The sequence below is a fragment of the Chaetodon auriga genome, chromosome 18, assembly GCF_051107435.1.
Source record: "Chaetodon auriga isolate fChaAug3 chromosome 18, fChaAug3.hap1, whole genome shotgun sequence".
Classification (NCBI taxonomy): Eukaryota; Metazoa; Chordata; class Actinopteri; order Chaetodontiformes; family Chaetodontidae; genus Chaetodon; species Chaetodon auriga.
Window position 1 is genome coordinate 10265208 of NC_135091.1, and position 252971 is coordinate 10518178.

At 43.3% G+C, this 252971-nt stretch overlaps 13 protein-coding genes and 1 long non-coding RNA gene across 29 annotated transcripts; 6 read left to right on the forward strand and 8 right to left on the reverse strand.

Annotated features, from left to right (window-relative positions):
- Positions 1-706: 706 nt before the first annotated feature.
- On the forward strand, positions 707-14547 carry fbxo25 (F-box protein 25). Of its 2 annotated transcripts, XM_076757008.1 has the most exons (11): positions 707-811; positions 1642-1827; positions 7461-7564; positions 8729-8778; positions 8904-8996; positions 9094-9187; positions 11124-11308; positions 11554-11736; positions 12010-12153; positions 13067-13093; positions 13742-14547. In XM_076757008.1, exons 2-11 carry the CDS (start codon positions 1700-1702, stop codon positions 13829-13831), a joined length of 1098 nt encoding a protein of 365 aa, XP_076613123.1. In that variant the 5' UTR covers positions 707-811; positions 1642-1699; the 3' UTR covers positions 13832-14547. The 2 variants fall into 2 exon arrangements, with proteins under 2 accessions (XP_076613123.1, XP_076613124.1); XM_076757009.1 differs by lacking the exon at positions 13067-13093.
- Positions 14548-15060: 513 nt separating this feature from the next.
- Positions 15061-29249, reverse strand: LOC143335884 (testis development-related protein). Its single transcript, XM_076755553.1, has 4 exons — positions 28806-29249; positions 22874-22930; positions 17635-17750; positions 15061-16769 (listed from the first exon to the last, which is right to left on the reverse strand). Exons 1-4 carry the CDS (start codon positions 28890-28892, stop codon positions 16334-16336), a joined length of 696 nt encoding a protein of 231 aa, XP_076611668.1. The 5' UTR covers positions 28893-29249; the 3' UTR covers positions 15061-16333.
- A 6108-nt stretch (positions 29250-35357) lies between these two features.
- LOC143336745 (uncharacterized) lies at positions 35358-39724 on the reverse strand. The gene is made up of 2 exons (XR_013078547.1): positions 39315-39724; positions 35358-38209 (listed from the first exon to the last, which is right to left on the reverse strand). It is a non-coding gene; the product is annotated as an uncharacterized LOC143336745 (long non-coding RNA).
- A 1675-nt stretch (positions 39725-41399) lies between these two features.
- Positions 41400-50585, forward strand: cmtr1 (cap methyltransferase 1). 2 transcript variants are annotated; one of them, XM_076756774.1, is made up of 24 exons: positions 41400-41855; positions 42977-43081; positions 43322-43473; positions 43642-43800; positions 44018-44110; positions 44231-44302; positions 44647-44741; positions 45052-45124; positions 45234-45432; positions 45529-45647; positions 45822-45918; positions 46123-46255; positions 46631-46810; positions 46896-46952; positions 47056-47113; positions 47196-47264; positions 47567-47698; positions 48073-48198; positions 48431-48522; positions 48604-48672; positions 48784-48831; positions 48930-49042; positions 49212-49320; positions 49474-50585. In XM_076756774.1, exons 2-24 carry the CDS (start codon positions 42982-42984, stop codon positions 49607-49609), a joined length of 2481 nt encoding a protein of 826 aa, XP_076612889.1. In that variant the 5' UTR covers positions 41400-41855; positions 42977-42981; the 3' UTR covers positions 49610-50585. The 2 variants fall into 2 exon arrangements, with proteins under 2 accessions (XP_076612889.1, XP_076612888.1); XM_076756773.1 differs by having other exon boundaries at positions 41437-41634.
- Positions 50586-51683: 1098 nt separating this feature from the next.
- Positions 51684-55265, forward strand: hebp2 (heme binding protein 2). 4 transcript variants are annotated; one of them, XM_076755484.1, is made up of 5 exons: positions 51684-51740; positions 51986-52121; positions 52646-52781; positions 53395-53575; positions 53737-55265. In XM_076755484.1, exons 2-5 carry the CDS (start codon positions 52047-52049, stop codon positions 53918-53920), a joined length of 576 nt encoding a protein of 191 aa, XP_076611599.1. In that variant the 5' UTR covers positions 51684-51740; positions 51986-52046; the 3' UTR covers positions 53921-55265. The 4 variants fall into 4 exon arrangements, with proteins under 4 accessions (XP_076611599.1, XP_076611600.1, XP_076611601.1 ...); XM_076755485.1 differs by having other exon boundaries at positions 51688-51740; positions 52017-52121; XM_076755486.1 differs by having other exon boundaries at positions 51703-51740; positions 52020-52121.
- A 2117-nt stretch (positions 55266-57382) lies between these two features.
- nhsl1b (NHS-like 1b) lies at positions 57383-155093 on the reverse strand. 6 transcript variants are annotated; one of them, XM_076756241.1, is made up of 9 exons: positions 107160-107378; positions 78289-78441; positions 74526-74653; positions 72038-72236; positions 69323-69454; positions 64152-67499; positions 62959-63091; positions 60944-60982; positions 57383-60038 (listed from the first exon to the last, which is right to left on the reverse strand). In XM_076756241.1, the coding sequence occupies exons 1-9, from the start codon at positions 107173-107175 to the stop codon at positions 59357-59359; spliced, it is 4830 nt and encodes a 1609-aa protein (XP_076612356.1). In that variant the 5' UTR covers positions 107176-107378; the 3' UTR covers positions 57383-59356. The 6 variants fall into 6 exon arrangements, with proteins under 6 accessions (XP_076612356.1, XP_076612354.1, XP_076612353.1 ...); XM_076756239.1 differs by lacking the exon at positions 107160-107378 and adding an exon at positions 82335-82563 and having other exon boundaries at positions 64152-67496; XM_076756238.1 differs by lacking the exon at positions 107160-107378 and adding an exon at positions 82335-82563.
- Positions 155094-158690: 3597 nt separating this feature from the next.
- Positions 158691-166207, reverse strand: acbd3 (acyl-Coenzyme A binding domain containing 3). 2 transcript variants are annotated; one of them, XM_076756370.1, is made up of 8 exons: positions 165906-166207; positions 163533-163674; positions 163146-163286; positions 162787-162945; positions 162298-162472; positions 161794-162046; positions 160855-161142; positions 158691-159827 (listed from the first exon to the last, which is right to left on the reverse strand). In XM_076756370.1, the coding sequence occupies exons 1-8, from the start codon at positions 166171-166173 to the stop codon at positions 159613-159615; spliced, it is 1641 nt and encodes a 546-aa protein (XP_076612485.1). In that variant the 5' UTR covers positions 166174-166207; the 3' UTR covers positions 158691-159612. The 2 variants fall into 2 exon arrangements, with proteins under 2 accessions (XP_076612485.1, XP_076612486.1); XM_076756371.1 differs by having other exon boundaries at positions 160855-161139; positions 165906-166190.
- A 3574-nt stretch (positions 166208-169781) lies between these two features.
- Positions 169782-171361, forward strand: mixl1 (Mix paired-like homeobox). Its single transcript, XM_076755526.1, has 4 exons — positions 169782-169878; positions 169991-170211; positions 170391-170523; positions 170784-171361. Exons 1-4 carry the CDS (start codon positions 169782-169784, stop codon positions 171359-171361), a joined length of 1029 nt encoding a protein of 342 aa, XP_076611641.1.
- A 238-nt stretch (positions 171362-171599) lies between these two features.
- lin9 (lin-9 DREAM MuvB core complex component) lies at positions 171600-180211 on the reverse strand. Its single transcript, XM_076755506.1, has 15 exons — positions 180140-180211; positions 179147-179179; positions 178513-178604; positions 177416-177529; positions 175670-175800; positions 175281-175406; positions 174946-175103; positions 174549-174682; positions 174250-174378; positions 173884-173985; positions 173718-173798; positions 173484-173609; positions 173106-173288; positions 172731-172828; positions 171600-172585 (listed from the first exon to the last, which is right to left on the reverse strand). Exons 1-15 carry the CDS (start codon positions 180168-180170, stop codon positions 172480-172482), a joined length of 1644 nt encoding a protein of 547 aa, XP_076611621.1. The 5' UTR covers positions 180171-180211; the 3' UTR covers positions 171600-172479.
- Positions 180212-180804: 593 nt separating this feature from the next.
- On the reverse strand, positions 180805-191067 carry parp1 (poly (ADP-ribose) polymerase 1). Its single transcript, XM_076756769.1, has 23 exons — positions 190787-191067; positions 189455-189617; positions 188912-189027; positions 188605-188819; positions 186714-186804; positions 186490-186606; positions 185926-186102; positions 185595-185757; positions 185364-185504; positions 185003-185242; positions 184853-184918; positions 184640-184772; positions 184264-184459; positions 184029-184157; positions 183869-183952; positions 183612-183734; positions 183396-183524; positions 183174-183272; positions 182874-183026; positions 182589-182716; positions 182435-182496; positions 182242-182356; positions 180805-181605 (listed from the first exon to the last, which is right to left on the reverse strand). Exons 1-23 carry the CDS (start codon positions 190907-190909, stop codon positions 181524-181526), a joined length of 3045 nt encoding a protein of 1014 aa, XP_076612884.1. The 5' UTR covers positions 190910-191067; the 3' UTR covers positions 180805-181523.
- On the forward strand, positions 187452-188525 carry adorb1a (adenosine receptor B1a). The gene has a single exon (XM_076756066.1). The coding sequence runs from the start codon at positions 187452-187454 to the stop codon at positions 188523-188525; it is 1074 nt and encodes a 357-aa protein (XP_076612181.1).
- A 1261-nt stretch (positions 191068-192328) lies between the features above and the next one.
- Positions 192329-203867, reverse strand: LOC143336782 (adenylate cyclase type 8). Its single transcript, XM_076757110.1, has 21 exons — positions 203614-203867; positions 202401-202624; positions 201188-201931; positions 200731-200880; positions 200359-200489; positions 200054-200165; positions 199815-199942; positions 199530-199688; positions 199115-199349; positions 198830-199000; positions 198635-198735; positions 197868-198069; positions 197573-197665; positions 197329-197489; positions 197155-197236; positions 196855-197013; positions 196376-196522; positions 196007-196099; positions 195758-195872; positions 195380-195582; positions 192329-194010 (listed from the first exon to the last, which is right to left on the reverse strand). Exons 2-21 carry the CDS (start codon positions 202578-202580, stop codon positions 193795-193797), a joined length of 3582 nt encoding a protein of 1193 aa, XP_076613225.1. The 5' UTR covers positions 202581-202624; positions 203614-203867; the 3' UTR covers positions 192329-193794.
- A 3533-nt stretch (positions 203868-207400) lies between these two features.
- Positions 207401-237547, forward strand: LOC143336783 (protein EFR3 homolog B). Of its 4 annotated transcripts, XM_076757114.1 has the most exons (24): positions 207401-207560; positions 208044-208182; positions 217762-217838; positions 220703-220830; positions 221374-221524; positions 224566-224687; positions 225041-225190; positions 227902-228036; positions 229502-229580; positions 229923-230058; positions 230197-230358; positions 230695-230806; positions 231143-231194; positions 231630-231802; positions 231898-231973; positions 232066-232227; positions 232529-232660; positions 232757-232824; positions 232927-233054; positions 233530-233621; positions 233782-233830; positions 233993-234099; positions 234206-234255; positions 234969-237547. In XM_076757114.1, exons 2-24 carry the CDS (start codon positions 208176-208178, stop codon positions 235072-235074), a joined length of 2454 nt encoding a protein of 817 aa, XP_076613229.1. In that variant the 5' UTR covers positions 207401-207560; positions 208044-208175; the 3' UTR covers positions 235075-237547. The 4 variants fall into 4 exon arrangements, with proteins under 4 accessions (XP_076613229.1, XP_076613226.1, XP_076613230.1 ...); XM_076757111.1 differs by lacking the exons at positions 207401-207560; positions 208044-208182 and adding an exon at positions 208219-209301; XM_076757115.1 differs by lacking the exons at positions 207401-207560; positions 208044-208182 and adding an exon at positions 210336-211414.
- A 1057-nt stretch (positions 237548-238604) lies between these two features.
- LOC143336784 (pro-opiomelanocortin-like) lies at positions 238605-244206 on the reverse strand. 2 transcript variants are annotated; one of them, XM_076757116.1, is made up of 3 exons: positions 243922-244206; positions 240886-241009; positions 238605-240021 (listed from the first exon to the last, which is right to left on the reverse strand). In XM_076757116.1, the coding sequence occupies exons 2-3, from the start codon at positions 241000-241002 to the stop codon at positions 239434-239436; spliced, it is 705 nt and encodes a 234-aa protein (XP_076613231.1). In that variant the 5' UTR covers positions 241003-241009; positions 243922-244206; the 3' UTR covers positions 238605-239433. The 2 variants fall into 2 exon arrangements, with proteins under 2 accessions (XP_076613231.1, XP_076613232.1); XM_076757117.1 differs by lacking the exon at positions 243922-244206 and adding an exon at positions 243037-243434.
- Positions 244207-252971: the final 8765 nt, after the last annotated feature.

Below are 252971 nucleotides of genomic sequence, written 5' to 3' on the forward strand. Positions count from 1 at the left end.
GTGCTTGTGCATACATGTTGTCAGGTCAGCTTTGAGGTCAGCAGCTCTGCACCTTTCGGCAGATGAATGTGAAAAAAGCCCTCTAGTGTCAAACTCTAGTGTCATTTTAGCATTTGGACATCTGAGATACCCGCATCATGACTTGGAATTTGCATTTGCAGACTTCTGACCTGACTTGAACTTGCTCTAATGGACTTGTGACTTGAAAAAAGACTTACTTTGAAAGGCTTTAGACTTGATTTAGATATCCCCAAAAGATGAGGTAAACACAAGTGAAAAAGTTTATGATGACAATGACACAACTGTATATGATCAGAGCAGGGAGTCCCCACACCAAAAGGACAGTGACATAGATAAAATACCATAAACTATATGGTCTCAAATTGAGGCTTCTGGTTGATAAAATAATGTATTAATATAGCACTTTAAAACTATTATTACATCTGCTTTAGATTTGTTCCTTACAGATCACATCATCAGTCACACAACTGTCCAGTGGTCGCGTTCCCATCCTCCATACAAATCAAAACATAAGTACATGTGCGCAGTCCGCTGTCACGTGTAGAAGAAAGTCCCAACAAAACAGCAGAGATTAAAAAAAGAACATGACTGACAGCATCGGCCAGCCAATCAGCGACGTGACTCTGGGTAGCAACAACATAAATACCGACGTGTTGTCCAATCGGAGAGCAGTAGGGGGCGTAGACGAAGTCGAGGGTCCGCACTGTATTTACTTCCGTCAATATTTCCAACAGAGGGGACAGGAGAGTCGACAGAAACAGAGAAAGACACAACAAAGGAGTCGCTCAAGGTTCGTTTTGTAGAAACTAACACCTCTAGTGTAGTGTAGTTGAGATTCTTTATTTTCTTCCTGTCGCGATGATGTGCTTTGAACGGACTGACAGCTCGTCTTATCTTCATTTTAACCGTTAAACGTTAAAACGACTCGGACAGCTTCGCTAACGCTGTTATTTTTCTCAAATGCTGAAGGTAAATGCGTCATGGTCGCTGTCAGGTGTGTCATTAAAGCAGTTTGACTCAGTATGTCATTATGCGTCTCAGTATTTACCTGTGACATCACGAAAACAGGCTCAATATAGACAATGTTTAGAAAGCCAATGGCCCCCTTGTTTATTCGGTAGTTATTGTCAGACATGAACATGTAGTTGTAGGATGCAGAGTGAATCTATGGAGGCAAAGAAAGGCCATTATAATTTGAAATAATTTCTAATTTAGCTACAGTCATTGATAGAATTGAAATCTGTTGCATTGCAGTATTTTGAACATCTGAATTTATGTGATTGATTATTCTCAGTAGCTCTGATTGTTCACATTTGAGTCTTTCAACTTGATTTTTGGTGTCTTGATTTCACTGATCCAATCTGAGGAAGCCGATTGTTATTGTTTGACTTGACTTGAATTTCAAAATGAGAAAATTAATTTGGGCAATTTGAATGTAGTTTTTTTTTTTTTATGATCACTTCATAAAAATGTATGTGACATTTTTAACCCTAAGAAAGTTCAGAATATTCAGTATTAAGTCGTGACTATATTTAGGTATTCAGGTGCTTGTTTTGGCCTTCCTTTGTCTCCATAAGCCTAGAGCACAAAGATAAATCCCTTATTTTGTTAACCCTCCAGGTGTTTGGAGTGGCAGCACCCCTCTCTGCTTACCTCCCCCTCCCCTGCCTCAACTAAAATGCCTTTCTTGGGAAAGGACTGGAGGTCACCAGGTTGGAGCTGGACCAAGACAGAACATGGCTGGAAGAGGATTTTCTTGTATGGACACGAGTTGGAAAATAACAACAGAGAGATAGACTTGAAAGAGTAAGAGTATAACTTGTTCACCTTCTTTAATGGCATTCTTATATCGGTTAGAGGGTTACACAGAGATTAGATTGCTTTCTGAGAACAGAAAAGAGAATAAAAAAAGAATAAAAGACAACACAATACTAGCATTATGTACAAAGTCCTGTGACTCACAGTATTCCCAATAAAATGTCAGCCTCTAATAGCAGTACTGTCCATGTCAAAGGTAATGAATTAGTGCCTATCAGGTTAGATTAGACTTTCCTGACTGCATACAAAATCGGGACGACAGCTCCATATAAACATGTATTGAGATTTAAGTAATGATTCAGAGTAAAATGTAGTTAAAAACTGACCAAATGAGCTAATGGAGTTTTTGCTTTACACCCATTCGTGTCTGATTTGATTGACAGTAGAGCACAGTTCAGTGCATTTGACACCGATTTGACAGTATTGTATACTTGAAACATGTTACATATTGATTTCAACCACACTGTCCAGCCCCCGGCTTTACAGTAGCAAACAGGCTGCTCTCACGTGTAGCTTTATTGAATGACTGCAAGATTACTGTATATATAAAAACAACTGAGTTATATTCAGTGCCCAGCAATAACTGTAACTGGAGGTTGTTCAAAATCTTACTAGAGTAAACCAGTATAGTGAACAGTATATTAGATCTTTGTAGCACTGCATCTCTTTTTAAATGTGGACTCTTATGATTGATTACAGCTGACAGACTGCCAAGGCTCACTTTGAATGTTGGCTTGGTTTTCATACATCTCCCAACTTCCGTAAAACACCTATTATTTTGTTAGGATTTTTCCCCTCATTAACCTGAGGACAGTAGAGAGCCGTCAGGCAATGGAAGGGAGAGAGGCGGTTGATGACATGCAACTATGGCAATATGTTGTGATTACATCAGTGTTGTAGACCTTGAGATGTGCAAGAGTACTATGATTATGAGCTACAATGCGATAATGTCAGGACACTGACAGAGTTGAGTGGCCTGTGGTGGAAATGCTTAATAGATCAAGGCAAACAGGAAAACGTGGCAGGAGATTATAATAACAGTAGAAAACTTATTGATGAAATTACACAGATAAGCCCAAAGACACTCAGCATTAGAAAGACAAGTATTGGCTTTAGTTTAGACACTCGAGAGTGAAATTTTACATGAGACCAGCTTATCAGTGTAACCTGTTAAAGAAAAGATAACGCTTTAAAGTAATTGATGTGGAAGTTCATGATAACACAGAGGAAGGTGTTTGAAGTTGAAGTGCAAAGATAAGTCTGAAATATTCAGGTCAGGTGCTTTTGTGTGTGAGTTGACTTTCTGCTCTAAACTATTCCCTGGGAGCAGTAGCAAACACTCTGTAAACACTGACTAACCTGTGAACGCCTTTCTTTGTTGAAACCTATATATTTCCTGGTGTTGGGTAAATGTTCGTGGTGTGAATTGCAGTTTGACAACTTGATTTGAGTACAATATATCAAGTTAGATTTTAGTCTTTAGTTAAAAGCCTCAGGAAACAGCATCATTCCTTCAACCTTCAATCCTGCTTGCGTAGTAGTAGATCAACACAGAAAGTCAATATTGGCCTTCTTGTACGATATCTGTGTCCTGGAGTAACGGTTGGATGGTACAACTTGTAAATCCTGTCCCAGGGGTTTTTCCTTGAAGATGTGTCATGAATGTTAACATACCAGTTCTTCTGATAGGAGCACACAAGAATAACTTTGTTCAAACCATACCTGCCATGTGCTTTAATAATACTGTCCCTCCCAAAGGCATTTAGTGGGTTGCAAGACTATAATTACAACTGTGCTCAAGCTCTGAAAGCAGCTCAACTAAAAACAAGTTCCGCCACACCAGTCTCTCTGGTCTGTATTACATGTGTTCCTGTGGGCAGACAGGGTTGCCTCCGAGCAGGAGAGCTCGCCTTGTTATCTGCAGGAAACATGTACTCTTTTGACGCATGCCAACTGGCAATGAGTGGTCAGATGCAGCGAGAGAAGAGAAGGAGGTTTTCCAGTTTTAGGTTTTTTAGTTTGTTTGTACTGCACGTGGATTAGCATTTCCTTTCTGACTTCATGGCGGTCAGGCTCAAAACCCAGAATATGGATAGTTTACTGAAGCATCATAAGCCATTAATAACACAGACAGCTATTCAGTGTGCTCTGTTCAGCCTCTTCCTTACACTAAGGAGGACGAGCTTGACCCGAACTTAAATGAACACATGTTGCTTGGACTGCCATAACAACATGTAAGCAGAGGTTACAACAAAATTTTACTTGTAAGCGCCAGAGCTATTGATGAACAGACTGTGAGGTGCAAGTAGAATAGATTGTCATTCTCTACATGTGCAGTATTCAGCAGTCAGCACTAAGAATTACACAAAAAGAACAAATACAATGAAAAAAAGACGTCAAACAACTGCAAATACAGTGAAGTGTAGTTGAGTGAAGTGCCATGAATGACAGTAATGTTGCCATGAGCAGTATAGTATAAGTCACGGGTTTGTTGTTGAAGTAGGTGTGTGTCTCTCTGTATTTAGGTGGAACCGGTTCGTGGTGAAGCCCCACACATGTAAACAGCGAGCAGGACGCTGGTGTCCCGCTGGTGCTGATAGGGTTAAGGGTGCCAGTTGGCGATATCTCCCTCACAATCACAGTGTCGCCCTTTCTATTGATCAGCCAACCAACAGACCCTCACAGTGCCACATTAGCTTGTCAGCGGTCCTTTCACGAAAAGGCAAAGGACACACCATCAGACAATAACTGATGACATCATCTGTTCAACTTGGCCATTCTCCAAATGCAGCCTCGCTCAGAAAGGCCAGTGACTTCATGCGACGGAGGTACATTTGGCAGGCCAACACATGTGGGCCAGAAAGAAAGAAGAGCATTATGATGGCTGCTGGCATGGTACGCAGTGTTACAGAAGTAGGTTAGGTCATAATGTGTCCTTCAACGTCAGCAGACCTCTGCACCTCTTTTCCACAACTCCTCAAGAGCCAGAAAGGTGCTGGAAAGTGTCAGCTCAGTATTTGAGCTTCACTTCACAGTCCATCTGTGTGACGCATCCTTTATCTGACACTGAACTTCTTTGAGTGTTTAGTCGTTTTGCACTTGACAAAGCATGTAGTAAAGCTACTTGAATGCATGCATCTGCAGTACGTAAGAGAAGCGAAGCAGCCACATACTCTGTTTGTTTTCTTCCCTGTTCACGGTGACTTCCTACATAACCCTCCAGTCTAGTCGGTCTGTGGTTTGACCCAAGGAGAATTGCAGCAGTAATCATTTAAGGTTTTATGTGATCCCTGGGGACATCCAAATAACATATTAAAATCATACCACAATATACTTAGTGGATCAAGGTAAACTCAAGGGTCGAAATTTGTGACTATGCAGCTTTAAAGCGAGACACTACAGGTGAACTGGGTAAACATTTTAACTAATAGATATCACCATGAAATTTTACTTACATTAAGACAGTTATTTTTTGTATTACAAATTTGCATGTTTAAATATGCAAACAATGCATTATCTATTAAGTTGAACTGCTTACCAGAGATCAGCTGCCAATGACAGACTCTATCAAACCGTAGTGGGGCAAAGGACAGAGGTTTCATGATGATATTGCACATATGTAAGAAACAGTTAGTTGGACTGGACAATCCCCTCTTGATCTCACGTGTTTCAGGCTATAATTTAAATATTCATAAATCCTTTTAACGTTCCTGCTGCTGTGTGATGTATTTTATTGGCCCTGTGGAGGCCGGTGCTCCACATGCAACCTGTGTAAGAAAAAAAAACAAAAAAAAAACAAAAACCCAGGATATTGCATTCCTCCCTTGTAATTCACTGTGACAGATCACTGTGCTCGCATGTGTGTTTGTGTGCCAGTTGCACATGAGTCTTTGCAATTGGATAAATGGATAGAGGGGAGGGATTACTTTAGAGCTCATTCACTCCAAATCAGTTGACTTTGCAGTCAGACAAGCAACCCATGCCTTCACTTATGCTGGAGGAAGAAGTAAATCTGTTGCATGTGTTTGAAAATCACTCAGATTGTGACCGATATATTCCCCAGCCGTCTCCCTTATATATTTCCTCCAGCTTTTCAAAATCTATAAGCAGAAATTGATCTTTCATAACAGTAAATGTACTGTTGCGTGCACTCAGGAATCTGCTGTGGTGTCTGGTTTTTGATGCAACCATCTCCTCGGTCATTCTCTCCAAAGCAAAGCCTTATAATCAGTCTGTTTCAGATGAAAACAATATGATTTTATATGTACTGTGATCCATCCACACACTCTTCAAGAGGGAACCCTGGGTGCACAGTGGATATAAAAAGTGTGCAGTGCAGGGTGAAAGGCTGCTTCGAATTTGTGAAGAAAGGGGACAAAAAAATAAAAATACGTACTCTTATCTGAAGGTTGTTAGCTGTATCAGTCTAACTGTGCAGAGTTTCTATTCTCAGACCAGCACACTTAGCTTAACTAAAATAAATAGAAACACAAAGTTAATCATTCACATGTCAAATAATGTGATACTGGCAATGATTTTGATATCATTGCCACATCGTTCACAGCATACTGGTATAATTTTTGATGTGATTTTTAAGGTATTACTTCTCAATCAGCTGACCCGTATATCATGCTCCTCGAGTTGGTTGGATGCTCAACTTCAGCCAAAGGATTATTAATGCATGGAGAGTTAATTGCCTGCCTGGTTCAGCATTTGATCTGTCAGCTGAAAGTCATTAGAGAATGTCCTGTTACAGAGGAGCAGATCCCGCTGCAGTTTTAATTTTGTTTGCTTCAGAAGAAAATATTTCACAATCGAAGTGCTCTGGAAACGGACCGGATAAACTGTCATAAAGCGTATAGATTCATGTGCACAGACCCTCAGAAACGTGCATCCATAGATAAATCTGCATCTGTTATAGCAACATGTGCTCACATGTTTCCATTTGGGTTTCTGTTGGAGTTGAGACAATTCAAGCCTCCCATGTCAACATCAGTCAAGTTGAGGCCAGCTGCCAAAATTTTATAATCTATCTTATCAGTAATCACAAGGCCACTTATCAATCAAGCAGGCCCAGAATAGCAGCCAGAAATAACAGGTCAGAGGTCTCAAAATGTTTTGCCTGTTTTCTGAGAAAGAGGGATTCACATCTGTGATTCTGTCTCTCAGACTCTGATATACAGTATGTCTGCCGTCTGCAGCGTGTCCTCCATCAGAACAGACTCTTTGAAGCGTTATAATTTCACATCTTGATTGTTCTGACTCTTGTTACTCTTGTTAAAGGACTTATTATTCCTTTAAATGCAGCTTCTTGACCAAAACAACTTATCACTTTCTGTTACTGCGGCTACTTTCTGGCACTCCCGTGCTTTCATAGTCTTCAACTCAAGTATTTGCTGGCCCTGTTACCCTGTTACAAATACTACGGTACTTAAACTGTCTTGGACCCCTCGTGCCGTGCAACAGAGTGATATACAGAGCATCAATAAACAGTCACAGGCTCTCTCAGCACGCTGCTGCAGAGTGGACTGTTTGTAATTACGTTGCGTTTCAGGTGCACTGTTCACACTCGCATGCAATGTTATTAACAAATTCCTCCCATGCCTCCTCTGTCCAAACAGGATCTGCAGTGACAACAAAGAAAATCTGTTTGTTGGGGATGTGTGTGAGCTCGCCATCACAAAGAGGAAAAAGGACCTCTACAACAACAACACCAAATCTCAATGTGAGTCTCAGCAACACGTAATCACTGTTTTGACTTGGTGAAGTACTTTGTGGTTTGAAGGTTAAAGGCCCTTTAAAAAAAAACAGAGGCGTAAAACTGGAAGGCATAAGTCATAGTAGCAGTGAAGGAGTCACCACCTATTATAAGCTTCATCTGATCAGAGACATGTGGTAATTTATCACCTGAGATTGGCATCTTGCATACTTCCTTTTTTTGTGCACAGATTACGGAAAATACTTCTTCTAATCAGATAGACAGTGAGATGAAGGGGAACATTTTCAGTGTTATGGGCGATGCTGTGTTGATTTGCATCCCCGGATGTAGACTGTGCAGTTCATCAATTGTGGAATGTAACCAAATGTTTTAATTTTAAGATAGTTGTACTTCCATTATATGCTATTTTATTCTGCTACCAACCAATTGATTAACACACTGTGATACTTAGTTTGATTCCTGAAAGCGTGCAGGTGTTTGCAAGCTCTGTGGAGCACTGGGTGTAGATCATGGGGCCTGGTATCTGTGTGCACCTGGTATGCAAGTCAACGACTGGCCAAATGAGCTGAGGGCTGTATGTGTGGCCTCAGGTCGTAATGTCTCATGTGTCACGCCTGTTTGTCAGCAGGACCTGAGGCTCAGTTCAGCTTCAGACTAGTCTGACATGTCCAACCTGAAAAACAAATTTGCCATTTCAGGTTGCAAATGCAGTCTCCTCTGAGTCTTCCCTTCCTAGCACAAACATTCCACATTATGTAAAGTTTATGTAAATGGGTAGTAGCAGTTTGAAGGCGTTGAATGGCATTAACAAGTCCTAGTCCAGTGAATGCTGAGGCACATACAGAGGTTTGACATCTATTGCAACTCAGAGCCACAGCCCTGCAGCAAATTCTACATTTGTGGAGGTATGACGTCCAGTGTTTGTTGAAACCGTTGCAGAGAGGTTTTGAGTCAACTGTATGTTAATCATGAGCCCCCTGTCGGCAGGTGAAAACAGCAAGGATACTAAACAGCACTTGATATTGCAGTCTAATGCAAAAGCATTACTAACTAGGGCTGCGTTAAATTGCGCAGGTGCTCATCATATTGCATCCATCTGATAGGCAGTATGTACATTTACACCAAACACATATGCTCTAATGAATGATGTGTTTATTTTTCTGTGTCCAGTTGTTTACAGGGATAAATGGATCTACGTGCTGAAAGGGAGCACAAAAGAAGTGAGTGCTGCTGCTGTTAGTACAATTTTCACATGAAGGATTTATCTGCATTCAATTGAAAAAGCAGAAATCATTTGAATAAAATCTGTCTTTGATAAAATGTATGCGTGCGTGTTAACACACAGCGACATGGATACTGCACGCTTGGTGAAGCCCTCAACCGTCTAGACTTTTCCAGTGCCATTCAGGATTTGCAAAGATTCAACTATGTTGCAAAAGTGAGCGATAATGATGACACGCGTTGATTAAGATTCCTTTTGAAGCTGTCTCACGACTTGCGCAAGCTCACTGTCTTACTGTGTCTCACTCCCATAGCTTTTCCAGCTAATAGCCAAGTCTCAGCTGACATCTTTGAGTGGAGCTGCCCAGAAAAACTATTTCAATATACTGGAGAAGATTGTTCGAAAAGGTAAGGAGACCCTCAGACTGATCGCTCACTCAGTGGACATACTGTACATGCAGACAACCTCACAGCACTCCCTGCTGTCACAACTTGTCATCGCACCAGAGGCTCTAATTTAGACTCTTGTTATGTTGTTATTATTATTAGAAACTTTATTTATATAGCAGCTTTCAAACAGAACATGCAGCTAAAACTGCTTTTACAGTTGATAGGAAATAAAAAGTAAAATTGCTTGGTTGTGCAAAGAGATTAATTTCAATTGATTTGTTAATTTATCAGCATGGAGGCAAGGATGACTGTCCCATTTCTAAGACAGAAGAACACCACCTTGGTCACTTCATTTGTATTGGACACAAGTCAGACTTAAGGATGTCCTGATGGAACATACCATGCCATGGTAGAAATGTCCACCGGTAGAGATTAGCAATAGCGTTTCCTCTGCGGAAGCTATTCCTTAAGCTGTATTTACTGCCATCCTGCTACACAGCGTCTCGTGTGAGGCAGCTGTTTTTGTTTGTAAAAGAAGAAAATAATCAAATGTGATGCGAAGTTTGGTACAGAATGGTTACTTTAAACCTTTTCTGTATTCAATATACATAACAATTACCACACCGTAATATAAAATTCCACATACCGTGATAGATGATTTTGGCCATGTTGTCCACCTGCAGTCGGAGTGTAAACTAACACCCGCACTCGTTACTTTTGGTTTGATCCAACGACTCCGATTGCCGAGCTCCCCCCATTTGGATTTGGGGTCAACAATAGGATTTATGTCTTGTCCTCATTCAATTGAAGAAAGTTGTTATTCATTCTTTTATTGCCAAAAAGCAGCTTAAAGCATCTGCATCACTTGGCTCCACAGATATGTATAGCTATGTGTAATCGGTGTAGCTATGGAAAATAATGTAGTAATAGTATGTTCATGGTAACACCTACAGGAAGCATCTGTAGTGAGAACTGCAGAGGGGCAAGGCAGCTCCCCTGTGCACCACCAGAGCTTGTGTCATGTTTCTCTGACAAATGCTCCTCAGGGGGAACATAAAGCTTTCTTCCTGTAATGTATGTTTAGAACACATTCTGAGGGGTCAGCCCAGTGTTCAAGGTGTTTTAAAAGAATTTTATGATCAGCTGTGTCAAATGCTGCGCTGACATGTAAGACACCCAGAGCCAAAACCTCAGTGGCATCAGCAGTAAGTCTCAGATCTCTAACTGTCTTTGTGAGAGCAATCTCTGTGCTATGATTAGCTCTGACTCCTGATCGCTTGAGCTCATAGTGTTGTCTATCCATTGAGATGTTTCTTCTTTTTAACCTTGAGTGGGGACATACAGAACACACACTGATGATCGGAGATTTGAGACACTTTTTGATGTTGACAGGCCAGCAGGATATTCATTAGGATGATAGAGCGGCTCTCAGGATCGTTGTCACAGGAATTATTTGGGCTGTAGGAGGAGCTGTTGGGAATGTGGCTTTGTATTTTACACAACAAACAAGTGGTAAGTCTCTGAGCAAGAACAAGATGTTGTTTCTCAGACCACTGCTCAGTCTCTGACAGTGTTATTGCACCGAACCACAAAACCAGCAGGACCAGTCTGCTACATCATTATGGGGTTGTCATGTCTGATGGAGCAAAATACATATCTAGTCTGCCACATGAATATGATGAACCTGCAGTGTTTTTTCGAAACTGTGGTTAGCTTTTTTTCCTACTCTGTGGGTGCCTGCAGGGCTCGAGACTGTGACCATTTAGCAGCTTTTTACGACCATTTTTGGAGACAGCATGACTACATTTTTTAATCAGGAGCACCGGTGCTACTAGTGGAAGAAGTCAGTCTACTGTCCTGGCCTTCTAGAAGAATAAATAAATCTTCGGCAAGACACTTAAAAACAACCCTGAGTCTCAGTAGTAAACATTGTACGTTATGTTTTTTGTTGTAGTTCTAGAGGACCAGTACAATCCGCGCCTTGTCAAGGAGCTGCTGCAGGACCTGAGCTCAACACTGCACAGTCTGACCATCCACGTCGGCAGGTGTGTCCTCGTGGGCAACGTCAACATCTGGTTGTGCCGTCTAGAAACCATCTTCAAATGGCAGCAGCAGCTCAACAACCTGCAGATCCCAAAGGTAGACAGTGTAATGGTGTTTGTGTGTTTACCAATGTAATTCATCCCGAAAGCTGCCTGTGTGTTAATGTGACTTTTAAAAGGGGGAAGCAACAGGCTAAAAATGTGACATGAGCAGAAGGTAATCTAAGATGAGTGAGGAAGGTGAAATACGAAAGGGGAAGTATTGACAGCTTATCTTTGGGAACTGGTCATTCAATGCACCAGGCTCTGAATTTAACGTGTTTTTCTTAATTGTCTCCTCAGCAAATGTGCAATGGCTTGACATTCAACGACTTGCCGCTGCACATGCAGAACAAGATCCTCTGGAAGTTATCCGATGCCTATGACATCATTAACCTGGGACAGGCCACACCCACTCTGCACTCCCTCAGTGAGAACAGGATGCTGTGGAAGAAACTCTGCCACTTTCACTTCTCAGACAAACAGGTTTGTCGTTCAGCATCCAAAGAGATGAAGGCTGCTAAGTAGTTCACATGTAGACCACTAGAGGGCAGAATTGCCACAGTTTGCGCGCACTGACTCACACTCACACACAAACCATCTCATGCATATTGTATAAACACCCACTCAGAATTGGTGTTAAGGGCAAACTGTCCTTAATTATATCTAATTACACCATGTTCCAGTTATAATTACTCTCCCATCCCCCTGTGTTTTAAAGGGTGTTTTAATTGTCTGTTTCCTTCCATTCTTGTACAGTTCTGTAGGAATTTGGTCCTGACCAAGAGCGATAATGTGGACTGGAAGCTGATGTACTTCACCCTGCAGAAACATTATCCAATGAAGGAGCAGTACGGAGATACTTTGCACTTCTGCAAACACTGTAGCATCCTCTTCTGGAAGGTAAACAAACACACCTGCAAACACATTCATGTCATGTGGGAAATACTACAACAAATTGATACTGTTTATCAGAAGATGAATATATGTTGCATGTTACATTGGAGGAAGACATTAAAAAAAGGTAACAATGAGTTTAAGAGCTGTTTCTCACAGACCTGATGTCTCTTAAACTCTACATGACATGGCAGTCTGTCAAATCAAGTGTCAGATTTGTACCAGGACACGCTGTATTTCCTTGGTCTAAGAGACAAAATGTCCATCATGGTTTGAAAAAATCTCAGACACTTTGGTCCAATCACACAGCCTCTCTCAGACTGATATTATCTGTCTCTTGCCTGCAGAAATCCCAACTTTACACTGTAAATATTAGACTTACTGAAATGAAAGAGAAAGAGCTTGATGTTGCCCTTTCAATTTTACTAATTACACATCAAACTACCGTTAAAACTTCAGGGCTGTGTAAATCAGTAGCTCCATTTTCAGAACAATGTACTAATTATTCACACACATGGGTCTCATATACCACAAGATCACGTTATCACTGTTGGTTGTGGTAATCCTTGCTGTCAACAATCGAGTCTGTGTACTCATGTGCTCATATGTTCTGCATACGTAGTGATCAGAGGTCAAAGACATGACATGTTTGCCCTCAGAGGTCTGATGTTAAACCACTTAAGATCACATTTTTCAGAGACTGAGTTAACATCTTCAGAGTAATGCTTGGATGGAAAATGCTGCTCCCCCCGCCCCCCCCCCCCCCCCCCTTGTGATTATTTACTACCAACAATCTTGTAATCCTCCCTGACTGGGTCCCTCTACTTTTTAACCTCTGCCCTCTTTGCATCCCTCTCCTTGCTTGTCTCCGTTCCTTCCTGCCTCTTCTCCTGGTCCCCCCTCTCCCTGATTCCCTAAGGATCGCCACCTGGCTTTGTTGTTCAAGGTACTTTCTGTCCCATCATGCCTTTGTTGTTTCTTCACTTGCCAGTTTGTCTCATGTTTCCCAGATGATCTGATTTACGCCTTATCTTTTTCCATGAGTTAAGCTTTGTCTTGTGCTGTTGACTGTTTCACTTAATGTCATCATGTTTTGCTGGAGGTGTGTTTAGTAAACAGAGCCACTCTTTCAGCTGACTTGTTAATGGCCTCTAACAGCATTCTTATAGAAAAAATGGTTTTGTTGGTTCACAGATTCCTCTGAATATTGAGTTCATGTGCCTGGAAGAAAACTCTCAGTTGTCATTAAGTTTAACACAAATTCTCCTCTGTGTATACATATATATATATATATGTATCTGTGTGTCCAGGATCAGGTTGCACCAGCTATTTGTGAATCCATCTCAAACTTTGTGTGCAAAACTACAAGATAGTTTCAAGCTATTGCTTTATTAAAATGAAAACATAAGCTAGCAAAAGCCTTAGTAATATTTACATACTGCAGATTATAACTAGGCCTGTCAAGCTCTGCATTTCTCTACATGCAGTCTGCATGAGACACTGTCCCACGTCGAGTGGCTTTATGTGAAGTGTATGCAAAGCTGGTCTCTGGTCCCCTTCCTTTCTAATAAAGTGTTTTTTGACTGTGTTCCAGGATTGTGGCCATCCATGCACAGCCAACGACCCAGACAGCTGCCTCATGCCCATCTCTCCGCAGCACTTTATTGACCTCTTCCAATACTAAAGCCTCCATGTTCCTCAAATAAAGCGTCCCTTTGACCTCACTCCCAAGCCAAGAGCGCGTACGAGATCTTGATGTCGTTTACCCGAATACAAAGGGCTTCAGCTGAAAGAGATGACTTTTTTAGTTTCTTCATTTCCTTACGCACAAGTGTTTCCAAAAAATTACAGGGACGATGAAACGTGTATCTGTGTCGATTTTAAGAATGTTATTCATGGGTGAAATATAAAAGGAACTGTTGTCGTAGCATGTTTATGATAGGTACTATGTAGTGTTTTTTCTAATTGACAAAAGGTAAACATTTACCGTGGCAGAGTAAGACGAGTCATGCATTGTTTATTTAAGGGGGTTGAATTATTCTGCTTTTTGCCCTGTTCTGTTTTGGTGGTATTTTCCTGCAATAACTGAATGCATGTCGTGTTCGAGTCTCCGTTTCCAGACTGTATGTTGTCCTTTGTGAATCTAATCCGTGTACATTGGAAGTGTCGACGCTAAGAGAAAATAATGTAAAAATCCTTTAGCCGTACAAGTTTTTACAATCTACTTTTGTCAGAACTGTCAAATTCCAGACTGATAATGTAAAACATTATTTATGGGGAAAGTTTTGTATCCTTCCTCCAATTTTTGTAATATTCCTTTGCTGTTCCCATACCTTATGGTACTATCATGACTTATATGGGACAGGAACTAGCTATACAGTAATTAAATATTTCTAAAAACCTGTTTCTGTTTTTCATTTTATGCTGCATCACAGCTTTTTTCAGACTTGACCTAATTATAGTTTCCCCTGCTTGGATTTGGATATAAATGTCTTTTCAACTAAACATCAAGGAAAAAATGTTTGTCAGTTTGTCAGGAGCAGTTATTAATATTATATATAATCTATTATGCTCCAGCCTCAGTTTTTCTGAAGGTGGTTCAATGGGAAGTCACTTATGCACAAGATGACAGATTCTAAAATTTACTTTAAAATGTCACAAAAAAAGTGCAAAATTTCAACATTTGGAAATTGAAGCAAAGCATTTTTTGTTTTTTGTTTTTTATTAACAGAATGATAATTTCTGTGGCAACTGTGCACTTCTAAATGCCTGCTGATGAAGAACTTGGGTAGACTGTTTCTGTTTGGGCCACGATATCAGCAAAAAACATCTGGGTGGTGAAAGCAAAGTCCGGTAAATCAAGGCGTAGATTTACTCCAGGCTGCTAACTGTTGAAAGAAGTAGAGCCACACAGTCAAACTAAATCTTTATTCTGCTTGAGAAAATGTGACCAAGCCTTTTAGTGAATAAATACAGGATACAGGCATCCCTGGAAGTGGACCTGTATCTGTGTACACATCTGGCTGCAGTGAAGCAGACTTCAGTATCAAAGGAATTCAGTTAACAGATTAAAGCAAAGACCAGTGGCATGAAGTTTCTCATAACTAACACTCTACATTGTCTCAGTCTTATACAATATAAAGATATGCTTTAAGCAACTGACCAGCCTTTTTATAATGTAGCACACTAATGACATCTGGTTTTGTAACTGGAATCCAGGAAGTGTTTCAAAGGCTGGTGCAGCACAGGTGCATGCTGGGATGACCCACCTGCACCCGCGCAGACATTGTGATGAGCACAGCAGGTTTGTGCTCTGATTTGGTCTAGTTCAAATTTACAGTAAATGCATGGTGTCATTGTATTGATAAAAGGCACTTCACAGGTGCATGGACTCACTGCTTTTCACAGAGTTTGGCTTTCGATCATCACACATAGAAACATTACTCAGCATCAGATTTGAACATGCATCAGTCTGAGACACTGGGGGTTGCTTTGATTTCTCACCTCCACATGCTCCTAACACAACAACAGAATGTCACATCTCCTTTTCTACGCCAGCTGCGATTCACTAAAACAAATGTGGGTGCATGTCAAACCACAAACTCACCTCCTCTCCTCTTTAACCCGTCTTTCACACACATACAAACATGATTGCACAGATTTTAAGCCCATTATTTATGTGTAAGTCTCAGCTTCAGACTCACATTCTTCCCTCAGGGAGGAAGCGGAAACCAACATCAAGTCTTCAGCAGCAGGTTTGCAAATTCTTCAGTGATTCTCTACTATCGACAGCCACAATAATAAATTCATTCTTCCCATTTCTTGGCAATATAGATGATCTGAATTCAGGCCGGTGGATATCACAGTTAAAATGGTACAGTAGTTTAAGGCTTTTATTTGTTTATGTCAGCTATTCAGAAGTGGCAGTCGTGCCAAGACAGCCCCTTGATCAAACTGACATATACAGTTTTCAAGGACTTGAAGGTTAAAATAATAAGAAGAACAAACGTCCTGTGTTGACTCTCATGTTCATGGCTTGACTACAGCATCTCAATACCAGTTGGAATTAACACTGGCTTCGTCCAGAACTAGACTACAGAGACAAACAGATATTTGGTTCAGGTCTTCATCCTCTTTATTGATGGGACATGAGCGAAGAGGGAGGGTGTCAAAGGTAAAATGGCTACTATTTAAAGCCCTCCCAAGCGCTCTCTGACACAATCCCTCTGCTCATCCTGCTGATGCCGGCCAGCTTGACTTTGGCGCGGGCTGTCCACCTGACGGCAGCTGTTGAATCCTTGGAGTCCGACAGGTTAGCATAGCGGGAGGAGTCCTCCTCAAGACCCCGGCCCGCCCAGGAGGCCAATTCCAACGGAAGGCCTAGAGAGTCGGCGAAGGACACTGGCGAGTCCCCTTTCTGGTTCTTGTCCTCTGGGGCGTCAGTCCCAGTGTCAGTCAAGTTCTCCAGGTGAGGCGGCTCCCAGCCCTCCATCTTCTCCAGTTTTTTGGTGGGTGAGATTTGCCTCATTGTCATGGTGACGCTCTCCCAGAAACAGTGGCCCTTCTCTGGTTTGTCCTTCTTTTCCTTCTCCTTCTCATCATCCTTGATTTTCTTGTGAGACCTGTAGAGAGAACCAGGAAGAGTAAAAGAAGGACAAACTTTTAGCGTATAGGATAACCTGTTGACAGCTCACATCTTAACTAAAAATAGGAATGGGTGGGTGTGCGTGAGACGTCTTTACACTGGAGGGTGGAATTTTCTCCATGCAGCAAGCTATTGTACAGGAATTCCCTGTTGTTTGTCACAGAGGAGTGATTAATTTAGCTTTTCCTTTTCATACATGTTCCACTTCCTCAAGGGGCCTGAAAGTTAACAACTGCTGGCAAATGAAGCTCTGACTTACATATAAACAAATGCAAGTGGTTGGACATGACTCCATTATTTCTAATCAAGCTTGTGAACAGTTTTGCTACACACACTTAAGCCTTAATGGCCCCTGACAATGATGTGAACCAGGTCTGACGTACATTTTCAATACTTGTAGCGACACCAGTATATTTAGCAGTTACACATAGCTAATATTGTTGTAAAATAATCAATAACTCTCACTTTGATTGTGTTCAGGCCGAGGTGACAATCTGAAATCCTCTGCGACAGACTTTAAATTACACTCTGTGGCCACTTTATTAGGTACACCTATATGATCCTTTGCATTCCAGGGCAACAGTCCTGCCACACATTGGTCCTTCCCATAGCTTACAGTATAATAACCAGCTTGGTAAATCCAATTTAATTTGAAATGAGTCTAGTTCTGTCCAAAGGCATTAATGGGGGGTGTTCAGAGGCACATTTTCTGGCTAGCTGGTTCAAGCCAGTGTGATAAACTAAGCCAAAATGACAGACTGAAGATAATCGTGTAAAAACATGGGGGGAGTACATGGAGCAACATCATGATAAAAGTTAATATACTGTGTGTGAATCCTCACCCTCTGCGGTCAGCCAGCTTGACCCCGGTCAACAAGAAGTGCTCGTCATCTTTAGAGGAGAACATTTTCTTTTCCTTCCTCTCTTTCTTGGACATGATCTTCTTCACCTTGGCCTCCTGACAGAAACCACCACACAAGAGAGCGTTTGATTTTGAATTATAGAGCTAAAATGATTACCTTAATCTGCTGCATGTGTGCTTATTGTTTCTGATGCCTGTGAGTTATTGATGCTCCCCATGAGGCTGATTACATAAAAGTCAGCTTCCCAGAAATAAAGCAGCCTTATTGATTAATCATTTATACATCCATCATCATCATCATCCATTTCAATCAGCAGCACACATGTCAAGACAAAACATTGTTTCTGCAGCATCCTTCAAGGAAGAGTTTGGGGAATTGTGCTTTGTTGCAGAGAGCTAGACAGTAAGATTGCTACCACTCTCATGACTCTATGGTAAATATGAAGAATGTTGGTTAGCTTAGCTTAGCACAAAGACTGGAATTGGACCGGAAACAAGGGGAAGACTGCAGCACCTTAAGCTCTGTAATTCACAAGTTACATCTTTATGGATAATCTGTACAAAAAGCAAAGTAGGCTAAATGGCAACTGAGCCATTTTACCCTAAATATGAAGCCTGAATTGGATATAGCTTCAGTCACTATACAGACAAGAGAATGGGGTCAAGCTAAGCTAATGGGTCAGCTGCTAGCTAGCCTAGCTTAATGCAAACTGGGAAACAACTAGCCTGGCACTTAACAAAATCACCTGGTAGCGCTGCTAAAGAACACGAATTCTAATACGCTATGTCTCATTCAGTGTAGACAAACTGAACCGAAGTCAAACAACGACATGTTGTGGTTTTACAATGGGACTATTTCTTGCCCAGAACTTTCTCCACTAGCAGGTGCCTTCTTTGATCAGGCTCATGGTTTCCCCTTTTCCAGTCTTTGTGCAAAGCTAAGCTAACCGACTGCTTGCTGTAGCATCGTGTTTACTGTATATAACTGATTTTATGAGGTAATTTGTAATGCTACTTTCAAACAGGTAAATAGAGAGAGAGAGAGTTTGAATGGCATCCACTTGGCAGTAACGCACGGCACATTCCAGTGGAAGACCCTCCACTCCCTCTGAAACTCCCCCGGACTCCCCCGTCATATCAAAATTCCTCCCTGCCCTTGCAGCTTTCCACTGAGTACAGATACTGCCCTCAACAGAGATTATGGAACTAACTTTTGGCTCTGTTTCTCCTCATGCCTGGGAAGAATTCCCAATGTCAATTGTCAAGGTCATAACGTTTACTCCTACATCCGTACAAACCTTCGCTTTACTGTTATCAAAACACTCTCAGTACTCACTGTTATGTGATGAATGCACCTGACCTTGGCGACCCCTGTAAACGGTTTCTTTTGTTTTCTATATTTTACCTGTCGGCGAGGCGCAAGCATGCAGGACATCAACACACATGTTTCATCTCTCCTGATTCATTCTCTGTGTTCAAGACCAGAGGATGTGACAGTGGCTACAACAAACAAACAACAAGCTGGACATGAAAGCAGCCATTCCTCAAGCCAAACAGGAACACGTACAAAAAGATCTGTCATCGGGTCTGAGATCAAGCTTCAGAATGCCACAGTTTAGATAACATGAGCTTATACTGAACAGCTTGTTCCGCGGGTATACAGGCTACACCCACTTTTGATCTCTCCTTGTGTTCAAAACTATGTGACATTTGATGGACTTTGCTCAGCCTAACTTTGGTATCTCTTAAGGAGACACGCACTGTTGCTCAAATCACATCCTCCTCTCACCTCTCATCGTTATGAGCATGCCTGAGGGCAAGAACGCTGTTTCCAGTTTTCTTTTTCATCATCTAAAAATATTTACAGCATTTTGGTTTCAGCTATTTCAACACCCCGTCTCTTCTCTTTCTATCTCTCTCCTCGCTCTGCCTCTTGTTTCCTGTGTGCCGTCGAGTGTAAACCGTGGGTCGGATTTGCTGTAGCTCGAGCTTTGCAGAGCAGAAACCAGAGATGCCAAAAACAGATTGAGTGTATCTGTGTGTATGTGTGCGGAGCTAAATTCCAGCTGTGTATGTGCATGCATGCATGTGTGCACATACAGAGGCCTGCCTATTCACCATTCTCTTCAGCATTAACCTCCAGGCCTCTGGATCCAAAGCAGCTCAGTGCCCAGTAATCTCTCCGGCCAAAAAGCACCGTAGGTAAACCAAGCAGCTCACTGGGGTTCGCTGTATGGGGGAGCCTTTCCTACTGATCCACGCCTGGCAGAACAATAGAGCTCTTATTGGGCCAAATTCTTCCATCCATACCCCAGAGATGGAAGCTGGGAGATTAAAGAGGCAATGGAATTAGGAAATATTGCCAATTGTGGTTATCAGACACAATACAGGTTTTTTTTAGAGCAGCAACCAGATCATTGCTTTTGGAGGTAATATGAAAGCCTCAACTTCAGGTATCAGGGGCTCTGCATGTACTTTTAATGAATTCTGATCCATCTACAGCATTTGTTGCTTTCTTTTTCTTTCTATAAATCTGTCTTTTTTTATGATTAGTCATTTGATTTGTATGCTGGAATCGTACTTGCTTATGCTACGTCTCTGTGATCCCACACAAGAGAAGGATGTTGTGTCTTTATGTCATTGCGTCATTATCAACACACTGTAACCAAAGTTTAAAATCAACCAGACCAGCTAGGCTAGCCGTTTCCCCCTTTTCCCAGTCTTTATGCTAAGCTAAGCTAACTGGCTGTAGCTACATACAGTATTTACCATAAAGACATGAGAATGATTTTCTCATTGAACTCTCAGCGAGAAAGCGAATAACCACATTTCCCAAGTTAGATTTCTTCCATTTAACAAATGCTACTGCAGCTACTGTGTCAGCCGCTAGCATAGCAGTGAATCACATTATGACGCAGTGTCGTAAGTCCTTTTGACATCTGTTTATGAAATACTGTATATGTATATGGGCAAAATCAAGAATGTTTATGAAGTACTTGATGCAGCTTGATGAATTTTATGTTGGAAAATGGTCATACAGCCCAGTCAAATGAAACACCTCGAAATGGAATCAGCCTTTTACAGTGAAAGGTAACTTCCACTTCCAGGCCTCCACGTCCACTCTGTGTGCCCTAATATGAGCATAAAACAACCGATAGTGGAAGAACTGTAGCCCTCCACAGTGTCAGAGCAGTCTGTGGCTATTTTCAGCCTTGTTTTTCTTCCACGGTGATTGTTCCCATCCAAAAGGCCCAGCTCCTCGAAAGAATGCCGCGTTTCCTTCCCTTCTCCCGCACAGCTACCCGTATCCTCACAAACAGGACAGGTTGTGAAATATGTTCTGTGAACTGAGTTGCCTCAAGTAGCTATACATGCAGCAGGACCCCAGCCAGAGTTCAAAGACAATACATTATTTGAGGTTTACCCTCAAGCTGTGCAAGGTCAGAAGAGTTCAGACCCGACCACACCTGTGAGTAAAGGCTTGTTGTCGGTGCAGATCATCTCTCATGAACAAAGATACAGCACATAATCTCACTCACACACACACTTTGTTCGGAGTGGGCACAGCTGCTAATGAAGTTGCCTGCACACACAAAGGACACTTGTCCTACTCATAAAACCATTATTTACCATATTTACCACCAACCATCCTCACTTTATAATGCAAGCTGTTCATCTAAAGATGTGGCAAACCTTAAAGAGATACTCCCTGGGTCTTGTTTTGGCACTCATCTGTGTCTCAAACAATTAACCATCAGCTGAAAAACCTCCTAAATCTTTAAAATTGAACATAAATGCCTAAAACAACAGTTTTAGGGGCCAAATGATACGTTAAATATAACTATCTATCCTTTGTAAATGCAGATATGACTTTCTTTCACACATGTACGCATGTGCATATCAAGAAAAACATGTCTTTAAGTGTTAGTAGAGTCATGCAGCTTAGAGTTTGATCCAATTACGCTAAGTTATTTGGTCATGCAGTCAAACATTATTGTCATAACTTTTTGTAATTTGAGGTATAATGGGATGTTTCAGTGAAATGTAATTTAAATACCCTCGAGTTTAGCTTATTATCAAACAGCATTTTTATAAAGCATCAGGCCAGATGTGCTGACCATATCACATCTTTTACTCTTTACTGAAAGAGTAGCATCGCAACTGGAAACCCAGGTGAAACTGAAACTGTGTGAACTCCAAATGTTCAGGTCAGGTTTTTATTGCCCCTCAAGGGGAAATTTGATTTATAGCAGAGGGCAAAAACACGAGCACAACGTACAAGAGGACATGGGAGATTGACAGGTTAACCAAATAAAAAAAGATGTATCTGCTTGTTAGTATCAAGTATATTGCAATGGTAGCCATGATAAAGTTGAGGTTTAGTGCAAGTTTATTACACTTGGAACAAAGGAAAACAGGGACCTGTATCTGGACCCAGAAGGGAGAAGAACAAATTCCTCCAAGAGTAGTTGATCAGAGCTGGCCAAGATCAACTGTACCTTCAACCCGCCTGTCACAGATATCTGCTAAAGAAAGCTGCCGCACGCCAATCATTTTGCCGGCTACTTAAACAACGCTGGACAAACGATTTTTGTTTCGCCGTGAGGTTCCCAGAGCAAGGAATCAAACAGAAGGTTAAAAAAAGTAAAAGATATGAAAACTGTGTGCACACAATTACAGCAGGCAGGAAGTTGGTCTGTAAACTGTGACGGATGTTTGCAACAGACGGTTGATAGTTGACTAAACTCGACTAATCATTCCAAGGGTTTGTTTAAAACTTGTATGATCGTCTGACTGCTTGCGTTTCTCGTGCCTTCTGACTTTGACGGTGGTCAAAACTACGAATAGAAGTTGCAGTACACCAGAATTACCCTTTAAATCTTTATCCTAAACTACAGTGACCTCAACGATAACATGCGCACACACATGCACATGAACAACAAATAAGACAGTCTTCCAGCGATAGGGTCACAGATAAAGCAGGGGACGACAGCTGAAGGCCGGCGTGTTTACAGATAAACACTGCAGCCTCAGTAGTCTGACACTCCTGCTTTACTTCAGCTGCGCCATCAAACACTTTCTGGTCATCTGACAGCGAGAAGCTGTGAGTGCACTGGGAGCACTGAGGTTAATCAAAGGATATGGAGAATACGTTTGGAGACCACTGGTGTGTTTGTGTCTGTGTTGTGTCCCAGTAGCTGTGAAGTTGTGCTATTTACCTTGGAGACTGCAGAGACAGCGTCCTCCTCCTCTTCCTCTCCTTCTATGTCTTTGTCCTGAGACACACACACACACACACACACACACACACACAGCAGCAGAGAGTTAACACAAACAGCAACCCCCCAAATACAAACACCATCCACACTTTGTGGCACAGGGAAGTGTGTGTGTGTGTGTGTGTGTGTGTGTGTGTGTGTGTGTGTGTGTGTGTGTCTTTCCTGTAAAAGAGTGGGCAGCCTTTTTAAAGCTGTAACATAAACACGCCGTGTTTGGACGGTGAGATGGAGGGATGGATGGATGGAGGGCTGGGGAGGACGAGGGGAAGCCACAGAACTCAGAGGGCAGATTTAAACAAAAGAGAGAGAAAACAAATTCATGACCTACTGCACCAACAGTACATGACACTATTTGGGTATATGAGTGGAGTTATTTTGGTCCCATTGTCCTCCAGTCTCCGGTTTTTTCTTTTTTTTCTTTTTTTTTTCCATTTTCCATGGATTATTTGTGTAATAGTTTCATTGTTTTTATTATTTCATGTGAAGCACTTTGACAGTTTGTTTTGATAAGTGCTATAATTCTAATAATAATCATGATAATTATTAATGAATACACGTTGCTATACACCTGAGTTGGACTTAAATTACAAAAATGAAGTTATAACATGAGTTGGATTTAAGTGCAGTGACACGTATTGTACAATATGTTAATTAATTCTGTCATTATTTACTTTTTTATACAACTTCCTTCTTTTTCTTCAGTTTTTCTCTCTTTTTTTCAGGAAATCCTGTCAGCCTAGAGGGCTGACTTCACATAGAAGTGTGATGACAAGAAAGTTGAATCTAATTGAATTATGAAGGCTTGAGTCCCCATAAGACTTGAGACTTGAAAGCAAAAACATTCAAATTTGTGCCCTAATAAAATCCCAGAACAAGCAGAGAGTAAATGAGACAGCTTCAGGCAGGACCTCTCGCAGTCCCACACCTTGAATTAAAGTTACTGAAGCAAACAGATTACGGTTACTGCACCTTAATTTAGATGGATTCATTCTGTGCACAAAGCAACAAAGATATTTAAAAAGCTGCTGCTGTTACACTGAGGGTTAAACCTCATTATGCCACTCATGAAGATCTGTTTCAGTCCATTTTGACTGTAGTCACAGACGTGCGCTTCACCTGCTAAAGCTTGGACTTGCTCCAAAAGACTTAAAAACGTTAAATCATACGGAGAGGGCAGCAAGAAGTCATCAGACGTGCAGCTGAGCCTGAGATTACTGAAGTGGAGCCAGAATTCCTGTAAAATGATCAAAGCTGTGAGGACTTCTAACACCTAACGACTCCATGAGAGCGGAGGAGGAGAAACGGTGGTCGGACATGTCTGAGCAAAGTCTGCTGGGTCGCCGCCACCTGAGCTGATCAAAGACACACACACACACTCACACATACTGATTGCCGACTACTGTTAGAGCATAAAGGCATTAACATCTTGGAACAGAGGGAGAGAGGGAGGGGAGGAGATTCAGGAAAGAGAGAGTAGTGTCTCTGGAAAAAAAACTGTCCAGACAACAGAAAGCGAGAGTTCTGCTTTCGCACCTCAGGGGGCCATTTTTCCCTCAGTCTGTCTCTCTCTCTCCCTCTTTGACTGAGTCTGTGTGTCAAGTGTGTAAATTTTAGCATGGTGTTGTCTTGAAAAAAGCCAGATTACTAGGCAGTAAAGACGCACAGTGAATTTCAATCTCAGAGCACCAACAGTAGATTCCAAAAGCCGCTGGACAGCATCAACACTCGACATTCTCCAAACCCAGGCACTCAGAAAATACACCAGACCAAATACGCTTAAATAGTTCAAAATTTTGGCAAACGCACTTACTTGCTTTCCTCTAAAAAAAAAAAAAATCCTTATCTCTAAAGCTCACTAATAAACACAGTATATCTCATTTATCAACAAATCGTGGTCTTTGTCTTTCTGTCAGAGCCCGGCTTGCTGTTTCCCCCTGTTTCCCGTCTTGGTGCTAAGCTAAGCTAACATCTCCTGGCTGCAGCATCACCTTTAGCGTGGATATGAGAGTGGCGTCGACCTTTAAATCTAAGCCTCGGTAAGAAAGCTAATAATTATACTTTTTTCACAGTGACGAATTTGCTTTAAATGTAAAAAAGCTCCATCACGATGATTTGGTTTGATCTTCAGAGACAGAACTCACAAACGTTTGATTTCCACCATTTTAACCCACTCCCCTTCGGCAGATGATCCACTCAGCTTTACCTCTCTCATCCTCACCACTAATGATTTAGATGTGAGGCCGTCTGAAGTTTGTGCTCAGGCCTGATCTGCACTCTCACGATCCCACTTCACAAAGAGAGCTCCCAATGGTGGATTTAGAGTGGCGTTATTGAAGTATTCAGGTGTGTTACCGCTTTAAGCCACAGGCAAACAGGCACACGCACCTCCTGCGAGCTCACAGCTGCCTCTCAGAGCCCGAACTTCAATAGAGAGTGAGTGGTGAGAAAGCAAGCTGCACAGGGTCTGTGCTGCAGTCGCCCTTGAGCGCTGTGGAGGGAGGACAGATATTAACTTCAAATCCTGCATTTTGTGGTCTCCCTCATTTCTTCAGCATGTCTATGGATGTATTATCCCTTTGCCTGTCTGTGTCTGTCTGCCTGCTGGTCTCTGACTGCGTCTGTCTGGACACAGTTTCAACTCATTTGACTGGCACGACATGTAAATCACCTGTTCTGCCTTGAGCATTAACAGATATATCAGGGAGTGAAAAGCACCAAAGGAGGAGACCTACTGTACTTTGTTCCGGCTTTAAGTGAACACTACATTTTGATCAAGTGATTTGAGAAGATACTACTTTGCGCAAGAGTCAGACGAAGTAACAGAGGTGGGCTGAATGACTTCGCACCACCAAGATAAGTGCTGAAGGCCACTGAACCAAACTGAACCAAAGACTGAGGTTGTTCTGCAGTTTCCAGGTGTGAATGTGTGAAACCTCTCTGGATAAATAAAGACGTTTATTGAAAGGTGACTTTATTGTATTGCATTAAAAAGTCCGGTGTTTCTGTGTTTTCGTCCACCTTCTGTTCATATGCTGTGGTATATCTCACCACAACCTTCCCATTGTGCTCTTATGCTGTTTTCCCCTGACAAACAGATGGCTTTATTTCATAGATACTATTGTACCTGAATCTGTCTTAATTCAACACATTTCTGACATTGATTATTCAATTGCTAGAGAGTGAATTGGTAACAATTTAGATAATCAATTAATCATTTAAGTCAATCTTCAAACAAAAATAACAGCAATTTACTGGTTCTGGCTTCTCAGATGTGAAGATTTGCAGATTTTCTTTATGTCTTAACATACTGAACGGTACAGTCTATACTGTATTTGTGTTTTGAACTGTCAGACAAGATAAACAATATGAATGAGCTGACTTGCATTATGGGAAATTGTCACTGTTTTCTGTGTTGTTTTGTCAGCTTCATTTTTTTTGTAAATATGTGCTTATTCTGAATTTAATGGCACCAACACATTTCAAACAAGCTGATGCTCCAACACACCTGTTGGGACGTTCCACAGGTAATCAGGCTCATTGGTAACAGGTGAGAGTATCATGATTGGGTATGAAAGGCCTTGAAAGGCTCAGTCCTTCACAAGCAAGGACGGAGCGAGGTTCACCACTTTGTGAACACATGATTGTATGAAGGATATTACAGCACGAGCTCAGGAATACTCATTTACAGATGATTGAATTCTCCTTTTATTCATGTTTTGCACGGCGTCCCAACTTTCGTGGAATCATTGTTGTCGCTTTAAACATTAACATTAAACATTTTTCGAATTCAGTTTGACGTGTTTGATTATCTTTGGTGACTTCTGGACCTCCAAAAGAATTAGAGAAGAAGCTAAACAGATAATCGTAACCTTCCACCCTCTCTCTCCCGGGTGATCCGTGTGGGTGCTGTGATTTGAATGAGGGGAAGGAAAAGCCTGCATGTCCAGACTGTGTTATCATAACTTTTTCTCCTGGCTTCATCCTGTATCGCTGCCGGACTGGATCTGCCTCATCTCTGTGTTTACGACATTTTATGATCCAACCCCTGACCCCTGGATGTACTTTAATGCCATGGCAACACAAGGAGACCTCCCAGATGACTTTCCCAGGAATTCTGAGGAGACGTTGCTGCTCTGATCTCAGATCAGCCCTTACGGTCAAAGTGGGTCCGGTGACCACTGGAAGCAGAGTCCCACAAGCTGAACTCAAAGCAGCTCCTCAGAGGTAAAGGCCTCATGTGTTGGTTCCCAGGGTGGAAGTTAAGAACCCAACAAAGGCCAGCCAAGGGTCACTGATCTCGACATTATCACAACAACAGATGAAAAATGCTGGGAAATGGTGTTGGTTGATCTTCCCAATTGCTGACCGCATGACACATTTATACATCCAGTGAATGCTGTCTGGCAATACACTGCAGGAGCTGCAGGCAGTGAATAAACTCTGACATGGTTTATGATGCTTTAAACTCTACTTCTAGATATTTTTCTTCTCTGACGAAATTTAGAAAGTATTAACGTCCTGGATAGATATATTGATTTACTCTGCGCATGGACCTTGACTCATTCCACAGTTTAAAGAGGTTTTAATCACACATGCTGTGAGCTGATTACCACAAGTGTGCTGATAGCAGATTATTTTGACTCCATCAAGACTCCAGCCTTCATGAAGAAAAACTACAGTGTGAGTTTTAACCCAAATATCTATCAGGAAACTCTGTGGGTTTATTTTACTTTTATTTTTTATAAATTTTAGCGCAATGAGGAATTCAAGAAATTACAAGAATTCAACGAGAAGTCAACCCCTCATACTCGTCCCATTTAAATTCCACTGGCTACCAAATCTGTTTTCCACAGGACTGCTCAATGCTGTGTGTGTGTGTGTGTGTGTGTGTGTGTGTGTGTGTGTGTGTGTGTGTGAGAGAGAGATCAGGGATTCTCCCCTGTATGCCCCCCCCCAAACACCTTGACAGAGCCCAGCTGCTTGCAAGTGCTGATACAGATGATACAGAGGCTCTCAGACCTCACACACTGCTGCTCACCTTTGAAATGTGGATTTGTATGTCATGTGTGTGTGTGTGTGTGTGTGTGTGTGTGTGTGTGTGTGTGTGAGAGAGAGAGAGAGAGAGAGAGAGAAAGAGAGAGAGAGAGTGTGTGTGTGTGTGTTTATTATTCTCTTTTTTCAGTAACACAAAAGATTAACACAGCATAGTCTAACATCTGTCTACACACTGTCATAACACTGTTTGGTACATTTAGGTGTGTGTTGTCTCTGAAGCACTCTGTGATCATGACTACAGTTGTGCAGCATCCATCTAACACACATTAACATTGGTTTGGTTCTCTCTGGGGAGACAATGGGCTTTTTCTTCTTTGACCTCTCAGCGTTTGGTGTCACTCTCCTCCTCAGCTGACATGACATTCTGAGTTAGAGCACTTGTCCTCCTCCTCCTCCTCCTTCCCTTCCTCCCTCGGCTCCACTATCTCAACTTAGAAGCACGAGATGTATTTTTTCGCAACTTCAGTGGAGAAGTCAAGAGAGGAATTTTAAAAGTGCGAGTGAAAACCAGCTTTGTGTCTCATTATGAAGCTTTGTGTCTAGTTTTTAATGGTTTCATTATTAATTTACTTCATAATAATGTGTTTGTTGGCCAACAGTGAGAAATATCTCAACAAGTCATTTAAGCTTTTTCTTAAAATAAAACTGGTTTATAGTGTTTTTGAGTGGTTTTCCTAGAAAACACAAATATCAAATGGGCTGAATGAGTGGAATAACTCATTTTAACAGCGCTGCCCCTGATCTTTATGTCACAGAAACATAACTGCACGTCATTGTCAGCAGTGAATCTCACCGTCCTTTACATCCGTCTCATTACCTTGTAGGAGTGATGGTAGTGCCAGGACATGTCGTCTTCCTCTGACGCATAATCCACCAGCACTTTACTCTTGCTTTTCTTGAACATATTTCCTCTTGTCGCTGAAACAAGCCGTCTTGACCTTTTACAAAAGTTGCCTTCTTTGGCCAAAAAATAAAAGATAAAAAAAAAAAAACCCTAATTTTCCGCCTCAGTTTTCTGGAGCGGAGCGATCGCAGCGACGCACCACCGAAGCGCGTTCCGCTCTTTTGGTTGTTTCTGCAGCAGCAAATCCAGGAGGCTTTCTCCGCACACAGCTTATTCATTCACAGAGGTGCCAGGAGCTGGAGGGGTCGAGCTTTGTTTTTTTAAATGACGCTCGCTATTTCGTAAGTGTTTGGCGTGCGTATGGTGCGTTTTTACGCAGGCTCGACCACCTGGACCTCAAGCCGTCGCTCCTCCCATGTCCCCCCTGCTCCGGTTCCTTCAAGTTGCCATGGCAGAAGGAGGAAGGGGTCATACGTCTCATCTCTGGCCAATGCAAGCACTGAGCGACGCATTCATGCAAAATAATGTTAACTTTTTCAGGATCTGAATGAAGTGAAGGCTGGAAAGAGGCTGTTTTCTGACACACATAAAGTAGCAACGGTAAAAGTATTTAAAATGCAGAAGAAGGTAGCCTGTTTGATAAATTATTAGGTGATGTACAGAATATATTTATTACGTGCAGTTCAGTTATTACCTTGCCATCATTTCTTCAATTAGTGTATTTCTGATCAGTGTTTGCCAAAGTGGGATCTCCTGGAAAGATAAGAACAAACAAACAATCACAAGTTTTTAGTTTTTTAATTCAATCACCATCTTTCTCCATTGTTGTCTCCCAGACTTCAAAATTAGCTAAATCTCCCCCACTTTCAGGGACTAAATCAATTCTTCAGTCAAATCTGGAAAACAGCTGGATCAGGTTTCTTTGTATTCTTTTATTCTTTACGGTTGATCTTGTGTTGACGGTGGATAAAAAGTGCTGTTTAAAATAAAACCCACAGCTCTGTCTAGCAGGAATGTCTGCGGTGTGCACAGTTTTTCCTGTTTGGAGAACGAGTAGAAGTGTGAGTCTAATGGGTTTTACAAACAGAAGCCAAGAATTTTTAGAGTTGGTGGTTATGTGTTTCGCTAAAAATTAAATCTGTGTGTGTGTATGTGTGTGTGTGTGTGTGTGTGTGTGTGTGTGTGTGTGTGTGTGTGTGTGTGTGTTTCTCTCTCTCTCTCTCTCTAAGACCTCGCATGCCAGGGGAAACAAATGACACATTATGCTGGTGGGCTGACCTCTTAAAATAGCCACAGTTTAGCTCTGGGTAAGACCACTCACCTGATTCAAAGGACCTTAAATGCCTGATTCAATGTCCATATTATACAGTAAGTCAGCGGGGAATGTGGATTGTTGGACGTGTGTGAATTTACAGGAAAAAAAAAACAAAAGACAGAGTTTTCTACTCTTCTGAGATCAGAAAAATCTTTAGCGACAGTTGTGCTTTCAGTCACAGAAGGTGTTATTCAGTGTCGCATTCAGCATGTGATCAAAATCTAACAATGTAATAATGCAGCTTCAGTCAACTCTAGCACTGCAGCAGCTCAGACAGTACTGAAAGCAATGCTTTGCTGTGTGTGCGTACATGCTTTGTTTGCAATCAGCCGCTCTGATATGGATTGGTATCAGCTCTTCATTAGCACCAACTGACCATCACCTGTCAACAGGGAGGTCAGTGACCTTTGACACTGAAGGTCATCAGTGGGTCAACTGTCCATATCTGTGACATGAATTCCCACAGTATCTCTGCAGCAGTTATTTACGGTCGAAGCGGCCCTGGTTGCCAGCATGCATGTCTCTAATCAATCCTCTTGATTGTTTTGGGCCCACAGCTTCTTTCCTCAGGCTGTGGTGAAAGCCTCCCTGTAAACAGTCATTTTTCTTGTATAGCATAAAATGATCATAAATGCTTATTAGGTGGACTTCAGTGTTATCATTCACTGAAGGGTCAGTAGGGGCCCACGTTGAACTCCTGTCCCAGGGTCCTTGCAGTGGGTTAATCCAGCGCGGTTTAGAGATTACAGCCTTTCATGATGTGCTGCATGTGTGTCGGCATGTTCTGTATGTGTATTATTGAGCAGTCGCTGTTACGTCAGCTGTTCTGATCATGGAAACAGCAGGTCAGGTCTGTCAGGGTCACAGCAGTCACGGTGGGACACAGCTGGGATTATCCCTCGAACGTCTCACATGGACGCAGATACATACTGCTCATCTTAAAGTGCAGACTGAGGACTGAAGGATGTCTGGGCCAGTGTGCTTCACTGCTTTACTGCTTAATTGTGCAATTAAGAAGTGAAAAAATTATTTACAGTTAACAGGTTACAGGTTTCCTGATATTAATTAGCAAATCAAAAGTGAAGGCAACAATGAGGTCCTTTCAGGTCACATAACTATGTGCACTATCCTTTGTATTTACACTCCAATATTAAGATTCATGAATGTAAAGAACGAGCTAAAACAACCGTAACAGAGTTCCTTTCAGTTCAGTCCTGTCGTGGCTCCCCAGCAAACGGAAGGAGCCTGCTGAGATTAACCATGACTCAACAACTATCTGATGAGATTCAAAGGTCACAGGGTTGTCCAGCGCAAACCCACGGGACCACATCAAAACTCGTTGGCCAAGAACAGAGATTAAAGTTTAATTACGTTCACAGGCCAACACTCAGAGATGTTCCTCAGAGGCTCGTCTGAGTGTTGCTTTAATGAATAGTTTGTGTCTGGAGAGTGACTTGAAACTGCTCTATTGAATTCAAATCACCACCTATTTCTTTAAGTGTATATGTGCTCATTTGTCAGTTAGACAAATATTAAGCTCATAAAGTCAAGTTTGATCTAAGTTTTAAATCACCAAAACAAATATTAGAAATATTAGAGGTTTAAACACTCATTAAATTGGTTGTGGGTGAATTTAAAGCCTTTGCCAGAAAATGTCAAAGGTCAGAGACAGAAATGTTGGGGGTCAAGTGGTGGAAAAGTAAAACATCTCAGGGGGTCTTAAAGCTGTACAGCAGGTAGTTTGGGTGTTGGACACCTGTGAATTTGAAATGCTGAGTCATTAGTGCAGCTTTAACACATGGCCAAGAGGAGACTTTGTGCTCTTTCACTCATGCAGTTGTGCTTTGAAGTAAATATAACTTCAGATTTCTTTCCTGTGTTTTTTCCATTTCCCTTTCCTTTATACATCTGTGGACAAACTTTTCCATATTTGGCTTCAACTTCACTTTTATACCCGCAAGAGGATGTTTTTGACTTGTAATTGGCCTTTTAAGTTCATTCACAGCAAGGTAATTTGCAGTCACACCTCATCAGCTCTGCACAGCCGACCTAAAATAGATTGGATGTGTCTTGGCATACACACCTCCTTGTGTTTGGTAACAAGCTGCCAGGTAACATCACGCATCCACACAGCTGCTATTTCCCCTGCCAGTCTGTAAATTAACCATGAAACAAGGTGTACCTAATTGCATGCATACAAACATCATTGATTATTATTTAATGTATTTTGGTTAGATGCATGCATCTGCTCATGTATGGGTTTGTGTGTGTGTGTGTGTGTGTGTGTGTGTGCCTGTGTGCCTGTGTGTGTGCCCATGTGTGTGTGCATGACAGAGGTGTTTTAATGAGCTCAAGGTAGAGAACACATTTAAAACAAGGCTAAGCTCTTCCGCGGTTCAAGAAGAGCCACTTGAAGGAAGGGCAAATGTGCTGCGTCACTGAGGACACACACACACACACACACACACACACACACACACACACACACACACACACACAACAAACAAACCAACAGACAAATCCAACAGGCTAACAAAGGACTTGTGCTTCATCATGCCTGACCAAGTGTGTTTGTGTTTGTGTTTGAATAAAGGGAGAAAGACAAAATGTATGCAGTGATGAAAATAGAACAAAACTCATTTAATATCCATGGATCACAAAGAGTAATAAGAAACACTGTTATTTGTATTAATATTACTCAAACAGAAGTAAGATAACTCTTTTTTAAATCAGTGTAGAAACAACTCGTGAACACCACACTGACGTACCTTTTAAGCTGATTTGGTAAGTCCGCTCTATTTTAGCTCTGTTTTTGGTCTCTACCAATTCCCAAAGCAAATATCTGGCTCTTTGCTAAATGCTCCAGTGGGCAGCTGCCTGCTGTGGCCGAAAACAACAGCGTGTGAGTGGTGAGAGTGAACCAAAACAAGCTGCAGGCCAGACAGCTAAACAATGAGCTGAAACTCACTATAAAGCTCCGTAGAGCTGAGGGGAGCTGCACATTCAGCTGATTGTTCTCTACAGATTCATCACGTTTCACATTGCCATTTCATGATAACTCCTTTAAAGTAAAGATCAGATTCAGTGACCTTTATGTACTTTGTTAGATCCATTGTAATATTTCAATATAAATGCACCTCGCCAACCAGTCCTCCATTTTTCCAGCTCTGCAGACATCGATGTCCATTGTTCCCTTTCAAGGCAGCTTTCTCATAGATTGTTGTGCTTTATGAGGGAACAGGCGAATTAAAACATTTATCATTCATCACAAATTCAATCATCATGACTGCAGACCACTCTGTGATTCTTGCCCTGTTAAATGTAGATGGAAAAACACGAAAAAGCTGCAAACACGAGTTGGTTTACACCCCTGATGATGATACTCTGTCTGTGAAGGAAACCTTGGCGGGGAACTTTGAGCCCTCGAAAGTAATTTGATACGATGACATATTGTACAACCCCTGAGAGAAGTTCTCTGTCTGCTTACATCCCCTCTATAAGGAGGTCAAAGCTCAAAATCTGCAACAGCAGAGCCCACCCCGGAGCTGAGAGGGATTCGGTGTCTTGCTCAAGGACACTTCACTCAATCCTTGCAAACACTGGGGCTTGAACTTGGACTCGACGCCATAAAGAAAGTGCTCAGTGACACATGGGAACAATGCTGGTTTTTCCACGTTAATAGTGTCTATCACCCTTTGACTTTGTCCATATTGCCTGTACAGCCATGTGTAATGAACTCAATGTCACTTTCTTTACTTGGAAAGACACTGCATGACCTGAGACTGTCCTCTGAAGATAGTGTGAGATGCCTCTACATGGTTTTGTTCTTTTTTTTATCGAATATACTTACACTTGCCATTTCTGCCTTTCTTGTGCTTTGTGACCCTGAACAACTCGTTGCCTTTCCATTTTATCACATTTATGGAGCGATTCTACAGACTCACCTGAGGCAGCTGTTTCAGAGCCTAACACAGGTGCAGCGGTACATCACACAGAGACATATCAGGCTACTCTTGGTATTTGCTCTCATTTGATACAGGTATGATACTGTAAGATTAGAGTTTAAGAGACATAACACTCACAACTCCTCTGGGGAGCGATACACACATGAACATACACACACAGGCAGTATCAAGCCTTTAAATGTTTAAAAGACCTTGTGGACATGCCCCTCACTTCTTCTCATCCATCTCTCTGGTAGCAAAGACATTCAGCTCTTTGTTGCTGGCTGTAAGAGACGGTAACAAGAGCCTCCTGAGGAGAAGCCACTGAAACAGACACACAATGGACCTCTGTGTGTGTGTGTGTGTGTGTGTGTGTGTGTGTGTGTGTGTGTGTGTGAACTTGGAGAGAGTGAGGGAGAGTAAGACATTGTGTCCGTCTGTCCCTCACTCCTGGCTCCTCTCTTTCCTGAGGCTGGGAATGTGATAAAATGATGAACGGGTGTGTTTCCAGCACAAACACCTTCTAACACACACGCCGGTGTTTAGAAGTGTCCAGCTCATGGTTAAACCTGTGTTAATCACTCTAGGTGTTGGAACTTCCTGGTAAATTTCCACACATTTTCTCCGTAAAGCTCAAGTCTTCTAAGTTCCCCTTAAACCCAGAGTGACACAAGTGCAGCCCTGGCTGGCTCCCACTGGGTTAGAGTTTGGCTTGTTTCCAAAGCAGCTTAGATCTATAACTGGGTCAGAACACTTCGCCTTGAGCGTTAATTGCTAGCAGCTAACAAGCAGCACTGGAGGTGACTGTCTGATGCGCAGATCAACCTGAGTTGAGCAGTTCAGAGTGACAAACCACAAGCATCACAAGTGAGATGTTTGTGGTTTAGCCCAGAAGCTGGAGCATCTCTGCAGCATCCAACATGATGCCTTGTCTATCAAAACAATACTGAAGTGATGGCTGGCAGATTAAATAGGTTTGCACTGATTTTTCATGAAATAACACTTGTTTATGAAAATATTTCTTTCACTGATTGAATACTAAGGCTTGTGTTGGGCCCACTGGGTTCATTTCTATCGCTGACATACTGTACAGGCTGCCCATTTGCACACCCTAATAGATAATCAAAGATGCTGGTTTGTTGCCTCAGTGTGAGAAATCCATGTTGGAGATCTACGCTGACATCTAGTGCACGAAGGAGGTATTTCTTCTTTTTCTTCACAGCATTTTTCATAAAGTCGCTGAAGACAAACAACAAATCTGCCCAGTTCCTTACAACCTTTTTTATTTATTCTTGCACACAGCATGATTAAATCACACAAAATAGTGCATTTTCAAAGGTGCTTTGTTACGCATTTGTAATGCTCCACATCACTCAGGCAAATCTAAGGAATAATGCCACCTGGGTCAGTTCATCATCTGCATTTTCATATCATCACATTGTCTCTACCTCTAGACAGACAGTCAGACAGCAATAAATGAAGATCAGATAGTTGATCTGATTGCCAATCGGCACACACCTAGTGTCACTGCCGCTGAATTAAGCTCACTACACAACTCACTTGAAACACAAAATTACAAAATGTACAACACCCTGTTTATATACACCGATGAACATTTGTATGTTTATCTATGCAAACCCAAGATGAGACTGCTGAAGTGGCATTTGAGTCTTTGTACCACAATGAAGACCAACAGTCGACAAACCAAAACCTAACAAAAAACTAAGCAAAACTGGCCACGCAACAGCAATAAATGACAAACAACTGTATATTATTCAAAATCATCATTGAAATCCCTTATTCAGTCCAAATCCCTGTCACCAGGTCAAAGGACACAAATAACCAGACTTGCAGAAGTCACACTCTTACGTGTCTCCATTTCAGGGTTAGTGAACCCTCTCATATGTAAGTATAAGCTGGTCTAAAAAAGACAGGTATCCTAAGAGGATCTGTGAGGGATCACTGTGTCACTGCACACACCTTTTGACCTGCTATCATGCTAATCTTTCCTTAGACATAGAAATAAACCCCTCGTGTGTTTAACCAGAACAGGAAGGACGCACAATCACCTTTACAATTACAGTATAACTGCTAACTTCCATTCTTCGTCGGTGATACATTCATATGCTGTCAAAGTCATCTATTTTTTCCATTACAAAGCATTGTACACAACAAATATACAGCCAAAAAAAAAAGTCTACCTATGTTAAGAGACCGAAGTAGTCATTCATCTACGTTTATCTTGTCGGACAGTGGTGTGCAACGGGGAGAGATCCAGGTGGATTCACGTGTTGTTCAGGTGGAATCCAGGGTGGCTGTCCTGGTTCCTCTGCCTGACAACAACACAGCAGTGCCGTGTGTCAGTCCAGCTAGATGTCGCCCCGTCCAGCTCACAACACAGGCTGGTAGCACCCACTGTCATGTTCCTACTAATCTCATACAGCATCAAAGTGATATGTACACGATTATGTACAAGATATGTACACAAAAAAGTGCAAAGTAGCATTATTCACACATCAAAGATCACGGGTTACTTCTGTTTCTGCTTGTATTGTACTTTCTCTGTGCAGGATCGAGCTCAGTCAAATAGACTGAGAGCAGTTCCTTACTTAGTCCTCTGGTATTTTGTCACACACACACAAAGGAGAGAGATGCCAGGAGGGCTAAAAGTCATACTGGCGACTCCAGACTCAAGAGTGAGATCCCACAGTAACGTAAAGCCTTGATTCTCTGAGTGCAAGCTGCTTCTGATGTGACATCTCGCTCTGTTTCCTGTCCTGGACAAGCAAACAGGTCAAGATGTCACAACGCTGGCTGCACCCCGAAAGGGGGAGGGACGCAGGAGCGCTGTGTTGCATCATGGAAATTGCCAAAATGCCAGAGGAAAAGTAATCGTGATTAAAGGACAGAGGATCTTGGTGGAGACTTCTTGGGGCTCAGCTCAAGTTGCATTTAGAAACGTGTCTTTAAAGACAGTTGATGTGTTTGGAAAAATAATTTAAATGGTAAATTCTGACTGAATGCTCCCACGATAAGGCGTAGAGGGAGGGGCTGTGGTTCAAGTGCAACATCAACCAAGTCCATCAGATACATCAAAAGCTGCCTTTCTGTTTCACTGCATATTAAAGAAACTGCACTATGCTTAAAAGGAGGGGCAGTTTTTTAACAGGGAGGATTTGACTTTTTACTGCACCAACGGAGCCTGAAGGCAACAATCTTTTCATCTCAAATGCAACGAAATCATAATGAAATCCAGGACAAGGATAATACTGAGCTTGAACCACACATTTCAGTAGGGATGCACAGAGAAAAACAAAAGCAGAAACAGAGAACCTGGTAGAATCACCTCCCTCAAGCTTCTTAATCTTCCCATGTTGCTGTTCAAGGAGTAGTTTGACACTTTGGGAAATACATTAATTCACTTTCCTGATGAGACCGATGAGACATTATTGTCATATTTTAAACAAGGTTATGGCCAGCAGCTGGTTAGCACTGAGAAACCTCTGTCAATGGCATCTAAAGCACAATAATGAACACATTATATCTTGTTTGTTTATTTTGCACAAATAAAATCAACAAATTGCTGTTTATGGACAGTTATGTGGTGAAGTTTTCTCAACCACAACCACTAACTTCCTGGAGTCCCCCCTGGTTTCCTGGCAGCAGCTCAGAGCCAAGAAACGGATGGAAGAAGCAAATTTCCCAAAGTGTCAAACTTAAGCCTTCATGTAAAAAGTGTGTGTGTATCTGTGAGTGTGTGTGTGTGCATGTTTGTGTATTTGTACTTGCTATATAGTGGGGACAAGTTTTGGAAAGTGATGACAGGTGTTATGGGTTAGGCTAGAATCAGGGTTGGGGTTAGACATTTCGTTGTGATGGTCAGGGTTACAGTAGGGTTTGCATTATTTCAGTAAGGAACCGGAAAGGACAGAAGTACAAATATGTGTATGCGTTCTCCATCCGTCTCATCTGAAGAGGTGACTGGACGGCTTGCAGTGCAGTGTGAGTTGGCGGCAGCTGTAGCCGGACATGCCGATCCCCATGAGACCCAGCAGGACGGCCACGCGCGGCATCACAGGGGCCTCCCGGCTCTGCAGCACAGTCTGGGCTGCCTGAGTCTGAAAGAGAGAGCAGGGGTCACGACAACCACCACCGGGCGCTATCATTGCCAGGGACCAAGGCAGCGTGTTAGCAGCTTTCCTCCTGGCTCTGGCTGCGGTAGAGTCTTTAAAGAGGTGACTCTGGTCACACACCTGTCTCACCCCAGCGATGGTCTTACCATAAGGAAAGAGTCGCACTATAACCTCCATTTTGTCAAGTTTCAATAGATACTGCGCCAACTCATACAGTCACCGCCTCTGTGTCGGTCCTCTGCAGGTTTGGGAGCATCTCAGAAATTTGAGCCAATCCGAGACATGTCCTAAAGTCAGATATGAATTTAATTATTTTCATAAAAGTTGACATTTTGGAGATATGTAATCTTCACAGACAGCAACAGAGCAGCATCCTCTCAGTCACAAAGGTGCACAACAGGTGTGTTACTCTGAGGAGCTGAGACACAGATAATGAGGTTTGATGCTGTCCATTTTTAAAACAAACACAAGCCACACTGTGGGCTCCTAAATCTAGCTGCAGGTCTTTGAAATACCCATCGGGAACATGGATCTCATGCTAGTCCTCTTGAGATCCAATTAGAGGGCATTTCACCTGACCCCTGGGAGCTAAGGCATATCTCATTCAAATCCATTCAAAGACAGGCTGCTGTAATCCTCTATTCTAAATCCTGCCATGACACAGACACTCTGTGGCCAGTGAAGCATCAGTGGCATCGGTTTAAAATGAGCTTTCAGAGCGGTGAAGTGAGTTCAATACAAAACTCTCATTTCTATTTACTTCTCTTCAGGTATGCACAAGATGGCTTAACTCAAACAGTCAATCAATTTAATGAATACCAAAGGAAGCATGAAGAGAAATCTGATGTTTGCCATGTTTAAAATCTACAAACTAAGTCTCTGTTTGCTACAACACAACACCAACTGTTTACTGGATCGAGTCGAGAGGGAGATGTGCATAGCAGAGGCTCTAGAGCGCAACAGTTGACATGTTAGTAGAGGCTCTAATGGAATTTGCTCCACTGTTGTGCCACTGCAGATGTCCCTTTACATCTAAGACTAACCATTAATCTATCTAAAGAAGAAAATCGGCCTGAAGCATCTTACGCACCTGGAGGAATCTAATATATCCAGGGGTCAGTCGAGGGATGCGAAAAAACATTGTTGTTGTTCTCTCCAGTGTTACACTGCTGAGACCACAAAAAAGCCTTCTGCAACTTGCCCTCAGGACTTCCTGCCAGGCAACTTTCTCCCCGTGAATCCCTCTGCTCCTTCTGTGTCCCTTCGGCCTGGATCTTCTACACCAGCAGCAGCAGTAGCAGCAGCAGCTCTCCCCTGTGTCACACACAGTCCTCGCTCCCTAACCCAGGTGGACCGACACACACCTGCACTGTAATGATCTCCCCTGAGCGAGAGCAGTGCCTATAGGTAGTACATAAAGCCTTGGCTTCATTGCGTAAGCCGGTCACGTGGTGTTGGACTGTGTTTGTGTGTGTGTGTCTTCATGTGAACGTGCTTTTGTGTCAGTGGAGGATTAGCAGAGCAACTGGAGTTGAGGTGGATTAATATATACCTGTGAGAGATGTTCCAGGTCCACTGGCTGCCAATTACGTGCGGAAGAGACACGCACAAACCCACCAGCAAATGACAAAGCAACACTGTAATGACGTCTGCTGGGGTCACAGGCAGGCAGTTTAACAATTAGGTACAATTAAAGGCCAATTGGATTCCAACAGTGGATGCTGGCAAGGATTTCTCTCGGCATAACAAAAACAAAAACACACATTCTGTCGTCATAGAGGAACCTGATTTTTACAAATTCTCATCCTTAACCAATCCATAAATTTTCTATGCTTTATACTGTTAATCAGGTTCATGGCTGGGGGGTTGCAGCCTATCCCAGCATGTATTTGATAAAAAGCAGGGAAACATCCTAGACAAGCCGCCACAAATAGCTGTGTGCTCTATTAACACAATTTGTGTTACACATAAAAACTAATGGTTAAAATGTGTCAGTGAATATCTCCAATATCCTGTAGAAGTCAGCTTTGCACACATTAGAAGAGTTTTGTTCAATATTCAGAAATATTTCAAAGAATTACTGTCAGGAAGCAGAGCTTGAGTGCTTCCTCTTCTTATCTGTTTTGTGTCACGAGAATAGGTTATTGACACTGTTTCTTCTAAGAGGGATTTCAGCGACCCATCAGTGAAGGCATGCGATGCATTGACAGGTTCACTTCAAGCTGCATCACGAAAGCATTCACTTGATACTGAATAACTCTGCAGTATCTGCTGTGCCTTGCTCACCAGCTCACATTCTGGAAATGCACTGAAAAGATTATTTATTTAGCCTGTGGGAGTACAATGATTTTCACTCAATGTGCAAACAGTCTGGAGCCATAAAGGTCACGCTGACATGTTCCTGAGTGCCTTTCTTTTTTACAGGAAAGCATAGAAACTATTTTAATAATCTATTGTAAAGTACCACTGGAAATAGGCCAATAATTGTTTTGACGGACAGCTCAGGATCCCTCACATGCCAAGACCGGATTAGCCCAATGTAACAGACGTACAAGACTGATTAAAGGAAAATCTAATCACTTAATCACACACATAAAACAATGCAATTAAAGTTTTATGTAAATTAGTCCCAGCTAATGTTATTCTTAGGCACAAAACAATTTAAACTGTCTGCGTCCACATAATCCAGATTGCCACTTCAGTGTCTGTGGTATTTATCAGTTTAACTGAGATGACAGGCAGGATTAATTGTTGTATTTGACATTTTTTCAAACAAAAAATGCTGATAAAAACCACTAACCTAGGAACCTAGCAACCCGTTACAAGTTAAATAACAGCAGAGGAAATCCTGTGTTGTTACTGTGTAAGTACATCATTTTTGTAATTTTGTGTATAGTCATACCATAGACTAGACAAGATGAACAATAAAGGTTAGTGCTCTGTCATACTTAATTTCCCCGGTGTGGGATCAATAAAGTCTTACTATCTGACACTTTTTCTTCATTTCAATGTTATATCCTCAACAGAGAGGCATTATCTTTGTATACGACATTCATAATCCATTATAAGGTAATCCAAGCAGGGGTCATCAATAAAATGATAAATAAAATAAAAATTTGAAAATAAAATGAAAATAAACAAAAATAAATAAAAACACACAGGCACTTTTATGGACAGTCGTGACGTCACGCGCATCATTACTGCGTGTCGTCAGTTAGGAAGGACCCCTGAAGTCTCTAAAATCAGAACGCGGGCTAATGGAAACTTAAAAAAAAAAAAAAAATACCGTATTTATTCAGGAAGTTTCCTTGCAAATAAAAATCTAACTGGGAAATCTGGAAACGTATGTGGAGTCAACGTTTAGTCGCTGCAGTCTCACCACAGAAGAGTGAAGTTTTTCTTCTGAGCTGGTAAAAACTAGCTGGTTAATTTAGCTAGCTAACAGCTAATGCTGCTACAGCTGCGCAGTTACGTTTCACAGAAAACACCGAAAACACTCACACTGACAGTAACCAGCCAAACCTGTTTACCTTAGCTGTGTTTCCTGCAAAGATATATCTCGAAGAGTGACATGGGCGACTTAACCAAACTTTGATAGCTGACTGGTGCTAACTACAACATAACCACAGAGGTAACCGTCCAAATTTGCAAGAAATTTAATTTTAGACTGTAATGTGGACGTCGCTTGTAATTGTCAACTTTTGGCAACGCGGAAGATTAACACATCGCTTGTGTTAAAACTTGTTATGTGACCTAGCCACATTTTACGCCTCCTCTGAATGTAATGAAAGGCACTAACCTTAATGTCCAAAATAAACCAGTTAGCCGTTAATATGCGTGGTAATGTGAAGACTTGTAGACTATAATTTGATTTCTGATTGCTTTGCCGCTTTTTCTGCATCTGATGTCACGATAGGAAACAGTACAGCCACTGAACCCCTGAACATACATGTATTGCATTGTGTTTTCCTTAGATTTTGGGGAAAAACTCCTTAAATCCCCCTTTTCAACTGCAGAAAATGACAAGGAACAAAGCAAGTTTGCACTATCTCTCAATTTAGACCAAAGATATACGAGTTCAGAGCACTATCCACTGTTGTGTTGCTCACTGTTCAAAGGGCTGATTACAGTTTTTTCCCTCTCTTAATGCATATGTCATTTATATATGTTGAGCATTCATATGTGAGAAAATCTGAATTGATAATCATGTGGCCATTAAAGCAGCAACTAACAGCTATTTTCATTCTCAACAGTTTTTAAAATGATCCATTAATTGTTTACTTTGTAAAGGTCAAACCTAATGCCAAATAACAATCACGATTAAACAGTCTAAAGTGATGTCTTAAAATAGTTTTGAAAGCATTTTAATAAATAACAAGTAGCCATTCACTGTGTGCTTGCATGCGGTTTCTAGTTAGCACTTTTAGATTTTCAGTCCATCCATTAGTCACTGAGTTGATAAGTTGTTTAAGCTTCAGCAGTTTGCATCACAAGGCTTTTGGCTGTCTCTCAGTCGTGCATCATTGTCGTCTTGCTGTTGTGGTTTAGGCTGCCTTTGTTGTTTTTTTGAGATGTACATGAAGGTAGACTCTGCTGCCCTGGTCCATTTCATTTTGTTTAAAATGACCTTAATCCATGCTTGGGTTTTCCTGTCACAGTTCTTGGTTTTCTGCTGCATCCTCTGTGAGCTGTTGCACCGCATCCATCGGACAGAGTATCTTACTCTTTCTGTCTTGTCTTGCCGTGTTTCAGCCACAATGAAGAGAAGAACTGAGGCTGCATCGACACCACTGCAGGGGACAAAGAGGCGTCGTGATGACAGCAGCTCAGATGAAGAGTCACAGTTATCCAGACAAGGTAGATTGATTAATGTTACCCCTCCAAACAATGCCTACCATGACTTTAGATAAAAATCAGACATTTTAATTGGTATAGTTGATATTGAAAACCGCTTCCCACTTTGGTGTTTGTCTAAGAAACGTCAGGTTGTTGTGGTTTTTGCTGAGGTTTGTTTGTTTGTTTGTTTGTTTACTTTGGTGTCTCTGCCTACTGCTGTTTCTACCTGGCTTGTACCTGTGTGTCTCTGATCCTTTCTAGACTCGAGTCAAAATGATTCCCTCAGTGACCAGGAGGATCACAGGGAGGGATTCTCCAGGCCCTCCGTGTCCTCCTTTGATGACCAAGACAGTGATACCACACAGACCCCCTCCAGTTTCTCCATGTACAACAGTGTGTCACAGAAACTCATGGTAATGAAACCGGCACTAATGTTAGATATTTAACAGCTAACTGTCTCAGAGTCTGTGTTTTAGGATTTTTGATTAGATATATTGTGACATATTCACTGTTAGTATTCAGAAGACTTAGAGTTTTCTACTGTCTTTTCCTAACTCCATTATTCTCTCTTCCAACTTTAGGCCAAGATGGGCTTCCGTGAGGGTGAAGGTCTGGGGAAGTTTGGCCAGGGACGCAAAGAGATTGTAGAGGCCTCAACTCAGCGAGGGAGGAGAGGTCTCGGTCTCACGCTGCAAGGCTTTCAGGGGGAGCTCAATGTCGACTGGCGCGATGAAGCAGAGGTACACAGCAGTAAATAATGACTATGTGGTGCTTTTAATGGTGTTTTCTGTAAATTATGTGAACTCTATGTCTATTATTGAACCATCAATTGTTTTTTCTCTCCTGAAAACTACTTTCTCATGTGTATATCATGATGGCCGGTTGATATGATCTGTTGTGGCCCATTTCCTTTGTTTTTGTCCCTTTGTTTCTCTTATTTTCTGTTGGTCTGTCCAGCCCAGTGCCATAGAGAAGGTAGAATGGTTCCCAGAATGCACCACAGAAATTCCAGATTCAGATGAGCTGAGTGACTGGATGATTCTGGGACGGGTAAATACAAATTCAGACACACACAAAGATATATAGCCCGCACAGTATTCACTCAGACCTATGCTTTTGCCTCATATGAATACATTATGTTTTTAACATCATGTTTTTGACTGCTGACAGAGAAAACTTAAGATTGAGGATGAGACAGAGTTTTGCACTGAAGACCTCCTGCACACTCTTCTAAGGTGCAAGGTGAGTTATAACTCCTGCTTCTTTTTAATCCCTTTTTATCTTACTTTTTACAGTCTTACATTTTTGTAAATATCTGCTTATTCTGAATCTGATGTCAGCTACATATTTCAAGCAAGTTGGGACAGGAGCTACAAAAGACTGGGGAAGTAGTGGAATGCTCCAGAAACACCTGTTTAGAACATTCACAAGCAAGGATGGAGAGAGGTTCACCACTTTGTGAACACATGATTGTATAAAGGAGATTACTACAGGGGCTCAGGAACACTTTGTAAAACCGATGGACGCAAATTGTAATACTGCAATATCCCCGAGTCATGTAACCACTGTGTGTGTTTGATGTTCAGTCAGTATTTGATAACCTGGAAGGTGAGGAGATGAGGAGAGCACGGACACGCGCTAACCCTTACGAGATGATCAGAGGAGGCATCTTCCTCAACAGGTCAGTCTTTAGGTAGTAAAAACAGTAATGGACAAATCATTGTGTGTAAGTAACTTTATTACTTTGCACAAATGAATAAATGCAGTTTATGATCAATGCCTGCGTTTTGAAGTTTTCTCCATCAGTAACACAAGCTATAATGGATTTTGTATATTGCATATAATTGCTTATTTTAATACCTTGGTTATATTGTATTCCCATTCCTAGTAGTTAATTTCAGATAAATGCTTACAGCTGTGTACTAGTTTTCTGTAGTGTGACAACCATTTAAAGACGGTGACAAGTTGTATTGCTTTCTTCCTGTATTTAGAGCTGCTATGAAAATGTCCAACATTGACCACTGCTTCGACAATATGTTCACCAACCCAAAGGATTCACAAGGGGTGAGTTGGTCAGAGTAACAGCCGGTATGTGTTGCACTGAACTTTTGCTGGCTCAGCACACACAGGCCCATAGAAACAGATGGCGAGACAAACCTCTCTCATTATGTAGAAACCTCTGACTAAGGACCGCGAGGGCGAGCTTCTGTACTTCGGTGACGTCTGTGCAGGTCCTGGGGGCTTTTCAGAGTACATATTGTGGAAGAGGCGTTGGCATGCCAAGGGGTTTGGCATGACGCTGAAAGGACCCTGTGACTTCAAACTGGAAGATTTCTACGCAGCGCCGAGCGAGCTGTTTGAGCCTTACTATGGTAGGTGCATGCACATCACGTTCAGGGGAGAACAGAAGCTGGTCATGTCTCAGGTGATGAATGATTCAGGCGAAGCTTGACCTCTGTGTATCCCAGGTGAGGGAGGGGTGGATGGGGACGGCGACATCACACGGCCAGAAAACATAACTGCCTTCCGAAACTTTGTCCTGGAGAGTACAGAAAAAAGAGGGCTGCACTTCCTCATGGCAGATGGGGTGAGAATATTTCATCATTTCTGTCCTGCAGACTGTATGTGTAGCTACCCTTCTGCTTCAAAGCATGCAGAAATGTAAAAAATACACTTCAAACAGAGGATGAGGTCACAGATTTTCATCTTTCTGTTTAGTGATTGGATCACGTTTGGTTTTAATGACTCTGGTCTCTGTTAGGGTTTCTCTGTGGAAGGCCAGGAAAACATCCAGGAGATCCTGAGCAAACAGCTGCTGCTCTGTCAGTTCCTCACGGCCATCTCTACAATCAGGACAGGTATGTGTACGCTGTACATGTGCATGAAGCGGTGAGTCTCTGAAATAATCTGCAAACGTGCAAAGTGGACCGCTCCTGGTGTCCTAAAATACTGTCAAACCAGTGAAAACATTTCCCTTCAGTCTTCATCTGCCTGCATCATGTTCATGTCTGTATTGGGTTTGTATCAGGCGACTTTACATTGTTACATTTTGTCTTCTCCAGGTGGTCACTTTGTCTGTAAGACTTTTGACCTCTTCACCCCCTTCAGTGTGGGTTTGGTCTACCTGCTCTACCTCTGCTTCGACCGGATCTCTCTCTTCAAGCCTGTCACCAGCAGGCCCGCCAACTCTGAGAGGTGGGGCTCTGTGTGTGTGTGTGTGTTTGTTTCATTTTGAGATTTCAGCGCTGATTGGAAAACAAATTGTGTAAATCCACACGACATGTCACATGGTCATGCAGCATGTTTGGCTCGCAGTCTTCAGAACGTCACTGGATCCTATGTTGGATGATCTGGTTCATTTAGCCTCGGTGGGGCGTGCAGACTGAAAACAGTAAAAAATGTGTCACTTCCTGTTTTTCTTCACCATTAACCAAACTCAAAATTACAATCAGGTTGCCTGTGCAGCATCTCAATTAGAGGAAATGGGACCATCACTCTGTTATGGACCCAATCTTTGATTTAGACTGAGAAGAGATGTCTAAATCTCCTTGTATTCATCACCACCTGCAGGTACATCGTGTGTCGTGGTCTGAAACCCGGTTCAGACGCCGTCAGGGAATACATGTTCAGGGTGAACCTGAAACTGAACCAGCTGAAGAGCTCGGACAATGACGTCACGGACGTGGTCCCCCTGAGCATCATCAAGGAAGACCCCGACTTCTACCAGTTTATGATTAACTCCAATGAGAGGTAGAGACACATAATATTCACAAAAGCCTTCACCTCCTCATGTCAAACTGAGTGACTTACAGACATTTATGAACTCTCATTGCAGCCACTGTGTAGTCCAGATCAAGGCCTTGGCAAAGATCCACGCCTACGTCATGGACCCGTGAGTCACCTCTCTTGTACTTGTACTCTGTGCATTTACCTCTGATGCAGTACAGCCATGTGTGATGGTGTTTATGTATGTAACTGGGTTTTTGTTCTTCTAGATCCCTTTCAGAGCCAAAGCAAGCAGACATCAGGAAGGAGTGTCTGAAAATTTGGGGGGTGAGTGGAGAAACTGGAATCCATGTATTACATTGACGTTGGACTAAAACAGAACTAAAATACATTTTCTGTCCATTTCCAGGTCCCTGACAAGGCCAGAGTCACTCCTGCTTCCTCAGACCCAAAGTCCAAGTTCTACGAGCTGGTTAAGGTCAGCTGATAAATCTGGGATTAAAGCAGTCCTACTGGGAATAATGCAGCGCTGATAAATGTGTCTGTTTTTCCACTTGTTAATAATGAAAGTAAAACACAAATGTTAAGCATCTTTGTGCAGATTGGTTAAGCCTGAATATTTCCCAGAGGTAGTGGTCCAAAATCTGGTATTAAAACAAATTTTATATCTTTAGTTGGGCTGTACAGATATGTCCTATGAAACACTGTAGGAACTGGGCCGGTTTTAAATGTGTCTCCGTATCCGTCTTCCTGCCTCTCCTTACACCCGCTGCACCTCAGAATTCAGACGTGGAGTCTTTCCAGTGTAAACTCACACCTCTTAACTCCAGCACAATCGAGAAGCTGCGTCATATCCTGGACCACAGGTGCATCGTGGGAGGTGGAGAGCAGATCTTCCTCCTGGCGCTGGGGGTGAGTCGTGAGATCTTGAACTTGTGTTTCATCACACTGCGCTGTAGTTATGTGTTTTTCACACTTGCACAATCTTCTTTTTTTAAAGCCATATTTGATGCCAGATAGCAGCTGTTTATGCACTCTGGCACACCCAGGCCAGTGTCCTCAAATTCAGCTATTTTATGTGTATGATTGTTTTCTTTTCTTCAGGATAAGATGAAAATACAGAGCAGCAAGGTCAACATATTCACCCCTTCTGTTTTTATTCTTTATCTAGAGGGCTAGCTGTGACCAGAGAGGCTTTACTGCTTTTTTACAACACATGGTGGCCTGTGATTGAACCTGCTTTCAACTTTTTATCTTATCTCTCCGTTTCCCCTTGGCTTGTGTAGAAGTCTCAGATATACACGTGGGATGGGAAGATGCCTGTGCGCTGGAGGAAACTGGAGAATTTCAAGCTGGAACTGCCAAGAGATACACTTCTCAGTGTGGAGATTGTCCAAGAGCTGAAGGGCGAGGTGAGAGGAGGGGCTGGATAGATGAGGTGCCAAACGGATGAAATATGGGAGCCTGTATCCGAGCCTCTCTAAGCTTGGCTCCATTTCTGTTAACACTGAGATCATGACAGTTGTTCTCGCTGGATGATGTGCACTTGTGTCGTGCTTTCTCATGAAGTTCGCGGTTACTATGTGGCTGTTATGGTTTTACACATGGTGTAAATGGTATAAATACAGGATATTTTGTCCTCAGGGCAAAGCTCAGCGTAGAATCAACGCAGTTCACGTAATGGATGCACTTGTCCTGAATGGCACTGACGTCAGAGATAAGCACTTCAACCAAAGGTAGGACGGCATCGCCTGTATCATTGATGCTTGCGCTTTTAGAAGTTTACTGTAGTTTATTAAGTAAAGCCTGTTGTCCAGGATCCAGATGGCTGAGAAGTTTGTGAAGGCAGTGGCCAAACCCAGCAGACCAGACATGAACCCTATCAGGTATCAATTTGAATGAATTGAACTGTTCTCAATGCACAAATCATTATTCAGAGTCGAGTATTTTCATGTCCAAAAGCATGTGTTTGATGTGTCTTTTCTTCTCCCAAACAGAGTGAAGGAGGTTTACAGGCTGGAGGAAATGGAGAAGATCTTTGTTCGGTATGACAGGACGACTGTCTGGTACTCAACATGATCTCTGAAATATCAGGTCAAGTGTCTCATGATTTCTCCTATTTTCTCTTCTTTTCCTCATCCAGACTAGAGATGAAGGTGACAAAGAGTTCGGGAGGAGTCCCGCGTCTGTCCTACACCGGCAGAGATGACCGACACTTCCTTCCCACGGGCCTTTACATCATTAAGACTGTCAATGGTATGTATGCTGTATGTGCTGTTTGTCAAGAATGACACTTCGATTTGTTTGACCTACGTCAGGGCCTCAACAGTCCTGTGGACAAAGCACTCTGGAGTATTTGTATAGTCAAGAACTGTTAAATGTGTTGAAAATGTGCTAACATGTCTCCTCCCTCTCCATCCCTCAGAGCCGTGGACGATGGCATACAGTAAAAACTCCAAGATGAAGTTCTTCTTTAATAAGATAACCAAGGAGTCCACCTATGAAATGCCACCCAACTCTGCTGCCCCCTTCCAGTACGTACCGTCTTCTGTATCCACATTGAGCCAGTTTATATTTGACTTAATCAGGTGAATCAGTCAGTTCTGTCATGCGGATAATAGAAAAGCTAACAGCAGCTGAAGTGATCTGATGAATGAGCAGTGTCCTCTCTTTGTCTCTGTCCTCAGTGTTTGCCACTCGGAGCGGCTCTTCTGGGCCTGGGTGGATGGGGTCATAGTCCATGATTCTCAGACACGGATGGACCCCGAGAAGCTGTCCAAAGATTATGTTTTGTCCTTTGTCCACCAGAATTACCAGCCGTGAGACACTCACAGAGCTCCAGAGCTTCGCTAGCTACAACCTGCAGAATGCACTAACTTATGGAGGATAAAGAGCCTTTGCAAAGGTTTTCACATGATGCCTCAACTGATATTTATTTTGACATGAAGAGAGGGATTCATAAAATAAATCTACCAATACATTGATCAACACTGTCATTATATTTAATGAACCTTTAAAAGTTACATTTTTATTCATCTCTGCTTTTATTGTCCAGTTAAATATCAGTTAATAAGCTGCTTTATAACCATTGTCAAGGTCCTCTTGTTCCTCCATATCATGTCGCTCAGAGAAATGATTAGCAGCTCGTCAGTGGAGCTCTGGGGCTGAAGTGATGAATTGTTAGCTGCTATTTCTAGCAGTGACATTTGAACTCTGCAAGCAACGGACGTTTGACAAACCGCTCTCTTTCTGCCTTTTCCACTGCCCGTGGCTCTATGAATTGTAATGAATAAGACTCCTCATAGGACAATATGGAGACAAAACGCTGCTGCTGTCTCTACGTTGGATTGCATGTCCCTGTAGGTGAAAGTTTTCCAGTTCCTTGTCCATACAAAGCTTGTGTGTGCGTGTTTGTGAGTGTGTGTGTGTGCATACATCACAAGAACGATGCATCTACAATCTGGATAATGTTAGAGTTACAATTGCTTATCTATGCATCTGTAAACACAGCCTGGCTTGCCTCGCTCTACACCTGCCGGAAATATACCTGCTCCTCTCCTGCTCTCTGTGGAGACCATGACCATGCGCTCACCCCAACAGTCTCCTTGTTGTCACACCTGCAAAACTGCAGCGTAATTACAACAAACACCTTAATCATGCTCAGTTACAGATGTAGTTGCTGTTTCCCATTCATACCTGGTCCATCACATCGTCTGTGTGTGCGTGTGTGCGTGTGTGTGTGAGTGTTAAGCATTTGGATGGTGTCCTGAGAGGTTTAAAGTTTGTTTCTACTCCGACACCTCTTTGTGATTGTGCCTCATTTTTCCCAGACTGTGTGTTTTTTAAATATTGCAAATGAGTTATTTTTGTTCTTGTAAAGTTAGCTATGGATCCCTTTGATGTAAATAATAATGTAGTAAATAAAGGGGAGTCGGACAAAATGACCCAATAATGTAGGTAATGCAGGTTATGCTGTTCTTCCGTGATTCACATTCATAAACAAATTTACAAGTAATTGAATATCCAAAAGCAGCCGACACACCTCGGCCTGTTTCCTGCTTAGCCATGAAAACCCTAATTTATATTAAAACTAACAGCCCATTCAGTATTTTTCACTATACAAGCTAGTGATAAACATTTAAAAGAAGACAAAGAAATTCCAATAGTGAAGTACACTGTGTGTTGTACACTTCCTGGAAGCATTTAACTTCCTGTTGTCCCCCGCTGGTTTCCTGGTGGGCGTAGTCAAACACACTCCCCCAAAAATGGTCAAATGTCAGTGAACTTTGGTATTTACATGGATTAAACAAACGAGTTATAACGTATATTATACGTGCTAATTAGTTCGCTTTATTTAGAAGTGTTCGTATGGTAGATTTTGTTGCTTTTTTAAGGAAAAAAAAAAAACAAAACAGTAGCTGTTTAACCCTTTCCAACCTCTATGCTAAGCTAAGCTAAGCTAGACTAAGCTAACCGGCTGCAGTTTCGTAACGTTTTATTTTAACGAAAAATCTTCCCAGGTAGTATTTCCCAAAATGTCGAATTGTTGCTTCAACTTAAGTCATTTTTGGCCAACGTCAGATGGTTGCAGCCAAAATGTGTTTCATATATTTTGCCGTAAATTAAACCCACACTTAGTTTTTGCCACTTTTTCATGTTTGAGAGGGCATTTAAATTTGTATTTGCTATTACTTAGCCCTAAATTCTCCTTCACTATATTGTATGAATGTTGAAAAGACCAAACACACTCAGACTTATTTTAAAATGGAGACCAAAATTGAACTTTTCTACTTCTTTATGTACTCCTTGGCGTCGACATTTAAGATCGGGCCTCTTATTTTGAAATTTCGTTCGCTCAGCCAATCACATTTCAGGTTTATGTAACCGGAAGCGATGTTACAAAACAAACGCTCTCCGCGTACTGACAGCAGGGTCCAAACGCGTGAATCTACAGGTAATTGTGTCTTTCTCTCTGTTCCTATGCAGTAACTTTACAACTCGCAAAACACGTGAAGTCAGACCTTGAAGGATTACTTAGCCTAATACGAATTATCATATTAATTGAATATGTATGTGTACAAGCGTTTCATAAGCTAAGGCGCGTTTGGATACATAACTAGCCTCATGTGACTTGATGTGACGGGTTACATAGAAACACGAGGTTTAATATTGCCTAACTCTACATGCGATGCATTGCAGTGAGTTGAGTTTGTCGCTACTGTACTTTAAGAAGAAAGCTTTGGGCACCGTCAGACCAGCCATGCTGAAAGCTGTTGGACAAGCTCTGTTCTCCAGTGGACTGCAGAATCCACCGTTCACACCGGAGGAGAAACAGGTAAATATTTCCCAGATCACTCGTATAAAAAGGACAGTAAACCTTTGGCCTGATGGTGGTGGCTCTGTTTATCACACCGCCATGTGACAGGAGTTGTGTGTATTTCAAGCATAAATGCCAAACTGTCCCCTTTCTCAGCTGTGAGGATTTGTTGTCTGTTTTTATCTCAGCAGAAATGAAACATTTGGAGGTCTTGATGTTTTAGGATTTTTCAAAGCTTTCTGTGTGCTGAAAGAATTAGTTTATTCGCCAGTTAACTGTTTATCAAGGTAAAGTGCCAAACATTTGCAGGTTCTAGCTTCTCCGCTGTGAGAAACTTTATTTTATGTCACTTTAAAATGAGTATCTTTGGGGTTTTGGACTGATGGTTGAACAAAATGCTTGCAGATGTCACTTTGGGATATTGTGATGCTAGAGAGCTAATCATAGAAATTCCTGTCATTTCTTAATTAATTTAATTTAGGAACAAATAATCAGCAGAAGGTTGTCTTACGTGTGTGCATGTATGCATCCTTCTTTTGCAGGGACAAGACTATGAGATTCGCACCTATCACGCCACTAAATGGGTGAGCACCACTCGGAGTGGGATGCAGTGGGATGAAGCCATGAAAAGTGGCTTCGGCAGGCTCTTCAACTACATTCAAGGCAACAATCACAACAGTGAGTTTCATCAATTCTGCTCCCACAATGCCACATGGATGTGCGGTGCCGGGCCAATAAAAGGCCTGTAATGGTCTTTCTTTGGTTGAGACTCTGTCAGTGTTGAAGTGCGTCTGAGGCTTTTATTTTGTGGTGTTGAAGCTCGATTAAACACAATCAGTCAAGTCGATAATGCTCAAATGTTGCAAGAAGGGAGTCGATGAATAAATGCAAGAGTCGATGAAACAGTGCACTTTAGTTCTTGCTCAGCACTTTGTTACCGCGTCGCTGCCTTTGTCTTACTCAGCAGTTTACAGCCGCATTAGTTATGAGAACACATATTGTTTGTGCTCTTGAGGTCTGCAGCGTGAGGAGAGTGTGATCTGTAAACCCGGTGTTTAATCCTCCACATCTGCCACGCGTCGTGTTTACATGTCCCCCATCTGTTCAGGTGTCATCACACACTGAAGTTTAGATTCACCAGCTGGAAACTAGAGCTTTGTTTAGAAATCTTCATATCTGTGCGTCTTCCAAAAGCTGATTACACATCAATCCAACCCTCAAAGTCATTCCTTATAATATTTACATCTTCCTTTTATACCTGTCAGCCTAAACCTGAACATTTGTTCCTCAGAGGTGAAAGTGGAGATGACGGCCCCTGTGTCGTGCCGCGTGGACCCTGGAGCCGGTCCTGCATGTGAATCCCAGTTCACTGTGTCCTTCTACATCCCAGAGGAGCATCAGGCCAATCCGCCGGAGCCGAAGGACCCGGAGGTGTTTGTGGAGCACAGGAAAGAGTTCACAGCTTACGTCAGGTAGAGTACGACAACTCGTTCTCGTTATCAAAACTATCAAAATGAACCCTTTTGTATTCATGTTTCCTCCTTTTTTTCCTACTAAATAGCTCCAGATATCAGACCAAAAAAGGACAGAATAGAACTGCTAAAATAATGACTTTAAATCCATCATCTTCCAGGACATACGGTGGTTTCTCCAGTGAGAAAATTAAGCGTGAGGAGCTCCTTAAACTTGTGGAAAGCCTGCAGAGAGACGGAGTCCAATTCGTCGACAAGCCATTCTACACAGCCGGGTACGACAGCCCCTTCAAACTGACCAACCGCAGGAACGAGGTCTGGATCCTGAAGAAGGCGCCCGAGTAGGAAGTTTAAGGTCACGCAACACTCCCTGGCCTCTAAAACTATAAAACAGCCACAAAAAAAGTTTACATGATCTTTTGATAACACTTGGTGACTTTGTTGGACAGAACTTAACAATGTGAAAAGAAACCATAGCTATTAGAACACTTTGATGGATGAAATGGAAGCTTTAAATGTCAAGTTTTCACTTTGCTTTATTTCCTTTGACTTCAAGTTACTGAATGAAAGTCTTGATAAAGAGAGCAAGCATGCTGGAAGAGGTCGTCATGACCAAATAGACCAAGAGGAGGACAGTGGAACAATGTCTCCAGCAGGTGGAGCCAAATAGCCGAGACGCACTGTCTCTCATTCGGTGCATCTAACCACTGAAACCACAAGTGCCGCCTGATTTTTAATGAGTGACTGAACACACGCTCATATTCAGCTTTTCTTTTGCACATGTCGCTAATTGCCATTTATTCAGTGACATTTAAAGATGAAAAAACTTGTAAAATTTCAATAATGTCACAATTCTGTTTGTTTTCACCTAAACCTTAATGTAAAAAGACTGTGTGCAGGAAAAAAGGGAAAAACAGAGGAAGTCCAGTTAAGTGAGCATCCTCCAAATTATTTCTTTTAGCACACAGCTTCCTCTTCGTGTCACGGCTGCTCAGACCCACCTGAGGAAGGGATCCCTTTGTGCCCAGGAGCAGCAGCTCCAGCCACCAAAAACACTTTCAATGCACAAATGTGTGTTGTGCTTTTATTTAAAGGTGAACTTGAGAAAATGTGAACCCATCATTTAACGTTGTAGGTCACCCGAAAAGTCGTGACAGCAGGTTTTTTTCTTCTGTCAGTCAGTGGTCGAGCTGTGAAGGTGACAAAACACCTGCCTGGCAAATTGTCTGATCTCAGACCTGACACACTGTCGCCGCCGTCACACTCGTTATGACGGAGGACTGAGTCACGGTGAATCTGGACCAGTCATTCGTGCATCACTGAAGCATCAGAATAAAACATGGCACTGATGATTTAATGTGCAGTTACCTGCCTGTGGGCTTTAAGCTCAGATTTACCCCCATGTTTTTGGCACTTGGTGAATTTAAGACATTAGCAGAGAGTGACATTTGCAGGCCAACATAAACATTGAGCCTTTTTTAATCGGAGTGCGTGTTTGTTTTATACATTAAAGCATTTTAATCATCACCTACAGCTCATGAAGCTTTAGAGACTGTTTTTAAAGAAGGGATGCGACATGATACTTAAGGGAGCAACGACTTGATCTCAGAATCATGGAAGATATTACTTACCTCTAAATGTTTAAGAATGTAAAATGTATTATCAATAATAAATCTAACTCAGCATCAAATGATTGATTATTCTGATCATTTATTACCTCCATCTGCACTGTGTAATTAGGTTTTTGTCTTGTCCTGTAGCATGATGGGATTTGTTAATGCGGTTTGAATGACAAACGTCAGACAGCCTCGCTGTGAGGTCTTCATCTGATCCGTGGTGGATACACTTCAGGCCGTCCTGCACACTCTGACGGGCGTGACCTTTCATCAGCCCCGATGAAATGCTCGCCACAGTCCACGCCGCCCTTTATCCTCCCTCACCTTCCCCTCTCTCGCTCGCCCGTCGTCGGGCTCACGTCTGCTGAGTCATTCGTTTTATTTGTGGCAGAATTGTTCCCAATATCATGTTCAGACACTCAGCAGAAATGACGTCTTTTTTTACCCCCTGCGCGCGCACGCACACACACACACACACACACACACACACACACACACACACACACACACACACTCTGAGTCTTCGCCTGTTGTTCACCAGTAGGATCGATCTCATTGGCTGTGCTCAGTGAGGCGGAACGCTGCTGCGGATAGGAAATGTATAATGAGGCTCACTGTATGTTCTCTGTGTTTTAATGTTATCTACGCCCTCCAGCCTGGCGGAGGCCTCCAGCCGATGCAGGACGTGTAAAAATACTTCCATGACAAAACTCATTTTCTGGTGACAGAAACTAAAAAGCTCATTTTTTTTTTAAACGTGATCAAGTATTTTTGTTTGATTTTATGAAGGAACCAGTTATTCCCACATCCTTCTTTGCCGTTTAGGTGGAGTTAACTGCCACAGCAGTCGGTCGCAGACGGTGTGTGAGATAACGACTGTTCTCCAAAACAGGTTTTTACATTAGTTTAATTTCATTCAGGCTGCCTTTAGTTTAAATGCACTATTAAGATCAGGGCTGCAACAAGTGATCAATCTATGATTTTCTCAATTCAACAACTTATTCTGTAGTTTATGAAATGTCTAAAAGTAGAAATGAAAGGGCCGCTCACCCTCACGCTGTCATTTTCATGATCTTTATTGTTAGATTTTCTGACTCAGTAGCTTGTGAATGCAACACCTCCAATAAGCAAGTGGAGCTTCCCTGAACGCACCAACAAGAAGTTTAATCACAGTCCTTTTTCTAGCTGCTTTCGCAAGCAAAGATAAGTAAGCAAATGTGAAAAAACACGTTTTGTGATAGTAAACTGGAGTCTCTGCAGGTTGACGCTCACAGAGAAGCAACACAAACTGACGGAAAGTATAAAATGCTTTAGAAATGAGTTATGAGTCATGAAAATCTTAGGAGGCTAAAACCTGAACACAGATAGTCCCTTAAGTGAACGTCTTCTATTTTCACAACTTCACCGTGGGCTGACACAAGTGTTAAAAACGTAATACGCTGCATTTCACTTCTTATGTCTGTGTAACTGGAGCAGTACCTGTTGACCAGGCTGACTCACTCCGACTCCTCGTGCACTAAAAACTCAGGTCCTAACTACTCCATCCTGGACTCTAGTGAACAGTCGGTTTGTTTCATTTGTCACTTCCTGTTAAGGACACGATCCGGAGGGTCTTAAATATAACAGGAGAGCGAAAGAATCGAAGCGTCAATAGTGTGATTATGGCTGAGAGGAGCTTGTATTGATTTCTGTCTGACAGCCAGATGGACGCAGCGTCGCAGCACAGGTGACTCTGCTGAATTTGGGGGTGGGGGGGGTCATTGTAAATACTAAGAGGTGGTCGGTGTTTCCGTGCCCTTGTGAGCGAACGCTGCACATGCCGAGGCGTTGAAAAGGCACGGAGGACCTGCAGGGAATGTTGAGGGGCTGCAGTCTTAAGATGTGGTCCACGAACTGTAAGTCAGCACTGCTCTGAAGTCAGTGGAAAGGTCTATTATGGGCTGAGGCTGTGATTCAGTGTGTCCTAATAGGATGTCCAGATTGGGACATAACTGATGACCCCACGGGGGGGAGGAGGGGGTGAACGATGGCCTCTGGAGTTTTCCAGATGACGGACGAGCGTGGGTGCCATGGCGACAGCGCTAATGAGGCGATGATTTGGGGGTGTAGGGCTGGCAGATGGCCGTGAATCACACACACACACACACACACACACACACACACACACAAAAAATGACACAGAGACCAGCTCTTTAAATATCACCTTGTTTTTATTACACAGACATACACGAGTGTTAGCAGCCTGCCTTCAGCTCCACTCCCACCGCTTCACGACTTCTTCAGTCCTCCCGCCTTTTCACCAGCTCCCCGCCATTGTGACGATTCCTGTCATGAGACGAGCCCGGGCCCCAAGTGCTCGATCACGGCCGGGCGGGAGCTGGGAGACACACTTTGGTCACAGGTGATTAAACCACAGGTCGTTATGGCTCTTCGGAGGTTATGAAGTCTCACGCCCGCCACCTCACTTTACGACTCTGAAGAGACCACATTTACTCCGCTGCGAGCACCAACGTGGGCTTTGCATGACTCAAGATTAAGAGCAGTAGAAGTCTTAAGCATAAATATTGACATTATTGCATTCCTCTAACTTTGAAGCACCTTTGAGGGAAAGAAAAGGTGGGATCAGCGTAGTAAACGTGGCCCTCTTTCTGACCCCTCCACCGCCTTCATCACCTGGCTGGTCAACTCTGATCGTGACACCGTTTTGCAGCCCTGCTATGTGTAAATAAATAATCTACAAAAAAAAAAAGGAAACCACTCCCCTCCAGCAAACACAGGGTCTAAAAATGTACAAAGTCAAAATGTTACTTAAAACTCATTTCTCTATGTATTTATATACATAACCATATATAACTGCAAAAGGATAAACTTAGAAAGGTGAGAACAGCGTTATAGAAATCACTTGAGCCCTAAAAGGTTCTAGCAGGTCTCAGCAAACGTGGCGTCAGCTGGACCAGATGCATTAGTGTCAGACGAGCGGTCGCACTCTCCGATTGTGTTCACGTCCAGATTAGTTTTTCAGCTCTTTGGTTACCAACACGATCACTAAAAGACCCCGACAGTAAAATTAGCTTTTCTTCTAATGTCATTTCTCGCCTTACATTTATAGATTCGTTCTAAACTTCCAAACACAAGTCATGACATCACTTGTTTATTAAAACAATCTTTAAAACAAACTTTTTAAAGTCACAAAGAAAGACACCTACGCACAGTGCAAACTCTCCAAACTAAAATTCATGTAATAGAGGTTTTATGAGCCTTGTTTTTAGAGTAAATTTGCTGTTTTGGTTGAGATTTTGTGGACCCAACTGTTGCTCACTTCCTGTCCACCACTAGGTGGCAGCACCGAGCCCTCTGCACTTCCTCTGGACCACTGAACACACCAGCTCTGCAAACTAAACCGCTTACCGAAGAGCAGAAAGCAAAAACCTGGCGAAAACCGTAGCTGAAGTTGTACCAGTGGAGCTGTCTGTTGTACCACATCCTCCGGATCTTTCCACAGTATTATGGGCTGTCTGAAGCCAAGATCTGCAAACCCACGGTGCCCTCGAACACTTTCCACAGCCAACAGGAGCGACGCAGAAGCTGAGAAGATTCACAAGGCGAGCGTCCGGCGCGCCTTTACGTCCCACGCTCTCTAACTGCCTAGCTACAGCACCACAGCAGCAAAGTAAAGCAAACGACTCGTGACTCCTCAATTCCTTCAATCCACCTTGTTTTGCCATCTTAACCTTGTCATTCAAAGAAACTAAAGGGTTCCTGCGTGTTAAGGACAAGTAAGAAAAAGGAAAAAAAAAAAAAAGAAAAAAAAAACAGCAAAACAAATGGAAAACAAACTAAGAACACCAGGCGCAAAAGAAACACTATTCTTTTAACACAAAGGGTGAGTCACCAAACGAAGGAGAGGGTGAGAATCATGGGAGTCTTGAAAAGCTGCAGCAGAACCAGTTCTCCACTTCAGACTAAGTTCGGCCCGGTCCGTGATGGGGCGACCTCCGACCTCACATCAGGACCCGACATGTCCACTCCCTCAGAGGCAGCGCTGAGGGGGTGGGGCTCAGGAAGGTGTCTCTAGAGGGCCTTCTATTGGCTCCTCTTCCTGTCCCCCTACCTGCTTATGACGAGTGAGTTGGGCTCCCTGTGTCTAAGGGGCCGTCCTTGCTCTTTAACTTCTGCTCTCTTCAGATAAAGTGCCATTGGAGTCTTTGAGCGTTGGGAGCGTCTGGGCCGCTGGTCCAGACAGACTTTCTGCGGTGTCTCCGTACTCGCTCTCAGCCAGCTCCCCCTCGCGCTCACAGATCACTGTCATTGGGCTGCTGAGGATTCGGCTGCGTGCGTTGTACTTGCTGCTGGCGGCGGAGGGCGGCGTGCGTGAGCGCCCGTACTTTAAGCCGCTCAGTGATGAGGACGATGAAGTCGGCGAGGACAGAGAAAAGGCCTCATAGCGGCTCCACTCATCCGTTGCCCTCTTACCACGGCCGGGGGAGGTCAAGGGGCTGTGTGGCGCCATCGGTGAGGAGGGGGAAGCAGCGGGGGGGTCCAACTCTGACTCGGAGCGTGTTCTCTGGAAGCGGGGGTCAGTGGAGCGAAGCATCTCAGCGGCTGACATCCTGAAGCTGGTCTCTGAGCGGCTGCCCTTCTTCAGGAGCAGGGCCTTGAAGGTGTCACTGCTGGTGGAGGACTTGCGGATGTTGCGCTGGATGGAGCCTGTCTGACGGGGCAAAGAGGACGTTGTCCCTGGGGCCACGCCTGTCGGGGTGACGGGTGGAGACTGTGGGTGGCTCCCAGGACTGGCCCGGGACTTGTCCTCCTCAGACTCCTTGCGGCCCAGGACCTTGCGCTTTGACCTACGGTAAGATTTGGATAACCGGATTAATGACATGCTGGTAGAAACTCTGCAGTGAGTGAGTGCAAGCAGGATTAATGAATTTGTAAGAAAGTAAAATGATTTAATGGAAATTAAATTGAACTGGAAGAGCAAGAAGAAGAAATGCAAGAGTTGGGGGCAGTTTTGTCAGGAAACGATGACGTCAAATCCAATTATTCAAATTAAAATTAGGCTGCAGCATATGGGATTTCATATAACCGAGCAGAGAGCGGCCTTTGGTAGACTGCTCAACCCAGCCTCGTGAATGTCTCTGTGTTGTCGTAGCTAAGAAAAAAAGATTGCACTTTAAATACTTGGCCTACACGCCTCAAATCTTTGTCCCAAATTTGCCATATGTCAGCACTGCCCCCAGCAATCATGCGTCACAGCACGAATCTTAAAGAAGTAAAACAATGAGTGGCGTGGATGCTCAAAAAAAAAAAAGGGGGCGATGAGAAGAGTCCTACATTTTTATTAAAGAAATCCAATGAGTTTTTAGTGGAGAAGCTGCAGACACTGCAACTCTGCAGGAAAGCTCAGACGCGGCACAATGAAATTAATCAAAAACACAAACTGGGAAAAGTGCCCAAAGCAGTTTTAATCACACAAGGACAGTTCAGCCTCCACTCAGCAGGGGGGATCAGAGTGGTTGACTGCACCACTCAGCCTACACTGTCCATAACTCCTGCACCAAAGCATAGCAATGAAGCTGCGACTGGCAGAATACGGGGGATTAGGGCTAGCAGGAAAACAGCCTTATTAATCTGACTGTGGTCCAGAGGGCTGCACTGTGAGATTACTGTTGCTAATCCAAAGGTAGCATCACCGGGATGGCAGAAACAAGGCTGGCTAATTAAAGGGATGGGGCTACTTGCCACTTCGCACCTCTCTAGAAAGGATGCACCCACCCACTGCATGCCCCCTCTGCACAAGGAGGGAGAGAGGAGGAGAGGGGAGACATGGAGGAGATGATTAAAGGCATGAAAAATATAGATTGTGATAAGGGAGAGCAATTTGATGCCGAAAGTAAAGAGAGCAGTGAAGGACGCAGACAGACGAAATCCTTAATCCCCAGATTAGATCCACAGAAAGAAATTCTTCCATAAAGGACAAATAACCTGTAGCGACTATACACTTGTGAAGGTCAAATGAGAGGGAGAGCGAGAGGATAAGGAATGGTTTGTGAGAGAGTCTCAGTCTGCTTTCTTTCAGAAAACCTGCAAAATATGTGTCTCTGCCCTAAATTCAACCTCCATCTAGTGTCGTCCCCTGTGAGCTCCCTCGCCACATTAGCCCATCAGCATTACATAAGACGTTTCTCACACACATTCACACGTGCCGACACTCGCACCTGAATTCAGTCGACCATGACGCATCCGTGCTGAACTCATGCTTTGTTAAACTCGCAAACATAGAGCCACCCCGGAAAGGCGGCGATACTGATCTTGGTTGTAGAGGTAAACAAGGCTGCAATTTAAGAGCCATCTGGAACTTGATCGATTTCTTTCTATTGGCTGTCTTGTGCTTGGTTTGGAGGATCTCCCTCCAGACGAGGAGCATTTTGTGCTGCGGCTGTGAAGGCGTTTCATTGAAGCTTTTCATCATTCTCCGTTTTCCCAGAGGGAGAGAGAGGGATAAGACGGAGAGCGCAGGAAGTGAAATGACAGAGTGGAAAAACAAAGGCAGCGGACAGGTGAGAGGAAATGTGTCAGGAGGACGTTAGGTGGACAGTTTGGGTGCAAGAAAGGTGCTATCAAAGACGTTAAGTATATAAGTATTAAGTATTCAACTTAGAATCTATCAAATGGATTTCAAGTTATTATGTGAGTTAACTCCTTCTGGCTTCACAGCTGTTGATTCCTCTCACTTTGACGTGCCCAACGGGAGTCTGTCATCACTTCCCACTTATCAAGAATCTGTAAAATGATTCTTTATGTTCCATGCTAAGGAGGTGCAATGGAGGAGGAGACCAGTGAAGCAAGTGGTAAACAAACACAGCTCCACCTCGAGATTTATGCACACATGCTTACACAATCTTCACGTCTAATTAAGCCGCACAATAAATCGCACTTGCACACGTGACGTGGGCACCATAAATACATCGACAATCTGTCGCCAGCAGAAATAAAATCCCGTGAAATGAAATCCTGTGATGCTCAAGAGAACTCCGACTGCCGCTGCACGTGACCGTGAAGCACAAACTGGCGGGCTGCATGAGAAATTTATGTGTTTGCTGCCTTTGAAGCACGGGAGCACGTATGCAATATATGTCAGAGACTGTAGAGCAGGAGAGAGAGAAAGCTCTCCGGTGGCCTCTAACCTAGATTAGGACCGGAGGGTGTCGAGTATTTAAATAATGGATGAGGCAACCGCCTTTTCTTCTCCGGCTGAGAATGAGCAACGCTAATGTGAGTACATTAACACAGATGCTTCAATAAACATTTGACTGCTGACTGATTTTGCTTTCTGAATGTGAGCAGGGACAGAAAAAGCTACTCTCTCCTGGGCTGGGAGACTCCAGAGACCAGCTATGTGACAGATGTGCATGCTTGCAGATGGGACAGCGCTGAGTAAAGTTATGACTGAGAGGTAGAGGGCAGGACGAGGAGAAGAGGAGGGGAATGGAGATGGAAAAAGAGAAATTATGGGTTGAAGGATGAAGGGGGAGAAAGAGCTTGGAGTTCAGGGTGATTCGTTGTGTTTTATGAGGGAGTGAGAAGGAAGGAATGAGATGCTGACAGAGAGAGAGGGAAGATGGAGGGAAAAACAAACAGAAAATACAGAACACATACACCAGCTCAGTGGAATAAATCATCTATCAGGAGTTGAAGCAGGTGAGGAGTGAAGAAGTTGGAGTAACAGTAGAAAAAAAAGAAGAAGAGACGAATGCATCATGGTACCTGTGAATGGCCGCAAAGAGGTCCTCAGTCGTTCGGGCCCGTGAGGGAGTCGGGGTCACCATGTTCTCCTCGGAGGCCCCGTTGGCTGGCGGGGCCGGAGACGATTCAGCCGTGCTGGAGTCGAACACCTCACCTGAGACACAGAGACATACAAGTTACACACACGCAGTGACAGCAGAGTAAACACGCATACTTCAGGTTTACTCAGCACAACACACACTCATGAATCCACCATCCCGTCGCATCAACCTGGCTGCCTGTAAAATGTGAAGTGGTACGGAGGAGGTGCTGGACTGTCTTCTTACATTCTCTTTTTGTCTCTAGATTTCCTCTCTTTTCTTCTCCTCTAGTTTAGCCTCTTTTCTCCTCCTCCTCCTCCTCCTCTTCCTCTCAACCTCCACGCTCACGTCTGCGCTTCGACTGCCTGAGCCGCTGCAGGCAGTCTCACTTTACGCTCTCCCCATCCTCCCCTTCATCCCCTTACCAGATCTGTTCCCCTCCCCTCTGATACGATGCAGCCCCTCCCCCTCCAACCGTGAACGGCATCTCCCCTGGGACACTTGCCCCCTCCCTTACCTCAGAGAGAGAAGGAGGGATAGATCAGGACAGAGAGCGGGGCTGACTGAGGATGAGAGATTAAACAGTAAAGAAGAGGAAAAAAGCAGAGAGGCAAAAATGGGATATTTGGAAATCAGGATGGATGGTGGAGAGGAGGCGGGGAGACAGCGGGGGCTGAGGTGTGTGGTGGGGGGGCACAGAAAAATAGCGATGCCGGAAAAACGAAGGGACAGTAACCACAAGAGATCTCTGCACATGAAATATAGAAGGATGAGTAGAAGAGAGAGTGAGAGTGGATGAATCCGAGAGGCTGCAGCAGTGCTGTCCCAGAGATAAACTCTCTCTCCTGTGCTATTTTCACAGTTTTCAAGCCTTTAAAAGCTTGTGGTTTCAAGTTTGGATCCTTTGCTTCGGAGGGCAAAATGAATTTTACAGCTGCCTCAGGAGCTGGACACACAGCTGGCAGGCAGCAGCATCACTACCAACCATACAGGATTGTGGTAATGGGCTTAAGTAATAAGTAAATGAAGGCTTTGACTGACACCATCTAACACTGAACATCTGTACCTCGATTAGGTGGAGAAAAAAGCACGATAAATGAAAACCATCTTAAAACAGACTGAATTCAGACTCACCACCAGTGTCGTCCTCCCTGGAGCTGATGGATCCAGTCGTGCTACTTGTTCCATCTCCCTCCTCCTCCTCTTCCTCCCCATAAGCATCTCCATTGGTACACAGTCCGTTATCGAGACTTGTGTCCTGGCTGGCAGAAGCAGAGATATGGGGCTCGTCCTGGCTTACTGTGGATGTTTCACTGCTCTCTGCCTGAGGCTCGGAGCTCTCTGAAGTTTCCTCCTTCTTCTGTTGCTCACTTTTACTCTCCTTCTCCTCTTCCTTCATTTGTCTTTGCGGCGCATCTACTTGGTCTTCTGTTTGTAACAGGCTGGTTTTATCCTCATGCTGAGATAGAACCTGTTCACTGATTGGCCGCGGGCTAAATGGTGGGAGAAAGGAGATTTTGGGTTTCTTGGAGACTGCTGGGGGCTTCTGTTTGACAGGAGAGCTTTGGGAGCTCTGTGGGGGACTGGACAGTGATTCCCGCCATTCAACTTTTTCTTTTCCGTTTAAGAGAAAGTAACTTTGATCCTCAGCTTTTCCATTTATGACAGCGCCATCTGTTGTGTAATCTGTGATACTGCAGTCTAAAGACAACTCTTCTAAGAGCTTAGACACAGGCGAAGGTGAGGAGTTGCGTGAATCTTCTTCTGGGGGGCAGTTTGACAGTGGTAACACAGAGGGATGCTCCAGCGAATCAGACTTCTCCAGGGCCTGGGGCTTTAGACCCTGAAGGAGGTCTACCCCTGTTTCCTGAGCTTTGGTGTGGTCTGATTCACCGTTAATCTCCATCTCTGGCCGTTTAACAGAGCGGAGCTGAACACTCTGCAGCGCAAACGGGGTGATCAGAGGCTTAGATGAATTAGTAGGGCTGTCGGAAAGAGTTGGTTTAGGATCATCCTTCACTGCCTTCACAAAAGATGGAGAGGAAGAAGGTGGCACAAGGGCAGGCAGTGGAGGAGGTGGAGGTGGCCCCATGGTGGGGACAGGAGGTGGAGGTGGAGGGGGAGGACTAAAGCTCCCATTGAAGGACGAACTGGGGGGGATTAGCATTTCAGGAGATGGAGGAGGAGGGAATTCTGGTGAGGTGGAACAAGCAGGGGGTGGGCTCAGATTTGGACCCTGTGGAGTGGTTGGTAACAGGGAAACTGGCGGAGGAGTGCCTGCACTGGAACTTGGGGGTAGAGGGGGAGGGAAGGGTGGAGGTGGGCTGAGAGGGGTGCTGGGAGCTGAAGAGGAGGAGAGGGGCAGGGGTGGAGGTGGAGGCGGAGGAGGTCCGAAGCTCTTAAGGGAGTCAGAGGTGTTGGAGGAAAGGGAGGTGGAAGAGGAGGACATGGATACAGAGGAGAGGAGAGATGACTTCCTCTCGGGCACTTTGGGCTTGGGCCGGCTGCCAGAGGGAGACATGGACCTGACGAATGAGGGCACTGGGGTTCCAGCTGTGGGGGTGTTGGACTGACTAGAGTAGCCACTAGATGGGGAGGTCAGTCTGTGGACCCTGTCCGGCGAGGAGGTGGACATTTTGGGCTTCACTGCCACCCCTCCCTCCTGGTCCGGGGCTCTAGGGGCCTGGTTGTTGTGAATCCCACCTCCATTCTGTAATTCTCCTGGATGAGCGCCAGCCGACATGTTATCTGCGGCGTGGGCCGGGGGGGTCTGTGCCCTCTGGTCTCCGTGGGTATGAGGGTAGTCCATGTAGTAGCCCCAGGAATCAGCATAGTCTGAGCGCAGGCTGCTGGTCTCGCTGTGAGCAGGGGTCACATGGCATAGCGAGTATACGTTAGACACACCGCCACAGTTAGCGTTAGCTGCTAGTGATGCAGCAGAGCTACCTGCACTGATGCTGCTCTGACTGCGTGGCCGTAGCACCCACGGGTCATCATAGTCGCTGCTCGGGCTGTGAGAGGGTGAAGAAGGTGAGGCCCCTTTTCCTTTCCCTCCTCTCAGCCCCATCTGTAGGCTCTGCTGCAAGCTGGCAATAAGAGTCTCATTGAGCATGGCTCCGTGTGCCTCATTAGCGCCGCTAATGGCACTAACACCTCCAAGGGGCTTTTTTGCACCAGGCTTGCGTCTAAGAGAGTCTGTGCGGGCTGGGGGCAGCGGTGGCTTCTTGGCTTTGCGGAGGGAGATGCTGCGGGACAGAGAGCGATCACTGTACAAGCTTCCAGAGTCTTCTTGATTGGCCATCTCGCGGCACTCATACATGCTGTGCCTGGTGGCACGTCCAGCTGCTGCACCATGCCCACTGCCATGACTGCGAGAGCGCAGGCCTGAGTCCATGTGCATGGAGGTGTAATATCCATCATTGTCTTGGGAATAGAGGGAGCTGGAGTCAGTAGTGGTCCTGGAGGAGAGGTCCAGGCTGCTATACAGCTGGTTTATAGGGGTGGAGCAGCTGGATGTTAGAGTGCGGTGTGGAATCACCACGTTTTCTGGTGTGTCGTAAATCCACTGCTCCTCTGGCAGACAGGATGGGGGCGTTGGGGCCAAGGTGCTGTGGCTGTGTATACTGCTGTCCGAATGACCTGACTCGCTGGCAGGTGCTGCGACTACCACACCACCATCCTGTTGTGTATGAGTGGGGGTAGAAGTGGCCAAGGCTGGGCAGGTGGAGCTGTGGGTAAAGCCCGCTGGACTGGAGATCAGAGGGTCAGTGTTGGTGGAGGAAGCCAGGCTGAGCGGCCGAGCTGTGGGGTAAGCTGAGGGCGGGGAGTGGGAGAGCTGACTGGAGGTCTTGAGGGTAATGACCTCAGAGGAGTTAGATAGGGTGGCATTAGGAATGAATGAAGTGGAGTAGGCAGCATGAGGGGAGACCACACATGCTGGGCTGCCACCCCAATCACTAGCCTGTGTCCCCCTTAACTCCTGAGACTTGGGCCTGGGCAGTGTGCCTGTCCTTGGGGCGTTTCTCATGTGCACCACTGTATCGTCAGCCTGAAGCTTTCCAATCTGCCTTTGAGGTGTCGTTTGCTCCTCTGACTTGATGGGGGTGCTGCTGTAGATGGGGTCAGCACTGAGAGACACCCTGGCGCCCTGTCGGGGCAGACTGTGAAAACGGGAAGGATCTCCATTAAACTGATGTGGCAGCATCAAGATCCCAGAGCTGTCACTGCTCGAGATGGATATACTTCCTGTTGAGGAGGAGGCAGAGATGCCGGCCATTTGAGCAGCAATTCCCTGTCCTCTCTGAGCCCGAATCCTTCTCATGGACGGCGGTACAATCTTCACTTCCTCTGTCTGGCAGCTGGAGTCTCTGGTCTGTGAACGTCGGAGTGTTGAGTTGACGCTCCCGACTCTGCCCAAGGTGGAGTACTGTCCTGGGATGAACATGGAATGCGGCCGGAGATCTCCGCCGTATCCTTTTGCTGCTGTCAAAGGAAGAAAGAAAGTAAGATAAACATATGATTGGTCAAAATATATACCCCTTTCTTTCCTCTCTTTAACTTCTTCAGTCGCAGAGCCTTCTGCTCCTTTGGCTGGACTGTCATATAAACTGTGGTCACAGGGAAGCTAATTAATTTGATTTGCTGTAACCATGTCTCATGTGTTAATAACTTCTGGTCGTCTTCATTAGGGAGGAAAAGGATATGAGGGAAGACAGAGAGACTCCCTTTTATTCTTCCCCTCCTATTCTGGCTCTGGCTCAGTCTGATAGAAAAGAGAACAGTCCGCTGGGGTCCAAGACAGACAGCTGGTAAGATATGAAGCAGCCAGCAAACAAACATACATACATACATACATGGATGCAAACATACACAAAGGCACATGTGCACACATGCACAGTGTTGACAAAGTCAGGCAGTGTCACAAAGGACAGATCATACAGAATATACAGATGGATACAGAGACAAGGACAAACAGAAACGCAGGTATCACAAAGACACACACACACCGAACATACCGGCTAGTAAACAAACAATTTGAAGAATGAGTTGGAAAACGAGAGAGGATGGCTAGTGTGTCTCCCATCTGTGGTGGCTCTCCTGTTGATGCGCGTATCCCAAAACATACACACTGGTGTGTCCTTTCTTCTCTGTCTTCCCCTGTGCCGCTCTCTCTAAACCACACATACACTCTCTTCCTCCTTTGCTAAAAGCTGGAGTGACAGCTTGGCTGCTGCTGCTGCTGCGATAGATTAAGCTGCAGGTCTACTTTTGCAGGCAGCTCTAGTGCAAGGAGAGGGAGGGATGAAGCACTGGGACAATTACCCCGGCCCAGTAATCATGACATTCAGAGGCTGTCGTCAGCTGGGCACTAACCAGACTTTAAAGCTCTTTTCCTATCAGCCTCGTTGATCTTATCGCACAGAGAAATGACATTCTCCTTAAACGCTGCTGCCATCCTACGGCTCAGAGACGTGTAAATAAACATCAGCCATGCGGTGCCGTCAGCACAGCGCAGTGTCAGCTTAGTAAGCTTAGAGCTTGCTTAACACCCAGCTCAACTGAGTAACTAATGGTAGGGGACCTCTGAACCTTCATATTTGTTATTTAGCCCTTGTCTATTTGGAGGGTTTGAGGATAATGTTTTCTGAACATGAAAAGAAGAGGGTGGACGTCTGTAAGGGGGCCATGATCAGGGACCCACACTCATAATCAGTACATGTTGTTAAGACACACATGGGACACAGAAGATTATCAATATGGCCTCAGGATTAAGGCACAGACACACAATTAACACACACATTTCACAGAAAAAGGACTGCAGAAAGTTGACCCCGAAGGATTATGACACAATACGTATTTAATAATGGCGAACCCTGCACTTAGCTTGTCCTGTGTGACATGATTTTACAACAGTCTACACTGAGATTCTGTGAAGGCAAAAAATTCTAGAAGAGAAGAAACTACTGAAAATGATTTCATAACTGGTTCCTGGCTGTGGATGCAGTTAAACAGGGTGGAGGAGAGCGAATGAGGACATTTGGTATGTAGAACTGAAACAGGGAAAGACTGAACAACTGCAGGGCCTTGATCCAACACTGTGCACATGTCATTTTCTCCCTCTCAGTATGCTTAATAAGAACAATACTGGAAGGGTGAGTTAATTCTCCACTTAAGAGTTTAAGCTGTTCTTGATAAAAGCACAAATCGATAGAGAGTAAGTGAAATAAGGAGGGATGCTTGTCCAGAGTGTTGGTACAGGTCTGTGGACAGTAGAGGGCAACATATTGCCCCTCAGTGATCCATACCTAGCTCCTGGTTGATGTTGTCAGGCAGCCCTGATATAGTCTTTCTGCGTTTGACCTTCTTGGGCCGGCGGGACACGGTGTCAGTGTTAATGAGGGAGCGCCGGATGCTCGCCTGTCGGTCAAACACTGCCCCTGGTAGCCGGGAGGGCGAGAGCAAGGCAGGCGGACACACAGGCAAACAGAAGTAGGTTAGTTGGAAGGAACAAACTCAACAACATGCTGGGTTTTTGGTTTTTTTTTTTGCTTGTTTGTTTTTTCAATTGAGCATGCAACATGAACAGGGCAAGAAACTGAAAGGGTCAGTCCAACCAAATAATGAGAAAACAGTTTCTCACCTCCCTCTAGTGGTGTCTAACCGTGCGGATATTCTTGGGTTTTATTTACGAACAATCTTGATGTGGATCCTCAGATTTGTGAAAAAATGTGTCAGTGTTCTCTGGTGGATAACTGTGACACTGTTTCTAAATGACCTCAAACCTACTTTTTTGGCTTTTCTGCACTGCAATTATTTATCTACTGAGCAGCCAACATGCTCAGCAATACAGATACACAAATATCAGTAATTTATTCGCTACAAAAAGTAAGACAGTGTTGACTTCTTTCATGTCAATGTTCAATGCTGTGAGCGCCATTTATTGGAGTGGAGGCAGACATCTAAACATGAGCATATGCAACTAAAAGTCTGTACAATGTATTATTCCACTAGAGGTAAATGAGAAAATGTTTCTCTGACATGAATCTTTAACCTTTTCCTGGTTTGTCTTCATTTCCAGCCCTGAATATAAGTCACAGAAGTGTATACATACATGTTTAGGATGTGTGAGATGTAGCGCACATGCTCGCAGAAACGCACATGCACAGGACAGATGACAGGTGAGGCAAGCGCACACTCGCACACTCTTTCATTCTTCTCAATATCCTTCTCACTCTCTGCCCAGTTTCCCTAAAGGAAGAGCAATATCTCACTAGCAACTACTCTTCTTTTTTTTGCTATTTGGTGACAGCCTGCAGGCGTTAGGGAAATAGAAACTGATATGAGGGCAGATAGTGTCCATCACATCCCCCCGCAGAGCGACAGAGGAGTCCCTGATCTCTCTCTCTCTCTCCGTCGATTTGTGTGTTTTACTCTGTCTCGGTAATCTAAAGTGGCAGGAGATGAAGTCAACAGTGATTTGTGTGGAGTGGGACCACTTTAAGCACATATTAGTGTGTAAAGGATGACGGGATCAGTTATATTGCCCTTGACAACAGCAAATTTCTGATGTTGATACTTAACTGCGACTTTCTGAGTTTTGTGTTTTCACACCTCATGTAAGATATCTCTCTAATGGGATTTTATGTCTCATGAGTGAAACATCAAACAAGCTACAGCGCATTATATTAATCATCAGAACTGGCTTAAATGAGATGTTGCGTCTAGATGAGTGTGGCTCGTGTGTGGCAGATCGCACTGAAAAATGAGGCATGCTAGCAGGGGAATTCCACTGACACGTTCTGCTGTGTACGAGTGTTCATCTGTCAAACGCCCCTTGATCTGACATAAAGTCAGTGAAAAGCCTTGACCCTTGGATAAGCTGTCAAACGATTTTCACACACAAACGCTCGCTCACACGCGCATAAAGGAAGGTGAAGGTCGGTCTCCAAGAAGCATGAAGGAGGAGGAGAATATTCGCAGAGGTGCAGGAGGAGAGGCAGACATCCATGACTGACACATACAGTTTTTTCCTCTGTGGATGACTGGATACAGTAATTGATTAGTTTATATCCACTTAGCCGCAGAGGGTTGATTAAAGGAACGGTCTGACATTTTGCTTGTTTGGCTCATTCCCTTCTTTGCTGCCTTACTGAGAATTAGATGAAAAGACCAATAAAAATCACAAGATACGACAAGTTAATATGACAGTTGAAATTATTGAATGACATGTTTGTTATTAGCCACGCTAGCGACACGGCTCTCTAGGGATAGCAATGATAGTCAGCCTGTCAACACTTTGCTTCAGACTGAAATAGCTCAACAAATATCGAATGGATTGCCACAGACATTTGTACTGACACTTGTGATCCTACTGACTTTGGTGATCTCTTGACATTTCCTCTGCAGCCGCCAGAACATCGACATTTGTGGTTATTGAAATGTCTTGACAATTATTGTCATGAAACATTCATGTTCCGCTCAGCATGAATTATGATAACTTTGCTGATCGATTGTCTTACATCTAGCGCCATCATCGGGTCAACGGTGGTTTTGTTTTTATTATAATACATCAAGCTGCAGAACTAATGGTATCCCATCAGCCTCGGCTACACTCTTTGTTTAGTGCTAATTTACAAATATTAGCATGCTAAAGCGCTAAATCAAGATGTCAAACTCTTGCTCTTGTTTATTTGTTGGAGACTTAAAATTGATATTGATCTCATCTAATTCTCAGTAAAACAGCAATCATGTAAATGTCTATAAATGTCAGAAAATTCAATACAGACAAACAAAATGTGATTGATGGTGAGAGGTTAATGTTACAGAACAGAGACACCGCGGATGAATGAGACCAGATCAAACTCAAAGCAGTTTGATCTTTCCATGTTGCTATTCAGTGGAACTAGAGGACCAGGACCTTTGTTTTCCACTGCCAACACTGATGGGATTTGGTCGCTACTCGCTAGTGGTTGAAAAGTGGACGAAATGGTGGGAAGACTGCAGTTACCAACAGCTCGTACCTGTGACGTTGATGGCGACTATGTCTGTGGGCACGGCCTTGGCCGTCTGCCTCATCTTCTCCTCTGGGGTGGGGAGGGGCACGGTCTTGTTCCATACAACCTGCCCGTCGATCTCGGACCCCTCCCCTCCCTCACCCAGCGGGGTCTGGGGCCTCATGGAGAGCTGAGACTTGTCGTCCTCCGCTGATGAAGCTGTGGACTAGATAAGAAAGAAAAGGAATGGGGTTAACGAGATGTAAAAATATGAAGTGGAGGCGAAAGGGAATGAGAGAGAGCAGGGAGAGGAAGAAAGGAAGGGTGAAAAAGAGGAGACAGGGCAGAGGGGAGAGAGAGGTAATAGAAACAAGGAACGAGAAGGAGAATAACAGATAACAGTGACAGGTAATTGAGACGGCAGGAGGAACAGAGACAAGACAGGAAAAGGGAGTGACAGAGGTGAGAGGGATGAAATACAATGTGTGGTAATGAATGGCAATGCAAAACAAAAAATTTGTCGCGCTGACTTAGAGCACCGATGGATGAACAAAAATATTCTGGTGAAAATGTCACGATAAGTGAAGAAAACGTGAGCAGGAATCGAATATTATAGAACTTAGGTGTCCGACACTATAACTGACAGACTGTGCGGGATATACTGACACACACAAACAGACTTTAATATGTTACACCGCTGTGACCTTTAGAAGCTTGTGATGCTGTAAACATGTTTCACGAGCAATCAAACCCAAATGGAAACACTCACTCACTCACACACACACACACACACACGCACACACACACAAACATCTATCAAAGTAAACTGATGGAGCAGTTTGAGATGGCAGGATAAAAGCCAGAGAGCAACAGCGAGGAGAAGGAGAGAATCAGTCATGCATTAAACTGTGTTCACAGACTAATATCTAGAAGTGGAATTTACTGCAGAGAGCCAACAGACAACAACACACTACTGCAGCATCCAGGCTTGAAACTGAGCTGTTTGTCAACAGGAAAAACAGAAATTTCCAGTGTGCTGAATGTTGAAATCAATGTCCATCTGAGATTTTGAAAGCATTATTTTCAATCAGGGACGGGTTGGACTTCAGAGCAGAGTGAACACAAATAATCCCAAATTGTTCTGATTAGAGATCAATTCCATGGACAGATTTCCACTGCTCCATCCAAAAGTTTGCCTGACTGCATCTCGAACAGGTTAAGCTCTTTTACCAAAACCAGCTGGTGGGAAATCCTTAGTGCAATTTTGTTGTTCAGAGATTGAAAACTGCTGAAATAAAGTTGCCCTGAATACATCCAGCAATGCTTTCCTACGTCCATTACGGCTTATCCTGACAATCCTAACCATCAGACTGGCTATAAGGACTGTCATACTAACCACGCATGGATGGATGGATAAATGGGGGAGGCAACAGAGGGGGGGATGTAAAGATCTGAGCAAGAGTTTGGTGGTAAGCATGGCTTGTTATTTTGCATCATTGCGACTCAACCAGGAGCCCTGTTTCTCCTTTTGAGGCTGCTGTCAGGCAAAGTTAGGCTCACTGGCCTCAGGACAACAGGAAGTGATGGGGAAGAGAGGGGATGGGGGACAAACAACGGAAAATAGGAAGGGGGAAGGAAGGCAGAGAAGAGGAGGGGGGTTGCTGCGGGTTGAAGAGAGGTATGGCGAGGGTGCAGAGAGAAAAACAGATAGAGAGAGATGGGAGACGACTGTTTGGAAAGACAACAGCTTGTTATGAAGGTCAAGGGTCAAAGCAGGCATGAAACGAGTGGCTCGCATTGAGTGGCTCTGGGGGACAAAGGAGACCTTGATAATAACAGAGGAAGACCCTTTGGCCCATTCAGGACCCCTCATATCTGGCCTTCTATTTACACTTCACTTCACACTACAGCCCTGCCAGGAAAAAGAGCAATAAAGACTCGTTTCTGTCTGTGCTATTTTTCCACCCCTGCCTCTCTTTCTCTCTCACTGTCTCTCTCCATGCATCACCCTCCTGGAATTACCGTACTGTGAGATTAGACAAACAACAGCCCCACCATGTGTAGAGCAAAGACAAGCATAATGGAGAACCAACAAGAGCCAGCAAGTGTTTATTCTTTGTGTGTGTTTAGCTCTGCCTGAAAAATGATGACAGGTCAGAAAATGAGACGGAAATAAAATAGTGTGAGTTGAACATTCAGGCTGGCAGTCGTAACAAAATGTACCGTTAATTCTAATTACTACCGTGGAATCTTTAATGACCTACTGCTACAGCTACATGAGTGTTAGTTCATAGTTCTACTTGCAAAAAGTAAATTAGAAAGCAAAGTCAGGAAAAGACACAGAAGAAAACACTTTCATGTGTGACCACTAGAGGGCAGACCGACACTGTTCAAATCACTGGAGGTGAGCTGACATGCGGCTGAATCGGCACTGGATTGTACTGCAATTGTAAGTAGTCCAAATGTAGTGTCACGCCTGGACAGCTGTGTGTGCAGCGTTTGTGCATACGTGTACCTTCTTATCATTGTCATCATCCTCATCGTCCTGCAGGCTGCTGTTGGACTGTGTGGGGTCAGAAAAGGTGGGACCCTGGGAGTAGTACTGAGAGCTCCGGAAACCATCTTTCCTCAATTTGTCACATTCTGCAGGACAGGCAGAAACAGAGAATTATGTTACACAGACGAGGGGAGACTTGGGTTGTACTGATCTCCATTAGTGTGTCAGTCACGTGAGCGCCGTCCCTGCTGGACGCTGCCAAGCGCGGCTCACACCTCCTCCCGTCGCCACCTGCTGTGTTGGGGCTGTGGTGTATGGGTGTGAGTGTGTGTATGCCAATGTGTGATAAGAAGAGAGTTTATAAATGCGTGTGTGTGTGTGTGTGTGTGTGTGTGTGTGTGTAACCAGAGGAGGGGGATATCAGTTTCAGTCTGTCACACACAGATGGCAGAACTGTCCCTCTCTCTCCTCCACCCCCCCCTCACCCCCCTCAGAGGGCATTTAGCACATCGTCTCTCTCTTTCTCCCTCTGCAAATATCTACTAATGCATCCTTTGTCTAGTCCTCGCCTAGCTAATTATATTCATGTACTACTTCTACAACCTCAGCTACACACACAGTAGAGGGTCCTGTATGTGTTTGCTGATGCCTATTACCTGTGTGCGGACAACAAACCTGACACATTTCTAATTAAATAACATGAACATGAAGACTTGCTCCTATCAATTGACAAGCATGTCTTTTTGTCTTTGTTTCCATGTTATTTCTGACCCATACAAATATAAAAAACCTTCCTGGTCTTTTATCTTGCACTTTTGGGATTTATTCGGTGTGTGATACACAATCAAAATCCCCATTTGTGAATAACACATGTACCAAAGCACGAGCACATCACTCCCTGCCTGGCACCTCACTGATGCTGCTTTTGATCCCTTTTATGTGCCATTTATCTCCATAGCTAATTACAGCCTGTCTCTGCAGAGATACACACTGGTGCATGTATAATACTGTCAGTTAATGGATCCTAATGGGGTTGGCAAAGATAGCAACTGTAACGCCAGGCTGATGTGGTAGCGGTGTGGAAGAAGGCATTTAGAAAGCATGATGATAATGAGGGTGGTGACGGGGAGCGGAGCTGTGAAGATGATTGGTGTTGCGTGATTGTGGATGGTTGATAAAAATAATAAGCGTTGATGAGCTGAACGCTGCTTGTTGCTAGGCAGAAGTGAAGGGAAGGGACCTCTAAGTGACATGAGAGAAGGCAAGCATAGAGAACGAAGGATATTGAGGAGAAATTTATGTAATGATATGAACGTAATATATGGAAAACACCTACTTGGAGCCTTACTAAGCTGTGATATACAGTAATTATATTGTGAAATATTTTTTGATCCTGGTTCTGTGTCTACCATTTAACAGTGACCCAATGACCTTCATTGTCTTCTCTCGGGTCCAAGTCGCCAAATTAGCAATTCTTGCACAACTTTTCATTAAACCTGCAATAACTGATGTCTTTGGCCACTTGGGAACAGGAGACACAAGTTGTGAGCTCATTTTTAGGTAACGGAAATACAAAAATTAGGTGACGACGAGCAACCCAGCTCATACTGTCAAACTGTCGCTTGATATGTTACAAAAATAGCAATTATAGCAGATTTAGTGTTAGTTAACTTATTTGTCAAACTGATGAACTATGAGATCACAGAGACTTTCTGTGTGACCCTAACGATAATGCATAATTCTTGGAATATTATTGACAATAATCACATGACTGTTACGTAACCTCGCTGATGTATTTCGACCTGCCGGCACGTTTTTCTGTGACTCGCCAGCCGCCTGCAAAAGCCTCAGTGCTAAAACACAAGCTGAAACGCATGTGAGTGTGTGAAAGACACAACAGAGTGGATGCACACCGCCAACTGATTGGTTATTGATTACTCTGCTTTGCAGGGCAGAAAGCAGGACTCGTGTACCTTGCTTTGGCCAGGCTGGTGGCACAGGAGTTAGGGACTGGTTACACGTGCATGAGAGCAGGGCTTTAACCTCTTGACCACTACATTATAAAATACCTTGGAAGAATACAAGTATTACTCTTAAAAATGCAAATGATATAAGGTTAATTGCTACAGAGAAAGTTACATTGTTGTTTTTGATAGAAAATACTAAGAAAACACTAAATCTCTTGGCTGTGGCTGGGTGTGTTACATCCACACTCAAAAGGGAATTACAGAGCTCAAACACATGTCAAGACTCAAATGGACGGAACAGGTGCTCTCAGTGGGCACCTGTTGTCTTTCAGTAAGGACCCCTGGGGCTGTGGGGTGGTGACAGGATGAAAGGATGGTGACAGGATGGGGGTGGCTGAATTTATACAACCTCCCAGGTGGTGTTTGCGTACCTAGCAACATCTATACTGCGGTAAGTAATACGCAGCAGCAACAGCCAGGGGTCAAACAATGGGAAAGACAAAGAAAGGTGTGTGTGTGTGTGTGTGTGTGTGTGTGTGTGTGTGTGTGTGTGTGTGTGTTGTGACTAACGTTTTACTCACCGAAAGTGTCACATTACAACCAGCCCCTCCCCATTTATCTCTCTTTATCAGCCTCGTTTCTTATCTGCTGGCACTCAAGGCCACCGCAGCAGGTAGAACAACAAGCCTTTACTGTAACACCTCCACCCACATATACACACATGTACACACCCATATACACACACGTCTTGGCTTTTTCTCACACCTGCCTCTCAACCTGTTATCTGAGAAATGGATGGAAAACACAACTTTCCCAGGAACTTTCAGCCAAACAGGTGCCAGTGTTGACTGGTATTCCCACTTCCTGTTCTGGGAATGTTGTGACAACTCTGAACAGTTGTCAGTCTGCTGTGACTCGACTCCCTGTGCGTGTGTGTGTGTGTGTGTGTGTGTGTGTGTGTGTGTGTGTGTGTGCTTGTGTGTTTGACAACAAGGCGGTCTGTTTGTCCTCTGCTTTTACTAAACAAACAGGAAGACGGGGAAGTCACACGGTTGTGCTGTTGGCTAAACCTTGGGCTGAACACAAATTACAGCTTTGGACATTTTAACAATGTTGTGGCCAATCAAAGCTGACCTTCACCTGGATTCCATGACAAATATGATGACGTCTAGCAACGCACCCACTAGCGAGATTTGTCAGAGTTTTTATTTCTACTCATTTGGCTGATACGGATGTAAATGATTTATTGGCGATAGCTTTGAGTATCAGTCAGAACCTTTCTTATCTGGACTGTAATAACAGACACATTTCAATTGGAGATCAAAACAGTGAGTACAACAGGATTGACAATTGATTAATGATCACTGGCACTTCTCAAGCAAAACTGACAAAAATTCTCTCATTCCACCTTCTTAATGTTAAGATTTTCCAGATTAAACAAGACACTTGGAAACGCCAATCTGAACAATTAATTCATATATCCATCAAGAAAATAACTGAATCGTTAATGAAAATATATTGTTAGTTGCTGCCCTAATAAACGCATATTAACAACCACGCTTTTCCAATGTTTGCTTTGATCACTGTCATGTTTCACGTTTCTTCATGTTCATGATTTATGGAGATAATATAACTACTCATTACTCATTGCCAAACACTATATATTAGCAGCATTTGATTGGCTCCCTGAGCGTACCTGAGAATTACCAGATAATGGTAAATTCAGTAAATGACTCCTCTAACCTGGATTTTGTCTGTGATCATGTCAGACCCCATAAGACTCTCTGAAGTGGTCAAAATCCAAAGGTCCTTACCTCGCAGGGCGGTCTTGAGATTGACTTTGGCCTGGCGGTGGAGGTCTTCTACGCATGGCGGCCTGCTGCCTGGCAGGAAGACGTTCTCCTGCTGGTGCCACGGAGCTGTGTAATGGACTGTCCACTTGCTCTCCTCATCCAGGTTAGACACCGCTGCAGAGACACACAGATCAGGTTATGGGATTCAGTTGATCTTGACTCATAGTTCTAATTTTATTGACTCTTCTGTGGATTTCCTGAAGGAACTTTCACTTCATCATCTTCCCATCGTTTTCACATTTCACTAATTCTAAGATCAATCCTGTGGAAAGCAGTTGAGTATGGACTAGAATATGTCCTGTGCATGCAGTACCATCTACTGAGGGGATTTGATTATATTTGGTGGAGAAAAGGAAGGGGAAGGTGGTACTTTGCATGGAGGTGTCAGACTCTACACCAACAACATGACACGTATCTGAGACAGAACACAGTGGGCCACACAAGTCAGGGGAGGGGGAGGAGGGATGAAGAGTAAGTTGGAGGGAAACAGTAACCTGGTGAAAATTCAGAAATTCAAATGGGCTACTGAGAACTTACAATAGATAACTTTTAAACAAACTAACTGGTCCTTCGAAAAACAACTTATGAAAACCAATAAGGCAGTATATGCACACACTGGCACCTCACTCACTTAACGTCTAGCTAGAGCACGAGAAACAAGCCTTTTCCTGGTTACTTGTGGTTTTTTTTGTCATTTTCAAGAGCACTCGTCCCAGTCAGACATCATCAAAGAAATATTAACAAGACTTTAAGGAACTTTTTCTTGTTCCCTTGTAACTAGTGATGGTTTCTACTCACAGTGATGCATGAACTGAGGATCACTCCCATGCTGCATTTGCAGGCCACTCTGAATAAATGTGTCAGCAAAATGACTGAGATGTAAATATCAACAAACACACACGGGCTTCCCAAAAAGTTAGGCTTACCAAGAGAGCGTATCCAAGCCAAAGTCGGTGATCGTGGATGTAGGACTATCTCCATTAAGGCACACGCTAGATAAGACTGCTATCTGTTTGTCCCTGTCCTGACTATCACAACATGCCCATCTGACTGGGACTGAGCGAGATGTCTGGAGGAACCAGGAGGAAGGAGGCGGATAAAGGAAAGGGGCTGGGAGTGTGTGGACTGCTTTTGTTTGAGTGCTTTTTCACAGGTGCTAATGAGCCATAGCAGGATGCATAGTGAGTGTGTTTGTGTGTGTCGGGGGAGGACAGACGCACTCTGAGGTACAAGTATAGGGTGGGGTCCTAGGACTGCAAATTGGTCATTGGAGAAAGTGTGAGACAACTGCTTTGATATACAGATAACCTCTGATTGGTGTCAATGGTGACTTATTTAAGTGTCCTGTCCAACTTTGTGACCATAAGAGGTCTGCAACCTAATGAGTACAGAAAGGTTGAGCAGAGTTTTTTGGACAGTCCAGTGTGTCGAGTCCTGCAGCTGCTGCTGACCAATGGCACCTTAACGTCTGTATCTACAACTCATTGAGGACAGAGCAGCTGTTAACTGCTTCTCCAGGACAGGCATCACTGGTTTTACCCATGTCCCCACACACACAGTCACCAACACTTGCAGCTTCCTCCAAAACCTTTGCATTTCTAGCACGCTTAGTGACGAGTACAAATATCGGACAGCCACAACACAAACCTTAAGGGGATCAATAAAAACACCCGCAGGCTGTTGCTCGTCAGCATTATATAAGGGTGTGTGATGGGTGCAAACTGCCAGATATTGTATATATGAAAACAGTGTGTCGTTATGATTGTCTGCCCGTGTCGTTACACATGCTGTCTGCATCAGTCAGAACAATTGATCAAATACATCACGAGGCAAAACTCCTCTGACCACAAGTCTGGACTGGAGAGTCGCATGAGGCCAAAACACACACACACACACACACACACACACACACACACACAGTTATCACAAAACGCTCACACACAGCTCAGTGGAAGCTTGAAATGTCGAGTTTAGAAAAACAGAGTAGAGGTTGGTTTGGATCTCACAGTGCCACCCACCCATGGGCAAGGCAGCGATGGCCCAGCGGTGTATGACGACATCCTTAAATCAGCCTGCCTGGCTAAATAAGGGTTTTCACATGCTCCATTTCTTACTGAAATCCGTTTCTAAATTTCTTGCTGTCCCACAGACAATCCGCACAGGTAGCCCTCCCCCACCCCCCTTTCTGACCATGGGGTTTGAATAGACCTCGGCCAGGCTATAGGAGACCAAGGACATGGGGTCTATGGACACAAAGCCTGTATTGTCCCTCTGCATCAGTCTCCACATCAGCCCTTTCAGTGCCACAATACCCTTTAGCCCCTCAACACACACACCCACAGTCTCACACACACACACACCCACAGTCTCTCACACACACACACACACACACACACACACACACACACACACACACACACACACACACACACACACACACACACACACACACACACACACACACACACACCGGACTGTGGCGCGAAAGTCTTTCAGAAGTCTACTAATCCCTCTGTCCATTGACATCCCAGCTCTCCCTGCACACATTAACAAACACAGACTGAGAGCAAACAGGCTACTGAAAACTCTGAAAGACACAAACAGGCTGCATGGTGCATCAGAGCTAAAGGCTGCATACTGTAATCCCCGGAAAATGCCATCTCTACACGCACACACACATCAGAGTTATAAGCTGCTATGAATCAATAACAGTGATCAAAACGTATTGACAGTATCTCTGTTAATCCCAAACTGGGTCCCTGATCATTTACTAGCCAATAAAGCATTGACTTGTGTGCAAAATACAAACTGTGTTTCATAAGGCTTGGGTCAGGTCAATTTTTGCAATATAAGGGATGAATAAAGTATCTATCTATCTATCTATCTAGCATGACAAACATCAGGGTTTTAGGGAATATGCCTCTTTAAAGGTCCTCTTGATAATGTAAAACCTAAAAATATTCATTTAACAGTCAAATTTTTAGTAGTAGTCTTTAACCTTAGACCCAAATGAACTGCAATTCCACTTCTTCCTCTTTCTTTGTCTAAAAAGTTTGTGCACTCTTGATATCGTGAGGAAGCTGAGGATGTGAGCCTTCCTCGGTGTGGAGCTCACTGTCCCCTGGACTGCCAGGAGCAAAGTGCAGGTATGTGCAAGACGGCAAGTTAAGATGTGAGAAGTACAAAAACGCTGAGCTAATGATTAACAATATCACCTGAGCCTTGACTGCAAAACACACCCCTACACACACACACACGCATGCTATAAATACACCTGAGATTAGAGCCAACACAAGCGGCTTGCCCTGCATGAACCAGGTCTTTGTCAAATATCCTCACATGCTTAATATACAGCCACTGATAAAATAATAAGAGTATTAACTAATCCTCCTAACCACAACCTACTGTAGATGCAGGACATATAGACCCAGCATGGTTTCCTTTAATATCAAGCTCAAATCAGCTGAAACAGAACTAAATAAACATTAAAAAAAACACTAAAACACTTCAAAGTTGTCCAAGAAGGAAAAAGGTCCAACTATTTCTAATAGAGTAGCTGTGATTGTAAGTGCTTCCAGCTGCCACCTTTCCAAACACTGTTGGGTCATTTAGTGCTAATAGCTGTCGCCTCTGTGAAGTCTTGGCCCGGCGGTTACCTGGTAACAGGGTGCAACAGAGGGTTGACTGTGGGCTCAGCAGAGACGGCAGCGAAGCGACGTGCCCACAGGAAACCGGTAGTTGTAATGAAATGATACACAAATCTCTAAAGCTGGCGTATGTCCACTTTTGATACAGAAAAGCTTCAATGAAGTGACTTAAAAATGGCTTTTTAAATTAGCTGAAACAAATGGGAAGCTGCTGGAACAGACACTCACATGTCCTGTCAAAATGATGTAAAACAGTGACATTTCTAATTAAAAGCTGTTCATTTATTCTAGTTTTTCACATCAAAACTCCTCATATGACACATTAGCAATCGATACAGAACAGAAACAAACACATCTTACCCTTCCTTTTGAAGTATTTAATCACAGATTTTAACGAGGTCCCGATAAACACCATTATTCCAGTTGAGTGTGTGTGCCTCTCTTTAAAAAAATTGCCCTTCTATGGCACCAAAGAAAAAACAGAAATCCAGGGAATAAAAGAGAGAGGACGGGAAGAAAAACTGCTGGCGTTCGTTCTCCTTCACTCACATTGTCACTACACGGCAGCTTGGCTAACAGTGAGTGTGTGTGTGTGTGTGTGTGTCTACTATGCTGACAATGAGCCTCTACTCCTATCTCTCTCTCTCTAAACACACACACCCGGTCCACCACTCCCCCCATCACCACCACCGCCACTCCTCCCTCAGGCAGTCCAGTCCTCGGAGACACACACACACACACACACACACACACACACACACACAGCAGGAGGGGTGTAGGACCGGCCCCTCTGTTCCTCTGTGCTTTGGTTACCAAGGAGTTCTGGCTGCCTCTCCCTTTATTTCCCATCATCAGTCGTTCTCTCTCTCCTCACTCTTTCTTCTTTCCTTTGCGGGACTCAGAATACAGCTGAAAGTTAAACATGCTTTATTAGAGCGAACAGCCACACTCGTGCTATTTTGCCGTGAAGGACGATTCTCATTTCGTTTGATCGCCCTCTCCTTCTTTTCTCCTTACTTTCTGCTCTGCTCTTGCGAAAAGTAATCAGCGCGTTGCCGCTTTCACCGCCACAAGCGACTCATCTGGGGAATATTTATGCACCTAATTAAACTATCAGCCACCTCCACAGGAAAACCTTGCACATCCTTACAAAACACACACTGAGCTTTTTACGAGGTGTTCTCAGGAGGGTGCAGCCTCCACCTGCATGTGAAGTGTAACGCAAACAGGAAACACATCAGCAGATACAATAAATATTCTGTTTTAATCTCATTTTGTACTTAACTCCAGTATTTAAAAGGACAACACAGATTCTGTCCTTGTTTTAAGCTACCTAAAGTGTCTAAAACCAGGAAAAAAAATGACACTTTGCTCATTTTCTCTCTATAAATCTCCTTGTTTTCTTCTCTCTGGATGTTTTCCATCAGCCTCTCTTCCCCTGTCTGATCATACCCAGCCTGCTGTGTGCGCACATGGCCACTGAATCTGTGCCACATTAATATAGATCACATACAATCCTCCCATTGTCCAATCCGCTCACAATCTATCACACACACACTCTGGCACCCACCCATGCAAAGGCGTACCTCCACACACACACACACACACACACACACCCAGAAGGGTAGGGCTGCCCCTCCTTCTGCGAGCGTATTTCTTTTCAGCACAAATGGTTGAAGAGGGGAGGGAGGGGGTGTGTGGCGGTGAGGGAGGGGGCTGCAACAAGAGCTTGAATGGGACTGCAAATGATCCTTGAATTTGTGGGTAAAAAGGTTCTCCCTCTCATCCCTCCCCCTCCTCCCCCCTAGACCTTGGTCATTTGACCCTTTCAGCCTGACTGAAGTGCGTTTGGATTTGTTGGTGTGTATGTTTGTTTACTAACATCAGTCTACTGTATGTTGTTAAGTGTTGTGGATCTCTAAATGTAGGTAATACGTCTCTGTAAATGTCATTTTCTTCTTTGAAAGTTCAACCTGTGTTTGACCTTTTCATAAAATACTGCTGCAACGGGTTAATAACTTACCGTCAGCTCCCACGTGTATATCGGATCAAATGTACGTTTATATGAGACAGTGTACAAATCTGCTACACAGAGGTCTCAACTTCTGTTTCAGACTGAAATTCATGGTCGAAAGGCCTGCAAGGCACCGCCAACACCTATTATAGGGTTACAATAATCGTGCAATACGAACTTCATATAAACCATATCTGACCATGATCAATAATTAGAGAAACCAGTGTTGACCATGTCGAAGCTGAGCAGTGTCAGGAGGACTTGAAACTACACCTGAAAAAAAAAGCTAATTAATCAATTAGTGTATGAAGCAAATATGCCAAACATACTGGTAAACCCAATATCTTTGGTTTTTGGACAGTTGGTTGCACAAAATGAACAATATAAAGGCTTTTAGGAACCGTGATTGGCAAGTCTCCTCGCTATCTTTTGACATTCTATAAACTAAACAGTTTGATAAATCAAAAACAACTATTGACAGACTAATCACAAATGAAAATAACTACTTTCAACCCAGGTTAGAAGCAAGAAGGAACTCATTTAGATTCACAGTGGGATGAAAGTCTTTCTCTGCGAGTCCACCCGCTCTGTCTGTAGCCTCCGTTTGGCTTGTGTCTCGTACTGTTTGGCACGCGTACAGTATTAGGATCATTTATGCAGACGCGAGCCCAAGCAGCACTCATTAAACAGCCTATTGTTCTCAGGACAGTGTCAACACGCACACACACACTCACACACACATATACGCGCACACTGTGACAGACAGGTCAACAGCTCTATCCGCTGAAGGAGGGCTTCTAATCTAGGCCACCATTAGGATTAGGGCGATCTATCCATTCAGCCATACGTCCACACATCCTTCCACTCACTCCCAGTGAAGAATGGAAGTACCCCCCCACCAACACACCCCGTACACCCCAGCCCAAACAATATCAATCTTTCATCTGTTCATACTCGAAGCACCATATGAAGGAAGCGTGAAGGACTCAGTGGGTGAAGCTTGGACCTCAGAGGAAGATCTTATTCAGCATGACAAACATCAGGGATTACTATGAACACGATTAACAAGCAATCCTACTCATATTAGCCTTTGGTTATGAAATTAATAGGCTGCATCCTGATTACAGAAGCTGAGGCAATATGTTTCTTTTTCCTTCCTGTTGATTACCTAGTCTTAATCCTTAAAAACACATATTAGAAACTATTCTAGGATTTGAAATTAATGACTATTCTCTATCTCTAGTCTAAAAAAATAGTAAAAAATACCCATTGATAGAGATTCATGACACTGTATTCTTTAACTCCTCCTTGAGGTAATTACAACTGGCTTAAAATGTGAGGTTTTGCAGCCATCTGATCATTTTATTTAGTGATAAAACCGACGACACTATCAAGCAGTTGTTAGCATTCAAACACTAAATCTCGACTCGTGTTCATTAGTATTAGAGCCCGTGGCAAGGCAGTGATTATCTCTTCTTGTTCGACAACCAGCGGCATGTACACGAGAAAAGGTGGTGACCGTCAGGGTAAGAACGAGGAAACGTGGGGAAGAGGGGCGTGAATAATTAACAAGTCTTGTTGCACCAGAAGTTATTAAGACTCAGGGCTGAATGTGGCGGAGTGATAATAAAGGAGAGAGATTGATGTTGCTCCATGTCATTGCTCTCTTGCTTTCTTTGTCTCCCTTCGGATTTCACATCTCATTTGGATCTCAACAACAACCTGGCAGAGGCTACAACAACTACACAAACTCTCCAAAATACACACCCCTTTTTTTTTTACTTCTTTTATCCCAAACTGATTAATTTAACCTACTTCTAGCATCCAATAAATCCCCTGAACACTCACACCTCCCTCTCTCGATCAATATCATAGTCTATCAAACATCCGTTCCCAAAGTGCCTGAATCTTACATCTACACACACACATACACACACACACACACACACACCTCCCCTTCATCTGACAGGTCTCAGCTTTTATTTTTCTAATTGGACTTAAGAAGGGATAGCTAAGCTGACCCCCTAAAACCCCTCAACTCTATCTGATCCGCTAATGTCAAATCTCTCTCCCTCTCTTTCCTCCTCCTCTCTCCAACCCCAATTTCCTTTTCTCGTCTTCTCCTGTCTTTATTTTAGACATGAACGCTTTCATGACTGCTAATGTAATCAAGGCTGTATTGATTTTACTCTCCCCTCTACCCCCCCTCTATCTTCCTTTTCTTGTGTTCTCCTGTTCAGGCTCTGACCTTGCACACCTTCCCCTCAATAGGTAGGAAACCTGGGAGGTGGAGATAAGCAAGAAATCATGACGGGTGGAAATGGGGCTAAGTATTCGCTTCACACATGAACGCATGCACTTTGCACTCATGTGAATGGATGTAAACAGATGCAGGCTTGTCACTGGTTTTAATCCACGACCTTTAGTTAAGTGAACAAAACTCCTTCTGTTAACCTTTAAGGGTGAGACGCTCTTTAGCAAGGCGCCAACTTCCTGACTGTACCTGTGCAGTATGAGCATTTTGAGTCAAATAAATATCAAATTAATAAAACATTTCCTCCAAAATTATGACAAAGAACCATCATATTTACATTTCATGTGACTACAAAAATGCATGAATTATTGAAAACTATTAGAAACTACATCGTTTGGACTTGCATGGCTGAAACAGGAAATGCACCAAAAAACCCTGAAAAATGAATAAATACCCTACATCATGTTTCTCTTTCATTTCCCCCATCTCTCTTTTTCTGTGAATGAAAATCTATAATTTACAGCATGAAGAGCAACACACTCGCTCTCTCATCCCTTCCCCCTTTCTTTCATCCCTACATCTCTGTGAATGAAAGCGCAGCACCAGGGGTCAATGGGAACCCAATCGCTTTGGTGCTCTCTGAGATAGAGTACAAGGCATGAATAATCTATCAGGAAAGAGTGAGGGGCAGAGAGGGGAGGCTGCAGTTCAACATGATGATCATACAGCATAGTTCAATGAAAGATCTCCTCTACAAACTGTATCATTATTGCTGTTTCACACTAAAGCAGCTTTACTAAATGACATCAGTGTAGGATAAGAGCATTATAATACAGTAATGTTTTGATGATGCTGATAAACCTTAAATACAGGTCATGAAGAAGTACATCGAAACAGCGATAAGATAGAGACAGCTCTCTATAGTGCTCATAAAAAGGCAGTAAAGCAAAGTGAAACTTCAAACTCAATCCTGAATAAACACAACTCTCATACATAACGTGCACGCACACGCACACACACACACACACACACACACACACACACACACACACACACACGCACACGCACACAGAAACCAAAGTGATGGAGAGACTAGCCTGAGAAAACAAGCTCTAATAACCGATTTTCTGCCACTAATGATTTTAGCATGGGGTGAAGTTCCCGCACATCACGCACACACATTAAGTTCCCAAAGCTCCAGCACTTGCTGAATGACCTCCCTCTGACACCAAACTCTTGCTGTCTCTCTCTCAGCCCGTCTGTCTCTCTCTCTCTATCTTCTGTTGCACTTCTGTCTGTTTAGCAGACAGAGGTTACTGGGTAACGACAAACCCCATCCCTCCTCCCCTCACCCCTCTTCTGGTCTTTCCGTCTGACCTACTCTATTGAAGCAGCTGGGATTCCATCACTCACTTACACACACACACACACACACACACACACACACACACACACACACACAATCTATACATTCACACAGATAATCTTACATCCCACGATGACAATAATGACCATGTGCACAAACACACAGATCACCCAAGAACACAACATGTATTCTCCGACTCAATTTGACTGACTGTTGCTATTGAAGACAGCAAACCCATCTGTTTACCATCAGAAAGTCAGTGGCCACAAGGCTTTTGTTTTGGGGGGTTTGAATGTGCCCATCAGTAGTACATTTGCATGATTACATGCAGAATATGGTGGGGGACAAATGTACTTCAGTCTATGACAGTGACAAACAACATGTCATTTTGGTGAGAGATTTTGTGCGAGTGCAGTGGGGATTTAGAAAGGTACAATACTTTCAGTCAAAGCTCACAGTGTGTGTCCATTTTATACCCAAGCACAGCATAAATTGGGGAGATTGTACAGGAATTCAAGTTAGCAATGAAAACCGCTGCATTTTGCGTGTGTGTCTGTGTGTTCGCTCGGTTATTCTTCTCAATGAAAGGCAGTGGGGCCTCCCTCTATAGGCTGCTCCTCCTTTGTGATCCATGAGAAAACCCACCAAGTCCGTGTGACACCCCGCAAACTACGCCATGAGCATGCACACAGCATCACTAACATAATCAGCCTCTGATCCTTGTGTGCTGTCTGTTTCACAGGCATCTGTATGTGCATATCCTAGCCTTGATGTGGTGACACAGGTGTATTTGTTGTTTTCTGTTCAAACAGCATGTAGCTGTTCTCACACAGCTTGACGTGTGTGCGCATCGGAGAAACATCTTTGAAAAGGGAAGCACAATACTAATGTGGGAGGGAAAAAATGGAGATGGTATCGACAGCAAAACTTTGCACAAAGACTTTCAGAGAAGGACGTGAAGAAAGAGAAGCAAAGCTTGCATCCACAAAATGTTGAAAGATTGTTTGATGTGGTCGAAGCAGAGCCGTTTTGCAGAGTAGTGATGCGAGGCAGGATAGAGAAGGCAGCATTTAGAGGGACAAAAGAAACGAGAGAGAGAGAGAGTAGGTAACGGCAGATGGGAGAGAAAAGTCTGGGGTGGGGGGCATGGAAACAGACGAAGCGAGAAGAGAGAGATAGATGGAGTTTGCATACAACACATCCATAGGTAGAGACTCAATAAAAACACATATTACACACACAAACATACACAAAGGCCCAGCAGGCTTGGCGGTCATGCCTAATTTTCCCTCCGCTGGCGTCTGACCCGTGCGCTCCTTGCTGACCCCCTTTGAAATTCAAACCAGGATGAAAGAGGAAGAAAGACAGAGAGGACAGATAGCGGATATATGTACCTCTATTTGAGCCGGGGACAGACAAGTCCACGGCCTTAGAGTCTAATGTGTACTGAGAAACACTGGTGTGCAACACTTCATGTCTCAGCACAGGAGCTAAACAAGATCCAGTTAAGAAAAACCTAAAAACAAAGATAGCTGGAAGAGCACAAACTGACAAGGAGGCAAACAGTTAAATAAGTCCTTCCTATACATTCATTTAACAACCAAACCTTTATGGCCCAATGTTAGCTTGAGCACAATAAAAGGTGGGTCACTCTTAAGATGTAAGTTGAGCAGGGAATTAAAATGCTGTTATTTTACGAGCAAACTGATTTGTACGCCTGAACTTTTGGTGCCTTCAGGGTGGCAGTTTTGTTGCTAACTTGAAGAGTTTTATGTCCCCCGTCAGGATGGATTTGTAGCTAACCGTCCACCGACCCCCCCAGCAAGAGAGTTTTAAATCTAATGCAATTTAACCCCACTGGTCTGTCACCGCCCCTGAAGTTGGCAGGACAACGAGTAACATGGCTCTATGGATGGCAATGGTGGCCAGTTGTTCCAGCACTTTGGTCAACGACGTGAACTTTTTTGTTTGAGACTATTTGACTTTTGTTACTAATTCTGGTCAAAAATCAATCCCTTGTCTTCATGTATGACGTGCCATGATTGCACTGTGTCGTAGCTGCTGCTGCTGGACAGCAGACAGGTGAAGTCATTCAGAGCTGACCTTGACTTAAAATCAATTCTTAGCATTCAATTATTCAACAAAGTTATTCCTGTTCTGAATTCAGACTCTGCAGGTGTAATACATGTGTGACATGCTATCACAAAATCATTTCCCAGTGGCAATCTCCATCCAGCCACTGGTGGTGTAACATAAAGATGGATCCCTAGCAGCCCCCAGACTACATTAAGAGCCATTACCATCCAGCCAAAGTGTCTCCACTCGTATCGACTCCTGGTCCTTCTCATTCTCCAGTGGACCCTCTGAGGACCAGCCACATCAATAACCACAAGGTCTAGTGTGCTTGTGTGTCTCACTGGTCCTGTGCATTCACACGGCTTACAGCAATGGCTAACATGCTTTGTATGCATGGGTGTACATGTTATTGTGCATGTGTGAATGAGTGCATGCAGCTGTTTCCACAGTCTACTCCATTTAGACAACAAACCTAATCACACGTTACAAAGTACTGCACCCATGTACCCGATATCCTTTCTGTATCTTTGTTTCTACTACTGACACACATACACACACACATGCACATATAGGTTATAAGACAATATATGTGCATGTGCCTATAGTCAATATGCATACAAGCATGTAACGTCACACAATTCATAATGCACACGCACCTACACACATACAGCACACACATTATGCTTGCTGCCATGCTGCTTTCCTGACCTACATTTCAACACCAGGTCTGTCTGCTCTTCTCTCCTAAGGGCCTGGGTGTGTGTGTGTGTGTGTGTGTGTGTGTGTGTGTGTGCATGCCTTTCCTCCCTCCGACTTCATAGCAGCACAACATCATTAATCCAATTTCATAATTAACTTCACACACAAAATGCCATAAATCTGACACAACCACACAGATGTGACACACTGTGCTGAGTGCTGTGCTTGTGGTAGTCCACTGTGTCCACTTTGCATGTGTGTTTTTGCAATACCAGACTTTCAGGCCCAACACATGTCGTGAACCTCACAACTGGCTTAATTAAAAGTGTGATGTGAATAATGTCCAAGCTGGGACGATGACAGGAATCAATAGGCAGCAGCTGGAATATGACTTCATTTGCTTTAACAATATGATGAATTAGTCAATATTTCACTCCGAATGCATTTAGCTGACACTCCAATCAAGAGGGATTTACCAAGAAAACGGCAGCCTAAGTTTCATTTCCAATCACCTGTAAAACACCACGCCTTGAAACATCAGCACGGGTGAAAGTGGAAGTGATAAATACTCCTTATTTTACATGGCTGCACACAGTAGCTCAGGTATAAAGCAGAACGCTGCTACTGCTGTTACTGTGACCCTCGTGCTCAGCTCATGCTCAGGATGAGAGGGTCTTGTCTGATTTAGACACAGAGGCACAGGGACAGACTGAGCTAATTTAGGTTAAGTGCCTCCAGTCGCTCAAGGGCACAAAGCAACAAGCCACCTGGGGCTAGACTGCATCACAGCAAGGAAAGCTGATTGTGTGTGCAAGTGTGTGTGCGTGTGTCGGGCAGACACAGGGATACCAATGGGAACTGGGTTACAGCCATATCAACTACAATGTGTGTGTGCGTTTATTTACAGTTCCTCCACCACTGGAGCAAAATTGACACTATGCAATTTAACCCACTTCCCACATTGCACCTCACTTCTCATCAGCAACAGTAGGTCATTCGGGGAGAGGAGGGGGGAGCTGCAACACTAAACCACCCAATCAACGATCAGAAATACAACCAACCGACCAATGATGATAAATTTAGGAAGTGAGCAAGACGATCAGCCTCGAGGCAGGAGCTCAATCGGGAGGTTAGATTTGAAGTCGGATGCGAGTTCTGGTGGCTGGCATTGATTACTGTTATTTACCAACACATTTACACTGCGTGACTGGATTTGGTTCATCAGGCCTCTAATATTGATCCAATTTCCATCTCCTCTCTGTTAGCTGGTTTGCTTTACAGAGTCCAAATTGCTTTCACAAGGCGTGAACACTTTGACTAAATTTTGATATGATATGAATACAAAAAGCTTAAAAACCCATGACAAATATGTTATATTATTTTGCCCTGACAACAGCACCAGACTTTAGACTAACCATTTCCACGGAGTCATAAATTCTGTATGCCACTGACACATTGTTTACGAGACTGATAGGAAGAACACTATAGCAATCATCATCATCATCATCATGTGATATACTGAGGGAGGTTAGAGGTCATGGTCAGCTGCAGAACACCCTTTGCTGTATCTGTAGTGCTTGCAAACACTGGAAACAATCCTCAGAACAAATGTGTACATTTTCCCAAATACGGTTTTGTCCCTATCCTTTGTAGTACTATACGTGGATGTCACGCTGTAGTAATGCAGCGCTGCAGTAGTGTTCGAGTTGTAATCCCAGAGTAAAGAGTTAAATATGTCTCAGGACAGGCTTAGTGCTCATGGGATGATGTGGATCAGTATCATCTGTAAAACACACATATGTATGCATACACACACTGAGACGCTGTGCGCGGTGGTTTCATCTTTTCATCATTTCATCTCGAACACACTCGGGGAGGCGTTTTGCAGAAGTGTGTATGTGTGTGCACGCTTGCGTGTGTTAAGCCTGGGCTCCTCCACTGATAATCCTATGTTGTCTGGGGAAAAAAAAGACAGGACGCCAAAATCCACTCCATCCCTCCCCTCCCTCTCTTTCTCCCCCACCTCCTTCTTTAATAAGCCACCCCTTCGCCTCCCCTTCCCTCTGCCCGTCTATCTCTCCGTCCCTCCCCCTTCTGTCCCAGCTGAGCAATAATGGAGGAATGGAGGCATTAATAGAGAGCGGACCTCTCTTGGATTCAATGAGTGTGCCCTCCTAATGGGCCCTGAGGGAAACGAGACGGGCTCCCTGATCAAATGCTCCCAAAATTTAAGACCGCCATTATTCCAAATTAAATTCCTTGTGACACCTCATGTGTCTCTTTTTGGTGTGGATAAATGGTTGTGTTCTGTCTGATGGCCAATTAATCCATGGGAAAGTAATTATATGATGTAATTACCATGATCTGATCAGTTAAGTCTCACACACCAACGTGTTTGTGTGTGTGTGTGTGAGTGTGTGTGTGTGTGCTGTAAAGTCATTTCTATACTGGTTAAAATTGATGATTCTCAGATGTTCAACTTTGAAACTAAAGGCTAAAAGCACTGCAGTGTCATCCACAGAATTAGTCCCTCTGCTTGTCTGTATTGTAGTGCCACCTTGTGGTGGTAATTCGCAACAACTGACACAAATGTAATCGGTTTCCCAATGTCATCCTGCACAGCTCCTGGAAAAAGGTTAACGACAGTCGAGGAATGTAGCCTCTGCTTTAAACAGAGAAAATTAGAGTAAAACTGTCACCTGTCTGCCCTCCACTGTGGTTTTACAAGCAAAGAAAATGCCCGTAGCTTCCCTTTCTCTCCGTTTTTCCCTCTTTTTCTATCTTTAACCCTAATCCATCTATGCATGTGGAGTGGAAAACCCTCGAAAAAGAGACGTTTCCATGGTGAGGACAACTCATTAACGAGACAGATTTAAAGAAGCTCTTAAAATCACTTTCTCCCCCCCTCCCTCGCTTCTCTCCCCTTTTACAATCAGTCTCTATGGGGGGACATGAGCTTTTCAGAAGCTTGGCTTTGCTTTCTGAGGCTTAATGGAACCTCCAGCTGATTGGGACATAAAGGGGACCTGGAGCTGAGGAGAAGGCAGAAAGAGGGAGACTGGTGGTGGGAGGCATGGTGGAGTAATGAGGGGGGTCTGTGGCTGATGAGAGTTACAGTGATAAAAGATTAGATGGCTTAGATGGTGGAACAAAGTGTCCTGAGCAGAGCAATGACATTATTCTTTTGTGGTTATGAGTATTTCATATTTTTAAATGGTATGTCATAAACTGAATAAGTTTGTTTTACTTACATTTTGTTTTACTTATCAGTTTGTTTACTTTTGTTTTCTTTTTGATTTCTACATTCATGCAAACACAGTTAAGTACTGAGCTACATGGCACGAGTGAAAGTTAAGAATATAGTGATGTACAGTCGCAGCTTGTAAGATATGGCTGTAATAAAGAACTTGAAATATTCATATTTCTTGAATTGATCAAAAATAATAGGAACATTTTTTTCAACTTCAGCAAAAATTTGATACATTGTTTTAGTGTGTAAGATGTTAGAAAATGGTGAAAAGTGCAAAATCTAAATTCCTCAGAGCCCAAAGTGGCGTCTTCTATTTGCTTGCTTTGTCAAACCAATAGTCAAAACTCAAAGATAAAGACTTCACAATGATGTTCTGCGAAACAAATAGAAGCAGTAAATCTTTACATTTGAGAATTATGCTTAAAAATGACTTAAGAAATTAATCAATTGTCAAAAAAAGTGATTTTTCTCTACATTCACCAATAACCTCTTCTGTGATGCCACTGGTTTGCTGTACACCCTTTCAGTCATTCCTTTCAGATGTTCATGTCATTTTCCTCACGTCAAAGGAGAATTACTTTCGTGCACTTCTTGTGAACCATGCAGCAGAAGTCAGGAATGTAACCATGTGTGCAGACAGAGAGCAGACTGGTCAGTAGGGCAAACAGGGCCAGAAACCTCAGAGGACCAGACTGGAAGCAGCATGAGGTGGAAAAAAAGCTTGCTCTAATGGCAATGCTCATTAAAGAAATGGGCTGTGACTGAGGCTGGCGCAGCCACTGAGTGCTTAAACGCACTTATCCTGCACTATGGCTTTTTCAATTACTAACAACAAGACCACTGTTGAACCGACTGAGGCTAAAGAGGAGGGCAAAAGCTGCTGCTCGAGCAAACACAGGCCAGATTAAGTCTCGAAACTGCATTTGTTTTCTGTCTGCTGTCATTATGACTGTTGTTTTCCAGTGTAGATGAGTATTAGCTCATCATGACTTCTTCTTTATGCATCTGTGGGCATAAATCATGACCTTTGTGTTGCTAAAGGGGGGAGACAGTTGTTTGTGAGTTGACTGCATGTACACACCTAAGCATTCCTCACCATCAATCATAAATAGAATCACCCAATTGACTGATCCATTTGAACCCTAAAGGTGACATTTCACCTCTGTAACTACGCACACAAACGCCCCTGTATTACTCACACATGCATACATGCAAACCATGAAATCCTGTCCTTATTTCGACTCAACAGTGTCAGCTATGATGTTTTCATCAAGTGCCCTTCACCAGGTGTTTGCCATATGGTGCAATGCATTGACCCAACCTCCAGGAGGCTCCCTTTGCCAACAGGGAGCAGGCAGCAGGGCTGGAACCGCACAGTGAACATACTACAGTAAAAGTTCACCGAGTGCGTGAAGGGAGAAAGAAAGAAAGATGTGCAAAAAGAATCGAGGATTGAAAATAAAAGGAAAATCTGGCATGAAAGAAAAGAGAAGAACAATGTACAGTTTTATTCTTGCACGTTAGTATCCTCTGTTTCAAAGCTCTGTGTTTGACCCATTTGTTCAATGGAGGGATAAATGTCTCTGCAGAGTCTAGTGATTATCTGGCTGTTATGTCCTGATGTGATAATCAACCCATTGAGTAAAACTCAATTGTACACACATGCTCCTGTGAGGGCTCCTTACACCTGATCCCTCCAGGAATAAACAGTTCCCTCTGACTCACTCCTCTCCTCTCGCCTCCTCCATCGCTTCCAGTCTCCCAAATGAAAAGCCAGCTGAGCCCCCAGACCCAACCTATTAATCTGACTGGATTATCTATAATAATAATTTGTCGAGCGAACGACACACGCACACCGAAGGACAAAACCGACTCCACGGAAAATCCACATGCACGCGAGCTTCAGCTCCAGCTTCTGATCTCAATGACAAAATTGGGAGTTCACTTATCAACTGATTGTTTCTGTCATTTTTCAAGCAGAAATGCCAAACATTCTGAGGATTTAGCCTCTAAAACGCGAGGAGACTAAATTGAACACATTTGGGTTTTGGATGTTGGGATATGGGAAATAATAATGAGCGTTTTCTGACATTTTTCAGGCAAAACGTTTAATCAATTAAGCAGGCCAGCACAACGAAAAGAGTGCAACGTACTGCACAGCAATGACAACGAAGCAGCAAAGATTAAAACATGAATGAAAAAAGCACCAAAGATCTATGGAAACACAAAGACACCAACACACAGACAGAACCCCACAAAACTCAATTACCTCCCAATATTTGTCAGTGATGACTTCATTAGCTGTTGGTCACACATGATGGAGGAGCACCTGTTTAGCCAATCACTAGCCAGCCATTACCTATTAGGCCCTTAACAAGCTGAGAGGTCTCCATCTGTTAGACACAGAGCTAGCTATTAGCCACTGATCACCCTTCACCTCCTTTATCTCCTAACTGAATGAATGTCTGAAAACATGTGGACTGAGACGATACGGATTGGACTGATGTAGCTTTTAAATTCAGAGCTGATGAATGGCATTAAAAAAAAAAAAAAAAAGACATTCACACAGACACAAACACTTAAAGACTTAATCAATGACAGAGAGACGGAGGAGAGCGGGAGATTGAGGCAGTTGCTTTGAAGGAAAACAGAGCCTTAACCCATTTTACAGTCGAATGGCCACAAGCAACCCCTGACCCCCAAATTCCCAAAAGTGTGTGAGTGTGTGTGCGAGAAATCCCCGTCTTTCCTACATCTCATTAAGCTGTGTGTCATGCTCTCTACTCCATTGTTCTGCCACCTCCAACCTGCTACTGGGGGGGGGGGGTTCATGCACATTCAGGACTAAGGGTGTACTTGTCTTTACTCATCTATGTTTGAGTGTGTGTAAGTGGAGGTGGGAGTCCTGAATGGGCAACTAACTAACAAATCTCATTGTGGCGTTTTGAATGGTGTTTCACCTCAAACGCTACAATGTGAGAATGAGAGGAAAGAGCTGCTTTGACTGGATGTTTTTCTGCACGGGTGAGCAAAATGAAATGTCCTGTAAGGTTTTGTTGACAGTCCATCAGCAAGACTAGTTAAGTGGCCAATCTGTCGCATTAACCCAGGGCAGTGGTTTAGAATAATTAGACTGGTTTAAGAGAGGGGAAAGAAGGAATAAAGAGAGAACATGAGCAACCTTTAGCTTGTTTCTTCTTTTGTCTGCTGTCCACAGTCTTTTGAGGATGAGAGTAAGGTATAGAGAAATGGAATGAAGTGTCTCCTCTTTTATGACATGGACAGTTTTCATCTAACATCCTACCAACAGTACCACAACTGCATGCATTTTTAATGTGGGGTGGCTCTAATGAAAGTTATACCTGCCCAGGTTTTTATTGCCTTGAAAATAAGGGAAATGCGGTTATGTTTGTGCGAATGCAACACTTCAGGGAAGACAATGAAAAAGAGCTGAGAAGGAGGAGGAGGAGAAGAAGGAGGAGGAGTGCCAACCGCTCCTGAGTCCCAGCGCCACAATTATATTATCCTAACTGATTTTCAGCAGTGCTTCCCCCCATAAACGCAGCCAATCCATTTCATTTGGCCTCATCTAGTTACTCTACAAGCTTGGCCTCCCTCAGGTGCTCTTCCCTTGGGAGCTGTTGGCAGTGATTGGTCGATAGCTGAACCTGCCTTCCCACTGAGGGATTATGGGGGATCCGGTGCAACACCTGCTCCACCACTAAACTGGTATAAAATAGGAGGAGGATAGGGGGAGAAGCTGATGGGAAGAAGACAAGTCTTTCTATTTCAAATCTATGGTAAGAAAGAGGAAGAGTGTAAAAACACAAGGCATGCACAGAGGAAGACAAATACACACAAAGGATGCATTAGCCAAACTCCAAAACGAGCGTGTTTGAGGGTCTGCTCAGCGGTGCATGAATACAGAGTGACTGGGAGGTTGATTCAACCTACAGAGCCCAGACAATACTGTACCCATGGTGGCGACATCTTGAGCTGTCATGGCGTGTTAGCCAAAGCAGGCATGAGGACGGGCCGCACTCGTCTGGCAGCACATTGTTACGCTAAACGCACAGGAATAAGTGATGCAGTTTGAGATAAATGCACATGCAGAAAGACATTAGGAAGCAGTTATTAAAGGGGCTGCATAGACTTCATATGGGATAACAACAAAAAGAGAAAAGTTATAAAAGTTTTTTTTAATCTCTCTTATCCTATATTTCTGTGTCACAACAATTTGGCTGATCACTGGCATTATAAGCACTATTAAGTAGTGTTATATCATATCCAACTAAATAATGATCATGTCACAGATCGTTCAGCGCTCTCTCTTATCTCCCTCATGGCTCCTTTATGGAGTGGCGGAGGTGAAAGTGGGTCACCTCCGTAACCCAGTCAACCCCATCACCCCTGCACTGTCAGCTCTGTTACACTTCCATGCAGGCCTGGCCCATCACCTCCAGCTGCTAGCTATTGTGTCTTGTTCCCAGGGGTGAGCACCCTGGGGAGATGCCCTACTGTCCCCAAAGAGAGTGAAGCATGGTGTGGATGCAAGCATGCATCATAGGCATACATTCATTAAGACAAACATGCAGACGATATGTGCATGAGTGAATAAATGCATGCTCGAACACATGTCCACACACAGCAGGAAAGTCACTAAATATGCATATGATAAAGTAGAAATGATATTATCCTGAAGCGAATGTAACACAGCAAACACGTCACAGACAATATCTAATGTGCTCTATGGCAGGTCACACATTTAAGCATTAGTGACAGTGTTCATGAAAGCCTTTCTCTGGGGGTCATCCTGGAGAACCCCTGCCACCACACCAAAGGCCAAAGGTCTGCAAGGTCACAAAGCCACAATCTGCAGTCATGCTGCACGGGACGCCCAGCATTACACACATATACACACATGCAAGGGTGCACACTTACACACACAAAGACAGACGGCACAGATCACTCAGCTACACGGGGACGGAAATCACCTAATAAGAAGAGACAAAGCCCTGCTTGGGGAAAGCTTCCGCCGCATGTGTCGTGACATACAGCGTGTAATTAACACCCACAAACAGTTTAGGTGACTGAAGTTCACTTTGAAGCAGGAGCCTATTTCCCAGTCAAGACAAATACAACAATCAATTTTAAGTCTGCTAAGTGTTACTAAGAGGCTCATGGAGACTGCTACCTGGGTAGTCCAGCTCTAAAGCTGAAGGCTGGAACCCCCATGATCATCAGTTAAAAAGAGAGGGAACAGAGCTACAGCCAAATCTTGACAACAGGAGTATAGAGGTGCAATTAGACACACTGCCGCTTCAAATCTCTGGCTGTCAACTTCAAGTTAGCAAACTCCATGACAGTAAATAATCTATGTTCTGCTCTCTAGTCTGTACCTTTGCCATCCTGGAAGGTTTGTGGTTTTCCCGGTGAGCTTTTGGAAACTGGTCCAAGCAGCGGTTTGGGTGTCCAGAGAGAGTCCGGCCTCTGATGGACCTTTGACACTGAAAGCAGACGTTTGCGCAGGCAGCCCTCTGGCCTGGCGGGCCTGGGGCTGGGGAAGGCCTGGGGTTCAAGGCTGTTCCCCATCTTCTTGGCGGACTGGAAGGAGCACAGAGTTCGCTTCTCGCCAGGGGGATCCTCATAGCAGGCCCTGTGCCAGCAGCTGACCACCGGCTCCGAGGATAGGCAGTGCACGTATGTGATCATCCCCGGCTAAGACCTAACCCCCCCACCCCCCAACGCCCACCCTCCTCTGCTCTACCCAGGACCAAAGCCCCCAACTCCTCCTCCTTCTTGCACGACCCTCTCTCTCTCTGGACGAGCACTTGAGGTGGTGGGATGGAGGGGTGACTGTTATGGATGTGTGTGTGTGGGGGGGACCTCCCCCGTTCCTCCCAAACTCTCAATAGGCCTCCCCCTCTCTTTCTGCGAAGGTTTGGAGGTTTTTGCAACCCACGGGGGACCCAATCCCCTCTCTGTCTCCTCCTCTCTCTCCTCCTACTGTTTTTGTCCTTCCTCTCCCTCTCTCAGGGGATTCTATTGACATGCATTGATTTGCCTGACAAAGGAAGGCTGTGCCCAGTGTTAGATTACAAGACTTAACTCCAGAACAAATATTCCACAGAATTATTGCAGCATAATGCTATTAAAAACCTTGCATGATTGTCAGCCAGGCGTCTGGCAGACACACCGGCAGCTTGCAAAAACGGGAATTATGACTCCCAAAAATGTCCACAAAAAACTTTCAAAAATACTCCAAAGATTCAAAAATGAGGTTTAGAAAACAAAAGGCAGCGCCTCATTGGAAATACTTGTGGTTAAAGCATGTTTTCCTTTGCTTTGACCCAGAAGCATCACCACAAATTGTGCAAAAGAAGATCCAGAAAAAGTCAAGAAATCAGCTCGTGGCCAAAGATGGTAATCGCCTCATTTGGTACGAGAACGAGCACGAGAGATGAGGTTAGAAAACACAAGGATTCCAAAAGAGTGTTCGTTAAGTTTGCGGTGTCTACGAGCATCCTCTCTCTCCACCTGTCTGAGACAGAGCACCATCATAGTTCAGTGGCGTCCACACAGCCGCTCTCCTCTCAGCTCCTCCACCTCCCTCTGCTCCTCGACGCTGCTGTTCTAATCTGTAAACCCAGATTATCCAGCCTCCAGCCCTACTCTGATTGTGACAGACACACACACACACAACACAGATGGACACCAGGCTGTAGATAATTGACTACATCACCTCCTGTGCTCAAACGTGTGGAAGTTCAATAAGAGTTGGCGTGGTGTGTGTCAGATGGTTGACTCGGATGACGCAAACTCAAGTGTGAAGAAGGCTGCATGTGGGGCAAATATCAACCTACCGCCTCAGGTTTACCCTCACCTGGCTGGTGTCAACAAGTACAGAAATCCAGCTGTAAATATTCACAGCCTCATTATTTGAAGTGATAAAAAATACACGCATGGACGACATGTTTCAAGGTTCTTATGAATAATTGGAGTTGAACTGACAGAGGAGCACAGACTGAGGCACAGATGGACCCAGAGGTTTTACCTGACACCAGATAAAAAGACAAGGGGCAAACAAAGAGATACGCAGATTTAAAAACATGGTGAGAGTAGTCACAAGTGGTTAAAAAAACCATCAGACTAACCTGCCAGGTGAGGGCACATATGTGTGTGTATGATCCTTAATCAGCTTGGCTGTGAGGCAGGCTAAGCTTATTGATATGCCCAGATTAATACAATGAAGACCAGTAGAGGACAAGACTGGACAAAACTGAAGAGTGTATTTTACAGTGATCTCCCATTAATCAATGAAGGGTCAACCATATGATGGATATGCAAACAATAAAACAAATAAATGAGATCGAAAAGAGAAAAATGAAAAGTGGCCAAGGACTACTTGCGAATACTGAAGAAAATGTCTCCCTCTGGTGGTAGCAGAAGGAGACGTTCAGTCAGACAACGCAAGAAATTTAAAGCCATCCTTAACTCTGGGAACTGGGGTGGACATTTTCTCACTACTATTTCAAAGACTAAACAATTAATCAAAAAATAATGTGCAGATGAATCGCAGCACTGGTATGTTCAAACTATTACAGCTTTGGGGGAAAAGGGGACAGGCTATGTGGGTGTGCATGCTTGTGGGTGGATGTGTGTTTGTGCGCTGTTGTTGTTCTATGCTGCCAAAGCCTCAGCAGATAGCCAGGGGCTGAAACAGCCATTACCGATGGTTATCATTTCCACAGCATGGTGAGTCAGCCAACACACAAGCTGATTACAAAACCAAAACCACTGTGCACTCACACACACATATACATACACCCCCCACACACACAGGACATAATGGACAAACCACTGTATACATGCACTCACACCCACACACATAAAACAGTACGTGGACACACTGGGCAAGCCAAAAGATTCTGACTGTGGCCTAAATTGCACTCAACACCGTTGTTGCCCTAAATCCATGAACACACAGACACAGTGGGTCATGCAGTTCACACAGAGAACAACATCAGGGGGTGTAAAGTCATGCAGACCTGCACGCATAATAGCATCATAACATCACAGCGGGGGGTGCTTTTACAGTGACACACAGACCAACATTATCGGAATTTTACAAGCAGGAACATGTGCAGTATGTTTGTGGTGGTGACAGCGGTATGAATATATACACACTCACACACAGAAGAAATGTTATGTGTGTCTTGGTTGGCGGTGAATGTTCAGGTCTTGTCCAGACCCAGCATGCATGGCGGTCAGACTCTCACAGCCCACTGCCCATGAATGAGGATTATTACTAGTAAGGAGATGTGTATGTGTGTGTGTGTGTGTGTGTGTGTGTGTGTGTGTGTGTGTGTGTGTGTGTGTGTGTGTGTGTGTGTGAGAGTGGTGTGTTGGTGTGTGCGTGCACCACAATTTTTGAACAATGCAACATCCATGTTGAGTTCAAGTTGGGGCAGTGGAGACTGCGCGTGTATCAATGCATGTGTGTGTACGTCCATATAAACTCTATGTGCCTAAGACTCTCACGTGCACATAGACTCTGTGGGGGGGGGGGCAAAGCGGAAGGATTTGGGGAAGGGACAATGGTAACCACGGATACGCATAGGTCTGAATGGAGCAAGAGGAGCACCTGCAGGCTGAGTTTGTCCTCGTCTGGAGAAGTCATCCCCTCATCCACAGGGAGTCAGCCATTGTCTCTTCAAACTTCACCCCCAACTAAAGTTTTCCAGCACTGTCCCTGGAAACATCACAGCTTAACACTCAGCTTTGTCTCATACTAAAAATATGCAAGTCCCCCCCTTACTAACATCTTCCGAAACTTCAAAACTTCGCAGAAAGCCATTGTTTTGTAACTATTTTGAGAGGACAATGGGTTCGCTGGAGTCCTGACAGAGTCCATTCACAGGCAACTGGAACTTCACCGTCTATTGTTTACCTATCAAGACCGAAATCTCCTCTTCTTCTGGAGGAGTTTGACTTGTTTACAATGGTCAACATCAATCCCACAATACTTTACAAGCTTGCACCATTTACTAATGTAAAAATGTAAAAATGCTTCAATACATTAGAACTAAGCACTTGGGACAGACTTTAAATTGGCTAACCACCCTGGAACAACTACTTAAACTTTGCAGGGAGGCAAGCTACTAATCAGCTGCTGCTACTTACTTAAATACCAACTAATTAGTTAAACACTGAAGACCTATATTAGTCCAGGTTCCTGAAATGTAACTTACATTTACACCAATATCTCAATATGAATATAAGTATTTATTCAAGTAAAGCTACAGGTCCAATATCAAGCCATGTCGGGCAATTTCACTGATCCAAGTTTGAAGCTGTTGAGCTAGTTTGCCAAAAAAGCAGGTGAGTTTCTGCCAAGCCCTTCGCCATCATTTAAAGTGTCTGAAAACACGTATTTTGGTGTCTACATCTCAACACCTCTCGCCTGTCCTCACCCCTCTTCCCCTCCACTGGAGATAAGCTGCCTGCCACATCGAGTGTGAGAACATCCATCAACACCATTACCCACAAGGCCAGGGGGAAGGTCAGCATGGGGTCAAAGGTTCACAGTCTCTCCAGACATGCAGCACAGGTGTGCTGGTTATTGAAGGACAGTCCTGGCTGACAAGGGAGGAACTTTAACAGGGTTGCAAAAAAAAAAAAAAAGTCTCTCAACAACTTCGTTGGTTGTGCAGGATTCCTGAAAATCTAAACGGATTTCAGATTATGATTTGTGCTGCTTCCTCTGACATGATGGATTGTTATTTCCCTATGAAGTTGCACAGGACCAATTATTCACTACCAGTAATGCAAATACATGCAAATGTTCTGAAACAGGAAATGTAGACTGTAGGGATGCATAATTTAGTTTCACAAACTGATGCGGTAGCAAATATGCCAATATGGAAACTATGGAAAATTAACTATTAACCAGACGTAGCTGCTAAAATGAAGCAAAACAGGGCAATAGTCTAATGTTTCTGCTTTAATAATGATGATCGAAAACACTGCACCATTTCTGTCCATAACTGTGTTGCACCATCCAAAGTCCTGTCTGATATGATGTGTAGGTACCAGACAGATTATGGGGATTCTAAGTGGAATGCCATGAAGGAGTTAAGGTTAAATATAGGTTTAGACACATAGCTAAGTGGGTCACTGGCCTGTAGGCCGAATCTAACACAGCTGCCCTGAAGAAAAACCACAGTGAACTCCTGCTGTCTCCCAAGACTGTGTGGAACTCTCTCTCTCTCTCTCTCTCTCACACACATACACACACACGCACACACACGCACGCACGCACACACGCACTCCTGGAATTAATTCACACATACGTGTAGGTCGCAGACAACGATGGTCGCAAAAATCTCTAAGATCAATCAAAGTTCAAACATAGGTTTCACAACATGATCCAGCACAACACACAGGCTGGACTAAAGGATACGAAGCTCTGGACATTCTGGTAACAGACTCTTTAGATTTTGATTGTTAGCTGGAGTTAAAATGTGAAAATGACAAACATCACCAGCAGCGGATTATATCAGCTGTCACTACTTTCGTAACAGCTATAATAAAACTGTTGGCTGCTCGCTGGTTATCATGCTTTCTGCACGCCAGGGTTTGCACTCAGCAAAGATTCATACCCCAGCATTTCATATCTTACACTGCTCGTCTCTTTTTCAGGTTCTTGCTGCACGTTGTGAAGATTAGTTAGGCTGCCAGCAAAAACTGCAGTGTTTTCAGCTCTCTCAGCCAACGAAAGCAGATCGAAATGAAACTTTTTAGTTTTATTTTTAACTTAACTTACAAATGCTGAAAGCTAAGCCTAATTAGATTCAGATTTTCATTTTCAATATTTACACTATAGAATAATCTGATGATTATTTCCTCAATTCAGCAAGTAATCATGTGGTCTATAAAATAGTGAAACATTGAAAAACGGCCATCACAAGTTCTGAAAGTCTTCCAAAAGTCTGACCTACAGTCCAGAACCCAAACATATTCCGTTTCAAAGCAGGAAAAAAACCAGTAAATCCTGATATGTGAGCTGCAGATAGCTGCAAATAGTTGCACGAATTTTCTGACAATTGACTAATTAGTGGTTTGAATATCTACTGAACAATCTGGGCATCATGGACATCTATTACATAAAAATGTAGAAAAGCATTCAGTCATTAAACACGTCTTATCAAACTGGATGATGGGTTTGGCTCCTTCATATAGTCGAAGCGCACAGTTCACAAACGAAGCATCTGTGTACAGCTGGATCGACACATCTGCATCTTCCCCCTCAACTGCAGTCCGCAACCAAAACATCTGAAACCGCGATAACGCTCACAACATCCGAGCAGTTGAAAACAAACCGGGGGACACTGGAGGAAGTTCAACTCAGCCAAAGACGTGTTCCTTCAGATTGGACATGGCTCGATCTGCCCTTAACTGACCTCAAAACAAGGAAGCCGGATGAATTTTCTGCAGTATGTTTGCTTGACAGGGCTTACACTCACTGACATGGGCAGAAATGTTGCATTTCCATACCCCTCACTCAGCAGGAAACCTCCAATTTGAGCACGCAAGAAGCTTCCAAAATCACTCTAGCTAATCCCTGCTCAGTCCCATCTAATGTCTCCTGAACATACTCTACTGGAGTGGAGCTCAAGAGCAGAAATAACTTATGTAATATACCAAAAGCCACACCAAGTGGTCTGGCTGGCTAGCAAAGGGCTTACACTAAAAATGCAAGGCTTTACCACGGGAGAGGAGGGGGAGTGAGTGTGGAGTCAAAACAGATGAGAATCCACTCTGGCCACAGCTGGATGTGAAGAAACATGGACTGAATATGTGTCACATCTGCCTCAGAGTTGGCAACTGAGGGGACTTGTTTAAATCATAACATAAGCAGACATTCTGAAACTGGCAACCAATGCAGAGTAATCTACTGGTTGGATCAGTGTTGAACGTAATGCACAGTATTTGGGTCAGTTTGTCATGTTAACAGACCTTCCTGCCAGCATACAACTGGCTGGTTGGTCACACGAAGTCAAACATGCAGAGTTACTCCAACCAGGCCGTCTTGTTAAAAATGGTGAATGACTTCATCGAACAAAACTGAATTTTTCTCTCCAACACAACTCCCACATCTGTTTGTCTCCATATTGCAAATCTGACCAGAGTCACATAGTGTGGAAACTGTGTAACTGACGGCATAAATCACCGCATACAGCTGATGAACTGGGATATTGCCACAAATAGTTGGGAGTGCTCAGTTAATATTACTTCATTTCTGGAAGCCATAAATCTACAGGCTGCAAAAAGAGAAGATGTTCACAAGAGATGATTTCCTCATTTCCGAGATAAGAGCAGTTTGGACCATTTAGTAACACAGAGCTGAGCGCCATTTTGTTCCCGGTTTTATTGCATCAGTAGGCCTGGCGTCCCCACATATTTTATGTTAGTTCCTGCATTTGCCTTCATTTTGTACATTATGTTACTGGGCAATACGAGTGCAAACCAGGCCAAACTGCAAAGCTTTTCCTGTGCGGGCATGTGTAGAACGGAGATGCGGGGTTGTCAGATCCATGGAAAAGAGACAGCAAAATGGTTTGCAATTAAGGGTTTGAAATTGACTTGTCACTGCTGATTAACATGCCGCTCCACCAGAAACATCTCTACATGTACAGTCGGGCTCAGATTCTGGACGTTATTCTTCATAACATCTTAGTTCTGATAGAAAGTAAATGCTGGCACTATAACATTGGTGCTGCATGCTTCACACATGGCTGATAGCGAAGTCAGTTTGCACAGGTCATACACTGAGCATTGAGTATACTGCAATATAGGCAAGCAATGAAACAAGAGTGTATGAGAATAGACAGAATGAGGCTGCCAGTAAAGAGGAACCAGTTTACCTCTTATCTCACTTTAACTGGCCAGTCAAGTAATGGCCAACACATGGCCCCACTCTGCAGGACAGGCAGCCAGCAACTGCTGCTCTGCCAGCTGTTACTGTGGACAACACACACTCAGACACACAAACGCACATCTCTCGTCTCCATTAAAAGACACTCCCAAGTTTGATTCAGCAAATTCAAAGCTCATATAGCGAGCCGCATAGAGAGGAGGTTTCAATATTGGTGCCTCTTCACGTTTCCCCGAAGCCAAGAATGAATCAGAGAAACTGGGAAGAATCAAAAAGCAAATAGACAGAGGGGGGAAAAAAATGAGAGGTAGGATTAAAGTCAGTGAACCTGAACAAGAAAAAAGCACAAAGGAAGAAATGATTAAAGAGAGAAAGAGGGAAGGCTCCCTCACTAAAGAGAAACACACGAGGAAGGATATTGTGTGGAGGAAACCACTGTGACAGAGATTAGTTTCCACACTGAGGAGAGAGATGGAGTTCAACTTTTCTTTGTCTCAGAGAGTCTGAGGGAAAAGTCCCACACTCACACTGGGGTGATGCAAACACATTCATGCAATGAACACACACACGCACACACACACACACTTACCTTTCAGACAGAACATGGCTCCTCACTTACTCCCCCATTTATCCACAAGAGACAAATAGCGGTTTCTTTCTCCGGTCTTCCTCTTCACTCTTTCCTAATTTCCCACTTTCTTGCCCTCCTTTCCTGTCTCCCCCTCTCCCTCTTTCTCTACAGCGCTCGGTCAACGCGTTCACACACAGACACACGGATCCCGACACACACACTCCTCTCTCCCGTTGCCTCTCTCGCCATCTCCCTCCCTCTCTTTCTCCCCTCACACACACATGCACACGCTCTGAGTGGCGGCTCGCCAACTTCTACACCGCAGGAAACTGCTCTGCGACCCCCCCACTCTCCTTCCCCTCTCTCTCTCTCTCTCTCCCTGCATCTCTCTGAATGTCTCTCCACCACACTGACAACCCCCCCCCCCCCCCCCCATCTCTCCGCCCCCATCAGTGTTAAGAGGTTGAGAGCCAGAAGCCCAGCCTCAATCTAAAACTCCCGAAGCTGCTGTCACCCCATAGTGTCTTTAATGCGGATACAAAAGTTCTATTTATTTAGTATATAAATTAACGTGATTGAGATCTATGCTCTTGTTTGCTCAGGCAAAAATAAAAACAAAATTACACAAACACAGAGAGCATGAGACTCGTCGAGGATTGTGATTGTAGAGAATCTGGGCAGTCAGCAGTTCAGAGGGAGGCAGGGGGCCCCGGCTTGAGGCCGATCCATTGTGTGCTGATCAAATATAATCACTATAATCCCTACAATTCAACTGTTTGTTATCAGAAGCAGCTACAAGCCCGGTGCATCCCAAACCCTCCACGCTGGCCGCTCTGAAATACCAGCAGCATCGCACAGATGGGAGACAGAAATACTGATTCACTCACAGACTGTCAAAACACAAACACAAAGTCAAAATACCATTTGCCGTTGGTGGTTGAGTTGCTGCTTCTATCTTGTTCAACTCCAACGGGTGCAACAACCGCAGTTCTTATAGATCACCTAAACTGAGTTCTTTAGTGCTTTAGAGACCTTAAAATTTTACTATGATATAAAAAAAAATGACACAGAAGCTAAGAAGGAATTTTTCAAAAGAAACCCTGAAAGGATAGAAAATAGGTACCAACGGTAAATCAATACACAATTAGCACTGTGGCATAAGTGTCATTCAATGGGGTGCCAAAATCTGAAAGAAGTGACAACAGATAGCGAACGTGTCAACTTAAAGTTTGGCTCGCTCCACACTCGATTGCTGAATACAAAATGGCATTGATTTCCAATGAGGCTTTGTAATGGCTCTCTCTTACACTGCAAAAAGAGTTGGTTTCAGCTTAAAGGGTTGGTAAAGCTTCAAAGTAAAAAGCCCTTGAGCCTCTTTACACAAGCCGTAGCGTAGGACCAGTAAACGTATTATGAGTGTGCAGGTTTCACTGATCAAACACAACATCCGCTGATCACACTGATAAGCAGATCTTTTAAACACTAATCAGAGGAGGGCCTCAGCCAGCTGGGGCACCCGGTGACATCGCCAATTGATTTTATTTCTATTCTTCATTTCTGTCTATCGTGTATTACAGATACCTGCATTACAAAGGCAACATGCAGAACGCACTGTGTGCATTACTCGAAGCAGACAATGAGTGGGTCTTATAGCTGTCACGGCTGCATCCATTATGGTTGAGCATCATCGTGCTCACAGCACTGTGATGTTTCATGCAAAATGGTTAGTGTAATTATAGCAATTGTGAATGTTAACCTTGAAAATTATTATGTTCATACTTACAATTATTACTGCAATGTGTCATCATAAAGCATTATAAAGGCTTACAGTAACATTTAAACTACTCTACACATTGGGCTGCAAGCCTTTATATAGGTTTTTATAATAGATCATCATCATGGGCTTAACAGAAAGTCTATTCGTCAGGTCTGTCAGTCAAACACTAAAACAGACTGGAGTGCGTGCGTTTGTGTGCATGTGTGTGCTATGAACATGTTAATCCCCCTTCAATACGGCATGCAGGCTATGACACGTATGTCTCAACCAGATGTCACCAATTATGGGCTGATTGGCGTGTGTGTGTGTGTGTGTGTGTTTGTGAGAGAGACGGTGAGAGTGAAAATTCTGCATAAAATTAGAATGCCGCAAAGACACAACCTTGGGAATAATAAACAATTAAAATGCACAAAAATCCCTGAATAGACCCACCTAACCGGGCAATAAAACCTGACTTCATCAAACCTCCACCTTAATTGGATGCTGCATTGCCCAAAATGGCTTTCACTTTAACCTTCACCATAAAACCCTCCACTCTGAAGAAACACTTGAGGTCTGCCTAATCACTGGTCTCACCGAGCTCAAGTCGTAAAAGCAGAGAGGTGGAATTTCTTCCCTATTTTTAAACGGTCACGTTAAGAGCGTGTTTTTGTTTGCTTCCTTTCATATGAAGGCTGGGACCCGTCAGTCAGATGAAAACATCAGATCATTTGCTTGAGGTTTGACTGACAGTCTTTTAATGACGTCATTTCAGTTGGGGCCCTTATTCTGCAAAAGTTCAACGGCCCCTGACTGGAGAATTAGCTGCACCAACTATTCACCTCGATGTGCCCAAGTCCTAATATTCCCCCAACAATAGTGGATGGAAACATGCATTAATTTGCATTTTCTGTTGAGTGGCAACACTTTTGCTTAGTCTGACTGTCATCATGCTACTCCAAAACAAAATTAATTTAATTATGGTTAGAGAGGCTCCCTCAAACTTAAGATTTTTTTTGTGAAAAGCATTCTTTGAAAGCAGCACAAGAAAAATAAAAAGGCCACGAGTGTCTAAAATGTATGAAGGTTCCAAATATGTCATCTCTGTAGCATTTTATTGTTTTAATGATTCATCTATCAGTTATTATTCTTTATACTGATTCTATTTGTTGTCATATTTCTACAGAATTGTATCTATTTTGTAAATTCCCTGCCTTTTGTTCAAGCTGTGAAGCCTGATTGATTTAAAAAATGGTCTTCTTCGGGACGTTTCAGCGCTGGGCTGCGTGGCAACACAGGTCATTTGGTTAAACAGCAGTTGTACTGTAACTACAGGATATAAAGACTGTATTCAGAGGCATTCCAACTGACCACTGCTGCCATTCTCCAAAATACAGTCTTTGTCTACAAATAAAACACTATCTTGAAGGCTGAATCATGCCAAACGCCCCCTGCGAGATAATATCTAATCTTAAGCGTCAGTAAGTCACTCTGTGTACTTCACATCTTCTACTGTATCCACTGCAGCGTAAACACGACGTGTTGTCACTGTCAGCTGTGAGCTCTGCGTCGGTCCAAGATAAAACTGAGTAACACACTCAGATAAGAACTTAGCGCGCTGTAGCTAACATCACATATGCAATGAGAGGGAACCTGGAATTTCACCAATCTGGCCCTGCCACTCCTCTCAGCTGAGACAGACTGATCGGTAAGACACACCACACGAGAGGAAAGCGTCTCACCTCTTTCACCTCACCTCACCTCACCTAATCTCTCACCTTTGGATTGTGTTGGGACAACATTCTTTCAACATAAGCCCTCTAGACCTCTATCCCCTTACAAACCATCATCCTCTACCTCCCCTTTTTTAACATCAAGTCAGGGCATTCATGGATTATATCCCATAATAGAAAAGGGAATAAGACACATACAATACGATACAAAAAGGTGGGTGGTGCAGGTCAGAGATTTGGTTTTTAGGGGGAAATATGAGTTAATGCGATTTAATGCGGGCTAAAACTCGACTGCGACGTGTGGCAGGCTTTGTGAGGGTTTTTCAGCATACAGTAGGTCTGATCTGGGATCATCTAATAGAGACACAAAAACGAGGTTATGATGTGGATCAGAGAGAAAAAGACTTGACTCACCTGAAAATCACAATATCGTCGTCAGCACATAGGAGAGAAAGAGAGAGAAGAGGGTGATTAGAAACAGTTGAATGTATCTTTCTTTAAAGATTAAGTAAGCATTAAGTGTGTTGTGTGTACACTTATATTTCTGTTTACAGTGGGAGTGTGTATGCGCCCTGGGCTGTGGGCCACATCACCAGATTTCCATGTCTGTCTTTTAATGAGGCCTTGCTGGTTTATACATCACATCTCCCCCTACAGCGAATTATCATCTGCTAATCTGGATTTACACATGGACTACATAATGATGATGCGGGTGCATCGCTGTGTGTGTGCGTGTGGAAATGTGTCCATCCCTTTAAAAAAAAAAAAAAAAAAACATGTTACACAAGAGTTCGGCCTCTTCTGAGTCCTCCCAAATTTCACTACATATCCCACACAGATAAAGACCTTTTCATACACACTACATTCATGAACGGCTCACTGACGGCATTTTTCAAACGTGAGACCCAATTCTGGTCCCGGCCGCCACAACACTGGTGTGCCAAGTTATGGTAAATATTTAGGTCAATATTTTGTTGCCCTAAATTTGTAAATCAAGTTAAAAAACACACAGTGACATACCATAGACACATAAAAACACATCACAAAACTCTGCCAAATCCCTCAATCCCCCTGTTAACACGGTGAACTCCTACTTGGCAGCAGCGGAAATCTCGGCAAGTCATCAAGTGCATTTCATGTGGAGACTTGTGCTGCACACAACACATAAACAGCAAACACCGCAAGAAACAGTAATCATGTAAAGCCCACATCCCCAGCCAGAGATTCAGGCTCAGAAGGCCTGAGGGGCCTGAGGGGCCTGAGGGGCCTGAGCAGCCTGCCCAGGAGCCCTACTGTCCCATCCATTTCTTGGCGTGGCCTTCAAGAACAGCCATCATGCCTGTCAATTGATTGATTCAGACATATAGCCACACCAGGGAGATCAATAGGTTTGATTGAGGAGATTGATGAGGTTACTGTGTGTTTCTGTATATGTGTGCCAGAGCAAAGAAGACAGTGAGAGGAGGAGTGAGGTTCAAACTACTGATGGAGGAGGCAGAGAAAACAGTGATAACACAATAATACATGTGATCTTCGTAGAAAGTGTTAGTCAACTGGGAGAAGGAGCACTGTTCGCCTGCAGTACAAGTACTAAAGGAAAGCATCCCAGTGTAATTTTTCCTGGTGAAAAATTAGATTGAGCCACATTTTTTTTTTGATACTTCTCAGGATAAATGAGAGTTTTCTTACTCCAGGAATCTAAAGAAACACCAGATGTTTGAAAACAATGAACACATGTACAGTTAATTAGCTTTGTGTTCAGAATTTTTCTGATTCCAGCTCAGCGTTGTTGACCCATCCAGTCAATTAAAGTTCACCAGGACAGCCAATAGCAGCTTGTGCAACAGACGGCACTCTTACACATGATTGGCTCAAAATTGCCCGAATGGGAAGGTCGAGCCGAGCCACACCGGGCAGCACTCACTCGCGCACCCGTTACTTTGGCAACCGAGGCAAACACCCAACCAATCAAGCTGGAAGCTGCGTCAAAATTGCAGGCTCTGGAGCCACAGGCACTCATTTTAGGTCTATATTTACACACAGGCACAGTGCGCGGCTGCCCATGTGTCTTGTAATGGGTCCTGGCAGGCGTGTGGAAGCAAGATCCAGATGTTATAAATACTTCAGGTTCAAACTAGAGAGGGGATTCTTATGAGACGTTTCCTCTGTGTGGTGTGCACTGTGCTTGTGTACAGTATGTGTGTATTCTTGTCTCTGTGTGCTATGGATGGAATAATTTCATTCTGACCCGTCTCTGACACCGTGTCTGGCCTAGAATTAGCTATAAAAAGACGTAGACTTTGTGCACGACAGAGAGAGAAAGAGAGAAAAAAAAGAGGGTGTGTGAGGTAGAAAAAGCACTGCAGGAGACCGCTCTAGTCTCTGAAAAACAAAAGTCTAGCAGTCAAAACAAACAATGTGTTAATGGATCAGCCTTGTTGTTTTCCATCTCCAATCTGTGCTGTTAGCTAATTTAACAAAATCAATAAACACTTCCCCTTCCTTCCTTGCAAATTTACCAAGTAATGCTCAGTTATCATAGATTGAACTTAGGATCTGCTTCCTGACTCTATCTATAAAATAATCAATAGGGACACTCAAACCTATCAGACTACTAAATTAAGAGTGAGGGACATAAAACAAGATGTGTCAAAAAAAAAAGACAGAAGAGTCCTACTAAGAACTATGAGGACAAACATGGACAAGACAGACAGATTAAGAGGGTAAGATGACAGACAGATCAAACAGAGGAATAACATGGAGGATAGTACATTCAGATACAGATTTGGATCAGACACAAGGACTTTCTCTGCATATGCACAAACAGTTAATGAAACCAAGAGCACACAGATAAACTTAACAAAAAACACCTTAACAACATGTGTGACATGTAGTTTTTCAAGGTTTCCTGTGATGTTGGTGAACAGATGTAATGTGGTGAATGTTTACAGCTTCGGTTTTAATGATCTCATTCCAAAATGGTGAGCACAGATTCTACCCTTTGACTTTGAGAAAAATGTGAGGACCTCAAACCATGCCAGCCATGTGCAGCCCTGAGCTGTTTTAGGACGGGGCAGGTTCAGAGGTGACAAAGTGAGTAGGAAGGATTGAGACGTGCAACAAACGACAACAGCAGCAACAAGCTCCAACATTTCTGCGAGGGAACGAAAAGATGCTTAGGGACCTCCGGGAGTCTTTAAGAACCACTTCAGCTAGCTAAAACCAACAGCAGATACATTAAAACATATTTCTTTATATTTCAAAAGCTGACAAGATATGTGAATATATAGGTATTATTAGAGTGAGTGATGATTATGGGTGTCAAACAAGTCGTCGCTGATGTGAGACCAGCTGAAACAGACCTGCCACTCCAGCTCGGGACGACGGCAGAGTTAACGAAGAGTCGAGAGACTGTAGTGCAGCCATTGGTGTCTTTTTCCATTTTCAGGTAAAGGTTAGGCTACAGTTACAGCCATTGTCCCCTAAGTCATATTGACACCACTGACCAAATACACACACATGCATGTACACACACAGCTAATGAACTGATCAATAAATAATGAGCCCAATAAGGAAACACAATACCCTGAGGGACTGAGAGAGGTATGAATGGCACTCTTACCTCAGTCAAGATGATGTCCAAATATAAACTTGAAATGCCAGTGAAGAAAATCTTATTTTTCTACAGTATCATAACTTCTAAGTGATAAAGTCCTAGTCGCTATGCAAGCATCCACACACACGCGCGCACACACACGCATACCCGCTCCCTGGCACCAGATCCTGTTCTCACATCGCCACCAGCCTGTGACATCACCAAGTCTGTGACATCACCTGTTTCCGAGCCGACACATCATTGTTTACCTATCGCACACACAAAGTACCCTTTGACCCCCGAACAGCCCCGCTGATTGCGGTCGACTCCCGCTCGCTCCCTGCAGCAACCAGGAAGTGCCAGGGACGTGCAGGCGGAGAACAAGGGGCCATAAAAAGACAGTGACCCACTTCTTACTTTGCTTGTGCATGTAAACAAGTCATTCACTGGCTTCCTGGTCGACAGCGAGAACAAAAATCCATTCAAATGAGTTCCAAGCATTGTTACAAGTTGTGATGCAGCCAAGACCGACACGCCACGTGGTTTGATGCGTGTGCATCTACAGAAAGATGTACAACAATAAACAGTGACACAGATCACCTCTTCGTTGCTGACTTTACTACCTTCTCTCCCCTCTCACCTATTTTGTGTTGAGGCTGGTACACCCAGCTGTCGTCATCATCCTCCTCGTCCCTGTCTGCGGCATGAAGGTGAGTGTGCGAGTACAGGTGCGTTTGACGGTCGTGGATGGCGTGGAGCTCATTCTGGCTGTGGAAGATGCGTCTGCTCTGGCGGGAGAGGGTGGACACGCTGAGCCAACTGAGAGCCCGAGACAGGCCTGCAGGTTTCTCCTTACGAAAGGAAGAGGACCTCCTGTCCCCTCTCATTCTCATTCACGGAAAATAAGAAAGTCCAAGACAGGCGGACGTAGGCTCAAAATGTCTTTAAATCCAAGTTTTACTCTGGAAAAACAATCCTCCTTTGGTTCGTTGGTAGGGATTCACTCTCAAGTCCAGATCATTGCAAACATTCTGAATACAGCATCCAGGTCTGCACACGTGTCAAAAAGCTTCAAACTATTCAGATTCTATGTTAAGAATTAAATCAGCTCCAGGTGGAAGTTCAGCCGTAGACCAGTTTTCCTTCATTTTCTTTGCACAGTTCCACATCATGACTGACGCAGAAGACTTCAACTTCCAACCTCTTTCTCCTTCAATTAATCTCTGCGTCGCAAGCCAAAACTCAGCTTTAAATCACCTCTTTTCTTCTCCTCCTCTATGTTGTAAGATTCCGGGCGGGATTCCCAAATCCAAAGGGTTAATTAGGCAATCCAGCAATCTGGAAAAATCACCAGCCCTCTGCAGCACGCACTCCGATGCTCACACTTGTATGTGCACACTCACTGCTGATCATAATATTCCTTGGTGGTGAATGACAGGCTGGAGAGAGGTTTCCAAATTACATTAAGATACTTGTCAATCACAGCAAGTCAGCGGTTGTTGTTTCCAACCATGTGTGCCCTTGAGAGCGGTTATCTCCAGTTGTTAGCACACACACCAGCTGACACGCACCGTCTCAGCGCCAGGCTGGACCAGGAGGTTAAGAGGTTTCAGCGTCCCTGGGTCTATTCCCAGCCTGATGAAGTTACATGCATGCTCACACACTGGCGCAAACACACTTGCATATGAAATCCTCCCGCCACAAGTTCCAAATAGGGATCCTCTATTATGTGCGTGTGTGTGTTCGTAGATGCCTGGCAGCAAAGTTGGCACTGCCTCTTGGGGTTTCTAGAGAATTTCACCCAACTCCTTGCCAACACCCTCTTCTTTTTCCTCCCTGTGCTGTTTTGGCTGCATTACTCTCCCTGTTGCATCGTCGTCACTGATGGATGAAGAAGAAGCGCGCCAAGTATGCTGATGTTGTGAAATAGGTCCCAGTGTTGACAGCCGTCTGGATCTGAATCTCCAATCAGCTGATCGGCGCAAGTAAGAATCAGGAAGGGAAGCCCACACCTGCTGATCACACACGCAGCGTGACGCACACACGGGCTGATCAGAAGTGCTGGCGAGGATTCCCTGAACTCCAGTCTCGGTCAGTCCTCAGGAGCCTAAGTGTGTGACTATGAGAGCTGAGTCTGTGTTGTGACTATAAGGTTAGGATTACACCCTACCCTAGTAGCCACGGTGCTGAAATACGAGTCAGCCCATCCCTTCTTCCTTCCCTCCCTCTGTCCCTCCCTCTTTTTCTTGGTTTTCTGTGATCTCTGATCTCTGCCCCTCCCCTCCATCCGTTTGCCGGCATGGCAACCACTCCTCCCTCCCTCACACGCTTTTTTTCCCCGACTTCTGTTTACTCTCCTCGGTGTCCTTACCATCCCTAGGCCCTCAGGTGCTTCTTTTTCTGAGACAGCTTTTGATCCAGCCCCCCCCCCCCCACCACCACCACCACTAATTACAAGTTGTGATTTATCGGAAAGACATTTTTAATGCCAGTTTGAACTGAACAAATGACAAGAGCATCTACAGACTATGAGACAACATACTGTGCATCTGCAGTGTCAGAAACAGTGCACAAGGAAAGCACTGCTAGTGAAGACTGTTTAAGAACACCCTCATAGTAATACTGTAGCTGATATCCTGCCTGAGGTGCTGGAGGCAACTGGTTGAACAACAAATTTAAAGTAACCGAAGACAACACCAAACATGGTTCAACAACAAGGTGATGACACCACCCAGCCAACACGGATTTATGAGTCAAACATGTCAGAGGACGCACTGAAGTGGTTCTTGTTTTCAAAACTTTTATGAGAAATATGCTATTGGTGTATATTCTTTTATAATTAGCTGTCCAATATAGAGTTTAGGTAGGCTAAAATAGCACTCAGAGGGCCTCAGGGACAAAAGCAAAGGCCTTATTGGATGCTACAACTGTGTTTGGAAGGTGCAGTTTTCCCACCCAAGTGTAACCACAGAAGGGCGTGTGTGACCACCGAGGTGTGACAATAAACCAGCACTGTGAGTGTGAACGTGTGTATCTATGTGCATCGAGCACATATTTCACAATAACCCCATAACCCTAATCAACTGATTTGAAGCTTTCACTCCTTATTGTGCATATCCTTTTGTGGATCCATTACACAGCTGAAAGCCGATGCCAGATTCGTGGATAGGATGTGGTGTAAGCCTAGACTTAAACCCCCATGGCTCTGACAGGTCCCTGAACTCATTTTCTTTTTCCCCTTAGAGAAAAAAATCTACTATCTTAGCTGTTTACACAAGAGGGACCAATGTGATGTCCCAGTTTAACTTATAAACACACATATTTTACGACCTTTGTCTGCACCGATGGCACATAAGGCTACAGTCCTTTTAATAATTAACCTGCATTACTCTCTACTGTGCAGTGATAAAGGTAAAAGGGACCATGTGATGTATAAAATGAAAGCAGGCGATTAAAGCAGCGCAGGGCCAGATGTTAACTGGCTCTGATTAGGAAATAATCAACTCTGTTCTAATTCACACCCAGAAGCCGACGCGGAAGACAATTTACAACAAATGCAGGGCAAAAACCACACAGGGAGCCAGGACCAATTTAGTCTATTGATTTCCCTTTTCAGGAAGAAAGGCTGTTATACTAACGTAACTCCCTGAGGGGGACTGAAAAGTCAAAGATCATCATAAGAGGTCAGCATCCTGGTTCAACCCCCACCTCTTGCCTCTTGTCCATTTCATAAATCTCCTTGTTTTCATTTCCTTAAAGCTGCACACGAAGAAGAAACATCTGTGACAATAATCAATACGTTCAACTCGATGGCAGTGAAGTGGACATTTAACAGCTTTGGTTCGGCTGCTTCTGGTCAGAGGAGAATGTCAAGATTAGTCCGAAACAGCTTAGCTTTCATCTACTGCCTCATTATGCATCTACAAAGACCCCAATCAAATACTTGGCTTTTAAAAAGACCAATCATGAGTTTTCTGTTTTGGTGGTGCATCACATACTGATCATTGTCTGGCCATTTATGGGATTGAAAACACAGACAGTTAGAGCGTAGAGCATCATTTTAGCAGCAGGCTCTGCAGGATCCAGGCAACACACAGTATCAAGGAAGCATCAGCATGTGATCATTATCACTGTCATATCATTAGAGTCATGTGGCAGTGATCAGCAGTGAAATGATAGAGACCCAAACAAACTGCTGTTTAAACTGGCTGTGCGAGTAACAAAGCCAGTTTGGGACATTCCTCTAATGCACGATAAGAAAGGAGGCAGGAGGCAAAGTAAACATAAGAGCAGACAGTGATGGACTAAACTTAAGCTACTGGCGTAATTAAAGCTAAATTACATGAAATCAGATCATATTAAAGTGTTTTGGAAGATAAGCTGGATTCGCAGAGCCCGACATCAAAAAAAAACATAACGCAAAGTTAAAGAGCAGAAACTCATGACAGGGTGACACTTCTCGGAAAGCAAGTAAAGAGAAACACACAAAACAGAAACTACAACAGATGACGACGTGGATACAGTGAGCGACAGAGCCTTTTGAAACCACTGATTACGAAGATAAAACATCTCAGTCTGAAAAAACTAAATCCTGTAATTTCCCTCAAAATGAAAGAGAACTTAGCTAAGCCAACCAAATGATATATATCCTGCTAAATAAACATCACAAAGGTGAAAAGTGTACATTTCACCTTGGTGCGCGCGCACACACACACGCACACACACACGCACACACACACACTCGAAATGCTGCCACTGGTTTGCGTGACACACAGGGGATGGTGATCATGAGAGCAACCTGGTTGCCAAGTAACCCAATCAGACATCAGAGGCCTGACATCGATACACACTGACCTGACACTGTCACACAAAGGGTAAATATAGCAGATAAAGAAGCCTACCTGGAAGCAACACCAGAGCACACACACACAAAAGCAGCATTTAGTGCGTCCACGAGTCCACAATTGTCTTTTTTTCCCTCCTAAAAAAAGACAAAAGCCTTGGCTGAGAGCGCCTGCCAAATCCCAAATCCCAGTAAGTACAGCTTCACAGTGTGTGTCTCAGTGGTAACACATTCACAGAGCCAGTTAAACACAGGGGTTCAGCTGCGCCACAGAGGAAGGCTTTTATTACCAGACAGCACCCCACATTTACTGTGACAGTTATATGGAAGTTGCTGTTTATGCGTATGTGTGTGCGCGTTAGTCAAAAGGCCACATTTGGAGAGAAATTTCAAGCCGAGCCGAAGCCGTTGATTGGCGACAGCTTGACTCGCCGGGAACACAACAGGTTTCCCCAATTTAGAGTCACATGCAGATCAATATAAAATGAATTCTGTTTATAATTAGTCTGAGGTGAAGGTATAATTTAAGGGTCAGGGTATGCGCGTGCGTGCATGTGCGGACAAGTATTACTCATGTTGTGGAGACATAAATCTGTTTACGCAGTCACATTGTGGGGACTCGCCTTCCTCATAAGGACACGAGTCCCCAGAACGTTAATCATTAAATTTTAGGGTAAAGACTTGGGTTAAGGTTAGGCAAGCAGTGGCTATGGGTAGGGTAAGTCTCCAGGAAATGAATGTATGTCTATGTAACGTACACAAAAGTGATGGAGAACTGTGCGTTTGTGTGTGTGTGTGTGTACATTCTATATTAGGTGCCAACAGGAGGAGTTGGAATCTTGCTCAAGGGTAAGAAGGGCCTCTTTTCCTTACTTAGATGCAAACTTGTCAGATGTACAAATGCATTTGTATACAAGCAAAGGTGCGTGCAGACCTGTGCTTTCATGCTACTCAGAGTGCTTGCCTGTTGCATTTTGTTGGTTCATGTTTGTCAGATTCGCTAACACACTGTGCAACTTCTGTCAGGAAGATTTAAAGATTTTACTTTTAAGTTGTTTACTCCCAGATGTGTGCACGGGAAACCTGAAAGTCTGGTGTAACTGTATCACACAATATGCAAATAAAGGGTAGAGGTGTATACTGTATGTGGAGGTAACGCTGCAGGATATGGAAAGGAGATCAAGGGCTGAGGGCAGTGAGGTTAACTAAGGTGAAAAATGATTTTGACTTTCATTCTTTTCCCCTGATTTAAAGTCTCACACAGACATTAATTAGATGTAGCATCACATCTTTAAACGTCCTTCTTGAGTGCATATGTTGGATCCTGTTCTTATCTTCACACAGCACTAAAGACAGCGTTATCTGCTGTCACCTCCTGACTACTGTTTGACCTGTAATGCTACGACCTCTGAACCCTGACCTATCTTTGAACCTGAGAGCTTAGCCTTCACCTCTGTTGGCAGCTGGCATGTCTAACTGCCTCATTTATCTTACTCCTCTTTAATAAGCCGTTCCCTTATACAGATATATATTGAATGTATTCTTCTCCCTCCCTGCAAATCATTTATTTTAATCACAGCTTTTACACTAAAACCATGTCTTTGACTGTATTTTTCACATCTTTTCATTCAAACCTGCTATAAAGGCAAGTCTGAAAGCTTTTTTTAAGTCGTCCTACAGTTGTCCTTCACCGTCTGTCCTCCAGCAATCATTTACATTAATTGGATTAATAAAATCACCAGTGCTGAGCAGTGAACAAAAAGCAACATTAAAATTGCATTGTGGTTACTTTAGTGCAAAGGTCAGCCGTTGGCAACCTCTTCAGACTCCCATGAGGCTTTGCAAAGAGGTGATATGTCATTCACACTGACAGTCCCTGCTATGTGATTTCAGTGGGTGTTTATGCGGTGTGCCAAAGACACCGCATGATTTGTGTGTGGGATAACACTGATGTATAGTGCTTGGATCTGTTGTGTGGTGTGTGGCCTAAAAGATTTTCACTTTTAAGTATACATACGCATGTGAATGGCGTCAATATGTGTGTTCGTGTGTGTGCGTGTGAGGGACAACTCACTCAGTTGGCCATCTGAGCCCCAATAGGTCACTCGAGTGCATAGACTAACCTCATATAGTGCCATGATGCACTTAAAGTGCCACTAAGAATGATGGGAGGTGGGAAGGGTGGAGCGAGGTTGACCTTAATCATTATTGTTCAGTATCTCAGAACAATGAATAAACAAGCACGTGCACACACAACAACACACAGGCAAGATACATACACACAGGCCATTAGTACAAAATGAAGAAAGCATGTTCTTATGTAACTCAACCTTGATCAAACAAGCAGCCCAGGGAGGAAACAGGATAAAAGTGACTAATCCACATGATAATAGACCAGGAGGATGAGGAAAAAGTGACTCACAGTATAAAATGTCTATCTGGTTAGCTGCTTAGCAACTTCAGACCTCCAGGGGGCAGGGCAGGGCCAACAGCCCTCCGGTGTTAGTGGAAAGAGTCACTGAACACCCCCCGAGACTGTCTGTGGAGCTTTGAAGTCTGCTGATTTATTGTGCATATTTTTAAACATTAGGTAAACTATTGGCATAAGAAATTATGTTGTATTGATTATATTACATACCAACATTTAACACTTTCAGTTCAACAGTTGTTTCAAAGAATATTCAAATTCAATGTTTCACGTTTTTAAGAATCTAAAAGTTATATTCAGCATTATAAGTAAATAATAATTGTTACGCGTTGCCTTATTAAAAGTGTAATTACCATTTCCAACCACACGGAGCCGCTGTCAGACTGAAAATCCTCTGCAGTTGTAAGAGTGGTCAGTGTGGCCTCCTGTCTTCACTGAAAGGTTAAATGGGCTGGAAAACTGCATCCGTGCATCTGTGTGTTTGTATGTGCGTGCCTCACACTTAGCTATCAGACTACAGTCAATAAACAACATTATCTCATGGCCTGAAGGGAATAAAGTTTGTGTGTTTTTGGGTGTGTGTCTGTGCAAAGATAGTAATCTTTACTCAGGGATAACACTGCTATTTCAAACATTCAAGGCCTATATTTGGCCTCTGTGGAACAGCCTCCTTCGAGGACACCACCCCCCAAAAAGAACGAACACACACACACACACACACACACACACACAGAAGGTCCTGTGTGGGGTTGTTAGACAGCAACTAAGCCGGTCCAGACCCATGGAGTCAATCCTTGTCAATTCACTCTGGTTTGAAGACAAATCCCCTCATTCCTCTGGCCACGTGCTCCATTATCCCAACATCCATTATTCCAGCACAGAGCACTATGTGTGTGTGTGTGTGTGTGTGTGTGTGTGTGTGTGTTACTTAATTCTATTATTCTCTGGTAAAAGCTGCCAGCTTAGCTGGGAGCACCATTTTCACACACCCCTCTGGTGTGTATGCAATTAAGAAAGTATGTGTGTGTGTGTGTGTGTGTGTATATGTATGTGTGTGCATATGTGTATCTAAGAGTCATGTGTGAGTGCAGTGCAGTATCAACAGAGACAAAGAGAAAAGTGAAGCAGGTATTGACCTTTGACCTCTCATCCTTGACCCTGAAGTGGCAGCTGACTCCAAACTTAAGTATGGCGACAAGTCAGTCAACACTCATTTGATGCACAAATATGTGTATTTCCACATTTGTGCACCGAACCAGACAATGGCAAATTTATGGAATGCACACACACATACTTAATGAACGTAAGCACTGTCAAGAGAAAGGCCAGGGAAACAAAGGCTGGGTGTTAGTTTGAGCCACATCTGTTAAAACAGCCAAGTCCAGCATGAGGGCTGAAGAGTGCACTTCCTCCAGGATGATCATTTGTGTAGCGTTCATGAGCTTCCATGTGTTCATGCTGTAGATTTATGAGGTGAGACAACTTGTCTCAGTTAGTCTGTGCGACTGAGAGAGAAAGAGACAGAAGGAGAGGCGAAGGAAGCAATGAGGTGATACCAGAGCATGCAAAGAATAAAAGTTTGAGAAAGGAGTGGCACTATAGCTTACAAGACAAATGAACTCCGGTAATCTGAGCAGGCCATTCACACACACACACACACACACACACGCACACACACATACACACACACCCAGCAGGCCTGCGTCCAGTGGTTGAAGGGGAGAAAGGGTGCGGTCGACTGTGCATTCCTGATCAGTCATGCCTGAGTGGAGGAGCTTTTCCAGCAGACCTGAGGCCAGATGTGGTTTACATATGAAGTTTTCACACAGGCTGTGTTATTCAAAAAATCATATACAGATGGTGAATTCCAACGTATGTAAGAAGAGGATTGTGGGTGATGTGTGAAAGTTTGAGAGTGAAGTGAGAGGACTTATATTTCGGGTTATATATCCACTTTAATGTAACATTTACTTTCTTCTACTCATCCTCTTTAGAGGATGAAATCTAAAACCTGGCAGGAAACAAGTCAAGTATTTCACCCTGAGCAAACCAGCATATGGCCATGCAAATAACACACTGTGTACACACAGATCCAAAAGTCTGTGTACAAAACGGATATTTAAAAAAAAAAAAATAGTCAGGGTGGGTAATCAACATTTTAAGTATTCAGTGTTTAAATATCAACTTGTGATCAGCTTTGAGGGTGTGCTTTGACAGCCCAAAAGGTGTTCCCTACTGTGAACTGTATTTATGAACTGCTGAGCAGCATGTTTGTCATTGCAACAGTGTTTAAAGTGCGCTTGTGTAAGTCCGACATGTGGCAGAACCTGTTCTTACACCTCACAGCTAGGACTGTGATCGGTCGGGAAAGTCAGAGTGTGTGTACTGAGTGTTTTTATTAGTCCAACCTGAGTGGTGACGGCAGCTTGGTGAGCAGCTGTTTAAGGGGAAGCACCGGTCAGGTCAGAAAAATGTACAGTTTTTTGTGCAGATTCTCATACATGAACACAAACTCCATGACTGTAAACATGCTAATGTGGACCTGCGGCTATGTACACACTCACTAACACATGTGCACAGACACACACTATGAACTCTTTAAACTTCACTCGGGTTTTAAGACACAGTTCACTTCCTGTACATACTTAATGTGTGTATACGCATCTTCCCTGCACATGTCTGTGTGTGTATCGCTGTGTATGTCTACAAACTGGATGCTGTGTTAAAGCCATGTGGAGTGTTGTGAAAACAGCAAGCTCCATGCTGACAAAACACACGTGTGTCTATTCAACAGCGACCTCCCACAGTGATATCCCAGCAGAGTCAGTGCTCGAGAAAATTTCTCAGCAGCTCTTCAGCTATCACTGCCATCTATAAGGCCTGTCTATCTTATTATTCAGTGATTAATGTCAAACTACTACAGGTTACTACTTGCGTGTGAGCACAGACCTTATGGTGTGTTCATACATGCATCAGAACTGCTTATATTCCAGATTTAGTATGTATTTTTGCTATGATGTATGCATTTCACATGGATTTCTTTGTAATAGTTTCATCACTGCATCTACATTTTTAAATAAATCAACCACCCTAGACCAAGGTTTTCTGTGGTTTCAGATTAATTTCTTACTAAAATCAAACTGGACTCCCGGGGGAGAGGGTTGAACGGTCAGACAGAAGCAAAGGCAAAGTTCAGCTCATGTGCTGACAGCCAATCTGGCAACACACCAGGAGTCCAATCTGGCCACACGCCCACCAAGCCCCACTGGGGCATGCGTACTACAGGTGCCACAGTCAAATGCTGAAACCTCTTTCTTTGTGTGAGAGTGTGCGCGTTTGACACAGAGTGTGAGGCAGACACAAAGTGAAAAAAACACAGACAAAGGAGAAAAAAAATGCATAGATAGGTGAATATAAAAAAAGCAGGATGAAAGCAAAGGTGTCTTTTTAATCAGTGTGTGCAGGTTTCCAGCTTGTTAAGAGGTGTGAGTATTATATGCCATGTGTTTACATGTATAAAGCCTTTTAACAAGCGCGCAAGTGAGAGGAAAACTCTAATAAAAACCAGGACGTGTGAAATAACAGTAGCAGTAGACTTGCAGGGCATTGGAGTGTGTGTGTGGCCCATCATGCCTGTGGGAGTGTGCATGTGTGTGTGCGCGTGTGTGTGTGTGTGTGTGTGTGTGTGTGTGTACGCGCATGCGGTTTGTACTCCAGCGGAAACACACTTCGTATCTGTGGCTCATCCAGAAACACTCAGCGCTGGCATTAATACTGATTTAGAGAGGAAGAGGGCAATGTAGAGGGATGAAGAAGACATAAAAGTGGAAAGTGATAAAGTGCAACAATGATGGGAGTTAGAGGAGAGAAGAGAAAACTGACAAACAAAAAGAGAGGGGGGAGAAAGAGAGAGAGAGAGAGAGAGAGAGAGAGAGAGAGAGAGAGAGAGAGAGAGAGAGAGAGAGTGATTGAGACACAAAATAAAAGACAAAAGAAAGCGAGAGTGAGAGACAGAGTAAATTATGCTGATTGAGCAGACGGCAGGCTGACCGTTACTGTGACAATAGGGGCCGACTTTAGGTCTGGCATTTTGCCCTCTACAGCTGTGAGCTGTCTGACACGCACACAGGCATGCGCGCACACACACACACACACACACACCCCATGCAAAATTGTTCGTTATTCTGAGCTCATCCCTCTTATCCTGGCTCATAGCACTACATCAAACCAGCACAAGCCTCCTTTAAATGCTGGACTGAGACCAGCTTTAATTTACACACACACACACACACACACACACACACACACACAGATTCTTGTCTGCAACCTCTCTCCACCCCGCTGGCTTACTTTCCTTACTCCTGATCCAAGAACAGCTCCCAAAGCAAGTCAACTTTTAGTGATGGATTTAAGAGCAGAATCCAGATCAGCAGTTGCTGGCCAGACCAGCTGGCAACACTGGCTTCCAGCCGTTACACACTGGGGTTTCAAGGCGCATTACAGACAAAACCATGGGTGTAATCGCGGTGGAGCATGAACACACACATAGACACACACAGACAATAGATCAACTCAAAATAGAGCATCTGAATGGAACACACCCGCGCGGAGTAATATAAACAAAGAGGGAGTTCATATTTGCTGTGCAATGATTAACCATACAACACGACAGGACTGTCAAAACACACACGTATCCAGACACACACACCAATCAGAAATAGAGCTCCCCAAAGATATTCCTCCCACGAGCTGTCAAAAGTTTAAGAGTGGAGTTCCATCTGGCCACCCTCCATTTCTCTCCCTCTTTGCTTCTCCCCATCTGTCTTTCTCCATCTCTCCACATCCCTTTGTCCCATCTATCTCTGTCTCAGTCTCATCTTCCCTCTCCAGTCTCCCTTTGCTTTGTTTGTTGATCTAAAATCTCACTGGCACATCCAAGAAATCACTGTTTCAACATTTCTCCCTGTCCTTTTTCTGGATCTCTCTCCCCCTCGTCAAATCTCTCTTTTCTCAAACACAGCCCGTCTTTGTGTCTCTGCGCTGAGGGGGTGAAACAAAAACTCTCAGCCTACCTCGGACTGAAAGCCAAAGGCCACTGGTCGTGGCCACCCACCCACGGCGCACCGACCCAGTAGGGACTTTCCTGCTGTGTGTGAGTGTGTTTGTGCATATCCAGACCTCATGCCTGTCTGTCTGCATGCATGCGTCTGTGAGGCTGCTCACAGGTGTGTGTCTACGTCTGTGTGCCGGCGTCCATGTGTCTGGGTGTGCATTTCACGCTGTGATCTCTTTATACGTGTTTGCATATACTTGTCCTTGCATGTATGTGCTTGTACTGGTGTGTGTGTCCATGTGTGCACACTTTGAATCCAGTCAAGTGACCACCTCCTGCAGCAGGCAGGCAGACGACAGAGGACTACCAGACGAATCTACGCTGATCTGTGAACTCACACTCTGGTGCTCAAACTGTACACCTTACACCCATCATAATAGCACGTGTATTCAGTTACTAGCCAGAGGAAAATATTCTTTTTCCAACCAAAGAAAATGAAAACATGAAATGCAGCCCCATCCAACAGATATTGTGTATTTTTTCACTGTATCTCAAGTTCCACAAGTACCTTCATGTCCTCCAAGGCCTAATTAAATAATAAATAATTGTAATATGTTCAAATCAGCTCAGGCATTTGAGAAGAAACCCCTCATTACAGCTGGAGTCTGTACAATTCAAAGGTTACACGTAACCATCAGTGTTTTGCACTCTTCTTCCTCAGGTTGTTGTCTGTTGTCCCATTTATGGGTCAACACTGGATAGCACGTTTCCCATAATGCAACTCAATATTTGGCTTATCCAGCAAATTAAAACCTGATATATAGGAATACTTTAGTTTACATGTATTGCACTTTGTGATGAAAACACTACTGGTCGCTCACATTTATGGTGAGTATGTATAATACTGTAATCACATACTGGAAACAGCAGCTACCAAAACAACAGAAGATATGTAATTATCCAAACAGCTATGAACTGTACTATAAATGCTTTTACAGATTAAGCGTGATGGCGGTGTTGAGACTTCACTAGTCTAATCTCATGAAAAATCCACCACCCTGAGGTTACAGTTCAGGCTCTGAAAAGCCAGGGAAAACCCTTCAGCACTAAGTCCTGGCTACATGTGACACACTGGTGACTGCCAAAAACAACTTGGTAAAGAGAAGATGAACCAACGGCTCCAGTGTAGGAAGACAGACGAATGAATGTGTCCACTGACAGTGTGACAGCATACAAATCAAAACGCCTCACAGCTGCTGACAAAAAGGTTAAGAAAAGAAGTAGCACAGTCTATATTTTTAGGAAAATTGTTAAGTATTTTTTTCGAGCAACACTCCTCCATTAGTGGAGTGAGACAACTGATGTTTTAACAACTCCTGTATAATACAAGTAGCCTCCACAGTCTCCAGACCCTTAATAAAAGTCAGTGGACCATACTCTAACACTGACTCACACAGCCAAGTGAAGGGTACAGCCTTTTGGTTCAGCCAAATGTATAAATATAGTTATTTGAGGGTGACACGGTCTCTGTCGCTGTGTTTCTAGGGGCGATCTCTCCACCTCCTACTCGTCTAGACAGCAGTCACTCCATCATTAAAGCACCAGGCCATAGCTGCAGAGTTCCCCACATGAAAGACGACTGCATCACAACAGGCTTTGCTTCAGTGTTTAATAATTGAATGGATTAATTACTTTGACACTGGCCTTTGGATAAAACTGAATCTGAGTCAGTCACCTAACAGGTGACAACAAAACTGTGTTGCAGGCCCTGAAAACCGTTTTGCTCAATCAGCTACTCATCATGAGTAATGGGGTCCTATAAAAACACATACTTCGATGCCAAAGTTGGAAAAATTTGGGTTGTTTCCCTTGATAGATTTGTTTATTTGTGTGTTCAGGCGACGCTCTCCTCACCATTCTTAAGTGGGCCGGGCTCAGTTTGAAAAGAGTGATGTTGTTGTGGTTCTTGCTCATTTAATCATAAATACTTATGTCTATAGACAAATGCTTATGGGTTCTAGATTTATTGGTTTCCATTTTGTGCAGTGGTGATTACGAAAGCGACAAAAAGATATCCTGTGCTCTACAGTCAAACACTTCATATTCCTACAAGAAAGGAAAGAAAGAGAGCGAGAACAGTTCATCTGATTCTTGCCCAAAGGCTCATTTAATGAGTTGAGAATAGGAGAGTTAATAACATGTAGAGACACACAAATGAGTATGAATGTAGCCTACAGCAGTACAGTACACACACATGAACACAAAGAGACACATACACATGCACGAACACGCATTTAACCTCATTTCAGGGGAAGAAAGCCCAAGAGAGCCCGTACAGTCCTTCACAGACATTCACACCTGAATACACACATCCACATCTGCACGGCCAGATTTATGTTAGACACAAATCTATGGCAGAGCATCGGGCTTCTCCATTGGAAAAAAAAAGAAATATTTGTCACCCAGGTGGCTTCTTGACAGATGAAACAAATAACGTCAACTCAAGTTAAAACTGAACTGTTGTGACTTCTCAGCACATTAAATCGGTACTCAATTCATCGTCAGCCTACTGAAAATTAATTCAGTCTCAAACCACTGCCAACACAGGCATGTTTTATCAGCAACCACAAGCTGGTAAATACAGCTCCTACTATCAGATTTGTAAGACTTTGTCCAGAGTTCAGTGTGATACAGTGCATCATAACTCCTGGGTCCATATGACTATGTGGCTATCGTTGCTTTAATGGCTAATTCAACATCTAGCCAGGGGACAACACATGAAAATTCGCCTTTTGGCTAACAATGCCACATTTATAGTGATGTTGATCAATGTGCATTGTCCCTGGAAAGAATAAAATAAAATGGACTTCTTAAAAACTTTTCACAGCCACAGACTGTGTGCAGATAAATGCTCTCAACGCCTTTCTGACCTTTTGTGCACTTCCCAAACCCTTAAAAGACCCAGAAGTGGAGGTTCCGCTTCCTTGCAAAAACATTTCTTTTCCTGTTGGAATAATAAAAATGGCTTGTAAATCTTTGGATCTAAATGGTCTTTTGGACTGGTTGGACAAGTCGCTCATAGCTACAGGCTCTAGGCGAGAGAGAAAGGGGACCAGTGTGAAGAGAAGTGATATGGGTCATAGGGGTGTGAGAGCAGGTCAGCACACTACAGTGAGAAAACACTTTAAGGCTGAGCTGAAGGAACTGGAGTCTCTGTGGGTGGTTACCAAAGGCGAGTGTGTATGACTGCGGATTTGTGTGTGTGTGTGTGTGTGTGTTACAGAAAGACAGAGAGAGAGGATAACAGAACGGCGCCTGTGGGCTCTGCATGGTATAGCATTGACAAAACACTGAGGTTAATGACCTCTCACACACACACACACACACACACACACACACACACACACACACACACGGCACTATTTCACTTTCTCACATCAAGAGAACAACCCTGAGGCCATTTCCACTACCTGAGAAACACACTTTTGCACACAAATTGTATCCACACCCAGCACACAGCACAGTTGTCCTCATCTAACCACATTCCTAAAAGGTACATCCTCTAGCTCCTCTGCATATTACTTTCAAAGAAATCGATCAATCATGCTCTATGACCATCTATAGGGAATTTAAATTGTAACTTGTGTACAGTAGGGAGACAAAGACAAGAGGTGGTTATGAAAAAAAGAAGAGACCAGGTGAAGTGACTCTATTACAATAACATTTGGATCTTGAAAGAAAACTTAACTGTATTATAAATTAGTGGAAAAATAGCCTGTAAAATGCTGATCATGTCAAATAAAAGCACTTACCTGTTGAGTTGTGGAGGCAGGGTCATTGAGAGGTGGGACAGAAGTCAGATGGAGGTTAGGTGCCAGGAGAAAAACATGTGAAGAGAAGAAAGCAACATGACAGCACATTACTTTCATTATGCAGATGAGTTTGTCCAAAGAGACTTATGAGACTGTAAGTGAATTCAAACCTGATAGGAACAAGATGTCAAACGAACAACTAAAAGCAAGTTCAGCACGAGTGTAGTCTGAAAGAGTTGGCTTTCAGCCTGCAGTGGAAGATGGGCCGAGACTGTGCTTTCCATTTAGGTCCACCACTGCTGGGTCAGAGGACAGAAGAGCGACCACAGGTCCTCAATGCTCGATACAGTTACAGCAATGTAGTGTCTCCAACCTCTCCTTACACTCAAATCAAATTGAAATCTGAGAGAAAAAAATCATTTTGCTGAGAGAAACAGACTTTTGATGTTCCAAAATAGCAACACTGCCTTCCCTATTATAAGCTTATTGCAGATATATCAGCATCAGTGCGTATGTCAGCTATAACAGGGTAAGTGATGTAATTGAATGCAGTGTGTCCATTATGTCGTTCGTCACACAAAACAGGCCATCATCTGAAGACATCATCATGATCCAAACATTTTGTGGCCTCACTTACAGGATAACTTGGTGGACATGACTGTTAAAGTACCTCAAAGATACTTTAAATATTTTGTATTCAGCGTGGAAAGTATGAATCAAATCCCTCAAAGTGTCACCAGCGCTATCACCATCATGATTAGTTACAGAACCAGACCACAGTGGCATGACTACTTGCTCTCTGATCAGGAGACAAGCAGCTGTGAAGTTTCCATCACATGTTGCAGGAAAATAAAATCACCCAAATGAGCGGATAAGGGGAACGAGACAAAAAGAGTGGAAGACGAGTCCTTCTCCCCACAGCTTTCAAGAGTGATTTCTGACACGACATCCAAAATGAGAAGAAGCTTTGAGAATGAAGAAAGTGCAGGCAAAATCAACTCCTCGCCTCTAAAAAAGCAAGAAAGACAGAGAAAAAGAAGAAGAGGTACTGTGCATTTTTGACCAATAAAACCTGTTCACAACTGCAGTTTGAGTCAGCGCTCAGCAAGGCCATAGGGACTGATGTGAGGAGGAGGAACAGAGAGACGAGTATGAAGAAAGGGCTTCAGACTGACAGAGAGATGCATAAAAGACGTGACTAAACACAAATTAATTTGACTGTTTAATCAAAAACAAACACGATTCTATTCTCACTTCAGAACAGGGTGAGAGACTGAAGGATCGACGACACAGGAGTATTTTTACTCATTTTCACAAGAATCCTGTACACTGTCGATTTGCACTCACTGATAACTGAAATTAAACATCACGCAGGGACAAAATAAAAATCACGCTGGGACACAGGGAGACAATAATGAATGCACAGCAAATAATAAAGTGGATAAAATAGGGAAGACTGGGGAGGGTGTGATGGGTGTGTGAGAGAGAAATGTGTTGATGAATACTACACCAGCACTAATAAGCAAAGTCACACCTCAGATATGCAGTTAGCGGGGTTGAGAAGGGTGGTGTGGCATTAGTGTTTGGTGTGTGTTGGCAAAAAAAGAGAAAGGGAGAGGGACCTGCTGCATGATACAGCTCAGTTAAAGTCCTTTTGCTGCTACACAAAGGATGACTGTGCAGTTACTATTGCTCAATCAGACTGTGCTCACATCTTACGGTTATAATGTAAGAGTTAAAAAAAAACATTAAAAACATTATGTTTTCCAGCATGTCAAGCATGTTTACATTATCACGACAGGGAAATTTTATTTTTAACTTATATGAGTTGATCGTTCAGTAGTGTATACATTGTTAAAGATGAATTTAACATCAAAATGAGTTGTCAGTGTATTAGGTACACTCTGTTAAATCTAATCAAATACAATAGCCCTGCAACAAATCAGACTTTTTTAGGCTTATCATCTGGTTTTGTTGTAAGTAGACAAATTATTAGAAACCTTTTAATATAAAGCAATACATTTCAACAGCATCCCAAATCACAGCCTCCAAAATAGCAAGAATCAACATCGCTCTGTCACAGCTACATATCAGATATGTGTTGAATTTCTTGCAGGACTACTGAATTGAACTGCATCAGATTTAGGCTAGATGGAAAATACATCCTCATGTTCTACTTCTTAATAATCACTAGCTTCTATCTGAACACCCAATCTCCAGATTGTCAGCTCCACTTATAAAACAATACATACTCATCTTACAATGCACAAACTTACACCCAGCCAGCTAGACTTGTTTGTCACAACTCAATCAGCAATAACACAATAGTTTAAATCCAAGGAGAAAAGCCATAGTAGCTATTACTACACACAGTACACCACCTCTCAACACACATACAATATAAATCAAAGCGCTGTAAAAAAAAAAAAAAAAAAGTCACCTGCAGTGACAAGTGCGCCAATCTCTCCATCAGTTTCCATTCTGCTGCCCACCATTCAACTGACAGGCTCCTGCTGCTCTTCACCAGGTCATCCAGCAAACCAACAGCCTGAACAAAGCAAGCTCACAGTCTACATGCTGCCCTGTTTGATGATTACCACAAGCTTTGTATCTCTATCGCTCCCACATCTTTTTCCAGTTCACACATTCTGCTTTAGCTCCCTGTCTCACACTCAGCTTGTTTCATTCTTCCAGTGAGTTCGTTGCGAACACGTGTGTGTACAAATGATTTACCTAGACACATGTTCCCACAAAACACACATGCACACACACAGACATAAACACGCCTACCTGCGTAGGAGTTCCTCCTTTGTTTCCGACTCCTAATCCTAATCCCTCTAACAGGCATGATGTTATCTGATCATTACGCTGCTACAAATATAGCGTAACGTTTGGCCCCCAAAAGTAGCCTGGCACTGCTTACATCAGTGTATATACTAAACACACTGACACACACACACACTCACAATCACACTTGGCAACCTCTGCACCGCCTCGCTGCACGTGTGGAGAGCCCACACAGACGCTGTCCAATCAAAACCCTGTCACAAAGAAAGAGGGGTGTGCAAGAAGAGGGAGTCATGCATTCAAGAGGGCCCCAAACCAGTAACCTCCCAACCCCAAGGTTGCTACGGTGATGCTGATGCTATCTGCCAGTGGCAGTTGTTGCCGGGGCGATGCAGCACGGCCCTTACGTGCTTCTAATGGGTCCTCAGGCTCCTTTCAGTTATCAAGTTGGGGGTCATCGGCACATACACAGGCAAGTGCGCACTCACACACAGTTCTGGAATGGGCTCTTTGTGAGGCTTAGCTGCTGTGCAATCAAGCCTAAAGGCTGCTCAGGTTTAATTTGATGAGAGTCAGTCCGGAGAAGGAAAGCGTGGCCTGCAGAGGGCTTTAGCTGAAAGGACACCAATTCAAATTTTGTGGAAAAGTTGAACATCCTCCCAACTGATTCCTGAGTTTCATGTGCGAGTTTTCATGTCTTCACATAAGTTTAGGAGCATGTGCAGTTCTGACAATCCTGTGTTTCACTCTCTGCATCATCCTTTCACCACCTTCTTTTTTCAGCTCTCTTTCACTCTCCTCCATGGGCTGTCTCAGTTTTCTCTTCTCTCTGTCCTCCAGTCATTGAGCAGACAAAGAGCTTTCTCCGCCTGATGTAATTATGGATGGCTTTCAAACATCACTCGTACTCATAAAGCAACACTGCTCACCAGAAAAGATAGGAGAAATAGGCCCAATCAGTGAGATATACTACAACTGTGATGCTGCCTGCAACCACATGTGTCTTCAGCATGTCATTTGATGTCCGCATAAAATCAGCTCTGACCTAAAGTATGTTTAAAGTCAGTGAAAAAGGTAATTATATGTGTGAACAACTCTCAGCACTGCTCCTTACATTGTTTGCCTTAATCATAACTTGCAAAGCATCCGGAAACCTTTTGACTATCCCTTTCCTCGGCCAATTCATCACGGCCGTTCTACATTTCCAATTCAGCAGGAAACAGCGGTGAGAGACGTGTCACGTCCTGTGGCTGGTGACGCTACACTGGACGAGGGAACAATCAGAGGGAATAATCTGAGGGAGGTGACAGCTGTCCGACTGAGAGCATTTTTCCTCTGAGGTCTGAATGTATGGTCATGGGTCTGGGGTGTAGGGAGGATGGCGACAGGGACAGGAAATGGAACAGGATGTAGTTGACAGCGCCATCTCCCACAGGATGCTGGGAAATGCATCTCTGACAAAGGGTTAGTTCATGGTTAACGGTGTAAAGTATGGACAGGGAGCGGAGGTTAGCTTTAAACGTCAAGGCAAGATAACAGTAGGGGAGGAAGGAAAATGAGGTGGACTGGTTGGCATTAAAAAGAACAGAAGTACAGTGTGCAGTAAAAAGTGCAATTTCCCTCCAAATTCACACCAACATGCTGGATTTCCTTCATCTTTTCACACGATCCAAATGACCATCAAACTATTTTAAGTCTCGATTCTTGAGACTTGATCTTTCTTGTTCTCTGTGCTCTCCCCAAGCTCATACATTCACGGTGGACTGAATCTTGGTTAATCTCACTGTTCCTCGTTTCTTCCACAACCTCTTTTTTTCAGCTGCATTCGTCTTTGAATGCTTCATACTCCTCCTCCTCCTCTCACATGTTGCTGAAGCTTTTTTTCTGTCTGTCAGAGTGTATGTGTCAACAGTCCGGTACGTGTGAAAAATCAGAGCGGCAGCCACAAGTGTGACACCAGCACTCCACGTTCTCACACACACATGTCCACAGAGAAAGGATTTCCTCCTCCTTTTTCATCCTTTATGCATTTCCTCTCCTCCTTCCTCTCTTCGTTTCCCATGTCTCGTCACTTACTCCTACCTAAAAAAAAATCCCTGGTAAAAAAACAAAATAATATACAGAGATACACATAGACCAAAATGAACACAGAGGGAAGGAAGAGCCAAGAGCAAAATGAAAAAGAATCTGAGCATAAACAACACAACAACCTCAAAACCCCTACAAATATGCTGAATAGGCCAACTAGCATTAAGGATGTGTTTTGAATATGAAGAAGTACACGCTAACATACCAACACACACACACAGAGTGAAGCTGTGCTGCTGTGGTTGAATGGGTTTGGTCTGAACTGACACGCCGGAGTGAAAACACTGCCACATGGGCTGCCCTGCATTTTAACTCTGCCTTCACACTGAGGGTGTGTGTGTGCGAGACCAGACCTTTTCTCACACTCATGAGCATTTGATGCCAAATTCACAGCCTTTAGCAGCATGAGAAATGTCGACAAGGCCTTCAATCACACGCACAAAAACACAATTAGGGATAAGGAGGTGCACATATATATCAGCAGGGAGAGAGAAACGCACGGAAACAGGGGACAAGCTTTGCTGTCTGGCACCCGCGAGACCACAGAATTAGGCAATCAAGATGTTTGATTGAGCTTAGAAACATCTGATCATGCATGAATCCCATGACTCCTGAGTCACAGTCAAACAAAGGGATTAACAGAAGGAAAGAATTCAGGCAAAGACAACAAGAGCCAATTTGTCTAATACCTGACACCAGCTCTGGCAGTAAAAGAAGCTGCTGTAGCATGAGACAGCAGTGTGTACATATGAACGAGTGCATGTGTGTCTGGACAGCATCAGAAGAGGGCTGCAGCGGAGAAAAGCCAGCGACAGAGTGCTATCAGTAAATGTCACCACCACACAGTACTGTAAGAGCAGCCAGAGCCGTGTCTGTGACGTCCCTCAGGGGGTCAGCAGTTAAATGCCACATGTAAGTCTGTGACAGCACAAGTTGAGAGAAACGACTGTGTGTGTGTCCATGAATGAACATTTTATTGCATTTCGTTTAGAATGCCGCCTGTTAATAACAGGGATGTCCACATCATGGGCCAATCTGGCCATATTTCAATGGATCCATAATCTGTTTTTTCACTTCACTGCCTATCCAAGTAAAATCCCAGAATTCAGACACTGAGGTTCGATTCCCTGAAGTCTGACACTGATGATGATTTGCAAAGAACGGCGTACAAAACATTCATATAGGCTAACAGCTTCTCGCTTTTGGCCCGGGCTGACTGTCGCTTTCACCGATTAATTACCACCGCCCACAGCAGATCATAACAGTTGTCGCTAATTAATGTCAATCCTGTGATTAATTTGACGACAGGCCAAAATTAAAATTTGTCGGATCTTTTGTGAGGGAAGACGCCTCACGCCGTTAACAGGGTGCAATCAGATTGTCTCTGTAGCGCCAACAAATCCAACAGGGTGATCCATCTTCTCTCTAGCAGATCCTCACTTTCATAAGTCGCATTCTCCAGAATATATTACAGTCGAAAAAAAAAATCAGCTGGACAAACTGTAATGGAGACAGACCTTCTAAATGGCCTCAAAGCTTGTTTGGCATCTTTGTGCTGACGTTTCTTATTACTTATCGGCCGATGTGTACACTGATTCAATACATCTGCAACAACTAATATCAGCCGATAAATCCCCTCAGCCAACGTATCAGTCTAGCTCAAATGCACACAGTCCTCTGTGGTGAGTAACACTGAATGTGCACATAACTTTTGTCTGTTTACAAGAAATCTCCAGAGGGTACTTCGGAGTGCAGTAATTACTTTCGGAGAAAATGTGGTGGAAGTGATTTGTTGTGTCACAGCAGGGGTAACGTCAAAGCAAGAGTTTCCCAAAACAAAGACCGTGTTTCTTGTAAGCTGCATCGGTTCCTGTTACAAGGGGAAGCTGCTAAGTTTAGTTCCCAGTTTTGCCTTTCACTTACACAAGTTGACAGAGATTTCTGGAAGTCATTATTCCATCAGGCTATAATTTAATTGCTCTGCAAGGTGCCTTTGTGGAAACTCAGCTTTACCTAAGCTATGCTAGTGGAACAGTACTCTTCCTGTTTGGCGCCATAAACCAGTCAATCACACGGACTATATCATGGCAGCGAGCCTAACTAATAAAAAACTGCCAGTCTCCTCAGTGATTTATTGTTACTAATCACCTCCATGTAGCGCCTTTACGATGTTGACACAATATGCTTACACTGCAATGAAAGTAATTAAACAGGCTACTCATAAAATTGGGATTAATCACTGTTTCTCAACATTGACCACAAAATCATTCTTCACCGAAAGTATCAACACATAACTCAACAAATTAAAGAAGAGGGAGGAAGAAGTGAAGAAACTCATAAACTGAAAAAAAAAGGGCAGCCAGATTTGCTGAAGGGCGCCACAAGATACAGAGAGAAAAGGCACACATAGATGCAGGGAGAAGGATATGATCCTCCAGAAAGTAGATATGACATTCACATCAAGGTAAGCATGCAAGGGGGGTGCAAAGTTTGGAAATCTGACACTACATCTGTGACAATGATACTACAGTGTACAATCATCTTTCAGCACGGGCGTATGGAAATGTGACCTGAATCCATTTACAGCGTCCCAGTGACCCACTAGGAAAAAACAGCCAAAACTGGTATGTGCATGCACGTGCATGTGTGTGTGTGTGTATGAGTGTGTGTTTGACTTATGCTGTTACTACGTTTCAAGCTGTCTGGGTCATGCTATGAGTGGCTGGTAGACGTGAGCTCATACAATGGGCTCCTGTGTGAGACTGGGTGATGGGAAGGAGAGATTAAACAAAAAGAGAGAGAGGCTGAACTGGGAAGGGCAGCACCACACATCACTGTTAAACTGGACAATGTAGTTGAACACGTGATTCAAAATACTGTAGGTGACGCCGTTTGGTGGAAAAGGAGAATGAGCGTTTGGGTTTGTTCTTTGCAAAAGCCACTTTTCCTTCACTTTAAATATGTATTTATAACATATTTAGAAGTTACATGATTAATTCCAGTACCAGCTAATGCCTATGCAATCGTATAACATCAGCATTTTGAGCGAAACGTATTGGGGTGCGACCTTTAATTGTTTAAGCTCACATGTGGCAAAACTTAGTCAGCTACACCAAAAGCACTACGCCCAAACTTTGGCAGAGAACGGGAAACTATTGGGGTTGAACCCAAACCACAAACCACTGTATTGCTTCAAATCCCTGAAAAAAAAAAATATATGCACCCCGACTTGTGCAAGATTTCAAGCAGAAACAAAGGGATGAGGCGAGGAGGAGTGGAAGAAGAGACTTGCTTAGACCTCGTGTGACACCTCCCTGCTCCTGAAATTGCCTCCCCTCCCATCCCTTCCCCAGCCCACAACCACATGAAAGGCCTACTGGGTTGGGTTCCCATATGGTGAGGAGACAAGAGGGTGTGTGTGTGTGTGTGTGTGTGTGTGTGTGTGTGTGTGTGTGTGTGTGTGTGTGTGTTTAGACGGCTTAGCTGGTTAAGGGGGCTCTCTCCGACCTGTTGCCCCTCGCCTTAAGAAGCCACGCAAACAGCTGCTTTCCTCTCACTCTCTCTCTCTCTCTCTCTCTCTCTAACACACACACACACACACACACACACACACACACACACACACACACGTCACAGCCCAATTAGGACATCCAGTTATGTTTTTAGTGGCTGTTTACCATAACCGCCCCTCTCCCTTCATCCTGCCCCTTCCCCTCCTGACCTCACCACTTTTCTGATGAGTCTCTGCTCTTTCCCCTTCCTGCTCATATGCAATGTCACATCCCTAAATAGAAAAGGATGATTTTATGCATCATGTGCAACGACAGACTGGCTAAATGGGATGTGAATGGAGTATGGGGACACATTAAGTGTTTTTCCAAAAACTGTAAATCACAAACTTGACCAGAAAATTACAGAGCTTCAGATACATTTCCAGGCTTTTCAGAGCTGCGTGGAAACCCTGTTACGTTTGAGAATAAGCAGCATCAGCCTGAGTGACAGAGCATCCATTGTTCAGCTCTCACAGTCTGACATGCTTGTTCATCCTTTTACAGTGCATGTAAAATTTTGAGATAAACAAAGAGAAATACACCTAATGTCAAACAAAGGCAATACTCTGACGGTGAAATGAAAGCTCTAAAGAGTTTGTAATTAGTGCAGTTCAAAAGCATTAATTATTCCAGCTGTCAACACTTCTATTAATACTCTTTATCCTCCCTGTCCTTCCCAGCTCTTTTACCTTAGCCTCTCCTTTCTGCTGCCTCCCTGTCACAGCTCTCTTTCCATTAAGCTGCTGAGTTGTGATTGTTGCAGAATGGTCAGCTTTCTGGACGGACCGGGCCAAGACCCCGTGTGCGCATATTGGCATGAGTGCAATTTTAAGTGTGTAACTGCACTGGTGTGCCAAAGGGAATTAGCCTCTATTTTCCTCCCTTTGTTGCATATAGCCATGCCTGACTTGTCAGCCCAAACGGCAAACAGTTCAGTTCAAAAAACTCTTTCAGGACAGAGGCATGAAAAGAGAGAGAAAGGGGGAGGCAGAGGAAATGCAGTGAGCTAAGAGTCACAGTAAGACTGACTAAGGTTTGGAAGTTCAGTCAAATTAAAGTGAACAAAAGGCAAAAAAGAGAACATTTCAATGAAATGTGCATATATGTATTCTGCATGAAAATCATAAAGAAGAAGAGAAATTTGTTTCACCTTTAAAAAAAGCTGGTACTGTGTTCTGATGTTGCCTGTAACTGTTCAATCCACTATGCACAGCGGCAGGTCCTCTGAATGTTGTTGGACCCTTTATCTGAGTCAATATGTACTTTATAGGCTAACAGGTATTTTATCATCTCTATGAAAGTTACGTTTTTAGCCTTTAGCTTTGTTATCCACCTCTAACCTGGAATCCTGCTATTTTGCCAGCTAGGAAAAGGAGAAAAGATAGAGTCAGATATTGGGAACCAACCCTTGTTGTAGATTTCCATCGCCTGGTGATTTTGTTTGCCATGTGTAATTTTTTTCATTGTTGCAGGAGCACACAACTACAGTTTAAACATTTCTCTGATAGGACTGTTAACTCAGCAAACTGTACAAATTTTCTGCAGCGTGAAAAGTTGCATTCGTCAACGTGCCCTAAAGTTTCCTTAAACTTTAAAAAACACAACATTACTCATTAATTTTCTTCCATAGCTGTGTGTGGGAGTCAAAACGGTGTATGGACGGAGGAGGAAGGAGGTCACAGTGCCGTGTTTCCTTGTTTTTACTTCATATTTATGAGAAGCAGTTTAAGAGAAAGAGAGAAAAGTAAAGACATACAGAGTGGGAGAGGAGAAAACATAAATGGAAATGGAAAAATCTGGTGAAAAGATAGCAGCACACGGCACAAAGACCAGACTTGTTCATGAATGATTGATAAAAGAGAAAGATTGATGGATTTCTATTTTCCTCGCAGCCCTCGGGGGATCTGACATTTCCATGCAGACCACTCATCACTGCCTCAGTCTTTGCACAACAAAGATCCTCAGTCTCATCTCCAGAGTATCAGGGGCCCAGAGGACCTCTGCTCCCCATGGCCAAGAGCTCTTACTGGGCTTATTAACCTGCTTTCCCATCCCATCTTCTTCGCGGACCTTTGAGCCTCTAGACGAAGTTTTTCCAAGCAGGAGGTTGGGGGTGGAGTGGAGGTGAGGCCCCAACAGTAGGAGACGCAGCTGACGGGGTGAACTCAGTTCGATTCAAGCAGACTGTAGGGGCACATTGTTGGGGTTAAGGGCGCTTGGGGGTGGGTCTTTTATGTGGTGCCGCCTTGTTAGCGGCTGTGGGCCTCATTGGGGTTAACGGATCAAACGAAGGAGTTTTGAGTCTGTGTGTGTGTGTGAGAGAGAGAGAGAGAGAGAGAGAGAGAGAGAGAGAGAGAGATGGGAATAATCAGGGTTTATATACGTGACAGGACTTAAGAGAAAATAAAAGTGCCTTTTAAAATTGTGATATCTGACCAGTCTGATATTCAAGAATATGCACGTGAATATGCAAAACATACAACTAAATAAAATCTGTTTATCTGCACAGATACACACAAAACAAAAGCAAAATTTCTCACTTATCTGATGGAAAAGAAGCATCGTAACTTATGCTGGAACAAGAACTGAGGATCAAGTGAGGAGTTGGACTAAAATTGCACCCTGAGCCCCACGACTCCATACAATCACAATGGAAACAGTGCAACTGGAAACGCGCAAACCCTGAACACAGACAAAATGCTCATCGCTCTGAGGTTGGAACCTGATCCTTAACAAACAGCAGTGGATCCAACTGGAGTGAAACTGCCCTCCAACGACTTCAGCCCAGATGACACCACTGACAGGTGCACAGAATAGTTACCTGATACACTAGCGTCGCTGAACAATGCTGTTCATATCCTACAGCTGGAACCGATGCCCTCAGATCATTTCAGAATGATAACCATCAACATATCATTCAGACTCTTTTCATCAGTCTGCATGCTGGCACTTTCTTGCATGAAGATACGTTTTACTACACCCGACAGCATCTTTTGCAACTATGTAATTTGACAATTACAAAAGTCTCAGCAAGAAAGCTGAACACAAGGTGCAGTGGATCATGTCTCAACTATACTGCATAAAACTGGGAAAAGATTTAACTACCTATTATGAAATGGTAAATGGAATGAAACGAATGCACAGGCAAGTAGTGGCCGCACACTGAAATCCTTGTTGAACCACCACCAACGGGCATCTGAAACCTTTTATGAAAAAACACCTGGAGCTAAGGAACACACCTAATCAAACAGCTACAATGGTCATAGCGTTCTTCACTCACTCAAGCACGCACACCCTCCATCTCCTTCCACACACACACAGAACGAGAAGGTCAAAAACACAGCTGAGTCAATACATACGGACACAAGCTGGCAGCACCCTCAAGAATAGACCTGCAGGTTTGTGACAAAACGGTTGGACAATTTAAATCCCAATACTTTCACCCCCTACACAACCAATGCTGAAATACCTTGAGAAAGGCTCTTTTGGAGCATTAGAGTCCCATTTGTTGAGGAAAAAGACAAGTTTATACTCATAATCTGAGAATCTGCAAACCAGCACAAACCTCAACATCTAAGACAGAAGAAAGCTCAGGCCAACGACGGCAGCAGCTTAACGGCAATAACACATGAGCAGCATTGGCTCGCAGCACCTCAGTGGCGGGTGGATTAAAATGACTCACTTTGATATTATAGCACGAGTGCAAATGTCAACATTCACGTAACAGGCAAGTAGCAAGCAACTGCTGATACCCATAACTGCGTGCCTCCGCACCCATCTTACTTAGAAACCAACAGGTAAGACACATGTACAAACACACACGCACGGGTTGTTTCCCAGCGTACGTTCTGCTGCTGCCTCCGTTATTGGGCAGTTACAGGAATGGGCGTGCAGGCTCCAGCAGAGCTTAAGGAGATTAACCATTCTGTAGCCGTATGAAATCATATTCCTCATAATCCCCATCACTGACTCCGAAAATCCCCTCTCACTGTGTGGCATGGGAGGGCCTCTCTAAATGTGCTCTCTTGTTCTTTTGAACATGAACACCCACACGCATGCTGTTGTGCACACACACACACACACACACGCACAAAACAGCTGGGTGTTTCAGAGAACATTTAACATACAGATGTGTAGGATTACAGAGTGTGTAGATGTGTGAGTGCATGTGTGTGAACTTTGAGACAAACATTTACTGTGCATTATTCAATAGTTGATCTGCACAAATAAGGATGGAACAAATAAATACATCAGTTAATGATGCACCCTGCAATGCGATATGTTATTAATACACCAATGCAGTATTCATTTGCAGTACAGAGGCACAGTGTCTCTTTCTCTTCAGTTTTTCTTCTTTTGTTTGGACATGTGGATGACAGCGCATCTGCACGCGCTGCTGTGTGTTTAAACTGACTGTGGACTGCAGGTGGGGTTATTTAATCATGAGTTTTGATAGCTAGAGTCATGACATGTATTAAAAAGCATAATCATGATCCCACAGCACCGCTTCAAGGCGGGTGTGTGTTTATGGAAGCTATTGTTCTGCTTGAGTGTGGATGTTTGTGTGCACATGCTGCAGCCAGTCCTTAAACTTATTTTTTTTACTTCAGGCAACTTTCATGCTTAATGGACTGCAACACAACCATAAAAGCACTGGCATTACCTTTGCAGCACTGTGTGTGTGTTTGTGTCACTGTGTATGTGTGTTCAGCATTCAGCATGGAGCAGAGGAGATGTAGATTACACAACAAGTGGTTTGGAATTGTTTGCGCTGCTTTCTGCACTCACAGACGAGAGAGAAAGAGCGAACCCTTACACAATCTCAAACCTCGTCAGTGGTTGTAGAAGAAAAATGACATTGTGAAGCATATGGGGATGGAGAAATAGATGACGGAGCCCGAGATTGAGAAAGAAACCATGAGATACGATGGGGGACATTTGAGAGAAGGAGGACAAGGAGGAAAAATGTGAGAGAAATAAAACATGGGGCACAGATAAATAAATGTCAAGGAAATGAAGGAGGACAAAAGAAACATGTTATCATTGTTTTACTCTTACATAACTCTTGAGACTTAATGTGGGTTGACCAACATGATAGCTTGCACAGACAGGAACAGCCCATGTAAACAGTACTTGAGCAGCAGCAGCCTGTGTATCGGGGGAAACACTGATAGATGGAAGCTTTAAGGGGGACAAGCGAGTTTAAATGCACACATGTACGTGCAGATACACACAAAAACACACACAATGAGGTCTCTGTGGATGCGGCAGACAGCTAGAGCTGCTACAGAGGAAGATTCAGTAGTCAATGGGGATTCCTGTGCAGAGTATGTCATACTTCATAGTGACAGACACTTTCTCAGACACACACATGAACAAGGCATGCAGCGTTCTGGGGAGACAGAGAAAGATGGACAATGAGGTAAGACAAGGGAGGAACGGAGTGACGCACCAGATTATGGCCTATTTGTTTTGAGTAATTAACAGGCAATTAGCACAGTAAATAAACTGTCTCAAACTCTCTGTATGGGTGTGTGTGCACTCAAAAACATGTGCTACCTTTCTTCAAACTGTGTCAGAGTGTCCGGCCGCAGGCTGAGATGTCCAAACCAAACACACAGCCAGCATGAGAAGAAACAGAGAATATTTACAGATAAACTACACATTTTTGGAAACTCATGTCTTTCCAAAGTGAATTTTCTAAACTGAATCAAGGGTAACTAAACAAAACCGAGAGAGCGGGTGCAAGACGGTCAGGGAAAGACAAAGAGGAAACACTCGACTGAAACAACACAGCTGACAGAGGCAGGGAAAGAGGACAATCACGCTTTTATTTTTAGTCTTACAAGTCGTACTGACTCTGCAGTAGATAGAAAGACAGAGATCAGCAGGTCTGATGAAGGAGTAGGTTGTTGAAATAAAGACAATTTCAATGTTGAAAACTAGTCAGGAAAAACTCGAATATTTAGGTTTATTGTCAAATCAAGACAATCTAAGCTATTAATAATTCTGAACTAGACAAAGTCAGGATTTTAGGATCTTGATCAGACAACTTTTTAATCAGTTTCTTTGATCATTACAGCTACACACTGACCACTCTCTGCACAGTTAAGGATTTTCTGTCTCAATGTGCTATTATCTGTTATATATGTTGCTATCACATGTCCAAGTTTGTGAGTTAGCGATAACTTCTTTTTCATCTCCATGTGATGGCAGTGGCCAGTTGTTCAGTGAGCAGGCTGTTCTCTTTGCCTTCTGCATGCTACACTACGTCAATACTGTGTTTTCATTTCTAGCAAGAATCAGCTGAGTCAGTGTTAGCTGGTAGTTTTCAGCTGGAGCCTTGTTCACGGACCTGATTGTGAAATAATTTTCACACCGTCTTGGTAGGCTTGGCTATGTAAACAAAAAAAGGCCAAACTGAGTAGCCCAAACTCATGCGAGTCTCCTCACATGACACCAGAAAGGCTTTACTGAGAGAGGATGTTCTTCACATATTCTACTAAACTTCTTTTCTCATAATGTACAGTGTAAAGTAAAGCTCACCAAACGTTTTCTTTCCAATTGTGGGAATGTTGGTCATGTCCAGTTATTAGAATATGTCTGATAAAAAGTGTTATAACATCACAACAATAGTAGGTAATTAGTAAATTAATATAAAGTGGCACAGAACTGCGCTGATGCTTACAAGTGCAAGACAAATCTGAAAGTACCAAAGCCACATACTGTATACTGAATGCATGCATGTATACTATATGTGTTATGCATACAGTGGAGGTAGGATATGCATACAAAGTATATATAACAACCGAGGTCAACATGTTGACAATGGACCCCCCTTTGACCGCTGGCAGGAATTGAGGACAACAGATTGGTGTCACCATGCTTTGACACAAACACACAGAGGGCAGGGTGGTGACTAAGACCGGAAATAAAGCTTTTTGAAACGGAAACAAGTGCCTCATTTATTAAAAATTCACCAGAACTTTACAATTCTAGTTAATTTCAATGTCTCTCAATACTATCCCACCAATTATTGCATTATGCGAAAGTGAAGAATCTTACAAACTACACTGAAATGTAAAGAGCATTCTGTGCTGGTGGTAATCTCCAACTACTCTGTCCCTCAACAGTCTCTGGAGCAATAAGAAAGACAAAACTCACACAAAAAACTGCATTATAACCTGCCTCACACCGCTACCAGCTACACTAACATTGCTGACATACACGTCCAACTGACTCAAATCTGGGATTTTTCCATCACATAATTGGCAGTCAAGTGTTACACAATACACACGATAGAATAAACAAATTCTATGATGTCCCTCAAACATCAAACATTGTGTCTCCTTGCCTAAGACAAAACCTTGATCACACACTCATTGCTCAGCTTGTTTATTCAGCTGATGAAATTCAAGTTGTCTCGTGTTTACAAGACTAAAAATATGCCTGAAAAGAGCCAACAGACAGCTGTTTCGAAGGAATTATCTGCCACTACAAATATAGCCCCAGCTCCACCCCAACTTTTCATCTTCCCATGACAAGTTTTTAAGAGCAAATATTCAGTTTGATCACAAATTCAACTGTTGCTTGTTCTGTTCAGCCGTCGAAACCGATCCAGAGGAAGCCCTGGCTCACTGCCGTCTATATTTTCTGCAGGTTGATATTGATATTTCCACTATGATTTGCTGCCTGCTCAGATGAGAAAGCCACTACATTTATACAGCTTCTATTGTGAACCGTGAGGATGGCTACAGGACGTACCACTCAATGTGTGCATGGGCGTGTGCGTCTGTATGTTTCCATGTGTGTGTTGGTTAAGTGGCACAAGTGACAGATGTGGCAGAAAATCCCTGTTTATTTTTCCTGAGGCGGTCACAGAGTCAGAGTGTATGTGTGCCTGTGTGAGTGTGTACACTGTGTTTCCAGGCCCTGAGCGCAGTAAAGTGCAGATGCGGATGATAACAATAGCCTTTATGTTCCTGTAAGATGAGCTCCCACCTGTTGCAGAATGTCATTATGTACTGTATGGATGTGTGTTTACCTGTCTGTCTGTCCACCTGCCACACTTCACTGCTAAACTGTAATATTAGACAGGATGTCTTCAATCCCATATTTCGATGCCATCTAAAGTGGTTGTTGTGCAGCTTTGCAGGATTTCTTTTGTTTATTCTGTCACCTAATGAAAAGTTATGAAGCGCTTCAACAGGTTTGCTATGTACAGTTGCGCTGTAGTTGATATAACCACCCATGTTGAACCCCTGTGACACCCTGTGCTGAATCCATTTATAACAACTGCAAACATGGGTTTTTCCCAAGATGTTGCTTTGTGTGAAAGGGGTATATCAATATCAACCATACAGCAGCTGCCATTGTGTTGTGGGTTCAGTGGATAACTGTCATGAAAAGCCTAAACATACAATTAGCAGCACAGGTGCTAAAGGAAAAAGGGTAAATCTGAAAAGTTTATAAAAATATAATTTAAGTACAACAAGTTTGTTGGCTGACAAACAACGCAAAACAAGGCAAGAGGCTGTAAGTGTGACAGTGAGCATCACACCCACACAGATGCAAACAACCTCTAACGAAAGCTGCTTGAAAACAGCTGGGAAGATGAAGTTGCATGTCTCACTGCTGGCGTGACCTAAATTACACTGCCAAACTGGCCGCGAGGATGCTGTTGTGTGAACATCTGTGATTTTTACCTGACCATCATTAGTGAACTGACAATCATTAAGTAACATTATCTGAACACAAAGCAGATCAAATGCAGCAGTGCTGATCTGATCGTTCTGCACCTTGAAATTAATTATGGTAGTTCCAGACTGTTTCAACAAGTGTGCAAAACACTGCTACAGGCAATGTTTACTGCCTCACTGCAGAATCAAAGTAATAACGCTGCCATAGTGCATGGTGTATCAGTTCTTTAGCAGGTATCTACACCGCAATCAAATTGCCAAGAATAAAGACCTGAGAGGCAGCTAACGGACAAAGGCACATACTAGATTTTTAATGGTACCATTAGGCCTTTATTGTAGACTTCTGTGGATTGAAACTGACATGTATTACTCATAAATATTGTGTTGTCTCTCATTTTTGCATGACATGGCTTTATCTACAAGCAGTTGGAGACTGTAGCTGTACTACTCAGCCCTCCTGACTCCCTTGTAATTCAGACAATGACATGAAAAACAACAGACACCAACAACATCCCTGCAGTTTCCTTCACTTTCTGAGTGATCAGATATGTGTAAACTAGCACATATTCATACCACTATGAACTATGATAATACGCCAATTATAGTATTACCTCAATCTGGTTAATCACACTCAGCAGGCTGTGGTGGGTGTGTAATTGCAGGATATGGATGGAGCACACATGCAAGGAGATCTTGATTTTAAAAAAATGCTTAGATGGAGGAAGAGTAAGAAGGTAGAGGGAGAGAGATAGAAAAGAGACATACAGAGCAAGACAAAACATGTATTAAAAGAGAAACAAAGAGTGAGGCAAAGATGAAGGGCGAGCAGGGGCCTTGTCTTTGTTGTGGTCAGCGTGGCAGTATGAGGGCTGACATCAAAGTGCAGAGGATGGACAGAGATGAGAGAGGAAAGGTCTGGGAGCCATATGAAACAACAGGAAGAGAGAAAGGCAGAGAAATATAGGACAGGGAGTAAGGGAGAGGGGAGAGAGGAAGAGAGTTTAAAACAGAGGAAAGAGGGAGGGAAAGCTGAGGCAAAAAAAAGGGAGAGTGACTGACAATGGAATATGCTGGAGCATCATGTCACATCTGTGCAGACTCAGATAAACAGCCACATACGTATGCTAAACATAAGCTGTGAAAGTGTTTTGTCAGATGTTGTGTAAGAATATACAATCTCTCTGAAGGCACATTTGGTTCTTTTTAATTTGCCCAGTCAAACGCAGGGGAGCAAGGCCGAGCACAGGCTCATCTGTTCTCAACAGATTTCACCTAAGCACTGCTGTCAGTTTAGCTCTTGTTTGGCTCTCCAGAGGAAATACAACTGGACTGAACATCTGGCTATTGGTAACACTTTTTCTCCAAAACAATAGCTGTGTAAAATCGGGACTGAACTCGGCTTGAACTCTGCAATTACACTCTTCAACTGCACCTTTCTTCAACGTGTGCAGTAATGGAATAAATCAGTTGTGATGCAGTTAATGCAAAATCCACAAGCAAATGCAAAGAAATGGGCACGTACCATACATTATATACTCAATATTCCTGCAGTGCTACAATACTAACATGTAGAAATTTGCTAAACACTTCTAGGGTACTAAATTCCATGTTTGTGTGCATGCAGCTAACAAATGTGTAACCATCCAAGAGATGGAGGGGTGTCCATCTCTGGATCCTCCTCCAAGCACAGGTCATGACAGTGGGAATTAAATCTTGCTCATCTCCCTGCTGGCTGGTTAAACCCTGGATTACCCTGCAGCACCCACAACTGCCAACTTGCCAACCTGCAAGGCCTGCATCTGGCTCCTCTGAGTGTATGAACACGGCACGTGTGTGTGGACAGCCATGATTAAATCTTCACAGAGACTTTATGCTGTGTAGGGGAAACCACGTCTGAGCCATGCACCACCGGTTCAAGGGTGTTTTTAGTGGGCAAGAGGTTTAGACAGTAGAGGTGCAGATCATAAAGCAGCATCTGTTCCTACATTGCAAGTAATATTCCATGACACATTCAGCATTTTATATTAGTAAATCAGGAGGCTCCCATGACTTGTCTTTTGCCCAGAAAATTTCAACGTACTATGTACAAAACTAACCATGAAATGTGAAAAAGAGATGAACATGGCATGAAATAAGCGATAAAATAAAGTCATCTGGTATTCACTGCCTTCCTATCAGTTGGCACAAGCTTAACACGACTGCTCAAACACACACAGTCAGACATACACACCTCTAAATTTAGCCATTTTCTTATTAACTTTACTGTCTCATACCATCGAGAGCAAATCCGCCGATTTAGTTTTATTCAGCAGAAGAACTGTCAGACGGCGCTGAGTAGAGGCAGCTGGAGTTGGGACATCACATGTGAAGATCAACAAGTATTTTCTGGCAATGCTGGCAGACTGCAAGGGCATGTGTGCATACATACAAAAAGACAAAGGTTTAAGAACAACACTTGCATTCATCAGTCATCTCCCCCTCGTATTTTCACTCCCTAACACTCCTCTGTGCCTGCGCCATGGCTGCGACTACATCCTGGGCAGTCTGCAGAGAGGCGTGAGAGAGGGCGGCTGCATGTATACACACATTCACTAAGTCCAAGTCAGATGCAGTTCAATGGCTATATCCCTCCACTTCCTGGAAAGCTACAGCCCTTTCCCACTCTTTTTCCCTATTTTTCTCTCACTTCTTCTTCTGTCTCTGTGCCTCCCGACCCGTCTCTTTTGTTCCCCATGGGACCAGGTCGACCTCTAGAACCAGGCCAGGCTCCTTTCACTAAAACGAACCCTGTGGGAACTGACTTGTGGATTCTGGCTGCGTAATGACTGCTCTCTATCAATGAATGGGGGGGAACATGGCAGGCCAGAGTGAATAGTGACGAGAGGGAATTGAGGTGGGATACACTGAGGGTGCATGTGTGTGTGTGTGTGTGTGTGGCAAACAGGAAAAGAAGACATTTAAAAACAATAAACAGTAATTAGTTTATGTAGGCATGGGTGCGCTTTGTTATTCTTTGTCATGTGATAAGGGGCACAACTGGGATCTCACTCAGTCAGTTCAGTTTCACTGTCGTTATCGTCACTACCGGGTTGAACTTCTATACAAAAACACTGATGGCTGGCGGGCCAGCCGCCTGAGCCAGTATGTCCATCAACAAACAAGCCAAGTGTGTATGTGGCCATGCACACACTGGTCCTTGAGCAGCACTTGATAATAGCAACACACACTAAACATGATAGCATGCAACAGTAGAAAGATCGCGGGGCAAAGACATACATCTATAAATAACAGGGATGTGGGGAGGACTGCACAGGCATTTTACATGCATGTCTATGACAGGAGGATTTACTGTGGACATTAGCAAGTCGGACAGAAACATGTCCAATCCAAATTATCTTTTCTTGCTCAGTGTGTCTGTCTGTGTGTGTGTGTCTCTATTTGAGAGCCCTACAGCTGCAGGTAGCTCATGGGCATCAAGATATCTGACAGGGAGCCCCTAAGTCTCTTCTAACTCCAATTAACCTTCACGAGATCGACCCACTTTCCACATTAAAATAGCGTACTCCCTATTCAACGCAGTGCTATATTTGGCAGTGGGGACTTAGTGTTTAACACACTTCACGTAAAAATCAAAGTTGTGACATGTCACTGGGTGAGGCTAGTAAGTCCCCCATCAAAGGCCCTTTACACTGTGGAAGTTTGGTCTGTCCCAGAAAATTTTTTACAATTTTGAGACAAATGTGGTTAAATCTCTGGTCATCAATCAAAAGCAGTGGTCTTAGTTAGTAAGCTTTGGAAATAAAAAACAGGCTGCATCAGAGTTCAGGCAGTGTCAGACATTCTGGACCAGCAATCTAGCGTAACGCTATGTCTTTACACATGTTGCCCTCTTTTCCCATACTCTCTGCGTCAACATTATGGTAAAAGCTTGTTTAGTGTTTTGCTATTTTCATAACATAAGAGTGCCCACAATGGATGACGCAAATTGATGTTGTTTTTTCCTATTTACATTGTAGCTCTATGATTCAATGGGCTTTCATTCCACAATCTGACATGTTTCAAATATCATACTGTCTGGTATACACAGGGGCCAAGACTTTCTCATATCTTCCTGAAACAGTCAGACATGGAATGATCATAAATTATTCAAGACCATAAATCCCTTTCCCTACTATGGACACAACGGCAAGGCCATGCAGAGTCTACCTGAGAGCTATTGACCTTTAGCATGAGATATCTGATAACATTTTCAAAAAGTCCTGTCAGTTCTTATACAGACAAAGTTGTTTTATTTGGAAATTTGTATCACAACATTTCTCCTCTTAACTACAAATGACCAGCACCTACAATCCTCTTCCCATATTCAGACAGCATGACATTACCATGGGTGCAACTTGGGACTGTACACAGTGCACCCTTGTTTGTCTGTGTCTGAATTTAATGGTCCTGTCATTGTCCCAGTCATCTGAATGTCATAAATTGATCAGGGTGTGGCAGTAGCAATGTGTCTGACCGTGAAATTTATTGTCTATCCAACACTACTAAGCCCTTATGGTTTGTCAAACAATATGCATCTGTTGCCAACAGTTGACATCAGTAGATGTCAGCCATAGCTGAGCTGAGCTGAGCTGACCCTTGTTGGCCTGCAGCAGAAACCCAAACCAGGCTAACCAGACTTTGCTTAAACTCTGGACTCTGAAGTGTCAGATGTTCCCCTCTGAGGCTGGAGAGAATGACCTCCGACCTGGTGACCAGTACACTTCAGCACAAATGGATTAACAGTGACGTGAGACAGTCAAAATACACACCGAGAGGAAGATCCCATTTGCCTATCATGTCCCTGTTTAAACTGCCCCTGATGATTTGACTGCGTAGCAAACAGCAGAACGAGATACTACACACACACAGTCACTACACCCTTCCCTCAGTGTCAGTCCCCCAGCATGTAGGGCCCCCTCTTTTTGCCCCTCACCAGTAATATGATCCAACTCTGACCTGAGGTTCGAGTAAGAATCCTGACCCACAGTGGTCGAAGACAACAGAGTGAGCGGTCACAGTTAAATGCTTACATGCAAAATTTTACATGAATTATGCCACACATGCCTTTGAGAGCAGGTCAAATGCCTGATCTCATGAAATTTAAGGTTAAAAAACAGTGAAAAAAAGCAGTGAGGTGTGTTTATTACTACAGTGTAAAACACTGAGTAAGAGAAAGCTGCAAAACACTATTATCTGTCAATGGATGATTTGTTTCTGCATCATATATTGATTTTCATTCAAATACCCAGTCAAAACAACTCCACCAGCTGTTCTGCATGATGACGTATTAAATTTCATCACTCTCCTCCTGGAGGAATGCTGGAGGGCACTTTACAAGACATATTTCAAAGACAGGTGTTTGTGTGGAAAGAGCTAGCGTTATTAATCTGAATTCAGTGCTTCTGTACATCCACTGTTGGCCTTGGGGCTGTGTGGGAGCTGGCAACTACAGATCCCTCAGCAACACACCGCATTCCAGTCTACTCTCTCACACCTCCACTGAATGACTGAGAGCATGGCCTAAATGGATCTCGGCTTTAAGAAGGAACTCCCAGCCCCACCTAGGAAACCATGAGACTTCGAACAGGTACAGATAATAGCAGCTGTCGAGTCATGCCATGCAATAACACAGGGGATTAGTTAAATGTCTGGTAGCGATCATGTAGCAGGTACCCCCTAAACACAGCTTGTGTGTGTGTGTGTGTGTGTGTGTGTACACGCACGCACGTGTTGACACACACACACACACACACACACACACACACACTCCATTGCTCATCATACATCACATTCGCTTGTCTGGGAACTGTCTGCTCAGCTTATCATTTCTCTGCAACCAGTTTTTGAATGTGTGTGTGTGTGTGTGTGTGTGTGTGTGTGTGTGTGTGTGTGTGAGGGAGACAGAAAGAGAGTGAGTGAGTGAGTCACAGTCAGACACAACACTGGGTGAATAGATAGGAGGAAAGACAGTAAAAAGGAAACAAAAGCTCATGACTCAGAACTTAAAATCCTCCTACCTCATCAATGCTCAGAGGAACTTGGGCTGCTCTTTTGCAAAATCTTTGTGAGGCAAATGACATAAAACAAAGAAGCCATACAGCAAATCAATGGGAAACACGATCCCTTAACTACTATGTTTATATACAGTACCCCATAACAACCTATTAAATAGGATGCCGGGGTGTGAACAAGCAGACATGTGTTCACTCAAAGGCTCTGCTACAGGTCTGTATTGGAGCAGACAAAATGACAGGCTGATCAATCATTTTGAGCTAGCACTGTCGCCATAGTATTATCCAAAGTCTGAGTTAATATATAACCGCTGTGCTTGAGACTACAGGGTAGCAAAAACAATTCACAAAACACCTAAAAATAGCGCAGGCTCCAGCAAAGTAAACTGACTTCCCATTTATCTTTGAGTTGACCAACTTTGTTTACATGTATAAAACAGCAAGAAGACATGCGTTGCAAGCCTGCCTCCTGTGATCACTGTGTCCTTTGAAGACCTGAAACACAGATGGTGGGTGCGTTGAGAGAGATCCGTCATTTCTGACAGGACTCAACACTCCTATTAACATAAGACAACATACTCAAGATAAACAAAGGCATGAGTCCGGGAGACACCAGTCCCTCTGGTCAGTGGTTCCTTCACGTGGACAAAATGTGACAGTCACCTTGGCCCTGACCAGCATCTCTCCACACCAATGATTATGTTGCTACGACAGAGCAGCACAAGTCCAAAAGAAAGACACGTCTCCAGACACACACCATTCAAGGTCAGACTTCTGAAATGAAAACTCACTTTTATATCCTCTCAGATATCTCTGTGAAATAAATAAATATCCATCTGTGGTGAGAAATCATAGCGCCACGGTGCCATGTATGTACATTCATGATACAGATATTACATGTCCATGGCTCTAGATTAGAAGTTTACAGCCCTCTGGTTTTACTACAATATTACTACAGTAATACTGTGGGGACAGAAATTCACAGATACAGGCATACCCTCGCTCTCATACTTCAGACTCTCGTTGCAAACTAAGTCACCAGCACTGCAAACTTACGGATTTTGATTTTCCTGGGATCAAACTTGTGGATTTCACCCTGCAGACTTTGGAGCCGTCCCTGGATCCTGCGGGATCTCCTGAACACCATGCCTGCCTCCATCTCGATGCCCAGGAAGATGTCGCTGGCATGTCGCGAAAGGTCGGAAAGTTGGTGAATTATGCTGGTCAGTGTATGACAGCTAACCTCATCCAAGGACGAGAACAAAACGGGTTTTCGCAGTTTGCGTCTCCCGTTTTCCTCCGCCGGCGTCCGGCCATCCCTCGCCGATAACCTGCTAACGCGCCGCGGCTCGATGCTCCTCTGATGGAAGGGCATATTTATATCATACTAAATAACTCCAGCGGGACCGAAAAATGTTCACGCAAAAAACCTTACAGCTTTAAAACAAGTCCAAGACGTACTGCCGTCCTATGGCTGCTATCATTTGCGAGTCAATATAACCCTTCAATCCCGCCATATTTTTGTTTTTCAAAGCAAGGGACTTTGTACTGCTGTACACTGGAGACGTTGCCTCCCAAAGTCTATTCAAATTCAACCAGACAGAGTGCAGGCTGGAGAGAGAAGGGGAAAAAAACACAAGGAAAAGTAGGAAAAAGTACAAATAAAAACCCGGAAAACACTACAACCACCTGTGGCAACTGGAATCGGAGCCGCATACGGAGAGGAGGTCTACCTGCCTCCCTTCGAAGTCAGTGCGTCGGTCTGATGGAAAACCTGGACTGGATTTCTTCCAAACGGAGACGGAGGGACTGAGGCTGCCGTCAAGCTGAAAAGTTACAAGAAATCACACTACAATCAGTGTTTTATTCAACTATGTCTTAAAATAATCATTAGCTATTACTCTTTATTTTATGGCAATAGACAGAGAGAATGAAACAGAGGATAATACTTAACCAAATTCTTTAATTCACTTTTAATGATCTTATTGGAGTAATGTTACATTACCAAATTAAGCACAAATTCAGTTAATAGGTTCGGGCAAGTTAATGAACTCTGAATTAATTTAATAGATCAACATGAAATAGCCTAATAAGCTCATACAAAACCAAAGGCAGAAAGCAATAACAGTGTCTTCACTTCTGTCAACGCCTAAAACTCATACTTATATTTATTTAGATAAGATTTTTTTAGAAGAATAATTGAACTTAATTAAACTGAGAAACAATGACATGAAAATGACCTGTTCCTGTAATGGTGTGACGCTACAGTTAGCTAACCTGCCGTTAGCCAAGTTACTGAGTAGCTTCCTTGAATTATGTTAGCTTACATAATAAACGTAATGCTAAGTTATTTAGCCAGCCAGTTAGTTTAAGTTAATAAGTATTTACAGCTACCAGCAAAAATCCGACAGGTGTGGGGATTATCGTTATTATCTGGTGACTCCTAAACTGCTTGTGAAATGTTTGTTTTCTGCTATTTTAGTTATGACCAATGACACAACCAAATGGCTACTGACAAGTTAAGCTAAATTAGCTAGCTAGCTAAATAACAAAATGCGTATGTAACATTAGCCAACAATTCGTCGTTAGCGTCTTTATTTCAAACAAAGCACATGTTAGTTGTTTGCTCATACCTTTTAAAATAACCACTGGAAACCCCATTCTCTGAACACTTGTCTCTGATTTATGTCCTCTTTGTGTGTACAAGGCATGTTTGTCCAGCGCCTGTGTCATGTCCACCGCCTGGCATTCCCACCGTTCCTCTTTAAATTCCCAAGAGCAAACCCTCATCATTGATAGCATACCATTTACCCAGCTCAGCTTCAGTTCACAACATTCTTTTGAAAGTCTGGCTAACAATGTCCAGTTGGCAAAACGTGTCTGTAGTATTTAATGTGCCCCCTGGTGTCTTCAAGTGAACACAGCAACTTCAAGGGTGCCTCTACTGCGACGCTCCAGTCATGTACTCCCACTATCCATGTTTGGACATTACTCAACTACCTGCAGATCTTTACTGTTGCTCTCCTGCTGGTATGTGCACTGCAAGAGCTACCCAACATAGAAGTGTAAAAGGCTGACACAGCTGTCCCTTACATCCCATCATGCAAAACATAGATTATCCTTGTTACGCATGAGTAACATCCGCACTTGTCCTTCCCTCTGCGCAAAACGTGTTTGGCAGGAAAGCAGCATGAGCATGACACATTCACCGCTGGTGGAAAAAGGAACAAGTTAATACTATTCTGTTGTTTCAAGGCCATTTTTTGGTGTGCTCACATTCCCAACGCGGCTGCTGCCTCCTTCTTCTGTTTGAATGTCAAATGTCAAATCCCAAAAAGGTGGGTAAAATAAATGACACAGCATGCGATAACTTGCTAATCCTTTTTGACATATACTCAGTTGAAAACAGTACAAACAGATGATTGCAACTTCTATGGAATCAGGTTTTAGTCGTTAGTTTAAGACGTGGCAAGGCAGGGAGAGCACAGGTGGATCTAATGATAATGAGGATGGCTCCGTCCAATTTAAAAGTCCCAATAAGGAATGCAGGCTTAATTAATGTTACTGATTACACCTGTTGTCTGTCAGGATGTCTGCTGAAAAAATGTCTGTCAGGAGCAACATAAGTAATTTGCTGTATCTGTTTTGAGGCAGTGAATGAATGAAGTAAGAAAAGTAGACAAAACTATCCAATTCTAGAGATGAACATAAGTTTAATCAAGATTAAATATATGCCCAAAAAGATCTTGCAACTCATAAGAGATTCAAACAAATCAAAACAATACAAAAAAGATGAGTTTTTCTGTCTGTCATGTCAGTGGACTCTTACAATTTAATGTTTCCTACGAGTTTTGGACTTTCATTCGGGGTAAAATGTATACATATATCTCATTCACCATATTTTACAGTGCATTGATTCTCAAAGCCATAGCCTTCTTCCACATCGAAAAAACCCATACATAAAGTCGTTTATAGAATTATTTACATACAAGGCTTGAACATGTCCGCTCAAACCATTTGGTGAGCAGTAAGAAACTTGAGAAAAACAAACATCACACTTCAGAACAGATGGGAACTTTCTTCGACTTTATGGCTCGGTTAAGCCATGAGTAGTGACATTTTGTTACACAATTCACTGAATGGATAAGAGGCAGAAGTGGCCTCTAATTAAATAATATGATGAACTGACGCCACTCAGCTAGGACATTGGAGGATTACTCAACTTGCAGGCCATTCCGCCTCTGTGTCTTCAAAGTTTGGTTGCATACACACATAAAAATGTACAAATACAGCTCAGTGAGTGAACAAGTGAAACCCCGTAATGCACCTATGTGGTTGGTACACACAGCATGCATATGCGGTGTGAAACTGAACAACAATGAATCTAAATTATGGCGGCAAATTAACTTAAAACAAAACAAAAAAAAAAAGTTGAATACATTTAGATGTCACAACTGAGTTAGTAAGCAACCACGTCACCCAGGACACAAAATGAGTCTACGTAATCGGTTTATTCACCTTATTTGAGATGATCATTTGAGTTAATTCAACCAGGAGGAAAACTGCAACTCGGTATTTTGTGTTATGGATTTTTGATTTCTGAGAGCTGCAGGGATGTAACAGCGCATCATGGCCTCCTAAACAGAATTTTTTATTGTTAGGTGTGTGTGTGTGTGTGTGTCAAATCTGAGTACAGCATCGGCAAACACACAGGACGATGAACATAAAAACCTCCCGGGTGGTATTAACATACATCTGTCTTAATACTAGCACCTTTTTTCTTGATTCTTCATAAAGAACTGATGAGAAAGGGGCAGTTGACTTAATGTCGCGTGGTTTAACCTCAGAAACAGGAACACTGCTGTAAAGAAGTGCTGAGGCAACTGCTGGAAGGTGGAACAAACTGAAACAGCATCACACAGATAAGTATATCTGTGGAAGAAAGAGAGAGAATATGTTTATTCGGTGACTTGTTTTCAGACTTCTTGTATGATGCACTGACTTTATGAAGCCAGAAGGCTCACAACCACATTTTTTAATGTGCATGTTCTTGTATTCTCTCTCCCTTAACACTTCATTTGGAGCTCACCTAAACCATGGAATGACTTCTTGCCTGTCCTTCATAGATTTTGCCAGTAGACTCCTTTATTAAAAAAAAAAAAAAAAACACTACTTCTGGTGCACTCTGTCAATCAGATTATATCAAGAAATAAAAGGTGAAAGACAGGCTGGTTTTGTGTGGTAATGAGCCAAAAAAGCACTTTTTCCACCACATCATCCTGTCAGATCTTCATCTGCGCACTGTGGCTCGGGAAAGGAATAACACACTACTGCTTTGCACCAAAAAGAATGATTACGTTTTTGTGCACTGGTGTGTGTGTGTGTGTGTGTGTGTGTGTGTGTGTGTGTGTGTGTGTGTGTGTGTGTGTGTGAGACTTGGCAAAGACCAGAAGCTCTCCGCAGAACAGAAACCATAGTGTTATTAAGTACATCTGCCATATAATTTCATTTTCAACATTGTGTTCTTGTGGGATAAACAACCACCATTACTACCAAACAGGAAACAGTTGGCTCACAGAATGCCGGACTCGCCGGGTTTCCGTGAAAGCGTCACTCGGGGCAGAAGCAGCCACAAGGCCACGTTGGACAGTATTGGGTTGGGGTGGTGACAGAAGAGGAGCCCAGGGTGAAAAGTGGCAGAACACAATATGAGAGCAAAGTCCTACAGCTTTGTCTATGTGAGCGCAGCAAGGACAGGTGGTGAATATACAACAGGAATACACACTCCTCTTCCAAGGACTCGATGACAGGCTCTAGCATGGGTGTGTCTTGGGGCACGCATACACATACAGTACATACATATTAGTCCAATCTCCAAACATGGGCTCCAGATGTGTCTTTGTCACCCTCTGGTGGTTTTGTCCAGAATAGATCTGATATCATTTCTCCCTCACAGGAGCACACACATACAGGCCGTCATCGCACAAATCTCCACCTACACACAAACACACACGCACATACATACATACATATGAACACACACACTCCTTGGCTCCCCCTGTGTCTGTATTCAGGCTTATCTGGTGTAGTAGACTCTGTAGTAAACACTCTTGGAGCGCCAGAGCGAATAGGAGTTGTCAAACTTGAGCAGGTAGACTCCGCGGCCTGGGTACTGGTGGCTGCCGGCGTACACCTCCTCGTGACAGTCTCGCCGGTACACCGGCACAATCTCATCCACCTGGGGCTTCCCTGCCTCCTTCTTCGCCTTCTCCTCCTCATTGGGAGGATCACCTGTATCAGATTGAAGCAGGAGGGAATCACCAGTGAGTCTCGTCTTCACTGTAATTATGCGATGTTATCATTAACCCTGATACTATGGAGTTGCATTTGTGCCTCAGTCCTGAGCACACGGTGGGATCATTTAATCATTCTATTTGAGGAAACAAAAATTCTATCTATTCTGCACTAAGGAATAAGGCAGCCTCTTATTTATGGGGTCAAATTTTGAATAAAACTTTACTACCAAGCAGATACAAAATGTATATAACAACATGTGACACAATCCCCTGTGCAAAACACACAGTGTTGTTATTCTAAATATACATACACAACTGCTACTACACCTTCAGAGGTCAGGTTTAGAAGGGCTGGCATATTAAGCTTTTATAGTTAACTAACAAAACCATGCAAATTCCACTGCACAATATTGCCTTATTATTGCCTAGAATTCATTCTATTCACACGACTGCTCTGGTTTCCACCAAAGAACACAAGCAAGACTTCCTCTGCCCCCTGAAGTGTTTAACTATGGTGTAGGCAAGATTCTTTAGATAAGAATAAAATTTCATCCATGCAACCAGTTATTTGTCTCTCCACTGGCCTGTGAGTAAAGCAACATTCCTACTCAAAGCAACTGTGTCTGCAGCAAAGATGGAAGATTAAAAGCCACCACGACTTGGCTTATCATTTAATAGCTGAATATGTGGTATCCACAGCAAATGGTAAAGAGGGTAATCATGATTCATCTACAATATCTTATGTCCAACAGTGAGACTAAGAACAGCTTGCAAAGTTCCATTTTCAATTCTTGGAAAATAGTCTGTTTTGCATCTTTTGTGTTTACATAATCATGAACATATTACAGTTGGAAAGCTGACACCCACACACAACATCACAGTCAGTAAAACTGACTTTTCAAACACTGTTTTTGTATTGAAACAACCATCACAGCCGGCTCTAGCATTGCTTCCACACCTGCAAATATTTCTATCAAAAACAATGCAGGCTTACTCACACAGACTTCCCACCCACACCTCACCTTCTTCATCCTCGTCCTCATCACTGGACTCCGACACATGCACGCTGACCGAAGCAGAGGCGGCATCCGTCCACTCGAAAAACACCCCGAATCCGATGTCATAATAGTCCGTGGCAAACTCCCAGAACAGGTACGAGCCCTCCTCGTGGGTGGGGACACGCACTGTCACCACCTCGCCACGCCCCACCGTGATCACGCTATCTGCGTCCTGCCGGATTTTCTCCTTGAAGTCTTTGATCTGCGGCCGTGTCCACATGGAGGGCGCAGCTATGACTGGTGGGGAGTCTGCTGTGATCAAAGGACAAGAGACTTTTTACAACCTGTTGTAAAAATGTGCAATATAATCTGCGGGTGCAGGTTTCCAATAAGGAAAGAAACATAACATTCTTATTTCCTAATAAGTTAATTCCTGCCAGCATGCAGAGACTGAAAGCACAACTAGCTCAGCTAACACATGTCGTCAGTATATGTGTGCCACAGAGAGAAAGAGAGAGAGACAGCATGCACGCGTACATGTTGTTTTTTTGCATACCGGGCTATCTATCCATCTTTCCTCAAAGCACTACTCTGAGAGCGAGCAGCCAGCCACAGTGGATTCATTTGTTTGAGGATGTATGTTTTGGAATCAGACCAAGGCCTTGTTCACTTCTGTACTCTACAGTAAGCAGAACGTGCGGATGGATGATACCTAAACCAGCAGACTATCATGTATCACTTGTTCCAGCTCTTCTCCTGCCTGCCCTCCGGGTCACATCAACAAGGACACAGCAGTTTAGAATCAGGTTTCAGTTCTGGTCTAAAGCTTTGTTTGTTTGACAGAGAGTCCCCCTCCTCTGCCCTGTAACCATTCGCTGCACAGTTGGGAAAATGTAGATTCTATCTGCATGAAGTCAACTTGAGTAGTTTTTGTTTCTTAAGCAAGATAAGCAGCCCACCAACCTAACAAAGGCCCGTTCTCTGAGACCTCCTCCGCCGGCTCGGGCTCTGGTTCCCGGTCCATGCTCTCCGAGTACGAGTCCGACTGGCCTCCATTGACCTGGGGGGCTTCCTCTCCAGCAGGCGGTGAGGCTGCACATAATGGTCCTGCTGCTGAGGCGGCGATGGGTTCGCCACTGTTGAAGCTGCCAGATTCCAGGGTGCCCTGCACCATCAAATCAGCCTGCTGCTGCTGCTGCTGCTTCTGTAAGGCCGCCTGGGAGCAAAGCAAGACAACACAGAGTTAAAACATTAAAGACCAAACTACAATGTGAGGCTACACCATAATGGTTAAATTTGTTATCCTGATGAGTTTGCTCAATACGGAGCTCATCACAATGAAGCATGATGATTTGAGGAGCTTATTTTTTTGTTGCAAAAACACCTAAGCTTAATATTTTCTTACTTAATACTTAAAATAAGAATCAATCAGTGTCAGTCCCTCCCTCTGTGAGCGCTGCATGCTACCTGTTGCTGGGCCAGCTGGACCTGGTAGAGCTGCTGCATGTACTGCTGGTAGTGCTGCTCCTGGAGCTGTCGGATGAGGCCCAGCTGTTGCTCTGGGCTGTTGGGGTATTGCTGAGCAGCATACTGTTGGAACTGCACTGCCGTCTGCGCATTCAGTGCCGCCATTATCTGTTGTCTGGGACACAGAACACAGGAGGAGAGTTGGTGAGGAAGGAAATAGAGGAAATGGAGAGGAGAAAATGTTGGACAGCGGAAAGTTTGAGGGGTTTTAACATAGAGTGAAGAGTCATAGTGAGTACGAAGACTGTCCTCTGAGCTCTGACCCCGCTAAAGTGCAATGATTACCCTGCTCCAGGACTGAAAAGACCTACAGATATCAATGTCAGGGGAGTGTGATGATCATGCAGAAGTCATGCTGAAGACAAATCGATGCACTGCAAGCCTAAGCACATTATGCAGAGACACACAGAGGGACACGGACACACATACTTCTGCTGCTCAACCCGTAGCCTCTCCTCCTCAGCCTGCCTCCTCTCCTCTTCCTCTCTCCTCAGCCTTTCCTCCTCCTCGAGCCTCCGTCTCTCCTCCTCCTGCCTTTGTCGCTCCCTCTCCTCCTCCTCCTGCCGCTGACGCTCCTCCTCTTCTTTCCTGGGGTACAGCGAAAAGGATGGAGATGGAAAATGGTTAATTTCCTTAAAAGACATCATACAACACCAGTCCACAAATGTCCAATATTTCCCCTGCTGTTTCAGTTTTTGCTGGCTGTATATAGGACAAACGGAGACAGAGTCTGTATTTAGACACCGCGGCAGAGGGATCTCTCTCAGGGGAAACAATGAGCACTTTACCTTTTCCTCTCCTGCTCCTCCCTTTCGATCTTGTGTGACGTGATGTAAGGAGCAAAGAGGTTACAGCACTTGTTCAGCAACTTGACAAACTCCACCATGGCCTCCTCCCTCTCCATGTTACCCAGGGAGGCCCACTCTTTTCTGCACACAGAGCGAAAATGGAGGTGAAGATGGATAATACAGGCAGCTGGGCAAAGCAAGTACTTTTTGACTTCTTTTTAGATGCTATTGTATTACAATGAGAAAACTAGGGAAATTCAAAATCGGTCACACTGACATGAATGGAGAGGCGCGCGTGCGTATTTCCTGAAAAACAGCAAAAAAAATGCGGGAACGTCTGCCAAAATTCAAAGATCACGTGCACATACAGATGTTTGCTGGGGTTACCTGCGGTCGTTGCCCAGGACATCAAAGAAGCCGACCTCCGGTGAAGCATCGGGATTATAAGGGCCCAGTAACACCTGTTTGTGCAGAGCCACCAGTCGCAGCTTCTCCTCGTAGGTCGGGTGGAAGGCCTTTCCGTCTTTATCTGAGAGCAGCAATGCAGAGGCAGCGAGTTTGGATTTATTTGTATTTTATGTCCTGTGGTGAAAAGTGCTTGTGAATACTACAATACACCTTTGAGTCTTAGTACAACGTGGTAGTAGAAACAGTAGTGGCACACAGGATGTCATGTTTTTGGTCCAAGACTGTAGAGTTTATGAGAATTACTGTGCCGATTGGAGCCATTCTCCTTTTAAAAGACCATGGACACTCAATAACTTAATAACAACCTCATGGGACTTTAATCCTACTGAAATGTGCTCCATCAGAGGTGAAGCAAGAATCAGATTTATGTATACGTGTTACGCAATTAGGCCGAACCCTCGCCAGACTAGAAATACATGACTGACAATACAAAGCATAGATTATTATTGCACAGAATGCCAACCAGGCTCAAACCTGTTTGCACAGTCATCACATGTGCTTTGTTTTAGTAGACAGTACAAATGGCCAGAAGGAAAATGCTTCAGTGCATTTCCAAAGTAACAACTGTCCACAACTTTTGTTAAAGGCAAGGTGAAGAAGACGCTGTATATTTCTTACATTTCTTCAAAAGGCCGACAAATTAGATCTGAAAAACGGGTGCAGTTTGGACACGCTGTGTGGTTTTCACATGTATTACTTAGTGAGACTGACAAAACTCAAACAGGGCTGTGGTTTTGAAGTTAAAGATTTCATAGCTTGTACTGGAAAAATACACTTGTCAGGCTGCCATTAGAGAGCAAAGTACGGGATGTTTACATGATGACTCTCATGTTGATGGTGTCTTAAAGGTGATCCTACTACAGTTGTAAGTAAAGTAAAGTAAAGTAATGGCTACTAAGGGTAAGTTTCTACACCTGTTAGTGTTTGATTGTAATTAGTGTGTCTGTATAAATAGTCATATGAGTTTCTTAGCTCTCGAGAGACCCCTGCACATTTCATCCAGGGCTGCACTGATTTTGCTGGAAAGTGAGCAGCAGGCAAAGCAAAATAAATGTGAAATGACCTGAATGAAATGGCAGATGAACTTTAGAAATCAGGAAACTTAAACAAAAAAGTATCCAGAGTTTTGAAAATGTCAATCAGTAACTGACAAAGAACTGGAAAATTAGGGGTTCTGTTGGTACCAAGACGCGGTCACATAGACAAACAAAGAAAAAAAACACTGTTGCTGTTTCAAGATGCTCAAGAAGGAGGTGCTTGAATGAACAAGGGCTGCAAGGTCAAGTCCTGCCAACGCCATAAAACAGCCTGCTTACAATGTGCCAAACAGCACCAAGACAAGCCTCAAAACTTCTGCAACAAAGTCACTTGAAGTGATAAGACCCAAACATTTATTTTATGGTCACAGCCAAAGAAAAGATGGAGCACATCTTGCAAATTCTTCCAGGAGTATGTAAAGTCATGAGCACAGCCGTACAGTAGTTCAGGTACTCCAGTTTATATGCATGGAAACAAATATGAGTAATCCACCTGTGCGTTATCTTGGATTTCCTGTTGGTGGAGGAACGGCAGGGAGTGGTACAGTATGGACAGGAGCCACCGGATTGGCTGTAAAACATGCTAGCGGTCACACAACCCTGTCAGGGCCGAGAACGTGGATCAGGAAGCACTCTGAACCGGTTTTAACAACATCGATATGACTCTATGGTTCTTTCTCATCCTCTAAATTAATTCCTTCAACACAGCAGGATCTCTTTTTTTAATCAGGGAAAGATCTGCGTAAGCTTCTGACACACAGCCGCAGCCGTGGAGGGGCAGGGCGTTTTTAAAGCTCCCAAACAAATCATAATAAGCCACCATGCAGTTATGATGGATGGACATTACAACTCTTTAGCTGATGGGGCAGTCGCATAACGTACGAGTCAGGTTATTCTGTTCAAGCCCATAGACAGGTAGCCAGGGGAGAGACAGCACCAGCAAACAGCCGGAGGAAAACGTCCTCGGCCACACAGAGAGACAGACGGACAACTCGGAAGTGTCGGGCTTGTTTTCCAGCCAGCTAATGGCTTGTTAGCGGTGTTGGCTACTCGTTAGCTATGTAGCTAATATAGCTAATGTACTGTTGCGGCTGACAGCAGCAGCCCCCGGCGGTGACAGCTAACAGCTAACGTTAGCAGACTGCTTGCTAACCTCAGTGTCCGGGGAACGACGTGTGTCACCATTTAACGGTCGGTTCGGAAGATAGTTGTTTCTGTGCGTCAAAGCTGTGCGATTACAACAAACGTAAAATACCTTTGAAGAATTTAAGGCCCATTCCATACAGCTCTTGCAAAGGAAAGCCCCATTTCCTCTCTATCGCAGATTTGCCAGACTCTCCATCTTCGCCTTCAGCGGCACCCGACGTATCGGTCCCGGGTTCCGCGGGCTCGGGGTACGGCTCTTCGACCTGGCTCTGCTCGCCCTCCGGATCGGGACTGAGGGTGAGGCCATCGATGGAAACTTCGAGCCGGCTGGAAGTAGCACTGTCGAGGTCGCCGCTCTGAACCTCTGTCGCCATCATGTAGACTGTCAGCTGAAGCAGCCACGTACCTACTTCCGTTTAGACTTGGCGGAAGTTCCGGGAGATTTTTTTTTTCCGATGTAAATAATGACGAAGCTTTAACGATATCATTATTTGTTTGTTTGTTTGTTTTCTATTTTGTATTATTATTATTATTATTATTATTATTATTATTATTATTAGTAGTACTAGTAGTAGTAGTAGTAGTAGTAGTAGTAGTAGTATGTATGTATGTATGTATGTATGTATGTATGTATGTATGTATGTATGTATTTATTTATTTATTACAGAACTTAGTGTTTTAACACTTTGGACTGTTATTGAGTTTTTCGATATTTTGTTAGATTTTGAGAAAGACATTCTTGTGGCATTTTTTGCTTTGGATATAACATTCGTGAAGCAAAATGGCCATTTTTTATTTTTATGATGAATTGTAATTTCATAAAAGTAATTGTTTAAAAAAAAAAAAAGATAAAAACGAGCAATCGCTTTCGCATGGCTGTGGTGTAAGACCCCTGGCAGTAATCATATATATACTGTATATACACACACGTCCTGTTGTGTTTTTAGTGCTGAAGATTTGACATTAATCTGTGTACATGCACTCAATATATGCATTTCTATAATAAATAATGTTAAAAAACACATGTTGAAGAAGCTAACAATTCACTCGATGTTTAATATGAAATGACAAATAAGCAAACAATAAATAGGTTCATTCAGACGCATTCAAGTGTCTTATTTTTGTTCCATTTGTAACAGATACGTTACATATGTTACGTTCATCAAATTAAATCAGCTTAAGATTCACTGTCAAGGGGGAATTTGTTTGAAACATTGAATACATGCAAAATAAATAAAACACAATACATAAAACAAAAGTTCAAGCTGTTCTTAAAATGTGTTGGGCAACTTTTTAATTTTTTCATTCGTTTGATTTGTATTTTACATAAATGAAAATAAATGGTGACATTTTAGGCTAAGAATGGATTGAGATGGATGAATTTCTCTTCATTTCTTTCAGTAAATATATACATTTTAGCATATTCTGGATTTTTAAGGCTGATACTTAAACCATAAAAACTAAATTTAACTGTAATATATTAGCTAAATGACAAAAAATAAGGATCCATTTAATTTGGTTATTAAATAACTGTGACATAGCTGAAAAATAAATTTGTAAGTGCTCTCTGGTGGGCAAACTGTAAATGAGACATCGCTCCTAAATGATCTCAGATGGATCTGTTGTACTGACATTTCTCTTTACACTGATGCCAGTTTATCTGCAGTATTGCCATAGCATTCACAGTTCTGTGCTGAGATGATTCATAAACAACAACAAACACCATGCTCAATTACTGCTTGTGATCATATTAATGTGGCTTGACACTGAGCACACAATCTTATTATGAAACTATAAATGTACTATAGTTGCTTAAAACATCCCTCAAATACACAAAGACTGAGCTCATAACAAAAGCCCATAAAACAGCTGACATTTTAACATCTACCTGCAAACTTGTGAGGATAACTTACCTGTCTGTCTGCACTTAAATGTATAGTGGTCAGGTCAAACTGTGGGTTAAACAGTGGTCAGACTTAAAAGGTGTGAAGGCTTTTGTTTGTGTCTACAACTGGGACTGGCAGGGTGGAAATCCCAGTGTGTTTACTGTTTGATGCTTGAAAGTCCAGTCTGTTAACTGCAATATATGAGGATTAATCCATTTTGAACTATTTTGACCCAATAAAAATGTCTTAATTTGTATCATGGGTTGCCAAATTGAAAATTCTGACTAAGTACAAACACTAAAATTTAAAGGGCCTGACAGTTTCCCTACATTTGTAATGCTGAATTCATATTCTCATTGGTCATAGCTTATGACCTTTGTGGCCACGGATGAATGCATGAGGTGTCCACTGTTTATTTCCTGATCTGCAGATAGCTCTCAGAAAAGGTTCCATTGTCCATTACAAAAGATCAGGAACTTCAACAGCCTGGATTTAGCATAGCAATCTGGTCTCTGCACACAGGCAATACCCAATTAGGGCCCTCAGACAAAGAAGCCTGTGAACTGTGAAATGTCTTTTCCAACAAGCACATCCTACCTGAACAATGCTGTATGTGTCAAAGTACAGAGATCAGTGAGTGCTGCTGTGGATGTGAAATGAGTCAATGGCTGTCAAGTCATTTTCCCACAGAGATCAACAAGAAAATAACTAAAAATGGTGCCTGGTGGGTTTTTTTTTTTTGGGTCCATGCTACAGGTCTCTTTCAGAAGTATGATGCTAACTTAGACCCATTCAGCCAAAAATGCAATATATCCCATGATGACTTAAACCCAGTTATAGCTGTACCCCATAAATCATATGAATACAGATGCAATAAAAAGTCTGGCACTTCCCACTTTACTGCAATAATCACATTACCCCACACCCAAAGTGTTTAAATAAGATTTATACAATTGAGCCTGTGGGTCTTGCCCAAGTATGTACAAAGAATCACTCTGAGATTAAAAAAAAAAACAAAAAAAAAAAAAAACAACTTTGACTGTGATTAAAAGTATCTGTAAACATAAAAGCTCATTCTTGCAAGTCTTGTCCATATATGTGTGAACAAATTAGTCTGTGGTGCTCCCTGACCTCCTGACTTGACCCCCCCTCTGAAGCAGATGAAGGTGATCCATTCAATAAGTGCCCACTCTTGAGTACTTCTGAACTGTGGTTTGTGTATTGAGTTTAACTTTGTTGCCACTGAAAGGGGACAGGAAGCATAACTTCCTATACATCACTATAGCAGTGAAGACATCCGAAGACCCTAATCTTTATAAAACACAACTCAGATTATTTGATGTTTCGACTTTAAGGAAAAAGACCACCACCAAAGGACAAAATCACGACCCTTTAAGAACATGCCTTGTTGCAGAACCACAGTCAGAATCTGAAATACACTTTTAATGGCGCAGTTTTCTGAAAACGGTTATTGATTGATTGATTGATTGATTGATCATCTTACTGCTACCACTAAAATGTACTCAGTATTAGTTATCTGTGCATATCTCTAATTCCTAATGCACAGCAAGCTGGCCACACTGTGTAGAGCCTTCCAGAATGGCTCCAATCAATTGTTGAAATATGTTTAAATTACTACATAAGGCAAAACAACATGGAATTTGGCAGGAGATTATCACATAAAGCAGGGGGAAAAATCATTTGTGTTACTACGCGACAAACAGCCCTTGTGAGGCTTTAACCCGTTGAGGAAATGGCAGTTTCCAACTGTCTCCCTTTGAAGGATAAAAGTTATTGCTTCATCCATTCCAAAGCGGATAAATGTTTTCACTGCCGATGTGTATTCAGCACGCAGATTCCATTAAAAACCTTTTAAAGAGAACCACGGTCGCTCCACCGTCCCAGGTGTGATGCCTTCACGCCCCACCGGCCTGCAGACGTCTGATGTCGTTGCGCGGCCGCTGCAGTGCCAGCCGGCACTAATGGCTGCCCCATTCACACATACGGCCAGGACCACCTTTGATCGCGGGGTGATATAATCCCAGCGAGCGCGCAGGTCTCAAGCTCAGTCAGTCGCAGGAAGGTAACAGTTGAGGATCATGTCTTCAGTTCATGGGAATATGCGCGTCGGGGATCTGAATCACTTCCAGATGTATCACGAAGGAGCTCTGCAGATGAGCAGCATGGTGAACTCAGGTTGGTGCCTGACGGAGCTGTGCGTAATTTACGCAGAAGACCAGATTCACGTTTCTGGGATTCCTGCTTTTCTAAGGCTATTTACTGAACAGTGTGTACGTTTCCTTTTCAGATTATGGAGCGTCAGACGTAACAGATTATTTCAACTCTGCAAACTCTGTACCGAGGACGGATAAATGCGTGGCAATACTGACCCACAGGAGGAAGAGGACCAACTTCACTCAGCAGCAGATCGAGGTGTTGGAGAAAGTTTACTCCGACACTAAATATCCTGACATCTACCTGCGGGAGAGACTGGAGGCTCTGACCGGGCTACCGGAGTCCAGAATTCAGGTAATGCAGTTTAAATCCCATCTCAGATATCCAGTGCGTAATTTACGCACAAATCCATTGTCACGTTTCTATGACTCCAGCTTACCTGGTTAGTGCAAAATTCAGCTGATATATATATATTTTTTAATCAATACGAGTTCATCTGTGCTCACGTTTATTTGTTTCCCTACACATTTCAGGTGTGGTTTCAGAACAGAAGGGCCAAATCTCGTCGCCAAGTTGGCTCATCAGTGTCCAAGAAGGTCGCCAACCCGCCAGCCCCAGCCGCTGGCCCCTTCAGCCAACACAAGAGCAGGGTGGGCCCAGAGAAAGGTAATTTAGCAGACATAGATTTTTAATTTGGGTTCAGTTCTATTTTATTCCCTCCACAAGAATAATTTTTAGTCCTCCCATTTTAGTCAAATAGGTGACAGGGCTACTACAATTTGCTACTAAAGACTCTGGACTTGAAGTCACCAAAATTTTATATAGTTTGCTTGAAAACTGCTACTTTCTCCAGTGGAGGCAATGAGTGAAAGAGCAAGAGAGGGATCATCAGAAAAAATTAAATAACTGTTTTTTTTCTCTTTCAGTTTATGACAACAATCATGGAGCTGAGGCACACAGGATAGGAGGTTTTGGGCTGGAAGACAGTTTCAGACCTACTATGCACCAAAACACAGAGGATGCTCATAGAACCAGTATACCCACCAAACCCAGCAGCTATGACCATACATTCGTCTCCTGCATCTATGACAAGGAGGGAACCAGATTGAAGCCTGAGCAGATGCAACGGCACGAGCTGAGTGTTAACGTCCCATGCTGCAATGTCCATCTTTATCCCAAAGAGAATGAGCAGCATGCCAAGACCGAAGCCAACATGACTGAAAACCGGGATCCAAAGGTTCTGGTGGAATACGACAATTTCCCACCTAACAAGACCATCGGGCCAGAGATGAAAGTTGTGATTCCTCCCATCCCGACCCACAGTAACTTCAGCAGGTCGTCACCAAAGGATAACGGATGCCAAGTCCAGTATCCACATGTGAGGGCCACATGGGACAGGTTCAGTCACTTCTCCCCGATCCACGGCACTGAGGCGCAGGACTTTACCGACTCAGACTCAGACTGGGAAAACGAGGCCATGGCTGGTTTTGGTGGTTTTATGTGATGTATCACAAGAGCCACTGTAAAGAAAGCTACATGTATCATAAGAGTTGATATAAAGAAAGCTACATGTATCATAAGAGCCAATATAAAGAAAGCTACATGTATCCGAAGAGGCTGTTGTTTGTGTAAAAGGAAAAATTGTATTTATTATAAAATAGTAATAAAATGTCTGATTGTAAAAATGAAAACTCTTGATTGGTTTCATGTGTTAATAAAGACTAAAAAGTAGAAGACCAAATGCTGCTTTGCAATATGATGTTTAATATAAAAAGACGGAAACATTTATATACAATTGCCCTGAGGCACTCTCATATACAACTTTACAAAACTGAAAAAGGAGATTCTCTAGGAAAAACAGTTGACTTGAATTTTTAGAGGTTACATCAGAGATGCAGGCTTAGTGTGGGGGTTGCAGCAACAGCCATGCCAAATATGGAAATGCTCAGATCATCTTAGGGAGTAAAAGGCATCAAAACCCCAGAGTTCTCCTTTATAAAAATACCAAAATCTCTTTTCAGTGCACACAAAATTATAAAAGCCATTTCTGAGTACACAGCAGAAATGTCAACGATAGACCTAACAATCAGAGATATTGTACAATTATCTACAATAAACAATTTTATAAAACATTCTTTAGCCTCCCTGTGCTTACCATCAGTGGAGCAACAGAACGCAACTTACAGGGGGTAACTTCAGAGATAGCAAAATATTGTTTCATAACCATACTCACCTACTCAAAAATAAATAAATATGGACTATAAAAACTGTAAGAATGGTGTTTGGCACATGAAACCAATAAATAACCATTGAGTTTAGAGATGTGGATTTGTGGCAATAGTTTTACGCTTCTTTCAGGTTTGTGTTCAGTTGGGTGCACCAACATTCTCATATAATAAAATGGGTGGGTAAAACACTTATGACATCCTCCCTCCCATCAGCACAAAAAGGTCTGTGCATTCAATTCAGACTGCATGGTGGTGGTCCACAACATCCACGGGACCTTTTTGTTTGCAGTCTTTTAACAGTTCGGGTGAAAGCACCATCTCAAAAGACGATATTAAAATGGCCCACACCTCTGTGCGTGCATGCACCTGCGTGTGCTGTGGATGGTTCAGGTACTCAGACTGCATTGGTGTTGTTGGCAGCAAATGCATGCAGGTTGCCCAGCTGACTAAGGCCACTCTGGATGTGTGCCACGTGGATCTCCACATTATTCTGGAAGCAACTGGAAATACAGAAAAGACAAAGGTTTAAGAAATGTTCAGGACTCTGAGGCTGACTGAACGGTGATGGGCAGTGACACTGACACAGACTGCTGAGTGCAGTGTGGCAAAGGAAGAGTCCTTAGAAACACTGCAGGGTCTATTTACCTGAGGTTGGAGGGATCGATAGATGCCTTGATGTCATTGAGTGAGTCTGTTAGAGACTTAAACTCAAATGAATTCAGGTCTCCTCCATCTGCCAGACACTGTAACAAATCAGGCAAAAAAATCCAATGATGATGAACTGAGGTTATAAAAGTATTAGTCTGTCATTTAAATATTCTTGACGCTTCTTCAGACTTATTAGTGCATTGATGTTGCTGCCAAAATGCAGAGCTCTCTGCCATAAATAAATATGCTGCAATATGAGCCCACTGATAACAGGGGAGAGGAACACACTGCATACATCCACTGTCCTCCTGACATAATGTATGTTAGAACATCTGCGAGTAGGAATGAGCTCAGTGTTTATTTATCCTCTACCTTGATCTGCAGCAGCAGAGCCGTGAGGCGGGAGATGAGATGTGTGAGGCTGGGGTTCGTCACACTCTGCTGTCCGTCCTTCGTCGAGTTGCTCAGCTGCACCATCTGCTGGGCCTCTTCTTCACAACGCCGCCGCAGCTCCGTGGGATGGTCAGCTGGAACCATGCCCTGATCTGGAGCGAGCTGGACGGACACATTGGTGATTCACATCTTAAACAAGGCTCTGTTCATATTTTTTTTTTCAGACTGGTCAAGACGGGGGAGGAAGTGAGAGGCTAGAAATATCAGAGCAGGGCATGAATTATCACTGGTACTTTCTTGTACTGCACTTCAGGGGCAGTAATTATTGATGGGACTGAGGTGTATCTATTGACTTACCTCACAGCAGAACTGCTGAACTTCATGAAGCACCTTGTTGAGATCCTTATTGAGCTGTTCAAGCTCAAGCACTGTGGTGGCATATCGCTTCTGGAAGTCAAGGTCAATAGGCATCGAGTACGACTTCTGAACCCAAAAGCACAACCATAGTCTCAGTTAGACTGGATGCATGCGTCTCAGAGCACATTTCTTAGGTTTAAAGCATCTTTCAGTTTTAAATTGTGAGGATCATACCAGCTTCTCTGCCTCTGTGTTCATTTCTTTCAAGTGCTTGATGTGTTCTTTTTTGATCATGAGGATCTTGGACAGCCTTGTCTAGTCAAAACAAGACAGAATTTTTAGCATGAAGTGTTAAAAGGTTTAGAACGTCAGATTTTAGTATTTGACTGGAAGTACTTACCACTTGGACGAGGAACTTGACAGGAAATCCTCCCAGAGTATCTCCTTCAGCTCCCGGCAGTTTGCTCCTCCATGGTGATTGGTTAATAAGAGGGTCATTGTCCTGTTATTTAGAAAAATTGACTTTTTTCAATTTCTTTTTATCTATATTCTTAAGAATAAAGCTCAAACAGCCTGCTTGTACTAGATATAAACAAAACCATCTAGGAATAACTGGCTACCAGGTCAAGTAGCTGCTGCAGTAGATAAACCTACTCACAGTCACAGCAGATTTAAAGCAGCATCAAATATCACTAACAACTGTTAGATAATGGGGACACATCGTGATCATGCAGCACATCAGGCATTAGATGTAGATTTACAGTACCATGAGGACAGGAGTGGTAGCAGATGGGTACGGCCCTCTCGGCGGAGTCATGAGGTTCTGCATGTAGCGTGTTGTCCGATGCTTCTGGGCAAAGGCTGAAATGGGCATGGTCTCATTGGGTTCATTGCTCTGGAAAACACAATCATCACCGGATGTATTATCAAATTCCTTTAGTGCAGCTTGTTGTTGTTTTACAATTTTTTTGACACACCATTATAATTTGAATTAAAGTACAAGCAGTACAAACTGAACTTGCTAGGTGAAGCTGTTATATTAGCAGGGCAGCAGGCAAATCTTACCAGGACTTCGTAGTCAGGCACAGTGTGTGTTCCCAGGCCACTGCGGTCAAAGGTGACACGGTAGGTGGCAGCGCTGGTGTCCACTGCGTCGATCTGGCCTGTGAACAACCCATCATGGACGCCTCGGAGTCGAGCTGCGGGACAAAAAGGAAACTAAATCAGAATTCATACTGGTAATATCGTACAGACCCGTGTGAGTTGAGGCTTTGAATTTATCTATCACCTAATCAACATCACACCATTCTGACTCTTGTACTTTTGACGATTCAGTCAGGAAAAGTAAGCTGTTTTGCTTTGCCGGTCATGTGACTGTAATGATAACTACCTAACATTTAAGCAGGGCTGTCTGGCCGCTGCAGCTGCTGTCAGTGGTGTGTGTTCATTTCAGTCGTCTTACCAGTGACTTTGGTTCCTATGATAAGTGGCAGGGGGATTTCATCTGGAAGATCTTTGCAGTTTGACACGTCAGACAGTTTTCTTTGCTGCAGCAGCCGCATCTTCTGCCTCTTCTGCCTCAGTGCTGTCCGCTCCTCTGCAAAGAATGCTGACGAACACCTGGATGGGACAACAAAGCACAGAGCTCCTTTAAAGCCTCTGTCTGAAGTAACAGCGCTATAAAAAAGACCGACAGAAAACAATTTCACACACTTCAAAATGTCTGACAAAAATGAAGGTAAACATGGCGAACAAAAATGACGAGCAGAGGCACAAAGCTTAAAGAGTGCAGCATACCGTCGAGGTTTTCCCATCAGTCTCCTGATCGTTCCCCACTCAACCCTTGTCAACTTTCTTGTTTTCAGGTTGGGGAAAGACTCCTTGAGACACAGGCAGAATTCATTGTCACCCTCAAAGAGAGGCCTGGAAAAGAAAATAAGGTTAAAAAAAAACATTTGGGGATGGATAGAGAAATATGCAACATAAGAGAATCCAAGATTATCCACCAAACATCTCTGATTCTGAACTGGGAAAATCAAAGCTGTCTCCCATTTGCAGCTGACACTTCAAAGCATGTTCAGTTTAATCGAAGATAATCAAAAAGCTTAATCTTTGTTAAATCATCTTCAAATTGACAACAATTCATCTAAATGAATTGTCTGCTAAATGTTAAAGTGAGACTTTACCTGTCAATGTTGGAATAGAACCATTCATAGATGCACCACTTATGAGCTTTGGGTAGTTTCAGGAGGTTTCTTAACCTCAACCCTATTTTCTGGGATGCCTTCTTATCAGGTGTCACCACATTAGAAAATTTCTGTAAAGAAAAACATGAAAACAACTGTCATTCCACATACAGGTACATACATGTATTCTGAAAATTAAGACACAAAACAAGTTGATGAAACGCCTTTAGCAATTCTCATTTCTTCTTCCATCATGCACAACAGTCGTAAAGATTTACCACAAATTATTCACTCTGGTGCATCAGTAACTTCTTGTTCCCACAACCAAGTCATTCTAACAAAGTAGTATTCCTTACCACAGTCTGTTACTTTTATCAAACAACTAAGATACACAAACAAAACACTTAGCGCTGTTGCTTCACATTAAAAGCTTATTCAAACAGACCACAGAAAGACTTAGAGGAAAAACACAGAATTAGGGAAACTACAGATTGGCTCCAGCTCATATTCTATGACAAGCAGTAGATGTCTTGCAGGGCCCTCACAGCCTCACCTTGTTCACTGTGTTTAACCCTTACTGTAAAGCAGCTACTGGAAATACTGACATAGACGATGACGGCAGCCACTGACTGTTGACCTCTGGGATAATATTTCCAATAAATGACTGAATGAATGAGCGAAGTGGCCAACATCATGATGTGGATTACATACAAAGTCAATACAATGCAAATGAAGTGCCATGAATATGTGATATTCCCATCATTCGCATATTCGTGTGAGTTAAAAACATTCATCTTGAGCGAAAGATTTGCACTTGTCACGGGTCTTTGCAGTGTGTTGTTTCAGGAGATCCAGGCAAAGCAGAGCGAGAGAGCTGCTGATCGGTGACAGCTGCAGCACCAGGGAGCTCTGGAGGACAGAGCTGGAGCTTCTGGAGGAATAAACATTTGGAGCCACACCAGATTTTCCTCTAATCTAGAGCCGTTTACCACCATGAGGAAAGCTCAGAGTTTTTCCTTTAAACTTTCGGGATTAAAAATTGGATTTATCTTCACTCTTGCTTCCCAGCCTGTCTGCAGCAGTGAGTCGCCAAGGTGCTGACCTCCACTGTGGGCTGTTTGTAATTAGTCTGTCTGTCCATGTTGACTGGAGAGGAAAAGTACTTTACTTCATGAATGTACTGAGAGGAGAGGGGAAAGGAAGAGGAGCTGGAGGGAACCAGAAAGAACTGGTGTCTCTGGTGAGAGCGGAGTTCAGTCGGGGGCTGAACTAAAAACAAACACACTCACAAACAGAAACACACGGTGCCAGCTGATGCTTGCTATCTTACAGCTAATGTACAGGTATTGTAGCTGTTTGGAGTGAATAAGCATAAGGGTTTGATAATTTTTGTTTATCCATGAGTAATGTGAATAAACACAAATGATCTCACAGTCACATTTTGGTGAGTAACGCAAGCTCACTCACATTCACTTCATGTTTGGTCTGAAAACACCATAATGGTGCAGCGCACATCGTCTCACTAAAACGTTCATTTTCGCTGTTGAATACTTCCTATAGAGCAGCCATGCCCTAACACAGCTCAGGTGTAATCACAAGGTGAGATCTGGAACCAAATCAATGAAGTAATGCTGCAGTCTCTGCCAAACATGTTCTCTGCACAATTTCTACGCCATCTTCAAAAGCAATGGGAGAACAGAAAAGGCCAAATGATTTTCAATGGCTTTCATGGTGTGTAGTCTTCACCTGTGGTGTGGTGGTGACCCTTTGGCTCCTCCGAGGGGATCTGGAGGGCAGACGCTGCTGGGGCTGTTCATCCTCCTCCCGAAACAAACGGCTCCTCTTTGAGCTCCGCGTGGGCTGGAAGGACAAATGCGGACAGGAGTTTATGAATAGTGCTACTAATGCTGCAGGTGCAAATATCTGTGTGCATTATTCTTGTGCAAATCAACTGAATGTGCAGTAGGAGCGAAAAAACATCAGAACATCATTAGCTGACTTCTGTATGCAGAAAATCTGGTTTAATTAAAGCAACCCTTCAGATACATATCTGATTCAGGTAATATGTATCGGGCATATTTGGTATGCATTGAGGCAAACGTGCCACGTGCAAACTATGTGAGCTGTCAGCTTCATATTCAACACCCTAGGGTGAAAATAACATGCCATTATGTCAGAGACGTTTCTGGTGAGATGAAAATATCCACTTCAAGCACATTGTCACATGTTGTTCTATGCTGACTGGTCAGCAGTATTTTCTGTATCAGCCCCTGACGTGTGGGACAAGTGTTTCCAGAAGGGTGCCAAACTGTACCACTGACATTCAAAAAGACTGCCTATGACCTCATTTCAGTGCAAAATGAAATACAATCAATCAATTCACCGGAACAGGTACACACCAGTTGCATGTGAAATGCACATTCCTTTGAAATCTGCATTTCCACATCACACTGGTGCGAAAAAGAGTAATGAAGCAATAGATTAAAACTATTCAGCTGGAAAAAACAGTCAAAGAAAACAATTAAGTGCAGCTGATGAGACTATCAATGGACAGAGACCATAAAATCAACATCAACACTTTGATATCAAACAAGAATCCCTTAATCACTGACTAACAATGTCACGTAATAATTCATATGAAGAATGTACCCATTTTAAGTAGTCCCACTATAAACAATATGCAGAAATTCTGACATTAATTCAGAATATATCGCTGCTGTAATTTGCTGAGTTATCATTTAATGTTTTCAAGCTTAGCATTCATAATAAAGTGTATAACAGAAGTTCCTCTATTGCTTCCTCTTCACAAGTTTTAAGACTGACAAACTAACACCGTGTCTTACAGTGTCCATTGTGAGGGAGGAATGTCTTCCCCTGGTGTTGTGAGCTCTTGGGAAGCTGTTCTTTTCATTCAGAGTGTTGGACAAACTCCCTTCTGTTACAAAAAAAAAGGGGAAAAAAAGCATATATTCACAATAGTTTAACAACACCAAATACAAGTCCCCAGTCAAACCAAACCATTATCAAATGTCTGACTGAAAGCAATTAATCTTCCACTTCTAAGTGAGACTGGAATAGATATGAAATAAAAAGTCTAAAAACACAAAACGTCTATCTTATATGGGGACAAAACTGCAGTGAAAGCAATTACAGGATAATTAGTTCCACTGTGTCCCAGACTGCATCAGTCACCAATGTAGGGTAGTGTGGGTTGTCACTGTAAGCTTATCATTATGTCACACAGACATCTAAACCAATGAAGGATTTAAAATTTCTGAACTCTTCTAATCAGGACACTCATGGCATGTGTCAGCTACATGAAGACAAGATCAAATCACATCAGAATAATCTGCACTGGCCAAGTATGTTTGGACATACAAGGAATTGGACTCCTGTTTCCAGTAGCTCCCAGTTTGCTTATACACAGTGCCAAGAACAAATGCACAAAGATGACAGCTAAAAATACTGCCCACATACCTTTAAGACTGACAAGTGCCTCTGCTGAAGAGCCTGAGGAAGAGGACAAATTGAGATACATCAATATACTGTGACACAGTAATGGCGTTATAGTAGACAGCAATATAAAATGCAGTAAATATTTCACAAAACATGGCAGTGTGATTCAAGAGGTAATTAGGCCATGCTCTTTAATTTTAAGTTCATATGATATGATTATTATATCTATCAAAGAGTCATCCACGAGGCTGTCCTTTAAACTCTGAACGCAGCCAGGCACGTTAAATGAAGTTACATAGAGCTAGCGCAGTCAGTTAGGCCTTAACCCCCAATTTGAGCTGTCAAGCACGGGCACACGATCAGCTGGACAGATCATATCAACGAAACGAGCTAAACGAGCTAACGTTACACTGTGTTTTAAAACCCGGAGATTAAATATTGTTCACATTGTCTACGCTCACATCGACAGAAAAGACCACTTCAGCTGTTAACAGCCAAATAAGTTGGCTAATGTTCCTTCACCAGCTTGTCAAAACGATATTCAACGCGTTACCATGTAACGTTAACCGGCGCTAACGAACGTTAAATAGAAGGAAGGTGTCACGGAAGACTAAAACAACTATGGCCAGCAAAGCAGATAGCTAGAGGCTAGCGTCTGTACTTTGGTAACACAGACGTTACAGCAGTCCTTTTGTTATTGCTGCTTAACGAACTAAAGCTAACAGACGTTAGCTCATAGCTAAGCTAACGTTTTTTGTTTACCCAGTTCGGCTAAAGTAACTTGCTCAACTCCAACATTAGCTATGGTTAGCCCCTCATGCTAACAAGCGTTAGCTGACTTGGAGAGACCGGTATCTCTTTGCATGTAAAAATGACTTTATGAACCGCGCCCCAAACTTACGATATTCATTACATGGACAACGATAGCAGTTTATCACCAAATATTTATTTTATTACTACGGGACAACTGCGTGTTTACAATACAAAACTCCTTGAATTTGTGTTGTTACTCACTCTCGTCTAACAGCTGGTCCATCTCCGCCATCTTGAATTAGCCGCGCCGCTTTTTCAAAGACCTTGTCAAAATGCATTCTGGGTCGGGACGCTGTCTGGAGGGCGATTTGAGAAATAAAAATCCTTTAATTTACCAGTAATCACTTTGTATTATATCTGCGTACACACAGTTGCATTCGCTTAATATAAATGCAACCCCTCGTCCAAAATGTGAGGGGAAATGTTTGGAAAACAGTTGGAAGAAAGAGAAATCAGACTAGCCACTCAGCATCCCTCCATTGTTTCATACAGCACTTCAGTGACTGTCAGAGATTTTGTTTTAATATATCTTACATTGTTAGGAAAGAGGTGGCAATGCTTTGTTAGTTTAAATGTTTTCCTCCAGGTGCAAGTTGATTTTATCCAGAGTTATACACAGCACCACAAAACCATGTCTAATGTATAAATGGCTTTAATGAAAACCAGCCTCATTCAATAGGGACATTAGTAAATACTATTTCTGTGTACACTCTACAAGATCCAACAAGCCTGAGCTATCATCCTGCTCACATATCAGTAGCTGACCCAGACCTCTGACCTCATTAAAAACTTGATATGTAAATCTACATTTATTTCCACACTGAAATCAACCCCACAAGAAAATGAAACGATTTGCAAAAAAGGCATGAAATTTTGAGAACTCAGTGTTTTATTTTTTTTTTGAGGTAAGCGACAAAAACACTAGGAAAAGGTGTACGATATGCCATGGCAGTCATTTCTTTCACAGAATACTTTCAGTCAACACTGACCATATTTTTTATTTTTTTCATTTTCGGCATGGAAGACGGCTTGAGAGACAAAAAACAAAACAAATATATACATGTCAAACCTCGTACAGTATCGTTGAACCCAACAGTCTACAAAACGTTCATCTTAGTGGGTATTTTACTTGCAAAATATAACCATTGGTTTGAGTATGTCTGCAGATGGGTTGGTCACAGCTCAAAACTCCCTCTAGATTTGCTTTCCTATGCCTTATCAACTACGGACTTACTGAAGCATGAAGAAATAAGACTAACTCAAACCATTTTCTATGTAATATGCACCATGCTTCAATTCAGCTTTGTCTTAACACAACCACTTTGTTGACCTGTGTTCTGTGTCTGTCTTATGAGCAACTCTGAAGTAGGTATGTAAGTACCTAATGCATTATTAAGGAAGGCTGCCAGCTAGTAAACCCGATGAAAAAGCGATAAAGTGACTAGAGATTTCCAATAACCATTGTTAAATGTGGTGTATTGTTGCTCCTTTGCCAAACATCTTCTGTTGCAGAGAACGGAGCCCAGGCGTTTGGAGGCAACAGTGGTCTTTGCTTTGACTGAAGAGGGTTCGGAGACGGTCTCTCTCACCACAGGGAGGTCTGGTAGTTAAACTTGATCTTCAGGAGATACTTCAGGTTAATCTGTGCGACATCGTACACGATGTACCTGGAGGAGCAGCGGTTAAGGATAACAGAGACTGTAGAGATATGACCAACGCAGCAAAGTTGAAGAGAGACAGAGATCATGAACTGACGGCCCTGTAGTGTAAATACATTTTGTGCTGGGTTTCGGTCAGGACAAGTACACCAGCAAACAGAGAGGTTTCAGTTCCTTTTCCTGTTTTTTTGCCCCGACTTAAACTCAACAGTCAGTGGCTACCACCAGTCTAAGTGAGTCAATCATTTATGCATCTGTTTATGTGAGAATAGCTAATTTCCTCCTGGTGTGAAATGCAGCTGGTGCCTTCAAGTGACCTACCTCACGACCAGGAGGTTAGAAAAGAACACTTTACACATGAAAAGATAAGATATGATGAGTCTTACCACAGACCTCCTGAAACAAGAGTCCAAGATCAATCGCAGAGTAAAATCAAAAGCACAGCAATGAGAGCTCAGACATTAGCTGCTACAGATTTAACTTAATCTGTTTATTCAATATCAAGAACAATATGTGCTGACTTTGACTCTGCTCTTTTCAACAGACTATTACATAATCAATTACACAGCAGAGCAGGAAAATGTGGGGTCACTGGGCAAAAGGATCATCACGCTCATAAACCAGACGGTCAGAGTTAAAGGATACTCGTTGTACAGTAGACTCGTGTCCTCGATGTTCGTGTGGACGCCTTTTCCCAGAGGCACCTGCACCCCGTCTAAAGCGACAGCAGCACTCGGATCGGGAGCAGTTCTACCCAAACCTGCGAGAAACAAGTTTGTGAATTGAAAGTTTGAAGGAATACACACAAATACATTCTACTTCAATTTCAGTTTCTCACCTTTCACACTGTGTTTGCCTTTAGGGAGTTTTGTAATGTGTGAGGCCTTCTTCAATTCGTGCCTGCATTAAAAAAAACAAGACACATTCATTTACATTATCACTGCATATTTTGTAAGGAAAAAAAAAAAAAAAAAACTCTGATGGTCACTTACATATTGCCGAGGGCAACCTCTCCCAGCAGAAGGAGGCCAACAGGGTCTGACTGGGAGGTGTGACAGTAGTTTGCACTCTTGGACACCATGTCGGCGAAGTACACACCTTTACCGAACATGTAACCAGTCTAGAGACAATGAAGCAAAACAGTAACATTACACAGGACTGAACAAAACCAACTAAAGACATTACAGATTGTGGGTATTTGACAAAGCCAAGGTATTATACTGTTGCGTAAGAACAAATGGAGGTGCAGCTTTTGGTTCCCACGAGTAAAAACTCACCACGGGGGCCTCTGGAGGTGCAATGCGAAGACCCTGAGACAAGATACCAGCGTAGTTGGTGGTGCGAGAACCGTGCCACAGCAGCTGGCGATTGTGCAGCTCCTCGAATGGGCGGTACCGCTGACGCTCTCCCTCTCGAGCAATTTTGAAGATCTAAAAAAAAAAAACGCCAGAAAACACAGTGAGATGATGACTGACGGTGGACAACAAAGGTACAGAAGAGGAGGAACTGACAAAGATCACGACAGAATCAAAAGATAAAGATAAATAAATAAAACTGCTTTTCCCAAAATGACTTACTTCTTGCACTTCCAGTGTGTACGTGTTGTGTGTAGCAGCGTGGGTGTTCTTAACATACTGCGTAATAATCTCAGCCTCATTAGTAGTCTTGTCAACAACCTGTGAAATAATACAGCAGACGGTCATCTTTCCATCTCTTCATGCAATGACCATCCTGAACAGCGTTCTTGGGTGACAATAAGGGAAAATAAATAATCCTGCGGTCGGTGCAGGACTCCTCACCTCGATCTTGGTTTTGAGTTTCTCATAGTTAATGTCGATGGGATCACTCTCATTGTCCTGGGCCCCTCCTCTCAGCAGGCTGTACGCCACTTCAATATCCAACAGGTTGTCCAGCATCTGAACTTTAGCCTGAGCAGTGATGTGTGTGGGTGTTATGAGATCCATTTACACAACAAGAGGAAACTCTACAGCAGGACAAAGTATTTGTGGCCTTACTTGAATGTAGTCCAGGTTGTTGAGTAGTGGAGGTTTCTTCATTCCAAAGTCATGAGGGATCAGGGTGTAGAAGCGATTGGACAGATCCAGTATTTGGGCCTCAGGAAGACAATCTGACACAGCCTGTGATTAAAAAAAAAAAAAAAAAAAAGACCACTAAAGTCAAAGATTTTGTTCACTACAGAGATCTTGCAGTAATGTCACAATATTCAATGAATAGTGAGACAGCCCTCCAGGAGGGGTTGCTGGTGACTGACCTGCTGTACATCAGTGAGGAGAGCGTAGGCGCTCTGGATCTGCCTCTTGCTCAGCTTTCCGAGGGGCATCTTCTGGAGGTCGATCTGACGAGAGGCAAGGACAGATCAGATACACAAATATCACAAAAGAACGTATCGTGTACACCACCACGAGTCTTACCTCAAACTCCACCATGGCCTTCTTCATGCTCTCTACGTCAAAGATCATCTTGATCAGCTCCTGGACGGGTTTGGCCAGCTTAGACTTGGTGCCAGCGGTGGCTGTCAGCCTCTTCACTGCTTCCTCATCCTGTCAAGAACCATGGCCGACACAGCACAGAGAAAAACTAACTCTAGTCAGATACGGAAAACTGACAGTGTAGGATGGCTCCTTTATCTGTGTGTACTGCATGTACCTGTCCATAGTCAATTTCCAGGGGGTAGAACTTATTTGGATATTTGGTGAAGTTGGAGGAGCTCCAGTTGTTGCCTGTCTTCTCTTTGTAGACACCCAGGAAGTTGTCCATGGCAGAGTTCTTGTCATGAAACTTGTCCAGCTTGTTTCCTCCGATAGTGGTCCCCACTCTGCCCCACGACCTGAACACCCAGTACCTGCACAGGCATGAAAGAGGGGCAGTTTAAGAGACAGTGGAGTCTGAGTGATTAATCCAACACAGTTATTATGCAGCTAGCAGACTATCAAGTGCCTTATTAACTGGCCTGAATGCATGTTTTAATAACCTCGGTACAAAAAAAAATAGAAGTGCAATGACTCTCTGCAGCTGCACTGACCGCTTCTGCACATCATCCTCCAGCAGCTGCAGTTTATAGTAGGAGTTAGTTCCTCTGACGATGTCCACAAGACCCAGCGTGGCGCTGTACATCTTCCCACTCTGCTCCAGGACGTGAGCGCTGTTCTCCAGACCTAAAAAAAGGGGAAAAACCATCAAACAAGGCTACAAAAAGGGAAAGAAATAAATATCTATGCAGGGCAGTCATGACTACCAGAATCTGGATCCACAGCAGCTCCTCCTTTCACTGTGAGTTTCATCTTCTTGGCTTTGCTCCCACCTGTAATAGCGTAGTTGCAATTATTTATAAAAATACACCAAACACGTCTGAACGAATCAGCCTTCTCACACAAATATCCTTTACCTTCCTCCTCCTTCACCCTGCCCGTGCTCTTGGTAGCCACAGTTCCAGACTTGGAGGCCACAGACGGAGCTTGAGCCTCAACTTTGACCTCTGCACCCCAGGGCGAGATGGCGTGCAGGGAGACCAGCTCCTGGAGGGCTTTACCCGACGACTTGATGTCAGTGAGGAAATCCTCGGAGACCACGCGAACGCCGGCGTCCCTCACTTCCTCCATTTTCTTACTCATCTTCTCCACTTCCTCTGTGAAAATGTCACAAAGAAAACACGTTGCTCAATTTGATTCAAAAAGCTCTCGAAAAGGAACCGAGGGTGCCGACTGACCCGCATTATTGGTAATTCTTGCTTTTGATTGGTTGCTTACTCTTGGTGCTGAGGCAGAGAGAGGCCTTATTGGCTGTGCCGGTGATCTTTCCGCCCAGCTCCTCCACAGCAGCCTTCAGGTCGTCCTTGTTTTTGGTCAGCTTGCCCACAGCCAACAGTTTCATGCCAGTAAGAGGTTTGTCTGCAGGCACAGATACTTTGAAATCATACCGTCACAACAGTACAGCTGCATGAAGCGCTGATTATTTAGCGTTCAGGTCTCTTCACTAACCTGCAGGTGCTCCCTCCGGCAGTCGCTCGGTCGGGGCACTGGATGCACTCGCCAAAGGTTCTGCTTTGGCTGCAGTATGTGTTTGGGTGGGAGCCTCCTTCGGGTAAACCCTGTCCTTTCGCTTGAACTTGAATTTTTTCAGGAAGGGAACCTCATTGAATTCCTAAAACGACAAAGCCAGAATATTCAAAGTCGTAAAATATAACAAGAATATGTGCCATTTTCTTGGTCTTTTAGTGGATATCCTATTTTTATCCACCACCTGGTGATTAAGCACGGAAAGTTTTACTATATAAAGAAGCAAGAGGAGACATGAAACGAGGTGACCTACCTTGGGGATGACCCAGTCTTTGCGAACGGGTGTTGTGGTTTTGAACACACACTTCGTCCATGCTGAGATGTCCCCTGTGCAGTAATAAGCATCACCCTTGAACACTAGCTGGCCTTGGCACTCCTTGCAGGCCTCAAGAGCACCAAAAGCCATGCCATCAGCCAGGGAGTCCACCACCTGTCAAACAACACATACATGCTGTGTCATGGCACAGTAACAGGAGCAACACTTACATTTAGGGCTGAATGATATCGAGAGAAAGCAGACCCTGTGGACTTTCAAACTAAAGACAATAAGGCCGAATTAGCCTAATATACTTTCATATTTCCACTTTCTCACAACATTCATGTTATGAGCCAGTATCAGTGTGAACAGACTCAGACAGAAGGCAAAACACCTTTATTCCTTCATATCCTTTCTTTAACGGCCCCTCAATCAAAGCTGTGCAGAAGGAAATGGGCGTTTAGTTTGACAAGGAAGCTAAAAACTGCAGACTGATTGCTGTTGTCAAGTTTATTTGTGCTGTGTGATCAGCTGATTTAAGGTAGATTTCACAGTTCTTACATTGGACTCTCCAGAGGGAACCTCCTGATCGTTTGCAATCAGCAGCTCCTTCATATCATTGATTGAACAGAACTTCTTCAGCTTGTCCTTGATTCCCCAAATCAGCTGACTTTGGTTCTGCAGACACATGAAAAAAACCCCAAACAAACAGAGTAACATATTAAACACAGGCTCAACAAACATGATGGGATGTTTACAGCACAGATCAGCAAATGTGATGTTACCTTCAACTGCTCCTCCAGCTTCTTCTTCTCATCCTCTTCCTCCTTTTTCTGTTTCTTTGATACTCCATCCACCTCATCACTTTTACGCTTCCTGTGAGGGCAAAAACACAAGTTTTCTTCCAAACTTTTGTTTTCTTCATCGTTTACCGCAGAACAACAAAAACAGAGGATGAAAAATATCCGAATTAACTTCCTAAATGTGGCCAACAGGGATACTGGAAAACAGCCAAGAACAAACAAGCCCGAGTCTGACACCTTTATTCATTAGACAAATTCATTAGGGCCTCATCAGTTCATGGAAACAAACACGCACAAGCAGGTACATGTCTGCACACTCCCAGGTGTCAATGCTGATACCATCCACCCTGACAAGAGACATTTATTAGCCTTCCCATAAGGCCACACATCAGTTAATGACCATCCAGCCTCTGTCTGATCCTTTGGAGTGAAAAAACATCCCCTCAGAAAATAACTGACATGAAGAGGGAAGCAGGGAATCCTATAAAAGAGCGTCCTTCAGATTTGTTCAAGCAGAAGTGTGCGAGTGGTCTTTTAGGTGAAGACGGGGGTCCAGGATCAGGACAGCTGCTGGCAGAAGAATAATGATGAATGTTTCTTGAGCGATCACACCATACTGCTGTCGATCGGTGAGTCATTTCACTACTTTTTTGCATTTCATCGGCTGAGCAGCTAAGCTTGACTTCTAACTTGAATCTTGTTTCTGTTTTTAGGACGGCCATGCAGACCAGCACGGCACTGCTGAGCCTCTACTCTCTCCAAACTGGAAACTCATCCCATCCATCATTCCTGCAGCCTTTCCAGAACTCCTCCACTCCTTCCTCCGCCTCACCTCCACCCACTGACCTGGTGATTTCCCCTAATGTGGCGTACGTGGCGGCTGAGCTCGTCATCGCCTTTCTCTCCACAGTTGGCAATTTACTGGTCTGTGCTGCCGTGGGCTTCAACCGCAAGTTACGCACCGTCACCAACTACTTCCTGGTCTCGCTCGCGGTCGCTGACATCTGTGTGGGCATGATTGCCATTCCCTGTGCCATCCTGACTGATATCGGTTTGCCGCGTCACAATCTCTACCTGTGCCTGCTCATGCTGAGTGTGTTAATCATGTTCACCCAGAGCTCCATCTTCAGCCTCCTGGCGGTGGCCGTGGAGCGCTACGTGGCCATCTTCATGCCCTTCCGCTACCGGGTCCTGATGACGTCTCGCAACGCTGCGCTGGTGATCCTGACCACCTGGCTTCTGGCCTTCCTCATCGGGCTTGTGCCTCTGATGGGCTGGCACAAGACACCTCCTGACTCAGGCTACTGCTTCTTTGTCTTGGTGGTGGACATGACCTACATGGTCTATTTCAACTTCTTTGCTTGTGTGCTCACCCCCTTAGTGATCATGTTTCTCATTTACGCTCAAATCTTTGTCACAGTGAAGCAGCAGGTGAGGCGCATCGCATCTGAGCACAGAGGGGAGGGACAAATGAGGGCTGCCGCCAGCATGCGCCGGGAGATGAAGACCGCCACGTCGCTTTTTCTGGTTCTTTTCCTCTTCACAGTCTGCTGGATCCCGCTCCACATAATCAACTGCTTCCTGCTGCTCTGCCCGGACTGCCCCGTGCCTCTGGAGCTGCTACTCACCGCCATCATCCTGTCACATGCAAACTCCGCTGTCAACCCTTTCCTGTACGCATACACCATGACAGCTTTCAGGGACACCTTCAAGGCAATTTTCATGTGCTGCAGGACGGTGGGAGACAGAGAGGCTCCAAATGGTGATGACAGAGAGAGGGAGGACCGGACCTGACCAGACAGTGCATGTCAAAATGCTAACGCTAGTAACCGAACCAGCACAAAAGGATATTACCCCTTCTTCTTCATCTCACCCTTCAGTTTTGACAGCAGGGAGCCTCTTTTTAAGTTCCTCCTTGTCTTCTGCCCGTAGTGCGTTGAAGCCCTTCAACTGGGCGGCGTTGTATTCAGGCTTGAACACCAGTTCCTCCCTACGGCTCACGAAACACGCAGTGTGGTACCAGCGGTCGATCAGACCCAGCTGGGGCTTCTCTGGGTCCACGGTTTTCTTGGATACACGGATCTGATCCTAAAGGAGAGGTCAGAGGATGTCACACTGAACACAATGATAGTATTTATATTGCTCAGTTTTCATGTGTGCAAATAAAAACGGCTGCTAACCTTTTCTATTTTCTGCTCACAGCCTTTGCATGTGCTGCGGTTTGACTTGGCATATTCAACTGCAAAGTCATTCAGTGTCTTCTCTCCTTTAGCTCCACTCTTCTGGTCTGCTTTTCCTACAAGAGGGAAGTCATCCAACGTTAATCAAGGAATAAAAACTATATATAGGTATGCAAGACTTCTGAAGATAAATATTTAACACAACAAGTACAATAACAGAATGTACATTTTAACGTGACAGGCAGTAAACGCATCAGCCAGCTGTGGTGACCAGGAAGCAAAGACATGTGAAAAAAAAAAAAAAAGCTGCCTCTATGTACAAATGTGAAATGTTTAAAGTTGTGTTTGCTAATTAACCTGCATATAAAATATTCAGCTGCTTAACTATGGAGCCAGAGGCCTTTGGTGAAATTAAACTGATTAATTATTTACTGTTTCACCTCCATGAAGGCACACTGGAAGCGGTCAGTCTGTGCATGTTGTGTGTGTTAATGTGATGTTCTAACAATCCATGAAGTCCAATGCTACAAGTCCAGTACTGACCTCCTGCTGCTCCACCGCTTTCAATGGCCTTTTTGACTTTCTCCTGGTCCTCCCAGCGGAGGCCAGAATACCCACCAATATCAGCAGTGGACTGAGCTGCTGCTCGCTGCCAGAAGCAAGAGAAGTGGTGCCAGTGGGGGACCTTCCCGTCGAACATGGGCGACTGCCGGACAAAGAGCCAACAGGGAAGATTCAGTGTTTGCAGTGTGTTTACAGTGAACATGGGACGACATCAGTGCGAGACGGTGGGACAGACGCTGCGTCCTAACAGCAGCTCACATGAAGGATCTTTAATTGCAATGTTTTTCAAGGACATTCCTGAACTTGTGAGATAAAATCTTAATTTTGTGTGATTGGCTTTCATCAATCTGTCAATTTCTTTCTCAATTAATCGATTAGTTGTCTGGTCTATAAAATGTCAGAAAACTGTGAAAAACATTAATCAGTGTTTCTCAAAGTGCAAGACTGGGTTGTGGACAAAGCAGAAGATATTCAATTCAATATTAAACCAATGAATTATCAAAATAGCTGGCAATTAATGTAATAGTTGACAACTAATCGATTAATTGTTGCAGCTCTAATAATATATGTAAGAAGTTTAAGTCCATGACACAATAATCTCACGACAAACACACACAGTATGAGACCAGATTTACCTAAACTACTAATAAAGCTACTAACCCAAACCCTTCTCCATAAATGCGTTCATTAAAACGTCATAAGCGCGCGCCCCTGCTGACTTCGTGTTAAACATATTGATCCAGTCTGGCTGGACCTCAGAGAGAAATGTCAAGTGATTGGAAACATGGAGCTGCTCCACAGGCCGCCAGGAAGGAGGCTGCAGCCACGTCAGGAGCTTTTTAGCCTCTTAGTTAATTAATTCCAGTGTGGGGCAGCAGTTTCACTTCACATCGTGGTCATGATGCTGTTTTGGTTTTTGGGCTTCTGACGCAGATGCTCACCCTGTTCACTCTTTCAACGCACGGTTGTAGTCTTTAGGCAAAATCCCGAGCTTCATAAAACCGTAAGAGTGAACCTGTCATGAATAGCGGGATGTATCACTGAGAGAGCCCGACATTAAGACAGGCTCAGCGGCTCTTTGTGAGCAAGACTCAACAGACAATGTCAGCCATTTAAATGCTAACGAGGGCCTGAACTGACACAAATGAAACCACTTTATAAACTGTATATTATTATTCTCCGGTGAGCTGAGTCATAGCTACTATATTTGCCGAATGGACCACTAATTTAGAGCAGATAGCACTCTGTCTCTAAGCTAGCTAACAGCGCAGGTTTCCCCTGATGGACTGATTCCAGACGTCGCTACGTTACCTGCACCATGATGGCCATTCTCAGCGAGTCTTTCGCTATGTTTTCCTTGCATTTCTTGCACGAAGCGCGGCCGCTTTTGGCATATTCCGCCTTGTAAAGCTTGTCCTCCTGAGAGTCTGCCATACTTCTTCAATATTACTGCTAATTAAAGCGAACTGACTGCAGGGCGAACTTTCTCCGGAACCCGAAGAGCCACAACAATCAATGCACAAGCAGAGGCGAAGCCCGCGTGCCTGCACGGCACCACAGAGACAACACGGGCGAAGAGCTCTCACTCTGATACGTTTTCTGACACCAAAACTTCACCACAAAGCATCAGCAGCTCTCCATTCAACATTAACATTAGTCTTGCTTACTAATGTTAACCTGCACTAGATCGTAAGGATTTAAAACAGCCACAGTATCAGATATTGATCTATATGAGCAAACATACAGTTGTTGAAGAAACTTGGTGGCTTCTGAATGCTTTAACTTAAATCAAAATATAGTAAATGGTATTTCTCCCTATTTACTGTATGACAGTATTGAGACACTGAAAGAACGATTAGTGAGACAAATTTTACAGAAACTCAGAAACTACAGAAGAATTAAATGAAACATGAAAAAATAGACTTGTCCATATCTCTTAAGGGAGTGTGTGGTGTGTTTTAATGAACAACCTCAGTATATTTGAAATCCTCATATTCAAATATCTGTCTGTTTCTTTAAAGGTGTGCCAGGGCCATTAGACGCCACTCTATACATTAATGATGGTTATGTTTCTGTATCTTCCTCAGAAAAACGTAAACAGAAACATAGAGGTCAATCTCCCAGAAAGAACCAATGTTTACAACTACTAGTGATCCATCTTTTACAATAAACGATCGAGGACTCGCCCGTAAAATACCCGCGCGAGTCGCAGCCAGAAATAATCGAGTCAAGAGAACTCGTCCTGCAAACAAAGTCAGCTCTGAGCATACTGGAGGCACACTTTGAGTTATTTTTGTTTTTAAAGAACCTCTTCTGGATTGTTATTCCACATAACGGAGAGATGAATCAGTTTGCGGTAAATACTGAAGAAAATCAATCTTTGATACACCATCCCTGTCTGCTTTAAATAATACATTTAATTTCAGTACATCTGTAGTCTGTGTTCCCTGTGGTAGTGGCTGGATATCAGCAAGACAACCTCTAACATACTAAAGCCTGGATGTGCCTTTGTCGCCTCATTCAAAATGAAGCTGCAGGAAAAATCATCCCACTTCTTGGTTGCTGATGATGGTATGTTATCATACACAGCTCCTACTGGAGGACACACATTTTTATACATTCCAAACATTTCCGACTGTGATACAATGACAGTAAAATAACTTAAGCCCCTATTTTGACAGGACCAAACTTAAATACAGACTTGTCCAGCTGGAGGAAAAGATGAATGATGTGTAAATGCACTCTGCATAAAGGAAACCTGGGCATTTGAATGCATCAGATTGAATCGTGCACAATTAAAACAAAACAACACCATTCAGTTTTGTTGTCATTCCTGGTTTTATTAGCAGAAAATGTAGACTATTAAATGTTTTTGTAAAAATGATGAAAAAACAAATATAACGTGCCAAGAAAAAATTAATAACACCCTATTTTGCTGTTATATATAACATTTCCAAGATGCCAAACTTTGAGAAAACAGCCTTATTTTAAAGGCCCAGTCCAGTAATGTTTTATAAACCTGAGCTATACAACACACATGAATGAAGATTTTCACTTATTTTTCTACATTTTGATCATGGATTAACATTTAGACCCAATAAATATCCTCAGATGTCCCATAGAGTTTGTCATCCTTCAGTTGCAACATAAAAAAAAAATCATACAACAATTTGCAATAACACTTTTTTTTATATGACAGTGACAATATGCATCAGGCCTACTATATAACATGTTATTACATCATTATTACACATCAAAACAACCATCTGTGTCCTTTGCTTTTCATATTCAAGAAGAAGAGTGATGTGGGATGTGGGTTTTGGCATAAAAGGTAATTCAACAGATAAACACGCACCTCTTTGTTGAGTTCCACCGCTACGCTGGAAATGTAACTGCTGTTAAGTAAAGGAAGTGAGAGTGGTCGTGATCTGAGGCAAAACTGAATTGGCTGCGGTGTGATTTGTCACATTCACATGTTTGACAAAAAAATCTAAGAAAGCCAGAGCAGCATTGACAAGAAAGCTGACAAGAAGCAACACTTCGATGGGAGCTACACACAGGTGAAGAGTATCTACAGAAAAATGAATTACAGTATGAAACGGAGCAGATGGAGTGAAATGAGGAGACGGAAGTCCCGCTGAAGCAGATATTTTGAAAAGCTTGAATAGCAGTAGCTCAGCTGTCATAATGCATCAAGCTCACAATACAAAATGTATTGAATTGTAAGACTGACACTCAGTATGAAACACTATATTATATAGGCCATTGGTAGTCTATGAGAGGTTGGTTGTTTCGAGGTACTCTGTGTTTTGGCTTATAGGTTTGAGGATTTGCTGGAGGATTATCCCAGCTCCCCATGACAAGACATGTTGGCCTTTATTAGTTTTGTTCAGCATGAACTGAAAACAGTGCTTATTACGTGTCGATATGGCAATAAAAAAAACAGAAAGCAGATCTCTCAAGATGCTTATTCAGACTAACAGAGGCCAGCAGGACAGTTAAGTCCTCTAACACACCACTTTATGTGAAACCTGTCCGTGGATGAGTTTTCTTAAGCACAAAACAACCCAAAAATTTAATGTTTCTTCTCTTAGATGACAGGAAAGCAGAGGAGGACGCAGTCATGGAGGAAACAGGGAGAAAGGCTCGGGTAGGATTTGGATCCTTTGGCTACCAGCTACACCCTCTTCTCTGTTTGTGCAGCTAATGTAATTATGGCAAAGTCTGAAACAGAAAATATCAAAACTGTAAACCAGCAGAAACCATCAGGCTGGACTGTGTCCTCCTCCGCCGGCCATCATCTGACCTGAAGAGCCCTCTCAGCATTGAAGGGGGCGGGGAGTCAGACCGAACCCCCCGTTGGTCTCTCTCATCTTTTCCTTGTGTCTGGCCTGGACGAGACCGTACACCACTCCTGCTAGCGTCATGCGTCCTCCTGTCCGCCCCACAAAGTGGCCATCTGTTCCACAGTTGCCTCTCTTGCTGCGCACGGTGCTGAGGAAGTAGGTGCGGACTTTCCCCTGTCGCTCGCTCACCTACGATGACAGAGCAGAGGTCGCAGAGGTCACACCCTTTGTCAACGACCCTCAAGATTTTTACTGCCAACATCACAAATGTAGTTACAGTGCAGTAATATCCACACACTTCATCCTCTAATCTCATCTCCCTGAACAGTCTCCTTTTCACCAGCAGATGGCCCCCCCGCTTCACTGTCTTCTTGTGCTGAGTACAGTTGAGCTTCTGATCCCTGACTGAGGTGTTTCCAGCTATCAACACTGACTGGACCTTGTCTCAGGTTGAATTTAGATGCAGGTTTCCTGTAAATGTCTTTTCTTCACTACATGTTTTTCAACACAGCAGAAAAATGTGTAACTACCAACATTAATAGCAACTGTTTTGGATTCAAGCACGCAGGTTTCAGGGCTTCGGTATTGTGAATGCTGGATCGCTCGGATGAGTCACTGGAACAGCAGCATGTGTTACTAATCCCAGCGAGTCATGACGGTGTGACAGTGAGCCAGCATGCACTGAGCCAGGACCTGAGGCTGAAGGAGCTAAATGGAATTCAGCCATCTTTATTCTGATCATTTACACCTGTGCTTTTAATACTGCGACATACCAAAAGCTGTAGTACTTTACTTGAGTATTTCCATTTTATGAAAATAATTATGATACAAAATACAATTAAGCTCCTTAATACAATCAAGTAGTACATTATGAGATAGTATTACAGTAATTAACATTTGCTTAAACTTTACCAGCTGCAACAATAAACTAATAAATACATTATTGTCCAGTAATGTCATAGATATAATTCTGCATAAATAGTACTTTTACTTTGGATGCTTTAAGTATATTCTGATGCCAATACTTTTGTACTTTTACTTAAATAAAATTTGGAATGCAGGACTTTTACTCGAGACAGAGCACTTCTGTCCTGCAGTATTACTACTTTTACTTGAGTTAGTGCTGCATGTAAGTGAGTATGAAGTCAGGCACCTTATGAGGTTGATGTGCAGTGGTTAATTTAACACCACTGTGAGACAAAAGACAATAAAGGGGATGCAATAAAACTCTTGTGTTTTCAAAAATAGTGAATGACTCTATTTGTAGTGCATTTCAGTGCTCTATGTCCACAAACAAAACATGAGAAAGGTGACATTTGCCTCACCCTTTTGTAAAAATGACACATGTCAACATATGAACTCTGAGCGATCAGAAAAGCCTGAGCCTGCCCATTAGCTGTACTGTAGAAGTTGACCCTTACCAAACCTGACTGAACTTTGAGCCTATCCAGTGACATCATCATTGGAGCTGTGGGCACCCATATGGATGACAGCAAATGAAACCCCTAACCCTAATCCTAACCACTGCAGGGACAACAGGACAGACAAAACCGCTCACCCCCTTGACAAAGATTTCTCCACGGAGCTCCAAGACAAACCCCCACTCAGCCAGGATCTTGCGTGTGGCCTCGGGCACCTGGATGCGCCCGCTCACACCTGTGCTGTCCATGCGGCTGGCCAGGTTCACGGTTGATCCCCAGATGTCATACTGCGGCTTGGTGGCACCGATCACCCCCGCCACCACGGGCCCGTGAGCAATGCCTGTATCACAGACCAGTAATTCACTTTCGACAAATAATTAATTAGTATTAAGTCAATGAGACCGGAAATCCCTGCAGAGAGCCGTTTATATCAACCGGCCTTTGTTTACGTGTGTGTGTGTGTGTGTGTGTGTGTGTGTGTGTGTGTGTGCGTAGGTGTAGGTGCAGCCACTTACCCACACGCAGCTGAAAGTTTTTGGCAGAGTGCCTGTTAATCTCTTTCAAGGTCTCTTGCATTGCCAACGCAAACAAAACCAACTCGCTCAGGTGATTCCATTCATCCATAGACGCCTGAGACAGAGACAGACAGAAACAGGGAGAGATGGATAGGTGGTTAGAGAGGGAGGGAGGGGAGAATGTATGATGGGAGGACAGATGTAGTCCAAACAAAGACAAAACCGCTGAACGTGCAGAGGATCTCCCACCTGCCTGTCTGGAGCTAAGCCAGAAGCAGCCATGTAGCAGCTCCCAATGGTTTTTATCTTCTCCACATAGCGGAAATACGACTCCTCCAACAGCTTGGCAGAAGAAACGTTTAGAGATAAAGAGGCAAAGTTACACAAAAATCCTACCTCGTATCTCATATTGTACATAGCAGCTGAGTTATTCATTGGGTACAAATCCCATTTGTCAACAGCATATCTTGGATTAAACCCCACTATCAGCTAAGGTGGAAGGTGAATTCCACATATATACATATACCACAGATACTGTATACAATGTAAATCTTTTGATTGCTCTTATTCACAGTATGAATCTAACAAACACACATTCATTTTCAGCTCCATTCTCACCTCATCAAAGCCAGCAATGATCTCATTGAGAAGCCGGAGGCAGTCCACTCCCTCGTGTTTGATCTCTTTCTGCTCGAAGTACTCATTGAAGCCAGCGATGGAGGCAAACATGACACCGACTTCATCATAGGACTGCGAGTAAAGCTCCTGAAATGGAAATGGTGTCAGTCACTTTCATCTTGACCGGCTGTTCTTCTTTGTTTGATTTCTATACAGGTTGATTTGATCAGTATGACATGAAGTTATGGAGGGAAGAGGCTGCTCAACTTCCCTTCAGTAGAATATGTTTATTCACAAATATTTTCATCTACACTGTCTTCATCATAATGCTGCGTCTTTCACACACACCGTTACATTTATTTCAACATTCAAGGATATGAAGATCAACAATCAACAATATTAAAACTATAGCAACAGCAAATACACTCTTGACTTCAGTTATTTTCCCTATATTTAGTCAGCGGCCATGTTTTCTGCACCTCGTCGTTCTTGCTCCGGTCCAGAAAATGTCGCGCCACATGCATGGGCAGGATGTTGTGCAACAGACACTCGTTGTGTTCCCGCAATTCCCTCATGTCCTCCACTTCCTGCTGGGCCTGCAGTCGCCACAGGAAGTCCAGTCTGGCAGTGGCCTCCCACTGGAAAGCAAAGGAGACATAAAAGCACCAGAGGTCACCTGCCTGCGTGCGACACACTCCTTTACCCATCTGCTCAGTTTGGCAGTCAACAGATTCAGAGTGAACTAAGCAGCAGGGTGCTCAAAACAGGGAAGACTGTACCTGCCGTCCATTGTAGAAGACCGCAACAATAAACATGGCCATGAGAAGGATGGAAATCCCTTTTCTCCTGACATAGTGAGACCTGAGCACACATTAATGGAGAGAGATGGAATGTAGGGACATGACTAGAGAGACCAGAGTCATTGCGCGACCACAGCCTGAGCTGACGCTGACCTGTGCGGCATATCGTGGCGTGTGAGCGTGTGGAAGGCCAGGTGGATGAGGTAGGAGTAGACAGCCACCGCCAGCAGCAACACCGCCAGCTTCAGCATAGAGTTTAGACGCAGGAAGACGGCACAGGTCACCATGGCTATGACACCGCTCAATACAAAGACCTGAGGAGACGGAGGGAGAGAAGACGTGTTTTGATGACATTGTTTGCTTGAAACTCGTGATGACAAACTTCTGCCGTCCTTACCTCGGGGTAAGTGCAGACGGTGAGCGGACGTGAGGCCGTGTTGGCTCTGTCCATTACATCAGCGTCTCCTGTGTCTGTGAGAATGCACCACAGCTGGAGACAAAACATAGAAATCACAAAAACTTTGTACAACTGACAAAAGACTGCAAGCAGGAGCGTCACAATGAAACAGATGCACATTTCTTACTTAGACATATTAAAGATTAAAGAGAAGATAAAGAGAAGTTGTGGCAAGGAAAATAAACTTTATTCAAGATATTCATGCATATAAAACTGACCCTGCACTGACTCTCACCATGTCAGTAGAGACCAAGCCAAAGTTGATGACGATGGCGGTGAGGGTGAGGAGGTTGCGGGCGCTGTTGTTTTCGTGGATCCAGCAGCAGAAGTGCTGCAGCGCTGCAGGAGTGCACTTGAACTCTTCAGCCAGGGCCAACAGCAGCAGCAGCATGTAGGCCAGCAGGAAGACCGAGAACTGCAGGACGGCCGGGAGCAGCCTGCAGACGAAGAACGGAGGAGGAAGATGTTAAACCAGGGAGGAATTAAGAAACAAGAGGCGTGACATATGCTCTGAAAAAAGTGGGAATTTAAGTGGACGTGAACTTCAAATAATACTTCATTCTCCATAGTATCTCCAGATAGCACCAAAGGAAAAAACATGTAATCCTACACATATGGCTTTAAAATCAGTAAGCAGGTTTACACCAACACGTGCACGAAAGCTGATAATTTCAATTAGAAAAAGCAGAAAAAATGATTGTTTATAACTTCCCACAGAAGATTTATTATTTCTTTTTCTAACTTAGAGATGCAATCCATAACTTATCTGCTATTAAAGTGCCAAGAACATGACACATCATCTAGTGTTTATTACACAGGAGAAAATATAAATCACTGACCAGGTAATATTAATGTGAGAATATTATTGACCTTGAACATATTCAATAGAAACTTTACAGCCTTTGAATAAAAGGGCGTAAATGAACCATTCAAGTCTAATAAAGCCATAAAAAATTAAGTGCTAACTTTGCTAGCTAGCTAGCGTTGCCGGTGTCGTCCTACCTGGGCGCAGGAATGAGCGTCTGGACTGCCATGAGAAAGAGGAGCATGATGAAGGAGCAGACCAGGTTGGAGTTGAACATTTCATCTCTCATTTGGGAAAACTGGACCAACCAAAAGAGATCAGAGGCAGGTCAATCAACATTGTTTATTTCATCCTACCGAACACTGTCTGACCCACCGTCTACGCCTGCTCACCTTATCTTCGATGTGTGTGTCTTTGAACACCAGGGTCAGAGGAGTGATGTGCTCCTTGTGCATGCGGTCACTGCTTCGAACCTCAATGGCATGTTTGATGCGTTTGTTAATCTCCTTGGAGGAGGACTGCCATATGTTGCCCAGCGAGCCGTTCGTAAAGGAGGCCAGGATCTGCACGACAAGAACGAAACGGTATGAGATCACTCAGGAGGGTGTAGACGAACTTCATCTTTTATGGTTAAAGAATGTCAGATATGACTATGAGTTTTGCATCCCTTCACCTACACTGTTCATGTCAATGACATTGCCAAAGGGCATCTCTGGGTTCCAGGTTCGATTCGTTTTCAGGACTTTGGGGGGCTCGGCGTGGTCAACTTTGTCCCTTCCCTCCTGAGGGCAGATGAGGAAAGTGTCGATGTTGTGTTTGTTCAGGAACTCGTTCCTGTCACGGCCGTGACCTTCCTCTGTCTTGTAGGTGCCTTCTAGATAGTCAAGGGTGGCCTTTGAGATGTGAATGCGTCTGGATGAGAGAGAACAGAAAATGATCGGTGATGCACAGAGGAATCCTCTCCAGAAGAAATGAATGATCCACCTGCAGCCTGTCCACCATCGTCTAATGTCGAAAACCAAGGGGACGAGAGGACAAATGCACGCAGGCAGAGTGCTACTCTGCCGATCACTCGTAGCACAGACCACTCACCCAGGTACGCCTCCGGCCTCCAGCATGTTGGCAATGCCCACGTCCCAGGACCAGACGTCAAACTGCCATTTCTGCAGGCCCAGCACCCCACACAGGACAGAGCCCGAGTGGATCCCGATCCTCATGTCCATGTCGAACTTCAGCTGTTTCCGTACGTACCTGGTGACCAAGAGTTGTAGCTGTTTATTTTCTTTCTTTTTTCAAAAGAAGTGACATTAAATTGATAGTTCTTTTGCAAGAGACAGCATGACAACTCCTCAAAAACTCCAGTGAGTTAAGACTGACCGTATGGTGTTGATCATAGCCAGGCCCATCTCAACACAATGGCGTGCATGGGCACGCTGTGGCTCAGGGACCCCCGACACACAGTAGTAACAGTCTCCCAGTATCTTTATCCGCAGGCAGTGATGCTCCTGTGATGAGGACAAGACAAGACGCCAGAGAAAAGAGGAAATAAATTGTTGATAGAATAGAGTTTGTGTCAATTATATGTCACCTGAAGGCAAATGAGCTCAAATTCTCACGTCTGCCAGTCGGTCAAAGCGTCCAAAGAGCTCGTTGAGGGTTCGGACCAGATCCTGGGCTGACAGGTTCATGGACAACAGAGTGAATCCCTTGATGTCTGCAAAAAGGATGCTGCGAAGAGGAGAAAGAGAGAGTTGTTAAAGAAGTGGTATTGTAATAGAAATTCCTCTTGAAGTGTTTGGTTCCAGTAGACACACGCAAGACTGAATGTGAAGACTTTGTGACATGAAGTCCTATAACAAAAACATTGAAATCCTCTTATATAAGCTTTGTAAATACTAACATAAAAACATTGTGTGTGTACCTGACATCTTTATACTGGTGGATATAGATCTTGTGAAACTCGTGAGGATTGAGTTCATCTTCCAAAGCGCTCATGTCAGCGATCATCTCCAAGGCAACAAAGCGAGGCAGGATGGACAGCACCAGACGCTCCTGTGTGGAAAAACAGTAAACTCTATTTGACAGCGTATAACCAGCATAATGCCTGTTTATACACGGGTCAGAGGAGAATTTTACGAGGCACTTAATCCTCTGAAAAATAAATATTGGTGAAGACCGTCTCTTGAGGTCTGGAGAACAGTGATAACAGTCAACATTGGCCAGCATACAGCACGTCTCTGTCTTTATATTCCACCATGGCGAATCTAAAGCATCAGGGCACCAGTCGCTGTACCTGTCTTTGGTTCTCTTGCTCTAGTTTGAGGCGACCCTCAATGCAGCGCCGTGTCTCGAGGAAAACCTGTCTCTGGGCATGGTCTGTCAGGTAGTGGATGAACAGGCCAGCTGTGTTCATACCCAGGTACAGCAGGAATTTGGCAAACACCTGCATCCAAGAGAGATTTCGCATTCATACTATTAAAATTGACCAGGAAAACCTACTGCATGTGGTCTAAGAAGAGGATAAGAAATAAAAAACTGGGTCATCTTCTTCATGAGGGATGCCAGAGGGAAAATGTGTATGTTTAGTAAGCCTGGAGACAATATCTGGGGCTGTAGATGGGAGTAATAAAGAAAGCTGTTACAATAAAGGGATATAAGCTACTTTCAGTAACAGTAAAATAAGTCAGCTGCATGGTTAAAACTTAGCTTATTCTGCATAATATCCAGGTGCACTTTTTAACTGACCTCACCTTTCTCAAAAGCACGACGTCATTGTAGCAGCGCACCAGCTCCACCAGAAGGTGCAGCGCTGTGGTGAGCGAGCCGGCGCATATGGCCCACAGCAGAGGTAACGGCAGCAGCGTGTACGTGGCGAACAATGTGAACAGAACATACCACGAAGGGTCGTTTTCAAGTCCATACACCAGTCCTCCCAGCACCTGTGTGGTCTGCGACAGCCAGCTAGCGAGGCCGGCACAGTGAAGCCATCGCGGGGACATGGAGTCTTTGCAGGTTAACACTATGATGCACAGTGCTATAGCTAACACCATGAAAATGCCGGTCAGGCAGCCTCGCAGAATGTCAGTGACCTCCTCAGGGGTCAGAACCAGGTACAGAACCAACACATGTAGCTTGGCCACTGCATCAATTACATTGGTGATGGCCAGAGAGTTGCGTCTTTGGTGGGAGTAGTGTTGCTGGTAGAGTTTCTCCAGGTCACGAGACTTGAAGGTGTGCCTCAGGGTGGGTATGTAGACTCCACGGATTGTGTGGCCCCAGTGCAGAAAGAAGTCTGCATCGCTGGCGTAGTCGTTGATAGAACTCCTGATGCTGGTGTTGGTGCAGGTGGAGCCGCGGGAGTGGGAAGCGTGCACTCTGAATGTGGAGGAGCGCCGTTTTGTGACCCCACGCGAGGCCTTGTTGCGGATTTGTTTGTTGATCTCCTCCATGTAGGTGTCCGTCACAAAGATTTTACGGGCTGGCTCCACACCCACCTGTTAACACAGCAGATAATCAGACATGTTTACTGGAACATGGCACATTTTTCCTGCTCTGCTTCTTTTTGCTGAACTACATACCATTCCTGTAACAAGTGACCAGAAGGTAGCAATGGTCAAGGAATGGCTTTATGGTGGAAAACAAACTCATAATGGCCACTGAAAAAGTAGGTGTCCTTTTATCTACGTGATACAGTTCTTGATATAGGCCTACCGTATATATTTTTAAAGTTTTTATTTACACCCCTTAAAATCAAGAAGGCTTGTGAAGTGGGGGTCAGAACTCCCAGGTTGGGAACCAGTACTCAAGGGGAATATGTATAAAACAATAGAAAACAAATCTGTCCTATAAATGTAGTACAGTAGAAGGATTAAGTAGCAGAAAATGTAAGTACCTCAACACTGTACTTAAGTACAGTATTTGATTAAATGGACATAGCACCACTGCTGTGGGATAAACAGTCACCTGGGCGCTGAGCTCCTGCTGGATAATGATGTGTTTTACAGCGTTCTGCCACAGCATCTTTTTCCGCCGCAGCCCGGGGGACAGGGTCGCAGTCAGGCAGGCCGGCTCACGCAGCTCCATAGGGGAGACCTGCGTTGTCTCAGCAAAGGTCACCATGGCGATGACCTTAGCTGACCTCATCTGTTGGTCTCCGATCAGGAGGAGGCAGCAGCCTGGAGATGCTGCTGGAGGTGAAAGAAAAAGGAAAAGATGGTGGTTGGTGCGGAGCCATACTTGCTTCAGGCCTCACTATATCAAGACAATGAACATTCATTCTTAAAGCGGCACTACACCAGTGTTATAAAGTTCAGTAAGCTACTCATGGTTCATACCACTACCCTGATGATGTCACAACGATGTCATCAGGGTTACGTTGAAGGATGCAGGTGTTGCTTTGCTCTTTTGATGCGTGAATATACTGTAATTGATTTCATAACCTTTGTGGCTCCTGATATGATCCACCACTAGGGCCACACAGGACATGTTTCCAACTAAAAGTGTCCACACCTTCCAGAAAGAGTCACGTCAACGCATCTTTAATGTTCAAATGCTTTTTAAAATGATGATTTATGTGGAAAGGGAGCTGGTTCTGCTGCACGTTCAGCATGTTGGAAAGAGCCAGGCTCCACACAGAGTGTGCCAGAAGAAAGGCAGATTTACAACAAATTATCTGGTGGCCAGATTTAGACCTGAGCTGGTTAATACCCAGAGTTAAACTCCTCCAGGTCCTTCTGGCTCTGGATGCTGCTCTCCCACCCACTCTCAGTCCAGTCACCAGTCCGACTCTCACCATGTATCCACACTTCACAGACTCGATATAATAAAACACTTCATATTAGGAGAGCCGCATTTTAATTAATGCATTATGCAATTATGACAGCTGGAAATATTCACCTTGTGTGTGAATGCTGTTACATGGCAGCATTTAATTTTATATTTATTGTTCACACAGCAAACATTACAGTGTCTTTGCTGTGGAAAGATTACTTGTTACTTTGCTGTGCCAGGCACACTGACAATTATAACTTAAGAGCAAACTACAAAACTAAGTACTACAATAAAATACAGACTTATTCATTACATTTTAACACATACACTATTTGAATTGAAAAGATCCACCCAGTTAGTCTTGTGGCCTTCTATTGGTCTGACAAACAAGAGTTCCAAAACTGACCTGTATTGTTTTACATATCGTGTATCCACTCCTCATGTCCAGCATTTGCCATATGTATTGGACCAGGCCGCCATAATCCACTTTTTCCATCGCACAGGAGTCGCACGCAGATCCGAAAATTAAGGCATAATCCATGAAAGGGAAAAATGAAACTTGAAGTAGTCCCCACTGTGATGAAGTGTGCAAAACTGATGAAGAGAGGGATTTAAAGGTCCAGCCAAGATGCGTAGAGTCACAGTGGCAGAATTGTAGGTCACCACCTGGACTGTTTTGAAATGAAGTCAGCAAGAGCCACGAAGCAGAGCTGCAGGAGTGAGGAGTGCAAAGAGGATTACTTAGTCAGCAGCCACTCTCACTGGCCGGTAAAGCTGAGATCATTGCCACCAAGACAACGGCAAGATAAATGCAATGCTCTCAAACTTGGGCCAGGTACATCCAATCATTTAAAAGCAGAGTGGATGCTTACTTTAAACAGCATCACGGTGGAAGCTTTTTCACACACTCTGCATTTTCACTACTTTCTACTCCAAATCCTTACGCCATCATAGAGATTTAAAGCAGAGTCGCTACCTCTATGTTGCCTTAGTGCTCGTGGTTATGTCAGTATGCAAATGTGCAATTAGAAGCATAACAGTGAACAGTTAAAAACATTACCAAAAAGCCTACAAAACCAGGCAGACTGTGAAAGCATGGAAGATGAATCATCTCCCACACGGTAACAGCACCCTGAGGTGATTCAACGCAAATGGATGCAAATGAAACTGCCTTAAACTTGTTTGTTTCTTAGATGGTGTGACAGGCTGTGACACATCCATCTGACCAACATTTTGAAGAAAATATTTTGATTCCTTGCTGGAAAACAAATGCATTAAATAAATGCACTGTTGTGTGCTTCATTGTGTGTCATACAATTGCGAGCAACTGTGTGAGCTTTGGGGTGTTTTTAAAAGAACACTAGTGGCATGTTCATCCGATTATCTCACGACCAGGGTTGTTCATTTGGACCTAAGGACTTTTTTTTCAATCCAGACCTTATTAAAATGCTACAGCATGAAACAACTTCACGTAGTGCTGTAGCTGCTTCTCAATGGGCTTCAAAACTGTCCAAAGGGGCATTCATTTAGGCATTTAAAATAAGCATTATACCTGTTTTAGCGAAACAAATATCTAATAACATTTCAAAGCTACTTTTTGATCTTTGTTGATTGACTTATTTTCTCCACAGGGCCTCATTAGAGTCTGAAAAAAGGGATTTACTCTGCTGCTCGGTGTCTTTTTGTTTCAGGCTCATTATTATGATGCAATGCAAGGACTAATCTACAGGCACTATGTGTCATACTGAGTTGTTGGTGCATTACCTTGTTGCATATCAACAAGGTAAAGAAACTGGGAGAATCAGACTAAGACCAAGAAAAGAAAATATAATATGAACAGCAGGTGTATTGAAACAGACAAACAGATCTCAGTTATTGATGGTGATGAGCTCTCACTGGGCTAATGGCATGAGCAGCCCCGTGGTCCCTAATGATTATAAGCTGGTTAAAGTTTTTGAGACTCGCTTTGCTAATTGTGTCCAGGCAGAAAAGGCCTCTAAGACTGATCTAATGAGTTCCCATCTGTCTCACTGTAACTACTCAGCTCAGACCTTTCTTGCTGATTACTGTACATCTAAAAATAGCTGCCAGGTTTAAGGCAATTAGTTCTACTATAACTGTTACCACATCAGCACAGTTCGCTGACAGCAAACATTCAGCACAGCACCCCTGAAAATGTTTGATGAGAGGTCACTGTTAGTAGAGACAGAGTGTAAATCTTTGCAGATCATTCTAACATAGAGTTTAACACCTGTGAACGTCTCTGTGGTTCACATCCAATCTGTAATTGTCTTTAGTGACTCTATTTAAGTGCCTGTGAACTTGTGTCCACCTGAGGGAGGAGTAAGGATGAACTAAAGGGCAAAACCCCAGAAGCTAATTAGTATTAAGGTCAAACGCTTTGGCTGTCCACTAATCAGCTGATCCTCATACACCTCGTGGCCTTTCTGCAGGCCAAACTTTTCACTTTTGCTGGACACAGAGATCTATTTGTATCTACGGCAAACGTGCGAGACAGAACTACAATTGGATGAAGAATATATGCTACCTTTTGTCGGCGGTTACTAAAAGCTCCTGAAAGTGAGCGCCTGTGCAGAAACACCTAAAGGGCCCCTCCTCCACCTGAGCACCCCTGACCCCCAAAGACAGAAGTCCATATGGCAGGGTGACAGTAAGGCTCAAAGGTCCCCACAGGAGTAAATGGCCTCTTTAAAGGTGAGGACATATTCAAAATGAATGTAAAGGCTATTCATTTAGAGTTTCAATATACTGACCGAGCCCTTAGCCTGTCTGACAAGAGATGTAAATAGCAATCATATCACAGATGGTCTGGCTTTGGCGCCTGGGCCTTTTCCCTGCAGGCAGATTTGATAACCCATCCATGCAACCACCCTGAATTACTTGTTAGTTTTTTTGAGGTTGGAATTTTCTGCAAAGATCTGCAAATGATTACCTACAACTACTTGCAATTAAAAGTTTATCTTGAAACTGCGACCACCCAGACTCTTTGCTTTGAGGTTTAGCTTAGGCGTCATTAGCTCAACATAACTACAGTTGTGTTATCCCACTTAAAAAGGGTCCCTCAACAACAACGACCTGAAGGGGGCTGAACAGATAAAGAGACGGCAGCAGAGTGACGCATAGGAGGACAAAAATACTGTCACATGAAAGACTCAGGGATCTGATGGCTTAGTGGGGTTAAGAGACCCTGGGAATTAAAGCTTAGCATGCTAAGTGGTCCACTGCGAAGCACCGAGTTTAGACTTCCGAAGAGGTGGCAGATAATGTGGCATGTCCTGTAAACCAATTATCAAATATTGTCCTGAAAGACATTTCATTGCAATGAAATCTGCAATGATATCTGTAGGCATGATAATAATCTCAGGAAAGGGATTGTTTTGCTCATAACCATCTCTTATCAGAGTCTCCTGACTCACTGCTGGCCCCAGCTGGTAGAAAATAGTCTGCAAAATCAGGATGTGCCATCTACAGACAGCCTACATAATACAGACTTTTAGATATCCTGAGAGTCAGTTTGATTGATTGATTGATTTCAGTAATCATTCATTTTCAATCACATTTCAGTAGAAAATATTGTACTTTTAACTCCACTTCATGTATTTGCTAACTATACTTACTTTTGACATAAAACATTTGATATGCATATATGATATGATGCCGTACTGTATTACTAATCCACACAACAGTATACAAAAAATGCTCTTACATGTAGTTGTTTGTGATAAAAACAGAATAATATTCTATAATAACATAACAGTTTTATATAGCTGTGAAAGGAGCCATTATGCATCACGAGTACTTTTACTTCTGATGCTTTGAGCATTTTGCTGATAATACTTTTACTAAGTTACATCTTGAATTCATGGTTTCACTTTTAAATGAAGATTTTCAGGCCATGGTATTTCTGCTTTTACTTAAGTAAATGATCTGAAAACTTCTTCCGCCACTACATACCCCTATGGTATTATATTCGTATTTATAATTAATATATTTGTAAAACATTATCACAATACACTTATAATGCTGTAATATTAAAGCACGTATTCAGTCAAACATCTGGCCAAGTATTTGTATGATATTTTGTTCATTTTGTCTATATTTAGACAGAAAATAAATGCAGGGACAGGTCCCATTTGTTCAGCGTTAGTAAAGGTGCTGTACAGTAGTAGGCTGTCACATATTAACGGCTAGCCAGTAACAGCTGGTCGCCTGAGCAGCAGTAACGCCGGTGTAACTAAACGTATGGTGTCCTGTCAAACTTTATTCAAGGTGGTGGACGTTAACTATCCGTATGCCACACATTTTAAGGATTTTTAATTTGCTCACTTCATGGTAAGTAATGGGTGTTGACACCAATTAACGTTGTTCAGTTAAGCGCTGCTGGGGCTTCTCTTACAGCAAGTTCGCTAACGTTAGCATACTTAGCTGCTAGCGTGGACGGATGCTAGCTTTGAATAATATGAGTTAGCCCTGTTTGGTTTGACAACCGTAAGTTTGAGTCCAAACCTGATCGAAATCGGGGAAAAATATCGAAACACTTAAATCGATCACGCGAAGTCAAAGTTAGTGTGAAACCTGTAACGGCTAGCATTGCTAATATTAGCGTTAAATTAATTTACCAGCAACTGTCAAGATTTGGAATTTCTGTCCGTTGAAATGAGATGTTACAGTAAGTTACACTGTTTTCTTTCCCCTAGTTAGGTAGTCTAAATGTTTACATTTGGTATTTCCCCTATTTTGGTAAGTTTAAACATATGTAAATACGAACAATATTTATTTGCCCATCGGCTGATTTAGGCATACTAACTTCCACAGGCCAAAGACAATCCAGCGGTTTTCCTGATTTTCTTAGCGCCGGTGGAGACTCGTTTCGGGGCTGAAGTGCCACCCATCTCCCTGCCTCTGTGAACCTGGAAGAGCAACGCCGCCTTGTGACAAGCAGTCAACATGACAGGTAGGCGGCACCAGACTATTGTTAACACCTGTTCTTTTCCAGAAGACATAATTACGGCCCTGAAGAGTTGAATGTTGGGCAATACAGAAGAAGTTGATTGCTGAGGAAGCTAAAACTAGCTGCCGAATACAAATCCATTATAACTCACTGCTGGTTGTGAAAATATTTTGTGGGTGAAACATTGCATCAGTGTTCTGGGTATATGTGTGTGTGTTAGTGTGTGATGTGCCTGTTCTTGCAGTGTGTCATATGTGAATTTGCACAGCAATCAGTTCCCTGACATTTTGCCTGTGTTGGCATCTGCTGATGGCCACATTCCTTGAACTTCAAGCCCACTGACTGAATAGCTATCCCGCAGCGCCCCTCTCTCCCTGCCTCCCTGCATCCTCCACTCACTGTGTCTCCCTGTCTCTCTTGCCCAGAGAGAGAGAGACTTTGGGTGGATAGTGAGGTCCATTGTGTCAGTGAGAGGTTTATTAATGAGAGAGGCGCACACAGAGGGCAGAGCTGCTATTGAAGGACTAATCGCTAATCTCTTCGTTAATTCGGTCAGTCTGTGTATGTACTAACATTAATTACTCAGAAGCCTCAAGACAGGGACATACGAGTTGGTGCTCAGAAGGGACTCTTGTGAGTTTGTCTGTGTGAAACTTTACACAGAAGTTGCAGTTGGCTTTTCTGTTCGGTCTTGACCGAGTGAAAAGTGTATGTTTGAGTGTGCATGTGTATGTTGATCGCAGCCAAACTGAGCAGTTGAGGATGCTTGTGAGTGAGTGAGTAAATGTATGCATTTAGTTTCTCTGCCAAAGAGTTATGAAATTGAAGGCATATTATTTTTGTGAGCATTGGTAGGCATATTTAAAAAAAAAAAAAAAAAAAAAAAAAAAAAAGTTAGAACCAACCAGAACCTGCTTCTTGTAGTGTTACATGTGTGCTTTTGGCTTTGCTAGGAGCTTTTCTGTGTTTATGAAAGGAGTAGTGTGTGTTTGGTTGTGTGTGTGTTTGTGAGCTGTGTGTGCATTTGTTTGCCTGCCATGCCCTTGCCTGCGCCTGATGTCCCAGCCTCTCAGAGGCTGGCACTGGACTGTCGTACCCTTCTGGACCATCGCGTTGGCAAGGGTAAGTGACAACACTCCTCTGTTCTCTCTCTGGCTCCTTCTCTGCTGTGGCATGAACAGAGAATTATTTCACTGGAAAGTTGCTTTCTTCCATATGGCTCCATGATGCCCAGCAAAAACATGTCATGCTGCAAATGGAAATTAATGTTTGGAGTTTGACTTGCTCTGAGCTGCCCCCTGTAAAATTGATTCAGCTTATTTCATCTTTTGTTGAGAGTACTTGAGCACTTGAGTAGGCCTACAGGCTTGGCTGTAATTGGTACTTGGCACAAGTTGCTCTCAAAAAGTGTTGATTAAAGGGAAATTTCGTTCAGTCCTTTTTTACTTCATACCTTAATTTTGACTAATTCATAAAATTTTACATCAGTACATGCTCTCAATTGTTAGAGGACTGTGGTTCTTCCATCAGAAAGAGATGCATATAACACCACAGGGAATATTAATGATCATGCCAGCAATCAGGGTTTCTGGGAAGTGAGAACGAGGATAACAAAGCTTGATTGTCGATGACTGACGATTATTCCAGTAAAGTGATATCACACAAGACCCTTATTATTTACCACAAGTAGAAAAATGAAAGTGAAAGTGAAATGTGTAGAGACTCCTGAAGGAGTTACGATTGAATCTGTTTTTTAGTTACCCAATGAGAACAATTCACCTCCATCTTTAACTCATTGAAGTAGTCCTGGTGTAGCCCACTCTCCTCTCCTTGTGCAATCAATGACAGCGGAGCACTTTTGGTAATTACAAAACCAAGTTTTGGAGTGGATCCTGTCTTCCTCACACCATATAAGCTGGCTTTGTTTGCGATTTATCTAAAACCTCTTATTAAATGCTTGAAAAATCATGCAATGTTATTTTTAAACTGCAGTTAAGAATAATGACAATGTGTACCAAAAAGGTTGAATAGGCATACATTTTTATTTCAAATGATTGTTCATGCTTTCACTAGACTGCAGCAGCATCAGGTTTGTGCTTTCACTGCAAACTTGTACATTAGAAGCAATTATGTGAACATCATATCTGGTTTTATGGTTCTCACAGTTATGGCTGTGTGGTAACATAGATAAAAGCATGAATTGATTGGAAATGTTTGCTTATTTGGTGCATTCACGTGGATCAGCGAGAAGTCAGCCAGCTGCTGAAAAGTGCTTTATTTATTCAGTATGGGTTGGGAAATTTAAACCTGGAAGAGAAAGAACAAACGGTGGCATCTTGAACATTTCTGTAGATTTTTAAAAATGCAAATACCAGTAAATACGGTTATACGATCACACATTTTCTGCAATTTATTTGCATTGGAAAAGTGGCTGATTATAAGATTGATGGCTGGGATGTTTGAGGTTTCCTCCAGGCAGATGTTGTGGATGTTAGAGCAAAAAGAAGTTTATTTCCCACCCTGACAAAATGAAGAAAGGGGACAAGACAGACATGTTGGTATTATGCTAGAAAATGGGGCAGAAAGTTGCATAAGCATGGAAGGAAAAACTGAGAGCAAGTAAAGCAGGTGGCATGGGAAGATTAATGACGGAGAGGAGGGAAAGAGTGATGCTAGCAGGGGGTGGAGAGAGGGAGAAAAGGAGATTGCGTGGGTGGGAGGTCTTCTCCCTTTCTATCCCTGTGGTGTACATTTGTCTCTCATTCGCTCCCCCTCCTTTTCTTCCTTTCTCTGAAACTGAGAGAAATGATTATAAGTGAGGTGGGTGTGTTTGTATGTGTGCCTGCATGTAGATCTGCACTACCCCCTTTAGAAGGAGCGCTGTTGCAGAAGACAAACGGGAAAATCCAAGGTCATCACGGCACGCTTCTCTCTGACGTTGCCTTTCAGCCCCCTTTTGTGCGCGTGTGTGTATGCCTGCGTGTGTGCGTGTCTGCACGGCAGGGAGAGTGTGTGTAATTCATTGCATCAAGCCAGGCTCTGCACCAATCACGGTGCACATTTTAGCTCCAAGCACACGTGCAGGCATTTATCCCAGAGTGTGTGCGTCCGTGTGTGTCTGTGTGCGTTTTCAGTGCCTCTTGGCACGGCGGTGTGTCTGTATGAGCGACTGAAGCTGCATTAAGGAATCATAAGCGTCTGTAGTGAGAGACTCCAACATCACGATCGATGTACGGTAAGGATAACAATCACTCCTCCATTGTGTTTGTGTGTGTTCCAGGCTGTGCAAGCATGTGAGTTATGTGAAGCATCCAGCGTTCAGCCAGTTTTCTTACATTCTTCAAACACGCTTCCTCTAAGCTTTCTTGTCAGAGACTGCAGCTGTCACTGGAGTGTAATGTCTCCTATAAACGCTTTACGGGAACTTGGACCCTCATGAATATACTGCTCTGTTAAATTACAACGTTAGCTTACAAGGAGACGCTGCTTTGAAGATGTTTATTTTTGGTAATATATTCCTATTTTGTGTACATTTGTCTTTCTGCTTAAATAGTTTTCTTCTGTCATATTTGACATGGTAATATTGTACTCTCTGCATTTGTAATGCGTTGAGCTAACTGTTGTTATGTGTGTGATGACTCTGTGTGATGTCTGAAGCTCATGGTACAGATGCTTAATTTTCTTGTCCTAGTTTTCATTGTTCTTCAATATTTTAGGTAGCATGTGGTAGATTCATGCATCCCTGGAAACAGGAAAAGTAGTATATGTGCTGCTAAAAGTTCACATCATGAGAATATGCCCTCGGTGTTATTGTTCACTGTAGCTCTGGTGTTACTGGGGCATGTTGATATATGGTTCATTGATTAGCATTAATTAAAAAAGTAGTCGGCTTTGCTTTGACTTTGCAGACTATTGATGGAAAAAGTCTTTAGTTTGTAGGCTAATGAATTATCAACGCAGACACTGCACACTGGAACATTAAGCAAGGCAGCTGGAATAGGCTTCACTGTGCAGTACATTGGTGAGCTACTGTAAGGAAATGGTGCTCTGAGCTTGAGCCCCTTGTAGCCGAGCGTCAGCGCCTGTTTGACTGTGATTCATAGCATGTCGGATTGGCCTTGTGTCACAGGGATTTGAAGGCAGCTGGGTCTGTTCTTCAGTATGTTGGTCGCATTATACCAGCCGTGTTCGCTGCCACCCACACTGTATCGAATGTATGCTTTGAGTCTGACTTAGTGCACATGGATAGATGGTTCAAAAAAATGTTTATGCTGTACATGTGCCTCTGCAAAGTGTGTGTGCATTATGTGTGTGCGTCAATATCCTCAAGATACATTCTCAGTGCTCATCGTGACAGAGAGAAGAGGGGGATAAATTCATGTTGTGGTTCTATATGCCATGGATTTTGTCATTCTTTGCATGCCTTAGTGACAAAAATTCACATTTCTTCCTCTTTGTCACGCTTTCTCTCATGCTACCAGCCTCTTCTCCACGACACTCATGTCCCCTCCTCAGCTCATTGAACGACAGCTCATGTGCATATTGGTTGGCTGTTGAATCAGCCTTGCTCATTATTCGTTATTTGCTTACACTCTCCTCGCCTCTTGTCTGCTTCTCTCTGCGTGTTTGTAGATTGGGCTGCGTGCATGCATTTCACTATCTGAATCCACCGTTTAAGGATATTTTTCCCGTCTTTGTTTGCCGATGTAAAAATAGCAGGACGTGGTCTCTCCCCCTCTTATGTAAGAACACCCCTGAAGGGCAACATGCTTTGTAAGCATCATGAGAAGTGTCATGTGTTTTGCACAGGTAGATGCATTTGCAGCATGGAGGTGGCGACAGACTGTACACCGTGTGCTGCTGGTTTTTGTATAAGTACTCGTGACTGTGGCCTGTAAAACCAGTGCTTTGCATTAACCCCAGGTGAAGGTGAGGTCTAAATGTGTATTGATGGTTCGGTCTCTCTGTCAGCTGCATAAATATACTCATACACACACGGATCCAAAGTGTGTTTAATATTCTCCTTGCAGGGCATCAGGACTATATTTACCCTCTCTTGTCAGCCATGTGACTCCTGGTACAACAGAGCAGCTTTGGGACAGCAGGTGCAGATACGACACTACAAGATGCTCTGGGCTTCTTGTCACATGCTACCTCAAGTGTCTGTGTGTGTGTGTGTGTGTGTGTGTGTGTGTGTGTGTGTGTGTGTGTGTGTGTGTGTGTGTTTAATTAGGTTCACCACTAAATCCCTTTATATAAATTAAATTTGTCTCACAAGTTAATCCAGAACTTTTTTGGTTTGTGGTGTTGTCCTGTGCTGACATGTGCAACCCACAGAGCAGTACTCATAATAACACTTGGCTGTGTTTGTGTGTGAAGGTTTTTTTTAAATATTATCATGCACAAACATGTCTTTCAGAGTTGTGTGTGTTTTTTTTTGTTTTCTCCTATTATTCATTGTCACTTCAGCATGCATTTTTTCTCTCCTCTCTATCTCTCTCTCACTGTCCCTGAAGTGGAAATGTTAAGCTGACATCCGGGGGGAAATGGAGAGTGTAATCTGTTAATGCACCAACCCATTGTTATAAGGACAAAAATAGCATTGTGATTGGCTGGCTCCTTGCTGTGGTGATTTGAGGCGTGGAGACCCTTTGCATGTGTACACATATGCACATATCAATTCATTCTGCGTGGATGTGTTGGTTACTATCCATTCAGTGAAGTAAGTAAGAGACATCACACCGGCTAAAGTTCCCAGCTCTGGTGCACGAGGCTGCAGAGATGTCCACCTTCTCTTTAATTTCTCTTTCTGTCTACCCATAACCAGTAATTCATTGTTCCTCTGTGTCATCCTCTTTGGTGCATGTGTGTGCATGCATGTTTGTGTGTGGGCTCATGTGTGAGTGTATGGAACCGCGGGGGAGCTCAGTGTCCAGCCCCTAAATGTGTTGTCAGTTTGCCATGCAGAGTGGGTGGATGTCGTGAGACCCCCTATGTGTGCTTTACACCGCTGTCATCCAAATTCTTGTCCACCCACCTTGTTCCTCTCTCTTAGCTTTTTCCATACGAACCCACCATTACCAACACCAGGAACATGAAACAACCCCCTTTTTTGTTTACACAAACACAACACAGCTCTGGAACGATACAGTATTGGCTTGGAGTGGCAGTGAGGCAGCTGGAGTAATTTCCAACATAAGTGTGGTATTGCAGCAAATTTTGAAGTCAGTGGTCAAGTCGTTGTTTGGTCCATTAGCATTAATTATTATCATCAAATTTATATTAACACTGCTTGCAATTGGCCTACCAGCTTATCTAAAAAAAACAAGCAGAAACTTTAAGGTTCCACTAAAAAATGAAAAGGTATAGAACATTACCTATGAAGAGAATTATTTGCTTATTACCAATCACAATGGGAAACGCAGGTGCCTGCGGTGCACCACAGGGGTATGGAATAATATGTAAATTGCTACACCCACCGAGCTGTTAAAAAATTTTTGGCACAGTAGCACTACTAAAGTTTTCCCTGTGAAAAACAAAACAAAAATGTTTCCCAGGCTACCATTCTCTCTACTCTTCCCAAAAAATCTCTTCTCTCTACTGCTGACAGAGAGGACAGGCCAGATTTGTACTGGACAGAGAAGATGCAATAAGTAGCACTAATCTGTGACTCATTCCATGCATCACAGTCCACCTCCCCCTTCGCACTTCCATCCTGTCTCTCTTTCTCTTTCACTGCCTGTGTCTCTGTCGCTCTTTGTCCTCCACCCTTTCCTCTCTACACTTGGGACCTGCTGCATTTTCATTAATTCATCAGCGACTCCTACACTCAGGCCCCGGGCCAATACAGCGACGATGAGAGAAGGTGGTAAAGGGAGGTTGGGTGGGTGCAGCAGGAAGGGACAGAGGGAGGGAGGGGTGCAGACGCCTCATTAGTGTTTGAAGTGATGGAGGAGAGAGGAGCAGCACTATGAATAGACATGCAGCTCTTAGAGATAAGCCTGAGCTCCAGCAGAGCTCCTGCTGCGGACTTCAGCAGAACTTTTAGAGAGCAGACAGGGACCTTGAAACACAGACTTTTAAGTGGTCAACACACTAAAAAGGCCTTTTACTCTATTAAAAGGCTTTAAAAGGACATCCTGCCTGTGCTGCCTGCCCTCCTTCCAGGTGCAGGTCACTGATAATACCACAAGGCTTATGAATGTAGTAACGTAGCCCAGAGAAGGGAGTATTATTGGGATAGCTTTGGCTCAGGAGGGAGAGTGGGTTGTCCACTCTCCAGCTCCACCGGTCTGCATGTCAAGTTGTCTTTAGACCAGGCACTGAACCCCAAATGGCTTCTGATGGTCAGTCCAGATTGGGAACCTGCTGCCATCAGTGTGTGAATGGGTGAATAAGAGGCAAATTGTATAGCTCCTCAGTTCACTCACTGGACTTAGAGTCACATTTACATTCCTTATACTGCAAGGATCTGGGATTGTTGCATGTGTTTGTTTGCTCCTCATTCTTACTTTATTTCAGATGTTTTTTGTTTAAATTGTTTAATTTTTTTCTGTTAACTATGATTGTATGTACATCATTAGGAAATCAACTGTATTGCACAGGAAACTAGGTTGTTGTGTGCCTTGCAAAGTGTTGTTATAACCGGACTCATTCTAGCCATTTGCATTTGTGAGTCAGGCATGTGGCAGCTGATTGCCACCATCGTCAGTATGAAATGTGCCTAGATGGTCCATTTTGTATTGAGGAAATGAATTTTGTGATTTTTAGGATGTGCAGCACTAGTGAGCAGCTGGTTTGGGCAGTCTCCTCCCTGTAGGAAGCTGAGTGTCTCATATTGTGAGCAGTGTTCATCAGAGTTCTTATACATGTCTGGTGGTGCATTAAAGAGGATCTGCTGTATGTTGGATACAGTATGCTGTGAGGGATGGGGTGGCAAATTGGGCAGCTGGTAATCTTTTTAGTGTCTGGTCAGTGTGCTCTCAGAAGGGGGTTTTGGTGCCACATCAGCAAAAAAAAGGCTTCAGTCTGTAAGAGCAACTAGATGAATGAATCATGACACATTTTTCCTTTGAGAGAATAGAAAGAAGGAAAATGATGTTAGGAGGAAGGAAGGAAGGAAAAGCTGTTTCTTTGCAGATTGTTCTGCTTTTGTCTTGCATGTGTTGAAGTGTCAGGCTATCAAATTCTTCATTAAACTTTACTGCATTGCTGACACCGTAATGACCTACTTTTTTGTCATTACCTGTTGTGACTCCTAATCATACATGTCCTTGTTTGATGTAAGCAGGAAGATAATAATAATTGTTATGCAGAGCTGCATGTGGGGTTAAATTATTCATATTGGGTTTTTGGAGGTTATCCCTTTTTTCCCTGTTTCTTCATTCTCCCAGGGTCCCCTTATGACTCACCACTGCTGAATTCCCTCAACCAATCAGAATCCAGCTCTCTCTTCACTGTGTGATTTCTCCTCAATGCAAACTCAGAAAAATCATGTTCAGTGTGTTGCACCATCTCTTCAAGACTTGATAGCATTTTGAGAGATTCTGTGTGTGTATGTGTGTATGTGTGTGTGTGCGTCTGTCTGTCTGTCTGTCTGTCTGTCTGTCTGTGTTTTATCATCTGAGCAACATTGTTGTGGCTGTAATTGTCTTGTGACCACACTCTTTCCATATCTGGCTCCACTTAAATGTCTTTGCACAGAATTACCATCACTTAGCAAAGCTTCTGTTTACCAGAAGCTCCAAGCATCAACCCAGTACCGACATTGGTGATTTTAATTCAAGCTTTCAACTTCAGTATGTTTTGAGTATGCATTTTTGCCTATGCTAGCTGTGTTTTCTTGGTACAGTGAAAACTATTGGTGGAGCTGTGCCAGTCTGTCTTGTCTTTCCATATTCAGCAGCTCCCTAGGAAATACCCTGCTTTCTTCACACCTCAGCTAATTGTTTTTTACCTGTCACAAGCAGGCTAGACAACTGCTCCTACAGTAATGGAAGTAACCATGAGCATTTGTATTGAAGTGCTGGCTTCAATAAGACCCTGAAGAGATTGTTATCAGTATTTGCTTGTTAGCTTACCTATTCTTATTTGACTAGCTGCAGCTGTGTTTTCATTGCGTTACACAGCTACAGACATGCATTTTGTATGACTTGTTTTTCAAGCACTTAATTTTCTACCACTCCCTCTGTGACAGTATGTTATCAATGTGAAGTCATTATTAGTTTCTGCCCTAGAATCACGGTATATCACAAGTGATTGACAAATTAGCATCCCATGGTTCATTAAATGTGTAATCAGTGGCAGATGTTTATTTGCTATCAGCGATCTTAACCCTACCTACAGTCTGTAGCGTCTCTGATTTTATCTTTGGAGCAAGTGGCTGAATTAAGACATAACTTACTACGTAGGCACTGTGTTCTTTCATTTACACAGAACAGACAAATGACAGAGAAGAGACGAGAAAAGAAGATATGTTTCTTATTTTTCTTTCTGTCGGTAATGCTGCATAAGCCTAATTGACCATATCTCTCTCATTCTCTCTGTCTTTCTTTTGTCTTCCTCCTCATCTCTCTTCTTCAGGGGTTTGTGGTTGTTGCGGGGCACTCAGGCCCCGGTACAAGAGACTGGTAGACAACATCTTCCCAGAAGACCCAGAGGTGAGAAGCTCAAGTGACACTTTCTGCTTCTTTAGCAATGCCTCCCCTAACCCAAACATGTGCGTCTTTTGTCTGAAGTTGATAACTATTCCCCTGTCTTCTCTAAGATTGTGTACAGAAATTGGGTGGATATTTCTATTGCAGTTGGTTCATTATTGGTAAAGCAGTTGTTATCTAAACAACTAGGTTATTAAGTTTAATTTATGCAGGAACAGTACATGTTTCAAAAATGTGAGAAGAAATTGTGAGAAATAATGCCCTGTACCAGATTTAGCTGGAAGCTTTCCATCTGCAGTCCCTTGGCAGGTAAATATAAACACTGTGTTATGATATTGTCTTCGACTTAAGAAGGGTGAGGTAGATGTGATAAGAAAACTCTGTACCACCTCCATACCTAACCTTCTTCTTCAAAGCTGTTGGTATCAAACCACAGACCTCATCTTCGCTTCCATTTTCTCAGATTATAACTGAGATCTGATACAGATGACTCATAAACAGAATTAATTTGGGTGGAAAAGGAGGAGCTGATTTGTTGCAGAGGAAACCTTTCATGAGTGCCTCTGTGCTTCTGCAGTAACCCACTTTACCTGTCAGGTCTGTGGCCAAAACTGCAATGCACTGGGCATACTAGAACACACTGATCTAATTCCTCTGTTTTCCATGTGTGCCTGCACATGCACCTGCTCATTGTGCTCCCAAAAATGACTTCCAAGTTTGGCTCCAAGCTGCTGTGACTGTAACTAACTGTATCCCAGCAGCTTGGGAATAATGAAGGTGTCTGAGAACATTTACTCAGAATTGTGCCACACTGTGTGAGTGTGTGGTAGTGTGTACATTTTTTTTGTGTCTCGGTTTTTCTCCCAGACAATTAATGGTAAGGGGCTTAAAGGGGCTGTGTGTGTCTCCTGCACGCACAAAATGTCCCCACAGTAGTGTGTACACTGCTAGTTTTAAATTGTATTGGGAGTGATTAAAGTTTATCGGAGAGGAAGTGACTGCAAAGAGTCTCTTGGACGTTCCTTGATTTACTCCGTTAACACTCTACAGTAGCCTGCAGTGTGAGTCTACAGAACTACAAAATGATTGACTCTAATGAACAAAAGCCAGAAATCAGCTTTTCAGCTGGAGGGTGTTTTATAGCCAGCTGCAATATTCTGGCGGTGTAATCGATAATGGATTCCAGCCACAGGATGTTTTAGAGAAGCAGAGCTGTCTCCCTGTGCTGATCTCCAAAATAACCTTCTGATGAGAGGAATACGCCCTTTTTCTGCAGCAGACATTTTGACTTGTCCTTGCAGGAAAAGCACAAATTAATGAGGCCCCAGTTTAATTTAAGTGTACCAGGAAGCCATGCTAATGAGCGGGCATGCACGATAGCAAGACCAAGGAGCTGGAAAATAACTTAAACTAAATAAGGCAGCCATTGTTAATGTTAATTACACCTGTGTGTTTCCTGCTGCAACATGTCAAAATATCTGCCGTGAAAGCAGCCGATTGATGCTGTCTGACATAAAGCTACAGACAGACCTTCAGACAAACTTAAGCACAGTGTTTGACCAGCAGTGCTGCTTACACCCTCCTGCATGTATGGTAATAGGCATTTTTCATGGAAGACTCATTTCAGATGAGCTGTGCTTTGAGCAGGTGGCGGCAGCAGGGGCAGTGACAAGAAGCTGCAGTCAGTCTGTACAGAAAGTCACAGAAACACTCACATCCTGTTCGATCCAATCCGGATTTAATAAATTGCTATCAGACCAATATATTCAGCTTTTATCCAGCTTCTAATGATTGTTAGCTTAATACGTGTTCTTCTATACGACAGGATAGCCTATTAATGAATGCTATATAGGCCTCATGTGATTGCCAAATGATGCTGCTGCTATGGTTTAGCCTCCATATTACTTTCATTTACATTTTCATATAAGGCATAAGGCATATAAGGGTTTTAAGAATCCTCATACTGAAGAATTAAACAAGTAATATTCATATTGTAGACTAGAACGATCATGGATTATACAGATTCTATGAGAACTGCGTGTAACATAAGATGAATATATTCAGCTTCTCTGATAAGTCACCGTGTCTACAACATTTATTCTAATAAACCTTCATAGAGCAATATCTGACTCATCAAATCCAAACCTAAACAAGATCAGAGGAGAGGTAGTTATCATGAAGCCATCGTTGCATCAGTCTGCTTTACGTCAGAGCATGTCGGCCTGACCTGTTCTTCTCCAACACTGCACAAATGCTTTCTTGCTGGGATTCTTTGTGATGAATGATGAATGATATTTGGCCCATGTATTACAGTTAGTATTTTTAGAGTCACTTTGCCTTACATAGCTATGTACAGGGTACTTAAGAGTGAACTCCAATAAAAACCCAAACAAATTCTGCCAGTCCTCATGTCTCCTTCACATCACAGTCTCATCGAATGTGACCGTTTTACAGAAAGAAAACAGTGTTTACCCGGCGTTCTGTTCTTTTTGGAACTGCATGTCTGGAATGTAAACAGGATCTCAATGGACGATAGATGTTTTTAGCTCCCTCCTCCCCTCTGACCAGGCTGAAGAGCAGCAAAGTAGGTCAAGGGGGGAAAGTATGAGGTGAAACTTTGTGATCTACTTATATTCTTAGAATTTGGGTTTTGAGTAGTACATGCTTCAGTAAGAATAATACTAGATTGGCTCAGGTTGCTTTTTTTGTCTTAACCAGCTTTGTTTATTGGACATGCCAGCCTCATGTACAGCACATCTCCTCTGACCTGGAAGTGACTAAACCGTCTGAGTGAGAACCTCAAACTTTCTTACTTTCTTTATGTTGTTTTTCCTCACGCTTTCTGTCTCCCTCTGTCCCCCCCTTAGGATGGGCTGGTGAAAGCCAACATGGAAAAGCTGACATTCTACGCCCTGTCAGCTCCGGAGAAGCTCGACCGTATCGGAGCTTACCTGTCTGAGAGATTGTCGAGGGATGTGGCCCGACACAGATACGGGTGAGCATCACCAGTCAGTCGGCATTCAGAACGATCTCTTGAAAAACATTTCAGCTGCCTCTGCCCTGACAAATACTATATTATTTATTCTGTGCCACATGTTAACTCAACTGTTTTGAATTCAACACTATAAAGCTCAGAATCCTTGGAAGAAGTCGAAACCACATAGACAGAACAAAAATAACACGGCCAGCGTAGGTTCACTGACGGTGATGTTTTTGTACACTCTGTTCTTACTTTATGTGCTGCAGAAGTTGTTGTCTTTTATGACTCATGGCTAGGATGCACTGTGATGGTTCTCGGCAATGCAAACAGCCTGTACAGATTAAATTTTCACTTGGCGGAGTCCAGCTGACATCTGCTCAGTCACCGGAGTTTGTCTTAACATGTTTTCATTCCTGTTGCTGTGTGCATGTAGACAGTTAGACTATATGCATTTATTTTATTGTTATCCATATATGAAATCCAGACACACATTATATTTGCCAGCAGGGTTAACAGCGTCATCCAGATGTTTCTGTGTCTCTTGCCCCGCCTCTTCAGGTATGTGTGCATAGCCATGGAAGCCCTGGACCAGCTGCTGATGGCGTGCCACTGTCAGAGCATCAACCTGTTTGTGGAGAGTTTCCTCAAGATGGTGCGCAAGCTGCTCGAGTCTGACAAACCCAGCCTGCAGATCCTAGGAACCAACTCTGTGAGTTTCCAGGATCACGTTACTAGTTTAAAGGGTCCATCAGATACAACCTGGTGGCTTCCTTTATGATGAATTGCATTTTGTGTAGCTATTGTGTGGCAAACATTAGAACAAGCAAATCAAGTGATGTATTTAACTTCATAAGTCTTGAACTTTTGGCGTAGAACTTTTTCACGCAGACAGTAAATGCACTGTCCAACTTCCTGTCTGTGTGATTTAATCTATTGTAGTTTTGCAAAAAATGTACAGTTTCAGTTAAATGCTGAAGCCACAAGCTGCAAATTCGAATTATACCGGCTGCTTTGTCAGGAAGTTAAAAAAAAATAGAAAAAGAACAATTCACAGATCAGCAAACAAACATTGAAATTGTCATAGCAGATATAATTTGATTATAATTTAAAGTATAACTTCAGCTACAGCTTGGCTGTGAGGAATATGAAATGCCAAGGTCATTGCTTGTGATCTGTCTGCTGATCCTCATGGAAGTGATATTTGACTGTATATCAAGCTGAGACTGATTCTGCACAGAGTTTCCATTCCGAAAAGCCAGTCCTGGGTGATTTCAGTGTCTGGGACAAATGAGTGTTATGGACCATATTTTCCCATGTTTTTTTTGTGTGTGTTGGAGTGACTAATGGAAGCAATAACTTTTGAAATTGGTCCGGTATTGAGTGAGAGTGCTGCACCTGGCAGCCATGAAACTGGCTGCAATGTAATCCCTTTGCATGCAGTTAATGTACATCTGTTTCTGACATCCCTACTATGGCTAAAGGGTAAGATCCTGTTTGTTTAACCAGAAACTGCCACTGTACCACTCTGGCTAAAGCAACCAGACTCCATTTACAGAAACAGTAATTTTATCATTGTCAAACACACTCCATTCAAACTCGAAACAACGTAAACTTTCCACTGTTCCAACAATCACCGCCGACTCTGGTTTGGTCAAAATAAATCCTCAATTCACAGAGTGAGATGTGAAAATATCGGGAGAGGAGTGAAAGTCAGGGTGCAGCGTAGAAAAAAGAGTAAAGTAAAGTCACCGATCGTTCACAATTAATCTGAAAAAGCTCCCTCTCACTTGGTGCGAGATTTTGGGTGGTTTTTTCAGACTATGGCTGTCTGTCTTCAGTGCTGCCTTGAGATTCGCCGTCCTGTCGAATGTGTTTATTGATTACAATGAGCATGTTCCACTGGCACATGCGCACAGCTGTTGGCATGTGTTTATGAAAGTTGTAGGCGTGCATATTTCCTAAATATATTTCAATATGAAATGTAAAAAAACAAACAAACAAAAAAAAAGGTTTTCCTGTTTTCTTGTATTTCTGGTATTCCTGGGAATCCCGTTTCCTGAGATTAAACCCTAGTCACAAGAAACATAAAGTAGCTAAGGCAGGTTGTTTTGCTAGTATAAATTTAGATAAATACCCACATCCTCAAACTGTTGGTCCCTAATGTGTGTCTGATGTGCCTTTCTGTTGCATCAGATTGAGCCCATTTCAGTGGATTTAGAGGTATTATCTAATCAGAAGTTGGCAGGGCGCATTTACTTTGCTGATGTGATGGCACAAAGTGAAAGATGTTAACCTTGAGGTAAACAGTATGTCAGTATTTGAGGAAGATCAGAGCTCAGCAAGAGAGTGGTGGGCAGAGGGAGCGTGAGTGATGAGTGTCCTCTGATGTGGGGAGCAGCTATCAGCGCTATCGCCGGGGTCAGCAGAGGACACATAAAGGAAATCAGATTAGCTGCAGACCACACTGGCAAAGTGCTGCAGTCATCCACACAGATTGACGAGACACGCCGACTTCTCTCTCATAATCTTTGTGCTATCAATCTCCCTTGCACATGCGGCGTATTTAGGGCAAATGCAAGGCCATATTATGTAATTAATAATGCATCACAGTGCCTGTTAGTGAGGATTGTGAAGACAGACATGGCATCTTTCCCTCTTGGTGTAAACTGTATAGCTCATCTGAACCTGTGTTGAAGAGAGGTGATAGCAGCAGATTACAGAGTTTATCGCCACACGACTCAAGCCCCGCAGGTTTCCTCACACGTCGTTTCACTGACCTAAAACCTCGTCCTGCAGAGCCCTTTCTAACACAAGCCAGCTCTTCAACACAGCAGTACCAGAGTTAGTGTTCCTGTCAACTTGCCGTTGCTTACAGTATATGAATGGCTGTGGCAGACAAGGCTGAGGGCAGGGGTTACTTTCTCCTGATGTCGCCTTTGGTTGGAACAAAAACATTTATAATCTCATCCCTCCATCGCCTGTGGTTTCAGACGCTGTTCTTAAAGCTTTCAATCAGATAGAGAGTTTCCTCTCAGCAGACACAGAGATGATACATTGATTTCTCGAAGCTACCCAGTATTACTGGCACTAATGCCGGGCAGGTTTAAGGTATCAACTGCTGTAGAAATTTACTGCCGCAGCTGAGTAGCATCACAAGAGCAGTTATCGGTTCACTTCATTTAATTTGTTCAAGGGTACTCCATTTAATTTCAAAACCACTCCAAACACTAATTTTGTGCACAGGAAATAGATCGACAAGGGGCGTCTTTTACATTTTTTACATAAACTCTCCTCTTCTTAGCCTTGCATTTTGAATTACTGCACTCATCCAGCCTGTACTTTTGAAAGGGTAATTTATGTATTTTAATTACCATCTGCTCCACCGATTGTTCGTTATATAATTCTTGCTTCAGGTAGTATCCTTTCTGTTACGGTTCTAAAGTAATCCAGTCCATAATTTATTAATTGGAGAATGTTGCGAGGCTAAATGTCAGCGTGTCTAAATGGTGACATTTTCTGGCCCAGTGGGAGAGCCCCCCCCTCTGCCCTGTGCTTTTCACTCCTAATGAGATGTTACGGCGCTGCAGTTTGACTTTAATTTAGAAGATATTCACCATTCAGCAAATGCAAAATAAACTCTTAATAAACTCTGCCTTTTGAGGACTTGGCTTATTGCTGTAAACCTCTGGAGCCGTAGAGGTTCAGTTTGACGTGAAAATGTGTTTTCTTTTCTTTTTCCTCCCCTCTCAGTTTGTGAAGTTTGCCAACATAGAAGAGGACACGCCATCGTACCACCGCAGCTATGACTTCTTTGTGTCACGCTTCAGTGAGATGTGCCACTCCAGCTACGAGGACCCTGACATCCGCACCAAGTGAGTGGACAGATGCTCGATTGAGCTAGAGGCAGAATTATTCAGCAACTGCTGTTTTTAGACTGCTTCAGGAAGTCCTTTTTTAGACTAGCACTGCCCCCCTGGGCATTTTTTAATATCTTCTTAAACAAATCCTTTAAAAGCAGTCTTGTTTTCATCTTTGTTGTTTGCTGAAAATAGACAAAGTGGCAGCTTTGAACAGTTAAATATAACTTTGCATAATTGAAGGGTAGCAGCCGAACACAGAGGGATACAGACTGAAAACGAGACAAAAATATGATTTCCTAAATATAATCGGCCATTTATAGATTCAGTTACCAATCAAATGATGTCTCTGTGAATGTTACCTGCAGGATCCGCATGGCAGGTATCAAGGGCCTGCAGGGTGTGGTGAGGAAGACAGTGAACGATGAGCTGCAGGCCAACATCTGGGACCCTCAACACATGGACAAGATCGTCCCTTCTCTGCTTTTCAACCTGCAGAGTGGAGAGCGGACAGAGAGGTGAGCGCTCACAAGGGAAATGGGGATGTTGCTTTTCATTAGGCCTGTTGGAAAAATCTCATGGAAGTGTTTTGAATTTTTAACTGCTTTATAATACAGCGATAATTAAGGCATATCCCAGTGTTTTTTGAGACGACTTCATCATTTGCCTGCATTATTTTTTCCCAAATCACAATTTTCTTCATATGGATCTTACCTACTAGACTAAACTGGCTGTTAGAAATATTAGGTGCTGTATTATATTGGCATTTATTGGCATTTTGTGTTTATAGGGCCCATGACAAAGTTACATCCTCACTGCAGTTTACTGCAGGTAAATATGGTGTGTCATCCTCTCACAACAGGCCAGGCTGTGCCAACATGTGGGTGAGAAAGTTGATGACCCGAAATGCGTCAGTGTTGACCCGCTGTGCCTCAGTCACACAGTCCAGTGCCATTGCTTGTAGCCGACTGCTGTTGTTTGTCTTGCGTTAGGCCGTATTTGTCCTGGCGGTCTAGTCAGCCATCATCCACATCATTCATCATCATTGTCATCGCTGAGTGAACCAGTGACAGCCCTGCTCCCCTTATAGGCATCTGTTTGCCCACCTGCAGCATCCAAGGACAAAGACAGCAGCAGATTTTGGGGGGAAAGGGGGAGAGCATGAACAGAAATAGTGCAATGGGTAAAAAATAAACAAAGTGGGCATTGCAGAGGTTGCCAGTGAGAGAGAGAGAGAGAGAGAGAGATACAGAGTCTGAAGCCTCCCTCTCTTGGCAGTATTCCACATACTGAAATTGATTTTGACGTCAATGCTGACATCTGAAGGTTAGGGGAGCAAAGAGGGGGGGCGGAGAGAAGAACACTGGAAGATTGGGTGGATGAGGGTAGATAATAGAAAGTAGAGTGATGGACAGAAAGAGAGAGACAAACTCCCAGCAGAGAGAGACATTTCCCCCTCAGCTTCCCTTCGCTCGGTGCGTTATGAGGCCTGCCCCTGTTGTGCATCCTCCATTCCTCCACACAGTGAGTTTAGCCAGTCATTAACAGCCGTCAAATCCACAGCAGTCAGCACAGAGTCTAATTAAGCTCACAGATGGTGCCTTTTTTTCCACATTAATCCCTGTGAACGTGTACAAGTTTAAAGATCGACTTCATGCACAGCAAAGCCTTCTGAAGTCTAATTTCTGTAGAAATTTTATTTCCGGAGATGCTTTAAATCAGGGCTCTGTTTCGTGTGCTATACCACAAGAACAACTACTGGCTTGATTGATTTCTTTTAATGTGGTGTGAAGGTTGCCTGCAAGGGCTTTATGGTCCCCAAGCAATTTTCCTCCAGGCGCCTCAGCAGAAAAATGTAACAGAAATGATCCCGAAACATGCCTTTCACACACTCCAAAACCACCTCTGTGAAGTGTTGGATGGAAGGAGATGTGAGGCCAGATCGCAGTGGCCAAGTAGGCTTTGAGATGATGCTGATTTCTCCCCACGTTTCCTCGTGAGTGTCCAGATCATTAGACAAAACTGTGCCGTGAAAGGGTGACCTCAGAGAGAAGTCTCCTGTGGCTGTTTTTAAATGCATTTTCAACTGGACACGGATCAATGAGAGCTGCTGAACGACAGAACTGCAACGATTAGTGGATTGATCGAATGGTGGTTTGAAAGAATGTTAAATCACCCACTGTTTTGATAATCGATTCATCGTTTCAGTCATTTTTCAAGCAAAAATGTCAAACATTTACTGGTTCCAGCTTTTTAGATGTAAGGATTTGCAGTTTTTTTTTTGTCATTTCTAATAGGAAATGAAGAGTCTTCAGGTTTTGGACTGTTGGTTAGCAATTTGAAGATGTCACTTTTCTAGACTAAACTAAAATTGATTTAATCAGGAAAATAATCCACAGATTCACTGTTAATAGAAATAATCAGTAGTTGCAGCCCAGTTGATCGAATGCTAAACCTTTCACATCAGGAGCTGAACTCGTCTGGGTTTTCCACATTTGTAGCACTAAAAGAAAACGGCTTCATTTAAGTTTGTGCCCTCCGAGTTAAACCAATGTTCACCCTGTGTTGTTCTTGGTTTTGCTGTTTACCTTTTTTTTGGATTTGAGTGGAAGTTAAGAGGAGCCACTGAGAAGCAGGAAGTCGCATTTCCTCCACAGCAGCAGCTGCAGCAGGCGAGATGAAAAAAGTTAAGCTGTTTAATAAATAATGTTATCAGTGGTGGACCACCCGAGGCTAGTCATGACCAAGATAGAGTTATAGCGGAGGTTTTAACTATGCATGAGAATGAAGAAAGGCTGGAGCTGGTGTGAATGCCCCCCCCCACACACACACACAAACCTGCACACATCTACCAACTTAGACACGAACATATCCCCCATGGTGTTGACAGAGATGCAGTACACAAATGTTTACACACACATGGCAGCAGCACGGTCGCCTGATTTCTACTGCAGGTCAACTGCGGAGGGAAAAGTCACCTCAGGAGAGAAGGCTAAAGTGACACAGCAGTCTTCAGAGTGTTTTGTGTAAAAAAAAAACATGGAGTCTTTGTAGAAATGTTACTGTTATTGAATCAAATTGATTTCAAGCCCTTCTCTCTGTTCTCGCTCTGGCTCTCTCCCCCTCCTGACTCGCCTTCCCCTCCCTCCATCTCTCCCTCTCCTCGCCTCCTCCCTGCTCTTTCCTCTCTTTCTTTTTCTGCCTCCTCACCTGCACCACTCTCTGCCAGCCGCTCCCCCTCTCCGCTGCAGGCGTCGGAGAAGGAGAAGGAAAGCCCGGTGGAGCTGACGGAGCGCTGCTTCAGGGAGCTCCTGGGACGAGCCGCCTATGGCAACATCAAGAATGCCGTCACGCCTGTGCTGATGTGAGTGAGGCAGCCCCGCAAACTCTTCTGCGCACGACATCTGTCCTCTTTTTGTGATTTGTTGTTGACGTATTGACCAAACCTGAAGGAAGGATGCATCGTAGTGCTATGTTGCAGCATTTTTATCTGTGCGGTGATTGGCCCTGAGGGGGCGCGACAAGGTCAATGCAAGGTTACGTAGTTGTTTTTGACTAGATGAGAGCGCGTGATTGGCAGATGGGACATTTGTGTTGTATATTACTGCGCTTATGCTCGGGTTTGTATTGCGAGGTTGTGATTTTATTGCAGTTATAGTTCTTTTCTGACGAGACATCGCAGATTCCCTGCTTTTTCGCAGCTTTATCCTGCTTCTAAGATCGTCTTTAATGATGCTTTCGTCTAACTTTTGATGTCTCTGAGACTGGTCCTCTGTGGTTATTGTTTTCAGTGTCTCTTTATCCATCTTGCTCTTCCTGCGTCTCTTATTTGAATCAGTTCAGTTCTACTGTTTTCTCCCTGTCTGAGCCGTTCCCTTTCTCTGCATGCGACATCTTTTTTGGATTGTGTTTACTTTTAATTATTTGTTTGCTGCATTTCCATCTGTTCTTTGCCCCTCTTGGCTTCATTCCCTGCATCTCAGCCAGTGTTTGTAATCCTTCCTGTGTTATATTTCACTGAAGTTGCTGGTATGGTGGGAATAGCAGGCTGAACATAAGCTACATTTTCTTTAAAAATAAAGCTAAATGAGTTCAGAAATCTGCTGAGAATTGCTGTAGATAAAATATAACTAGAGTTTTTCTGACAGCCAAATGCAGCTGAAAGGCAGAATCCATCGGAGTCAAACTCTTAATCCATCCATTTTTCTCAGGTTTCTCTCAATTTTCCCTTCAATTCGTCTCACCTGTCATGTGCTGTGTGAGACCAGCCCTTCTCCATCTATCACTGTCTCTGTTTCTGCTTCATGCTTTACACATTTATATCACTCTGTCCCCACCTCTGTCTCCATGCATCCTGCAAGTCCACCAACTGCTCAGCAGTAATGATCTTGATCGTGCTTAATGGATGCTGTGATCCTGACTGTTATTTTTCATTGGGATTGAATTTTTTTGTTTGTTTGTTTGTTTGTTTGTTTGTTTGTTTGTTTGTTTTATGGCACTTTTTGCATCCTATATCAACATCCTGATTATATTCAACAATGAGTTAAATGTGTGTCTCTCTAAATTCTTTTATTATTGATTGTTAGCTGTAAACATTGCGGTATGTCATAATGCATATTTGACTGTGCATCCATACTGTAAGCCATATTTTTCTCTTAAGAAATACATCATTTTTAAATGTAAAATGCACATGGAGTCTTGGTGTCTGAGCTTTTTAGGGAAATATAATTTTGCTCTCTATCCCATGCCTCTCTCCATCACTGCTGGTGCTGTATAATTACATCTTCTGTATCCTCCCCATCCCTCTCTTCCTGTCTGTGTTCCCCCAGGCACTTAGATAACCACTCTCTATGGGAGGGGAAGACCTTTGCTGTGCGTTGCTTCAAGATCATCATGTACTCCATCCAGGTGAGTGTGCAGTGCCTACATATCCACAGAGAACTCTTCCTCACCTCTTGTTTTTCTCTCTTTCACTCCGTTGACCTCAAATCCAGGTCCAAATGAGACATTTTGTGCCATATTTTTAGCTTTGTAGGTGGTTATTACACAATTTAGTGGTGCAAAATCCAGTGTGTAAACATGGAAATGCTACTGATTTGAAGCCAAAAATAGCTCAGAAAATTAGAGATGTTTGAAGATTTTGGGTGTCGACCCTTCACCTAAGAGCTGTGACTGATTTTGGACCTTTGGACCTTTTTTTGTCCCTCCGGTTTCATTCACTCAATCAGTCCTTCTCTCCGTCTTTCTTAGTCCCAGCACTCTCACTTGGTAATCCAGCAGCTTCTCGGTCATTTGGATGCGAACAGCAAGAACTCAGCCACAGTGCGAGCTGGGATAGTGGAAGTCTTGCTGGAGGCAGCCGCCATCGCTGCCAGCGGCTCAGTAGGTGAGAGTACTGACACACTGCACACACAGTGGTCCCAGCTGGCACGTTGTAAGGAGGACTAAGTACATCAAACATCAGGTGCAAATTTTTATTTCTGGTTAAAGTAGTCCTCTGATTATTCACTGTTTGTGTATGCAGGTCCCACAGTGTTGGAGGTGTTTAACACCTTGCTGCGGCAGCTCCGTCTGAGTGTGGACTACGAGTTGACCGGCTCCTACGACGGCAGCACCAACATCGGCACCAAGATCATCAAAGCTCATGAGGAGAGGCAGCTACAGGAGGCTGTCATCAGGACCATCGGTGAGTCTGTGGGTGGTGCATGTGTCGATTTGAGAGAGAGAGAGAGAGAGAGAGAGAGTGAGAGAGAGAGAGTGTGTGTGTGTGTGTGTGTGTGTGTGTGTGTGTGTGTGTGTGTGTGTGTGTGTGGGAGGCTTTACAAGACAGGCTCATCGATTGGATCAGTTTCTGTTTATCTCACTTGTGCTTGTGTTCATGCCTGTCTGTGCTCACGTGTGAGTTTTGGACTGACTAGTATTCATTTCCTTTGTCCCTCTTTTTTTTTAATTTTTTTTACCCTTTGCTCCAAATCCTCCTCTCATCCATCTGATGCTCATTTCTCTCTCCTCTCTCTTTTAGGTTCATTTGCCAACACTCTCCCAACATACCAGAGATCAGAGGTCATGCTCTTCATCATGGGCAAGATCCCTGTCCCTGGTGTTCACCTGGCCCTGCCCTCCACAGGCTCTGGGTAAGTGTTCCCACAAATCCCAGAAACCAGGACTCGAGACTAACACGTCCTGTCATTCAGGCGACTTTAGAAAACGTCTGGAAAAAGTCTGGAGCCCTGCCACAAACACGTTGCCTTTATACAGCATGTGCTCAGGACACACACACTGTGCATTCACACCTGTCTGTGTTGTCTTACCGTAAGTCAAAACTGAATGCTGTATGTGTTAATGTATTCTCTAGCTTACTTATTCCATCCATCGATCAGCAGATCAACAGTATAAACAAATCTATGTAGACCTGAATGTTGGTGAATTAAAGACTTTTAATGTGCGTCTTAATTTGCTTTCGTCTCCAGGCCTGAAGGCACCAGGATGATCCAGGTTATGTTACTGAAGTCCTTGGTCCAGGTACGTTTTCGGCCGTGCATTATGGTTATTAAGAATGTTTCAAAGATGTGGGTTTGAAGTGGGAGATGCAAACACAGATGGTGATGATCACCAGATTTGTTTTTAAGATTTTTGCTTTTCAGAGTTTGTCCTTTTCAACCAGAGCATTTTACCCTTTTAAGAAAGGAGTTCATCACAGGGATAAAACTGTAGACCAATCCAGTCCAATTAGTCAGGGTGACACTTCACTTCTCAATAGCTGCAGTCTGTCAGACTGGATCTCAGCATACAGCCCTTTATCTTTATCCACAAACTGCAGATGTAGCGTTGCTCAGATATAAAAAATGGCCAGTCAGAGGCATATAAAGGCCAAAAGCCACAACTGCACTGTGCTTAACATGAATTTTTTTCATGTTTTGGAACATGCAAACCATGAATTAATCTTCAATCTCTCAGGTGACGGCAGGTTTCCAGACCACCAACATGCTGACGGCACTGCCCAGCTCATTCCTGGAGCCGCTGCTGTCCTTCTCTCTAACAGAGGATCCAGAGGTCCGACTGCTGGTGCTCCAAATCCTTCTCAGCCTCATCGACAGGCACGACAACACACCCAAGTTCTCCAACATAAGGTGTGTGTGCATGTGTCTGCAGGTTTGTCGTCAATTTGGAGCGTAGCTGCTCTTCAGTGGCAGTCTGTGTTAATCATTGTCTTCTTTCCATGCAGCATCATCTCAGACATCTCTGTCCTCAAGCTCAAAGTTGACAAATGTTCCAGACAGGACAACTTATTCATGAAAAAGGTTAGCTTCCCGAATGTTTGAACATATAAACATCCACTCTCAAAAATCCCTTTTTTCTGACTCACCATCCCTCTTGTGCATCCGTCTCGCAGCACGGCCAGCAGCTGTACCGACACATCTACTTGGGCTGTAAGGAGCAGAGCAGCGGTCGGCAGCACTACGAGACCCTCTACGCTCTGCTGGGTCTCCTCAGCGTGGAGCTGGCCAACGAGGAGGTGGTGGTGGACCTCATTCGCCTGGCGCTCGCCTTGCAGGTACTGATGCACGCAATGTGTTATGTTTACTCGTTTATTTATTTTGATTGGATATAATTGTGCCATTTGCTGCTGTCGTTACTCCCAGACACGGTTATCTGCCAGGAAGATCTTTTTAAAGATGAGTGGAAAAGCTAACAATAAATAAAACATCTAAATATTGATATAATGAGACGAGATTAAGATGTGGGCACAGTTCAAGATTCATAAGGCCTGCAGTCTGAGTGCAAGTTAAGGTGAGTTAGTGTGGCTGAGCGGCTCAGACGGGATCATTGCTGATGTCTCTGCGTTTGCTGTGCAGGATCTGGCTCTCTCCACCGACGAGGCTCTGCCTGTCTTCAACCGCTGCGCCGTTCATGCCCTCGCCGCTGCCTACCTCAACCTCATCTGCCAGCTCACCACCGTCCCAGCCTTCTGCCAGCACATACACGAGGTCTGATCCTTGTGTGTGCGCGCGCGTGTGTGTATGTGTGTGTCTGAATATCAAGAACCTCTTTTACTAAACTGCCTTTTCCCCTCTGCCCTTCAGGTAATTGAGGTGAGACAGAAAGAGAGTCCCTACCTTTTGCCTGAGGGTGTCTTCATTGATAATCCCAAGTATGTACCAGCCACATTCAGTCCTCCTTTCTCCAAAACCATAACAACATTCAATTTGATTTTTAAGAATGCAATAATGGAAATAAAAAAATCTTTCTTCAGGCTGCCTTCTTCACTGGAGAAGGTAGAAGGGGATGTTTTGTTCCTGCAGTCGAAGATCACTGAGGTCCTTGGAGGCAGTGGTTATAACACAGATAGACTGGCTACGCCTTATGTCCCCCAGTATACTGGTAAGGAGTTCAAACAGTACATCTCTTGTGTTATACTTTACGAGCAACAACGTCTGAGTTCAAACGTCATGGTGGGAAAGTGTAGGAGCTCTTACAATGAGCAATGGGCTCCTCTCTCCAAGTAAATAGTGATAATGTTTATTGACTTGGCAGCGTGTTACAACTTGTCTGGGTGCTTTATTGATTCCTGTATGGAAATGTAGAAGTGAACGACTCCCCTGGAGCTAGTGGGGATTGAGTGTTTGGGTGAGGGACACTCCATCGAGGCAGCTCTGGGGTTCGAGCCAGGATCATTGAGTTGAAGATATTACAGATATTAATCTGTCAGACCATCAAAGTCTCTCTCTGTTTTTCTATTGGGGCTTTTTACCTGTTCAATAAATGCACCAAAACGTGCAGTTTCACAGGTTTTACATCATTTAAGAGTTTTGGATTCATGATGAAGAAAAACAAAGAATCTGCACTCTCTTTCCAGATGAGGATCGTCTGTCCAAGAGAAAGAGTATTGGGGAGACCATCTCGCTGCAGGTGGAGGTGGAGTCCCGAAACAGTCCAGAGAAAGAGGAGGTGAAGGCAAAAAGCTTTTCCAGCAATTTCATGTTCTCAAACTCAGATGTATTCACCTAAAGGAAGTTTAGCATTTGTCCAAAACATCAGCAGAGAGCTTTTCACCTCTGAAGATAGATTACCTCATCACAGCATTGTACTGATTTGTTCTGTTCTGCAGAGGACGCCAGCAGAGGAGATCACATTTGAAACCCTGAAAAACGCCATCGGTACGTCCACTCACACTTCTGATTTGTATGAATGAGCCTTCATTATAGTTGAACTGCAGTGGATTTAATAATCTAAATACAAATGCCACATTGTCAACGTACAATATGTACTGCAGCATAACGCATTACTGAAATTTAAACCCTGTTTTTGTCTCCCTCTAGTGGACAGTGTGGGCATGGAGGAGCAGGAGAGGGAGCGGAGGAGACAAGTGGTGGAGAAGTTTCAGAAGGCCCCCTTCGAGGAGATAGCTGCCCACTGCGGTGCCAGGGTACAAAAACAACCTTTTCTCGTTATCTATATTGTTTTTCAAACTATTTTTTTTCTTGTTTCAGTGTTGCATTCTTGTCTTACGTGATCCTTTTTGTCCCTTCTAGGCCACACTACTGCAGAGCAAACTTAATCAGATCTTTGAGATTACAATCAGGTAAGAGACGGTACTGAAATCGTTTTTTAAGACTTCTAATTGAAAGGTGACCAGTGCTATTTGTAAAACATTACAAGATTACTGCCATTAAAAAGCAACTAGTTATGTTGGTTATACTGTCCAGAGGGCGTGTAGCCTACTGTACACCTACCTTTGAATAGATTTACTCAACCGTCGGTGCATAGCCTCGTCTACGGCCCACAGTCTGTAACTCAAGCTAACAACAGGACTGACAGACGCAAGATTCCCTTTACAGCCCTTTATCAATGATTGATTGATAAAACTTTAAATCAAGAGGGTGGGGGGGGCTCAGTGAATACAGTCTTAACAAGTTCATAAAACATGCAATTTCTTTGCAATTCAGCTGCAGTGAGCAGAGTTGAATTATTTAAGTGGAATCGGAGGGTACCTGAGTGTTGTGGAGCTGTGCTTAGCAGCAGGTGCTTCTTCACATTTGAAGTAGAGCTCTTTGCAGCTGACAAACACTCAGGCACAGTTTGCATTTAACTGTGACGTTCTCGTGCCTTTCACCCACAAATCCCAACGACGTAAACATTTTGACAGCAACAGATATTTGAAAACATAATGACTGATGGCTTCAATTTCAAAACTAACACATCACTCCTTACAGCAAAAAAGTAATCTGAATACCCTGATGTGACTAAGTGATTGATGATGATAATGACTGCTATATGTTTCCTCTTCCCATTCAGACCCCCGCCCAGCCCGTCTGGAACCATTTCGTCAGGTTACGGCCAAAGCCAGAGTCGATCTGTCCCCATCTACGAGATGAAGTTTCCTGACCTCTGCGTGTACTAGACCAGAGAGTCCACCGCAAAGTTACAGAACTGTTTCAGTTTGAGGACAGGAAAGGGATTTGGGGGAGGGCTGGGACAGCCGACCCTTACCGTAAAAACATCTGGATCACAGACTCAAACAGCCGCAGCAGATGAGGAGGAAACCACAGCTGTTTGAAGCCGACTAAAGAACAAGCCACGTCTTGATTAACTTAGCTGACAATTCCCAAAACAGGCTAGCTAATTTCAATAAAAGCTACAGTAGAACAAACTTATTTCACGGATTCCCCTCAGTCCTCCTTAGATCTCTGTAGGAGCTCCACCGGGTGGATTTTCTAATTAAAATTTCCAAGAACTGTGAGGACAAATTGAGACAGACCGAAAGTTATTTCATTGGCTTTAGGGTGAATTGTCTCGCTGCATGCCCCGAAACTGGACATTTTTCATAGCGCTGCAGTTCTTTTGGCCCATTTGTCCCTCACCAGGTGCCATACTGCCCTTGATCACCAAATTTAATTGGCCAGTCTTGCTTATGTGTCATTTTAGGTTTTATTTATTTGTTGATTTTCATGGCCAGAAGGAGCACGTGTGCGTTCATTTAAATTCCCCTGTCAGTGTACGTTTGACTGAAGTATGGACAGATACATATGAAGCTTCCTCGTCCCCCGTGTTACTCAGCCCATGAACGTCCTCAGTGTTTAATGCTTCACCGTTTTTTTCGTTTTGTCAGTTTAGTGTTAGCCAAAAGTGCTTTTTCTTTCATGACGGGCATTTATTTTTTTGCACCTAGTTTTTCTTTTTTACTAATTATTATTCTGTTTGTCTCGAAGTGAGTGTGCCTTACAGGTGACTCAAGTTACAGCATAAACAAAAACACGCTGCGCCGCAGTCATGTCCACACTAAACTTGTGAAGCGTGATGTTTACCAGACCAGACACTAGAGGATAATTAAGGATCTTTTATTTTTCTCCTTTCCATATAAATGTGTATATACAGAGAGATATATAAATCTTTAAGCTGATGTACAGAGTAGGGATGTTTTTGTGTCTGTATATATACTGTATATTAATTCTAATAATTTTAGACCGCCACTGCACTGATTGTGTCGATAGATGAGGGAGGAAGCTACTTAATTAATATTCAGATAATTTTATTATAACCTTGCTGTCAAATTAGTAACAAGCAACATGAAGTCAGAAAGGTGTATGGACGAGGGTCTGAACAGCCCACAGCAGAGATCTGCGTCATCTCGAAGCCGGTAGATCACACTAATGAAGTCTGGAGGTGTCCTGATAAAGTATTTACGCGTCCTTTTTGATAGAATCGTGGAAGAAAACAAGCTCGGCTTCATTTCTAGCCGCTGATGTTGAGACAGCACCACAGCCATGACCTGCATCCTCATCATCCTCAGTCTTTCTGGAATGAGTTTGCACTCTCTTTTTACGCCATACTGCTGCTGCTGCTGCTGCTGCTGCTGCTGCAGCCTCCGAGCTGTGCATCCGTCTCCTTCAGCAAGATTTAGATAAGTCTAAAAGCCATTTTTGTGTGTGCGTGAGCACATAGACACACACACACAGGTATGAAAACAAAGTATAATGGCAATAATTTGGCACTAGCCTGGCTTACACGGCCCAACCGTTGGTAGCACATCCTTTTGTGTGTTTGAAATTGTACCTTCTGTCGTCGTGGTGCTGTGATGGGTCCGTTTTGTGATGTTGTAAGAGAACAACCCTCCCGCTCCTGCGCTTCTGTGAGTTAAATGCATCGGGTGTGAAACGTGTTGCAGCCATCTTGCGACCATCTTGTTTAATGTAAACAACAAAGTCTGGTCTGTCCCTGATCGTCATGTGTTACAGTCCAGTTTTGTCCTTTTTTTTTTTTTTTTTACAATGTAGTGCCCTCTGTATGCGTATTTATGTCCACACATGCCAGTGTATCAGATCGTCGACCCTTCTTGTCGGTGCAGGCGCGTGAGTGAGTGCATTTGTTCATGCGTCTATATGAACATTCATGCAGATGTGTGTCTTAATCGTCGTTATCCAAGACCAAACTCTTCAAACACAGTTTACAGTTTTCGTCCAGTGACTCTTTACACCACATTAGTGAAGAGCAAGCTTTCTAAGAGCAATGTGCAGCTGTCTAAACCTTCCAGTGACACCTTGTAAAACTGTCTTTTCAGCATCTTGCAACTTCGCAGTGAAGACCTGTAAATCTGCCAGTGTGCTTGTTGTCAGTGCATAGTGTTTAATAATGTAATATTAACTGACGGTAATCCAATCTTACTTTTGCCATTACATGTCTGGTTAATAGATCTGTTTACAACGTAGTGCTGTAGGTCAAATCTATTCATTCTGTGAACTTTGCACTTTAAAAACTGGATTACCTAGTGTCAAAGGCAGCTTTTACATGGAGAAAATGCCTTACGAGTGTCATACCTGACTTTGCATGCTAGTGATGTTGCTGTGTTCTACAATAAATTTGTCTGTAACCACAAAGGCTCTGTTTCCGATTTCACTCTGTTATTCTTTTCGAATGTGGTCTGCATGAGGAAGAGTAAGCAGGGTAGGAATATGAGGATTTGGTTGCAGACACAGATAACTGGTTAACTTTGAGCGCTTTGAGTCAGTGGCAGTGTTCACCATAGTATTAAATAATGAAGTTTCCTCAACAGTGTTCATAGTGTAGTTCTCTGCCTGCCTGTAACAGACAGTAATTTGTTTCTGTTACACTTCTTGCCTCGGTGCTTCTGTTATTGCCATGCCTGCCGTCTGTTTCAGAATTAAATTCAAGTATTTTACCAGTGTCTTTTCTCCTATCGTCACATCCGTCAACAGAGGGCTGTTACAGACATCCACAGACTTCCATGAACTGTAAAAACTCGACTCCCTTGCTTGTCGTCTAGTGCCACCATCAGGCCATAAATATCATTTTTCCAGTGCTCTGTTTTGAGAGGAAAAACCTGCAGGAGTGAAAACGTTCCCTCCAGCCCCAGCGGCCTCGCTCAGCTTGCCTGTAAATTCTTCTTTTATGTCAAGTTCAACCAGAAGCTTCACAGGAAGCATGAAAACTCAAGCTCAAGTCCTGATGCTGCACATTTCTTCCTTTTTTATGCAAATCAAGAGTGTGTTGCATGCTATCCCTTTCTGCAAAGTTGTGATTTGTAATTTTGGGCTCCATCATTTCCCCTGTTGATAGTTTAAACTCCTGACTGCAGTCCTCACTCGGTGCAGATTGTCTGTTTGGCACATGACAGGGTTTCTGAAGGGGTTTGCTTTCATCTAGTAAATACTATGAAAGTTTACTCAACCACTGCTCCCTCAGGATGTGCATCTGTTTCTTCACTCACAGGTGGTTTGTGTGGATTTGTCCCAAGACCTGTTTTCTATCTTACAAATGCTACCACTTGTCTTAAAAATATAGCTCACATTTGTCGCTCCAACAGGTGTTTATGTCATATTTTTGTCAGTCATCAGCTTTCTCCATCTGTCACCAGTAAAATTTTGTCAGTTCAGTCAGTCTGCGCTCGTCAAATAAATCAAATACCATTACTGCTGCCACAAAAAGAATTATCTTTAATATTATATTAATTTACAAAAAGACACCATTCTGGATTTTTAAATGTACAGTATGTAACATTTGCACATTAAAAAGTCTGAAAACAACTGGACCTATGTCATATATACGTTGAGTTGTGTGCTTCCTTTGACCCAAATGTTTCCAACAATGTCCAAACACAGAGAAATCTGTAACTTTACTAACGGTGCGTTTCATGGTGACACAGGAAACACCAGATGATGCATCAAGGGGTGAGAAAGAAGTCGCCGAGCGTGATGAAACGCAACGTGAATCAAACTCGTATTGCCTCGTCAGATAGATTTTCATCGGCAGTGGTTGTTCACCACTGACGACAACAGCTCCCATGATCCCATGCTAATTGTCATCAAACTACGTCTTTTGCCTTCTTTGTTTTGACTGAGAGACCGCTAGCTGCAGAAATTACATACTGTGTATTTAAATGCTGTCCTCACGCCCACCTCTTGCCCTGGGAAGGCATTCTCTGTTTGCTTCCTTTTATGAAACCTTTTGATCAATAGTGACGTTTCCCACAAGAAAAGATACTCCTCCGAAAGCTTTCAGGTCAGACCAAGAAGGTGAAGGCAGTCTGCGGGTGCGTCATCGTTTTATTTAACATAAAACTGCCTTGTTTCTTTTTGTTAAGGTTTTAATGACACAAACCTTTGGTTCAGAAAAGACATTCAACAACATGCTGATGATAGCGACAAGCTTCTGTAGTTTAAAATTAAGATCTGTGGGTACTAACATGCAATGACTATTAGACTCTTTCAGCTTTCCGGCCCTCCCCCTCTTCTCCATCCTCCATTCAGCCCATTATCCTCTGCACATCCTTGGCTATAATGTTCCTGAAGAGCTTGGCCAGCTGCCTCTGAGGTTTCTCCTCCCACGTCTTCATCAAGCTGCCATTACGTTTAGAGACAGGTGGGCTCCCCCATCTGAAGTGACTCATCCGATAGGTCCCGTCTTTCCTCTGCTGCGAGCTCAACTGGACGTGTGACTTAGAGCCGACCCTCGCCCTCAGCAATCCCTGGTTTTGGTGATTTCCTCCATTCAGGTCCCCCTTTGCTTCATCATCGTCACTGCTCAGCTGCCTGCGTACCAGAGGGGCGAAACTGCCCTCAGATGAGCCCCCTCCCTCCAGAGAAGTGGCGAAGACCTTTACAGGCCGGCGTTTACGGCCGGAGGGTTTGCCCCAGCGGAAATGCTCCATTGAGTAGGAGCGTCGCCGGTCGCTGTGGGCTTTCACATCTGACGCTGATATCTTGTTTTCAGGGGCCAGGGCAGCCAGAAGGATGCTGAGTAAGACGCCATCATCATCGTTAATCTTCAGGGCCAATGCACTGAGGTCTGGTACCTCAGTCTGGATCACAGACATGCAGAGGTGAACACAGTCCTGTGTGGAAAGACCACGGAGACACCAGCAAACAATTTAAAAAGCATTGTTATCTGTCATTCATGAGCCGCAAGAAGACTTGATGGTGATACACAAATGGGCAATTAACTGGATTTTACTGCTTTGATACTGATTTATTGCAGCGGATGCAGCAGATTCTGATCATTATTATGCAGATGACACTCAAGCGTCCATGTCTGAATCACCACATGAGTTTGGCCCTGTGGACTCCTTGAATATGTACATTGGGAAAAAGTGCAAACATTTCTAACTTATGTCCATATAGTAGATTCATTTAAAATCTTGTTGGACTTAAGACTTTTATCTTTTTATAAAAGCTCTCAGAAGGCTGCCGTTCAAGTCTTAATACAGACTGAGAAACACATCTCTCCAGATTCAGACCCATGCGTTTGGAAATGCTGCTACAAACAGTTACTGTCATTATTGATTAATCTGCCTTTTCTAATACTGGAAAATAGTGAAAAATGCCCATCAAGACATCCCAGGGCCCACAATGACATATTAAAATTGCTTGTTTCATCCGAAACCCCAAATATATTCAGTTTATTGTTGCAAAAGACAAAAGCAGAAGCTCTTCAATGTCTGAGGAGCCAGAATCTGAGTCAAATTGAATTGAATTGAATTATTGAATGTTTGTTTCAGCTCCAACTTGCTGCTTGTTGATAAATCTGCATAATAAATTCTGTTCTGTCTCAGGAAACAATCTCAGCTCAGGGTCCATTTAGGTAGCTGCTCTGTAGCTTTCAGTCATATCACCATATCATAGAGTTTGCTCTGTTGTCATGTGATGAAGTTGCATATTCCATTGAAGTAGAAATAACAGAGACGATGGAGGAAACCTACCAGTATCCTTCCCCTGTTGCTCAGGTCGCTGCAGATGGTGCTTTCCCAACACATCGACCCAGACCCGGGGGCGCACACTAACGCCATCACCAGCACAAACAGCCACAGACACACCATCTTCAGTCTGGCATTGAGGACAGAAACACAAGTGAGGCTATGAGCTGAGAAGAAAGTCAACCACAGCAGAGGAACTCTCTTCAAAACACAGGAATGGCTTTAATAACACAACAGTCCCCACACGCTCAAATATCTGTTTGATCATGCCCAAACAGGAAGAAATTGCCACTTTTGTGTAGAAATACAGCAGGTGTCTCCTGATCATTGCACTTGCATAATGCTTTCCTCCCTTCCTTACATAATTTGACGCGTTTCAACACCATCTTTGAGGTAATTTGTGGATTTGTTGCCGTGTGTGTGTGTGTGTGTGTGTGTGTGTGTGTGTGTGTGTGTCAGGGCTGAATAAGAGCTGCGAGTTCAAACACCATTCATCAACATTCCCCTTCCCTGCCGGCATCACATGTACTGTAACAGATGGTCTTGTTTATAAGCAGCACATTAATCTTACTCAAAAGTGGTTGATAATGAAAATGCTGGAGAATGTGAGAGTGGAGTCTTTCTGCAGGAGTTCCCAAAAGAGGTTCGTTTAAGGTTGAACACTGAGGGAAATACTGAAAATATTATGGGCACTGGAGTCGGAAAAGGTGGATTATGCGTTTTTTCTTTTTAATGAAGGGACTTAATCTTCTTGTTTTGGGAAAGCGGATCAGATTCTTTGTATTTTTCTTCCTCCAGATTCAGATTTGATATGATCTGTATCTTGGGAAAGTATGAAGAATGCATCATATAAAGTTACAGCTACAATCCTCCAGATTTTCATGAGATCAAACACAATTTCTTGATCCCTCTTTTGGAAAGCTTCTCTGCATATCCATTCAGTGTGTTTACATTGAGTAATTGCCTCTCATGGTATCAGTTTTTATTGTTAGTGGCGGGGTCCGCCACCCACACGCTGGTTTCAAAATTTCCTTCACACACACACACACACACACACACACACACACACACACACACACACACACACACACACACACACACACACACACACACACACACACAACGTTTACTGTTCAACTTCCTGCAGAGTTGTATAAACTCAGGGTTAATGAAAACTGAACATTTTGCTGTTGCTTCACATTAAAAGCATTGAATATATTAACCATGGGGTGAGCAGGAAACAGAGCGAGTTTGCCATGCAGTTTTTGCACTGATTCCATTCTTTCATCAAACATGTGTCTACAAAACAACAGTTGTTGTCAATTTAAATTTTTTTGCGATGGAGAACTGAAAAAAGACAAAAAAAAAAAAAAGCTAGTGTGGGCTGTTGTGTGTAAAACTACTTGCTTTGCACACAGCATGAAATGAGATCGTGGTTGGCAATGGCATGATGGGAACAGGCTGATAATTGACTGCCTTCTTTATTAAAACAAGGTGAATTTCTTTGGTTGTGCAGTAAGCAGATACACATTTGACTTGTGGGATTTCTGACTGACATTAACTTGTTAAATCTGAGAGTGGAGCTGAGTTCAGGCAGTTTTACAGGCAGTCAAATGGTCCAAAGAAAATATTAATGGCCCCGGAGAAGATCCTGATTTTTAAAACATTAGTTTCTGTCTTCCTTCCCCACTGCAGTCTTCTCCACACAGTCCCTCAGCTGTGTTGATATACATTTTCCTAGTGGCTGAAAATTGAATGTAGTTCCTGCTGGAACAGAAAAAGAAAAAGGATGCCACAGTCCCTTTATAGCTCTCCAAGGGCACACAACAATGATAATGATAGTAATTAAGTAACTCATTGCTTCAGCGGATAGGCTTTGAATTTCCTCACCTACACTGCGCTTATTTAATGTTAAGACAGAGAGCCATGAACCGAAAGGTCAGGTGAAATGACTTAAAGCTGCTTTGTGAGAGTTAGTGGCACACAATCGTTGCCTTTGTGCCAGTTTAAGGACTGTGATCAATGCAATGATGCATGCAAGGAAAAGGCTGCATTCATAGTTATAGTTACATATCAGAAACAATACACCCATTCTTAAGTGATGAGGAAGATTTACAAACTGCGTCTTTCAATAGATCGCAGCACTGAATGACTTACCTTATGACACATCCCCACCAGGCAGACGCCTCCTGATGTCTCCTTTTTGCTATCCTTATGACCACCTCTTCTCTTCCTCTCTTCCCATTTTAAACCATTTTTTTTTAGAGGTGAAATCTTTATTTTACAGAAGCTGGACGATGGAAAATAAGTAAAGTAAAGTTTGAGATTAAACACTGACCAATTAGTCATCACCGGTACTAGATATTAATATTTTTAAGGCTCCATCATAAAATCCCATCCCCACCTTTTTTCCACGTTCTTCATCTTGGTGCATTCAATGCCTAACAGGGGATGAGTTCATTTTCATTTCTTTGTTGGCAAATTGCATCTCGCTGTTTCTTCCTCCCTTCCCTATTATTCTAAGGAGTGACTCCTTGGTGGGCCATCGTCTTTGTAACTCTGGCAGAGACTCGGCTACACTCTTCCTACAGTATGACTCACTCAGCTGAGCTCTGCTTTCCACAAGCATACTCTGATGAAAGAAGCCCGAGAGCTGCAATCAAAATAGATTGTAACCATATGACTTAATGATATATGGAGTTATTTAAAGTATGTGTACAAATTGGATCAGTATTAGTTGTATGTTAATGGGAAGCAATTCACTTGTCACTCAAGAAAGCTATGCATATTCTCCAAAAACCGGAGGTGTGACTGTGGATTATACATGCACTTAAAAGATAATCCACAGTAAATGCAGCTGTACATGTCAGAAAACATCAGATCATCCCAAATCAATCAGTCTGGGACTGTGGTTAATCAATGCAATAGTGCTCAATCGTTCAGAAAAGCAAGAAGCTCACAACAATCCAGATCCAGAAGAATCCACAAAACAAGTTCAGGACAATTTCTTTTCTTTCTTTCTTTCTTTTTTTTTTTGTTTACCTTGTCCAAATGCTCTCAGTTCCTCTCTTCTTGTTTCTGTCCCTCCGTTTGTTCACAGATCTTCCAGAGTGGCGACTCTTTGCTGTGATCCCTCTCCTCCTCTGCTGCCTTCTCTCTGCTCTGTGATGAAATGCTCGGTTGGAGAGGGTCTGCGGTTCCTTCCTTCCTTAGAGGAGGAAAGCTCTTTTTATAGACGCATGAGGTACGGAGCTCAGAGTCTCAAGGCCTCGGGGCGTGATTGAGGTAAGGGGTCTCCTGCTCCTCTGTGGATGGGGAGGAGTGTGTATTTATGTGTTTGTGTATGGGTGGTGTCAAGGCCACCCACACACTTTTTAATCAATGGCGCAGCTCACGTCACCAGACAACAGGTGAAGCGTTAGTAAATTAGCTGATAAGTTGCTGCCTTGCTCTTCCTCCTCTGGTTGTTGCAGTCTTATAAGCCTTAAAGTAACCTTAATGGCTGATTATTGATATGTTTTGGGCTCACTCAGGTTCATTTCTCGAGTGCATGTTTTAGTGATAATACACTAATGAAAAACAATTCATTGGTGGATTCCTGTCAATCCCAGACCGTAAATCCCCCAAAGGTCAGATTTAATCACTGAGAGCAACATCCTTTAAAGAAGGCTGGAGAGCCCGACTAAAGCGTGCTAATCAATTTGACTGATTGGGTCGTTTTTTTTTTTTTTGCTGTTCTGGTTGATAATGTGTGCATGGATCCCTGTGTGGAAACTTCATTAGGAAGACCTGACTCACTGGCTGGATGTCATGACTACACTTTGAATGGAGAACACACACACACACACACACACACACACACACACACACATCACACAATGCTTTATAAAAGGAAAGGCTGTGCCTGTGTGAAAAGAAAATGACTTTCCTTTCTCATTCTCTTTGCTACAGGAATATAGAATAAAGGAATAATATAGAAGGGTGAATCACACAAAGAGCCGGAGTTTGATGGAGGACAAGAGGAGGCGACATGTAGCTGCTGTAAAAGACATTAATTAATAATACCCAGTCTATTTTGTTAATTTTCAAAAGGTAGCCATTTTGCAGTGACCTCAAAATATGTTCATTCAACCTGCCATCATGTCTTTAAGAGGACAAAGTAACTAAAATATGAGTCTTAAGTCTTAAATGCAATTCGCCAGCAAATGCTGATGTGGTCAGTGTTTGCCAATAAAATGTTGAAACATGAACCGGTTTGCTTCCTGCAAACCTTTAAACTTGTGCAAAGTAGCACAGTTACCATGCACAGTAAACAAGCTGCTCTGTGATTGAAATGTATGAATAAATATTGAAATCATGCTGTGATTCATTTTAAATCGACTGCCTATGGGCAACGTTACATAAACATATCTTCATCTAAACATGGCTATTATTATCTTATCCTAATTAAAGTGAATGAAGTTTATTTCCCTCTGTCATAGCAGGTATAAATTCCGCTATGTAACGATATATGCAGTAAATGTACATGTGTACATGGTATGTAAGTGCAGATATGCTGTATATGTGCATATGTGGCCATTTCTTCATTGTATGTTTTGCATGTATTTGAGACACAAACATGTGCATGCAGTGTTTTCCCCCTCGGACAATAAAGACTATCTATTACTCTAAATGACGTGCATAGCAGTGTGACTATATTGGTAAAAGGAGACTGAATACAAGTGTTAAAATACAAGAAAGCTTGAACATTAATGTCGTAACAATACAAGCAGTGCTGGAAGGTTCTCGCGATTGTAATAACTTCACAAAATATCAAATTATGAAATGACTTTTGCTTTGAATAATTCACAATACATGCTCATGAGATGCTTTGTTGTGGACAGGGCTGCCCTATACCAGGTCCTTTGCTTTGAACTGATATATTTCCCTTTCCAGCGAGTCAACTGTGTTCACTTGTGTGGTCAAGCTCAAATGGGAAACAGGAGAACTGAAGCACGAGATGTCACTGCGTCTAAAATGTGCTCATTTTGAAATGACAACAAGGTTATGTAAGAAAATCGAAGTGTGGCTCTACACTACTCATCCATGTTGGGATGCTGAACGTGTCACAGAGGCATGAATTGATCTGAATTCCATTGATTGCAACACTTTCATCTGATAGTGCACCAACAAACAGTGCAGCAGCAAATCTTAAACGACTCATTGCGACAGTTCATATTCATGTTAATATGAAGCCTAAGACATTCAATAAGCTACTTAGCTCCAACAGTTATGAAGAAGACTTTGTGCACAACATTCCATCCCTTACATATCATAACATACGGAGTTTATTAACTATGATGGGGGCACAGCGAGGTTGAATTCTTGTCATCTTTCCCAACACACTGTTTTCCGAGCTTCACTCTGCTGCAGTGTGACCTTGAAAAATATGTTGTTGCATTAATGAGAGCAAAAGGTTTTTTCCAGAGGGCCAAAGATCAGCACCATACTGAACATTTGTGGTAAGATGTGAATTCCTGATTTGATAATCAGTAACTATTACCTGCCATCAGAGGGCTAGAAGCATTATGTTTTAAGAGTAGGCAATCATGGATAAGACTCTCCTACGGCAAACATGTGTCAAACCCTTAAAAGGGGCATTTTCTTCTTGGAAAACTGTTTGATCCTGGTCAATCTTTAGGTGAGCTCATGAGCTCCTCGAAGGACTCATTGCAAGTTCTGGATGGCCCTGCACCTCTGCTCTTCCTACAAAAACAAATGCCTTTTTTCTTGCACAACTGATATCCTGTTGATTTAAACTTTTGAATAGTCTCTTGTGTGCGTTCTCAGCCCTTGCACACATTCATTTCATGGGTGGATTGTTTAACTGATGATGTCGTGCTGTTATGCGTCTTGGCAACATGAAATGACTTTTGCATTTTATCGTATTCTGCTTGCATGAATGAAATGAATTTTCCAGGGAGCTTTAAATGTTATTTTGACAGGTTTTAATGACACATTTTTACCCCTAAACATGACTTCCATAAGGCCATTTTTGTGATGATCTGAATATCATTTACATGCATTTTTAAAATAAAATTGTGCAAAATGTGCTGCTGTAATCGCGCTAAGGAAACATTAATAAAAGCAGGTTGTTTGAGGCTCAATCCTGCATGACTGACTGTTTGATTTGTAGTGTTTTATCATAAAATAAAGTGAATGTAGTTGGTAAACTGTAATATTGTGGAGCATGATATAGTGGCAGATTAAAGATGGTTAAAATGACAGTGAGACATAAGAAGTCTAAGTGTGAAGAGGGAGTAATTCTATCTTCTCCCTCAGCAACAGGTGCCAAATGCTCTATAGATCAATCCCACTTAACCTCCATGTGGCCTTCCCGCCGCAGGTGGTGTTTGTACTGGTCGGCTCCTGCTTGTGAATTTGACTCATTATTGGACATGAATGCTTAAATAAAAAGAGCATGCTTGCTAAGCCACCTCTTCGATGGATAAATAAAGGTGAAAAACAAATGGAGATGATGCATTCCAACAGCACTTAGGAGCACATTTCATCTCCCTATTGATGTGGTTTACTTCCACCGCTTAATAATAATGCAACCCCCAGACAAAGCTGTGCCGGGTGTGAATCACTGCCTGATAAAGACTCTGCCATTTAACCAACTGCCATGTACACAAGTATTATCATCTCCTCAATCTGCAGAGGTTTTAGAGAGCCTGGAGGCAAAAGATTGATCGTTTCAGATCTCACCTTGACAGATGCAGGTGGAGGAGACATCTGGCTGGTTTGGTAAAGGCAATATTTACACTATATACAGGTCTACTGGACTATCTTTTAGTCTCAGTAAACACTTGCTTCTGGCTGCTGTTTAACATTTAACAGTAATTTATCACCTTGACACGAGAGGATGTAATGATGTATTACCTATGTTTGGGGTCTCAGAGACTCCATCTGTAAAACCTGGTTGCATAAAATGCATTTTCATTATGTTCTATATCTGAGAGTGCCATTGACAGCACTTTGTATGCAGCACTGCCCCTCCCAAACCCCAATTAAGTCTATTTGAGTGACAGCACCAAGTGCTTGTGGAGTCATCGTGTAAACAAAGCTCATTTTGAACTACATTGAAATAAGGTCCTGCAACTGATCATTCAAATCTAGGACCACCCAGCAGTATGGTTTGCTTTGTTGGGGTATGAAGATTTAGGAGTCTCCTTGGTTAGATTAAGGACAAGATCATGGTTTGAGTTAAAAATGATCCTGTTATGTAAGTTATGTAACTTCAGTATGTACGTTATGTACAGTCTCCTGGGTGAAAGCCCTGTGAGGGTGAGGGTGAGGCATCATTCTTGACCTTGAAATTTGTGTGTGGAGCACAAAGTGGAGCTTTTGACCGCAGCACACAGTCTAAAATCAATGAATTGGCAGCTTTTGAGAGTTTCTATGGGTGACCACAACCACGAAAAGTTCGAACATCTAAAGTTCTGTGAGCAAACTATTGAGCAGACAACACCGGCTGAAGAAGACCGTCCGAAAGCTCCTGAAATATCACCTCAACACAAATCCCTTAGCAGTGAGCTCGAAGGTCAGATCTCCAGAAGCTCCTCAGGCCTCTGTGAGCACTGAGTAAGTCTACCTGTGACAGATCATATATGCAATTAATTTAGAAGAATTAATCACATAGAATGTAATTAATTAGATTATTAATCGCCCGACAGCAATGATACTGCCTCCCCTTCTCATTGCTCTTCCGTTATCCAGGGTGGCAATTAAAGGTCTGCCCCACGAGGTTCTCTCCAATTAGAAATCCCATGGGATTATTTGTGAATCCTCATCTCCTTTGTCTGTCTTGCGTACGTACCTCAGACACCGACTGATATCTCTCATCACAGCAAATCTTCCAAATCTTTGAATGTGTCTTGGAGGAGAAAGGGACACTTCCAGGCCCAATCCAGGTGTCCACTCGAGACTCGAGAGGATGCTGCTTGGTTGAAATCGACCACGGCTGAAGGCCTGTTTTGTACATATTTTGCTTCCTTTTTGTACTCTTTCTGCCAACCTGTAATGCTAGTGACTTTGCTTGGCTGGCTTCTCAATGTTTTTGCAGATAGGGAGGTGAGAAGCCGCAGAAATCAAGCGCTAACACTTTCTTTGAATGCCTTCTGTTCCAGGCAAGACATCAGACTTCAGCAACACAGGTCGTGGGATTTGTTGATGATAAGATATATGTTGAATATTACCAGATTTTACCCTTAAACAGTCATGGTTAACATTTAGGGTTTAGGGTGGTACATAACTCATCCTACTTTGTCTTCGGTTCCTGTAGGTGGGGTTGTGTTTACTGCCCATATAAACAGCTCTGTGAATACTTCTGACGGGTTATACGTGACTTCAAAAGTTGGACACAAGCTCCTGCACATTGCCTAACTTGCGATAATGCCTGTATCTGTCATGTCTCTGTACCAGACCTTCGTCAGGCAAATGGTTTGTGACAGTGAGAAGCCATTTTAAATGGGCAGTGACGGTAAATCTGCAACCAATTACATTCCCCACATGCAATAGGAAGGCATGAATACCAAACAGTTTACTGTATAGCAGTCTCCAATATCAAACATGGAGCCAGAAAAGCAAAACACCGTCTATATAGTCACAATCATGAGTGTAACCCCAAAATGCTCATGGTAAATGGGTGGATTACTATAAAAGGAGTGTTTAAAGCCCCAAAGGCTAAAGTGCTTTCTCAAAAAGACACATTCCCAAATATTATGGTTACATTTGGAGACGACCCTATTGAAAAATAAATGAATACAACTGTTCATAATACCCAATACAACAACAAAACCCTGCAGAGCGCGCAGTCTACTCATGCAGGGATAAATTAAATCACGCAGGGAGTGCATGATTTAATGTATGCAGTCTTGACAGTGTGGAGGTACATTTGATTATTGTTGCTTTACATCAGTATACATTGATGTAATGTTTGCCTATTAGCATTTTGTGAGACTTGGTTGTGATTATTATGCAGGGTTGCTGTTGTTTACTTGCAATGTAAATGTAGCCCTATGTGTTTATCTACAAATATAACTTGCAATATATGGGAATGGATCTTTTTTGAGACCGCAGTTTAGCCTTAAGCATTCATTTTATGCTAATGTACAAAAACGTACATGGAAACAAACAAAAAAGCACACAAAGACATTAAACAGTGCTGTCAACAAGCTGAACCCCAAACATATCACATATTCAACTTTCTGTCAAAAACTGCACCTCCCCAGGCGGAGGCAGCATGTGGTCACTGTGGCTGATTACAAGGGGGTCCAAAATAACAATCACTGTGTCACTGCCCCCCCGTTGTTTCGTTACACTGCATGTGGGAACACAGCAAATAGATCATGGATAAAGAAATATCAGCCGTGTCCACGTTCAGGCTGATATGTTTGAAAAGTCCAATTTATGTGTCAGATGTTGCCTCATTTCTTCTGTTTTGTTCCAGCTATTTAAATAATAAATGAATCATAAAAAATACCATGCCACCTTTTTCCTGTTTAGTCATTAGCCAGCCAGGCGTCTTCTATTTGTGATGTCCTCTGTTCAATTCCAAGTGCATCTCAGCTCCACAGAGAGGAGGACAGTCCAATTATTTCCCCCCAAAGCTGCAGAGTCAGATATTACATCAACTATATAGGCTGTTACTCCTATAATAGGCCACCTAAGCTTGAAATGGATAGACTTACTGTACCTGTAACCTTTTACAAACCAATTATAGCCTTTATGTGAGGTATTTGCAGCTTTTCTCATTATCCGGAGCAATCCATTACAAGCTCAGTGTCAGGTCATGCAACTGTGCGTCATGAATAGGCTGACGTCGCTTAAAAATATTGCCCGAGTGGGGAGGAATGTCCCCTTTGGCTAATGTGCGATGGCTTGATTCCTCCCTTACGCCGTGGGAGGAAGAAGCTGAGGTTCAGAGAGGAGATTCAAGCAAAAGCAAGTGAGAAGTCACATTGACATGCTGCAGTCGCTTTTAAAATGTCAGATCATTTGAAAAGCTCCATTTTCTCCAAACCGCTCCAGTGTGAGGCAGGCGTTTTTCAAGTTGTCACCTTGGAAGAGCATTTTAGAAAAGGTGAGTGTTCGTGGGCGGGAAACACTGGTTTAGTGTGGATGAAAGAACAAAACAGAGAGGGATGTGTGTTTTTAGAGGTATCCATTCACTGTGGCCGTGGCCTTAGCGAGAAGACAGAATTGCCTCTCATCATATTTTAGGGCACTTAAAGACATGCCGGCTTGTATCAGAATCCACCGCAGGTTGGACAAATCTTAAAGAGACGCCCACAAGTTTCTGTTTCCCCTGATGAACTTTTTCAAATCCCAGCAGCTTCAGAGGAGAGCAGCTCTGGCTTCCAGCCAGACGTGAGGATGCCTCAGGTGAACTGATGGACTTCATCTGAGACACAGAGGAAACACATTACAGATAACACTGAGGAGCAGATGTGTGCATTAGCATTTTAGTTTCTAAGACGTAAGCAGCATCTGTCGAGTAAAAAGGCGCCATGTTCAGTCTTACAAGAAGATTAAGACACCCAAAAAAGTCATCTTAGTTGTGGTGCACAAACAAATTTGCACTTCATTAAATTATGCCCGCAGAATAGACACACCCTTGTGGTTTGTGACTGACTGATGTCATGAGTCGTTAAGAGCTTCAGATTTTCATTCAAACAAAAGACAGCTCATGTCACGGCGGTGATGACAATCAGTGACAAGTGTTTCAATGACTGAGCGAAAGCACAGCTGTTAGTGGTACATGCTGGAGACCTCCCATTTAGATGTCAGTGCACTGATGCATGAAGGAGGGTGCAGCTCTGGGAGGTCAAACTGGTTCATGTGAATTAAGGTCAGCTAATAGTATCTAGGAACATATCTGTATACGAATACAGAATCTGCTGGCAAGGGACAAGTCCAGAGTAACATTGACCAATCACACAGTGGAAGGCAAAAGAGGTGGAGCCATCTCTGAACCCATTGACAGTTGTCTTTTTTTTTTTTTTAATTAATCTGCATTCATACGGATACATCTGGTGATTAGATGATATGTTAATCAGACTTTGAACAATGACCGGTGCATGCAAGAGGAAGTCCTGGCCGAGGAAACTATCAAAGAATGGTAGATTATTAGGCCACTGCGTAGTGTGTTAATGCTCCAAATGCCAAAAACTGCAGTTTCCTCGAATGGCCACTTGAGGCTGGCACCAAAAGCGAGTCAATCCCCCTAGACCCCCATATTAAAATGAGCAACTTCACAGCAGAAGTAAACACATTTACAGCCTGGTTTAAAAAATGCTTTTGGTCTCTGAACCTAATTTTGCCGTTCATGATAACTGCATGAGAGGAGAAATTTTACAGAACTCATTAGAGTACACATGTTTGGTTTCAGCGCTCCTGTGTGCATCTCCCATAGGCTCACAGAACTGGCACATCTCAGTGTGTCTCCCTGTTCCTCCTCTTCAGCCACATTTCTGTTTGCTCAGGCCCTTCAGTGCTGTTCTCCACTTATCAACCAGGCGCCCTCAGACTTTCTCTCTTTTCCCAATAACCTGACCGCTCTCCCCAGCCACACACATGTCCTCACTTCCTCATCTGCTCTGCAGCTGCCTGGACTTTCCAGCCCATTTCTTCACCTGCAGCTCATTCCATCAGCAACCCACTATATGTAATGGTCTCCTTGTTTTATTCCTTGCCAGATTTTTATGCCAGCTTTATGTTTTTTCTGTTCTCAAGTCACCTGTATCTGTTTTTGCCTGTTTATTGGACTTTGGATTCATTTGCTTGTGTTGCACTGCCTACAGGTTTTGAGCCTGGCCTGCCACTTCTATGTTCCTCTGTTCATGTTATATAAGATGATGCAACTGCACCAGATCTGCCTGTTGCATTTGGGTCCATCCTGACCACCTTGAACAGCCACTGCTGAAATATATCTCCACTTTGCTCTACTGCTTGTATAATTTGATCATTTCTGATATCAAACGCACAGATTGTTTGCAGTATGTGCTTCTATATATTTTGACCCTGTACCAAACTCACACACGACAAAGTTT

What these genes read in the sequence shown, in the direction of transcription:
- mixl1 (XM_076755526.1), top strand. Translation starts at nt 169,782, where the DNA reads ATGTCTTCAGTTCATGGGAATATGCGCGTCGGGGATCTGAATCACTTC. An exon ending in GAGCAGCATGGTGAACTCAG is followed by an intron (nt 169,879 to 169,990) that starts GTTGGTGCCTGA and finishes TTTCCTTTTCAG; the next exon opens with ATTATGGAGCGTCAGACGTA. An exon ending in CAGGGTGGGCCCAGAGAAAG is followed by an intron (nt 170,524 to 170,783) that starts GTAATTTAGCAG and finishes TTTCTCTTTCAG; the next exon opens with TTTATGACAACAATCATGGA.
- fbxo25 (XM_076757008.1), top strand. Translation starts at nt 1,700, where the DNA reads ATGCCTTTCTTGGGAAAGGACTGGAGGTCACCAGGTTGGAGCTGGACC. An exon ending in ACAACCTGCAGATCCCAAAG is followed by an intron (nt 11,309 to 11,553) that starts GTAGACAGTGTA and finishes TTGTCTCCTCAG; the next exon opens with CAAATGTGCAATGGCTTGAC. An exon ending in ACCTGGCTTTGTTGTTCAAG is followed by an intron (nt 13,094 to 13,741) that starts GTACTTTCTGTC and finishes ACTGTGTTCCAG; the next exon opens with GATTGTGGCCATCCATGCAC.
- cmtr1 (XM_076756774.1), top strand. Translation starts at nt 42,982, where the DNA reads ATGAAGAGAAGAACTGAGGCTGCATCGACACCACTGCAGGGGACAAAG. An exon ending in ACACTCTTCTAAGGTGCAAG is followed by an intron (nt 44,303 to 44,646) that starts GTGAGTTATAAC and finishes TTTGATGTTCAG; the next exon opens with TCAGTATTTGATAACCTGGA. An exon ending in AGTGTCTGAAAATTTGGGGG is followed by an intron (nt 47,114 to 47,195) that starts GTGAGTGGAGAA and finishes GTCCATTTCCAG; the next exon opens with GTCCCTGACAAGGCCAGAGT.
- parp1 (XM_076756769.1), bottom strand. Translation starts at nt 190,909, where the DNA reads ATGGCAGACTCTCAGGAGGACAAGCTTTACAAGGCGGAATATGCCAAA. An exon ending in AAGCGGTGGAGCAGCAGGAG is followed by an intron (nt 189,028 to 189,454) that starts GTCAGTACTGGA and finishes TCCCTCTTGTAG; the next exon opens with GAAAAGCAGACCAGAAGAGT. An exon ending in AGGCAAACACAGTGTGAAAG is followed by an intron (nt 182,357 to 182,434) that starts GTGAGAAACTGA and finishes TGTTTCTCGCAG; the next exon opens with GTTTGGGTAGAACTGCTCCC.
- LOC143336783 (XM_076757111.1), top strand. Translation starts at nt 209,217, where the DNA reads ATGCCCTTGCCTGCGCCTGATGTCCCAGCCTCTCAGAGGCTGGCACTG. An exon ending in GCCGTCACGCCTGTGCTGAT is followed by an intron (nt 228,037 to 229,501) that starts GTGAGTGAGGCA and finishes GTGTTCCCCCAG; the next exon opens with GCACTTAGATAACCACTCTC. An exon ending in TACTGAAGTCCTTGGTCCAG is followed by an intron (nt 231,195 to 231,629) that starts GTACGTTTTCGG and finishes TCAATCTCTCAG; the next exon opens with GTGACGGCAGGTTTCCAGAC.
- nhsl1b (XM_076756237.1), bottom strand. Translation starts at nt 154,911, where the DNA reads ATGCCCTTCCATCAGAGGAGCATCGAGCCGCGGCGCGTTAGCAGGTTA. An exon ending in ATGATGACAATGATAAGAAG is followed by an intron (nt 72,237 to 74,525) that starts GTACACGTATGC and finishes TTTCTTATCTAG; the next exon opens with TCCACAGCTTCATCAGCGGA. An exon ending in CTCTTTGCGGCCATTCACAG is followed by an intron (nt 60,039 to 62,958) that starts GTACCATGATGC and finishes ATCTTACCGTAG; the next exon opens with GTCAAAGCGCAAGGTCCTGG.
- LOC143335884 (XM_076755553.1), bottom strand. Translation starts at nt 28,892, where the DNA reads ATGTTCAAGAAAAGCAAGAGTAAAGTGCTGGTGGATTATGCGTCAGAG. An exon ending in ACTACCATCACTCCTACAAG is followed by an intron (nt 22,931 to 28,805) that starts GTAATGAGACGG and finishes TGTGTGTCTCAG; the next exon opens with GACAAAGACATAGAAGGAGA. An exon ending in AAGCTGGCTGACCGCAGAGG is followed by an intron (nt 16,770 to 17,634) that starts GTGAGGATTCAC and finishes TTCTCTCTACAG; the next exon opens with GTCTCACAAGAAAATCAAGG.
- acbd3 (XM_076756370.1), bottom strand. Translation starts at nt 166,173, where the DNA reads ATGATGGCGACAGAGGTTCAGAGCGGCGACCTCGACAGTGCTACTTCC. An exon ending in GGGCCTTAAATTCTTCAAAG is followed by an intron (nt 163,675 to 165,905) that starts GTATTTTACGTT and finishes TGCTGCTCTCAG; the next exon opens with ATAAAGACGGAAAGGCCTTC. An exon ending in AGAGAACGGGCCTTTGTTAG is followed by an intron (nt 161,143 to 161,793) that starts GTTGGTGGGCTG and finishes CTTTGATCACAG; the next exon opens with CAGACTCCCCACCAGTCATA.
- LOC143336784 (XM_076757116.1), bottom strand. Translation starts at nt 241,002, where the DNA reads ATGGTGTGTCTGTGGCTGTTTGTGCTGGTGATGGCGTTAGTGTGCGCC. An exon ending in GCAACAGGGGAAGGATACTG is followed by an intron (nt 240,022 to 240,885) that starts GTAGGTTTCCTC and finishes CTTTCCACACAG; the next exon opens with GACTGTGTTCACCTCTGCAT.
- adorb1a (XM_076756066.1), top strand. Translation starts at nt 187,452, where the DNA reads ATGCAGACCAGCACGGCACTGCTGAGCCTCTACTCTCTCCAAACTGGA.
- LOC143336782 (XM_076757110.1), bottom strand. Translation starts at nt 202,580, where the DNA reads ATGAGGTCAGCTAAGGTCATCGCCATGGTGACCTTTGCTGAGACAACG. An exon ending in GCTTTGACCGACTGGCAGAC is followed by an intron (nt 199,943 to 200,053) that starts GTGAGAATTTGA and finishes TCCTCATCACAG; the next exon opens with GAGCATCACTGCCTGCGGAT. An exon ending in CCGTCTGCACTTACCCCGAG is followed by an intron (nt 197,490 to 197,572) that starts GTAAGGACGGCA and finishes CCGTCTCCTCAG; the next exon opens with GTCTTTGTATTGAGCGGTGT.
- lin9 (XM_076755506.1), bottom strand. Translation starts at nt 180,170, where the DNA reads ATGGCGGAGATGGACCAGCTGTTAGACGAGA. An exon ending in CTGATGGGAAAACCTCGACG is followed by an intron (nt 175,104 to 175,280) that starts GTATGCTGCACT and finishes TGTCCCATCCAG; the next exon opens with GTGTTCGTCAGCATTCTTTG. An exon ending in ATCGATCCCTCCAACCTCAG is followed by an intron (nt 172,586 to 172,730) that starts GTAAATAGACCC and finishes CTGTATTTCCAG; the next exon opens with TTGCTTCCAGAATAATGTGG.
- hebp2 (XM_076755483.1), top strand. Translation starts at nt 51,975, where the DNA reads ATGCATTGCAGTGAGTTGAGTTTGTCGCTACTGTACTTTAAGAAGAAA. An exon ending in TCACACCGGAGGAGAAACAG is followed by an intron (nt 52,122 to 52,645) that starts GTAAATATTTCC and finishes CTTCTTTTGCAG; the next exon opens with GGACAAGACTATGAGATTCG. An exon ending in TCAAGGCAACAATCACAACA is followed by an intron (nt 52,782 to 53,394) that starts GTGAGTTTCATC and finishes TTTGTTCCTCAG; the next exon opens with AGGTGAAAGTGGAGATGACG.